The 288358-nt window shown below is 44.7% G+C and overlaps 1 protein-coding gene across 6 annotated transcripts; it reads left to right on the top strand.

Moving 5' to 3' along the window:
• The first annotated feature begins 51642 nt into the window (after positions 1 to 51642).
• Positions 51643 to 281550, top strand: PLEKHG1 (pleckstrin homology and RhoGEF domain containing G1). 6 transcript variants are annotated; one of them, XM_053904383.1, is made up of 17 exons: positions 51643 to 51871; positions 106926 to 106982; positions 183272 to 183780; positions 214763 to 214863; positions 232582 to 232651; positions 240784 to 240830; positions 245119 to 245269; positions 249047 to 249178; positions 251949 to 252131; positions 252225 to 252320; positions 252513 to 252599; positions 258445 to 258478; positions 261466 to 261561; positions 263630 to 263668; positions 265627 to 265649; positions 270353 to 271994; positions 278053 to 281550. In XM_053904383.1, exons 3-17 carry the CDS (start codon positions 183370 to 183372, stop codon positions 279114 to 279116), a joined length of 4176 nt encoding a protein of 1391 aa, XP_053760358.1. In that variant the 5' UTR covers positions 51643 to 51871; positions 106926 to 106982; positions 183272 to 183369; the 3' UTR covers positions 279117 to 281550. The 6 variants fall into 6 exon arrangements, with proteins under 6 accessions (XP_053760358.1, XP_053760359.1, XP_019287262.2 ...); XM_053904384.1 differs by lacking the exon at positions 106926 to 106982; XM_019431717.2 differs by lacking the exons at positions 51643 to 51871; positions 106926 to 106982 and adding an exon at positions 139548 to 140361.
• The last annotated feature ends 6808 nt before the right edge of the window (positions 281551 to 288358 follow it).

The raw sequence follows: 288358 nt of genomic DNA, 5'->3' as shown, positions 1-288358 counted from the left end.
CAGGTATTCTGTAGGCTGTCCTGCCTCTATGCCTTTTCTTATGTTGTTCACCCTGCTTGGTGCCCCCTTTCCAATTTCTGCCTGCAGAAGTTCTCCCAGAAATTCTCCCAGACACCCAGAAGGCTAGTCTTCTAGCCCAGGTCCTCTACGAAAACCTCCCACCTCTCTGGTGATAAGTGCTCTCTCCCTCCTTGAACTCTATGCATCTAATGTCCATGCAACACTAATCCATATCTCATCTCCCCTTCCAGAGTCTGAGTTTCATGACATCAGCATTCTGCTAAATAAATCACTAAAATGGAAAATATTATTTTGCACAAGGGGGTTAAAAGGACCATACCTTTTTTCATGAAAAGGAGTGAGTCCAGAACGAAAGGTCAAAGGTACAAAAAAGGAACACTTCATAGAATAGAAAAGGATTGAATCAAGGGAAAGCATTTGGTTAGTTTTAGACCAGAAGTGAAACACCCTCTTTTTTTCTGACCTCTCAGGGGAGGATGAACAGTGGGGGAAACATTCAGGTGGTGACGAGTGCCTGTCGAGGGAGCAGTGCTCCCACTATGACGAGGCGGGGGTATGGCTGAGTCAGGAGTGCACGTGCCTCACTCCGTGGTCTGGGCAAGTCACTATTTCCTCCCCTATGGGAAGGGAGAAGAGTCGTGTCTGTGCAGGCGCTGTGAGGAGTATATGAAATAAAGCCAGGGCTTATGTGAAAGTCGAGGAGAGGTATGATCACAGATGGGGGAAGGTGTGCTCAGGCAGAAAAGCGAGTGATTAAGAACCAGGAGAATCTCTGCCTTTGTCTAGGATGCTACAGACGGGGCTCACCTCGTCACTACCGCTCTCCTGGGACGATCGGGTAGTTGGGGTGGGCATTAGGTAGCAAACGGCTATCGTAAGAAACTGGTGTAGAGAACGACACCAAGAAAAGTGAAAAGGTACTTCCCTCCTGATTGCGGTTCCCTTGATTGCATCATCGGCAAACCTTCTCTCTTAGTTCTTTCCTTCCCAGGACTCATCTCGCTCCTTCTCTGTGGACTCTAGGACTGTTACAGGCACTTCACAGTGCCCGAGGGATACTTCAATGGCCAGAGGTCCCTGACCACCTTAGCTTCTCCATGAACTCACAAGGGAGTCACATTTCCCTGGAGTATGGTGATCTGGGGAGTGAACAGAGGAGTTAAAAGCAAATGCACACCCACGGGAGGACGTTCAACTAATCACGAGTCAGAAACAGGAATTCTAGGACGTCTATATAAGGGGTTATTAGCCCCGAAAAGAGGTTCCTGTCAGTTTGTCCCAACGTGGTCTCCTTGTTAGAACATTTTTCAGTGTTTTTGGAGTATCAGGGAGCGATCAGGCGGTTTTCCAACCTGTTTGGTGCAACTTGATTGCAAATCAAAGCTCTAAGCCTAATTGGTGGCTCCAGCTGGCCTGATCGGTTGGCAGTGATTTGAGAAGCCAGCAGTCCCAGGATGGCCTTCTTTGCCTTGGGAAGTGATTCAGTACAGGACCCACTCTCTAGTTTGGGCTCCCTTGTCAAAATCAAAGGTAGGAAATAACTCTGGGGTGTCTGGGTGGCTCAGTCAGTTAAGTGTCCAACTTCGGCTCAGGTCATGATCTCGCGGTTTGTGAGTTCGAGCCCCGCGTCGGGGTCCATGCTGACAGCTTGGAGCCCAGAGCCTGCTTGGGATTCTGTGTCTCCCTCTCTCTCTGCCCCACCCCTGCTCACCTCTCTCTCTCTCTCTCTCAAAAACAAACATTTGTAAAAAATTTAAAAACATTCTTTTTAACATTTATTCATTTTTGAGATACAGAGCATGAGGTGCCCCTATAAAAATTGTTTTAAAAAAGAAAATAATTCTAGGCAATCACCTGTTTATATGTAGTTTGATTAATGGGCATCTAAGGGTAGACAGATGCCAGATTCAACTCTAGAAGACCAAAGGAAGCACCTGTTCCACTAAAACAGGTGGCTGAATGAGGACTGCAGGTTGCTAAAGAAAAGGCATAGGCTCATTATTTTGGTTTTTATTTTGTGGATACAAGAGGAAGAGTAAATTCCCATAAACTTCAACCCAGAACTCCTGAGAGTTGTTACAAGTAGCATATTCTTCCTCTTAGTTTCATTTTCTTTCAATATGTGCCTAATTCTTTGGTTAGACATTCAGTAATAAGAAACTAATATTATTTTCCTTTCATATTCTCTTGTCCACTTTCAAAAAAAATGTGGATTCATTTTATTTTTTGAGAGGGAGAGAGAGAGAGAGAAAGAGGGAGAGGATGAGCAAGGGAGGTACAGAGAGAGAGGGGGACAGAGGATCCAAAGCAGGCTCTTGTGCTGACAGTAGAGAGCCAGATGCCAGACTCGAACTAAGGAATCGTGAGATCATGACCTGAACCGAAATCAAGAGTCAGGCTCTTAACCAACTGAGCCACCCAGATGCCCCTACTCTTTGGTCCATTTAAACGCACACACACACACACACACACACACACACCGGTCTGCTTGGGCTGCCATAACAAAACCCCATAGACTGTGTAACTCCAACAACAGAAATTTCTTTCTCGCAGTTCTGGAGACTAGAAAGTCCAAGGTCAGGTCCAGGATGGTGGGTTGCTGATGACAGCTGTCTTCCTGGCTTCAGATATATGCTTCTCGTGGGTTTTCATAGATGGGTCTCTGGTGTCTCCTCTTATAAGGACACTAATCCTATTGGATCAGAACCGCACCCTTAGGACTTCATTTAACCTTAATTTCTTTCATTAAGGTCTCCTCTCCAAATAGAGTTACCTTGGGGGGGATAGGGCTTCACCATAGGAACGGATGATGCATCTAACAAGCATCAAGCTTGCTAAGAGTAAGCTCGTTACTCGGACTCTTCGTACAATTTCCCTTTCAGCTCCAGTTCCCAGAAGAAGATAAAAATGAATAAGTCATTTGATGGGTGCAAATCACAGTCTCACGCAGTTTTTCTTCCTTGATCTTAATGTGATTCTTTGTTCATTTGACGAGTCGCAGACCTTGTTTTATTCAATACATAACTGCCTAACAACATATAAATACTAATTTGTGGGGTTCTGTATTGTTCCTTTCTACCTTATCCTGTGCCAAAGAGAAGTGTGTGAGGAGGTTTACAGAAATGCAGACAGGACAGAATTTTTCAGTGAAAGGATGGAAAGGGAAACCAGCGTGGGAAAAGAGAATGGGACCAAGAATAATGCTGTAATACAAAATGTTCGCCATAAACTCGGGGACGGTGCCCTTGAAAGGCTCCAATTTTGTGACTGAGCTCCCCAGTAACTAAAGCAAAAAGAAAATCAGGAAGACAGGTTTTCTCTGTTGATGGTTAACAGTGAGTGGGAGGGAAAAGGAAAGAATGGAGTTGACATGGAAATTAAGAAACCCAGATGACAGACTAGCCACAGGTGTGCTGACACCATACCTGTGGGTAAACCCAAGATTTTCCTAAGAAGACTGCCTTTCGGACCTAGAGCGGGGTTCTCAAGCTTCAGCGTGCAAAGGAATCACCTGGGATTGTTAAAGTGAGGCAGAGTGTGGAATCCATCCCCGGGGATCTTGGTTTAGGAAGGCAAGGGCAGGACCTAGGAATCTGTACACTTTGCAAGTTCTCAGGCGATGCTAACTCTGGTGGTCCACAGACCACACTTTGAGAAGCACTACCAGAGAGCACTTGTGTGTGCTAACTTCGCCAAGAAACTTCGTCAAAGCAAAATGTACAAATTGCTCGCTGTGCATAGAAGTGTACGTGCGTGTGTACACAAAGAGTCCATAGAAGTCTAATCTTAGGCAATGCTCCTCCCTCCCTGTTAACCTTCCAACATAAACTAGTTGTAAAATAAATCCCTAGGAAGTTAAATAAGTTGATTTGCTATACATGAATTTTGGATAGAAGCCAGTGAAAACTCCCAGGTCTTTTCACATCAGCTGCCCTTGAGTTCTGGGGTGTGTGTGTGTGTGTGTGTGTGTGTGTTTTAAAGCTCAAACACAGGACTTTACATTTATTCTGGTTATTTTCCACCTGTGATTCCATGTGATTGGCCTGAGTCCATGGAGTTGGCCCCATTTGCCCTATACTCTAAACAGCTAATTTCATAAAGGGCACCCCCCCCCCACCCCGCCACACACGCACACACACACGTACACTTAAGCCTATGGAACATTTATCAAAGCCAGTCAATTTTCATGAATTGACAAGAAACAACATATTCTATTTAAAGTTTGTTTTTTAATTTTCTTCCTTAATTTAATTCCTTACTAGGGCAGATATGAACCAAACAATATAACTTAACGCGTCTTGAAGTCTCTCAGCACCTAAAGGGCAATACGTGTGTTTCCTACACCTCTGGATGTCTCCTGTCAGAGAGAGGGAAAGAGATGATTCCTCACTGGAAGAATGAAGAAGGAATGAATTCTTGTATGAATGAATCAGTGGAGACCTTTCAACAAGGTTATACTCGATGGTTCATTGACCACACTAGCACCGAAAAACAATTAGCCAGTATTTAGTTAACCGATTAATTAATATAGATGGAACGTTCTCAACTGTGGTTTTCTCCCTCCCACCCCATCAGCATGGGCAGCAGCAACAGCCTCGACTGGAAACGCATTAGAAATGCAGATTGTGGAGCCCTGCCCCAGACAACTGAGTCAGAAACTCTGGGGGTGGGTCCAACAATTCAAGTTTTAACATGCCCCCCAGGTAATTCTGGTGCAACAACATTTGAGAACCATGAATAGCATTAGTCCTTCAGAGGCTGCATGCATAACTGGTGTTTCACGAAGCGTCTTCTTCTATACAGCTATATTTGCTATTCAGAAAAATTTTATTGAGCACTTACTATGTGCTGGGAAGTGTGCATTCAGGATAACAAGAATAAAGATGGGAGCACCAGAGTGGCTCAGTTGGTTAAGTGACCGACTCCTGATCTCAGCTCAGGTCATTATCTCATGGGTTCATGAGACTGAACCCCACATCGGGCTCTGCGCTGACAGCTCGGAGCCTGCTTGGGGTTCTCTCTCTCTCCCTCTCTCTGCCCCTCCCCCCCCCCCCGCTCATGCATTGTCTCTCTCTCTCAAAATAAATAAACTTTAAAAGAAAAAAAAAGATAGCCTGCCAAAAAAAATCTTTTAAAATATAATAAAGATGAACTAATACTTTACCGCATTACATTTTTCCTGGTCAACAATGTAATATATATTCATGGTGCAAATTTTAAAGTATAAAACAACTTTGTGTAATCCCACCACCTTCAGGTAACCCCTGTGTATCCAATGACATTTAAGTGAGAGTTCCAGCAGCGACCCTGAGTTCTTGACCTGAGGTTGGCTTGGGAAGGTTCCAGATCTTGGGCATTCTCTACAAGCGGTGGCAGAGCACTCTGGAGAGTCCAAGGCTTAAAGCAACAAACTGGTACATGCTCCCCACTTTTCAGTCAACTTGTTGGGTGACCACCTACCCCCCCACCCCACTTTGGCCAGGACTGTCCCAGTTTTAGCACTGAAAGGCATCCCCAGGAAACCCTTGGTACCCAGCAAATCAAGGCAGGTGGTGACCCAGCAGAATTTGGGTTTTTTTGCATTTACGTAGGCATTCTCCTCCTAGTTTCTTTCTGTAACAAAGAAAGAAGGTAGGACTTCAGGCAGCTGTCACGTGATATAAGAACACTGGAATCAGAAGGGACTTCACACTGGGCTCTGCCACTATGTGATCCTGGCAATTTACAGAACTTCCCAGAGCCTGAGAAGGTTTACATGAGCTCACTTGGAGTAAGTACAGTGGCCTCCAGGGCCCTACGCACCTGCTTCCTCTACTCTGGGACCTCATCTCCCACTGCTTTTCCCCTTGCACCCCCCTTTCCAGCCACACTAGCCTTGTTGCTGTTTCGCAGACACACTGGCCGCTTTCCACCTCAGGGCCTTGGCACTGGCTCCTCTCTCTGCCGGAAGCACTCACCACCAAGAAATCGCTAGATTCGCTCCCGTGCTTCCTCGGGTCACCCAGTGCCACTCCACTGGTGAGGCTTTCCCCAAACACCTGATATACAAGAGCAATGACTTCCCCCTTCCTTCCCCCCCAGCCCCAGCCCACTCACGTTCAGTAGCCTCTCTCCCCTTCTCCTATTTTCTTTTCTGCCATAGAACTTATCACCAGCAGACCCACATTTCCTTGGTTGCCGGCGTACTTCCTGTTATCTCCCACTGGAACGAATCAGACTTCCCCATGGCACCTTCATTGGTGCCAAGCACTGTGAGCAATAAATAATGAATGAATGAATGAATGAATGAATGAAAGGTTGACATAGCACAAGTGAAAAATGGAAAATGTGACGACACCACTATAAACAAGCTCCACGAGTAAGTGGCAGACCGGGAGAAGTTATTTGCAACATGTATAGTAGACCAAAACAAAAAAAGGCATCTGGACTACATTTTTATTATTATTTACTTTTATTTTTTAATTTAGATCCAAGTTAGTTAGCCAGTGATTCATCCCCTACATAGAACACCCAGTGCTCATCCCAATAAGTGTCTCTCTCAGTGCCCCTTGCCCGTTTAGCCCACCCCCCACCCACAACCCCTTCAGCAACCCTCAGTTTGTTCTCTGTATTTAAGAGTCTCTTCTGTTTGGTCCCCCTCCCTCTTTTTCTATGATTTTTGCTTCCCTTCCCTTATGTTCATCTGTTTTGTATCATAAAGTCCTCCTATGAGTGAAGTCATATGATATTTGTCTTTCTCTGACTGACTTACTTCGCTTAGCATAATACCCCCCAGTTCCATCCACATAGTTGCAAATGGCAAGATTTCATTGTTTTTAATTGGCGAGTAATACTCCATTGTATATATATACCACATCCTCTTTATCCATTCATCCATCGATGGACATTTGGGCTCTTTCCATACTTTGGCTCTTGTCGATAGCGCTGCTATAAACGTGGGGGTGCATGTGTCCCTTCGAAACAGCACACCTGTATCCCATGGATAAATACCTAGTAGTGCCATTGCTGGGTCATAGGGTAGTTCTATTTTTAATTTTTTGGGGAACCGCCATACTGTTTTCCACAGTGGCTGCACCAGTCTGCATTCCCACCAGCAGCGCAGAAGAGATCCCCTTTCTCCGCATCCTCGCCAACATCTGTTGTTTCCCGCGTTGTTCATTTTAGCCATTCTGACTGGTGTGAGGTGGTGTCTCATTGTGGCTTTGATTTGTATTTCCCTGATGATGAGTGATGTGGAGCGTTTCTTCATGTGTCTGTTAGCCATCTGGACACCTTCTTTTGAAAAGTGTCTATTCATGTCTTTTGCCCATTTCTTCACTGGATTATTTGTTTTTTGGACGTTGAGTTTGAGAAGTTCTTTACAGATTTCAGATACTAACCCTTTATCTGATTGGACTCCATTTTTCAAAAATCCTACATACCAGTAAGAAAAAATATCAGCAACACAATAGAAAAAAATTTGGGTAAAGGTTATTAACGGGAAATGTATAGTAGAGGAAATGTGGTAGTCAGTGACCTTGGCAGGTAACTTGACCTCTGTGTCCAGTTTTCCTAAACTAGCAAAAGAGCTCCCTGCCTCCTAGGATTGGAAGAATAAAATGAGTTAATACAAATGAACTGCTTGAAAGGTGGCTGGCACAAACTGCTATACACGTGCTAGCAAACATCATTTCCAGTAGTAATCAGAGAAGTATAACCAAGAACAATATACCATTTTCCCCCATCAGATTGGTAAAAAAAATTTAAGCAGGTGATAGGGATTAAGGAGTGCACTTGTCATGCTGAGAACTGGGTGGTGTATGAAATTGTTGAATCACTACATTGCACCCTTGAAGCTAATATAACACCATGTTTAACTCACTAGACTTAAAATTAAAACTTTTTAAAAATTTGCTAAGAGGAGAGATCTCATGTGAAGTGTTCTTAGTATAATAAAACATTTTTTTTAAGAAAAAAAGCAAAATGCACATAAAAGTGTATCCTGTATCTTCTGGGGATATATTTTATGTCAGATATGAAAATGGTCTTGGATCCCACACACCAAACTTATGGTATCATTGCATAGTTGTGTGGTGAGACCAAAACGGTGGTTAAAGCAAACTTTCACCGCCTCGGTGATGCTTCAGTTATTTAAAAAAAAAAATGAAAAACAAGGAGGAGGGGGGAAAAAAATCCAGAAGCAAACCCAGTAAATATTAAGTTGATGACTCTGGGTGATGGAAATATGTGTGTGGTATGATATTATTCTTTGTTTTATATGTCTAGAACTCAATTTTTTTTTAATATAAGAAAAAGAACATTCTAAAGAGCAAAAATTTTTTTTAATTTTTTAATGTTTTATTTATTTTTGAGAGTCAGAGAAAGACAGAACATGAACGAGGGAGGGGCGAGAGAAAGGGAGACACAGGATTCCAAGCGGGCTCCAGGCTCTGAGCTGTCAGCACAGAGCCCGACTCAGGGCTCGAACTCACAAACAATGAGATCATGACCTGAGCAGAAGTCGGACACCTAACCGACTGAGTACCCCCTAAAGAGCAAAATTGTTAAGTCACTGGTAGGGGTGCCTGGGTGGCTCAGTCAGTTGAACATCTGACTTTAGCTCAGGTCATGATCTCATGGTTCGTGAGTTCGAGCCCCACATCGGGCTCGCTGCTGTCAGCACAGAGCCTGCTTTGGATTCTCTGTCCCGCTCTTTCTGCCCTTCCCCCACTTGCCCTCTCTTTCTCTCGAAAATAAAAACATAAAAAACCATTTAAATCAGGCAGTGCTAAATCTGAGGGTAAATACCCATTTTTTACAGAGCAACCACAAATCGATGAAGTCATTTTTCTAAATCATTTTGATAAGAGCGGCATTTCTTTAAGATCTTCGTTAACAACTGAATTTGGAGAATAAAATGAAACAGTAATGTTCGTTATAGCCATCAGACCATCCACCCCCTGCCACAACAACTCCCTGGACATTGACAATGTCGTTTGCTCTATTGTTAGTAACAGCACTGAAAAAATCTCCTTTGCTCCCAGCGACACAAAGAGTGGAGCTTGCCCATGCTGACAGAGTTGCAGGAATTCAGGTGGACCGTCTGCAGCCCAAGACATGGCTTGGCCCAGAGGATGCTCTGGCCAACACAATTGACTTCCTGGTCTCTGCACTGAGATAAAGCCATTCTCAAGGAAGGATGCCAAAAATAGGAAGTCTTAAAATACAAAGGAAACAAACATTGTTTTTTCCTGACATTGATCCTCTTGACATGGGCCACCAGAAGATAAGTTATCCCCCTTAAGAGAACATCTCCCGAAAAAGAGAGGGGAAAAAAAAATGCCACTACACCTGAGAGCCATCTGATTTCGTGCTGATGTTTCTGAGGCTCGGGGACAGCTTTGTGACCATGGTCAAGAGCTACCAAACAGCTGGATTTTAGGTATCAGCCCTTTCTCCTGTGTCTCCAAACACCTCCACGACAGCTTTTAATGTCTGTAATTTACAGCCAATAATTAAGCTTTCAATGGTCATTCTTTTCCTGTGTATTTGCTTAGCAGTAAAAACTCTGCTGCTTCTTGTTTACTTAGTTCACTCAGCCTGGATGGAGGCCCAGCCAAAAATGAACAGACCGCTCATCCAGAAGAGGGGCAAATTTGTGATCAGGCCTCTTGGATGTTTGTTCAAAGTCCCCTGCACAAGGATGAACCCCCCCTTATGTTGGCTTGATGGCTTGTGTTTTGTCCAGGATTCTCTCCTTTCCTTTTGGCCGGAAGTTGCTGTTTGCACGTAGTCTTAACAGAGAGGAAGCCCGTCGTCCAGCATCTCCCTCCTAATTCTCTACGGATTTGGGTTCTTGGTCTCAGACAGCCAGTCTCATGCTCCTTTGGGAAGATGTGAAAATAGATGTAACCATCGGCTTTCAGAAGGGCTGCTCTTTGTCAAGTGATCCCTACGTTTCCAAGACCAGGCTGACCCCGCCGTCCAGTCCTCCACATGGACCCCGTTTCCACACCAACAACTGCACAACTCATTTCTCCATGCCCTCTGGCCTGTGTCCAAGGAGAAAGAGAGAAAGGGAAGGGGGGAAAACGGGGAAGGAGAGAAGGACGGAGGGAGGGAGGGAGAGAGTCATCACAGGGCATGGAATCCCTGAAGGTGGAGGGAAAGATAAAGGGAGGGTATGTTTGACTGTAAAACAAGAAACTAATTTCTAATGCGCCTAGAAACTAGCTCTGAAGGAAATCCCTGTGGACAAGTTTGAAGTCCTAAACTTTGGGTGGATTTTGAGGTAGTATTTTAGAAGGGTGAGACGTCTCATGACCAGAGAGGGATGCCTCATAGTCAATCCTTACATATATTTTCCAGGCAGAAAATGCAGGTGCCTGGTAAGTGTGGCCAGTGGGAGGTCCAGTACAGGAATGGTAGCATGAATGAAGAGACTCTTAATTGTACGGCCTCAAGCTCAAACTCTGCATGCATGCCTTTGACTTTACCTTCAATATAAACCAAAACTTGAAGCCCCCTTGACCATGGGAAGTCACCCATTGTGGTGGTGCATCGAAAGTTGGGCTAACTGGTATTCAATGAGGGAATAAACTAAAATGGCCAGGAACAGTGAGAGGGAGGCCCTCAGAACAACCCAAGGGGTATTTATGATGAGAACACGGGGTGGGCAGCAAATCATAGATTTGACAGAATTCTTCAAACCTGCCTGTCAATGTCAATGCTAATAAGCCTTCCCGAATTCCATGAGTTGATTGTTGTACACATATTATGTCATTTACAATATGCATGACTGGTCTCTATGTAGTATTTTAAAGTAATGTTCTCTTTAGAAATCTCCTTAGAGATGGGGGAAATGGATCTGGAGGGGCAAATGGAAAGTATGGAGGCTGGACCCTGGTCTCACTCTCTTCCCGTTCTTGCCAACGTCTCCCTTTAACCATGCCCAGCAGGTGCCTATGAACAAGAGGGCTCATTGGTGAGTCCATAAGGGGCAGCTCCTGAGACCCAGAATGTGGTGATTCATAGTAGAAAATGCATCTAGAAGAGCGAAGAGAGATGATCCAATATACTGCCTAGCTCTTCGTTCTGTGGCCCTGGGGGCTGAAGGGATTGCCAACTCTATCCCACAGATGGAGCTGGCATCTCATGCCCTGAACAGTCAGCAGGACGAGCCCATTTTATCTCATGGCACCACCTCCAGCCTGCACCGGTGTCTGCAGCTGTCATCAGAAGAGGGTGAAGGGGCTCTTCTTCAGTGTCTGAGGGGGCCACAGCTCTGTTGGGCCCATCCCACCTTGCAGCAGCCCAAGGCCTGGAGCCCTGGGGGAGGGGAGGTTGGGGGTGGAGAACTGGGTCAACCACGGACTGAGAAACATCCATGCATCTTGCCTCTGAAACTCCTGGCTCAAAAACCCCACCAAAGAGTCTACCAGAAGCTTATGAAAGTCTTGGCAGGGGATCTAAAACCACCCAGACCAGTCCCATCCTCACATCTCAATCCAACAATCCTCTTAAACCTTTGGCCTCACAGGGTTTTCTTGCTCTGGTGAGTTGGTGACACATGAGGATGTGCTTTTTAGTCACTTTCAAGTCTTGGCCAGACAAGAGTTTTTGGCTCTGGCTTCCTGGACTGCTTCACAGCACAAGGGTTACTACAGTATAAAAGCCTGGGTCCTAAGGACGATGCTTGTTGGGGCCTTCCCTCCCAGCCGGCTTCTCCTCCATCTCGTACTATGAAGTGTCAGATATCAGAGCTGAGAGGACCACGCAAGCTCTCCCATCCAACCTTCTCCATTTCTACAAGGATTGGAGGCTACAGATTTGCACAGGGTCACGTGGCCAATCGTGCCGGACCAGCATCACCATGGTGGACTCCCACGCCTAGCCAGAGAGCTTTCTTCTAGGTGGCATTCTCTGTAGTTTTTCAGAGGAAAATGTCCCTTGAGAAGAGTGGTGGCTACAGCCTTGTTTTGATACTTTGCTGCTTAGGAGGACATCGTAGGCCTAACCTTACTGGAATACCTGTCATGCTTCTTCCCTCCCCCCTACATCTCTCGGCCCTCTTCCTCTTGCTGGCCCCCGCATAACCCCCCTTCTCCCATCTTGGGTCCTCACCACCTCTCCTTCTATCCCAGCATCTCCCCTTCCAGTTGCTTGCACAAGAGATTTTGAAAGGGTGAGGGGTGAGGACAAAGCAAAGAACAGGCATGACAGGGGAGTGGGGAGAGGGAGGAAGTACCTGGAGCTCCCACCAAGCCGTCTTTGTATTATTGCACTCTGAAAAAATGACCTCATTTCCCAGGGAGTCTGTTTATGTGAATTTTTTGTCACACTCTCTAACAAAGTTCTTCACATTCCAGTGACTAGAAAGCCCATCTGGGTGCTCTCTCTTTAATTAAGTGCACTACTCTCGATCCACTCTCAGCCTTGGAAAATTCTTTCAGGGTGACTCTATCCCTTCTTCGTTGAACCTGTCTGGAAGAGTGGGTGGGAGGGAGGATTGCCAGGGAAAGGAAAGGCTAAGATGCTAGTTTGCGCCCTGCCTTGCCCTGCTCGGGTTCTGATCAGGTCTTCCAGTGATGCCACGCACCGCTGGGCTCAACTGTCCTAACGTGGCCGCTGCCCTGCCCTGGTGTTCCCCGTTGCTCATTTCCCCAGGTCCTTGCTTTCACCGAATATGGCCGGCTCCCTAAAAGACTGGCCTTTGACTTCTACTCTGCCCACAGATTTCGTCGGTTTTGTCACTCCCTGAATTCCTTTAAGCTCTAACATTCTCTGAACCAAAGTAAATTTCTCAATGGCACGCATGCAAGCGCACACACACACACACACACTAGCACCAGCACCTTCTTCATCCAACGTGTACCTACCATTGCATTTTTCATATACACATTTTTTGGGGTCACATACAACAGCACTTCTGATCGTGCTCACCTCCAGCCAGTTGGGTAGAATCTCCAGTGCTGATGAGTCACAAGTGTCTTTGGGCAGGTGAAACCTTGCAGTGGGAATGTCCCCACACCCCACCACGGGCGGGTCAAGGTGGGCACAGTACTTCCTTCTGGACACTAACTGATATTGACGATTGCTTCTGATCAGGACGAATGTGCAATTCAGCCAAAGGGCCATTCATACCCACAAGACAAGAAATTTATCTGTCTTCTTTTCCCTAGTGTAGCAGCAATGTGTCTTGCGGAGAATAGTCCTTAACATTTTTTTTAAGCTAAAACAAAAATTCTACCTGAGGAATTGCAAGCAGGTTCTGCTTTGAGTGTAAGGGCTTGACTTTACATCAGGGCCAAGCATTCTTTTTAGGGGAAAAGCTGTTTTATTGGGCCACTAATAGTTCACGAATTCAACCGTCCAATATTGACTAAGTGCCAAACCTATAGTCTCCAGGCTTATGATGGTGAACAAAACAGCAGTTTCTGCCATCTAGAAGCTTGCAGGTGCACTGAAGTATAAATATGAGCAAGTAATCAAACACATATTTAATTGCTCTGAAGGAAACAAGCAGGATCCATGATGGTTAATAATCTAAGAAGTTCAATTTGGACAGAGTGTTCATTATTCAGGGAAAGGAAGACCTGAAGAGTGAAAACATGCCCGTGAAACATGGCGGGGGGGGGGGGGGGATGTTCTGAGCAAAGGAGACAACACGTGTAAGGGGGCGAGGGACGTTACCGGGAAGGTTTTGCTGGTTCGAAGAAATGAAGGTGTGGCTGAAGTGTAGTGTTTGAGGTGGAAGGTGAGGTAGAAGGACATGACATTGGAGAGGTAGACAGAGATCGGGTCATGTAGGACTGTGTAAGCCATGGGAATGGATTTACATTCCATTCAGAACATACAGGAAGCCTCAGCACCTGGGTGGCTCAGTCAGTTAAGTGTCCGACTTCGGCTCAGGTCGCGATCTCACCACTCATGGGTTTGAGCCCCGCGTGGGGCTCTGTGCTGACAGCTCGGAGCCTGGAGCCTGCTTCAGATTCTGTGTCTCCCTGTCTCTCTGTCCCTCCCCCGCTCACACTCTGTCTCTCTCCCTCAAAAATAAATAAACATTAAAACAAGTTTTAAAATATATGGGAAACCATTGTACAATTAAAAAATTTTTTTTATGTTTTTATTTTATTTTTTGAGAAGGGCGGGGAGGGAAGGGCAGAGAGAGAATCCCAAACAGGTTCAATGCTGTCAGCGCAGAGGCTGAGGCAGGGCTGATCCCGTGAACCATGAGATCGTGACCTGAGCCAAAACCAAGAGTTGGATGCTTAACCGACTGAGCCCCCCAGGCACCACCCTCACTCTCCCCTCCCGCATTGTACAATTTTAAACAGAAGGGCAACAGTGTTCAGTTTATATCTAGGAAGGACAACTGACTGCTGGGAAGAAGAAGTCAGAGGGAGGCCAGGGTATATGATGGAGACCATTGGGGCAGCAATTGCTGGGTCTGGGCAGGAGACGGTCGCTTGACCAGTGGGATGACCAATAAACTGATACGAGGTGCTTTGGCTCCTGAAGGAAAACATACAGTAGGAGTCACTGAGGTGTTAGATGGGCAGAGGTCGGGGGAGGTGAGGGAAAGAAGGAATTAAGAATGAGCTGCAGGTTTCACGCATCACAGCGTTTGTGGAGTGTCATTCATGAAATGGGAAGCCTAAAGAATAGCAGTTTGAAGAGAGTGTAGGGGTCAATCAGGATTTCCATTTTGAGGTGTGTATGAGCCATTCGACGTCTGGACTTCACGTATGCCTGTTACCTGATGCTTGTTTCTGTGAACACGCATGATGTATGAACACTCTTCAGGAGAGGGGGGGTTGGGGCAAGAAGGAATGCAGGAGAGGCAGCTCTTCACCTCAGTAGACTTGCTGTTGAGATGCCCCAGTGTGATTTGGTGCTGTACACAAGATGTGAAACCTGATATTTGTGAAGTATACTCTAGGCCCTGACTATACCCTGTGGATGAGTCACGGGGAGAAGAAGGGTCGCTAAAGGGAATGGGTGTCTGCACTTCCAATCATTCTCAGAAGGCAGTGTGAAGGCAGAACATGAGGACTTGGTGATGCCTCTCTCAAGTAATAGTGTCTTGTCCATCTAAATGTTCCATCTGCCACGAAGACCAGAGAATAGTTCTCAGCTCCGTTCTTGAAATGCTACCAGACAACAGAGCTCTACAAATAATTCTGGAGTAGGTATTGTTCTTATGCCGGGGACATATGCATATGAATACCTACCTATAGATATATGGTTCATTGGAAATCAACTAGGGTATTTCAGTGTATTTTAAAAACAGGATCTATCCTAAGTGGCTACTTAATATACACTCAGTAAACTTTCACCACATCCGCCAAATTGGGGAAAGTAATTTTTCTTGAATTAGTAAAAAGCTAAAAATACAGAGACTTTAATCAATTTTGCAATCTACAACGCCAAGCAAATATTTCACTGCTGGCTACATATCTCAGCAAACCTGTCAACATCCTTTACTGAACAAATAAACATTATATAAAAGAAAACAGCAACAAAAATGGTAGCTAACTTCTCACAAGTAACAACTTCTCACCAGAAAACGATAATACATTTTTACAGTGCCAAAAAAAGAAGGCAAGCAAACAGACAAACAAAAACCCATGTTGGTTTAAAATGATATAGCCAAAGAAAATATCTATCAAAAATAAGCAATAGAGCCACCACTATCTAAATTGTGTGATACTGGTATAAAGACATACAAACGAATAGAATAAAAGAGCCCAGAAATAAACATTCACATACAGGTCAAATGGTTTTCAACAAGGGTGCCAAGACCATTCAGTGTGGAAAGGGCAGTCTTTTCAACAAATGATGCTAGGAAAACTAGATAGCCACATGATGAGGTTGGATCCTTACCTCACACCATATACAAAAACTAACTCATAATGGATCAAAGACCTAAATGTAAGAACTAAGAGCTATGAACTCTTACAAGAAAATAGGAGAAAGCTTCATGACATTGGATTAGCAATAATTTCTGGGATATGATGCCAAAGTACAAGCAGCAAAAATGAAAATACGTAAATTGAACTACATCAAAATTTAAAACTTCTGTGCATCAAAGGACATAAGCAACAGAGTTAAAAAAACAGCTTACCAAATGAGATAAAATATTTGCAAAGCATATATCTGATAAGGGCTTAATATCCAGAATATATAAAGAACTTCTACAACTTACCAACAACAAAAAGCAACCCAAATTAAAAATGAGCAAGAAATTGAATAGACATGTTTCCAAAGAAGATATACATGTGGCAAACAAACCCGTGAAAAGATGTTCAACATCGCTCATCATTGGGGAAATACTTGGCATATAAATTTAACAAAAATATGAGCAAGACCTGAACACGGTGAACCACAGCACATTACAGAGAGAAATTTTTTCAAGAACTAGTAAGCGGAGACATATATTCATGGCTTGAAAGTCTCAATATTGTTAAGAGATATCTATTCTTCCCAAATTGATTGACACATTTAATATTACTCCTATCAAAATCCTAGTAGAGTTTTTGTAGAACTTGACAAGCCTAATCTAAAATTTATACAAAAATGCTAAGGACCTAGAATTGGTCCTTGAATATTGGCCTATTGAATATTGTTTCAAAAAGCAATTTTGAAAAATCAGAGCAAAGGTAGAGAATTTACAATGGATTTTCAAGACTTATAATCAAAACCATACACCAACTCTGGTCTAAGGAGAGACAAATAGGTCAATGGCATACAAGAGAGTCTCAAAATATTATACACATATATATATTGTCAGTTGGCTTTGACAATGGTACTGGAGGAATTCTATAAGTAAAGGTTAGTCTTTTAATTTTTTTTAATGTTTATTTATTTTTTGAGAGAGAGAGAGAGAGACAGAGTGAGTAGGGGAGGGGCAAAGAGAGAGGGAGACACAGAATCTGAAGCAGGCTCCAGGCTCTGAGCTGTCTGCACAGAGCCCGACGTGGGGCTCGAACTCACTAACCATGAGATCATGACCTGAGCCAAAGTCAGATGCTTAACCAACTGAGCCACCCAGGTGCCCCAGGTAAGGCTAGTCTTTTTAACAAAATGTACTGAAAAACCTTGCTAGTCATACAGGGAGAAAAAATAAATCCTGACTTCTATTTCACATCATGCATAAAAACTAATTTGCAATGGATTATAGACCAAAATGTAAGAGCTGAAACTTTTTTTTTTTAATTCTAGGAGAAAGCAGGAAAACATAATGTTAAGCAAAGATTTCTCAGATAGGACACAAATATATAAACCATAGAAGAAACAAGAGTGATAGGTTAGACAGAAACTAGAATTTAAAACTTTTGCCCTTCTAAATGCATGATTAAGAAGAAAAAATCCAAGGGATGCCTGGGTGGCTTAGTTGGTTAAGCATCTCTTTTTGTGTTGTTTTTTTAAAAATATAATTTATTGTCAAATTGACTTACATACCACACCCAGTGCTCATCCCAACAAGGGCCCTCCTCAATGCCCATCACCCATTTTCCCACTCCCCCAACCCCTGTCCCGTAACTATTTTTTCCCCTTCCCTTCCCCCACGGTCTTCTGTTAAGTTTCTCAATATCCACATATGAGGGAAAACATATGACATTTGTCCTTCTCTGACTGACTTATTTCACTCAGCCTAATACCTTCCAGTTCCATCCATGCTGCTGCCAATGGCATGATTTCATTCTTTCTCATAAGCATCTGACTCTTGATCTCAGCTCAGGTCTTGATGTCAGGGCTGTGAGTTCAAGTCCCACATTGGGCTCCACATTGGGCAGTCCCACATTGGGCATGGAGCCTACTTAAAAATTATATAAATAAATAAAAATCCAAGCCATAGGCTGGGGAGAACGTATTGCAAAACGTGTATCTGACGAAGGGCTTGTATTCAGAACATGTAAACAACCCTTACAACTCAACAATAGGAAGATAACCTACTTTTTTATTAAGGGAAAGAAGATTTGATGAACACTCCACCAAAGAAGATGGACAAATAGAAAATAAGCAAATGAAAAGATAAATATCACTGGAGGAAATACAAATCAAAACCAGAATGAGATACTAGTGAATATCTGCTGGAATGGCTAACATTAAAACGACTGGCCATACAAGTGTTGACAAGTGTGGGGAGGAACTTGAACCTGCATACATCGCTACAGGGAATGCCAATGACACAATCACTTTTGAAAACAGTTCGGGGGTTTCTTACAAAGTTAAATATGCACTTAACATTGTTCTCTAAATTCTACAATTGGGCAGTTACCCGAGAAAAATGAACACATGTCTACAACACGTGGAATGAATATTGATAGAAGCCTTACTCGTAATTGCCAAAAAGTAGGAGCAACTCCAATGTCTGGCAACAAGGAATAAGTAGGGGCACCTGGGTGGCTCAGTGGGTTAAGCCACCGACTTCAGCTCAGGTCGTGATCTCACGGTTCACGGGTTCGGGCCCCGCATCGGGCTCTGTGCTGACAGCTCGGAGCCTGGAGCCTGCTCTGGATTCTGCATCTCCCTCTCTCTCTCTGCCCCTCTCTGCCTCATGCTCTGTGTGTCTCTCTCAAAAATAAATATTTTTAAAAATTTTTTAAAGCTCAAGTGCATTATAGAGAACAAAAGAAGTGAGCCACAGACTTAAAATATACCATCTGGTCTTATTTTATGAAATCCTTGGACAGGCGAAATTAAGGTAGCGACAAGAAGCTGATCAGTGGTTGCCTCGTACCAAAAATGGGGAGCATTCACTGCAAGGGAAACAGCAGAACTTTGGGATGATGGAAATATTCTGCACGTTGATTGGCTACACAGATGTATACATCTGAAACATATGGAACTAAAATAGGTGCATTTTATTAAAGGTAAATTGTACCTCGATAAGGTGGCATTAAAAAGAGGAAAAAAATACACATTGAGATATCGCTGCACACGTACCCGAATGGCTAAAATTAAAAACACTGACAATACCAAGCGTTACCAAGTATGGAAGCAACTGAACTCTCATCCACTGCCGATGAGTGTGTAAACTGATAAAATCGTTCTGGGAAACTCTTTGGCACTCATCATATGTGTAACCTTTGACGCACAGAAATTCCTTTTCTAAATAAATACCTAACAGAAACGTGTACGTGCATGCACCAAAAGAACGCTCATAGCAGCAATAGCTAAACACTGGAAACAACCTGTTTTACCTTAACTAGCAGAATGATTAGTGCTATATTCATATGATGGACTACTATATAGCAGTGAAAAGGAATGAACTGCTCTGATAAGCAGGAAACATGAGCGAGTCTCCCAAACTTTATGTGAAGGGAGATAAGGCAGATACAAAGGTCTGCATGTTGTATGATGCCATTTATATAAAATACTAAATGTGTAAGATTCACCCAGGACATTGGAAATCAGAATAGCCGTTCTCTTTGGGAAAAAAAAGAAAGGGACAACAGCCAGAATGGGGCATGAAAGGAGCTTCTAGGAAGCCGACAACTTCTATTTCATGACCCAGGTTGTTACTGGAGCGTGTTCACTTCACGACGACTCATCGCTTATGTCTTTTTCTGCGTGTATTCTATATTACTTATACGAAAAGATATTTTAGAAGGATTTATGAATAAATGGAAGCCAAGGAAGTCGAAGGAGTATAGACTTCTTTGTCAACAAGTTCACTGCTAAAAGGAAGAATGCAAAGAATGAAGAAGCTTGGGGTGTAGTTAAGATTGCCGAGAGATATTTTTGGATTAAAGGGATTTGAGTGTGCCCTTATTTTGATTGTTTTAAAGCCAGTGAAGGGAAAACATGAATGCTACAGGAAATAAATAGTTACACTGAGGAAGCACTGCTTTAAAAAGTTCCTGACGGAGGGACTTCTGAGAGAGCAAAGGGGGTATATATGTGGACGCGTTCATCTTTTACAAGAATGACTTTTCCCCCTCGGAGTCTCAAAAAAAGTTAAAGATGGGGACCTACAAAAGGATAGAGGAAGCGTGGGAAGTTCAGGGAATGAAGCAGAGGGGGGTTGCATCTGATAACAGCAAAATCTTATGCTGAGAAGTTGTGAATCAGGCTTAGGGTCTTAAGAAAAAAGCAATCAAAGTTGACACATTCACCACCGGAAACGCGAAGAGATAAATGAAAGGAAAACTGAGCCATATTGGGGGTTCAGCTAAATTTAGAAACAACACACTTCTGGTTGTGCTAATTGGCACACTCCCAGGAGAGCTCGACGTTACTGGTTTAGGAAACGTGTTATTCCTCCTTCCGATGATGTTCTCCCATCTCACGGTCCATCCCAGTCAGCCTCCTGTGGGGTAGGCCCTACCAGAGACAACCCGCACCACCAGCTTCCTGGCGGGGTCTCTGTCTCCCGTCTCTCCCTTCCATACTTGTCTTCTTAGTATGAACGCTTAGACCTCTGCAGGCCCATTTTCAAAACCCTTCGATGCCTCTGAGTGTTGGATGCCAGTTAAACCAGACGGCCTTGTTAGCTAAACCCACCTTACTTTTCAGACCATGATGGAATCCAGACACATGTCACCTTCATGGACCAGACACTCGCCCGGCACCTTTCTCGTGACCCCACCAAGCCTGGACCCAGCCATGTCTAAACTCAAAATAGCTGACACTGATGACCCATGATGTGTGACACATTGTTCTAAGCACCTGGCGTATGTTGGCCTATTCAATTCTCATAACAGCTTCTGGGGAGGCTCTACTTTATTCGTTTGATAGCAGGGAAAATGAGATCCAGAGAAGCCAAGAAAATTGCCCCACTCAGCGTTAATGAGTGAGGGCACAAGGATTTAAAACCCAGGCAAGTGGGCACCAAAACCATGCACGTAACCCCTACACCAGGAACAGGCACTTGCGTGGCTTGTCAACCCCCGTGTCTGGGTCTGCCTTTCCAAGTCAAAATCTTGGCTCTGCAACCCACCTTCATTCAGCATGGCCCAAGAGTATGTTGGGGTTTTTTTCTGGCTCTGGAAGCTACCTGTCATCTTTGTTGGGGTTCAACCCCCAGCCGCATCCCTTTTCTGTGATGTCTCTCAATTATGTGCCCACATTTCTGTTCTCCATACTCAACGGTGAGAAATGAGGGGTACTTTTTAAATGCTGATGTAAGTATTAGGAAAGAAAGAGGATTGTAGGGGGAAAGCCCATCTTCGTAACAAGTAAGTGTTTCCCTAAAAGATTATTTTCATCTTTCCCTATACTTTATAGTTCCAGTTCCAACACAAAACTATTTTTTTTTAATTTTTTTAACATTTATTTATTTTTGAGAGAGTGAGACAGAGCACAAGCAGGGGAGGGGCAGAGAGAGAGGGAGACACAGAATCCGAAGCGGGCTCCAGGCTCTGAGCTGTCAGCCCAGAGCCTGAAGCAGGGCTCCAGCTCATGAACCATGAGATCATGACCTGAGCCGAAGTCAGCCACTTAACCCACTGAGCCACCCAGGCACCCCCAAACTATCTTTCTTTTATTAATATCTTATCTTACCAACCTGTTCTGTTGGGTTGATTCTCATTTGCAAAAAGACTCGTTCTTTTATTCCTTAACTTTTCTTAAGAAAATCATGGTTGGAAAAAAGAAACGTTCAAAGAATTGGTTTACCTTCCTCAGGAAGTTTGTTTCCCCTTTCCAAACTAAACTGTAACCTCATCTCCCCTGCCCCCACCATAAGATTTTATCCAGAATCTTTTTTTTTTTTTTTTTTAGCAAGCTAGAGGTTCCAACAACCTTTGCTATCTGAGACACTCTTAAGATTCCATCGTAGATATAAATCCTCATCAGTTTGAATGTGTTTATCACGTCACATAGTCAAAGATAAATGCTAGTATTCTACAGACTAAAATCCTGCAGCCTTCGAAAGTTTTTCAGGCACAGCTCTGCCCCTCAAGACAGAGCGAAAGGGCTTGTCCTGAGCAGCACGAAACCTCCACCTTCCCACGCTTCGCTGTGAAAGCCCTGTGGTAGAAACATGGTACATTATCCTTAAAACAAATTTCTCTCTGACTGCAGTGACACTAAAAGGCAGTGCGAACAATGGCGTTGGCCTAGCTCCAGTGTTTCTGGACACTGCTTCTTAACATAAAGTGAGTTCACAAAGGCTGGGGTTTCATTTCTGAGGATAGCAGATACTTTAAACACTGTATAGTTTTGTGTCCACACACGCAAAGTAAAGCAGAGAATTGGGGCAATTATCCTTGTAATTCAAGTGTACCCTTTCCTCCCCACATACATATTTCGGCTTCAATTATCTGAATGTTTCAGACAAAAAATGTCTCCCCCCCCCCCTTGGATAATTGTTTCCTTTCTCTGTTTTGTGTCTATAAATTCAAAGTATTCCCTAGTCTGTATCTAGAGATGAGACAAACTTGTCCAAATAAATTATCTCAGAATCGACGCTTCTCTTTTTTTCTAACGGAGAGCCATGTGGCACCTCAAATATGGTTCAGCCGGCAAAAAAAGAGTTTGCCCGTGAGGTTGGAGTCCCACTCAGGCGGGGACATCCTGTGCCTCACCCTCTAGCCCCAAGGAGCAGGGAGGGTGGTAGAGACCCCGCCACCCGGGATCTGACAGAAGCTGTCATCCAGTAGACAGGAACGCAATTCACCTGCGGCCTGCGTGTTATCATCAGACGTATTGACAGGCACGGGGGCTGGGGAGGGAGGCAAAGTCTTATATGCCAGCAGGTGAAAGGCTGGAAGGTTCCTTCTCCTCGCATCCAGCTGGGGTGGAGACAGCTGCAGCCCTGTTGATGGGCATGATTCTTTTTCAGGCGTGGACAGGAAGTTCCTAGACACCTCGTGGAGTCCTTCTGGGGGCTTCAGGATGCTGGGGGTGGGGGGGGAGGGAGAAGGAAGGGAACGGGGGGGGGGTGGGTGGGGGGGAGGGGTGATCGCTCACAGGATGGGACTCAAAATCATGGTCTGACTCGGTATGTTGGAGCACCCGTACCGTGGGGCTAACTGGCGACCCCAGGACCTGGATGAATCACCCGTCCTAACGCGTTCACGGTAGTTTCAGGGAAAAAGTCGCTGTGCTTTGGTAGGTGAGCCAAGCAATCCTGTCTTGTTGCGGCCCGTCCTTTCCGCAGGGCTCATGAAAGGGATGTGCCGCTTTCTTTCAAACCTGTAGACGGGGACGACGACTTTGTTTCGGGAACCCTTAACGGACTATAACTGACTATAACTATAAACAACAACGACACGTGTTTAAACTTCCTAGCACGTTCGTCCTCAGATTACGCACCAGAATCTCCGACAATGACTGATTTTGAGGGTCACCGCACAGAGAAGCGCAACTCCAGACGACCTCACGTAACTGAAGGAGGAAACTGTATGGTTTTTATTGTATCGTGGCCACCACTCCAAGGTTGCAGACTACGGGAGCCTCTAAAATGTTCTTGTGTCCCTTGGTGTGGAGCAGCAGACAAGGGGTTGATCCCAAATAACTGTAGAGTGAGCGAGTGTGGGTGTATTCTGCTCGGAAGTCAGTTCCTTTGTAAGCCAGCCCGTAATGAGAACAAGATGCCCCGTTTCTGGAAAGGGGGAATCTACGGGGCCATAGAACCAGGAGATGTCAAGAGGCAGGATTCACGAAAGCTGTGAAGAATGAGGTGGCTGGTGGGAGCCGTTTGAGACGAACGGCCCAGATAAGAAGCCCGTTACCGAGTTCGGGGAATTGTCAGTAACCCATGTGGCCACAAGGATGAAAGAAAAATTGTTTCGTGAGGCTAAGGTTTTTGTTTTCTGGTCAGAAATCAGTATTTCTTTATGTCCGTTTACCTTAAAAGGAACACTTAGTTACCTGGGATATTTTAGCATAATTTATTATTAAACATCAGGAGGAGGCCAGAAACACAAGGACTGTAGGGAATGAGCCTCGCTTAGAGCCTGAATGGTTCAGGTGGGTGGTCAACAGCATTAGCCACTTGCTGGAGGCCTGTAGTCGTTCTTTCCTTCCTCTGTGGACGTCTTTAGGGATCCCAAAACCTCTCCCTTGCTGAAACTTAACCCCTGTCTACCTACCTACTACCCAGCCACTGTCATTTTCCCACCAAAATCTTCAAGCCTATATCCGAACCCTCGGTCCTCTCTTCAACACCTGAAATTTCCACCTCCACCTCCAGATGAGATCATGCCTTTCAAAGTCCGCCATGACCCCCTCTCTCTCATGTTCCTCCTCCACTTGTCCTTCCTCCTCCTTTCTCTCTATCTCTCCCCACCTGCCCTCCACCCCCACCCCCCGCTCTCTCCCCTACCCTCTCTGCCAAATTCAAATGCCGGGCACCAGTCAATGTCTCCTTCTTGTCAGCCCTTTGAGCTTGCACACTTTCGACCACGAGATCCTTTTAAAAATAGTTCCTTTGGGGCGACTGGGTGGCTCATTCGGTTGAGCATCCAACTCTTGATATCAGCTCAGATCGTGATCTCAAGGTTCGTGGGATTGAGACCCACATTGGGCCCTGCACTGAGCGTGGAGCCTGCTTGGGATTCTCTCTCTCCCTCTCTCTCTGCCTCTTTTCTCTTTCTATCTCTCCACCTCAAAAATAAACATTAAAAAAAATAATTCCTTTGACTTCTAAGTTCTTAGATGTCACTTTTGCATTTCCCTTCTTCCTCCCACCCTTTACCTGCAAGTACTTTGCACTCTACCGTGTAGACCCTAATTCCCCTCGCCAGCTTCTTCCCAAGACTTTTCATTCAACTCTCTAGCTCCACCAAATCCTCACCTTCAATATTGAGCCCTTATGTGCCTACGACAGTCCGTCCAACCCACTCAGCCGCTGTTGGGTACCTGTCTCATGGGTCCTACTGCCTACAAGATAGCTCTCACTATTTTTCCTGATGACCTGGGAAGCCAAAAATGCCCAAACTTGCTATCTCCCCTCCTAAAACTACCTGCTCTTCTCGGTGGCTCCATTTCCGGTACCCAATCATCCTGCCTCCTGTCTTTGAAGCTAAAAGCCCTGACGTGTGACTCTTTCCTATTCCCCAGTCTGCATACCCAAGCTTTCATGTTTCCCACTTCAACTGGGCTCTTCATACAGTCTTTCCTCACTCCCGCTCCCCAGCTGCCATTTGCTTTTGGTTGCTTTCCTCTTTGACAATTATTTCTATGTCTGCTCCTTCTACCTGACCCTACGGCCCTTGATCTTCATCCCTCTGGCATCAATGCAGTAAGTTCGAGTGCCTACTGCAAGCTGTAACCTCTGCATGGGGACTCGCAAGTCTCCCTGCAGGATGCCGCCACAGTAGCCTGTGTTTGAACCCCAACTGTAACCCTCACAGATCCTTTGCTGCCCATCCGTAAGAGCTGTAGATCCTTCTTTGGCCATGTCCCTGATATTTGTCTCTTCCTTCGCTTCCCTGCTGCTACCACCTGAGTTCAGGCCCACTCTATGCTCACCCAGACAGCGGCAAAACTCCCCAACCAGTCTTCGTCCCAGCTGCCCTTTTCTATCCACCGTCCTCCCCTTCCTCCTCCTCCTCCTTGCTATGGTGCTCTGTGTCCCTGTTTACTGAAGGCTTTCGTATATATTCCTGTCATGTCAGCCTCATAATAACCTTTCGCAGTACAGAGAGAAGAGTTGCAGATAAAGAAACTGAAGTTTCGGACAGTTCAGTGGCGGTCCAAGATTTCAGGGCTAGTAGCTGGTGGGGCAGGACCCGTGTCCCTCAAGTCCCAGGATCTGAGCCCCGCGTTCGCTTATAACAATCGTAAGCTAAACAACAATCACGTCACTTATCCACTTAACCCTTCCAATGGACCCACTTAGATCTTCCAATCTCCTCACTGTCTACAAAATAGAGTCTAAGGTCATTAGCCTGGCTCTCGAGGTGGAACCACCATGGCCTGGTTCCAGATTACTTTTCCAGCTTTATTTCCTGAAGAAATTAATTCCTTACGCAATTCCTTATCTGGACACCAGACTCCAGGAAAAGAGACCCCATGCAACTCTTAGCTCATCTCCTAGCTTCAGCCCATTTTATGTTTTTACCCCCTCTCAGTAGCTAGGGTCATCTTTTAGAAACGTGAGATGTCACTGCACTCAGAATAAAATACTGAAGTACGTGGTGTGCAAGCATCACGTGATCTGGTCCCAAGACTCTCTCTTGCCTCACATCCTGTAATTCACCTCCTCCAGCGCTTGCCCCATTGGGTCACCTGTGCTCTTCCGACGTGCCCGGTATGTTTCATCTGCAGGCCCTTGGTACCTGCTGCTTCCTGGATGGGGTGCTTCGGCCACTGAAATCTGCACGGCGCCTCTCTCACTTCCGTTGGGTTTTCGCTTCTCAGAGGGATTCCGCGCCCGCACCTTCTTTAAAAGAACACTTCCCTTGTCACTCCCCACCCGTTACCCGGCCATAGTTTCCTTTTCGGTGCCTAACACCACCTGGTGTTACGGTCGCATTTGCTGAGTGTCTTTCTCCTGCCACTGAAGGGGAGCTCAGTGAGAGTGGGGACTTAGTATGCTTAGTTTACTCTCTCATCCCCAACACCTCAAACCGTGCCTGGTACGGAGTAAATGGTCAGTAAGCATTTGTCAGATCAACCAACAAATGAGAGTGAGGCTGCTCATCACTTATTGTCTCTGCATTCTCACTCATGCTGCTCTTTCTGCCTAGAATTTGTGGAGCATCGACTTTGCGCTGGGGGCTGCACAGGAATCAATGCCATGTCTCAGTCCATGGACCCGACGTCACACTTCCCGAGCGTCCTTGGTCACTTGCCTGCAGGTGGGCTCACTGTCCTCTATGCTGCAATAGCAGTGTCTTTGTGTCACTTTTATGACCTTCATCGTGTCCTAGCTGTGCTGTGGTTACTTATGCATGTATCCCAGGGGCCGATCAGACTGCACTCTCCCGGGGGGCAGAGACCTCCTTGTATCTGTAACAGCACCTGGCACCCGTCTAAACACATCATAATTGTATAAGTAGAGTAGTCTTTATAAATATAAGAGCATGATTGCACATGCGGTTAAATACATGCATAGGAAAGTAAATACAGAGGAAGAATAGGACAGGTAGGGTAGGTATCAGACCATAAATAACAGAGGGAAGAGAGACATGTGGAGGGAAAAACCAAGAGAAGCAAAGAGTACACCCCTTTCTTTGGGTTAAACCCTCTCCTTGAGAAAATGCCCTGGGGAGTGTGATCGGTTAATTTCAGATGACGTCACCCGCAGTCTGTTCATTCCAGGGCCCCGGTGGCAGGAGGAAGGTGGGGAAGCTCAGGTAAGGGCTGATAGCTATCGGTCTCTCGTGGGAGGAGCCCACTGGGCAAATGTCCACGACTGTCAGCACTTTTCCCCACTGGCCGGCCAACATTGTTCTGACTGACCTGTGCGCCGCCAGAAAGTTCAGCGACCCTCTGCAGGCAGGGGTCACAGGTCCGCTTCCCGGCGTCACGGGACGGGGGTGGGGTGGGGGCCTCTCCGGCCGGGTGCAGTCAGCAGCGTCAGCCAGCGGGAGCAGGGCAGGGGAGCAGCGGCCACAGAGCAGTCCAGACCCTCTGCGGCAGCCCTGCGTGGTGGCCTCTGAGCTGAAAACCTCAGAGGAGGAGGCAGGAGCAGAGGCAGAGGCCTCTCCTGGGGGCAGCGGCAGCAGCAGCGTGGGGTCCTGCTTCCCCCTCGAGGGGGCTGATCCGGGGCAGCTGTGCTGTAGGTCAAGTCCTCGGAGAGCCGGCTGCAGCCTGGGTCTGAAGGCAGATCAGCCCAGGAGAGCCCAGCGGGGCCCGCCCTGCTCAGCCTGTCGGGGAGGGGTGCGTCATCGCCACAGCTGTGCTGGCCTTGTCCCCTGCGGGCCAATGCCAGTGCCCCTCTGTAGTCACCTCAGGCTCACGTGCACCCCTCTCCCGTCCACCTTTATCCCAGCACCTCCCACGGCCAATAGGCACTACATGCAGCATCTCCAAAACTTCAAGGCTCCCACGAGAGCCCCGTACCCCAGTTTTCCCATCTGCAAAATGGGTAAGATGATGTATCCCCGACCCATGCCTCGAACGAAATACTTACAAAACATTTCCCGGTAAACTGCCATTCTTGGGATGCTGATGTTAGCCGCCTTCAGCCTCCCCTTAGGATATAAAAACAGGAGTTACTTAAAACTGAAATGTGGTCACACTCGTTTTATTTCAAATCACCTTCGGTGGGTGTGGGAACTGGGGCTTGCCAAGCAGACCTGAGACCAAGGGTGACTTTTACGACAGCAGAGTCGCAGGCCGCCTCTGTGGGGTGACTCAGTGCTAGCAGGAATCATTCCAGCCCAGCTCTATACCTCCCACCCCGAAACCTGGCATGCGTGCCCTCTCTCTAGCCAGCACCTGATTCCTAAAACGCCACCTTCACTTCATATAAGGCAAAAGTTCCAGGCTAAAGTGAGAAACTTCGTTATATCATTAGCATGACTGAACCCTAGCTCTTTACTAAGAATAGCTTCCTAGAGAGTGACACAAATGAAAAACAACTGTTTGTGCCTTTGACATAGAAGAGGGAGCTGTTTAAAAATGGTTGTGAGGGGCGCCTGGGTGGCTCGTCGGTTAAGCGTCCGACTTCGGCTCAGGTCATGATCTCGCAGTCTGTGGGTTCGTGCCCCACATCGGGCTCTGTGCTGACAGCTCAGAGCCTGGAGCCTGCTTCCGATTCTGTGTCTCCCTCTCTCTCTGGCCCTCCCCTGCTCATGTTCTGTCTCTGTCACAAAAATAAATAAAAACATTAAAAAAAAAAATTAAAAAAAAAAATGGTTGTGAAAACAACAACAAAGAAAAGAGATTTATTAGGCACTGCTTTTGTCCTCAAAGAGTTTCTAAAATTCTGAGAGGGCAGATAGATGCCGATACACTGACTCCAGAATCAGGGCTCTGCCCTGTGAGGGCATCCCTGGCTGGACGCCCAGGGGGAGCACTTTACCTGGCCGGCCAAGTAGACAGCAGAGGTCCTGGGCAGCTCAGGGGGCAGGGGGATGAGATTTGGAGTCAGCCCAAAGACAGGCAAAGCAGATTGTCGGGCAGAATGACAGGGGCTGAATTTGGCCTGGTCATACTACATCGGAAAGAAGTAGGAGATACGATCTCATATTTATTGTGTCCTAGTCCAATAAAACAGCTACCGTTTATTGAATACTTACTCTATGCCAAGTGCCATTCTAAGCACTTCACCCTTAAGCCTTTGCAGCAACTCAGTGAGGAAGGTCTATTAGTGTCCCCATTTCACAATAAGGAAATCGAGGCCCAGAGTTGTTAAACTAGCTGCCGCAGAGCCCCCAGCCATTAGGAGACAGAACCGGGATTTGAACCCAGGCACTGGGACTTCAGGGTGCACTCTCTCAGCCAGATGCCTGCCTACCTCGGGCAAGGGAATTGACACAAGGCCAGCGGACCGTTTTCCTCCTCTTACGACACTGACACAGCCAGAATTTCATCTTTCCCAACTCTGCCCTCACCTGCCACGTTCCTGGGGCACAGCCTAGCTCCAACTCGTTTCTTGTTGATTCTTATAAAGGCTAAATATGTTTGCAAGAGTGCCCACCGCAAGTGGGCTGGATGCTCTATCAGAGGGGGCTGGATGCTCCATCAGAGGGGGCTGGATGCTCTATCTTCCCTGTGCCTCCCCTGGGTAGGGACCAGGCCTTTGAAGCCACTAGTGGGGAAGGGCCCACAAGCAGTCCTGTGACCAGAGCTGGGCCCCCAGGGCCCTTCCAGACAGGAAGGCAGAGTGAGGACTGAGAGCACCCTGGGTGACAACAGCTGTTTCTCTTTAGGCACATGCACACGTGCACACACACACACAGGCACATGCACACACAGGTACGTGCACACACATACAGAAACACGTGCACCAACACAAACAACAGGGAGCGGAGAACTTGCTGTGTTTCATCCCCCCCCCCCCAACCCCAGTGATCACACAGGTAAGTTACTGATGGGCGCTCGTGTGACTGACTTGCTCCCCTCTGTTTTTTTTACCCTGCCCTCTTCCCTCCTCCGCTGGAAAGGTGGGCTCCCCTCCAGCGTCTTGTCCAGGCCCCTTGTGTCCGTGCAGAATGAGTCTTCCTCTCAGCGTGGGGACGTGGAATTTGCAAAGCGGTCAGGCTCACGTGTCCCAAGAATGGCTCAAGAGGCAGAACCGTGAGTTTGGGAGCGTGGGGTTTGCTGTCCTCACCCGTCCATGTTGCTAATGATCTGAATGTCTAAACCACGAGCTCCAAGAGAATGGAGACAATTCCTCGAGCATGTTTATTTCTCTAACTCCTAGAATGAGCACTGGTGTATGGGAAGGAAGGAGACGTGGAACGTGTAACTCAAACACCGCCCTGCCTTCGTGGGGCACAGAGTCTCTCTGCGTTTCTTTCATTTTTATTTTTATTATTTTTAGGGAGAGAAAGCACGCAAGAGCAGGGGAGAGGGGCAGAGAGAGAGAGAGAGAGAGAGAGGGAGAGAGAATCTCAAGCAGACTCCATGCTCAGCACAAAGCCTGATCCCGACACCCTGGGCTCATGACATGAGCCGAAACCAAGAGTCGACGTGCAGCTGAGCCACCCAGACGCCCCTTCTCTCCGCATTTCTAAGCATATATAGGGAAGCTTCAAACGATGACATGGGTAGGAAGAGAAAGAAACGCCACCCGGATGGGCAGATTCAGAAACACTGGATGAAAACTCTGGTATTGGAGATGGGTCTTGAAGGACAGGTAGGACTTCAGCAGGAAGAAGAGGCGTGAACAAGACATGCTCCAGGAAAGCGTGGGAATATTCAGGAAACAGGAGGTGGTTTCCTTTGGCCGGAGCACAGGGGACATATAATAGAGCAGTGGAAGCCAGAGTGAGGGCGGCGCCCGGACCCGGCTGACGAGGACGTGAGCACCCCCAGCAGCGCCGGGCTGGACGGCGCAGCAGGAAGGCCAAGGTGAAAGGGACTGGCTGCCTTCCACACGGTCCCGCTTCCATTTCTCCACCGGGTTCCGAGAATCGGTTCCTCTGCACTAAGTGGATGGAGGGACTTTCCTGGCCTCCTATCTGTGCTGGCAACCAGACTTCATGGAGCCTGCGACAATGCCTTTCCATTTAGAACCAGAAATCAGGCTTGGGGACGTCATTCCCCGTAGGTGGGGAAGGGAACGGATTGTTACTTGTGGAGAGACTCTGTGGGGGATGTAACGATTCTATCAAACTCCAATAGTCTGCTTTCTTTTATTAGTAACAATTAATGACACAAACCTTTGGGCAAAAAGCATATCTTCCACTCCCCAAATTTGAATTATTCAATGGACTCGCAAGTGGAGAAAGCTGAAGTTTAAGAACAGTCGGCAAGCCTACGGAAGTGTCTATGAATAAGGCACATGAGTGAAACATATTCTCCAAGTAAAATGTTACGAGGCTGACAAGGCTAAAGTCCCCTTTGATCAGCCTCTGCCCCAACCTCGTTCCTCCAACCATCCTCCCCCATTCTGCTGCTGAGTCGACCATTACCTGCTGCCATATATATATTGATAGATAGATAGATCTCCAGAAATTTTTCCTGTGTATTTGCATATTTAGAAAACTTATACTCATGTTTAGTGTTCATATACCTCAATGTATTGCTTGCGTAGTTTCAAAATTAACTTGAAAAGGGTTGAAGGCAGAAAGTCAACAGAACACAGCACACGCCCGCAGTGGAAACTTATATTCTATGAATAAAGCATTTGTCCACTTGATACTTGGATTTTCCTTTCATGCTCGGGAAGATGTGGAAAACTAAAGTTGATCTGGCGTTTTCCTGCTTGGATTTCTTACCCGCTTTGGGAAATCTCTGCCGTGTGCCCCGCCCCACGCGACCATTAGCGCACCTAACAAGCATTAGCAGAGGAAGAAACTCGCATGGGACCGTCACTCATTCTGCTCACAGGGAGGTGGAGGAACCCCCACCTGCTGCAGGGACACTGGCAGCTGCGGGCCCCCCGACACTTGCACCCCCCACTTCGATAATGAAAACCTATCTCAGCCCAGGGGTACAGGAGTTCATCTCCACGGCTCGCTTAGATCTCTGGTTCGATAGTGATATGGTGTAAGTTCTCTTGCTTTCTTTTAATTCAAAGTCTATTTTTTTATTTTGATTTTTTAAATTTCTTTATTTAGAGAGAGAGAGAGAGAGCATGAGCAGGGGAGAGGGACAGAGAGACAGACAGACAGAGAGAGAGAGAGAGAGAGAGAATCCCTGATAGGCTCCACACTCAGTTTGGAGCCAAGAGTGGGGCTCAACCCCACAACCCTGGGATCATGACCTGAGCAGAAATCAAGAGTTGGCCGCTCGACTGACTATGCCACCCAGGTGCCCCCAAATCTCTTCCTATACTGGGAGACACAGGGTTCAAATCCTTGCAGATAGAGGCCTTCCGTCCAGAAAAATAAACAGGAAAAGTCAGATAACTCATAGATTGGATACAGTTAGCTGAATGACTAATAAATTTAACAGTGAAGATTTCTTCACTTGGATGATGAAGCACAGCATTTTGACACTTTTGCGTTCTTGTGCACTTCCTGTCACTACCAAAAGTGTTAACTCACACAGCACAAAACTAGGAAAGTTAGAACGAATTTTCACACCACCCGTTGTCAACGATCAGCTCTCACTCTGGAAGAATTAACTACGGATCCTTGGTTGGCTCTCCGGAAGTGACATGGCTCATTTCACCTGTGATGATTTCCTTACAGGTCAAGCTGAGGGTACCACATCCTCCCCTGACGCTATCTGTCTTCCTCCTTATCTCCCTGTGGCACTCAGGGTCCACACTGGGTATTATCAAAGAATTACAAAGACTTCTTCTCCTTTCACTGTAAAGGCAGTTGATAAATTGCTTTGGGGTCAGGTTTTATGAAGAGGGTAAAATCCTCTGATGGATTTCAGGCGCGTCTTTACCACCACATGAGGCCACTCACTTGAGGTCACTAAATGGATATTCTCATAGCTCAGGGATATGGACAGGACAGGTGCACCCGATGTTTTTCTTCCACCATCTCTTTTAAAGGATTTCCACCGAAATCTGGAAGTCTTAGCTGCTGAGATTTGCTATATGAAGGGAAAGCGCTGTTGAGTTTCAAACTTCCTCAAAAATTCTATTTCCGATGTGACCTTATTTCTTTTTCATGTTTATTTATTTTTGAGAGCGAGAGAGAGAGGGAGAGACAGCGCGAACAAAGGAGGGGCAGAGAGAGAGGGAGACACAGAATCCGAAGCCGGCTCCAGGCTCTGAGCTGTCAGCGCAGAGCCCGAGGCGGGGCTCGAACTCACAAACTGTGAGATCGTGACCTGAGCCGAAGTCGGATGCTTAACCGACTGAGCCACCCAGGCGCCCCTCTGACATGACCTTATAATCCTTGAAAGCGATCTTCCCTCTCGCCTCTCTTGTGCTATGGAGCAATGCGTCTCTGCTAATCCCCAAACATGGTTCCCCATCAGTATATAAACCGTGCCTGATGATAGTGTCCCAACGGCAGCACCCGCTTTTGATGTCAGGCGGCCCTTTGCCTCCTCCAGCTGCCCTCTTGCACGTGAGTGGTGACACAGAGATGCAGATTTTGGAATCTGAGGTCCCATCTGATACGGCAGCATTAGGAAAACATATGTTAAAAGAGGGAGCATTGTGCTGTTCTGAAATAACATTTCCTGTTACGCCAGCCTCGTACATTACCGCGTGTTGATTACACTCAACTGTCTAAGTTGTGCCAGATTTTTAAATCTTCATGTTAAAATGTTCAGGATTTATATTAAACTAGTTCTTTCCAGGGGACCGTAAGCCTGATGAGTAAAAGGAAGGGGTTTGTGGTCCCCTTCGTCGTGCCTCAGAATGGCAAGCACATTCAACGTGTGCCTCGGGAGCATCTTAGAAGGCGCGGTGACGCAGTGCCTCGTGAACACTGCCCTTGCCCGGGGCTTCTCCAGCTCCTTCCTGGGCAGAACACCGCTCTCGCCCTCCACCCTAGCCTCCTGCCCACCTTGCCTCCGGCCTGGCTGAGGGGACGAAAGGGCACCCTGTTCCCAGCAGCTTACCCTAAGTGCCGCCTCACGGCCCCTCCTTGGCGTCTACCGCCGGGGGCGACGGGGATCGTGGTGTCTCTACTCCCCAAAGGCTGGCAGGGCCACATCCCGTCAGGAGCTGGCTCTCAACCAAGCCCAACCCAAGAGTCACTGGGATTACGTCCCTCGTTCGGCTGGTGTGGTTTCCTCTTCTGAAGAAAAGCCCTTTCAGTCAGGCCAGTCTGCCTGCGGAGCACATCTTCCCTTCTACCAGGAGGCTACGGCGTATGACATCAGAGTGCGTACGAGCGCAGAGCACATAAGTCACAGGCATCAGAGCACATCGGTGTCAGACAGAACTGTACTCAAATCTGAGCCCAGCGCCTTCCAGCTGGGGGGCCCTGGGAAAACTCCCCACCCCTCTAGGGCTCCATTTCTTTATCAGAGAAGTGAAAGTGATGACGACGTGTTACCTTTTTCATGGGCTGCTTTGTTATTCTAATGAAATAATACAAGCAACGTGCTTAGCAGTGATGCCCGGCACCATACAGATCTCGCAGTAAACACCAGCCATTGTTAAATGTCTTTTCCACCTCCCACATTCTTTTATATATTCTGTAGCACAGAGAATGTATTTTTGTCCTTTTTAAATTTTTTTTAATGTTCGTTTGTTTTGAAAGAGAGAGAGAGAGAGAAAATCTAGAGAGAGAATGAGTGGGGGAGGGGCAGAGAGAGGGAGAGGGAGAATCCCAAGCAGGCTCCCGGCTCTCAGCACAGAGCCCGATGCGGGGTTCGATCTCACAAACCGTAAGGCCATGACCTGAGCTGAAATCAGGAGTCGGACGCTTGAGCCACCCAGGCGCCCCGGTCCTTTTTTAATTATTAAAAAATACAAAACAACAGGATGTTAGAACTCATGTTAGCCATCCAGACACCAAATGGACCTCAGTTGAATCAATCAATTGCGTGCATCCCATTGATGCAGAAAGCAGTAAACTAAGGAAAATAAGCTATCAGAGATGTGGAGATATTTTAAAGCGACTTCTGTGATGAGGCCTGAGTGTCAGTTCAGTCACCCCTCGGCACGGTCATTCCTGGCGTTACACAGTTCAGAATAAATATTCAGAAAGGCAACTCTGAGCTCACACAATATCTGTATCAGTGAGCAAAAGCAATTATTTTAAGGTAACCATTTTAGGCTTCAACATGTCTGACAGTTTTCTACATAACATATTACAGAGGAAAGGGAGTCCTGGTGACCCGAAAATTCAGTGCGTCCTGTCTCCTGAGGTTGCATTTTATCCAGACTTGACGGCATTGAGCAAAGAACATGTGTGCACCAGAAGGTCTCTGGCTGCATGTGGCTGAACTAGCATACATCGTCTTTCTTTCCTCCGTCCTCCGAGACTGTGTCACTAGTCATTATGGCTTAAGTCTTGGAGTAGGGCACGGAAAATGCATAATCACCAGATAATATGCTCCACTCAAAGCATTTTTGCTCACGCTATACCGCTAACCCTGAAGCTACTCCTAGGAGGCAAATATTAATATGCAGAGATAACTAATTCCTTCTCGCTGCTGGCGAAATGAGGGAGAGCAAGCAGTTGAAAGGCCACTTGAAATTACAACAGGAGCCAGTCTTCTCCAGGACTTAGGTCTGTGGATCCCCTATCACCTTCCATATTGTCTTTGAAGACTTGTGAAAAGCTGCTCTCTGACTTCCCCCAACCCGCATATTACTGATTTGGGGAAGAATGACTATTTCAGGGAGGGTGTGCTCCGTCTCCTGGATGCAAACACAGTAGCCCATTCACTCATAATACAGCTGCTTGGATTTATGGCCAGTTGACGGATTTAAGGGCCCTTGGTCTTTTGTTGAAATTCATATTAATAAAGAAGGGGGCTTTATAAAAACGTGCTGTTGCATGGACTGAATGCACGAGGCATTGCAGTGCACGGATTACGATGTCTCCACAACTGAAACAGTAGGGTAGAACCGTGCTTTCTTTCATCAGCTTCTGCAGCCTTGAAAGCAAATGGGCTTTGAGGGAATTTACCCATAAAATTTGCAGGATAAAGTAAACTCTGGCAATTATATATGCAGTCCTGCTTTCCTCTTAACTGCCACCACCACCAAGAAGTTACTTTCATTGCCAAGACATAATTTTTTTTTCTGAGATCAGACATAAACACCCCAAGGTTGAATTCTGGCAAGTTCTTCTCTTGTCCAAGTTCTTAATTTATGCCTATATGCAGCAGACATCAGTTTTCAGCTACTTAAGAGAAACCAAATCCTGGTTATGTAATTCAGTAGCATACAACTCTGAAAGAACATTCCAAAGTTGTAAGGGAGAGGATCCTTTCCTCTTTCTTATAGAAACTCTCATCTGGCATTAGGAGTTAGCCAGGCTTTTAATGTAAAAACTGAATGTGAAATACCAGGAAAAACGTATTCACATTCGTTACATATCTGCTATGTTTCAGGCACAACATCTGTCTTATTTCACTTACCAACATAATAATGCTTCAACGTGGATTCCACTCCATGGTCCAGATGAGGAAACGAAGAGCAACATAGGTTAAGTAACAATCTCCTCAGGGTCATCTTGAGAAATTGCAGTGGACAGAATTCTGAGAATGGCTCCTAAGATCCCATACCCTAATCCCTGAAACGTGTAAGTATATTGACATATCACTCCCATGGTTATATCCTAGGGCTCAGCTGACCTTAAAATAAGGAGATTATCCATGGACTTGATTGAATCACATAAAACCTTAAGAGCAGAGAGCTTTCTCTGCCTCCACTGAAAAGAGAAATCAGAGAGATTCAAAGCATGAGACCAGAGGAACATCTGCTGGCTTAAAGATGGGGGATGGGGAAGGGCCACGTGAGCATCTAGAGAGATGCCTCTAGATGATGACAATGCCCCTTGGCTGATGGCCAGCAAGGAAACCAGGACCTCAGCCCTACAACCACAAGAAACTGACTTCTGCCAACAACCTAGTCGAGCTTAGAAGCAGGTCCTTCCGCAGAACCTCAAATGAGAACACTTTCCATGTGAGGTCTTCAGCAGAAGATGCAGGGGAGCCATGTTGGATATCTGACCTAGGGAAATTATGGGACAATAAATGGGTGTCGTTTTAATGTGCTAATTTTGTGAAAACCTGTTATGCAGCAATAGAAAACTAATACACACAACAGGGCTCCTGGGTGGCTCAGGTGGTTGAACATCCGACTTCGACTCAGGTCATGATCTCACAGTTCATGAGTTCGAGCCCCATATAGGGCTGGCTGCTGTCAGCTCAGGGCCCACTTCGGATCCTCTGTCCCCCTCTCTCTGCTTCTCCCTGGCTTGTGCTCTTTCTCTCTCAAAAATAAATAAACATTAAAAAATAAAATGACATGAAAAAAAAAAAAAGCAGGGGTGCCTGGGTGGCTCAGTCGTTAGAGCATCTGACTCTTAATTTTGGCTCAGGTCACGGTCTCGTGACTCGTGAGTTTGAGCCCAGCACCGGGCTCTGTGGTGACAGCTCAGAGCCTGGAGCCTGCTTCAGATTCTGTGTCTCCCTTTCTCTGTCCCTCCCCTGCTCATGCTCTGTCTCTCTCTCTCTCTCTCAAAAATAAATAAACATTTTTTAAAAAATTAAAGAAAAAGCAAAAGAAAACTAATACAGCACTGAATTAAATGAGCTGAGATTCAAATTCGGCTGCATTTGGCTCCAACCAAGTAGATAAGACAACTTCTAACCTTCTAACAAAACTGGCTTTAAGATTAACATGAAATAAAGAACTACCTCATTTCCACAACGGATTAGAACAATTAGCTCTCAGTTTAGTATTTGTGTCCACCCCATCCCTGCCTTCATCTTCAGGGACATCCGCATTTTCTGGATGAACAAACTGAAGGCACGGTAGGTAATGAATTTTTGTAATAGTCACCTGATTAGTAAGTAAGAGGAAAACCAGTCTTTCCTCCAAATGCAATCTTTTTGTAGAGGTTAAGAAACCAGAACGCAGGGGCTCCTGGGTGGCTCAGTCGGTTAGGAGTCCGACTTTAGCTCGGGTCATGATCTCATAGTTCATGGGTTCGAACCCCGCATCGGACTCTGCTGACAGCTCAGAGTCTGGAACCTGTTTCAGATTCTGTGTCTCCCTCTCTCTCTGCCCCTCCCCCACTCGCGCTTTGTCTCCCTCTCTCTCTTTCTCTCTATCTCAAAAATAAATAAACATGAAGGAAGGAAGGAAGGAAGGAAGGAAGGAAGGAAGGAAGGAACCAAAACTCAGGAAAATGGAGTTACATGCTCTGGGTTGCAAATCTCCTGGCCTCATAATTCCTGGTCTCAGAGCCCACTGACCCAGAATTCCTTGTCCCTCAGCCATCTGACCCCAGTTTCTCTGCCTCCTGCAACCAATAACTCAGATCCGGCACCCACAGCCTCTGTCCAAGCTACAGCCTCTGACTCGGGTCCCCTCCTCACTCTAGGCCTTCGAGCCTTTCCCTAGTGGTTAACCATCCTGCCCCAGGCCCTTTGAATTGGCTGCCAATGCTCTCCCTGCATGGAACACTCTCTCTGTCTTCATCTCTTTCCCTTAACCATGTTGACTCCAACTCATTGTTCTGATCCCAGTTCAAATGGCAGTTTTGGCGACAGCTCCCCTGACTTTCTAGGGCATGTTAATTTCTCTGCAGGCATTCTTTAGTTTCAAAGCTTGGCAATATATACTGGTTTGGGATTAGGTCATCGATGTCTTTCCTACCCATTATAAGGCAATTCCATGGGGACTAGAATAGCATCTCTTCTGCTCACCTGTGCCTAGCACGGTCCTGGCACAGACATGGGACTCAGAGAATATCGGATGAATTAGTGAGTGTGTTCATGCATTTATTCATGAATGAAATAATGTAGCCACTCTATGTAGACAGGCGATTACGTCAAAGACTGCCCCTCCAAGTTGTCAGATAGTGAGGGTACTTTGGCAATATGAGACGGCCTCTTTCTGCCTCCACCATTTCTCTGCCATGTACTGGGCCTTTCCAGTAAAAATTTTACATCCCCAGCGCCTACAACTAAACCAAACCAAAACTAAAAAACACTTTGCGATCCTGACAGGAAAGCACCCTGTACCTCCCAATTACTTCCTCCATTGCATGGGCTGGTGGGGACGGTCTTTCCCCACCTCCCTACATTTATAGCTCCGATTTTCTCTGCTGAGAAAGAGCCACCCCCCTTGCGACCAGGTGACTGGCTGCAACCCAGCCACACGCTGGAAGCCGCTGTGTAGACCATTAGTTCCGTGATTGGGTCTGTCCTTTCTCACAGCAGAATTGAGTTATAAAAAAACAGCTCCAGCGCACCGGGGTGGCTCCATTGTTAAGCATCTGACTTTGGCTCAGGTCGCAGTCTCATGGTTCGTGAGTTCGAGTTCCACGTCCAGTGAGCTGAGCCCTGCTTTGGGTGAGCCCCACTTCTCTCTCTCTGCCCCTCTGGGGATTCTATCTCTCTCTCTCTCTCTCTCTCTCTGCCCCTTGCTTACTTGTGCCCTCTCTGTCTCTCAAAAAAAATAATAAATAAATAATAAAATAAAAATAAAAATAAAAAAATGGCTCTCTGTATTAGTCATTCATGAATAAATTGGCATTTTTATCTTATTTTCTTGACAGGAGTTATTTGGAAAATTGTTTGAAAAGTCGACAGTCTCTAAGTTCTTTCCAGTTCTGAAAAACCGTGTGATTTTGCACGTCAGATGTAGCAGCTACAGATTTACAGCATTGTCTCACTCATTAAAATGAAAGCGAACAGCGTCAGATTCCAGAAAATTATACGGCAACATAGAGAATGCCTTCTTCTCGAAGAGGGACTCAAGTAAGGCACTAGTTACTTTTAATCCAATCCAAACTTATTTAATCCCCTATGCTTCTGCCAACTACTTAGTTGACTATTTTTTTTTTAATTTAACATTTATTTATTATCGAGAGAGAAAGACAGGGCATGAGCAAGGGAGGGACAGAGAGAGGGGGAGACAGATTCCAAAGCAGGCTCCAGGCTCCGAGCTGTCAGCACAGAGCCCGACATGGGGCTTGAACTCACAAACCACGAGATCATGACCTGAGCAGAAGTCAGATGCTTAACCGACTGAGCCACTCAAGTGCCCCGTTGGCTATTTTAACAAACTTGAGGAGAGAGACTCTGGCCCTAAAGAACCCATCAATGACTCAGTTTATTACATGACTAACTACCTTCAATTATATCAATTTAAAAACAAAAACTCATGTACATGCAAGCCGACCACGTTGACATTAAAGGCTCACCTGCCTTATTCTCTAAGTCAATAATTGCTCTTTGAGCGCACACCGCATAGGGGATTTGGGCCCTTGTTGCCATTCGCGGGGAAGACAAGATCCGCCAGGCGTGGTTTGGGCATTCTGAGTGGGGAACTTTTCCCTGAGATTTTAGGAAAACCTAACACCAGACGAGGAAATAGAACTGCTTTTTGAAGGAAGAGTACATCTCAAAGAACACACAGAAAAGCACATTCCAGCCGCAAACACAAAGTCACATGATAAGGAGATGCTCTGATAGGGGACTACAGAAACGGGTGGGTTTTGTGGACTGAAAACTTGCAGTAGAAGGAGAAGAAGAAAAGGCAAAATGGTCAGCTAGGAGCTAGATTAACAGGCCTTGAATATTGGGCTAAGAAATTTGAACTTGTTTCTAAAGTAGGGAGCCACTGAAGTTTGTTCAAGGGCTGGCTGATGTGCCTGTAACTGAGGTTTACCCCGCCCTCTCCGGCCTGAGGGCATTTGTCCCCTACTTGGCCTGTACACTCTGAGTATCAGACTGAGAGTGGGGTCCCCATGGTTTAAGCATCTTTCTTTAACAATCCTGAGGGATGCTTGGAATACGTCATATCGTGACGTCATCAAACAAGAAATTCGGCGGAAATTAACATCTCCACATTGTGGGATAACGCATATACAGTTTTAAAAAGCAATGACGTAAGCGAGTATGTAGACAACATACTACAAAGAGTATGTGGGAGTCCCAGTGTTTGAGCCTGCCTTACTAGGAAATTTGTGAAATGGGGCGCTCGGGTGGCTCAGTCGGTTGAGCGTTTCACTCTTGATTTCGGCTCAGGTCATGATTTGGCGTATCCTGAGTTCGAGCCCCGCATCGTGCTCTGCGCACTGACTTCATGCAGCCTGCTCGGGATTCTCCCTCTCTGTACCCCTCCCTCACTTGCTTTCTCTCTGTCTCTCTCACAATACATAAATAAATTTTTTAAAAAAGAAATCAACCAAAATAACTCGGAGATTAATTCCCAATCAAGTCTACCGTTACTCAAAGCTAAGGGTGCGAGTAGAACGACTTCTTCAACTATAATCCCAAATTCTAGCATCTTTTCCCACTTAACCCCTGTGCGGGTCTGACATTTAATTAGAGGTGTTCTCCTCCAATGGGAGCTCTGCAAAACCACTGTCCCAGCCCCAAGTCCCAGGGACCAGCTTCCCTACTGGACAGGAACGGCAGGAGTGGTGCAGGGGGGGAGGTGTGACGCGCCTTGGGAAGAATGGTGACCAGGAGTTAGGATGGACAGAGAAGAAAACGCACAGGCTGCGGACCACTGGGCAAGACTCCCCACTACTCAGAGGACTTTGAGTGTTTACTTAATCCCTGGGTCACACTCTCCAAGTCCTTCCTGAGCGCACAGCCTGATTCTGCTTTTAACCATTTGGGGGCCCTTTATGTGTTGTTCAGCTATGCAAACAGTATCCTATGGAGATCAGGATGGCAGCAGGTTATATAGAGCGTGTGGAGCCCGGAAGTGGACAAACCTCAGTTGGGGCATGATGAGGACTTGAACTAAATCCGGAGGACAAGGACCGAAAGAAGAAACAGATGTTGGCGCTCCTAGGAGGTATGCAGTGACTTCAACGTTATGTATAATGTTTGGAATGGTAAGATTACAGATGCTTGTTAATTAGCCCACAGCAAGGCTGTCTTCTTTTGACGGATAGGTTTTTTGTTTGGTTGGTTGGTTTTTACTTGCTGGATACTTTTAAAAGACCCCTTCAGTTCTTGAAAGGATACAGTTCCTAAGAGAAATAGGAGCTCAAACCATCTTGCTAGGAATGTGGGAATCAGCTCTCAGGAAAGTATTGGGTTGCTGGAAAGTGATCATGAAATTGGGTTCTTCATAAACAATGAAGTAACTTTTTTTTTCCAAAAAAAAAAAAAAGTGACTTTGAAACCGATATATGGAGAGTGCCTGAGGTTAATGGCTTTACAAAGGGCTGGAATCTACACAGGCAGCTGAGTCCATGTAACTCATGGGTTCTCCACCTGCTATCAGATCTTGTCTAGGTAATTGACAGGTGGTTTTCTCCCATTCCTATATGTCAGTTGTCCGGCCATGGTGAGTAAGTCGAAGGAAATTATAAAAATTGGGAAATCAATTTTTAAAAGAATGATTTTTTAAAGAAAAAGCATGATGTTTCTTTGGCTTCTGGTTTAATTTGTTCTGTCACAAAATTCCAACGAACGTGGATCATCTCAGAATTTATATGCAATATGTGAATATTATGTAATCAGGTTTTGCTGAATTCAGCTGGAAGAAAAATGCTAATGGGAGTAAGGATTTTCATAATGCGAATGAAGCGGAGCTTTTTGGCAGAAGTGGACTCAGAAAATAAGAGAAAAAAAGAAAGGAAGCCTGGAAGAACGGACCGTACAAAGAGGCACAAATACATATGCAAATGTGATCATGATGGGAGGTGGATTTTGTTTCCGTTCTGAGGAGGTTGATACACACAAGTGAAACAGCTAGATCGCACCAGTTTTTAATTGATGCAAATGTGATTCTCCATATTTGGGATGTGTTGTTCACCGAGCAAGCATGAAGAAACTAAGATATGGTAAGGATCTTTGATTTATTCTTAATAATTCTTAAGTTTATCCAGGATCATCTGTATTAACAGAGTCTGACTGCTAAAGGTGATGGATGAAATTGTTCCCAAGTTTCATAACAAAGAAATTAGGAGGGGGGAAACATGAGATTGAGATATTTTTATTATAAATTGTGTGTATGGCAAAAACTCAGTCCACCAAAATATCTTAGCAAATTACAAAGCTTGATCATGCTGACTTGAAGAAAACTATCTTGGGGTTAGAAGGATACTCTGTCCAATCCACCTCTTTCCAAGGAGCTCCCAGAGATGAAAGAGAAATCTCGTCTTCCTTCGTTGGCTGTTTGATTCCCTCTTGTTCCCCATATCGTCCTCCTGTTCTTCCAAAACAGCAGGCACACTATCAGCCTACTGATAACTTCCTTCATCGTTAAATTCTGTTTAAATTTCAGGTCTTCATATTTTCAAATATCAATGTTTCCCGATCAAAATAAATTCTTCCTTTTTTTTTTTTCTAGAATTTCACAGGACTTAATTTTTTTTTTTTTAATCTTGCATTTGTCTTACAGGATTGGGCTACGTTGAGCACTAGTTCGAAGTTCGTGGTTTAACTTATTATATATGTAATATGAAAACCCAGTCCTAGATCATTGTATCTCTGCTACCAGACATTTGAAACAACATTTTGCAGTTGACGTGAGAACAGCCTTGAAAGCCTGGTTTCATCGGAACCTTTCCTTCTAGAGTTTTTGCTTGCAATAAGGATGTTTTATTCTTCAGGAAACATTGCCTGCCACCATTTAAAATGGGAAGGAAAAAAAGCAATGACATTTTATCGACTGTCCCAAGTCTCTAAATTCGCCAACGGCTTCTGACGAGTTGTTATAGAGTCCTCAGTGATGGCCCTAGATCATTATTTCTAAGATGATAGTGCCTGAAAGAGCACTGCAAATTTACAGTCTCAAAGACCTTTCCCGGCGTAAAGGAGTAAGAATAATTATGGGGCTTTCCCCCTTTCTGCTGATCGCTTTGTTCTTCAGAATTATTCAGTTCCCCTTTTATTCTTTTCTACGGCGTGTGCATTCAGATCTTGAATGTAAGACTTCTTTCCTCGCAGGTAGTAGAGTTAGCCTAAAGATGTAAACAAAGGAGAACTGGATAATCACGAAACTCCATGTGAACGTAGCAGCGTAGAAAGTCTTCTTTGGGCTAAAAATCCTTTCCCCCCCAAATTTGTGTTGGTTCATGTACGGAGTCTCCCACGTGCTCTTCCTTCAATCCATATACGCTGCGTGGCACATAAGATCGAAACATCTTGCCTGGTTGACTGTAGAAGGGAGGGGACCCAGGGATCCTTGTGACTGGCAACATCGTGAAGTCTTTGCTCCTCTTGGGCACAACACTGCAGAGCCCCTGTATTTCAAGTGGTCTTTGGAGAACCATCTTTGCGCGGTCAAATCTTAATCTTACCATTTTTCATGTCTTCCTTTACAAGGGAGAGGTAGAGGAGGGGGAGAAAATTCACATCTTAGTCTTTATCAAAAAACTTGTAAAACTGAGATTGCCCCATCATGGCGGCAATAAGTTTTCACAATCCTGAATTCCCTGGGAAGAACTCAGATGGACATTCTAAGGCAATTCCGCAGGATCTATACTTTTATTGACACACCAATAAAATATACCTCAAATACGTAACTCCTTACTCCCTTGCATCTCCAAATTCCTGCTCTGTTTCTTACTTGTTATAAAACCTTGGCCGTGTTACCGAAGTCTCCAAGCCCTTATTTCCTGATAAGCTTCAATCAGGGCGCTAACAGTCTTGTTCCAGCGCCATCAAAATTATCCTCAAGACAAAAGGGTTAAGATGGTCCAGGGAAAGTGTTTTGCTCCAGTGGAGCCAATAATTTTCTCTTCATCCTAGACCCTCCCTTGTCACCTTCTGACTTGCAGGGAGGGCAGACTGGGAAGAGCTCAGGGTGGCATTTTCCCCCTTTCTTATCTCACCCCTACTTCAACAGTGTGCTGGTAAATGTTTAACAATGAGCTTCAGGGCAAGACAGGAGCTTTGGGGCAAGGCGGAGGAGGGAGGTCTGATTTGCAGCATTTTCCAGTTTCCGTGATATAAATATTCCTACCTTGGCTGATTTCAGGCTACCGACTTGACATCCACTGGCTTACCAAATTCTGGAAATTGTGACAACCAGCTCTTGCAAACTAATAACAAGCCAAGGCCAACACGCCTGCTTCTTCCCGTTCAGAAAATATAGTTTTAATAGTACCCATTCAATATCATGTGGGCTTTTTGAAGCTTCAGATCCATAATCTCTAATTCAAGATTTTAGGGGTTTTTTGGTGGGGAATTTTAGAAAGGCAACACAGTGCATATATCACATATTATGTAGTAGCCTTGGAGGCGTCTGGGACGGCACCCCAAAATCAAGCACCCTAATATTTCTGCAGTTAACTGAAAAATTCACACTCAATGGAATTAAAAGCAAAAACTACCCAAAGTCTCCAGCCGCTGAAGGTGAGTTTTTTCTTACAAAATGAGCTCAGGTCAGGACAGATGTCGGTACAAATGGTTTAGGAAAAGCTTCCCATTTGCAGAGCTGTTGGATTTCAGAACTGAGGGGAAAAGACTTGGGGCTGTAGATGTTGACAGTATCTAATTGGGGCCCGTGTGTGCATTAGTCCATGAACTACTGTCTAGAAGTCATAGAAGTCATGACTCCTGGTCGCAAACACATAGAAGGTGACCAGAATGATAATGGCTGATGTATGTAGAATCTCATCGTGTACCGACAAACCTCAGTGTCACGTGGCACTTAGGACAGGTTTGGGATCACAGACCTGGTTCCAAATTCTGGTGCTGCTTCTTACTGTTGTTGAACCGTCGGCCACATCACCTGAGCTCTCTCTCAGCCCTGGTGTCCTCACTTATAAAATGAAGACAATACACTTAGCTGTGACGATTAAATAAGTCATGCAGAACACCTGATGTAGAGTTAGGACACGGTAGATATTCAGAATCCAGTAGAACTCACTGTTCTGTGTACTAACTTGTAAGGATTTGCTGTGTGTTATCAACATCAGGAAAGAGGAGACACAGAAGGAAGATGAACCAACATGCTTACAAGCCTCTGCCATCAGTTTATTGTTCAAACGTTTCATTAACTCAATTTTTCATGCTTAAAAATAGTCTCACTCCCCTCCCCTCCCCCACACACACATACTCATTTTGTCATTTCAGTTAGAGCATCCACGGCATTGAATTCTTAGAGGAGAAAAGCATTTTCTCTCCATCCTTCCCCATGCAGTTGATTTCGTGTCTTTACGAAAGACGGAGGAGGAGACGGAGGAGGGAGGAAGGATCCTTCCTTTGATTCTTACCTGAAAGGTTATCCAAAGCAATGGACGTGAAAGGGAAGGTCCACAAGAAGATCCTGGCTTTAGGGAAGGTCTGTTTGGTGCAAAGGAGTGTTTAAGAAAAGTTGAATTTAGACGCCTTAAGCGTGCACCACACCCTCACAGCTCTGAGCTGCTGAACCAATTTTTTTACTGGCCTGGCCCCAGAAGGTATTTCAATTTGTGATGCCCATTCTAAATTTATTTAAGTTTATGTATTTATTTTTGAGGGAGAGAGAGAGAGAGAGAGAGATCACACAAGCAGGCAGAGAGAGGAAGAGAGAGAATCCCAAGCAGGCTCCACACTGTCAGTGCACAATCCGATGTAGGGCTCAAACTCACAAACCGTGAGATCGTGAACTGAGCCGAAGTCAAGAGTGGGATGGCTTAACCGACTGTGCCCCCCAGGCGCCCCTGGTGCCCAGTCTAAAGGCACTCCCCCCCACCAGCGGGCACTTAAGGAGCTGCTCTTGGTATTTATGATGGGAAACCTCTCGTGGTGCAGGACTGTCCTATCGTTGCAGGAAGTTTACCAACCCTGGCACCCTACCGCGGGTAGACCGCACCTCCCACGATAACCAAAAACACCCACCCCCCAACACACACATTTCTAAATGACTCTGAGGGGTGTGGTACTACTCTTGCGGAGAACTTCTAAATATAATATTTTTGAGAGATACAGCTGTAAGCAGCTCCTCCCTCTACCACATCCGACCTAGAGAAAACAACTCAAAAAATACCTTAAAGTTTACAAGCTTCCACTCATGTACTGTTATAGACTTGAAAATAAGGCTAATTTTAAAGCAGAAGCATGAACTGTTCAGTATTGCTTCATTTCGTATAATACAATTAAGAGTGGTTTCTATCACAAAGATGTTCAGGCCATCTGCATGAAATAATATGGGATTAAGTGTAACCAAGATGATCAATATCAGTATTTATAAAGCATGTACATATACACTTTACTTTGCTGTATCAGTCAAAATTGAGGAGACGAAGGCAATTAGAGGAATAGATAAAATTATGATGCTGACTATGAGCTATTTATGGTTATTTTCACAGGTTTCTGTCATCCAGGCACATTTCTGTCGTCCTTGTTGCATTCGTTGGTGTCCCTTTACTCTCTCCCCACCCTGGCTGATATCTGGGGCCCAGCTCTTCTCCCGGGAACTTCTTTCCCAGCAGGAAGTTACACTTTTTAAGAAGATGTGTTCTTGTTCAATAATTGGCAGGATAATCCTTCACTATATCATCCTTCGATAGGTAATGAATACACACTCGCACCACCTATGTTGATTACGCGTCTTTACGAAAGATGTAGGAGGACCCAGCTCAGCAAGGACATTTCTCATTTGTATCTTTCACTCTTTGAGGCTAGCACAGTTTCTTAATTTTTAAATCTCCCGGCTAATGTGAGACTTGAGAGAAAGGATCACCGGTAGCAACCAACGCAGACTCTAATTTCCACTCCTGGCTGGAGAGAATTTGAAGGCACACATCACCCTACCATGCACCTACCTCCACTCTTGGTTTTCTGTCTTCCCAACATGAGACCATCCCCTAAGTCCCTTCTCTGACTCTCATCTCTCTAAAATGGCCTGAATATTCTAGATCATTTTCTGAAAGCCTCCCAAAATCCAATTGGAAACTGAAATAGCTTTCATCAATCAATCAATCAATCAATGATACCTATGTCTTTTCCTGAGGTGCTCCTATGATCCAATAGCCATGATGTTTCTGATCATGTGTGATCATAAATTCAGTATAGCCATCATCGGCATCATAAAAGTTATCACCATACGTCATAAAATGAAAGCAAGGCGTGATCCAGCCTTTTAACTCTGTAAGCCTTGCAAACATTCACTCCCACATGGGGATGGACTGGGTGACCCTGAAATGCGATCCTATTCAAGACCGTGTACGGATTGCACAGCTTTTCAGTAGAAACAGCTGAGTTAGTGGGACACACAGGAGAGCTGAAACTTGGTCCGTCACATATGGCTGTGTGGCCTTGACCGAATCACTGAAACTTCATGAATCTCTGTGACCTTGTGTGTAATTTAGCGATTATAGGATCTATCTTAGCAGGTCTGTATGAAGAATGTATGAGATGCTGTGGGAGACGATCAATGATCTCAAAAAGCAAAAACATTTCTTCGGCAGAAGTATATTTGGTAAACCCAATCTTATTTGAGAAGGGAAAGGTATGCTTTGAGGGATATGCCAGGCCGATGCTGGCTGTCCTTGGATCCTTCTGGCCCTTTTCCTGCCCGCTATCACAGGACTGGCCATGGGGCACCCTATAGGAGGAGCGTTCCAGGTTCCCTGTCAGCTGGGTTCAACCCACGTTGGATTGTGGGGTGAAGGAAGGGGGAAACCAGGGTCTCTGCCCCTCCCCACCTCCACAAGTATCTAAGGCAATGGCTATTTCTCTGGCTCTCAAAGACAGGTTCCATCTGTAACACCCCCTCTTCCTGCCCCTCCAGCCTGATGGCTTTCTGCTGTTGATAGTTTCTGGACTGTCTCATCATCTCTCCTTTTGGATTCTTGGTTCCTTCCATCACTGCAGAGTCAAGTCCTAGCATAAAATCTCTCTTTCATAAATACTTTAAGTGGTTTCTGTTTCCCTTTTTTGACCTTGACTTATATTGGAATTAGTACTAAGAAGACCTCACCCAAAGAATTTTCCAGATACAAGAGATGCCTTTAGAAAGTCATTCGAGGGGCACCTGGGTGGCTCAGTTGGTTGAGCGTCGGACTCTTGGTTTCAGCTGAGGTCATGACCTCCTGGTGTGTGGGATCGAGCCCCATGTCTGGCTCTGTGCTGACAGTGTGGAGCCTGCTTGGGATCCTCTCTCTCCCTCTCTCTCTGCCCTTTCTCTGCTCAGGCTTACTCTCTGTCTCTCAAAATACATAAGTAGACATTTAAAAAAAGAGGGGGGGGGCACCTGGGTGGCTCAGTCGACTAGGCATCTGACTTTGGCCCAGGTCATGATCTCACCATTTTTAGGTTGGAGCCCCGCATGGGGCTCTGTGCTGACAGCTCAGAGCCTGGAACTTGCTTCGGATGCTGTGTCTCCCTCTCTGTCCCTCCCCTCCTCGCATGCTGTGTCTATCTCAAAAATAAATAAACATTAAAAAAAAAAAAAAGTCATTCCATTGGATTCTTTTCCTTGAAGGGGATTGTAGCGTATGACTAACACGGACTGCTACATAATAACATGTTCACCACTGTGGCTGTCGCTCTTTCTTTCATCCAGCGGGCCATCTGCTCACCCACGGAACTTTTTACATCTGTTGTGTCGGGAGCTGAGCAAAGCGCTGGGCACACACAGATAAACTAGATACACAGGGTCACAGCCCAGGTAATTTGGAGATCACTCTCCAATGATCTGAAGGGCGGAGTGCCTTTATTTGGGACTCGGGAATAACAGTGCAGATCAGGTGCCCAGTGCTGTACTTGGCACTCAGTATCAACGAAAGGGATTTCATGTTCCTGTTTCTACTTCCTACCTCCCACCTCTTACCTCATTAATGAGCCGAGGTGAAGCGAACAGTAACCATTCCACAGATAAAGAACCAAAGTTCAGAACTGTTATCTGCTTAAGGGTGAGCAGCTCGTAAGTGACAAGGGTCTGCAGCTGGCGATCAGATCACACTCCTTCTCTAAGTCACCTGTGCTAAGAAATGTGTGACTATGTGGCATCAGGGACTCGAGTAGCAGAGAGAGCATTTAGCTAGGAATCAGGAAACGCTAGTTCTCCTCTCTTCTTCTCCAAGTTGTCCCCAACACCGCATCTGGTGCGCGCGTGCGCGCACACACACACACACACACACACACACACACACACACACACACACACCAGTTAGCTTCTTTGAGCCTGAGGCCCCGAGTGTCAGGTGACACCAGCACCTACTTTACAGGAATGATAAAGACCATGGATGTGATGCTAGTTCACAAATGTGCTGCACACGTGTGATGTGTTCCTCCTCACTCCCACCCTAACGACATAGAGCCATGGGGTGATACACGTGGTTTTGTGTGACCTCCACCTACCGGAAAGGGTCCTGACGAAGCCGGGCCTCCATTTCCCGTCTGTGAACAGGACCTAGCACCTGTCCTGCCCACCCCGCGAGGTTATGTCGAGACCAACGCAAACAATGCGTTGAAGACGACAGACATCTTGCAGTTTTAGTCCCGCTGCAAATCGTCCACGGTAATGTAGTCCAAGCATAAAACAGTCTCAGAGCTTTAGGTAACAGAAGTCAGTCGTGGAGACAAAATAAACTGCAAAACTGAACACAAACTGCACGTTGCAGGGAGAGAACTGTGACACCGTAGCCTTCCTTTCAAATCTTTACTGCGATCTCCGTAATCATGTACATGCATAAAAGTAGACAAAAGGGGGAAAGTCAACAACAATAACAGCTAACACTTATCCAGGCTTTACTACCCGGGCTTAGACTCCAAGCCTGTCTGGTGCATATCTTATTTAAATCACACACAGCAGCTCTTTGAGGTAAACACTACCGCTATGATCCCCATTTGACAGGTGAGCGAACTGAGGCACGGAGAGGTTAGCTAATTTGCTCAAGGCCACACAGCTAGTCACTGGTAAAGCTGAAGGTCTGTAAACAAGTAATGTAAGAACGTATTCCTATAAATCAAGTAACCTAATAGAGTCAACAGGCAAACCATAGGTCTGCCTGTGCCAGGATGGGTAAGTGTGAAGAAATCACTCGGGATGCCTTTAAGGGTCACCGTAGGCACCTTTGGCTGAAGTCAGAATTTTACTACACAGCCGGTGCCTTTAAACATTTATCTGGCTATTACAAAGGTTAGTCTTCTTTGCCTTTTTCACTTTTACTTTCTCTAAGCAAAGGTTATTTGGTACATTAACTTAGGTGATTAGGGTAATGATGCCTGAAACTCTGAGATCCCCTCTCTTGTTACATGCTAGTACCCCAAAGCTTCTGTGTAATAGTAGGATGTTGACTTAAAGAAAATTATTTCGGGTGTTCTCTTAAAGAAATCGTGTGGGAAATTATCATGTCCAGGAGAAAGCTGGACCCAAGGATCCCGGAAAATGAAGAAAAATGATGCGTCTGCGAAAACGGTAGCTGGGATTTAAAAAAAAAAAAAAAAAAAAAAAAATCCCCCCCCCCCGGGGGGTTTGTAATTTGACTGCGCTCTCTGGCAAGGCTCCAGTGACAAGTCCAAGGGCTTCGTCGCGCTCGTTGGCTCTCCGCCCCCCCCCCCCGCCCCCCACCCCGCCTCCCCACCTTGCTCGCCCCAGGCCGCGGGGAGGAGGGACGGAAGGTCCGCGGCGGGCGGCGGAGCCCGCATCCCGGCACTGGGAGGGGCGGGCCCGGGCGCGGCCGAGCCGGGGAGCGCGGCCGAGCGGCGGGGCCGAGCCGAGGAAGAGGAAGTGCGAGCCCGAGCGGCGGCGCAGGGAGCTCGGCCGGAGCCGGAGCCGCAGCCGCGCAGCCGCGCCGTCCCCGCCGACCTGCGAGCGCGGCTCCCCGGCGCGGGAGCCGCCCCCCGCCCGGTAAGCGCCGGCCTCGCCCCGCCACCCGGGGTCCCCTTGCAGGGATGGGGCGGCTCGTGGGGAGCCCCCGGGGGGGGGCGGGAAGGGGACGCGGGGACCCTCGGCCCGCGGGCACCCCAAGCCGCAGGTGGAGGCGGCCGGAGCGCGGCGCCCGGGGCCCCTCTGCCCCGGCGCGCTCCCTCCGGGGTAGGGGGGCGGACGGTGTCCCGGCGCGCGCCCCCGCCGCCGGGGACCCGGGACCCGCCGCTGCCCGCCGCCGCCTGGAGGGGGCGACCCGCCGCCGCCGCCGCCCGGTCTCTGGGCTCCCGGTCCCCGAGTCTCGACCGCCGGCCCCGCGCTCGCACCCTTCCGCCCGCTCCGAGAACGGGTTTCTGCGTGCACCCGGGCGTGTGACCAAACCCAGCCCCACAGCTCAAACGGGACCGTCCGAAAACGGGACACGACGGCCAGACGGCCGAAGCCGACTCCCCAACAGCCATCCCGGCGCCCCCCCCCCGCGCCCCCCCCCCCCCCGCGCCCCCAGGACCCGCGAACCGCGGTGGGAGTCGGAGGCCAGGGTGCTGAGTTTGGCTTAGGGGATCCCTGCCTTGGTAGGAACTAGGCTTGGTGTCCCGGCGCCCAAATATGCTCCCTTGGGGCGGCGGGGGGTGGGGGGGGGGGGAAGTTGAGGCGCCTCCTCCGTCACGGGGGTAAATGGTAACACCTGGTCCGCTGGGACTCCGCCGGCGTTCCTGGCCTCGCGGGGGCTGCGGGTGATGCCCGAAGCCCAGCCCCTCTTTGTGTCCTCTGTTGAGAATCTGGTTCCCAAACCAGAAGCCGAAGGAGGTTCTAAGGGGGAGAAGTTCAGCTGTTAAAAGTTTCTTTCCGTTCATCGGAAACAGTGCGGTGGGTGACTTTTTTAAGGGCGCCGGCGGAGCCCTGTTGCGTTAAGTGCTGGTCCTTAACGCTCCCTTTGTAGCACCCTCGGGGGGCCATGGCTAGTGCACATGTTTTTGAAATCGCTGAGTGGGAGTCCCGTGGAAGGCTGTTTCCAGCCTGCATCGCGGAAGACAATGTCGATCTGAGAGGGAGAGTTGGTGCGGGGGGCGGTGGGGGTGGGTGGGGGGGGGGGTCCAACGGATCGGATACAGAACCACCTTGTGTTTCGGATTTAAACCGGGAGGAGTCCAGCACGTTGACCCGAGGTCAAATTGGTCGTCTCACAGAATTCCAGGCCTAGATAGGTCGTGCAGTGCTATGAAAATAGTTATCAAGCGTTAAAGTCGCCTTCTTCTGGCTTGTCAGTTTCTGTAGTTGGCTTACTTTTATTAAAGAATTTATAGGCTTCGGACTCTAATTAGACGCTGTTAAGACATTTCCGAGCCCATCGCGTGGGGAATAAGAAAACTCTGTTCTGACTTGAGATCTGAGCACCGCCGTGTGCCCTTAGCTTCCCTCATTATAAAGTGATGTACATGAACCAGATCGTTCCTAAAGCTTCACATTCATCGCGCACCCAGTGATATTTATTTGCGTTACAATATTCAAGACTTAGACACAAAAGTGACAGCTTGACATCTGATCCTTTACCGTCTGGATTCCTAATTCTTCACTTTGCTTTCTATCCGATCTGAGGCCCCTGTCTAAGCCACCAAACCACCTGAAGAAATGTTGTGCCCAGAGTTTGTCCCGTCTTGCTGACCTCATCGTTAGTGGGTCGTCCACAGCCATCACTGCTTGACCTTGCCTTTCTCTCCCGCATCCGTTCTCCGAAGCTCCCCGTGGAGGCACAAAGTGAGAAACCGTTATCTAGCAGCCCCGTGCATGCCCTACACATGCTTGCCTTGATCAGTTTTCCCTGCTCATCTCCAGCTTCCCCTTGGGCACCAATTCCTTCGGTGACTTTGCTAGGGATGAAGCCACCAAGTACAAGCTTAACTATTTCCATGGGAGACCCGATCTGTACCTCGGAGAAGTTAAACAGACACTTTGCAAGAAACAATAGAAAGCAGCAACATAGTCTTTCAAAACCAAGAATAAACCAGCACTCTTTTGTTCTCCTGTGAGGATATGATTTTCAAGGGATTTCATTAAGATGTAATGGTTCGTAGTCGGACACGTACATGTGGGGAATGCTTGAGGACGACTGTGTCTTTTGAGCTCTTAGTAAACAAAAAGCAATTCCTGGGTCTATGCTCGGATGCTTCATGGCCGCAATCTGCTTCTTGTGGGCTGCTCCCCCCTCCCGCTTTCATGGCGGGTGGTTGGTCTTTCAAATAATTGTCATCTTTTAATCCTTCTGCAGGGATGGTTAGACGCCTGGAATATTAAAGCTAGGATGGATCCTGGACGATCTAGTTCAGACCCTACATCTTAAGGGTTTGGGAAGGTGCCAGTGGTGAAGAACAAGTTCTCTGGAATTAACTGACCTGTGAATGAAGTTCGCCTCTCTGCAGCTCATTAGCACTGAGACCTTGACCCCTCTAAGGAAATTGTTTAGACCTAGATTATTTTGGAATCAGGAGAACGTAACAATTATGGTTGGTCACTCTCTCTGGATTATCTCACCTTTGCTCATTTCTTCCTGCGTAAATTTAGGAAATAATGGCCCTTTCCTGTGGAGTCATACTGAGCATTGATGATTATTAATGAGATAATTCATTGTGAGTGCTTGGCACATTGTGTGCTTTAAAGATGATTATTTAGGGGGCGTCTGGGTGGCATGGTTGGCTGGCCGACTTCGGCTCAGGTCATGATCTCACAGTTTGTGGGTTGAGACCCGTGTCCAGCTCTGTGCTGACAGCTCGGGACTTAGAGCCTCCTTCAGATTCTGTGTCTCCCTCTCTCTCACGCTCTATCTCTCAAAAATAAAATAAACATTAAAAAAACTAAAGATGATTGTTGTTGATAAACCAAGTCCCAGGAGTGAGTGATTTTGCTGGAGGTTACATAGCTCTGGACTGGCACAAGTGTCATTTAGCCCAGGTTCACGTGTCTTTCTCCCAAATTTCACTACCTAGAAGTGATGGTGGTATAGGGACATATTTTTTCTTAATTTTTTTAATGTTTTTATTTATTTTTGAGACAGAGAGAGAGAGACAGAGCATGAGCAGGGGAGGGGCAGAGAGAGAGGGAGACACAGAATCCGAAGCAGGCTCCAGGCTCTGAGCTGTCAGCACAGAGCCCGACGCGGGGCTCGAACTCACGGAGTGTGAGATCAATACCCGAGCTCAAGTCAGACGCTCAGCCACCCAGGCGCCCCAAGGCATATTTTTTTTTTTTTTTTATCAAGTGTAATGGTTCATTCTTTCAGAAAAAAAAAAAATCACGTCTCTTTTGTCTTAGGAAAAACATGATGTCTAAAGCAAAATGGTCATGTAGTTAGCAGGGATGGAAATGGAAACATTTTCTAGACAAAGACTGTAAGCAACTTAGTACTTGTATGTGTTAGGCATCACTAATGCTTCGTCACAGCCTACATCAGTCTTGCTTAATAAAATGAAAAGTTGACCCCAGACCATTTGGGCAGCCAGAGCCGTGGGCTCTGTGCCCAGTAGAACTTGCCTGTAGAACCAGCTTTCAAGTAATTAAGAGATAACTACACGTCCAGCTTTTTATTGCTCATGCCGGTGAAAAAGCGACAGATGTTTTAGCAAAGATAATAGAAACATAGGCTAATCCTCCTGGTAAGGGAGCCCAGGTTTGTTATAGGCTAACTGAGCCACAGGTTATCCAGACGCTACAGAACAGCTTCAGATAACGCCTGGGTGATTCCCATCCCAGTGATCAGGAGTTGACTGTGTATCTAGAATAGTCTTCGTGTTTGAGTCATGCTTTGCTATCTTTTCAATCTGTATACACAAGGTTACTAACAAAAACATGTTTTTCTGAGGAGATATAAGCCAAGTAAAAATTTCCAAACCTAAACATCTTTTGGTAAATATTGAATTCCTCGGTGATGGAAGCTAAAGTATGAGGTAATCATGGATCCCCAAATCCAGAACCTTCTTCTTCCTTCCCCCCGCCGTCCCATACGATCCTGGAGAAAAAAAGGAACGTGAAGGATGCCAGGCTAAATTTTGAAAAAAGATTCCAGCTACACTGGCTTGATGTACTAACCCGATGGGAGGGGAGTCGGGGTTTTCACAGGTCTTCAATTAAGAAAGTTGTTTTCGTAAGCTTTAATAACCAGGATGCTATCAAGCCCACAGAAGCTCCTTACCACCAGTATTAGGAAGGTAAAACCATTAACAGCAGTTGGCCAAAAGCTACGAGGCACGAAAGTGTAAGGAGGACATCTTTTTAACGTATCACAGTTGAAATTGGTGTGAATCCAGTAATCGCTAAAAATTTAGAATTCGCATAAGAGGAATGACTACCTCAATAAATTATCGTCCCGTTAAATTGGCTTTAAGTCTTGAGGTGGTAAATAGATCTAGCTGTCTACGTGGGTAGTCACATTAGGCACTAACTAACGTGACTTGTGTCGGAATACAGATGGAGGCGAGTGATAAGAAGTTGTTCCAGGGGCGCCCGAGTGGCTCAGTCGGTTAAGCGTCCGACTTCAGCTCAGGTCACGATCTCACGGTTCGTGGGTTCGAGCCCCACATCTGGCTCTGTGCTGACGGCTCAGAGCCTGGAGCCTGCTTCCGATTTCTGCGTCTCTCTCTCTCTCTTTCTGCCCCTCCCCTGCTTGCACTCTGTCTCTTTCTCTCTCTCTCAAAAATAAACATTAAAAAAAAATTTTTTTATAAAGAAGTTGTTCTAGATCGGGAGGTGGTACACATTTTCCTGTAAAGAGCCAGGTGGAAAGTATTTTCTGGTCCCTGTATGCCTATGCCATATATTTTTTGATGGAGAGGGTTGGGGGATGTTGTTTGGTTACCGTCCTTTGAAAATGTAAAAGCCAGTCTTTCCTTTTGTGGCATGTGGGTGGGACAGGCTGCGTGCTGGCTTTGACCTGTCCCAGTAGTTGGCCACCTCGGTCCCAAATGAAATAGGCTGTGTTTGTGCTGTCCTTCAGTGTTGTTGCAGAGACCCAGAATAAAGAATTTAATAGGCTCTATCAAAGCTGACTCAATATAAACGGACTTATAATCAAGTCTGCTTTGTTGTGCCTTTTTCTAATTGTGCTCTATTTTCTTTTTACACTAGCCTTACAAGTCTCTGACGTAGCCTTCAGTTCCCGTAGGAATGACAGTATCAAAGTCCAGTATTCTTCCTTGAGTTAGATGCTGAATGGGAAAGATGCTTGGCTGGGATGGAATAAAGCCCACGCTGAAATGGGTTATTGATGAAGATGATTAATGACATGAAAGGAAGTCCAGACCCCCGAGCATGGCACCCAAGGCCCTCGTACCTACTTTTCTTGTAGCCCCTCCCACGTGTACTCGACGTCCCTGTCAGTCACCTCGCAGAGCCCTGAGCGGGCTGTGCTGTCTCTCATTGATGGTGGAATCCTTCCATGCAAAGCTTAAATATCCATTACTTCCACAGGGCCTCTCCTCACCTTACCAGGCAGAGACTTGGACACCTGCGCTTATTGCCATGTTAACACAGGACCTTAACACGAAGCACTTGGAAGGATGGAGGAATGTGGTGATCCCGAGTAGACAAACAGTACTTTTCAAGGCTGAGGGGGAGTTTTATTTTTCTCTGTAGCTTCAGGGATCTTCCCACAGATCTTTGGACAGATCACAGAATCGGGTACAGAACTGTCTCCAGGCTTTGTATGTGATGCACGGAACAGCCTAGGGTCTGTGGGTCTGGTTTTTGAAGTCAGGATGCGCCGAGGACTAGTCCTGGCTTCTGCACTTAAGCTGCTCTCTGCCGTCCCATCTTTAAAGTACATGAGAAGAACGACTTCGTAAATGCTAGGAATAAATGAGATTTGCCTCTGTAAAGCATTCCGTTCAGAGTCTGATGTGTTAGGAATAGATCAATAAGCGGTAACTTTCCTCCATTCCAGAGCTGTTTATTGAGAGGCTACCCTGTCTAGAATGATACCTGCTGCTTTTCTAGGCATAGGGGTGAACACAGAGATGTGGTCTCTGTAGAGACGTGATGACTGAGGGAGAAGACTCAGGGTGAAGGGTGGGCCACCTTAGATGGGCACTCCAGGAAACCTCTCAGAGAAGGCAACGTTTGAACTGTGACTTTAATGATATTGACGAGTTCCTGTCTCATCAAATCCGAGATACTTATGAAATACGCCATTTTTTAATGTTCCACTAAGAAAGGAGAAATTCTGTCAACGAAATTGACACCATCCCCTGTAATATACATCCGTAAGTTATGAAAAATGTACGTCGTAACATCAAATGAAATTTATTGATATTTGTTGCTATATAAATGTGCATCGAATACACTCGTGCTCCTCTGTGGTTGCATACAAGATTGGGCGCCAATGGTTTACATTCTAACTGAGTTTCTCTCTTCTGTTTCCTAGCTCTGAAAGACTGACTCAGATCTGCCAAAGATAAATTAAGAATACAGGAAATTAAAATATTATGAGACAGTGTAGGACATTTGTGATCTAATGTGTTTTTTAAATAGTTTAAAACATCCACTTTGGTCATTTAAATGAACAAAGCATATCAGAGAATCCTGTCTGAGTGGAATTGACCTACACGTACCTTGGGTAGGAGTGAAGTCGAGCAGTTTCTGCATCTGGATAATTCCTTTTGGCAGCTGTCTGCAGGGATGTGTGAAACTTTAATGCACATAAATGCCTTTCTAGGGGGTAATGAAGGCATTAGCTGGAGTTTACGTTCTTCTGTTTTCTAGAGTTAATTTAACATAACTGCTCCTCTCCTCTGTCTCCCAAGGGGCCGATCATTGTTCTGACTGTGTACGTCCTTAATAATGAAGTGGAAGGGGCTCCATATAGAGTCAACCCCTTTCCTCCTCTGGAAAACCTCCGGCTTTTCACACTCCAAGGAATGTTCTCTTCCCACAGTTCCCCACCCTCCTCCCTGTTCAGAGGGTAACATACTGCTTAAGTCTTTGCTTTCTGACCACCCTCTAAATTCTGAACCTTCATCAAGTTTTTTTTTCTGTACCCAGTTTGGAGCCTCATTGTCTCTCCTTCTCCAGCTCTCCCCACCTGCCCAAGGTTCCTTTAACTCCTCAGTTTCTGGATGGATGACTCCATGAGAGTTTTGACAATACTCGGCTATTTCTAGCGGTCGTAAAGTGTCCTCTGTGAGGCTCGGGTTTTAATTTCAACATGGCGTGCAAATCCTTAGTGCACGCGGTGAGCACACCTTTCCTTAGACCTTCCTGGGGTCTGTTCCTTTGGGCCCCGCCCTCTCCCAGTGGTCGACTGAAGGCCCAGCAAAGTCCCCTTCCACACCGTGCCTGATAAGGGGGGAGGGGGGGTCCTCAGTGCTTGGCCAAGGAGGAGGTTTGTGCAGGAAGCCAAGTGCAGACCTGTTTCCCTTCCGGGGCCCCCTTCTTCCTCCCTCCACCTTCTCCTGTGACTGAAGCCCTCATGTTTTGGGAGGTCTTCAGAATCAATACCAACTCTAGCTGAAATACGAGTCTTTGCAAACAAGTAGATGCAAAGGGAAGGTCATTTGTAGGCATTCCAGGGATGCACCTTAACCACAGTCCAGCCTGAGGATGATTTAAGGCTGTTCCAACCTGGGACTAGAAGCTGGTGGGGGGCGGGGGGGAGGGGGACATGAGGCCACGAGGAAGGGGTGGGGGCACTGAACCAAGGCCATCAGAGTTCAGCTTCCCGGGGCTGTGTGATGACACATGGTCCTCAAAGACTAGCATCTGTGCTTCTCTGATGTGCTGGGAGAGAGGGAAGACTAATCTGGAGCATAAATATACGATCCTGTGTTTGTTCCCTTTAAACTGTGTAAACCTGTTATTAGTTTAAGCATCTGTGTTGAGCTGAAACATTATCGCTGCCTCCAAGGAGGAGCTGGGAGCTGGTCTGAAACAGCTTACAGTTTAAATATTCAGGTGTCTCACACTTCTTACAATGTGACTCACCTGAACACCTGAATTATGAACCCCAAGAGTCAGACTCGGGAAGATAGGATTACCTAGTGGGGGACAGCAGAGCATACCGGAGGAGATGTAGCCTCTAAAAGTTGATGTTTTAAAAGAAAAACCTTCCCCGGGGACACCTGGCTGGCTTAGTCGGTCGAGCGTCTGACGCTTGATTTCGGCACAGGTCACCGTCTCGTGGGTCGTGAGTTCGAGCCCCGTAACGGGCTCTGCCCTGACAGCGCAGAGCCTGCTTGGGAATCTCTCTCTTCCCCTCTCTCTCTGCCCCTCTCCCCGCTTGCGCTCTCCCTCTCTCAAAATAAATGTTTAAAAAATGAAGGAAAAGCTTCCCTTACCTCATGCCTTTCCCATCATAGATCAGAACTTGTGGGGAGTTGCTGAGGAACGATGAGGGTGAGGCTGTAAGGGTGATGAAGTGATGGGAACTGGGCGCGTCGATGGGCTGCCTGGGATTGGCTCTATCCAGAAAAGTGCTTGGGGAACTATTTGGAGGCTTTTAGAATATAGCTATGGAGCAAAATCTTGGTGGTCTTGGCTTTTTTCCACCACTCTTCACTGTGTATACCAGATAAATGCTTGTTTTCCCCTTCTCGCCTTGAACAGTCGTTTGGGTTAAGCTCTAAGGAATGCCATTTAATCACAATATTTAACGATATCTGATCTTGAAGCTAACATGCTAAGGGGAGTAATGTGAAAATAATGTGTCTGTGGCACATGGAACCCCGTACCCTGTCACCACAAGACGTTACCGCTAGCAACTTAGCATCCAGATGACTTCCAGAAAGTGTCCTTATTCGAAAGCACTCTTATCTTTCTTGTTCTGCCTTTCTCTTTAGAAGCAACCCCGCTAGGAAAGCAAACACTAGGAAGTTCTAAGAATTAAGTTGTCATGAGCCCCGCAATAGCAACACGCTTCAAAATCCAGAAGAGCCCTGAGGAACGAAAAGCGATTTGTTTCGCTCTATGCTCTGCCGTATCAAGCTGCGATAGCATCTACTCTAATACTATAGTTCAAGAAATTTCCAAATAGGGAGTTAAGCGGCGTTTGCTTTAACCTTCTTATATAAGGGACGGAGAGAGCACACGTCTGTGCCAGCAAAGACATAATAGCTAGCAACGGCTATCCTAATTGGGGTCACTAATAGGTACAATAAACACGCTTTGCAAATGTTCGGACGCTATCTACCCTACCCTTGAAAGAGAAGGTTCTTATTGGGCACTCCAGTATGCATAACAGATATGGCAAGCAAATGTCATACTTCCTTGCTCTCTTTGCTTACTTGTGCTCCTAGTTCCAGCACTGTTTCTGTGGCATTAATTGGGGCGGGGGGGGGGGGGGGGAATCGTATGCATGGCGAAGAGAAACTTGTTTTTCTAAGGTCTGAATCCTCAGACTTGAGATGTGGGAATAGCCTGGAATTGGGCAGTCTCTGTGTGTCATTTGGAAGTTATCTGAAAATGTCTTCTGTGATGGGGCTAAAACCAGATAACGAAGATGTCATGAGATTTCCATGTACCATGCGTGGATAGTGCCTAGTAAATAAGTCCTTGCTAAATAGTGGCTCTCTTGGTACGTTCACTGGGTGTCACGCTTCAGTTTTATTCCTTGCTGCTAGACACAGGAACGACGAGCCCCCACGAAAACAACTCAAACAAAAGCCCATGGTAAAGAGAGAGGGAAGAAGAACACATTTTTCTGGGTCTGTGTTACCGTAGTGGAGACACGATATTCATTATACTTGAGCATCCCGATTAGAATTAGTGTATTCAACAAACATAATTTCCTGAATTCTGGGGATACGTGGAACAAAGCAGACCAAATCTGGAGTGAAGGGGAAACTCCCTGTAGTGAGTTCCCTAAAGAAAAGAAAATAGGGAAATGGGGTGGGGGTGGGGCTGGTTACATGGGGCCAAGGTTTAAATAATAAGTGACCCTGAAAAGGTCTGAGGGGAGAACATTCTATTCTAGGCAGAGGGGGAAAAAAAAAAAAAAAATAAGGGAGGAGGACCTGAGAGAGAAATAAGCTTGGTGAGTTCTAGGAAAAGAAAGGCAGGCTGTGTGTGTTAAATAGGGGAGCCACAGTGGGTGGGAGATGAGGCCGGAGAGGTAGGCAGGACCTGGATTGTGTAGACCTTTATAATATCAAAGGCCTTTCCCATGACTTAAAAGGGCAACGCAAAGCCACCGGAGGGTTCCAAGCAAGGGAGTGACATAATCTGATCGATGCCCTGTCATCACTCTGGCTGCTGTGCAGAGAAAGCACTTCGGTGGAAAGTTCTGGAAACAGGTACAACAGTTGGGACGCTATTGCAGTGGTACAGAGGATGCTAGCCGAGGAGGTGGCAGCAAGTGGGTTGATTCAGAACTGGAACTCTTCAGATGGTACAGCTCAAGGCGAGGGAATGTATGCGGATCGGGAAGGAGCGTGGCTACTGTTACTGTGTCGACCTACGTGCTTCCCAGTCTCCATCTTTCAGTTCCATCGCCCTTTCTTTTCTGGCTCCCCTAGGAGTGGCTGCTGCTCCCTGTGAAGCCACGACGGCTCAGCTCCCCTCCCCCTAAACTCCTTCGTAGCCAAATACCCCATCCTTCCAGCTGCTCAGCGTCCCGTTGGACCTCACTTGTAGTACGTACAGTGGGGTATTTTTGAAAACCATCTCGTTGGTCTGCCTTCCCTCGCACCACGGTGAGCTCCCTGAGAGCAAATATTTGAACAAAATAATCTGTCTTCTGCTGGTTGAAGTGAGCGTTAAGAAATCTGGGCAAAAATCTTAGTTTTCACAAATTCGTTTAAAAAAAGGAGGCTTCGAGTAGGTAGCTAAATACTTGAAGAAGAAGGCGGAGAAAGAAGGAGAGGGGGAGAAGGATGGAAAGGAGAAAAACTGAGAAGGAAGTGAAAGACGTGGAAAAGGAAGGGGAGGGAGACCCGCCGGAGAAACCCGGAGGGGGTCTGACTGAACACTTCACGAAGTCTTCTTTGGAAAGGCATTTGTGTTCTACTGATTTTCTGCAAGAGGCGTCCAGGAGCTGTTGGTTTGAAAGTTGCATGGGTCTGTAGAAAGCGTGGTGCTCTATGAATATGTATGTTCCTTGCCTGCCTTTCACTGGCTTATAGAACACTTGGAAGCTCACCCGTGCTTATTCTGGAATAGAAACAACTCTCCGCGAAACTGGAGTGGCAAGAAGTCTCTCTCATGTTCCAGCAGTTGAGTGACCGCTGTGCATTTCCAGACAGGAGATGAGCCCTATGCCAACTCTATAAACACACTTTCTAATGCATGGGGAGGGCACCTCAGGCCTGTTGCTAGGTCGTGAATCTCCTGGGGCATGGCGACTGTGTCCTCTTCATCCTCGAATTCCCAGCAGAGATCATAGTCGCTAGGTGCCATTGACCTTTAATTAACGATTGGAGTTTGGTCCAGTTCTCGATTTCCACTGTAAAGTGGAAATCGAGAAGTCTGACGTTCAGCGCTGATGTGTGGGTTTTGGACGAAAACCTTAATTTCAGTTTACCGACGTCGAGCTTAGGCACGTAAAAACAAGTTTCAGAAGCCTGGATGTGTTACTCTCATATTCAGAATTGAGCACTCTCCTTGGGAAAAAAAAATGACTATGGCTAAGCCACATTGTTTAGTGTTGTTTTCAGTGGTGCAATGATTGTCCTCTTATTTGGAAGTTGAACTTATTAAGACAGGTCTTCGAAGGCTCCCTTTGTGTTAAAAGGGAATGGATTCCGGTAGCCTAGTTTTAGTTACTAGGCCTATTAGGAAATAACCAAATGAAATTTCTTTCAGAATAGTCTGATTTAAATTTTCTGGCTCAAGTAGTGAGGCCCTATTGTGTTTTAAAATAAATCAAGAGAAAGACTGTGCAGTCCGCCTGTCTGAGCCTCTCACTTATTCACATGCCTTCTGGGATTTATCTGTTGGCCTTTGCACAATTGATTCAAAGTCACCCACCCAGAATTGGGTTCCTAATCTCTCTTTCCAGACCCACCTCTAACTTCCTGGGATTGTTTTTTTCCCTCCTTTTCCAATTCTCAGTTAATAGCACCATAACCCACTGGTCCCAGCAAGCCATTTGCCTTCTCTCTCCTGCCTTGTCCAGTCAGTTCGCGATAACTTCCTAAATAGTTCTCAGCCCATATGCACTTATCCTTGCCCCTTTCTCATCCTTTTAGACACTTAGCTCTTGCCTAGACCATTAGAATTGTTGAGCCAGCACTGATATCTCTAGAACACAAATCTGACCGGTGAATACATTGTCAATGGGGCCTCTTCCAATGGCTTAACCCAAAGGAAGGATGGATGGTAGAACTTAAGGCACAGATAAAAGTCCTAGGTAGAGGGCCTTTAGTATTTCTCTGGTCACATTCCCCTGCTTCTATCTCAGCTTCAAGAGACGTACTGCGTGGGCTCCACCTTCCAAACATCCAGAATCCTGCTGCTCTCACTGGGTCCAATTCATTTGCCCTCTCTCGCTGGATTAGCGCCAATAAGTTTGGAACTCGTCTCCTTGCTTAGATGCACGCTGTCTAGTATGTCTTTTCTACACAACAGCCAGAGTGATCCTGGCCATAGGCTGGGGCGGGCTAATTCAGACTCCCTCAGTGTTTCCCCGTCTCACTTGGAGTCGAAAGCGAATCTGTGGAACAGCCTCCAAGAACCTCCCCAGTTGGCACCCGCCCCACTCTTTCTCTCTGACCCCATCGCCTGCTCTTCCCCACATGCTCACTCTGTCTCAGTTCACTGGCCTCTTTGCAGTTCCCAGATAGACCAAACAAGCTCCAGCCTCGGAGTGTTTTCATGACCTCTGCCTGGAAAATTCTCCCCTGGGTATCAAAGCCTTACTGTCTCCCTTCTTGCAATTCCCTGCTCAGGTGTCTCCTTATCAAAGAATTCTTCCTCATCATGCTTTATAAAATAGGAACCCCCCCTCACCTTGCAAGCCATATCCTTCTTACCCTACTTCATTTTTATTCATAGCATTTATCAACACATAACAAAGGAGATGTTTGTTTCTTGTCTGTTCTTCATGAGAAGAGAGTCTTTGTGTTGCTCTCACCGTATTTCCAATGTTTAAAAACAGTGCCCAGCACAGAGAGAAGCTGACACGTTTTTTTGAACAAATCAATTTCACCATTGCTATCTCTTGCCTCTAGTAAGGTAAGTTCTGGGCTGTCTGTTACTGTTAGACCACATTCTAGAGTGAGATCAGCCGCCTAAGGTGCTGTGGGGGGATGTGGGTGAGTGGATGGGTGAGTATTTAGGAAAAGACGGGGTGGAGAACCTGTTCTGTGATTCCACCCTCTTCCGTTCCTGTGCTCATCGGGCTTCTGAAGACATTTGCTCAGGAGGTCCCCCTGGGCCGCTTGCCTGCCAGGTCTGCCCTCTAGCCCCATCTTACCCAGAAAACCTTACTCTTGACGGCTCTCCCGTATCTGCCCTCCACTCCACTCAGGTTGCTTCTCCACACCCTGCCTCCCTCCTCCACGGTGCGCCCGGCCCCAAACAACCTCTCGCAGGTAGCAGACGCTCAGAACATCATCAAGTCACTGCTTGATATGTAGGTCTCCTCGTTTATCCTTCGTTATCCAAATGCTACCTACCCATCAAAATAGGCGGTGTGGTATGACCGTTACATGCTTAGGCTCTGGAACTAGGCTACCTGATTCCACTCCGGATTCCCCCACGTAAAGCTGGCATGACTTTGGACAAGCTGTCTGGCCTCCCTAGCCTAGGAGGCACCTTCTTCTCGGCGTCTCCCTCCTCCCTTTGTGGCTTCATTTTTCTGCATAGCACGTACATCTGTCTGACTGACGGCGCTGTAAATTACTATGTATCCTTTTAAGCTCCTCAGGGAGGAGTCCCTCTTCTAATTAAAGAAATCTCCAAATAAACGCGACTAGAGAAAATAGCATAATGCACCCCCATGTATTCATCTGCCAGATTGAACAACTGTAAACATTTTCACCAGTCGTGTTTCCCCTTGAACCTCCCTCCTCTGCTTTGGAGTAGTAAAAGCAAATCTCAGCTCTCATGTTAATTTCACTCATAAATATTTCAATCTGTATTTCCAGCTGATAAGCACACTCTTCCATCCTAAACGCCAATTCATTAATATGCCTACCTTAATTAATATCTGTTCTTATTCCGTCTAAATTTCCCTGTTGGAGCAGAGCTTTTTTTTTTTTTTTTTTTGCCTGATTTGTTGACTGTCACATCCCAAGTACATCATAGGCCCTGCAACATGTAACTGAATGAGTAGAGAAATTCTATCCTAAAATTTTATTTTTGAAAGACAACTCCATAAAAATGTTAGAAATGGTGATTGCGATCTTGGGCTAATGGCAGAAAGCCCCCCCCCCCCCCGACTCATCGTGTAGTTGAGGCATAATTCTGTCTTATGTTTACATGTACCGGAGAACTGAGACTGGTGTCTTCGATGAGTTCTAACTTGGAAGAGGCCATTTTTGAACCTGCTGCACTTGCCTCAGAGGATGTGAAATTCCATTTCTCGTCGCCTTGAGCAGGGAATAAAGATAGCCTGGTCCATACTTTCAGAGTTGAACGGACTGCCCTTGAATGTGAGCTGTGCTACCTCCTAGCTACTTCTTCTTCCAGAAAATGGGGAGGACAGTTGTAACTACGGCATCGGATTGTCATGAGCACATAATAATAGCAGATAAATTGTTGACACAGTGCTTGGCCTTTAGCAGCCGCTTAATGGACAGTTGAGATCTCCCCCTTGTCACCAAGCCACTGTTGTTGGAACAGTCTCCAAGGCAGGAGCTCCCAGGAGAGAGAGAAAGGCCAGCAAGGGTTGATCGGGGGCAGGGGACCACCGAAGGGAAGCTGGCCCTCGCCAGTGCTGCTTCCCCAGGACTTCCTCCCCTCCGCCCAGACTCTCTTTCGCCTTCTGTGGAGGTCAGCCCTTCAGGGTTTCTTACTCGTACTGTGATTTACTAGGGAATGGGAAAACAGTGTTGTCGTTTTACTTCCGGGCAGTATACCGCCCCTTTGAGGTTACTTCGAAGAGCTTTTACTACGAATAGTGAGATTTAAAGAAATCCTTTAAAGAAATCCACTGAGGGAACACTAGGGGAAAATAGTTGCATGAAAATCAGAGTTTGTGCTCTCTTGAATGAATGACCGACCAGGTTACACTCTAGATTCCTATCTAAGTAAGAATATTTTCAAGCACACTGGGCTCCCAAATGAATCTGGGGACATACTGGTCTTGTCAATAACATGTTGGCAAATCGGTTCTCAATGAGTTTAGATACAAAACGAGTTTCCTCTCCATCATTCATCTAATACATGCACATGCCTTCTCGATTTCATGATTTGAAGAAGTTGCCCTCTGTTTCCAAGTCTGCACCTTGCTCTGAGGTGGGTTAACTTGGTATCTGAGGTGAATCAGGCTTTGTATAAGCTACAACCCCCAAGCTCAATCTCTCTCTACGGCACATAGAGGTTCAAAAGCGTTAGATCCAACTCCGATCACTTTACCAGAACACACACCGGTGCGCCCTCTCCTGCATTCCATATCTATGCCCCCGCCCCTCACACCAACCCCGAAGTACAATCCAGAATTCTCTGTTTGCTCTTGCTTGGCCAATTTGACCCTCTGAGAGCTGGCATCAGCTTGATTTCCTTCCTCCTCCGTTGCAATGCTCCCCCTTTCCAAATCTTGAAATTTTGTAATACTCCTGCATGTACTTAAATTCTCACAATGGGAAAAATATACAGATGTAAAGCCACATAGGCTAGAATTTTTTGTGAGAACAGTCAGAATGAAGAAGGATGACAGTGGGCAGAGTCTGCTGTGAGGAATACAGTGGAAATTCTAAATAAGCCGTATGGAGCCTGGAAGGGGCAGGGCATCTGGGGAGCGGGCATGGGAGAAGGGTGAGGCAGTCCAAGAACCAAGGTAATGGGTATGAAGCTTTGCCTTCTGGTTATACCGAGAAATGGCAGACTCAAGACAGATAGATATGGTGGTGGAGGTGGCAATGGCAATGACACTGACGTTGACTGAGCACTTCCCAGCCCAGGCAGTGTTCTAGAGGCTTTGCGTACACTTACTAATTTCATGCCCGCAAGCACTTTGTGCACAACCATCCCCATTTTGCAGGTGAGGAAACTGAAGTTTAATACCGGTTAGATAGATCTCTTGTCCAAAGACACCCATTTAATCGATGGCAGCGCTGGGATCAGTGCCCAACGGACCAACTCCAGATCTCATGCACATAGTATGCTTGGTATATGGGTTGGGGTTGGATTCAACTGCCAGTTGGATTCAACTGCCAGTGGTATATGGGTTGGGGTTGGATTCAACTGCCAGAACTCACAGGTCGGAGTAGGTCCAAGGCCAATAGGTAGCTCTCTGCTCATAGGGACCCAAGCTCCTTCTCTCTTATTGCACTGAAAGATATCATCTTAAGTATGGGCAGCCATTTGTCTGGTTACAAGTGAGGATTGCTTTATTATAGAAGAGAAGAGTGGCTAGTTGGGGGACGACTCACATGCTAAGAGAAAAGGAAGGTGACATTGCAAGGTGTGGCATTCCAGAAGGAAGGAGCACGTATAGTCAGAGTCACTGAACTGTCCTGCTCGAGTGCCTTGCCAAACTGTGGCTTATGGTAGCTTCCAAACCACTTGATTGACAACTGAGGCGTCTTCTCTGAAAGCAAAAACCGTACCTAAAATATTTAAGATCTGGCGGGATGCCCCACTTAAGTACAAATAAACATTAGATGCTAGTGTTTGATTAACAACTGGGCATTTCCAACTAACGCTTCATTTTGGCAAGAGCTGTTTACTAAGAGTCAGAAGCAGTTTCTTCTGGAGAGGAAGCTTCTCAAGATGCTAGTCACCATAGGATGTCAGTCATTCATGGTGACATCAGGAAACACCTGAAAACCGATATGATCTGCTTGCTTCCATCGGTTTAATGTCTTGTGCAGACTTGCTTTTCTCTGAAAGAGGTGTGCTGATCAGACACTTGCTTGAAGGACTCCACGTGTGGAGTGACCTGATTAATCAAAGAAATGATTGCGGTTTCAATATCCTCATTCCACTGTGATAGGAAAAAAAGCCATTGGGAAATGCGGAAGCTGTAGAATTAAGACCTCCGTTGAGTGTGGGATGATTTCAACACGATTGAGAGGATTAGAAAGAACATCGAGAACTAGAATAGCAAAGATGTTTTTTGCCAAAATGAGGAATTTGAAGAAGGGCAGTTAAGTTGTGCATTTTCAGAAATGTAGATTCTGTGACTTTTCTTCTATTGCATATTCCCAGAGAATTACAGGAAATCCTCTGTAACAGGGTATCCTGAGTTGGAGGTTTGTTAAGTTAAAAAAAAAAAAAAAAAGCACCACTCATTTGGTGGCAGGCTTCTGGTGAAGATTATAGAATCCATTTATGCTTCACTGAGTTTGAGGAACAACAATCGCTTTAATCACACTTGTTTTCACGGTGGCCCAGGGAAGAATTAAGAGACTTCCTTTCTAAAAAGTTTTTGCTAAGACAGCACTTTTCTTTTCCAGTTGAGTCAATGGGATTGTCTTCTATTGGCATTCCAAAATCAAACTTGATGCCCTAGTGAAATGTACAAGTAAATTGATGAGAAGGAATTAACCAGTTCATTACCAGTGTGGCAAAATAAACTTGGGCTTTAAAAGTTTTTAAACTACGCAAAGCTCTGGGACTTTTAAAAAAGGCTATTTGTTAATGTCATGAAGCCTTCTGCAGTGCAAAACTCTAAATCTGCTTGCCAAAGTTTCCTGTAGGACTCAATAAGGTTTTGGTCTAATAGAAGTGTTTATCTCTTTCCAAGCTGCCCAGGAGAGTTCAGAACGGTGATACTGATGGTAAGTGGGGAAGAAAGCCGCCTACTGGTGTGAGCGGGCTTATGAGGCGGAGTGCAGAGAGCTCACCAGGGTTTATAAATGCAAAGGATTTCCTTCCATTCTCTGAGGCCATTTGACAGACAAACGATTCCAGCTTATTGATGGGCATATCAGCAAGCATTGTTTTGTGGGCGGCCTGGGGTGTGGGAACAGGTCTTAAGGGGGCGAGGGAATAGATCCAAGCACAGGAGGATGGAAAGTGAATATGGTGCACGTGCTGGTGAATGTCTAACAGCCTACTGGGGTGGGGGTAGGGAGGCGTGTGTGTGTGTGTGTGTGTGTGTGTGTGTGTGTGTGTATACACAACACACAAAGCACACAATTTGCAAATAGTGATAAAAATACAAAATGATTTGCACAGAATGCTTTTTTAATGTTTGCCAAACTTCTTGTATTCGTAATCAACCCGTTATTGAGTGAATATAGTTTCGATGTGAGTACTGTTATTTTCTTTCACATTCATAAGAGGAAAGTGAAACAATGAAGATGTATGTCAGAGTTTCACTCACTCATCAATGACATGACTTCTGTACTGAATTGAGAGCTGGATGAATATTTCCTCATTTTTTTTGTGCTATTGATACAATGTTACAGCTATAAACATAACACCCTTTTATGTTTTAATCTGCATTATTAACTTTTTCATCACTTTCTTAGACATAAACAGAACAAATCACGCCCAGACTTGTAGTGTTTGCCAACTTCCAGGGTGTAAATGTCCCCACTGTGGCTACTTTTGGTACCAATATGACATTAATTGAATGCAGACTTGGGAAGAAATATACACTAGTCCACCATTAAAATAGTATTTCTACCATACAGATAAAGTAGATATCAATGACCTCAAAAGCATTGGTACTGGCAAAATAATTAAGAGTGATGAGTTTGGGGCATTTATATCTTTGTGTTTAATATAATTTAATTTAAAGTTCATATTGTTTATGTTTTAATGAGGACTTTAACCTCCGGCTCGCAACATTCCTGAAATTTAATACCTGGCTCTTGTGAGTTGCTAAGGAAGAGTCTTCAGGAGGAGGGTACCCCCTTTCAGTCCAGGGAAGCAGAGAGGAAGCATAGCAGACAGCAGTCATCTGGGTAGTTTCTGACCCGACAAAACATTTTGAAAAGCAGCAGTGATCTCCCTCCAAGTGTGGGGCAAACTAAATAAAGGCAGTCTCTAAATTACTGAGGACAATTAAAAGCCAAAGGGTGGTGTGGCCCCTGCCTGGCTACTGCTAGGGACGTCCCCAGTGGAAACGCCAGGCTTCCGACTTGGGGGGAGAGGCAGTAGCCACAGAGCAAGAGGAGGGTGTGTTAACTTTGTGAAAGATCTGCCTGTTCAGAAACCAAAGGGAAGAAACCAGGAAAAGCAAAAACCAGTTTAGACATGCTTTGGGGACAGATTCTAGACAATTCGACTCCAATGGTGACTTTCCTCAAACTGCTACCTACCGGGAGATCCATGTGATTAAAGCCTGGGGGTGGGGGTTCAAAGGTCACCTCTGCCCTGTGCTTGAGGTTCCTTCACACTCCTGCTTGCTTTAGCTGGTCCCACCTCCACATGCCTCTGTCCCCCCAAAACACTCTCACATTCTTGCACATGCTCCCCTCTCCCGCCCTTGTAGACGGGTCTTTCGCTTTTTCCAAACTTGCATTAGCTCATACCATCACCCAGCTCAGAGGAGACTCAGGATTCACACTTCCTTGAAAGGCAATAGAAGATTGTAAACATAGGCACATTTCTGACACGTTTGCAATGAAATTAATCCAGTATTAGCTGCTTTATTCCTAATGCCACTGAGACCCTCCGTACTAAGGAAGCAGGTGGTTAAGTGGGAAGGTAGGCAGTTGGAGAGCAGGGAACCTTTGAGGACCCAAGGGAGGCTTTAATGGAATGGAGGGAGGGGTAAGGAAAATAAAATGTATCTTCTAGATGCTTTCTTTCCTCAGACTTGAAAGAAGAAATGTCTTTTTTTCTTCTCCCTCCCCCTTTTTGCTCCCCACGGCTTTTCCAGAGACTCGGGGCTCAGCATAGCCCCAACTCTGTTCCTCGCAGGAGCCAAGAGTGAAAACCAAGTCTGAGTTCTCGCTGGGGTGACAGAACTTGTAGAGGACAACCCGTTCGCTGCCCGGACTGCTTACGGTTTTGGGCGTGAAATTGATTTCTTTTTCCCAAAAGATGTGTTTTGAGTCAAGGTGGGTGTTTTGGAGCATTAACGCTGACATTTATGATGCCACATCTTATAAATAAATGCCATGTTTTATTTGGTCACAAGCACACGATCGTTACCGTCTTTATATTTTCATGGTGTTTGTTTATTCTTATCTTTTGTCCTTGTGTTTACCTTCATCGTATGTTTCTTGGGCCTCTGTGTATAACGTTTATTGAATTTAAAAAAATTTTTTTGATGTTTATTTATTTTTGAGAGAGAGACAGACAGACAGACTGTGAGTGGGGCAGGTACAGAGAGAGGGAGACCCAGAATCCGAAGCAGGCTCCAGGCTCTGAGCTGCCAGCACAGAGCCCGATGCGGGGCTCAGACTCATGAACTGCGAGATCATAACCTGAGCCCAGGTCAGACGCTCAACTGACTGAGCCACCCAGGCGCCCCGACGTTTCTTGAATTTTTAATCTGAAAGGAGATGTTGGTGGATGTGAAGGGAAAGAAAAACACTGGTTCAGGTTTGGTCATTAGCAGTAACTCCAAACCTGTGCCCCCCAAATCCTTGTCTGGCCATCGGCAGGAAGTCCCAGGTGCTGGGCAGCCTTGACTGTGTCCTCGTGGCAGGAAGGCACCTGGACTCAGTTTCCCCTCAGCTCTGTCCATTCCCAGCCACCCTCGGGCCAGACCTGGCAGGTCCTCATCCCACAGGAGTTTGCTACAGCCGCCTGGCCTGTCCTTTGTCCCTCCAGACCCCTTCAGTATTTGTGCAAGTGGGGAAGGGCTCTATGCAAACACTGTCACTCCCTCTGTGACAGTGGGCACTCCACACCCGTTTTGTTTTTTTTTTTTTAATTTTTTTTTAGCGTTTATTCATTTTTGAGAGACAGAGAGAGACAGAGCATGAACGGGGGAGGAGCAGAGAGAGAGGGAGACACAGAATCGGAAGCAGGCTCCAGGCTCTGAGCCATCAGCCCAGAGCCCGACACGGGGCTCAAACTCACGGACCGCGAGATCGTGACCCGAGCCGAAGTCGGCTGCTCAACCGACTGAGCCACCCAGGCGCCCCTCCACACCCGCTTAATCCAAGTGAGGGTGAACAGAGCCAATTGTGTGTTCTATTCTGCTTGTCTTGTAAATTGCCAGATCTTTCTGACTGACGTGGCTGTCTTTTGTGAGGTCGTCTAGACTTCTGCCGTAATGATGAGTATGTGCGTGTGTGTTCGTTCAGGAAATATCTGTGCGCCAGTTCTGTGCCAGGCGCCATTCGTTGGTTGTGTGGGTGCAGGGGTGAGCCACACTGGGGGTCTGCCCTCTCGGAGTTTGCATTCTCTGCAGAAGACGGACACAAACAAGTCAACGTCGAACGTTTTCAGGAATAACCAGCGCAGTGAAGAAAAGTAAGGCAGCGTGATGGGATAGAGAAGGGATATGGATTCGGAAGGGTGGGCTCTGTTTCTTAGGGTTACCCAAACACATCTCATTGGTTGATGTTACAAGTGGTAGGCAGAGGAAGTAAATAAATCTGTACAATTCATCCTGCCTCCCAGATGCCTAAAAGCGTGTAAGTCTCTTTTAGGGGAAAGAGAAACAAACGGGGCGGGGGGGGGGCGGGGGTTTAGAGTAGCCCCCTCCCTTTTCTAAGGAGAAGACCCAGTCGATGGCATTGTTTCAGCGCATCTGTCACAGAGGAGGTAGCACTTCCTTTTGTGTCCAGTAGATACGGAGGCTTAACTAAAATCTTTTGTTGTTGTTGTTCTGTAGGAAATGACTGAACAGAGGCCGCTTCTGTCATTTGTTAAGGGTCCTGCATGTCAGGGACACATTCTTAAAGTTTCACTTCTCTTTACACCGCAACTCACTCTAGTATAATTCACCAGGGGACGCTGAAGTCACCTTGGACATGATCGTGCCTTAAACCACACAGGTGTAGCCAGAAAGAGGAAGACAGATGGGGAATCCCTGCCCCCCCCCCCCCCACTATTTTGCAAGTTAAATGACCTTGATGGTGGCGGGGAGTGTTGGGGGGGGCATTATATATTTTTCTGAGAGTTTGTGCTGTTTGGGGTCAATGACGGTGCTGTCTTTTAGTCGAACTGTGTGAGGTCGTAGGCACCGTTTTAAATATTGCTTAGTAAAAAGCGTTAGCAGGGCATTTCAGTATTTGTTGTTACAAAGTTTCTCAACTCCACATCCCTTGGAATCATCAGTATCAGAGATCAGCAGTCTTCAGAGTTCGGTCTGTGGTTCACATGTGGGTCCCTAAGACCCTTTCAGAGGGCCCACAAGGCCAACCTATTTTTATAATAATACTAAAACATTATTTGCCTTTTTTACTCTCTTCTCTCACAAGGGTGCTATGAAGCTCGCCAGGGACTATATGCCATATGATATCACAATATTTCGAATGCTAAGGTAGATAGGAGAAGCCAGCTGTCTTTTTTCCATAAAGTCAGATAATCAAGAAATGTAGAAAACTGTAAAACAATGCCAGCCTTCTCACTAAGTGTTTTTGGTTTAAGAATTTTTATGTTCCAGGAGCACCCGGGTGGCTCAGTCAGTTAAGCGTCCAACTTCAGCTCAGGTCTCGATCTCACAGTTCGTGAGTTCAAGCCCCATGTCGGGCTCTGTGAGGACAGCTCAGGGCCTGGAGCCTGTTTCAGATTCTGTGTCTCCCTCTCTCTGCTCCTCCCCCACTCACGCTCTGTCTCTCTGTCTCAAAAATAAATAAACATTTTAAAAAAAATTTTATAAAGAATTTTTATGTTTCATTAAAGTGTTATTTATATTAACATGTAATGGGTTTTGTGAATGTTATTTTAAAATAAATTAATACAGGGCCGCCTGGGTGGATCAGTTGGTTAAGCGTCCGACTTCGGCTCAGGTCATGATCTTGTGGTCTGTGGGTTTGACCCCCGTGTTGGGCTTTGTGCTGACAGTTCAGAGCCTGGAATCTGCTTCAGATTCTGTGTCTCCCTCCCTCTCTCTGCCCCTTCCTCTGCTCGTGCTGTCTGTCTGTCTGTCTCTTGCTCTCAAAAATAAATAAAAATATTTTAAAAAGTAAATAAAATAAAATAAAATAAATTAGTACATATTTTGAAAATCTTCAGTTTGTTCGGTTTTAGCTTCTCATATGATAAATGTTAGAATTCATAAACCACATGGTCAATAGCTCTTTGGGGTCCTCGGTAGTTTCTGAGGATGTAAAAGGGATCCTGAGAAAAGTTTGAGAACCACTGACCTCATACAAGATTTTTTTAAAAAAAATTTTAACGTTTATTTTTGAGACAGGGAGAGACAGAGCATGAACAGGGGAGGGTGAGAGAGAGGGAGACACAGAATCGGAAACAGGCCCCGGGCTCCGAGCTGTCAGCACAGAGCCCGACACGGGGCTCGAACTCACGGAGTGTGAGATCATGACCTGAGCCGAAGTCAGATGCTTAACCCACTGAGCCACCCAGGCGCCCTGAAGAACTGATGTAATACAAAATTTCTTAACAGAAGAATAGGCAAGATCTATTTTCGTCCACCAGCAGCACCTAAGAGAGTATGATACCCGTGTGAAATCCCGCAGGGATTGTCTGTGTCTGCAGATGCATTATATATTTTTCACTCCATCTCTCAGCCTGTGGGACCTTTGCCTCTTCTGCCAGCCCTTCCAGCCCTTTCTGCCATGACTGGCCTGTGCTCCAGGTGGGCTGGAAATGCCTGGGCCTTGGGTGTGCTGATGCCTTCCTGCTTTACTCATGCCTGCTCCTTGTTCTTGGGTCTTGTGCCCCAGCCACACCCCAAGGGACCCCACCGCAGGAGAACCTTCCTTTCCTTCCCTGTACCCTCCATACCCGAACCTCAGTTTGCCCCCTCCCTATGGTGTCTATAAGGAGCAAACAGTGTGTATCTCACTGAATTATCGTGGAGAACAAGTGGGCTCATTTCCAATGTGTTGGGCACAGGACCCACCCACAAAGTGAGTACTCAAGCGTTGCCTGCTGTGATGAATAAAAACGCCTTCATCATGTACATTTCATCCCTATTCAGATTGTAACCTCTCGTGGGCAAAGGGGGCCATCCTGTCTATGTGGCACCTCACCCTGCGACTGCTGTAGGGGAGTCTCTTTTAAGAAATTCAGCCAGAAAGGCTGTAGTTGGCTTGCACAAGGAAACTGAGGAGACTCTAACATCATCATGATGATTCTTGCCTATACAGTGATCAATTCTTCATCCTTCCTTCAAACAGAAATGTTGGAATTTCTGTTCGGATTAAAGAATGAGAAGAATATGTACTGAAAGCTTTCCATGCACCAGACACTCTCTACAGTTTCGGGTTTGTTTGTTTGTTTGTTTTTTCCAGCTGTCCCCACAATCAGCCTAACTTCAACAGCGGCAGGCAGTGTTCGAACCCCACTCTAATGATGAAAGTAAAGCTCAGAAATAGGGACCTTGCTTCCAAGTGCCTTGCACCAACAAACAACTCTTGAAATCCAGATTTTCTGAAATAAAAGTCCAGGGGCGCCTGGGTGTTCAGTCTGTTAAGCATCCGATTTCAGCTCAGGTCATGATCTCACAGTTCGTGAGTTCGAGCCCCGCGCCGGGCTCTGTGCTGACAGCTCAGAGCCTGGAGCCTGCTTCGGATTCTGTGGTTCCTTCTCTCTCTGCTCCTCCCTTGCCCATGCTCTTTCTCTCTCTGTGTCTCAAAAATAAATAAACGTTAAATTTTTTTTTAAAAAAAGAAAGATCCGTCCAGTGCCTTGTGATCAGGAGTCAGTCTTGCTTTCCTGTGTGCTTCTAGGTATGAAGGGAGGTGATGGGGACCTGGGAAGTCAGTGCTATTCACTCCTGGACTTTTGAGTGAAGAGAAAAGCTTCTACAATCACTGTACCCATGTTGGCAAACTCAGGTTTTTCTGGCCTTGCAAGACTCAGATGTACTCTGTTGGCAAGTGTTCTTTATGTTTTCAGGGTTCGGCTATGGCACGAGCCAAGTATTATGGGACGTGACTAAGATAAGTAAATCTCTTTATATAGGTGCTTATCCATTCTATTTCAAAAGGCTCAGGCCCAGTATCAAAGAATTCAAGCCCATCATTTGGGCTAGAATGCTAGAGGGATAATATTGTACCAAGTGTTAGGAGTAGTTCCATTTTCATCCTGAAACTCTGTGTGTGTGTGTGTGTGTGTGTGTGTGTGTGTGTGTGTGTGTGTGTTATTTTTACCCTCAATTTAGGTCAAGGCTATAGAAAACTATTTAAAGTTAAATATCTTTGTGCTCAACTGTTAGCAAACTCAGAAAAATCTTATGAAAGAAAAGTAGCAAATAAACCGTGTTTTATGGTGAATGGGACACTTTGAGAGGAAGGGAAGACAGAAAAACCACTGTTTAGGCCCTGTGGTGGGGCAAGTCCCCTTGTAATGAATCAAGGGAAGGGTATGCTCAGAGCCTGGTTCTAGAGATGATATACAAGTCCAATCAGCAAGTTCATAAGCAGACTTGTTTGTTTATACCATGCCAAATTCTGGACCAAATGTTTATTTGAAAAATGAAAAATATTTATGTCTTCGAAGGTGTTTTTGTGGCAGACAGAGATGGAGAGAAACTTTTTCATCCTTTTGCTTCCCAAGCTCTGTTCTAAGCTACAAAATCTGCTCTTAAATTACTTGCACTTACAAGAGAATCCAAGGCATTATTATCTCTACTCCTGAATTTTGCTTTTGCTAACGTGGCAACAGCCCCTGTTCTGCATTGAAATGTTTCCTTTGTTCGAAAATGAGGTTATCGTGGTTTCTTCCATCAGGACAAGTGAACGTTTCCACAGATTCTTGTCGTGCAAATCTCAGAGTGAAGAGAAACGAAAAAGTAACCTTACAAATGGTAGTGGTCTTCCCCCCACTCCTCCCCGCCCCCCCCCCCCCCCAAATCAACACTAACATCATTTTTGAGAAGGAAACTTAAACATCTGGTTTCCTTCTGGGAAACTGCACCGTTTTTTTTGACCTTCATCTTAAAAAAAAGTCTTTACTAGTCTAGTCTCAAATATGAAGTTAAAATAATTACTACATACCTGAGAAATCTAATGTTGACACATAGATCTTGTTTATTGAGATTACAGGGTTAACAAAATTGGATATACATGTGTCCTGCCTGGCAAAATTGACTATAAATATTTGTGTCAACATATGCTTGCTACAATTAGAAAAGATTTCCATCACACTCTTGCCTTGAGCACTTTTGGAGGAGTTTCTTGCCATCTGCCATCATTAGAAACTTAAATCCCAGATTAAAGAGATAATAATGAACAATTGCTACTTTGTTGCCTTCCAAACATGTTGCTGTGTAATATGCAAGGAGTTTTATGGCACGCAGGCTTTATTCTGTTCTAAGAACAGACATAAGCCTCCATTAGTATTGATTTTTAATGATATCCTTGTAACCACATGATAATGGGATTTTTAAAAAGAACCCGTCCTTGTACAGCATCAGGGTTGCAAATGTTAACTATTCTTACGTCTGACATGTGGGCAACAGATTGAACCCAAAGTAAATGTTTGAAAGGTTTGGTAATATTGGAATGATTGAGGAAATGCTGTTTCTGCAGTGAAACTGAACAGTGAAGCAATGATGTAGGCATTTGAACTCCCACTTTGAGAGGCTTGAAATGTAATATGTTTCTGGTTGTTTTCTTCTCGGAGTGGGATTTTCTGTTTTACTGTAAATTGCCACTGCTGTTTAATATGTGTATGTTTTTCTTGGTAGAAGCTTCAAACAGGATGTTGACCTCGTAGAAAACCCTTCGCCTGAAAGAATAGCACGAAATAGCAACTTTCCACACGTAACTCTTTAATCCTGGTTTCTCTTTAGATTCCTTTGAGATCAATTTTCAAAGAGCCCTCAGCAAACGGACATTTGTTTGGGGATGGTACGTAGGTAGGAAAATACACATTTGCGTGCACGCACACACGCATCCACACTTGTCCTTGCCCTGCTGTGTTACGCACTCTATCTAGATTATGTATTAACTTGACTCAACTGGCGGGCCTTGGGGTTGAATTCATTTAGTGTGATAGGGCTGGTTAATATTCTGCCTCTACTATTAACGGCCTTATAATCCAGCAGAGAGGGTAAGATGACTGCACAGTCGTTGTATTATCCTATAGAATATGGATCTGGGTTGTCGCGATATCTCCAGGCAGTTGTCAGGCACGTAACGTCAGAGAAGTTCTTCCAGTGACGAGTGGGCATGCAGTGCTGTCAGCCACGTGCAGACAAGGAGGTCTCGGAGTAGACGGGGAAGGAGTGGAAATGGAGAAGTTGATCCAAGAGAAAGCATGTGTGGGTGCATGTGTGTGTGTGCATATGCACGTGTGAGACCATTCTTTGTACTTGAGCAAGACTGTCCACAATGCCCTCTTTGAGCAGCCTCTACCTCGGTCAGCTGGGAGACCACGGGAAGAATGGTACCCAGGGAGCAGGTCCCGGGTAGGACCACGACTTCTCTCTGGGTGTGATAGGAAGCCACGGGAGGGGTTAGAACCCACGAGCATAATGATCTTGAATATGAGTGGATTTGCTCTGGCTTCTCTACATAGAATCAGCACCGGGGAGGCATGAGTATAGCAAGGAGACTAGTTAAAGAGGCTCATAGCAGTCCAGATGAGAGAAGATGGGTGCTGGGGACAGAACAGGAGCCGTAGAACTGGTGAGCCATGGTTGAATACCTACTGAGAGCGGACCCAATGGGATTTGAGGACAGCTTGGTTGTGGGGCATTGGAAGAAGAGAGTAAAGGATAAAGCCAAGGATCAAGGATCAAGCCTGGACATTTGAATGCGTCTGGCATCATTGGCTGAGGTGGGAAACACAAAGGCAGGTTGGCAAGGGTGAGAAGTTAGGAGTCTGTGGCCACGTTGGACCTCGAACAGGCATTTCAGCTCTAGGCAGGGACGCCGAGAAAGCACTTGGAAGTGTGAATCTTGTGTTCCAGAGAGAGGTCCAGAGAGGAGACCTCGCCTGGAAACTACCAGCCAACGTACAGTATTTATAACCACGGAGCTAGATACGGTCTCGTAGAGAGAGTAGATGGGGAAGAGGAGGCCAGAAGGCTCATTGTGGGGCATCTCAGCACTAAGGATGGATAAGGAGGAAGACCCAGCCCAGGAGACGGGGAAGAAGCAGCCAGCAGGGGAGGAAAGCCAGGAGCCTGTGGTCTCCCGGAAGCCAAGTGGAGAACGTAGATCATAACGGCTGCGAAGTAAAGCAAGATTCTGAGAGCTGATCGCTGCGTTTTGTGGCGAGGCGCTCACACAGTTGAACAGTTTCAAGTTGATGACCACTTCCAGTGGAGGGGAAGGGATGAAAGCCCGATGATTCGTACTTGGAAGAGAAAGCTGAAACTCTCAAAGATTTTACTAACTGTTACTGAAGAGTAGGAAAAACAAAATCTCCTAAGCCCGGGGAATTCAGCAGCTCATGGAGTACGGGTTTCTGGATCTTCTGCGGCCGTGGCTTCCCAAGGCTGTGTCACCCTCCGGCCTGTTATCACACCGCAGCTGATCACCCCAATTTCTCTCTCTCTTTCCCAGTTAAAACCAAGAAGCCAGTTCCACCTGCCGTCCAGCCAGCAGCCTTCTTGCCAGGTCTGCTTTCAGGTGACAGACAGATGGGACGACGGGGAGTGATGGCAATGGATGATGTTGCCCTTTTGGGGATACCCCACCCCCTATCACAGGGAGTAAGGGGCCCAGCATGAGCCACATTGTACACCTGGTCTCGTCTGACAGGGGCCTCTTGGCTACTCCCACCAGAATGACAGCCTCTTTAGGTCACTTAGCAAGATGCCCAAGGTAAGGGAACTGCCGTGTGCTGTTAAGAGCCCTAGGAAAACAATAAGGTCTGAGTTTGCATTTCGCGACACTTCTCCCCCCCCTCCCCCACCCGCCACAACGGGTTTGGGGCTTCCCTTCCCTCTACCAGCAACTGCTCCCCACTTGGCTGGCAGGAGGATCACGGATGCTTCCGAGCACCGGTGGAGGCTTCTGAAGACGGGGATGAAAGGTTGAACGGGCTGGTGAAAAGAGGATTTAGGCTTGTGGAGGGGGCTGCTATCAGGCCCCAGGAAGCAGGGAGCAGGGCGTCTCAGCCCCAGGTGCCCCCAGGGGCAGGCTGCCAGCCTCCTCTGCCACTGCCTCCAGGCTGTACACCGGTCCCCGTGCTCCCGGGCCCACTGAGAATGGCAACAGCCTGTCCACTTTTCCTAAAACAGGCGAGGGGGCATTTCTGATATTTTTCAGAGGAGTTTCTGCGGCAAGTAGCAACAGGTCAACAGTTTCAACTCCTCTCCTAAAAAATGCCTGTGTTATAATACTCAGTGGGGGGGGGGGGGACGGGGGAGGGAAAAGGTCAGAGTTCACTAAATTATTTAATTCCCCCTTCTCCTTATAAACAAGCAAACAGGCCAGACTGGAAGGAAAGCACCACAATATTAGCCGTGATTGTCTCTGAGTTCTAAGTGATGCCGTGTCCTCGTCTTTCTTCACTCCCTCGACTTCTTACAGTGTGTGCCTATCATTTGCATAACTAGCCAAATGCACATGTAAAGGCGTCTTCCGAGATGGAATTCTCTGTAAACTTTTACAATCTGCTTTGGCCCCTTGGATGCCAGCAGGCCCCTGTCAGAGTCTCGGGTGCTGTGGTGGACGGTCAGACGGTCAGTGGACGGACAGACCAGAGGCGGCTGCCCAGGGCCCCCCGCGGCCCAGGATGTGCTGTCCAGGATGGCTTCGTCTCACCTCCTGGATTCTCCTCCCTCTTCCTCCGTTCCTTGTTCCCGACAGGGTGGCTGGGGCACACACCGCTTGCAGAGAAGATAGTCCAGTGGCCGTCGTCCATTAGAGACATGAGTGTCAGGACTAATGCCTGTTTACTTTTATGATCTCCAGGTGAGGGAGACAAGCAGGGTGCTCTTGCTTCTTGGCTACTGAGGAGGAGAACTGATGTCAGAGGAGTTACAGCGCTGATAGATTCCAAAGTTGGGACAAGAGACTCTGAACCCTTGTTTCCTTACACCCGTCAATGGTGGCTTTCAAGTCTCTTAAAACCATAAACAAAATTTTGCATGGAAAAGTTTATATGCATGTAAAAAACATAAAAGTGACCTGTTTGGAGCAGGAGTGAGAAGTAAGGATTCCCTTCCCTCAAGGGGAAGAGCTTTATGATTTGCCTGGGAGCAAAGATGGAAACCCACTGGCTCAACCCATTCTGAGCTCTGAGGATGGAAAGAAGAAACCAAAGCCAGCAAAGGGCATGCAGGTGATAGCAGAGCCCTGGGAGTGCTTTGGGCAAGTGCAGTGTTACACAACTTTAGAGGAAACTTTCGTGGGGTTTAGTGTTGTTGAAAGTGACTGAGGGGTAGAATATGATTGGCACTAAGTAAGAACCGAAACCGTAGTGAGAGGAGGCTGGCCTCGGTTCCAGAAGCGTCTCTGCAGTGGGAGGCAACTGAATCTGCATGAGGGAGCTGATGTCTCAGAAGTGTGTAGACTGAAAGTTCACGTGGCTCAGTCCGTCGAGTGTCCAACTCTTGATTTCAGCTCAGGTCATGATCTCGTGGTTCGTGAGTTCGAGCCCCATGTCGGCCTCTGCACTGACAGTGTGGGGCCTGCTTGGGATTCTCTCTCTCCTTCTCTCTCTGCCCCTCCCCTGCTCGTGAGTGCGTGAAATCAATCAATCAATCAGTCAATCAGTCAGTCAGTCTGTATCTATCTCTGCTGGTTCACTGTTGTCAGTCCCAGAAATGGAACGAGCAGGCATTAAAAGAGAGTGGCCCTGAGCCCGATTTGCGAATTGAAGAGAAAGAGACTCGTGAGGGGGGCTAGATGAAGGACTGGGGGAGTCAAAGTGGAGACGGGAAGCAGTGTGTGTTTCTGTGGCAGAGCGTGCTTCCTGACTCACTGTGTTGAAGAGAGAAAGCCCTTCCTCCGAGAACACCTGTAACGATACATAAAACTGGAGGGTCTGTTTGTTGAGGCAAAGTCCAGCTGATCTTGTCTGAAGCAGGAGGCGAGCTCACTCACGGAAGACGGAAGACGGGTGTGGAAGGGGAGACATAGCAGGGTTGTGGCCTGACGTCCTACAACAGCGTGTTAGGACCCCCCACACGGCTTGCTTCTGCCAGCTCAGCAAGCCAGACTCTGTCTGCAGCTCCCCCGGATTGTCGCTGGTCACGGCTATCCTTCCCGGGCTCCCGTTATCCCGTGTCTAGCATCTCAGGGTGGGTGCTGTGCGTGTGTGTGTGTGTGTGTGTGCATACGCGCTCATGCATACGCCTGTGCACCTAACTCAGAAGCTGCTTCCAAAGCTTTGACTATGACTGCGGGTCTCCTTGGCTCATTTCGTTCCGTCCATTTTTATTGAGTTCCAGATGTGTGCCGAGCTGGTTGCCTGTTCCAACTTCCAAAAGCTGTCAGTCTTTAAACTCTCAACAAACTTTGTGACTCCCCAACCTGTTTTTTTTTTTTTTTCCTAGCTCTAAGTTCCTTCTGATACCTGTCTTAGCAGTGCCTGGCTTATTAATCATCACCAGTCCTTTGGCCTCAGCCCATGTCGGACGCCATAATCCCTGGTCTTGACTGTGGCTTGCAGAGCTCGCTGTGGCTGCCAGGGTTCCAGCAGGGGACAGAGAAACCAACAGGCCATCTTCTCGGGGATCAGCACTGCCTGGGAGCACAAGGGAGGTGGCCCCGGGTTGCGGGTTGGCACCACACGTTCGGCACTTGCTGGGGAGGAGAGAAAGCGTTGAGTGCTGCCTAAGCAGCATCATAAAAAGTGGAAGGGAGGAGGGGTCTGTCACGGGCAGTGTACAGGGAGGCTAGTCTTGCTTGAGTCCTAAAAACTAGAGCAGGTAGATGTCTGGATGCATATGTGGTGGAGGGTGGGGGCGGGGTGGGGCGGTCTGTGAAGAAGTTGTAGTTCGAGAACCTACCTTGGATCCAGAGGCCACAAATGATGCCCCATCTTGTGGGGTAAAGTCTAGAGCAGCACTTCTCCACGTTTGCTCCCGGTCAGAGTCACCTGGAGGGGGGCCAGTAGAAACGCAGGTTCCGATTCCGAGGGTCTGGGGCAGAGCTGAGAGCTGCCTCGGTCACGGTGCGGCTGACGATGCTTGTGTCCGGGTGACGCTTGCAGTGGCAGGGCTCTGAGGGCCACTCCGAGGTGTGGCTGGCGGTGCTCTGTGCTGAGGGGTAAGGGGTTCCTCGCTGGGGGTGCATCTTCAGCGCGGGGGCTGACGCTGAGAGCACTGGCTGGGACCAGAGCAGAGAAACACGGAAACCCAGGCAAGGAATGGAGGGGATTTGAGCAGAAGCCCTTCTGTGGAGACCCGGACGGGAAACATGTGTTTTCTCTGACTGGAGAGCCGTGGGGACTTTTTTTGTTGTTGTTTATTTATTTATTTTAAGAGAGAGAGAGAGAGAGAGAGAGAGAAAGTGAGTGGGGGAGGGACAGAGAGAGAAGGAGGGAGATGAATCCCAAGCAAGCTTCATGCTGTCAGCACAGAGCCCGACTTGGGGCTCGAACTCACAAACTGTGAGATCGTGACTTGAGCCGAAATCAAGAGTCGGACACTCAACCCACTGAGCCACCCAGGTGCCCCAGAACTTTTTTAACACTCGTGTTCTTCGTTGCGGGACTGATTCCTTCTTGACCATAAGTCACGCAGTGAAGCTAGTGGGCTTGTGTCAGACTCTCCATTATTTTGGTGACTAGTAATACTCTTGTCACGGGAGAGTCCATTGATGAGTATGAGGAGCTTGTAATTTACTAGGGACCAACTTGAACACAGGGACTGTCAACTGTCCTGAAGTTTAGACCTCTTGGCTGTTTGCGTCTACACCATAGGCTTTGACTTTCAGAGAAGTGATCAATTTGTATGTGCGTGTGTGATAGTAATGTTTATATATGTAAATATATATACTTATATAAATATTAATATGCATAGAAGCACCACAGTATATAAACCCCAGATCTTGGGACTACATGGTAATTTAGGGATTAGTCCAACCCTCTTATTTTTATATGAATATTAAGATACAGAGAAGAACAATAAATAGTGTGGGCACACTCATGTTTAGGAGCCTTATTGGTTCTTTTAAGATCTAAAGTCCCGGGGCACCTGGGTGACTCAGTTGGTTGGGCGTCTGACTTCAGCTCAGGTCATGATCTCCTGGTCTGTGAGTTCGAGCCCCGCATCGGGCTCTGTGCTGACAGCTCGGAGCCTGGAGCCTGTTTCGGATTCTGTGCCTCCCTCTCTCTGCTCCTCCCCTGCTTGTATTCTTTCTTGCTCTCAAAAATAAATAAAAGATAAAAAAAAAAACAAAAAACTTTTTAACTGTAAAGTACTAATCTCAGCCACGTTATCATATTCTCTTATGAAGAAGGTGAGGAAGGTTCACTTTCCCTTTGAGAAAAGAAAAAGGGGCTTAATATTAAGCTGAGTTTTACATTTCCATGGTCACCATCTGCGGGGAGTACTAAGCCTCCAACCCCTGTGAAGGGTCATCCTCTGCACAAATAGTTTAACAGGCTGTGATATTGTAATTGTTAGTATTTTTTAAAACTCTTACCATTCATCCTTGTAATTACTTTTTCACAAAAACTCCCTTAATGATCACAAAACAAAACAGTCCTCTATGTGTGGGTAGAATGGACATTTGAAAGCGACGAGGGCTCTTCGGGCCCTGATTTGCCCAGAGCTTCGTGTCCGCTCGTGAGTGTCAGCTGCCTGGGGTGACATGGCTCAGAGAACAAGGTCTGTCTTTTGACTACGTTCCCTCTATTTCCTTGCTTTTCGTTGATGGCAATAAAGCTTTTCAGGGTTACGAGCACAGTGTGAGTAAAGTTGTTCCAATAAATAAATGCAGTTCATATAAATAAAGTTGTTCCAATAAATAAATGCAGTTCCAATAAATAAACGCAGTTCAACTAAACGGGTAAGTGAGAGCTCCTGACTGTTGAGCTGGCGGAGATTAGGGGGAAGGTAAGGAAGGCAGCTCCCCTCTGACAATAGTTTTGCGAACACCCCGATGTGAAATGCCCGCCAAACAGGCCCAGAGACCGTGTGGGTAAATTCACTAAGGCCTCTAACAGGCATCGCAGGGCTTATCATAGGAAAGCAGGAATGGCGGCTGGCAGAGGCAGCCTGCTCGAGTACCAAGCACCCCTTGATCCAGCAGAACCTGAAGATGCATCCCTGACTGTGAAAATGCCCTGACCAGGGTTCTGAGCCCCAGCCGCGGCACAGTTCTGCAATCAGCTTTTGGCTCTTGCAGGTTAGGTGAGATTCCTGTTTAGATGTGAATCAGTCCCACATGTTTAAATACCACCGTGTGAATGGCACTTTGACAACACCCCAGATTAAAGCTAGAGCACTGTTTCCTAGCATAGATAGGAGGACAAGGACGTACCACCAGTAATGGACGTCCCCACCTCGTAAATAACGCAAGAGTATGGAGGGGGGCATACATGGTTTATTGTTGGCAAGGAAAGTGAACACTGAGTTAAATGGGAGAGGAAATCATTGTTGATCTGAAGAGGAATGCCATATTCCCTGCTCCGCAGAGTGTCCCCGCGAGGGAGGGAAAGACAGAGAGAATGACAGTCAAGGCAGTGGAGGCATTGAGCCAAGCGGGGAGCGTGAGTTCGTCTGGAGGGATGTGTAACGCGCTTACTTGTGATGTGTCTTCCCCTCAAACACGCTGTGCTTTTTCCTGCCTCTGACCCTTGCTCTCAACATTCTCCTTCTGGAAGTTCTCCTTTCTGTCTTGAGGATCTGCATGAGCATTTATGACATACCCCTTTCGCTGCCTTGCCATGAGCATTGCTGGGCTATCTCAATCCAACTAAAAGGCCACCCGATCATTTGTCAGGACGAGTTTGTTGGGTATTCTGTCCCCTTCCCTTCTTGGAAAACGGAGTATCCCATTCCCATTGTGGAAGGGTAGCCACCCACCGTACCTGGGGTTGAGCAGGGTACTCTATACGGGTGGAGTCACTCATTCAGTTGATGCTTATGGAACATCTATGACCACTGCTCTTGTCGGGTGTCTGCTTTTGTCTGCTCATCTAGGACCACTGCTCAGGCACTGCTCTCGTCGGATGATGAGCAAAAGAGGAAAACTGCCACCCCAGTGTCACTCCGAGTCTAGTTGGGAACACAGGCAAGAGTAAGGTGTTGCAGCACCGGGGAGGGAATCCTGGGCTGGTAGAACTGTGCAGAATTCGAGAGCACAGAGGAGGGGCACAGCCCAACCCAGACGGAGGGAAAAGATTCCCAGAAGACGTTCTACGTAGACTGACTCTCGATGAATTGGGCATTAAGTATAGATGAAGGAATATTCATCGAACATGTAAAATGCATTTGGAAAATTTGATCAGGCACAGATACGCAAATACCTGAGTTTCAATCCCTTTCCTACATTATCATATTAAGCCTTCTCAGCCCTCAGAAACCTTGTCACCATTTTCTTATGGATCTGACACCGGTCTCGGGCTCATCTTAAGGCTCAGGATGACGCCCTCCAGTGAATGGTCTGATACCTGTCAGAAGGTATCCGAGCTTCTGAAGTCTGTGAGATGAGCCTCAGTTTACTTACTATTTAAAAGACTTTAGGGACACCTGGGTGGTTCAGTCGGTTAAGCATCCAACTTCACCTCAGGTGAACCACCTTTAGTGGTTCATGGGTTCGAGCCCCATGTCAGGCTCTGCGCTGACAGGTTAGAGCCTGAAACCTGCTTCAGACGCTGTGTCCCTCGCTCTCTGCCCCTCCCCCACTCATGCTCTTTCTCTCTCTCTCAAAAATAAAATAAACATTTAAAAAATTTAAATACTTAAATAAAAAAGAGTATGTAAGTGACACGTGATGCCTGGGGATAGGGAGGGGAAAAGACCTCATACATGTAAATGCCACTAGACAGAGGCAACCATGTGTAACATTTTTGTTTTGCATCCTTCTAGATGTTTTCCTGCAAACATGTCTTTGTTTCAAAAATGGGATCCTACTATCCTATCCATCCCAGTCTGCAGTGTGCCCTTTCCGGCCACTGTCTTGTGACCATGTTGAGCATTTCTTAGAAAATAAGCTTTGTAGTAAAGTATTCTTTTTAAAAAAAATTTTTTAATGTTTATTTTTGAGAGAGAGAGACAGAGACAGAGCTTGAGCGGGGAAGGGGCAGAGAGAGAGGGAACACAGAATCCGAAGCAGGCTCCAGGCTCCAAGCTGTCAGCACAGAGCCCCACGCAGGGCTTGAACCCACGAACTGTGAGATCATGACCTGAGCTGAAGTCGGATGCTTAACTGACTGAACCACCCAGGCACTGCCTATGGTAAGGTATTAAGTGCCTCATCAGTCATAATGCCTTCGGTTTGCTTTGTGAGTCCAAATTCAGGAAGCAATAAGTAAAGATACAGAGAATCATTTTTCAAGCTTCTTATTCTGACATAGGCAATGTTGGTGGTAGGGACATTGGTAGTTAAAAGACAAGGCAGAGGAGAGAATAAAGAAGAACCTCGCCTCAAAGTGATGTTTGCAAGAATACCTTCAAAAACACTCTGTAATGAAATGATACGTATCCTAGTCACTGGTTCTATGTACCAAAGAGTTTCTGGGGGAACTAGCTGGCTTTGACTTTGAGGTTATCAAAGACTAAGGTTAGTAGGCACTTCTCGTATGATTTTGAGTTTCCCCTTCCCAGCTTTGTTGATACTTTCGCTAATGACTTAATTATTTATTTAGGCTTTTAAACCATTCTGTGCAAATACCTTATGCAATGCTTTTTTTTTTCTCCCCTCCCCCCAAAGTTTATTTGTTTTTTACTAAAGCCAAACAACACACTTCACATCTGGGAGCAGCCAACGAATGGATTTGCTCTCCTTTGAAGACTCCTAATTCAGCTTCCCATGTTTGAATCGTGATTCTGGGCCCAGGGTCCCACAGATGAGACGATCAATGTTTCTGTCCCTGAGGTCAAAGGCACTGTTTGGGGGGAGGGGCGAAGGAGGTCATCAGTGCTAGAGCTGAGTCTGGAGGGGCACAAGAGAGTAGCCAGGTGAAGAAGAGGGAGGGTGACGTCCCGGGCACAGGCGTCCAGAGAGGCAGGTAAAGGGGCATCTGGGGCGATGGCAGGGGCAGGGGGTGGGGGGGCGGTGTGTGGCTACAGACAGCACAGTCCTGCCAGTGTGTGCGGGGCACTGTGAGGTTGGCAGGGGTCTGGGTAGTGCAGCCCGTGCCCAGCTAGGGCGAGGGGCTTTGCCCTGCTGAGTAATCAGCCCAGACAGTCACAGAGCTGTTTCGCGGGCAGCTGGAGACACAAGTCTGAAGGCTTTGCTTAAAGCTGGAGGTAAAGATTCAGGAGCCTCTGAAGACCCGTGCCTCCATCATCTCCGTGGCAGCACGAGAGCACAGAAGCAAGAAAGGAGCCAGCGGGAGAAGAGGAAGCAGAGGGTCGTAAACAGTGATCCCCAAAAAGTGTGGTCAAGTAAGGAAGATGAGGGTAGGCAAGGGAGGTACAGGGTCCCAAGGGGATCCTTCTTTTTTTTTTTAATTTTAATTTTTTTTAATGTTTATTTTTGAGAGAGAGAGAGCATGAATGGGGGAAGGGCAGAGAGAGAAGGCAGAGACACAGAATCCAAAGCAGGCTCCAGGCTCTGAGCTGTCAGCACAGAGCCTGATGTGGGGCTCAGACTCATAGACCGCGAGATTATGACTTGAGCTGAAGTCGGGTGCTTAACCGACTGAGCCACCCAGGCACCCCGGGGGATGCTTTTTATTTTAAGCAGGGTTGAGATGCCATGTACGCATCGGCTGAGAGAAAACAGCCAACGGAGAGAGAAAGTTGGACATATGGGAGGGAATGACATATGGACAAGATGGACAGTGCTAATGATGAGGGGTCCCTGCTCCCTTCTGACCACCCTCCCCTCTGAGCCTGTAGGAAGACAGCAGAGAAGAGTGAAGGCAGAGGTGGGTTGTGAGTGCAAAGCTCCGAAAGCTGAGATTCCTGCTGGCCTCGTCTTCCTCAACGTAGGAGAGTGAGGGATATCCAATGTCGTCTGACAGCCGGGGATGGTATGAGCTAGAAGGTCTGAAGGGCTGCAGACAGGAGCCGTAGAAGGAACTGACCAAGGATAAAGGCAGGAACAGCTTATCCCAGCACACAGTCTGGCACACAGTAAGTGTTCAATTAACACTCAAGTTAAAAACAAGGTCAAAAGATGGTTGAAGAACATCAAGAGTTTGCCCAGGTGGGGTTGGCGACCATGGATTGATCACAGTATCGGAGATATAGTACTTACACTAGGGAGACGAAAACTACCCCAGTGTGTGTCTTTTCCTGGGCGGTTGCAAAAGTAAAGAATGGGAGGACGTGAAGGATGTCTGTCGGAGAGTAGTTGGGGGTGAACCCGGGCAGGATCTGACCCGCTAGGAGAACAAGGCGGTGTTCAGGGCTTTAGGGGATGGAGGCAATAAGGGTTGGGAAAGCAGGACTGTCGCTTTTTCTTACGTGCCCATAATAAATACCATAAATACAAGTGTCCTCATTTTTTAAAGGGTGGTATTGCTATGTTGTTAGTTTTAGGCTCTGTAAGATACAATGAGGGGTAGTCTAAACTTCCAACAAAACAAAATAGAAGTTCAGCATGGTAGTGAGAGAAAACCATACCATGATGTCCCTGGGAATCGGTTACGGTGTCACATTTGACTCGGGTAAATAAATGTAGCCGGGAGAAATCTCAGTGTCCGGCACAATATGAAAAATCAGATCAGGTTGTCTCTCCCTCTGAGAATCAAGGAGCGTGCCAAATGCAGACTGATTGATGGCTAAGACGCGCACTCACCCGTTCAAAAACATGATGACCTACTACGTGCTGGTCAGTGTGGGGGGTGCCGCTTCTGTGCAAAGTGCCATGAGTCGACAGAAAGCACGGGAGAGACTGCCTGACCGTCAGACTGGTTCTTCACGTGATTAAGGAGAATGGGTCGAGTAACCTGTATGCCTTTTAAAAGAAAGCGTGCAATCAAGCGGCCACATGAGTGTTGGAGCATAATAAGTATGAAAATGTTTCGTACTGTAGGGAAAATGTGTAGCCCAGGGAAGTCTAGGAAAGCTTGACGGCTTTGGAGACATTTTAAACAGTAGTTGGAGACAAAAAGTATTGGCAGCTCAAAAGGCACATAGTATGCCCTCAGTACGTTATCCGTTGCCACATTCACTTCTATAATTGGACCATGTTCAAGGCTAATTTGAGAACTGAGTCCTGAAACTTAGCTTTGGGAGAAAGCATTTAAAAAATAATAATAAAGTGAATAGAAATAAACATTTAAAATATTTTAACTGAAAGAGTAAATCAGTTTTTCCATTACTAGATCGAATGATTTAAATTCAGACATATGGAAAAATTTAACTTTCATCTCCAGATTCTAAGCCTAATTCAGGGAGAAAACCCACGAAAGTGATAAAACAATTGAACAATAAATCTTTATGTTGTGAAGAATGCAGTGAATGCTTGGAGGTACATCATCATTTCCGTGCTTTTGGATTATTACAAACACCAACATCTTTTCCAGAGAGTTACAAGGCTGTGATTTGTCACTGACTTCGGGGCAAGGGTGCGTAGGAATTTGTGGGATGTTATCCTTCCAAGAAGAATTAGGGGAATTTTTTTTTTCACTTGAAGATACTTTAAACAACCCAGGTTTTAAAGTAGTCGAGTGACTCTTCTCCTGGAAAAACAATTAATTCTCAATCCTGTTTAACTTGAATATTCAATCGAACTGTCGCTGGAAATGGAAAGAAATGAAAATGCGGACAGATACGGTCCTTACCCAGGAAGGGCTTATGACAGAATACTTTGAATTTCACGCAAATGTTTTCCATTATTTCATTAAGTTGACTCCAGTACATTTCAATTTGTTTCCTGGAGTGTGAGTAAATTGCGCTCTTACTACTTAAAAAAAATTTTTTGTTGTTGTTTGGGGAGTCATGGAAACTTAATGACGCTGCAAACTTCACTTTCAATACATGACATTGAAATGTTTGGAATGCCCTGAAATAATTGAATGAGCATTTTAGGAGTCTTGTAATTAAAATAAGAAATATGAAAGTCATTGGTGGGTATCGTACAGGAATCATGATTCTGTTGTTTTTTTCTTTTGGAACTTGTGGATTAACTATACACAATTTGTAGTTCACAAGAATTGGGAAGAGTGTCCGTTTAGGTCTGATTACGTCCTTTTGAATGTTTCTAATATCAGTTGTCTTCACTTACGACCACCATCTCAACTTATCTGGAGCTCTATACTTTTTATGTTCTTTTCGTGGGTTCAAACATGTTACCGACGAGTTATGGATGTGGTATTTCTGGATTTTCTCAGTTTCTGCACTCTGGATTCTTAAGATATGGAATTGATTTAACAGCCTCAAGGAGCCTACATAAACCTGGCCATATTAAGTATTCATGTCGATAGTAAGCTCTATCCTGATATCACGTATGTTTTTCTTTTTCTTTTTTTTTTTTAATGTTAAGTGAATCTTAAAACCAGGAAACTTGCTAGGTGTCCACTGATTTGGCACTAAGTTGTGACATACAGTTCCATGCACGGACACATAATGGATTTTGATTATTGCTTGGTAGTTAGTGACTTACAGAAGGCAGGATGATGGGCTTTTTCCATTTTAAGTTTAAAATATTATATCTTTTAGGTGTTAACAGAGGACATTCTTAAGTTGAAGGGACTGAAACAATCACTATCTTTCGGGGTTGTGTTATCCTTTGTAGATAAGTTAATAGCTTCCTGTGCAAATAATTGCTTCAACCTACCTAGGATTTAGGTTCTCTTTAAAGACAAAAAAAAAAAAAAATCTATACATATGAATCCCTCTTCAGAGTCATTAGACAAACTTCAAAGTGTTAATGCTCATGAAAAGATGTCTTATTTTGAATTTTTTATATGAGTAACAATTTTGGCATAAAACGGATCGTGGTGTATCATTCAGGCTTTTTGTTTTTTTTTTAAGTCGTATAATGTATGACATCCATAAATAGTCACACTTAGAGAGAGAGCAGTGTGTCTTTTGAGCAGCTCTTAGGTGGAGGGACCCGGCCACTCGGGCCACCCCGCAGCAGCTGCAATGGCAGGGTGGCTTCTGGTGGCTTGTCGCATGATTAAACTCAGCTCCCTCGGTCCCTTTTTCTGGCTCACTGAGGACTTCTTCCTCCTGTCCTTTCCTGTGACCATCCATTCTTTACGAGACCGCAGACACTGCTTCTGAACAAGGGGACAAATCTTCCCATCGTCAGTTTTGTTGATACTGTTGCTTTCAAGTCAGAGTTTGGATAAAAATCCCTCGTCTCCTCATTTTTACGTGGCTCCCCATGTTTGGAGCCTTAGACTTTGCTCATTTTGAAACATTCTCTTTGTTAGAAGTGAGATGCCTCATGAATAAAACTCGACTTGTTCTACTCTAAGTGGATGTATTGTTTTAAAAACCTACATCGGGGGCGCCTGGGTGGCTCAGTCGGTTGAGCGTCCGACTTCAGCTCAGGTCACGATCTCACGGTCCGTGAGTTCGAGCCCCGCATCCGGGCTCTGTGCTGACGGCTCAGAGCCTGGAGCCTGCTTCAGATTCTGTGTCTCCCTCTCTCTCTGACCCTCCCCCATTCATGCTCTGTCTCTCTCTGTCTCAAAAATAAACATTAAAATTTTTTTTTAAAAAACCTTTAAAAAAATTTAAAAAAATAAAAACCTACATCATTCGGAAGGGGTCAAAATCAAACATAAAAACCTCATTTTCGAGTACAGTTGTTCTTTTCTAAAGCCTCTGTTGGCCCTTTGCTCTGCAGAATGGGGATATTAGCATCTTTCACTCACCTCTCCACCGTGACTATGGTGACAGACTAGTCCTGGCTTATCCAGGGTTTTGCCATCGTTAGCACTGAAAGTCCCATGCCCGGATCCCCTCAGACTTAGGAGGGTCGGCCCTTACCTATAACCTCCCGGTGCGTTAGACTCTAATTTTTACAGCATCACAGTTTAATACTCTTGCTCTGCTCGCTGTTATAGCATAACTATGAATGTGTCTTTTGTCTATGGTTTGTTCCTAGCAATTGAAAGCCAATATGCAAATATTATTCACCGTGGAGCCAAGTAATATACTCAGATCTGCAGCGAATGCAATTCCATTCTGGATCACTGAATGCTGCTGCTCGAAGGAGATTTTTCCAACAGCTTCGTTTATAGACACTCCTCTACTTTGGGGTCATGTTCAGCTCCTATTTTTTTCAAGCCATGTCATTCTCTTCCTCAGATTTCCATTTTCATTTGGTAGACTGTTCCCTTGGGATAGCTTTTTATATGTAGTGCGCGTGGATGGTCAGCTCTGTTACTGCATGTTCGAAAATGTCTGATTTCGCCCTCACATTTGATTGATAATTTCAGTCTAGATTCAAAATGATAGTTCTTCCGCTTCGAGGGCATTGCCGCTTTGATACTTACAATCTAGTGTAGCCAATAAGTCTGGTGCTGGGCTGTTTTTATAACTTAGTTGATTGTGTATGCGTCTGTTTATTTACCTCTTCGAAGCTTTGGGGAATCTTTATCCGTAGTTCTGATGCTTCGCCAACGATCTTTCTATCATGCATCTTTTTTTTTTTTTTTTTTTTTTTTTTTTACCTTTATGATTTGACGTCTGCTCAGGCTCAGGATATTTTCTCCCCACTGATACTTAGGCAGTCTTCACAGAGAACTCCAATACATGGATTTTTGGACTTCTTGGAATCGATTCTCCATGTCTCTCCTATTTTCCTTCTCTTTGTTTTTGCTACATGTTCTGGAGATTCAAATTTTGCAGGCTACTGAATGAGTCTTTAGCCATGTAAGTTCTGTTATTTAGTCCATTGAGTTTTCTGTTTTGACACTTACTTATTTAATAATCTGAGAACTTTCCCATTATTGTTCTTTTTTCCATGAAAGGAATGTGAATAACGATGAGTATTATTCCAGCCCTGAAGAAAGTTTTGTTCTTGACAGTGATAAACTTGACAGGTGATCTTCTGGGATTGCTTAGAATTTTTCTTTTCCAGGGTTAAACACTTCCTTAATTTGTTAATTTTTAGATGGAATGTATTACTGTTTTCGACGCAAACCCTAGCTTCAGCTGAGTTACCTATTTTGGTTTTTTGGAACAATTTAGGCTTTCCTACCCTCCAGTGCTCTCCCATTGCTTCTGAATGTCTTTCCTTCCATTTCCCATCTCTTTCCTAGAACTCATTGTGATTGCCCCGTCCTCCATTCCATTTACGTAAAAGGTTCTGGGGCCCCATCAGCCACAAGCAGTCCCCCCTTTCTCTTGACCCTTGCTTGAACCTTTCTTATTATTGCCCCTCCCTCACTCTTGCTGAGGGTCACCCCTGCTACAGTAGCATTCCTGAAATGAAGGCAAATAAAGGTGTCAGGAGGACAAGAAAATTCCCAGGCACGGGGCGGGGGGAGGCTGAGGAGTCCGAGTGACTGTGACCGGGTACCTCTTGGGTAAAAATAGCGACTCAGTGGTTAGGGGCTTACATTTCTACCTCTTACCTAGACACTTAATTGAGTTGAAACAATTTTTCAAATTATTTTATGTTGCAAAATTCTTCTAAGTGACAATTAGTCAATAGATGACCAAAACAGAAACTATTAACTATTCTCTTTATATAGCTGAGAGTAGAATAATATAATCTGGATGCATTCCTGAAATTTCTCTGTGGTTTGGCTTCAGTAAATTACTACTTTACATCCAGCTTTTAAAATATATTTAGATTGAAGTTTAAAGAGTGAGAACCACTTGTGTAAACATCATTGAATACCATTCTTTTAATGAATCGGGTAATGCTATTTATATACTTTCTTCACTTCCTCTGGAAAGCCCATTTCTTGTAGGGAGGCTTTAACTTACATTGTACTCACCTTGAAAAGTGAAAGGAATTCACTTTAGTATATTTTAACTAAGCCACAAATTCTCGCTGTTGCTACTGAGAAGTGCTTGGCCCAAATCTGTGAGTAAGATGTTTTTAGATGTTTTTAAATGGGACTATGTATCTTAAAAGAGCAAATGACAATGCATATATCCCTAAAGTAGTGAATAGGTATGTTTAGGGGATGAAGAACCCTTATTTTTGCTTGAATAGAGAAAATCCTCTCTCTCTCTCTCTCTCTCTCTCTCTCTCTCTCTCTCTCGGAAAACTGTTTTGCAATTCGTGTTTCAGGGAAGCGATGAGTGAGGCAGAACTGATGACAAAGCACTTCCTGGGCTGGACTGAGGAGTCTGGATTCACCCAGATAGCAATGGGGGGACCTTTGGAAGGACTGAAGCCAAGAAGTCACAAGATCGTGTTGGTTGTATAGATGACAGGATGGAAGTAGGATTAGAGGCAGACCAGAGGGGAGGTTGTGGTGTAATCCACATCAGAAAGTAATGAAGCCATGCGCCAGGACCGTAAAAATGGTTTCTATACAATTCTAACATGTTATCATGTTAATTGTGCAGCCATCAGACCATTTGCTGGTTATTCTATAAAGAGCCCTTTTGGAGCTAGAAGGTGCCTTGGAGATCTTTAGGCAACCCTGTCGTTTTACAAATGGCAGAAACCAAAGAGCTAAAGAAATGGGTGATTCCTCCAAGCCCAGCAGGTCGTTGGGCACAGCAGAGCTTGGGCACAGAGGCAGGTCTCCTGATGCCAAAGTCAAGGCTTTTTCTGTGATGCTACCTACCCTTCCTACCTGCTCTCTGCTGTGCGCATGCCCGGGCCAGTGCCCCACCTAAGGTTCCATCACCTGGTGGTTGATGACACGGTTTGATCCTGACAGGCTTCATCAGCTCATGCCCGACTCTTCCAAATGACTTATCCAGTGTTCCCCGCTCTTCCCAAATAGACATTCTCGCTCACCACATCCAGAAGATGATCTCATCGTTGAGTTCCAAGAAAAAAATAGAAATCACCTAAGAATATGCTGGCCACTGCCTGCCCTCAAACCTAATAACTGTCACATGCCTGCCCTTTGTGATAACGGCCAAAGTATCCCAACCTTATTTAACACTGGCTTCTGAGCCCTAGGCCAGTTCCTCCTGTCTTTTCAGGGAACTTTTGATGATTTCCCCATTCCTGTATTTTCAACCCCTTCTCCTCTAAAAGATCTGTCCTGTCAACATCTATAGATCATCTGCACTCTCCCACTTAAAACTCTGCTTATAATACCTACTCAGTGAGCATATTTGATTCAGTTACTCAGTTAATAAGTACTTGCAGGCCAGTACCACGTGGTAGGCGTTGGGCATGCTGTTGTGCTCAAAGGAAACGGGGTCTTATGTGGTCTACTGGGGGAAGTAGATGCTGCACAAATATCTGTAGTTGCTGAACATTCAGATGGGTAAGTGCAATTCTAACTAACCTATGGCAGTAGATACTATGTTTCAGTTTCTTCGTTGGCACCAGTATTTCAGCTTCATAGTGAGAATTGTGGCCATGTGTTCTCTCTAGCGTATCTGTTAGAGCCCTGCCCTTTGTTATGGGTTTAATAGCACATGGCCCAATGCCCATGCTATCATAGGCTCTTGTAACTTTTATATACCCAAGTAGCTGTGCTAAAAATGCATATAAGCAGAATCTGAAGAAATGTTTATCTGCTCATGCTGTGAAGTTCAGACTCTCTGAAATATTTTTGAGATGGCACTCACTTTAAGTTTGAATCTTTTTTTAAATCGTAAAAATAACTGTGTAAGCACACGCTGCGTATGCTAATGGCATAATCAATACAAAGAAAAGTAGTTTTCTCAAGTACAGGTTTAAAATGACAAGGTTTCTATGCATATGTCAATTATCACCCTTCTGTTTTCCTCATGGGCTACTAATTCAGTTTTAGCATTTCCCCTCTTTTTAGAAGTAAAAACAGACCGCATTTGCAAAACCAAAGATTTCCAGGAAGTCCTAGCTGCTGTAATGGCAAGGAACATACAGATGAATAAATCACTGTTTGGTAGGGACTGTAAAATGTTTTATTGGAAGCCTGCCCTCCATATTCATGTTTCCTTTTCTTTTTAACCCCCAAACCTGAAAGCTCATCGAAATATCCTCAAGATGGATGTTAAATAAAAACTCTGTGATATATTTGGTAGTTCATTTTTTAAAAACTGAAGTCAAAGCCTGTTTTTCTTGACTGATGTGGAAAGGTTAAAAAAAAGGGGGGGGGCCTTCAGTGAAAGGAAATTACCTTTCTAAATATAACGTTCGAAAATGATGTAACAGTTTTTTCCATATATTGCCTGAATAAAAGTAGTGTTTTTACAGAAGCCTGGTTTAAAAAAAAAAGAAATCAGTATTCCACCATTAAGTAGACAGGCAGCCACCAATTTGGATTTCTAAAGCTATCTCCCCAAATATTAAGTAACTAGCATAGGAAACATGATGTCTTCTGTTTCCTTACACTAAAATTGATTTTACTTCTAAACCATTCCAACTTTAAAAACCACAGCCGTCTGAATTCTGTTCATTTTAGGGAATGTCCCTATGTTCATTACCATTGCTCATTTTCACTGCTTGCTGACACATCTGAATCGCTCTGTACAGTTATTGATCTAGGTTGGTAGAACCTCTAGGAGGCATTGCTCATAAAATTCTTCTGCTTCGAAATGTTCGTCCATTTCTGTGACTTCCTCCATTTTATTAAGTACAGGGTCTGCCGCCAAATCTTACTTTCATAGTCACCTTCCTGCTTCTCACTTGTGTCTGTACTTGAAGATCTTTGGAAAGTTCTGCCTCACCTATAATATTCCTCCACTGATATGTTACCAAGCCCCACGTTTGAGTATTAAAATTGTGTTCTTTTTATGTTTAGGAGCACGCTGTGTAACCACAGGTGCCTCTGGGCTTTGCTGTTCACTAAATCTGTGACACCCCCCCCCGCCCCATCCCACTAGCTGGAAGGTCTGTGAGCAATAAGGACTATATCTGTCCTACTTAAGAGTGGATCGTCAGCACCTGTGCAGGGTGCATGGTTGATGCTTTGCTATTGGATGCCTTCTAGGCATTTTACGAGTAGCGTGGGTTGCTTGGGTGATAAGAAAGGGAGTTAGGAATGTGGCTTTAGCTGCACTCTGGCACTTGTAACATAGGTACCATCCCATCTGTTCACTAGTATTTACCCCTTCGATGCCTGCTGTCTTCGGCAAAGCCTCAGTCTTTTTCTTTGTAATCCCAGTGCCTCTAACAGCACTTGAATGAAGGTCACTCACTCAAGAATCATTCGCTACTTCACATTTTTGCCCAGGGCCACCTCCAGCCTTGAAAAATGAAAGAAGGTGATGTTGAAATCCCCAGTGCTATTTGGCCAGCTTCCCTTATTAAGAAGCCCACTTTGCCGTAAGAATGAAAGAAAGAGAGAGACATGGAGGACAATACAAGGAAGGGGACACCTGCTAGAACCCCTGATTTCTGACGATTAGAACTAACAATCCTTTGTCAAGTAATTATGCCAGCTGTTAGTCTCTTAAAAAAACAAAACAAAACAAAAAACAGGAAATGGCAAAATCTAAGATCTGGGCCGTCCAGATGTGGTACGCAGTTTTTGTTGTCTGCCTGCTTCTGGTTGCTTTTTTAAAAAATTCACAGCCAACTGACCATGAAATACAGCTCAGATTTGACAAGTTTCCAGTATTGTGCTAACATGTCTCAATAATGTATAAGAACTTGAATCATTTCGATCTAGTGTTTGTGTGTGATCCTGGGAACCCCAGGAATTAATACAGACCGAAAACTGAACTTGTCTTTTAAAAGCTCAACTCACTTCTGCATTTTATTTATATGCAGCCTGCAGTGCCTGATAAGATATGCAAAGCTGATGCATAACATCAGGGGTGAGTGAGTAGAGCCTTCGTTTTGACAAATTTTCCCTTATATCTGTTGAAATGCCACTGAAAGCCATTCAACTTATTCCAATCGCTTGACGTGTGTAGTTTTTCCAAGAATACATCCATTCTGTAAAAAAGAGAAAATTCTCCTGGACACCCCGTCCTTCACCCACTTCATAACCCCGCTCCTGGCGCAGATCAGGTGTTGATTACACACTTTCATCCAGTTGTAGGTAAGAGTAGTATGTTGACTGGTTAATAAACAATGAATGTTAGCTATTGAAAGATTTGTACCCCTGTCTGTAGTGTCCACTTCCAAAATTCTAGGGTTTGGGTTTTTTTAAAGCGGCTGAGACCCACTGGATTTCTTTTGAAAAAAAGAAACGACCAAGTAGAGATATCGAATTAGAAATAAAAATGGACTTGAGTTTGCAAGGAAAGCTGTACGGTATCTGTCTTTGGACGTCTCTTTGAGAATAAAAATGTGTTATCTGTACATAATAGAGCCTAAATACTTGTTGAATGAATAAATAAAAGTTGGAGGTATTTAAACAATTAATTGCATGAATGAAAAATGCACGTAAATGTTTAACATTCTTATTCTGAACTGTTTGATTATTTTAACTCGCCCCACTCCCTTCCCACCTTGGTCAACCAGTTTCTGTTGTGAATTCCATTAGTGGGTTTTCTTATGTCGGAGCAATTATGTGTGCGTATAGCTTCTCAGAACCAAAGCTTGGCTCCATGAAAGAACAAATACAATAAATATATATTTTTCTGTATATTTTCAAATATAATTTTTAAAAGTATAGTAAGAAAAATAAGTTCCTAGAAATGTATCTAACGAGAGATCTGTGAGACCTTTATGTAAAAAATGGAAGAACTTTATAACTTTATCGAAAGATACATCTAAACGATCTAGACAAATAGGGGTGGGTAAAAGATGTCAATTCTTCCAAATACAGGTCCAGTACAGTCCCAATCAAAATCCAGCATGTTTTTGTGGAACTTGGGTTGATTCTAAAATTTATATAGAAGAAAGATCCAGAAGTAGCCAAAAGAATGCTGAAGAAAAAAACAGGTAGAAGGATTTAGAGATGTTATTTATATTGTTATAAAGCCACAGTATTTTAGGCATTATGATTTTGGCAATACAAGTAAGCAACTAGGCCAGCAAAGCAGTAGTTCTGAAATAAGCCCTTGTTTATATAGAAACCTGATATGTGACAGAGCCGAACTTCAAATTAGTGGAAAGAATAAATTAATAAATGATACTGGCATAATAGGTTTTCCTTATGGGAAAAAAATGAACAATAGATCCCTGCCTTACAGCGTGCATAGTCATTTCCAATGGATCAAGGGCTTAAATGTGAAATCCAAATTTTAAGTTTTTTTAAACATAATATAGAATATCTTCATGCCCTTGGGGTAGGGAAACAAGACACAAAAATCATTACACCATAATGAGATCTATATTAGAGCATCATATTTAAGAACTTCTGCCTGTCAAGAGAGAGACTGAAAATAAATCATAATACAAAATAGACATAAGGATTATATATGGGGAATATATGAAAAGCTCCAACAAATTCGTAAGAATATAATTCTATGCATAATTCTATAATTCTATAGTAAAATGGGCAAAATGCATGAATAAGTTTTTCATAGGGAAGGGAACGAGAATGGCCAACATACATATGAAAATATGCTTAGCCTCATTAGTAATTAGGAAAATACAAATTTAAACCACAAAAAGCACCATTTCCTACCCAGAATAGCTATAATTAAAATACAGTATCCGGTGTCGGCCATAATATGGAGCAAAGTGAATTCTCACATACTGTGGGTAGAGTGCAAATTGGTACAGTTACTCCGGAAAAAAAAAAAAATGTTCATGTGCATGATGAAATCCCAGCAGTTCCAATTCAGCTGAATCCAAGGCGAAACACGACATAAGGACCACGGTACAACATTGCTTGTAATAGAGGGGAAGTGGAAACAGTCTAAAACTCCAACAGGAAAGCATATGAATATACCGCAAAGTATCCAATGAAACACTGTCCCTCCGCGCAAACAATTACACTGCATAGTTAGCAAAAGAACGTAGAGGAATCTCACAAACATAACATTGAATGGGAAAAGGCACAGATGGCTGTGCCCCTAAACCCTCTCTCACCTGTGGCTGGTAGGAACAGTAAAGAGTCTGTTTTGCTAGTAAGTTTAATAAAATATGCCAGATGAGGTTTCATTGGCCCTAGGGGTTCTGCTTGGGCCATGTGCCTGTTCGTGAACCAACCACAGTCATCGGGGCTGAAACACGAGGAACAGCTTAGCCTAGTTAATGTCGTTCAGGGCACAGGAGCTGGGAGGAGGGCAAAGGAGATGAAAATGCCCATGTGGTTGCTACAAGGAGGGTAGATAGGTGTTGGGCTTCTAAAAACAGCAGCTGCTATTACTCCTCCCACTTTGAGCAACCAGTTGAAGAAGGTTGGACTACCCTAGCTGTTGTTACTTGCTCATGGTCTGTGAACTCAAAAAAGAGCAGGTAGAAAGGGGTTTTTATGTTGCACGGACCTCGAGTCACAAGTCGCCTCCCGTTCTCAAATCAGACTGGACAGGTGTGGAGTGGCACTCCAGGGTGGAGGGTCTCGGGCAGAAGCAGAACTACTCCAGATACAGGGATCTCCTTTGGATTTACATGCTCTAAGAGTGCATCCCTCAAAAATACTTTGTTTTTGTCCATTTGACCGTCTGTGTTACTGATCTAAATCCTCTCTAGGGAGAGGGAGTGCTGGGGGGAAAAAGGGAAGACTTTCTCGATACCAATGGGAGGAACTTTGGAAGATTTGCCCTTTGTTGGCGTTATTACTATGAACTACATTATGGTCTACACGGGTCTGCAGCCCTGTGGTTTCTGGTAGCCCCTTATGTGTATTTTCACCCTTGGTTTCTTCTGTGAAGTTCATGTGTTGCACCCAAGAAATAAAGATAAGAAATTTTGTGCTTGTGATCAGATCTCAGGGGCTCCTGTATTTCAAATAGTTGACATTGTAGGGAAAATGTTTATGCTTTGGGTCTTTGTAGAGTCGTCATCATAAGTACAAGTGTTTTATCAGACAGGACTTTAAATTGTTCCTTGTTGAAGCCACGCTTACTCAGACCATTAAAAGCCACTTTTGCTAGTCACTGGGTATTACGGTTCTGCAAAGCTAACAGGCGTTTTATTGTGTCCCACATATAAAGAGCAATTTTTGTTAATGTTCATTCTGTCTAACTAGAATTGATTATGTTGTTATCAGGGCATTTAGCGTTTAGTCTGCACACTGTGTTTAAAATTAAAGGTAAACTTACTTTAGACACTGTAGTCAAAAGGACATGGTGACATATTTTGGACTTCTGTCTCCTTTTTATAAGACCAATCGTGACATCTTATTTATTTTTATTCTCAAACTCACATCACTTGTATTTTGCTTTATTTTAAACATGAACTTGAACGTATTCCAGCCTATAAGTTTAGCATTGTTCTTTGACCAAAAGCAATAAAACGTGACCGGTTTCAGCATGATTCAGTGAAGTGCAGTCAGCATTTTCTTTTCACAAATCCAACATCAATGGCTATTTATATACATTTCCCCAACATTTAAAAGTGTAATGATGTGTTTCAGGGTTTTTTTTAAATATCAAATTCTATTTGTTTCTAATGCCCTGAGTGGATTTTGCACTTATGGCCGGATAATCAAATATTCTTAATGGTTTTTTTTTTCTAAAAATATTATCTTGAATTTATACTCTGAGGTCCTCAAGTATTCACCTATAAATAAGCATCTCTGATTGTAAGAGTCTCTTGCTGTTCTCATATTCCTTTAATGGTAGTTCGCCATCCATAGACTAAAAACTAAAAATACATTGGTTTACCTCATGTTGAATTTCCTGGCTAAGTAATGCTTTTTTTCCTTTTCTAAAAAAAGTACATTTGTACTTTTCATCATTTCTCATGAGGAAACCATTGTCCTAAATATTTCCTTAAGTGTGTTCTATGTACATTCTTTGCTATAAGCATCATTTTTCTAAATATGATCTATCTTCAGATCTATCTGTTTTCATTTGTGACTGGTCATTGCTGCAAATGGACAACAAACATTGCTTTTTATGTGTTGTGCTTCAAATAATCCTGTGGCACCTTTACTGTTTCCGATAGATGTTTTTTTAGAAATTTCTCTTGAGTTTTCTGGGCATTCGACCTTGTCCCCCGGTGATGGTGGTCATTTGGCCTGTTCAATTCCTTTCATTTTGCACTGTGAGCATATTTTGTTATTGACTTTTTAACAAAAATGTTGTCTGTTGTTTTCAGATCTTTTTAAAAACTGTGGTCTGTGATCTTTCTATTTCTAGATTACTGGCAGAGATAGGTGCTGAGTTTGACCCTGCTCTCTGAGCATCTTTGAACGTATGAATATGCACTGATCTCTTATGACCTATTGATAGAGCACAAGAAATCTATTTCAATAACATTTCTAAAATAAGCCCAATTTCTATTATTGTGTCGCTATCTTCATATACTAGAAATTGAGTTTTCTGAGCCCTTGATGTAGTACTCCTCTGTGTTATTTTTCTAAGTTAAACAAGCTTCTTCTCTCTTTGTGTCTTCTCAAGTTTGGTCATCAGGCTTGTACTAGCTTCACCCAAAAAACTAGGGATCCTCATCTCTTCTGTATCCTCAAAGCTTTCTATGTAGTTTGGAAATTATTTACTCCTTGCAGTAAACCCTTATCAGTTTTGTAGCTTTTATATTTCTGGTTCAGTTTTAATAATTAAGTGCCATCTTGGGGCGCCTGGGTGGCTCAGTCGGTTGAGCGTCCGACTTCGGCTCGGGTCACGATCTCGCGGTCCGTGAGTTCGAGCCCCGCGTCGGGCTCTGGGCTGACGGCTCAGAGCCTGGAGCCTGCTTCCGATTCTGTGTCTCCTTCTCTCTCTGCCCCTCCCCCGTTCATGCTCTGTCTCTCTCTGTCTCAAAAATAAATAAACGTTAAAAAAAATTTTTTTTAAAAATCATTAAGTGCCATCTGAGAAAACTGTTTGTATTGAGATGTTAAATTATCCACAATGATATTTTTATGTAACACTCAGTTCTTAATCTCTTCCATGTCAGTGATATATTCCTTTAATAATTCTAATTTCATGTTGGATTTTAGGATGAGATTATTGCCTGAAATCTGTCTGTGAGTTATTTCATTCTGTAATGAACCAGTGACTGCTTTTGAAATATCTAAATCACGAATTCCTGCTTTATGTTTATTTCTGCCTTTTTCATTGTCTATTTACTTATTACTATTTTCAAACTTAACTAAGTTTAAGCACATATATCCTTTCTTTGTTCTGTCCAATTTAAAAACAAAAACAAACAAACAATAAAACCCCACAACCAGTCACTGGTGCCATAAGGAAAACCACATTTTTTATGCCTCATAGACAAAGTAAAATTGGCTCACTTTCACTATCTATCCTATTCACTTCCCAGTTGTTTTTGTGTTTTGTTTTGGTTTGGTTTTTTTATAACAGGATCGAGGACTTCTGACTTAGATGGAGCTAATCATTAAAGTTTTTGTAGATGCCTTTTCAAAAACGTTTACAGTTTTCACTCTATGTGGACTGTTTTTAGGATAATTAGCATACTTCAGTCCCTGTTTGCCTGCTCGTAACACTTTCCACCAGTGCTACTGTGACTACTTTTTCGCTCTTAGCTTTTTATTTTGATGCGTCCCTCTCAGTCAACTGGAATATTTTGAAGTTTTTATCATGAAGATATCCAGCTGATAAATTCCTAAGCACATTTGGTTTGTTCTTTAAAACTCTATAGACATGGGGGCGCCTGGGTGGCTCAGTCGGTTGGGCGTCCGACTTCAGCTCAGGTCACGATCTCGCGGTTCGCAAGTTCGAGCCCCGCATCAGGCTCTGGGCTGATGGCTCAGAGCCTGGAGCCTGCTTCCGATTCTGTGTCTCCCTCTCTCTCTGCCCCTCCCCTGTTCATGCTGTGTTTCTCTCTGTCTCAAGAATAAATAAACGTTAAAAAAAATTAAAAAAAAAAAAAAGATAAAACTCTATAGACATGGGGGTGCCTGGGTGGTTCAGTCAGTTGGGCGTCTGACTTTGGCTCAGGTCAGGATCTTGCAGTTTGTGAGTTCGAGCCCCGCCTCGGGCCCTGTGCTGACATCTCAGGGCCTGGAGCCTGCTTCGGATTCTGTGTCTCCCTCTCTCTCTGCCCCTAACCCACTCGCATTCTGTCTCTGACTCTCTCACTCTCAAAAATAACTAGATTTAAAACACACACACACACACACACACACACACACACACACACACAACTCTACAGACACAGAAATGTCTGTGGTTCCTTCTTTTCAAAAATAGTGACCAGAAAAAAAGCCACCCCCAATTTCACCAGATGTAAATATCACCTCTGTGAATTTCCACCCCCATCCCAACTACTTTGCAGAGATGGAAAGTGAGAGGAATTATGGGATATAGCCATGGAGAGGAACTCAGGGATAGAGTGGCCACAGCCTTCGAAAGTTGTTCGTCCTGTGGATGACTTGTACTTCAGAGATAGGGACACTGTGGCCGAGACTGAGGAGAACCATCCATTCTCCTCCTGCTCCTCAGGGTTTCATCTCTCCTCCAGGAAGGGGACATTCTTCCCGGCTTCTGGCAGGTCATTGAACTTAGTTTCTAGTGCTAGTTAAAGTTCACATCTTTAATTTTATGAGTACTTTAAGGGAAAGGGAAAATCAAGGATGGAACATCAGTAACTTTCCTAATACCACATCTTGTAAGTTTTTGTTTTTTAATTAAATCGTTATGCTTATTGGGGTAGGTCTAGCACAGACCAGTAGCATAGATGTGGCATTTTCCTCAGAAAATGCTGGCTTTTTGCCACCAGTGTTCCTTCTGCCACTTAGAATTAGCCCTGCTGTTTCATCCATGTTCTGCCAAGATAATTCTGGAAAAACAATAAGAAAGAAGTTCATTTTTGTGTCTCCTCTACAGGTGACGACGGTTATTGGGAGTCTGAGTGCAGACACTGGGAAAGCTTCAACTGTACAAGTGAGCTATCTTCTTTTTTTTGCTACTCGAGTATGAAACAGGCTACAAAATTAATATATTCATAATTTAGGTTTCTTAGGTACTTTTGTATAAGTACACTGTAGGCAAAATTGTTCTTGCTTTTAACTATTTTGTAAGCCAGAATAACAAGTATGGTCACCACAGGATAAAATATGAAAGGAAACGCATACTTTACATACACACACACACACACACACACACGTACATACGTATGTACATACATACATACATACATGAAGAATAAGAATGGAGTCCGGGAGAGTAACTATTGTGTGACTTAGTTTGAAGTCACTTCTTCCCATTGGCCTTCAGCTGTTAATGAGTTGGCCTTTTAGGTTATTTTAAATGCCTTTTATGGGCTAGAAAAGTTCTCTTTGTCCTTTTGACTTTGAGTTTTTCTGGAAGATTTTAAATCTCAATCTACCTTTGTGGTGGTAGTATTTGAAAAACCACAAAGAATGCTAAAAGGGAAGGAAGGAAGGAGTACGCCTTTTTTTTTTTTTTTTCTTTTTTCAGTTCTAGGCAGTTATTTTACCCTGCTTCTTTCCTAAGTACTTGATCATTCTCTACCCACATGATAAGCTATATGTCAGGACCCGGAACGCTGATGTAGCTCAATGACATATCAAGTGCTTACCAGAACGCTAGAAATAGGTGAAGAAACTCAGTCCGCTAAGCATTGCATTATCATTTTTAACTCGTCAGTTTAGACTTTCAGTGTTACATCAGGCCTCTTTCTTTTTTTTTTTTTAACCAAACAGTAAAATAAAAGACAAAATTAAAAGCGTAAATGCAGCCCTGGGTTAGAGTTTTGTTGCCTTTAACTAGCAAAATAAGAATGCTTTATTGGAATCATAAATATTTGATACACTGCATTATTCTTCTTGAAGTACTCAAAGTGATTACAAAGACAAATGGTATTTTAATGGAGTCAAGATGACTTTGCTGTGTCAGAGTTCAGAATTCATCAATGTTTTGTTAACTGGTAAAAACAATGGTTTTCTTGCCGCCGATCTTCATTGCTGGCCACAAAGTCCCAGAAGTTCCTTGGCCTAACTTACGGTAGGACGCTGAAGAGTTTAAAAATCAAGAGTCGGTAGTCCAGAGCTGACTTATTTCTTAGGCACGGTGCCCGGATCCCTGATACTTTTAAAGGCTCGTGAAAATGTTTTCATTTTAATTTCTTTTTCAAAGCAGGAGATGAGTGAATGCAATGGTGAATATAGGATAATGAAGCTTGGGCTGGATGACGTTTTTCTTTGTAACAACGCAGTTGTAAAGTGTAACTTTTGGCATTTCTTATGGAGGAAGGGGCCAGAGCGCCCACAAAAGTCTGAGTCACCGTCAGGCGCCCTCTGCATATGTGAGACCCCGTCACTCGCATGCATTTTTCTTTCTTTTTTGGGAGAGAAGTGATTATTTCTGTTTTAGAAATGATCGTCTTCTCTGTGAATGAGTCCGCGGACTCGTCTGCTCATCAACGAGAGACACGGTTCTCGCTGCAGAGAAAAGTAACATGTTGTTAGGCGTAGGAGCTGTGACTATCGGTGCTGTTTCTCTGGAATAAAATCCATATTTTTCCCTCGAGAGACCCACCGATACTCTGTTAGCTTTATAATATGATACAGAAAAATAAGGAAAGGGAAAGCAAGACTTGACTCCGGAAGCTGTGGTCTGTGTCGACAAGCGTTTTGCCCAAGGGGTGTGTGTGCCCGAGCCCGGTGGCTCAGCCGGCCTCCTTGCTGCCACGGGAGTCTAGAATTTTCCTCCTTCCATAGCCGCTCATCTCTGTTACCAGGTGCACACCATTTTCAATGGCCGTGACGGATCTGGTTTCGTTTGTGTCTGAAGCCCGGATCTGGTTTTAGAGAAAATAATTCTGTTAGTCTTCAACGGTACTGACTATATAAATTGTGTCTAGAATACCTCCTGAAAGTCACTTGTTGATTTTAAAGCAAGCGCGTTGCATGTCTGGAGAACTTTTTTTTTTTTCAAAATAGGCAACTCGCTCAAAGATAAACTACCTGAGAGCTAGGCTCTTTGTCTCTTTTGTTCGTTGCTATTTTGTTCGAGAAAAAGCCAGACGTCAAAAAGAAGCGCAAATATTTGCCCAAAGAACGAATGGGCTAACGTCCTCCTTTAGAAAAACCGTATTCTGAAATTGCTTTGGGCGTGTAAGCGGACTGCTAGCCCTCTCCTCCTTAGACGGGCAAGCATCCGGGCATGCACACACAAAAATGGACATTGCACGTTAATACAAAATTGTCATCTACCAGACTGTTACCCGCCAACTACGTAAGAGCTGTCCTCTCTACATGAGCAAGCCAGTGGGGGGGGGGGGGGGTACCACTCAATCAGATGAAGTCAGGAAAGCAAGAGAATTCTAGAGAAAGGTGCCCCTCGCCCCAGCTATTGGAAACGTAAATCTAGAGGTGTAAACAGAATCACCTGACTTTAATTAATGGCACTTGGTGAGGTGGTCCTGGTTTACTGAAAAGTCAGAGGAGCGTGGCCCTATTTCGCATGGTTTGTTGACTCGAGGAGAACTGGAATGCGTTATTTTTCTGTCCGCGTGCCATGAGTGTGCGCGTGTGTGTAAGAGAGAGAGAGAGATTCAGCTTCAAGACTGCATTTTAAAGCAGCCCCCCCAAATATATGCGTTACACACACCCACGTGTACATTTTCTTTCTTTTTTTTAAAAAAGATTTGAATGTTTATTTATTTATTTTGAGAGAGAGAGAGAGAACAAGCAGGGGAGGTGCAGAGAGAGAGAATCGCAAGCAGTTTCCACGCCGTCAGCACAGAGCTTGATGTGGGGCCTGAACCCGTGCACTGCAAGATCACGATCTGAATCGAAATCAAGAGTCGGATGCTTAACCGATTGAGCCTTCCAGGCGCCCCCGGGATTTTTTTTTTTCCTGAACAAACTTGCCCCTGCATTTGATTCTCATTGTGTCCTTGTCCAGGGTTCCACCCGCCCTCTGATGAAGGTACGTTGGGACAGAGCTGCCGTTAGGAGTGCACAGTATGAGCTGCCCAAAGAGCAGAAAGATGCCAACTAAATATTCCAACGCCTGCACCAGGCGCCGGGGCGCTTGAGTGCCCTGACCTTTACTGCCCGTGCTAGCAGTTTCCGAGCCCCTTCCGAGGTCAAGTGGGGGTGCAGGCTAGTGGGGCGGTTTCTAGCGAAGATCCTGAAGACGAGACGTGGTATGTCTCCTGTGCCAGATTTGCCGTCACTAAGCGCTGCCGTGATGGCTCCTGAGGGGCCTGCAGGGGGGTCGCGCTCTTCTCTGGAGGGTAGACATCCCTCGTGTCTCCCGTCCCCACACGATGACTCTTACTGCCCTTACGAGAGCAGGTGCATGATGCACACGCATTGAACCCAGGTCACCAGCTGCTTCTGTGGTACCTCCAGAGGGTACAGTCCTGGAGCTGAGGGCTTTGTGGGATTGAATATTGAGGCTTATTACCCCTAGGACTTACAAACAATACAATGCAGGCATGCTCGGGGAGGGATCAGCTGTTTAGTCCTTCCGTGTCCTGCGGGTGTCCTCGCCACTGTGTTCCCAAGGCCCTGTAAGAGTGTTACTCAGGCTGATAGATTTGTTGGATGGCAGCTAATGGAAGGCTCACCAGTGGCTGCAGCGTAAATGATTCGCACTGCGAATAAATAACTTGTTGTATTGAACTACACACTGCTAATCATATAACCATCCAGCGGAACTCTTGGCCCAGTGCTGGAGGACAGGGCTTCACGCAGGATGGGATCTTTAAAAAGTCATCGAGGTGCTTTCCTTCTGCTTCGTCCACTGCAAAATCCCCTGGGTATCTCTTGACGTGCGGTGTCATAAAAGTGATTTTTTTAGTGTGTCATCAAAGATAAAAGATGTTATAGCTAAATATAGTGGTTACAAAAACATAGCACAAAATTACAGCACTCAGAAAGATGTACAGATTTGACTCTGCCCAAGCATTGGGCATCTCTCCTCCATTAAAAAGTATCTCCTGGGGCGCCTGGGTGGCCCAGTCAGTTAAGCATCTGACTTCAGCTCGGGTCACGATCTCACGGTCCATGAGTTCGAGCCCCACGTTGGGCTCTGGGCTGATGGCTCAGAGCCTGGAGCCTGCTTCCGATTCTGTGTCTCCTTCTCTCTCTACCCCTCCCCCATTCATGCTCTGTCTCTCTCTGTCTCAAAAAAAAAAAAAAAAAAAAAAAAAAAACGTTAAAAAAAAAAAGTATCTCCTATTGGGGCGCCTGGGTGACTCAGTCTGTTGAGTGTCTGACTTTGGCTCAGGTCACGATCTCGCAGTTCATGGGTTCGAGCCCTGCGTCGGGCTCTGTGCTGACAGCTCGGAGCCTGGAGCCTGCTTCAGACTCTGTGTCTCCCTCTCTCTCTGCCCTTCCCCTGCTCACACTCTGTCTCTCTCAAAAATAAAATAAACATTAAAAAAAAAAAGTATCTCCTATTAAGGAGTTGTTGAGATCGGCTGCACCAACAATGTGAAATGTGCCCCACACGATGGGACTATACACTTAAAAATGGCTAAGGTGGCAAATTTTATGTTATGTGTATTTTACCACGATCAAAAATTTCAAAATATTTTTTGAAAGTATCGCCGGAAGTTTGCATAGCTTAAGCTGGGGTAGAGATTAAGGGGTGAGGAGAGAGTGGAGGGGGAAGACTTTCTCGCTGCAGATCTGTGTCATTAGGGAAAGGTATGACAGGGTCCCCAGCTATTCTCGAGAAAAAAAAAACAAAACAGTATTAGTTTAAAAAAAAAAAAGTCCTTGTTTTCTCATGAAAGGATGACCTTTGGAATGAGGAACTAGTTGCTGTTCCTGGCATGGAGCATTAGGGGATTCTCAGGACAGTATGACCTCAATTTTGTGGAATTATGGCAGTAAGTTTCTGTCAAAAACAAGGAGGGGGTGGGGGTGGGGGGCTTCATGGTGAAATAGCTGGGGTTTGAGCAAGGTTGATGAGTTCCTCTTTCTACAGAGCCTTTACCACGCTGCTCTAAGTTCCATGTCTTCAAGGAGGTTCTATGGGCAGGCTTTCTCAAACTTGAGCATGGACCGTCTCCCCACAGTCTCCACCTGGCCCGGCCTTATAGGGTTTTTTTTTTTTTAACCTGTTAACCGTGTCGTTCTGTGGAAGGTAGTTTGGTGAATACAGACGCAAGGCCAAGTGTGGGAACACAAACATAGAAATTGCTTGTAGAAAGAAATAGAGAAACAACCGAAGCCAGAATTGTGACCCGTCCCCGTAGGAGGAGCTTGGAGAGCGGACACTTCTGGACCACAAAGCCCTGCACGCCAGCTCGGGGCGCCCCATCTCCATACCCAGTTAACGGGGCCAGGCCTCGCGTCTGCTCATTAGAGATCCCTCACCTTCGGCGCTCCCCTCAGAGCGACCCTAAGGTTCCGTGTCTGAAATTTGTGGAGCACCTTGAAAGCGTTTAGCTAAGCCACTGGCTCAAGGATCGGCAAAGATGATGTTCGGTCATCTGAAATTCTAATGTGGAAGAAGGTTGCCTTAGATCTTTCACTATTAACCTACGTCCGGTCTAATAACATGTGATAGATTCCGATGGGCTCCTTATGTGAACACATTTCCTGGAAGTGGCGTAAAATTCCTTAGCCCGGGTCGTAATTGATACATTGCTAAAGGTGATGTTTCAGGATCGTTTCATAAGTGAGGGCGTACTTTGAAATATGAAGTACAAAGCACCCCGCATTGTGAAGGGTACCAAGGCGAGAAGAAAAGGCTTCTGCCCTTGGAGAAGTTCTAAGACACAACTAACAAATAACCTTTCTGTGAAGCAGTATGTGATAAAGAGCGGCATCAGAAATGTATTTTACCGAAGAGCTTAGAAATGTGATCCGAAGAGATGTACTTCCCGTATCAATTGTTCACTTCTGGGGCCGCCTGGGTGGCTCAGTCAGTTGAGCGTCCGACTTCGGCTCAGGTCGTGATCGCACGGCTCATGAGTTCAAGCCCCGCGTTGGGCCCTGTGCTGACAGCTCAGAGCCTGGAGCCTGCTTCAGATTCTGTGTCTCCCTCTCTCTCTGCCCCTAACCCACTCGCATTCCGTCTCTGTCTCTCTCAAAAATAAATAAACAATAAATTTTTTTTTTTTAAGTTGTTCACTTTGGTATGTTCTCTGTCTTTGAAAATGATGCTTCTTTTTTGTTGGTTGAGTATGAAGTTATCGGTTAAGTCAAAACTGTTTAATTGTTATTCACATCATCAGTATCCTTACTTTTTTCCCACTTTTTTCCGTGTCATGTTCTGAGAGGGCTGTTTTAGAGCTCTCACTGCATTAGTGAATTGTCGGTGTTTCCTTTTAATTCTGTCAGCTCTTCCTTTATGTGTTTCAAAGCTATGCTTTAGATACGTTAAGGCTCACAAGTTGTTCACTTATCATACAGCGAGGTGCAGGTAATTGTTGTATTTTAGAAACCAGATGGCGTATCATATCCCCATGAAGGATGGGGTCACGCAGGATTATTGGAGGTTTCGTGCTCTTAACATCTGCAGCTGAAAATCTACCTGGGATAGGCCCACCAGGGGCTTACCCGGGGAACATCGAATGGGCACGGAAAGGCTGTCACCTAAAATGTCAGAAGAACCAGATGCGCTCAGTGGTGCCAGATCTGCTTTCAACAGCTGTAGATAATGAATCCAGTGTCTGGAACAGACAGCAAGTTTTAATATTTGAGACACTTGTGGAAGCCCTGGACCAGACTCACCAGGCTTAAGAAGTCAGAATTATCCACCGTGGCCGGCAGTCATCAAGGCCTGCGTTCATGTGGCCTGCGTAATGCTGCTCTCACCATCACCTCTGCCTCGGCCCCTTTCTTCCCGTTCCAGACCCCAGGCATCTCGATTTCAATTGCATTTTCCGAGGTCCGCATGCTGTTAGAAGTGTGTGTTTTATTGCCCAACACCGTCATGGCTGTTCTGGGCCATAAGGGAAGCCTGTTCTGGAGGAAGATTACATTCGTGATAAAGACTTTTTAAAGTTCAGTTGGGCATTAAAGCAATCATTGTGTTTTAAAATTGAAAGACACAGAGTTGCAATTGATCTTAAGTCCTGCATTAAGTAGAGTATTTTCTTTTAATATTCTTTGTCTTAAAAAAAAAGAAAAAAAGTGGAGTCTGCTTTCTTAAAATGTTGTAACTTCATATATATTCCTTTGATTTCTAAAGCGTGGTCATTCAGAGGAAAACAGAGTGGACCAATTTCACAGGTCCTCGTGGATGGAATATTGGAGCCACCAGGCTCTTAGCCAGATGACCAACAAATCATGTTTCTCTGCTTCCCCTTTTATTTCTAAGCCCTCTGCCTCAGCACTGACTCTCTTTCCTGGGTGTTTCCAGTTGGGGAGCTCCCAGTCACCTCCAAGGTCACTTATTCCTCAAACTAACTTCTAAATCCTATTTGAGGAGATGAAGATATTTTTGTGCGTGCTTCTCATTGTAAATGCATGTTTGACATTTCTTTCCCTCCTCCCCGCCCCCTCCCCGTCCCCCAATACCTAATTTGTCACCAGATCTCACTAAATTTTCCTCACCATCTGTTTGATCCTTCTTTTCCATTTCCACGGCCCTTCATAAAGGGAAGCGCTGATCACTTGAGTATTTACCACACACTGTGCACTACATTTAGCCCTTGAACCACACAGGTTTGAACTGCACGGGCCCACGTCCACATGGATTTTTTTCACTAAATACAGTAACGCCCTGTAAATGTATTTGCCTTATGATTTCCTTAATAAGATTTTCTTTCCTCTAGCTTACTTTATTGTAAGAAGAGGGTGCGCTTTTTTGGGGGGGGGGGCTTTTTTGGCAACTCATGTACCCTGGAACCCATGCCCCCACGATTCGACCGCATTAAAGAGCCTGAAGAAGATTTTATTGTAAGACTACAGTATATAATACACATATACAATATATGTTAATCGACTGCTTATGTTATCAGTAAGTCTTCTGGTCAACAGTAGGCTATCGGTAGCTAAGTTTTGAGGGGAATCAAAAGTTACATACCAATTTTCAGCTGCATCAGGGGCGGGTTAAGGGCACTGACCCTCACGTTGTTCAAGGGTCAGCTGTCTATACTTTTTCTTACTTAATTCTTTTAGCTTTGTGCAGTTATTATCATGAATTGAACTTCCCATGTTAGGACACTGAAACTCTCAGAAATTTAAGTCATTGCCCAAAGTCACAAAATTAATTAGAAATTAAAAAAAAATTTTTTTAACGTTTATTTATTATGGACAGACAGAGACAGAGCATGAGCAGGGGAGGGGCAGAGAGAGAAGGAGACACAGAATCCGAAGCAGGCTCCAGGCTCTGAGCTGTCAGCACAGAGTCCGACGCGGGGCTTGAACTCACGGACCGTGAGATCATGACCTGAGCCAAAGTCGGACGCTTAACCGACTGAGCCACCAACGCACCCCCAAATTAGCAATTTTTGAAATAGGACAAGTATAAACACCTGGGTACAACCCCAAGTCTAATATCTTCTTTGCTTCTGTGACATGTGAAATGCCACCCACAGCCTGGCTATACTGCGAGCCTGTGTTGCCACCTTGGGGCGGAAGGACCAGATTCTCTTTCTCTCGTTTTTCTGAACTTGCAAACCTCCTGCTGCTTCTGCCCACCAGCCTGGTCTGCCCAACGTCTTGGGTTAATTATGTCGGGTGTCTGGTCTGAAATTCACAATGACGTGTTGCTTGCTCTGTAAAATCTGACCTTTCTAAACATGTCATCTTTAAGTCAACTCTTCCAGAAAATTGTGTTTTGTACCACTCAGAACCCTCTCCATTCCTTGGAGTTGGTCTGCAAGAAACACAGGGGGCTCTGAGGTCAGCGGGACCTGGGTGCGTATCTCTCCTTCTCTCTTCCCTGGGACCTCGGGCAAGGGTTTTGCCAATTTCATCTGTGAAATCACGGCCGTAAACTCACTTCAGTTTAACTGTGAGTCTAGAGAGTGCGTGTTCAGTGCCAACTGTAGTGAGAGCCTGGCCCCTGGCAGGCTCTCAAACGGAGCTGGAGGGTAGTAGCAGTAACACTATTATCTGGACCTTATCTCTCCTTTTAAACTCAGTTCAAATTCCTCCTCCTGTTTAAATTACTCTGAACTGATTTTATCTGCCTGCTCCTCAAAGCTGCGGTATCAGTTAGACTGCGAACAATGCATTTAGCAATTTTAATTATGTGACGCTGCCTTGCGATCTTAAAAATGCGTCTTGAGATGCCTTCTCGAGAGCTGTTCATTCCTGCTCTAATGGACTGAGGTAATTCAAAGGCTGAACTAGGTCTTACGCATCGTATCTAGGCTGGTGCCTGATACATAACTATTCACAAACTTTTTTGATACGTGATTAAGAAATTTCACATTCATTCATAAGAAATCAATACGCTGAATTGGTTTGAAATATAGAGATATTTACACCCAGGTAGGTGCCTCTGTCGTACATGATTAGCCCAAATTTCTTTGTCCCTAGTTCTGAATGTGAAGACTATTGCAGAGTAAATTTTAAAACTGCAAGACATTTCATTATCCAATATTTCTTTTTAAAAATTTTTTTAATGTTTGTTTTTGAGAGACAGAGAGAGACAGAGAACGAGCAAGGGAGGGGCAGAAAGAGACACACACACAGAATCTGCAGCAGGTTTCAGGCTCCGAGCTGTCAGCACAGAGCCCGATGCGGGGCTCGAACCCACAAATGGTGAGAGCAGACCTGAGCCGAAGTCGGACACCCGACAGACTGAGCCACCCAGGTGCCCCTAAAACTGTCTATCACACCCTTAAAACATGGATGTGTATGTTCTTCTTGGGATAACTCCAGATTAGGAAGTATTCTGATTTTCCTCGTAACTGTTATTTTCCAGGCTTAATTTTTTTTTTTTTTTCTCGTGCAGCCCTCCACTTTTCTTCTTTGCCTCTTCAGTCCAATCACTTTTTCTCCCCTCCCCCAACCAGGTTTTCCCTCAGGAGAGTCTGCTGGAGAGGACAACACTGTTCTTTATGCCTGAGGAAAAGTCTTAGAGATGAAAATGTAGCGTCACTTTTAAGCTGAAGGCAGGGCTTGGTTCCTTACGGGCCTTTTAGCTTTACTTAACCACTCTTTATTTACAGCAGAGTCTTAAAACTCCACACTTTCACTTTCTCTCATTTTAACTGGAGGATCGGGGCCCCTCTCTAGACAATGTAAGGATTGTTGAAAGAAACATCATTTGAAGCAACTTGCAGGCAAGGTGTGTGTTTCATCCTGAAGTCTTGCACAAAGACTGTTTCTAAGCAAAAAAAACATATATGACCAATCTGAGCAATCTGTGGCCTACGTAGAAGAAGTGATTTGTGGAAATATTTACTTGGGGCAAAGGAAGTCTCCTTGGTCCGCTGGATCTAAAAAGTTGTAAAATTGAACTGCGTGAGATCCTTTGAAGAAGGAATCCCTGTTCCGGGATGATGGCCTTGTGCTGTCTTGGGGCTGAGGAAGGGGGTGAGGGGTTAAGCCACTTCCCCCAGCTGTCGAGACGTGTCATCCCATCACATGCCCGGCTTGGTGAGCGGATCTCCTTCTCTGTGCCCTCGGCCTCGACGTCTGCCTGTGAGGCGATGCTAGCTGGAAAAAGCCTCAGAGGATGTACAGGCCAAGGCCGGCTTGCCCACACCACCACTGGGATCTAGCAAGATCTCTCTCTTCGCAAAATGCCCTCTCGAAAAACCCCTCCAAAATTTCTCGAGAGCACTTGAACATTCGTGACTGGCGGTCTGTTGGGAAGGACTGGGAACTGATAAGGGTTCGGGCAGTAAAATTAGGTATATACACAGCATAGGTCATATGCAAGCCATCTTCGATTCAAGCCAGGGTGATTTTCCAACAGTTCATTTGAAAAATACTTTGGGGTGTATTTTTTCCTCATTAGACATAAAACCATGCATGAGGAGTCCTCAAGCAGACAGAGCCTACTGAACCCATACTGGTCCCGAAATGCAATCTTGTGCCTACATTAGGGCCATTTGGAGGGTGGGGTCCTGTTACCTACATTCTTTCCCCACTGTTCCCACAAACAATTGAAAGTCTGGTATTTGTAGGCGAACCTCACCTCCTGGAGAACTTCTCACAACTAGAGAATGTGGCACCCACGTCTTGTATTGGGCCATGTATCTTGATATCAGACTTTAGAGATTCGCACATGAGCTATTAAACTATAGTCATAAAGACATAAGTAATCGTGTGTAAGAATGAAACCGTGGAGCTTCAGGGACACATCAGGGCGATAATAGGAACACAGTGTATCACACTTTAAAGTTTTATGCTTTGACATCTTATCCCAGTTAAAATTTGGAAACTCTAAGACCTAGGCGTTCTCATTTATTTTGTAGCAAGGGCTTAGGTGGAATGCGTTGGGATAAGCAATAAAATAGCACCTCGTATGCCGAGGGGGGGAATGAAGACATGGTGGGGATGGCGACCGAGCCTCATGGGGGCTCAAACAACATGTGCACGATACGTACATATCGCGAAAGGAGAAATGAGAAATATACCCATTGTGACCGCGTGTCCCACAGTGAGCGTTTGCTAGTCGTGGGTAATGCGAGGTTGAAGGAGAAAAGGAGAGGATAAGGACGTCTTTGCCTTTCCCTCCCTTCAACCCCTCATCTTCCCAGTTACGGCTACCCACCCCCCTGGCATCTGAGACATGTTGTTCCAGAAAGACACTGATAACCTACAGCTGGAGCCCACCTTGAGGATCACTGGGTGTGAAAAAGCTTTTACGTGGCTTTTTATATGTCTGGGAACCATATATACCATTAGGACCTGGAACACATTTTCCTGTAGAAATAAACAACCATGTACCGGGACTCTTTTGGAACATGCTCCATTTTTAAATTGGTTCTGCCTGTACGTGTACAGTTGAGTGAGCCTGGGAACAGAATAGGAAAACCCTGGATTCTCTTGGGGGATGTAAGGCTTCTTTCCTTTGGAACTCAGTGAACTGTCCTACCACCTTGTGCACCCAGAGACCAGTCCCAGCTATGTATTTCTTAGACACAAAATAAAATTTCAAAGTTTTCCATGTGCTTTTTTAACGAACCTGAGCTTTCCTATCTGAGAAACTTTAAACACTTATGAAATGATTATGATGCTCATGGGGTCACTTAAGAGTACAGAGAACAGATGGTGAGAAGGTTCGTTGACATGACCAGCTGACCTCCTGTGAGATATTGAACACTGTAATTTATTTTTCTTCCTCCATGATCGTTCTTCTGACCGTCTTGAAAGACAGCCAAGAAAACTTTCTCTTCTAATTATTTCCAACTACTTCTCGGCAGTTCATTCAGACTTACGATTAAACAAATCATCTGGGCTTTGGGAGTACCAATTTAAACATCAAATGTTTGCATTTATATTGCAGAGAGAGGATTAATTCTCTCTCCCGCCACCAGGTTTAGCCTGAAAGGCCAATTATTTGCTTTTGCTCACTCTTGTATACTGAGCAGTTGTTGAGTAAATGGATTAAATAATATGGTATCTTGAGTCAGGAAAATGTGTTTCCCAAGTGAACCATTTAGAGAAAAGGGCAAGCATTTTGTATTTTAGATTTATAGCAAATTGAAGACTTATATTCTAAGGAATTTTTATTTTAGCAGATCAGTGTATGTTCAGGAAGAAAATGCTAGAGATACGTAAGGCACTTTCTTTCCTAACATTCAAAGCACATGCACAGTTATTACATTTTTTTATCTCCCACAACCCCATCCCCAAGGCTTCTGCTTTCCCTGCTTTACGAGTTTCATTGGGTTTTTCCCTGCCCTGGGTTTTTACTTTATCAGATAGAATGTTTTCAACTATAAGAAAGACTCTAGTTCAAATTTGTTGAAACAAAAGGAAATTAATTACTAATCTATGGAAGGAATATGTCCTTTAGGGTTCATTGACTCTTAGGAACATCACTGATAATTCAGTTTGCCCCCATCTTTCTTGGCTTCTTTCTCTGGCAGATTCTCCTAAATGATCGCAAAATGGCTGCCAGACACAAATGGTTTAACAGATTCCTTTGTCCATCTGCACCAGGAGAAAGAGAGGGATCTCTCCCTAGCCATGGAATACAAGTCCCTTCTTCCAATCCAATGGTCTCTTACATCACAGAGAGGAATAACCGCACCAAGAATGCCATGAACTGATTGGCTTAGATTAACCAGGATCCACCAATACAGTTGGGGATGGGATCAGCTGCACCCTTACCACATGACTGTGAGTAGAAGAGATGAAGAGGTAGACACCTCAACAAAACAAGGGCTTGTTGGGAAGGGAGAGGTAGAGAATAGGTGTTGCGTGAACAATCTACAGTGCCCACGGAAGTGAGGTTGTTGTACTTGTCGCATTTTTATTTTCTAAATGAAACTTAGTTCTGAATATAATCTGTCAACTCCTGGCTCTTATCCCTTTGCAGACCGTCCATTGTTCTAGAAAGTTCCTCAAGTTATTTCTTGGCACCTTGGAGAAAGGGGACCACGTCTCGGATTATGAATGACTGGGGCGTTGTCTTCATCTTGTGGTCTTAAGTTGCTGAGTCTCCATGACCGGAAGGTGGCAGCCATCCAGCCTACCATGCTGTCCAGAATCACCCATACGCAGAACCCACCCTGGACCAATTGGTGCTTGGTTTTTGGAGCATGTGCCAGAGTCAGACTATACTCTCTGCAGAGCTGGAGATGTCGCTAATGCCTCATGGAATTTTAAGTGAAAATTATTCTGTTAGAAAATACCGTCTGCTCTGCGTTCCTCTATCTTTAGGACTCGGACGTAGACCTTAGGGCCCATGGCGCCTGAGGACAGTAGACCAATAACTGAGCTGCTGGGAGAGGCTTCTAGGCTTGTGGCTTGGACAGCTGGGTAGAAGTAGGTTGTAATCAGACAGGCAGGTTCCATGTGCTACTTAGGGCCCCTCTCTTTCTCCTGGGTTAAATAAACCAATGTAGTCAATTTCATTACCTCCTCATCCCTTATCCCAATGCCATGTCTGTAGGAAGATGTGTTCCAGTCCCCAGACGTTAAGTCTGGGCTCAGAGTGCTTTAGAACTCAATCTGTTTGTAGGTTGCAAGTTACTTAAAGTGCAGTCGTTGGTGTCACTATCTTGTGTTGTCCTCCTTCTCCAACAACGTTACGTCATCGGAAAAGAAAGTTTTGGTGGGGAAAATGGAACTTTTTATCCTGCTCGTGTCAAGGCTTTAATGATTTAATTTAATAATTAATGTCAAGGCTCGGCACAGGGCTTTCTTCCTGCTGGATCGTGTTACTAAATTCCTTATGGGTACCAGCACAGACCGCTAGGGAAAGGCCTCTGTTTCTCTCAGCTATAAAACAGATGGTAAACGCCTCCCCCCCCCCCCCCAGATGCTTCTGGCATTTGTTTCTTCATTCCTTAAGGTTTGTCAATCTAGGAACGTTGGTGAAGGTAGCATGGGGGGGGCCCCCACTCTGGAGCTCAGGTAATAGTCCAGTTAAGACCAAAGAAATGTGTAATCTATAAACTCAGCCTCAGGATGCCTGGGTGGCTCAGTCAGTTAGGGGTCCAACTCTTGACTTCAGCTCCGGTCACGATCTCATAGTTTCGTGAGTTCGAGCCCCTCATGGGGCTCTGCGCTGTCCGTGTGGAGCCTGCTTGGCATTCTCTATCTCCCTCTGCCCCTCCCCAGCTGGCTCGCTCTCTCTCAAAAATAAATAAATGAGCTTTAATTTTAAAACATTACACAAACAAGCAAACAAACTCGGCCTCAGTGCACCTGTCTGCTCTAATGGGGCCTTGCTTCCACCTCTTAAGTGGAAATGGTGTCCTGACAGATGATCTGGTGTTGCCTTCCCTTCTTTCCACATTGGAAATGCCCCTTGTTTGAGCAAAAACTCCTTGTGGAAAGCAACGGCAACAGCAACAACAAAACACTGAACAGAGATGTATGATCTCTTCTGTGTCTTCCTTCACCCTGGCAGTTCTCTGGGTAAAAGAGGCAAGCTATACAAATACAATGTGGACAAAAGGTGTTACAAGGGTCAGATGTTCCCCTCTCAGCAGCTGGATGGAGTTGTGGCTGTCTGAAGTCAGCCCATATATTCAGATTGGAATGTTGCCCAGAGAAGGGGGTTGAGGAACAGTGTAGACTTGGCCTTCCTCTCAACAAGCGGGGTCCCCACAATACACTACCGGCTCCCCCTTCAAGGGCATCTGTGGTCTGATTCTGTCCAGCTGTATCTCTGGTTTCTTTCCCAGCCCGTACCCCTCTGCTAACCTGAGTCTGTCTGTCATCTTGCCCCATTCATGAAACATCTTTCTTCTCTGCGTGGAGCAGAATTGTACTTTCCAGATAACCAGTGAGCCTTGTGTGTCTCTGCCCATCTCTGTGCTCGCGTCAGCCACACGGGGTATTAATTTTAGTTGTAAATACGCCCTGTTACTTATGAGAAAATCGGGGCCCAGAGAGACGTGGTGATGCCCCCAAATGTGCCCAGAACGCTTGCGCCAGAGACGGAACTGGAATCAAGATATCCTGTCTTCCAGCTCGGCATGGTTGCCATCAGACCAAATGCATTTATAAGATTCTTTATTTTCTTCGCAATGGGTCTGTGCGTGTCGTGTATATATTTATACGTATACGCACATGGACATATATACACACATATTTTACACTAATGAACAGTAAGAAAGGTGGATTTTTAAAAACTGATTTGCTAAATTGGTCTGCAGCTGGGGATGCAAGCCATTCAAATCTTCCAATGTGAAAATTGGGGCTATTTAAACGTATATTAAGGCTGGGCTTATATTACCTTCGGTTACCTAATTATTAAGATTTCAAGTTTCTCAGATCCCTAAATACTTGATCACTAGCCTTTTAAAATACTGTATTGCTGTAGACATGACTTCTTTATTTGTTAATGTTCATTTATTTATTTTTGAGAGAGAGAGTGTGTGAGTGCAAGTGGGGGAGAGGCAGAGAGAGAGGGGAGAGAGAGAATCCCAAGCAGGCTCCACACCGTCAGCACAGAGCCTGACACGGGGCTCGATCTCATGAACTGTGAGATCATGATCTGTGCCCAGATCAAGAGTCAGATGCTTAACTGACTGAGCCACCAGACTCCCCTAGACTTCTTTTAAAAAAAAAAAAAATTTTTTTTTAATATTTATTTTTGAAGGAGAGAGAGACAGAGTATGAGTGGGGGAGGGGCAGAGAGAGGGGGAGACACAGAACCCAAAGCAGGCTCCAGGCCCTGAACTGTCAGAACAGAGTCTGACTCAGGGCTTGAACTCACAAACCGCAAGATCATGACCTGAGCCGAAGTCGGACGACTGAGCCACCCAGGCGCCCCTCCCCTAGACTTCTTTAAAAGAATTTCCACACATGACCTTATGGGTACTTAGTCTCTGGCTGTGGATCAACTCTAAGAAGGCTGCTTGCTTATAGTATCTGTTCAGTTCAGTCTGTGTTTTCAGCAAACTTGTAAGAGACAGCATTATGAGGTTTGCGTAGAATGGGCTTCTGTTTGTTACACGTAATCTAACATCATGAAGTATCTGGGAAGAGAGTAGTTTGAAGCACAGAATCCAGTAATTCTGTCGAGTTATTGGACAACCTCTAATTATATAATTAATTTTCCTTGTTCATGGCAATCTAGTTTTTCCTATTTGCAGCAGATGTGTCTAAACAATATGCTTCAATAAATCAAGCAGAAGTATTTTCCTGCATTATAATTATCAACTACAACATTTTTTTGTCCAGCCTCGCTTCTGCTTAGCAACTTTTAGAGAAACTGAACTCAGAAGTCCAAAAATCAGTGAAGCACAGTGAAAAGCAGAATTGGCCCTCCCTTAGAACTAACGGTGATACTAAATCCAACAATAACAAGGAAAAATATTATCTTGTTGTTGTTGTGTGCTACTTGGCCCTTGAAAAGATTTCTCGGTCAATCAGTGGGTATAAAAGGTTTCAAGACCTCTTGCCTACTTGTGAGATGTGTGTCTAAAGAGACATAAAGAGCAGAGGTATTTGAAAATTGACTTATATACGAAAGTGGCTGAAATGCCTGTAGGCAAATAGGCCTTTCTAGGAATATGACAGTGAAGAGTGAGTCTAAAAGTCCACTTGCCTGGTTTCTGAAAGCTGGTTTCTGTTGGGTGTGAGAGCTTGTCTGTGAACTAGAAGGCTTCTTGCGCCCATGGATTGCTGTGTCCTTGTGCCAAACGCATAGATTGCCATCTGTACCTGCCGAGAAACGACAGAAAGCCCTAGCTGCCCTACCATAACTTTCCTAAAAACATAACAAAAAAATTACCACGGAAGCATGAAACAATCAAAATACCTTCTAAACAAAGTGCAAGATGATTGGGTTCTGTATGGTTCCCTCAAATATGTTTCACCCTCTCTGTGGTTTAGTACCAAAGAAAGAAATATGGTTTTTCTTTGGGAGCCAACATTTCCCTTTGTAAATTTCTGGATTTGGGGTGATATTTTGAGTTCTGTAATAAAATTTCATGGTCCATTTGAGAAATTGTACCCTTTTTGAGCATTGTTTCTCTCACTGGGTTGTTGGAGGCAATTCTTAAGTGTTAGATTCTTCTTTGATCTATCAGGACTCGGTGGTTTCCATGGAGTGTTGCTGGCTCATGACCAAGGGAGAGCTCAGTGTTCTAGTCAGCTGGGGTTCAGTGTTCCTAATCAGCCCTGCCCTGAAATATTCACATGAAAGACTTTAAAATCAGAATGCTTTATGTGGACCCATGAAAATAAGTTGATTGTTTGGCAGGGGAAGAGTACAGTAAAGGCTTAAAAACTTTTGTTTCTTTCATTTAGTTACATTTTGATATGTTTCTGGAAATACAGTCTTCGGATGGTACAAAACACATGGTTTTTCCAGTCCTTCTGCTTTGTACACAGTAATACAAAACGGAATGTCTTATTTGACCTTACATGTAAATAAAACGAGAGCTAAATTATTGTGACCAATATATTGCATACATCTGGCAGTAATCTTTTTATTTTATGGCAGTGACGACTCAAAGCAATTGCTAATCCTAATTTATTTTTCAACATTTTAACTTAAGCTTTCTTCTCAAGGCTGGTTTCTCCCCCACCTAGTTCTGTAAGACAGCTAAAATAAGATCACTGTAAATACCCACATTCATTTTTTTAACTCAGACATTTGCACGGCTACTCTGCGGATTCAGGGGAGACAAAAGGAGACCCGTGGCTTAGATCTAGCCCTCAAAAGGAGGGAGCAAAAGCCTTCAAGGCTCATGACTGTAGCAAGCTGGGATGTGTCTTTATTGCACAGAAGGAGTAGGAGCAAAGAGAAAGAAAAGGTGACTTTTCTCTGAGTGGACGGAGATTGAAGAGGCTTCTGAGATGGCATTTGAACTTTTACAGAGGACATTCTCTGACCTAGTTTGATGCCTGACTCCCTTGCAGTTACTTCTGTTTGCACCCATAAGGCTTCTGGGTAAGAGGAGAATTAACTCCTTAGCCAACAGGTAAGCTGGTGAGATGCTCTTTGGGGTCAATTTTTACTAAATTACTTTCAATGCCTTACTTGCTGTCAAAGTTGCTTGAACTATTTATTTAGGTCCTTTTGGCAGAATCCTGTGAAACAATTGATCCCATAGAGAACAATCCTGTACAGAATCTTGTAAAGAATGATTCTTAAGCTCAATCAAGTTCTTACCAAAGGTGTTCTTCATGTTGACATTGTACTTACCCAGATTTTGACCTTAAAATGTATTTCTGATTTCCTTTTGAGACCATTCCTGGGATTACTAAGGGATTTTTGTATTTAAGGAAAGCAGTGGCTTTATTAATTTTTATCCCCGCTCCCTCAATGAAACCGATGTTTATTTTTCTTCATAAACCCCATGGATTTTGATGGAAATTTCAAGAAAAATACTTAAGGAAAACATTTTATACAATATTTTCATATGTGCTTCTGTTTTCAAAGTAACTAAACAATGAGGGATCAGTTTTCAAACGTCAGTAATGTTGGGGGTGTTTTTCTAATAAAAAATTGACTTAAGCAGATTCTCTTTTCATAGCCTCTCACTGACTTTAATTTCATTGACTTTATAAGGAATATGATCCATTTAATTGTAGTTTTAAAGACACGTAGAAGTTAAATGTTGGGTTCATAACAAAGAATAAACCTAGGAGCAAAGCATAGGGCTGGAAGAATAATCCAAAATGAAAACACTGAGGAACTGAGCACAGCCACCACCTATGGCCACGTGGACCTGCTCTACACAGTCCACCAGGGGTTGACCGCAAACCCCTCTGGGAACGGAGGCCCCTGGAGTTGTGCCTACACGTCAGCCCTAGAGCTAACTAAGGGTTATTTTTAAATGTTTTTGCATCCTTGGGTTCACTCGGCAAACTTTGGGGCCCCTTGGTTATCCCAGGAATAATGGGGACACCCTGGATCACATATGTACTCGTGGCTAAAAGACCTATCAGTAGTTGACTCCACGTGGTCTGTTTCGTTGAGGGAAATGACGTAATGTTAGAACTCTTGTGTTGCTCCCTTTTTGTCCGTCCTAAGGAGTGCTCCTTTAAAGAGCCGTTGTGGGTAAGGGAGAGCCATTACAGGTAAGAAGTCACCAAAGCCCAACACTTTGAGGAGGGAGAGCAAAAGAATGCATGGGGGAGAGGGGCAGAAGGAGAGAGAGAGAATCTTAAGCAGACACCACGCTCAGCATCGAGCCCAACGTGGGGCTCGATCCCATGACCCTGGGATCATGCCCTGAGCTGAAACCGAGAGTCAGATGCTCAACCAACTGAGCCACCCAGGCGCCCCTGAAAAATGATCTTAAAGACCATTACAGCGTATGATTACAAATCGTGGTGAGTGCTACGAATGGAGAAAACAGGGTACTCCTACGTGTACAGACTTTGTTGGCCGAGGGAACTGGGGAAGGCCCGTCTGAAGTTGGGCTGTGAATGAAAGAATGAAAAATGAAAGCCAGAGAGGCTGGGGAGCAATAGACAGGGGACAATGAGGTGAGATGGGAGGGAGGGTGGGGGGCTTGCAGGCCACATTAAGGAGTTTGGCTTTTATTCTAAGTGCAAGGAGACTATATTGACAGGTTTTAAGCAGGGGAGTGATGCAATCCAGTCTAAGTTTTTGAAGACTGATTTTATTTAGCTCTTGGGTAAGAGTGGAAAAAAATGGTAAGCAGTTAGGAACCTTTTGCACTAGGCTGGAGTCAAGAGCTAATGATCCCTCAGACCAGGGGGCCCCTGATGCTAAAGAAGTTATGCTCTAAGTCACACAAAAGATGTGTAGATGTGACCGAGGAACCACTTTTCAGGTCACAGAAAGGGAGAGTAATACCAGAAGTCTTCACACTGGTATTTCCCTTACCCAACTCACCATATGAGTGTTGCAAAGGGCTCCCTCAGCCTGGGTTCTCTCTATACCATGGAGGAAATGAGAGCCTCGTGCCATGGATGTCCCCATGAATAAATTGTTACTCGGCGCGTTGCGGTACTATGCAAATTGTAGAAATTGCCTCTGCCTCCTCTCCTTTCCCTGCTGTTCCTTTAAGTTCTCGCGGGAAGCCAGAGGGCATTTATACTGTTTGATCTTAGAGATGTGAACATCAAAATTAAGGATGTTCGGTTGTCTTAGAAGTCGAACCCTTTTAAAAGATCTAATTAGCTGTTCATTTTAACTATAAGCCTATATTAAACCGATGCTGTATTTCACTAGTGGTAGCATTTAGGTGAAGTAAGAGAAGACAAAAAATTTTAAGTCATCATTCCCTTGACCCGTGTAATATAATTAATGGAAACTAATATATAAATATACATATTAAATTATCATCTTACACATAATATATAATCATTAATACATTTATTATATATTTATATTTATTATAATATCTTTACATATGAAAGGCATACGTTAAATTGTTTATAAGCCACAAGACATGATTGGGGAATGTTTTTCATTATTATTTTAAGTAATATTATTTTAAGCATTGATGCTTAATGCCTTCGGCTATTTGTTCACGTGCTACGACTTTTCCTCTGAATGTCATAAGAGAAAATCATACCAAAGGCTGTAGATTTAGAAGGAATTTTTTAAATGAGTAGGTATAACATCCCAGTTTTATTTTGTTTTGTTTCGTTTTACACAGTGACATAAAAGCACTCCCTTATCGGGCGTCATCCCTGCCCAGAAGAGAGATACAGGCACAGTCCAAACTGAATAAAACTTTAGCTGATAATTCAACTAACAAAAAGAGAAAGATACGATTATTTGGGTTTTTCTTCATAGCTGTTAATTTCATTTCCACACGGGTGATTTTACAAGGAAAGGAAGGTGAGAAGTCCTCATTTTTCAAGCTGGGGTGGGAAGATAAAAAGTAAGATGAGATTTAAATAAAGTAACTGGCCCTCTGACGCTCTCCTTTCTCTTTGACTATCTCTGCACGTAGTCGGAGTGTCTGCTTCTGAGTAGCAGGAAATAAATAATTCAGCATTTTCTGCTACATATCAACCCTCTGCTTATTTTCCCCCTCAAATTACATATTCTGGCAAGATTTCCCCCTTGTTAAAGCATTTAATTATTGTGTTTGGCAGTCATGGTTGATTGCATTATATAAACAAATGCCTACTTCAAACACTGAAACTGATTTTTTTCATAGTCTGCCAGAAAGCGAGACTATTTGATGTGCAGTTCGAATGCTCTATTTCTGATTATATAATTTAGGTCTGGGAATAGAATTCTGGCATTTGCCTGCAGTGCTTAATGCCACAGAAAATTAACCTTTAGCCTCCTCTGTAAGAGGGCAGATCATCGTGGATACAAGTTCCAAAAACACGTTTAAGGTGAGCTCCGTTCTAGGAAGCGACCCTTTTATCTGGAAGCATACGCACATCTGCGTAGTGCCGTGTTGTTTTTCCACATTCTGTGTAGTCCGTGACCTCTGCGGAGCTGTCGGAACTCAGACCCTTCATGGTAGTCAGCGTTTAGACGAAGAGTCTGGTAGACAAAGGCTGATAACTTTTCCACCTCTCTGCAGCCAATGCTCGCTATTTGGTGCTTAAATGTATTGCAGAACACTTCTTGGGGCTATCAACTCCCAGTTGGGGCATGACGTACGCCTGTAGTCCAGTAACGTGTAGGGAAGCCAAAGCCCCTAATGGACTGTTCTTTCTAAGCTCAGTTTCGAGAAGAAAATCTAACCCTCCCTCTCCACTGCACACGCAGAGGTCTCGGACATGAGGGGTTATTTCCGGAACTAAGATAGACCTCCTGAAGTGCGGTATCCTAGGTCTTCATTCAACCCATTTCACCCATCTTCTCTTCTCGGAGTCTGTGGTGAGGCTCTTTCTTCAGAGCCGACCCCGAGGCAGAGCAAGAGACTGAATCATCAGAGGAAGGCTAAATTATAGCTTGGCCACCATACTTACTTCTAGAGGCAGAAACTTGTATGACCCAGTTGAGAGACAAAGAAATTGAACAGGGGTTGAAAGAGGGTTTCATTGTTAACCCCAAAGCGGCCAGAGAGTTCAGTTAGGCAGAACTTCTCATCTCTTGAGGAATTTGGATAATTGCTATTTTACCCTAACAATCGCAACAGAACAAGTGACCTCAGAGGTCAAGCTGTCTTCCCCCTGCCTTGCCCAGAGTGAATTTGCCACCAGGGAGTTTTAGAAGCCCCTCTGAGAAATGATATCCAGAGGGGGAGCCGAGAGCCAGCCAAGGTCAAGCTAGGGTTATAAATTTTTTTAAAAAAAATTTTTTTTTTTTCAACGTTTTTTTATTTATTTTTGGGACAGAGAGAGACAGAGCATGAACGGGGGAGGGGCAGAGAGAGAGGGAGACACAGAATCGGAAACAGGCTCCAGGCTCCGAGCCATCAGCCCAGAGCCTGACGCGGGGCTCGAACTCACGGACTGCGAGATCGTGACCTGGCTGAAGTCGGACGCTTAACCGACTGCGCCACCCAGGCATCCCTAGGGTTATAAATTTTTGTAGACCTCCATTTCTGACACCCGCGTTTCACTTTTCTTTCAAATCACATAAATGCCAGGTTATATACCTCGCACATTTCCTAGAACGGGTGCCCACCCGTTGGAACCGTTTCCTATTTGAAAATGGAGCGGTAAACGCAAAACCTTCGTTAACAATCGACGAAGTGGCCTCGCTGAGCAACGTGTAGCAGTCACGAGTGACATTTTGGGTGCTTACCGTGTGCCAGCAGGCAGAGTAGGACAAGTGCTTTGCGCTTTGTCATTTCCCCTCTACTATCCTGTGAGAGCTGCTCCTGACTGGTCCTCCTGCGCCCATTCCTGTCCCCTTCAATGCGCTCTCCCATTACATGGTGTGGGAACTTGCCTAAGGTCACGCTGCTGCTAAATGGCAGAAACAGGACTCAAACCCAGATCTGCTGGAGACCAAGGTGCGTGCCTTTGACCACTTGAGCTGTCTCAGGAGCATTTTCTCACACGGGCTCATACCCTCTTGCTGTCTTTCTTCTTTCTCCTCTCTTGCTTTCCACGTCGGGGTTGGGGTTTGGGAGAAGAAGGGAGGTCCTACTCCTATAACCTTGTCTTAGAGTTTTATTTTCAGATTTCAAATATCTATATATATATATATATATATATATATATATATATATATATATATTCATATATAACACGAGTACAATATCAGATTCTCACTGGGTAAGTGGTCCAAGGATAGAAACAGACTTTTCACCTAACAAGAAGCCAAATAGGAAACCAAATCTGAAGATACGTCCAACTTTAGTCAATTTTTTTTTTTTTTAATGAAAACATCTCACACCAACCAAGTGAACAAATGTCAAAGGCCAATGCTGGAAGGGCTCTAGGGAAAACGGAGATCCTCGTGCACTATTGTTGACAATGTAAATCGATTCAGTCTTTTTGGAGAAAACGTGGCAGTGAGTAGCAAGAATTATTAAAGCCTTAACTCTTTAAGCCCACAGCGCTCTTTCTGGGAATGTATCGTAAGGGTGTCAGGAGGCAAGCATTTCTTGAACAGCTGTAGCGTTAGAAGGCGTGAGAGATGGGATGAGGGAGAGTGAAATGGGGATGAGGGAGATTCTGATCTGGAGGAGGAACTCCTGCAACTCAAAGACTCTAAAAAAGCCCAGGTTCAAAAATGCTTTCAAAGGATTGGTGACCATGGAGAAGAAAATACAAGCAGTAGCCTAAATGTCTAAAAATGGAGGTCACTGTGTACCTGACCCGGCACCCCCGCCACCCAGACTCTCCTCCGCTCTTGTTTACGCATACCCCTGTGAAGAATGGCGGTGCCAGCCCCAAAGTGTCTACACCATAGGCCTTGGCCCTCTCCCAGACTCCTCCCCCTCCTTCACACACACCCCAATCTAACCAGCCCCAAACCATATGCTTCCCCACTCCGGCTGTCTCGATACAGGCCACCATCACCTCTTTCCCAGCTGGTCTCTGCCCCCTTACATGCATTCTTACTTCCTCATCTGTTCTCCCACGTCATTGAGAGTCTTTTTTCCAACATACAGATCCGATCATGGTATTCCTCAATTTAAAACCTTTCAAACCCTTCCCATTGCTGTAGGATAAAGTCAGACCCTCGGTTTAGATGCGTGAGGCCCTCCGTGGCCTCGTTCCTGCTTGTGTCTATTGTCCTTCTCTTGTTGCTCACTCTTCCTCCTTACCACTCCTTACACAACACACACACGCACGCACCCCACACTTTCTACCTTACTGCATTGCTTGCTGTTTCCCCCAAATAGGCACCATGGGTCTTTGCACGTGGCATTCTGCGTACCTGCCCCCTGACCGCATCCTGCAGATCCAGGCCGGCTGACCTCTAATTATTCCTGTTTGTTCTTCCGGGCCCAACCGCTATATCATCCCGTCCGAGGACAATTTCATGACACACACAGAGACTCAAGACCAGGTTGGGGGTGGGGGTGGGCGGGGCCCCACCTGTGTTCACCACAACGCCTGACATATGCCCGTCATGTTAAATATTCTTAATTTGGAAAGAAATTCTAAATTCTGATGTCTGAATCATCTGTTTTTCATTTTAACTTGGGGAAAAATATATTAGCCTGCTTCATCCCTAATATGGTGTAATGCTCTCTTTTACTATTTGTTGATAGTACTCGCTCCAGCCATTTGAAATTGTGCCCCAGGACTGTATTCCTAGGCTCACTGCCTTGCTGTCTGCAGAGGCAAGAACAGGTTTCTGGGACTGTAGGCTTGGGGAGCCCTCAGTGACCACGGTGGAAGAGGAAGGAGAGGAGGGGTATGCTTCCAGTGGCATCGAGGGGGAGGGTTAGACCGTTGAGAAGCCAAAGAGCTTACTTACTACCAGGAGTCGACCAGGGTAAAGGTACTCTGATCCAGAATTGCTCAGGTTCTGTTAGCTAAAACTCCAGTTAGCCGACTGTGTGTTAATTAAAATGTCTGATATCAAATGTTTTCAGCAAAAGAGGGGAGCCTTACAAGGTCTCTTCAATGTGTTCCCTTGTCTTTGATGTAAATGGTATTTATGACCCCTTAAATGTTGGCATGAGTAATATCTGATACTTCAAGACAAAACATGCGGCCATTAAGGTTAATGTTTCCTCACTTTTTCTAGTCAAGTGTCTTAAAATTGTTCCAAATGAACATGTAAATTCAACAGTGTCCATATAAGCTTTAATAACTCTACAAAGTGAACATAGAGAAATTTAATCCCTAGTGCCATTAATAACTCCCCATATATAAAAAAGAATTATTTCTTTTTTTTTAATATTTATTTTTATTTTTGAGAGAGAGAGACAGAACATGAGTGGGCGAAGGGCAGAGAGAGAGAGGGAGACACAGAATCCAAAGCAGGCTCCAGGCTCTGAGCTGTCAGCACAGAGCCCGACGTGGGTCTCGTGGGTCTTGTGGGTCTCGTGGGTCTTGAACTCAGGATCGTGGAGATCATGACCTGAGCCGAAGTCGGAAACTTAACTGATTGAGCCACCCAGGCACCCCCAAAAAGAACTATTTCTTAACGGAAATAAAACACGTTAACTTCAGATGCCTTAGTAAACAGAAATTTTTCTATTAGGTTCAGCCCAAGTTACCCATCTTGACCCAATCTAATTGATGTAAGTGGTAGGAATTAATTTTGTGCAGGCAGGGATAAAGACTAATCCAGGTCAGTCAGCACCTTATAATTAATCCACATGCTGTTTTTAAAAGACAGAGAAATGTCGGCATGGTCTCCAGTTTAAGGTTTGCACCAATCTAATACAAAGGTCTAAAATTTTATGGGGTTCAGATTTCAGGGTGGAATCACAAATAACAAAGGTTTTGCTGGAGCAGATGGTTATTCTCAACTGCCAAATGCTGAAGTTTTCCTGGGACTCTGTCCTAACCATCAGGAGTGAATGAATGAGGATGTGAATTAGCGGCAAAACATTTCTAGGTACCTTTTAAACAGGGTTGGAAAGCCTGGGTTTTATCAATGGGGCTAAGTTGATATTGCAGTTTTTAAAGCCTGACATCTTTGGACCCCAATTGTCAACTGGAGTTCAGTCTAAACCTGTCACTTTTTATTGCTGAGAACATAGATAAATCTCTGAAAAAAGAAAAGGGGAAAAAATATTTATGAGTGATTTTTCTACAAAATCAACATGTTAAGCAAATTCTTAGTCAATTGCAGTTGTCAGTAAAGGTGCCACACTTAATGCAGGGTGACCTTTCTTACTTTGATGCAGAGGAAAGAGTAGAGTTGACCCCAGAAGAGCCCAGGAGCCCGAAATTCACGGGTGCACTTACACTGATTATTTCTGATACATACAGCACAGTCCTGTAAGTGTATTTTCTCTTCCGTGTGCCTTTCTTCATGCATTTTTTTCTCTAGCTGTATTCTAAGAACACAGTAGAGAATGCATATGATATATAACATACGTGTGGGGTGCCTGGGTGGTTCAGTCGGTTAAGCGTCCGACTTCAGCTCAGGTCACCATCTGGTGGTTTGTGAGTTCAAGCCCCACGTTGGGCTCTGTGCTAACAGCTCAGAGGCTGGAGCCTGCTTCAGATTCTGTGTCTCCCTCTCCTCCCCTGCTCATGCTGTGTCTTTCTCTGTCTCTCAATAACAGATAAACGTTAAAATACACACACACACACACACACACACACACACACACATATAAAACATATGTGTTAATTGTCTATTTATGTGATCAGTAACACTTCCCATCAACAGTAAGCTATTATAGAAGTTTTGGGGAGTTGAAAGTTACATGTGGATTTTCTAGTGTGGGAGGGTGGGGTGCCCCAAACCCCCCACGCTGTTCAAGGGTCAACTGTAAATGTGAAAATCGTTTTTGCAATATATCAAGAGTCAGCCACAGAAAGGCTCTGCTGCCTTAATGTTATTTCTTAGTTGCGATGTTTTTAATAGAATGCAAGTTTCATAGGTTTTTTGAAATGTATTTTAACCTAGGTTTTAATCTTATAATGAATACTCAGCTGCCAAGAGATGTTTAGTCATGTGTTAAATTTCTTGAGCTTTATGGCTGTGGATAGCAATGCAGATAGGGTTTCTAGGAGCACAGAAGATGCGAATCTTAAATCTAAAGAGGAGACAAATATAGGTAGCCCACTTTGCACCACAGTGCTCTTTGGAGAATTCATAAAATAAAGTAGGTATCATAAAGTAGATCATGTTTTCCCACGGGAATGATTTTATAATTATGGGCTGCTTTCTTTAACAGAACTTGGTTTCTCATTATAACAATAGCATTTTTTTTTAATTACAGTGGCTGTGATAGAAATATCATGCACACTAATTATACCAACGCCCCAGTGCATGATGGCTATTCATTCATTCATTCATTCATTCACTAAGTGCTCATTGAGTAGGTACCATGTATCAGGCACTATTCTGGGGTTTTGATGTGAGCAAAACACACATGACACCCCACCCCACCCCCACACACACACACAACCACATCAATATTACAGAGTGGACTAGTAGGGGAGATGACTATGAACCAAGAGTTCATTGCAAATTATCAATGCTAGAAAGGACAAACATACAGGCACTGCCTGGAAGAGGTGGTAGCTGAACTGAGGGCAGTCGCAGCTGTGGCAGGAGGTTGTTCGTAGCTGGAAAGCAATGGGTAGGGACCCAGATCTCCTAGAGGAGCTCAGAGAAGAGTGACGAGTTTGGAGCCATCCAGGAGAGACTCCCGTATAAGTTAGCAAGGAGGCAGGGACTAGGAGGTACAGGTTTCGGGATCATGTGAAATTTTTGATCATGGTCCTCGATGAAATGAAAGGCATAGGGGAGTTTTCGGTGGATGAGGGAAGGGTGGGGTGACATCCCATTTGCAGTGTGAAAGGCTTGTAGCGTGATGGTCCTGTGCTCTCAGGAGAAGGTGTAAGAGAATATTATGCTAGTACAATTGAAAGATGTCCAGGGCAGAGATGGAGAGAAGTCAGTGACACTTGAGAGTGAGCTAAAAAGTAAAGAACAAACAAAACAAACAACAACACCAAAGAAGCTAGCAGTGGTCATGATTTGAATCTCTGGAGTGAAAAGGTGGAAAGGACGGCTCAAATTTCTGGCTGGTGTGTCCACACAAATCGGGTGGCAGTCACTGGAAGGCGACCAGACTGGGGAGGAAGATTGCATTTCGTTTTGGGTAATTTATTACATTTCAGTTTCCTGTGTATTCTCAGATCTCAAATAGTCACTTGGATATACTGGTCTGGTGCTCAGAAGTTTGGGCCAAAGATAAAGATGAGTCATGGGGTAATCCTGCACAGGAGACTGAAAAGGAATGTCAATATAGGCAGGAGGAAAACCAGGAGAATAAGAGACCGTGGTCCCCCAAGGGACAAAAGTGCTTCAAGAGGAGCCCGAAAGCATCGTGCACTGCCGGAAGTTACATGAGAAAGAAACTGATAAATACCAGCTTGGATGAAGAAACTGAGCCGTTCTGATGGTTGGAAAAGACGAGGGGAAACTAGATTCGAGTGGGTTGGGGAAGAGCTGAAGAGGTGAGGGCAGATAACCCCATGTGACTTTTACCCTTGAAGAGAAGAGAGCTGCTCCTGGAGAGTCCAGGAAAGTCATCTGAGATGGGCAAGTGCGACCACATTTTCCTACCGCTAGGGCGGAGAGAAAACAGATGCCTTGGCAGCTAATCAATGTCTCTAGACTACAAGACCTGCTTGTGTGTGTGTGAGAATTCAAATTCTGTATGATTTTCAGGCAGGTTTCTCAGGGATTGATTTATATCCGCAGACGCGACACACGTTGATATTTTGCCCGTATGCGATCACGGCAACACTGAGGACCATAAACGCGGCATCTGGGAGTTAAGGGAACGTTAGCTGGATTTTGTAGCGCGTCCAGGTCAGAACAGTTCAGCCCAGGTTGTGGTTATTACTCAGAGAAAAGAACCAACAGTAGAGCATCGTCTTGTTCTTCTCGTTTTCATTTTTTTTTTTTTCGCTTTAGAATTTCCACCATGTTCCTCGTGTTGCGAACTAAGCCAACACAGATGCCTGCAGGCCCTCCGAATTTAGAAAACAGGTTTTTATTTCTCATCCCCCAGAGCAGCTAGTTAGTTCCCAACGTGCAGCACTTTGATCCAAAGGCCGTTGCCAGCTCCAGAGTCTCAGTGGTATCTGAGTGAGAGAACCAATTGATCTAGAACCATCTTAAGGCCCCGCAGTGTGGGGAGACTCACAAAGAGCCACCTCAATCCAAATTTTGCCCCTCCTGGATTTCCTCTTGGCCTTGGATGCAGAGGGGGATTTGGAGCAGTTAATCTGGTGCTGCCTGGACGGGCCTGGCGAGAAGCACTCGAAGCTGTGCCCCCCTCTGCAAGACATACGGCACTCGTTGCCTTGCAGCATTGTTCACCCTTGGTGTCTCAGTCGCCTGTAAACGCAAGGACTCTCCTTATCCGATGGTTGATTCTTTGCCTCCGTACACCTGCTTCAGAGACCCCGCACCTGTGTAGGTCAAGGGCAAGCAGTGGTAGCCTCCTTCCTAACGCCCCCCCCCATTAGACTCAGCTTGCACTTGCTGGGGCCACCCAGTCATTTGCTTCGGGGAGTGAGGCCTGAACCCTGCTTGGGAGGGCCTGGTGCCTGCAGTCTGACTGTCTGTCTGTCTTTTTATTTCATCAAAGTATGGTTGGCCATCACCTTACGTGAGATCCAGGCCTCCAGCAGAGCGATTCCAGAAGGCTGCACGTTATGCTGTGCTCATCGCAAGCATAGCTACCATCTGCCAGCATACAAAACTGTGACAGTACCGTTGACCGTAGTCCCCGTGCTGTACCTTTCGCATCCTCATGACTCATTCTGTAACTGGAAGCCCGTGTCTCCCACTCCCCTCCACCCATTTTGCCCATCCCCTCACTCTCCTCCCCTCTAGCAACCGCCAGCTTGTTCTCTGTATTTGTGGGCCTGTTTCTGCTTCTTTTGTCTATTCCTTTGGTTTGTTTTTTTTTTTTTTTTTTTTTAGATTTCACGTATACGTGAAATCTTACAGCATTTGTGTTTCTCTGTCTGATGTATTTCATTTAGCCTAACAAGTCCCTCCCTGTTGGCACGAATGGCAAGAGGTCATTCTTTTTTGTGGCCGAGTAATATTCCATCGTAAAAATTGGCCACATCTTCTTTATCCATTCATGTGTCGATGAACAGCCCCGATACTCTAGAAAGAGCCGCTCCCCTGTGGGCAAAGTCATCTTAAGCTGAATCAGCTGTCAGAGTAAAAGCTGCATGTGGTATAAGGCTTAAAGCTGCTCTCCAAAGCCACAGAAGAAGCCAGCTGCAGGACCCATAAAACAACTTGCTATAAATCGCCAAATAAACACCAGTGTCCCACACTTAGGACATCGGGGGACAGGGCAATAAAGACGCTCTCCTCCCACCCAGGTTCTGAAGCAATCTGAAAATTTAGAACAAAGGAATAAGGCAGAGAAACCAATCTCTCACCTTTATTATCGATAAAACTGACACGAGATTGTGCCTTGTGTCCGTGGGGTGGGTATCCAATACTAAACTCACAAGCAGAAGCTCTCCCACGCGGCAGAACGAATAGGACAGCCTCCCCCCCTACAAGAGTGGATTGTGCACATGGCGCCCTTGTGGCGACAAGAAATAAAGCAAGACGTGGGCTACCTGTGGGCAATTCTCTGCCGAAAAGAACCAGAGCGGGGCTAGATGACGCCCGCCCAGTTTTCCTTCTACACTTGCTGACCAAATTCCCGATTTCTGCCCCAAAGAGAAGTCTGTGTGCGAGGTCAAAGAGAGACCAGAAGCTCCTGGAACCCCACCCAGATGGCAGAAAACAATCAGGACCTATGAAGAAACTCCCCCCACGCAGCCCCGCCCTGTGCCCCAACATCTCCTTCCTGACACAATAACGGGAGATCAGATATTTGCTACAGAGATGGGAGTCCTAGTTAATTCTGATGGCTTAACGCACGTTTCAGCAGTGGACAGCCATATCACAGCCTGACACGGATTTATAGACAGACTCCGTATTTGCTAAGTGCCCTTTGTGTGCCCTGAACTATCATAGGCCCTAAGAGCTTACAGAGAAGCAGATGGCCCAGTTCAGCCCTCCTCCTCCATAGGAGGTGTGTGGGCACAGTATTTATGTTAATGGGATTTAGAGAATAGTTGGTAACTGACTGTCACCATAGGAAATCAGAAGCAAACGTCTATGCAGTAAAGTCTGTCACGAGCCGTATTGGCCTTTAAGGATCCTTCGGTGTGATTCTGATTTTCTAGATCTCCTAGCTGAAGACAAAGTGTGCTTCCTTCCTCGACGCGTCCTTTTTCATGAAGAGGGGGAGGGTATGTCATCAGAAGGCTGATTGGGAGGAAAATGACCTCATGTGCTCGCAATTAAAGCTGTTTCCCTTTGCATCTTGGTGGAAGAACACCCTGGGCGTGTGGCAGGTCTGTTTAAGGAAGTATATGTGTATGAATTAGGAAGGGTGGGGCTGACCTACACAGGCAGGACATTACTCTTCTTCCTCTTCCTGCCCACGTTTCCCACAGCAGTCACGGTCATTACTCAGCTTCCTGTTGGGGAAAACCTTGGACACTGAGCGCCCACCTGCTTCGACGGGCAGACTAAGGACAGCAGAGTGTTCGACGCTGCCGTGAAGCCTGAGCCTTGAACTTGCACGCAGACCCCTTTCCGGGAGTATCCGAAGCAGAGGTGGAGCCGTCCTGCGTGGGGTGGGGGTGGGGGGCCCGGAAAACGGCAGCCTTGCCAGACCGTCACTGCCTGGAGTAAAACACCACAGGCGAGTGACACGTGGGGATTCCCAGGGGCCTGTGGTGCAGAAAAGAGCAGGCGAGGTCCCCGGATGGCACCCGCAGCCAGGCAGTGTGGGCGACTGCGGCAAGCGAGAGGCGGCTGGGAGAATCAGGGCGGCGGACAGCCGGGCGGCCACAGTGCTGATTCTCTTCGTCCAACTGCGTGTTGGCTACAACACGGCGCTGGGCGCGAAGATGATGAAGGTCGTGGCCTCCGGCTTCAAGAAGGCCACAGTCCGGTCAGGGGGGGTTGTTCGTACCGCCCTCAGCTGGATTCCGGGTTGTAACGTAAGACAGTGTGAGGAGCTCGAAGACACCCAGCCCCCTGGCACCGTCCCAGACCTAGTGGGGCCGGCCCCGGGCATCTGCATTTTATCCAGAGCTCCCGACGCGCCCTGCGGTGTGGGGATCGTCGGCAGAATAAGCCCAGTGTGCCGAGTGCCGGGCGCGTGAGCCTTGGGAACCGTGAGGACACGAAGGAGGCAGACCTCTGGGGGGCACTCAGGCATGGGGTTCAGGGAGTTTTACGGCAACTAGCAGGTGGCTCCCTTCACCTACTTTTCCACATTGATGTCGCTTCTGGTGGCTGGTAACAGCAGCTGCACAGGGCTCTCAGGGTCTGAATCTGGGCATATTGCTGGGCGTCAGGCTCTGGCCGCGTGTCCTGTGGCTGTCACCTTGGACTTCTGATTCGCCCCCCGAGGAGCGATGTCTGTGGTTTGCGGGGATCTCAGATCCGTGGCAGCGGTGACGATGGGAGACCTTGAACAAGAGCCCCACTTGAAGAATGCTAGTTCTCTATCGTCTGCACGGCACATCCTTGGCTTTTGCAGCACCGCTGTGTTATCTCCGCCACCCCACCCCGAGGATGGGGCGAAGGTGGCTTCAGCTTGTCTTGATAGAGCCTTTCCTGGAATCCCTCAGGGGCCTCACCCCCAGCCCACCCAGTCTCCCGCAGCTGGACACGGAGCTCCTAAACAAAATGACTCAAGGTAAACACGCTTACTGTGTTCCCGCCTCCTGGTCCTGTCCCCTAACGAGTGACCCTGGACCATCCCAAAGAGTCCTGCTTCATCCCCCACCTCCAGGCCACAACCAGGCCCCAGGCTTAAGCACCTGGATCCCCTGCTGTCCTTTCCTGGATGCCACTCCCTGCCCACAGGGAGGGGGCCCAGCAAGGGCATTTTCAGCCTGTCCTTGTGACTCTGGCAGTCATGGGAACTAAGAGACTGTTGAAGGCCCCTTCGGCCCTTTCCCTAAAGGACAGGTACATGGCTCACCGGGCAGCAATCTGCTGACCCCCGTCAGAGCCCAGCACAGCAGAAAGGCATGCTACGTGGCAGAGGGCGGTCCCCACTGTGGGGTGCACCACAGGAAGAGACAGGACCCGTACCTCTCGTCAAACGCTGCCCCCCATGACCACATCCACTGTGCCCCAGCTTCACGGCTGACCCCCACCCTGAGGTTGGGACGAGGAGAGACTAGAGCCCACAGCTTCCCAGTCTTGTACCCCTTCAAGTCCCTATCCTCCATTTCTACCTTCCCTCCCTCTGCAGTGATACTAAAGTTTTTCTAAATTTTGGAAGTGTTCCCAATAATGAGCAAATGAGGGAAACTTCAGCAAAGTGAATGTGCAAAGTGTGAACCCTCAAAACCCCGCTGCTTTGTAATACACTGTAGACATTTGTGTGTGCGAGAAGAATAGGGAGGGATCTGAGGAGTTTGCCTCCTGAAGAAACAGTCTCAATCTCGTTAAATAAGATGTTACTGGGAAGGGAGAGGAGTGTGTGGACGTAGATCCTTTCATTGGCACAGTCCATAGACGTCATTAAGAACAGTAAATTATATCAAAACCTCTCAGGCTAATACAATTAATTCAATCTTAATACCACCCAGGGTGAATGAATACAGCAGCTAGAGATCCTCAAGGGATTCTCCAACTTTCTACTACTTGCCCCTCCCACAGCCCTAATGCAGTCGGTGGTCTCCAACCAATGTGCACCGGGCATCTTGACCAGTAGGGGGCATAAGTGAGCAGTGTACTAAATGAGTGGCGCTCAGGTCCCACCTTCTGGGTATGAGGCAACTCCAGCCAGCTCACCAGGAGAGAGAAAAGAACTAGGCTATTGGAATCAATTCATTTAAAAACATTTTTTTAAATTTTTTTTTAACATTTATTTATTTTTGAGACAGAGAGAGACAGAGTATGAACGGAGGAGGGGCAGAGAGAGAGAGGGAGACACAGAATCCACAGCAGGCTCCAGGCTCTGAGCCATCAGCCCAGAGCCTGACGTGGGGCTCGAAGTCACGGACCGCGAGATCGTGACCTGAGCTGAAGTCGGACGCTCAACCGACTGAGCCACCCAGGCGCCCCTGAAAACATTTTTTTTTTAATGTTTATTTCTGAGAGCGAGAGCACCAGCCAGGGAGGGACAGAGAGAGGGAGACACAGAATCTGAAGCGGGCTCCAGGCTCTGGGCTGTCAGCACAGAGCCCAACATGGGGCTCGAACCCACGAACCGTGAGCTCATGACCTGAGCCAAAGTCAAGACACTTAACCGACTGAGCCACCCAGGCACCCCTGGAATCAGTTCATTTTTAAAGAGCCTTTGAGGGGCACCTGGCTGTCTCAGTCCGCTAACAGGTGCAGCTCCTGATCTCAGGGTCATGAGTCCAAACCCCACATTAGGTATGGAGCCTACTTAAAAAAATAAATAAATAAAACAGAACAAAATGAAATGAAAAGCCTTTGAGAGTTTACATGATTGGGAATTTTTATTAAATTCCCTTAACCAACTTCCCTCAGCCACAAAAGCTGACATAATTCTGCGAAGTGAACATTCAGAACAGTAGAAATGTTCCTCATATATTGTGAAGGAATTCCGTTTGTCTAGGAGAATGGTTCTCTCTGGAAGAGTAATTGTCCCAAAGCTGCAGTTCAGGAGAGAAATGGGATGGGAAGAGAGAAAGAGACTGGAAAGGTACATGCCTCCCCCAAGTCCCCCCCCCCCTCTCCACAGCCACTTTTAAATATTAAAAAACGAGACTTCTTTAAGGGAAAAGGGAAGAATAAAAAGAAAGTTCCCTCGTGTGGAGGAGCTTGGCCCTTGTGTCGTCCCGACGGGCCCCTCCCGTTGCTTGGCTCTGTTCGTATCCCTCCTTTTTATTTCTGCATTGTCTGCTTTTCTCGTCCCATCTCCCAGACTTTCCCTGGGCCTCCCGAGGGAGGGCTAAGAACACCAGCTGAGGAGAATGTGGGTGCAGGACGAAGGCAGTGGAGCTGCCCAGACCTGTCCGCCTTGGGTGTAGTTACCTGGTCCTGCCCCAGCCTGACGGGGCTGTCCACCCCTCCCCGTCTCGCAGCGGGGCCGCGGCTGCCTGGGGAGCATGCTGTCCGCGACCATGGTGGGGACTCTCATCCGGGGGTGGAGGAGTCGAAGCTCCCCTCGAAGGGCTGAATCCAAACCCCTTCTTCCACGGAGCCGAGATGGAACTCTGACTCAGGGTACGTTCGTGACAACTCGGCCGTGACCGTGTGATCTTTTTTTTTTTTTTTTTTTTTAAGGGTTCGGGAAGGTGATGAGGGTCTTACGAGCTTCCCCCACCTCCAAATAGCACTGACAAACCTAACGTCTGTTTTTCTTCTCCGGTTACTGTAAATTATGGCCAGCTCACCTGTGGAAGTTTTGTTTTTCTATTTTCCTATCAAAGACGCAGGTGCCTTCAGTAGGCACCCAGGAAAAGGGCATTATTTCTACCGTACTCTCCTGCCAGAGCTTTCATGTTGAGATATAATCCGTGTTCTGTGATATTTGTATTCGACCCGTAAGACGTGTACGGGCTCTTGGCAAATTCTAGTCTAAATCATGCCACTGTGTTGCCTCTGCTGTGGGAAGTGGTAAAACAAGGTTAGCTTCTGGGTTTCCTTATTAACTGTTTTTGTTTTCTGTTACTCTTGTTTGGAGGCCACGATGGAACAAGTGACCGAAACGTAGTTCTCCTGTTCACTGAGTTCAAAGGGTTATTGTGGCCTCTTCTGAAACAAATTTTCATTAGAACGCAATACTCCTGAAATACCTGACCTCATTCGGTTCTGTCTGGACCTTGAACTTTTTAATGAAACTTATTGAGAAAGGAGCTCTTGGGCCTTTGCTGATGATTGACCTGTGAGAGCACAGAGCCAACACACAAAGCAAGTATGAGCCCAGCGGTAATAAACTCCCAGGGGCTTTCTGAGCTGGCCTGCAGCCCCTCAAAACGCTTTTATCTGACCCACAGCCCTGGGAGCTTTCTAAGCAGTCGATGCAACTGTTCTTTCGTTTCAACGAATACGTGTCAAAAGTCGATATGTGCCGGGCGCTTCTCTAGATAACTGGCATGCTCTGATCTGTAGCTGGCCTACGACTGAGAGGTACAAAAACTAAATGCTGTCGTTTGTTTTGTTCTGACGGTGGTTTCCAGCTGGACGTTTCAGGCTGATCGCGCTCAAGAATCAAGCCAAGAGGTGGTTTTGAAAACAGTCTGATAAGTATCCATTGCAAGATAGTAAATGAGTTATTTTATCAGGCCTGCAAAAGATAGAAGGCTCCTCTGTGTTCTAAACTTCCAGTAGGATTAGTGATCTTTTGTGAAACCTAGGTATGTAGTAAGAAGTGTGAGTCATAGTATTGCAAACATTGATCAGCTGTTTCTGCTCCTGGTAAGTTTATTTAACAATACTCAGAGCTTTACAAGATGACAGAGTCATATGCAGCCTGTGAGGGACGGTGGGGTTTTTTTTACAGGTTTCTTGAGATACAATTTACATGCCGTACAATCCACTCATTTAAAGGGTACGATTCAGGGGTGCCTGGGTGGCTCAGTCAGTTAACCGTCTGACTTAGGCTCAGGTCATGATCTCGCAGTTTGTGGGTTCAAGCCCCACATCAGGCTGTGTGCTGACAGCTCAGAGCCTGGAGCCTGCTTTGGATTCTGTGTCCCTCCCTCTCTCTGCCCCCGCCCCCACTTGTGCTCTGTCTCGCTCAAAATAAATAAATGTTAAAAATATTTTTTTTTTAAGTTAAAGGGGACAATTCAGTTGTTTCTGGTATATTACATTGTTCATGTTTTTAAATTATAGTAAAATTATAGTAAAATACATATGACATAAAATTTGCCACTTTAACTGTTTTTAAGGATACAATTAAGTAGCATGAATTACTTTCACAATTTTATGCCACTCCACTGTCTACCACTCAAATATTTTCATCACCCCAAACAAAATTTCTACAACCATTAAACAAGAACGATTTCTCCCTTGCCTCCACGCTTAGTAACCTCTCATCTACTTTCTGTATATAAATTTACCTCCTTATTTCATATAAGTAGAATCATGTAATATTAGTCCTTTCACGTCTGGCTTATTTCACTTAGAATAACGTTTTCAAAATTCATCCATAGCATGTATCAGAACCCTTTTATGGCTGATGCAATAGTATGTTTTAAATCCCTCCTGTTTTATTCTCTATCCCTTAAATATACTTGAACTTTAAAAAAAATTTTTTTTAACATTTATTTATTTTTGAGAGACAGAGCATGAGCAGGGGAGGGGCAGAGAGAGGAGACACAGAATCCGAAGCAGGCTCCAGGCTCTGAGATGTCAGCACAGAGCCCGATGCGGGGCTCGAACCCACGAACTGTGAGATCATGACCTGAGCTGAAGTTGGATGCCCAACCGACTGAACCACCCAGGCGCCCCAGTATACCTGAACTTCTAACCTAGTCATGAAGGAATCTTCCAGTATTCTCAGTCTGATGATATTTTTACATTTAAGTTATTTAAAGCATGAAGAGACTCAGGAGCTTACTTATTTTCAGTTCTTTAAAGGTAGGGCCATAAATTGATCTTTTCAAAAATCTTTTTATTCTAATGTTCAGTCCAGGTCCTGACACAGAGTAATCAGTCAATAAATTTCTCTTCAGATGGACTGATGAATGGTTTTTAAGGTTTTGCTTTTGGGTACCAGGAAAAAGATTTTAAATAAAAAAGAATCTGGTTTAAAAATTTTTTTAAAGAATATGGTTTTTATGCTTTATTTCTTTATCCTCTGGAGCAATGATTTTTCTTTTGACATAAAAACTGATAGTTATAATCAGGGCACCGGGGTGGCTCAGTCAGTTAAGCCCCCTGACTCTTGGTTTCGGCTCAGGTAATGATCTACCAGTTCGTGAATTCGAGCCCCGCGTGTGGCCCTGCACTGACAGTGTGGAGCCTGCTTGGGATCTTTTCTTCCCCACTTTCTCCCTCTCCCTCTCCCTCTCCCTCTCCCTCTCCCTCTCCCTCTCCCTCTCCCTCTCCCTCTCCCTCTCCCTCTCCCTCTGCCACTTCTCTGGTCACACACTCTCTCTCTATCAAAATAAATACATAAGCTAGGGCACCTGGGTGACTCAGTTGAGCGCTTGGTTGAGCGGCCGACTTTGGCTCAGATCGTGATCTCGCAGTTCATGAGTTTGAGCCCCACATCAGGCTCTGTGCTGACAGCCCGGAAGCCTGGAGCCTGCTTCAGATTCTGTGTGTGTCTCTCTCTCCTCTCCTCCCCTACTTGCTCTCTGTCTCTCTCTCTCTCTGTCTCTGTCTCTCTCTCAAAATAAATAAACATTAAAAAAATAAATAAACTTTAAAAAAAGTAATAGTTGTAATTATTTCACACTCCATAGAACCCCAAAGTATGGAGCGTGGATCTGTTATATAATGTAAATATTTCACTGTGAAATGGTAAAAGTTGACTCAAGAAATCTGGCAACACCTAGTTCGCGTCTTTCGTGAATGTTTAGTGATGTCTTTTAATGGGAGTGATCGGAGTGTCCCAACGCTGAGCGGTGTGACCTGAGACGAGCCTTTTCAACCCACAACTGCCCTCGGCCTTGCCTACCTGGTTGTTCTTTCTCAGCGCTGAGCTCAGGAACTGAGAGCAGACTGAGGCGGAAGCCACTACGCCTCGAGAAACCCTTTTACACCTCCCGGGGGTAAGGAAACTGAAGGCCGAGGCAGATTTGGGTGATTTCACGGTTTTGATCTTTAAATACAGACATAACTATACTGGTGCCAGCTCTGTCCCAATGAAGTCAGGATGCGTACCTTTATCTGGGGGCAGCCCCCCACTCGGCACGCCAAAACCAGCTGTGATTGTGCTTGGACTGTTGCAGACGTCGTACAGGACAGGGGAGGAAGGTTGAGGACAGCTGTCACAGGCTACCTTTGCTGTAGGTGATTTCCCCACCCCCTTTCTCAAAATCTAATCAGGGATGAACAGTTGCAAATTGCAGATTGCAACTAAGTTGTGTGCTTTGTTGAGAGAGATCGTGTTCGTTTTAGTTCATGCCGTCATTTCGGAAATGTTGCCCTTTGTGGAAGCCCCTTGACCACCTGAAGGACTTGACTGTGATGCAGCAGGAGCATTTATTCCCTTTCCCTGTGGTCCTCCCTCCTCACCTAGACGATGAGCCCGGGGAGGGCTCCACGGCTTGATGCTCTCTGAATCCACCATGCCCAGTGTCCTACGTAGCGTAGGCACTCGATGACTGATAACCGGTGACTTCAGAACCGTGAAATGCAAGGTGTTATAAAGCAGGGAGCCTGGTTTTCATCTATGGCCTGTGTAATCTGTCTTGATGCTTTGTAAGGCATACCAGGTACTTAAGTTATTACTGCTTTTTACATTTCAAAGGCAGACAGGGCTGCCATTGGCCTAAATATAAAATAATAATTTCTGACTGTGGAGCTATACACCCTGTAGTCGAAAAGAAAGCCCTTCCTTCCTCATTTCTCAGTGACAGCCTGTAATCATCTCTGAGTAATTTTTAAGATTCTTTCTAAATCACCATTCCCTTCGTTATGTCGGCTGGAACAGCTTCTCCTTGCATCAGTTGGAGTGATTCTCATTCCTTCCCAAGCCCAGCCACCCACCCGGTAAGAAGAGGTCGCTGTAAATCTCAGCCAACGTTCTTTTTCCACAATTATGCTGGGTAGAAAGTCAGACAATAAAGTCAGATAACCCACCAAATACTTATTGAGGACCTCGGAGAAGTTTCAGGTGGCTGTTGAAGAGGTTGTACCTGAGTTCTACCCAAACCTGATTTCCTCATTCAGCTCTAGCATAGACTTGAAGGAAGAGAGACTGCGTGGGTGCCTCTGGGTTCCTGTCCAGCCAGGACGTGGCCCATTTCTTTCTTTAGGACTGGGTAGAGTTTGAAGACGCCTGGTCAGGCTTCTATAAATTCCAACTGGAATGTTCAACCTTACCCCGTATTTGGCCTAGCGACTGTGGGCATGGATAAAATGAAAACTGAGAAATTGCGCATCGCTCTAAACAAGTCAGTCAGAGAAAGACAAATACCGTACGATTTCACTCCTATATGGAATTTAAGAAACAAACCAGATGAACATAGGGCAAGGGCGGGGGAAGAGAGGGAGGCAAACCATAAGAGACTCTTAACTACAGAGAATCAATCAACTGAGGGTTGATGGAGGGAGTTGATGAATTGACGGAGGGTGGGGAATGGGCTAAATGGGTGACGGGCACTAAGGAGGACATTTGTTGTGTTGAGCACTGGGCGTTGTATGTAAGGGAGAAATCACTAATGTTTACTCCTGAAACCAATATTACACTACTTGTTAACTAACTAGAATTTAAATAAAAACTTCAAACAAACAAACAAAAAAAAAAGAAAAAAAAAACGGCACATCACAGCTTGGCGTATGGTTTGCGTATAACTAAAAAGTATTTTATCTTTGTAAGCCAAAATTCGTGTTAACCCCCTGTGTAATTAATAGTAATGACTAAATATGACAGTAACACTTTAGAATGATGCTTACATCCGTCATTGTTTCCTGATAGAATGTAACAGGCTCTTATACTCTGACCTATACTAATTTTTCTTAGTTTAAACGAGCCATGTAAACCTTTTCCCATATTTGCCCATAATTAACTGTGCAATTACCACTTGATAAGAGCCTTTTATTTTAACTAGAATAATCATAGGGCTTATAATTCAGTAACTATTCCCTGAGCAACCACTATGTGTAAGACTAACGGGCATGCTAGAAAGATAAAAGAATTACTAAGGCTTGTCCTTTCTTTATTGAGGCATAATTGACCTGTAACATTATATCAGTTTCAAGTGTACTGAAACTGTATTCAATATTTGTATATATTGCAAAATGATCACTCTAAGTTTAGTTGACATCCATCACCATATACAGTTACAGAATTTTTTTCCCTTGTGGTGACAACTTTTAAGATCTATCTAAAGCTTACCCTCAACTTCAAAAGAGCGTTTATGATCTAGGGAAAACAAATGTAAAGAAATGCAACAAATGTAATATGAATCGGCAGAATTAAGTATAATATGAATAGACAGAATTAAGTGCTAATGGTTATCCGAGAAACAAATGATTAATTTTTTTTTTAATTTTTTTTTTTAACGTTTATTTATTTTTGAGACAGAGAGAGACAGAGCGTGAACAGGGGAGGGGCAGAGAGAGAGGGAGACACAGAATCTGAAACAGGCTCCAGGCTCTGAGCTGTCAGCACAGAGCCCGACGCGGGGCTTGAACTCACAGACCGTGAGATCATGACCTGAGCCGAAGTCAGACGCTTAACCGACTGCGCCACCCAGGCGCCCCTCAAATGATTAATTTTAAGAGACAGAGTTTCCCAAGTAAGAAGAACTTAAATTGGGCCTTCCAAACCATTGAGGATACTTTCAAGTCTGAGATTGAAGGCTTAAGAAAGGAAATATTTGCTCTTGTTACGCTTCCAGTCTCTTTGATCTCATGAAGGTTCTGCGAGGTCAAAGTGAAGATTTGAAATCAGTTATATACTCTGAGGAACAATTATATTATATAAGCAGATTCAAAGGCCCCAAGTACCCTGTGATCTCCATATTCACAGAAAGTGGGAAGCATCCCAAGGGCAGGCACTAGACTGAGCAAAAAGACACAGATGTGTGAAAAGCTGTGGCCTTAGTGAGCAACATTGAGTTGCCCAGTATGGCTGCAGTTCTGGACCAGACCCTGGAAGGCCTGACTGCCCAGATAAGGAGTTGGGCTGAATTTTCAGACCAGAGGAAACTACATCAAGCTTTCCTGGCAGAGGGTAACCTACATCCTGAGTTTTAGAGGAGAGCCATGAGGAGAGATGGTTTGAGGGAGCAAGAGATTGGATTTAGCAAGAGTCCTCAGGAGGTTATTGGAATGAGTCAGGTCAAAATCACGAAAGTAACGGGAGAGATGGGATGGAGAGAAGGGATATAAACTTAACTGATTCTATGTTATGGCCTGTGGAAAAGTTATCATGGCTGTTCTTGATGGGGCTCTGTTGTCTCAACGATTGTACCTGTGGGATTTTAATTACAGAAGTGACCCAGTAACAACACAGACAGACTAATGCCACTCAAAGGAGATGTTTTATTACTTAGATTTCCCGAAAGTAGGGCCACCTGGGAAGCACCAATGTCAGGCGGGAGGCAGAAAGGAACCAGAGGAAAGCCTAGGCCCAGCCTTTATTGGGGTTGCCCATGCAAGGCAGGGCAGGCTAAACAGCCTAGGATTGGCTAGTTCGAATAATCCCAGCAGGCCTTGGGACATGGGGATTGTCCCTCGCTGTCTGGCCCCTGACCCTGGGATGAGTGTAGAGCAGGAAAGTATTGCTTTGGTACCTAAGAGTTAGATAAAGAGGTGCTTCCGAGTACGGGCTCTGGATCGCAGGGGAGACGTAAACCACTTTGGCTGTTAGTTTGGCCCTGTAATTAACGGATGCCAAGTAGGCGAATACAGAAGCTGAGAACACACAAGTTAGAAAATTTATGTACCAGGACGCTTGGCTAAATTCTTTTCGCGCTTGGTCTCACTTAATCCTCTCAGCAACCCGCAGCAAGTGCTCAGTTGTCCCCATTTTACGCATGAAGCGACTGAGACCCAAAGCAGGGTCGTCAGTTCAACAACTTACCCAAGTTCACGCAGGTAAGAACGATTCTTCAAGCTGGATTCCTTCCTCGGCATTATCAGCTCCAACCCCCTGCTACTGATCTCTAGGCTCCGTGGCATGTGACCAGCTCTGCTTGATTATTCCTCCTCACTCCAGCCTCAGGACATGAGACTACCCCTGCTGAAAATGAAGCGGTGGAAACCTGTGGAAGCTTCCCCAGAACTCACCGGGCCAAGGAGCAGGGGTGAAGTCATGTGGCCACTGTCCCTCCACAAGTCTGTTTCTCCCTGCTTTGTCAGAATAGTGTAAAGATGCCTGTATTGTGTACTGGCGGCCTGCCTTTCAGCATGTTAAAATTAAATAAGTACATTGTGTGACTTAATCACTGTCTTCTCCCTTCCTGGAAATTGCTTCTTGACTTTTGGCTTCTCTCTCCCTCCCTCCCTCTCTCTCTCTCTCTCTCTCATCGTTCTAACTCTGGGACTTGGAAGCTCTCATGTCAGCAAACAAAGCCCTTGGCACGTTGCTCTCTCCCCAGCATCATCAGTCGATGATCCTAATTGCCTATGGAATAATCTCTGAATTCCCTGGGATAGACCGTGAGGTCCTGCATCAGTAACCGCCCTGTTTGGTCACAGTCCAACGCACGTCCTTGGTTCATGCCAGCTACTCCCCGTGAGTTCTCTCTCTTCACAGCCGCCATGGCTTTGTCCTCTTAGACTCAGCTGCCTTCTCACCCCCTCTTTCCGTGACTCTTCACACGTCACTTGCCTGAGGAGTCAGCTCAGGGCTCAGCCTCTGTGGGAAGACGTCCACGCGTAAATCATGCATCTCCGAAGCCTATACTTTGCGCCAGCTGTGAGGGGGATGTGGAGCATGAGAGGCCCGGGTCAGGAGTTCAGGGAGGTCGTGACTCGTTTGACAGGCAGGGTAAAGTGGAAAAAGATGCAAAGAACACGTCAAGAAAATGGGGACTTAGACGCTGTTCCCCACCAAACCGGCACCTCTTTGTACGTAGTTATTACTTTGCTTGTCTTCATCTTTCTACCGGCTTCTGACTGTTTGCCGGGGAGCTTTGACTCTCCAACAGGACGGTGGGCCCTCAGAGAGAGGCACCTCAAGTCCAGTCTTAAGAGACTTTGCCGAAGGAACATGGCGGAAACTGTTTTCTCTCCCCCGTGAGTTTGGTTCCGCGTGGACAGTCTCCGTCCTCTTGCGCAGAGCTTTGCACAGGGAGTTATCAGAGACGTGGGAGATGTCTCCGTCCCGGCATCAGACCGGCTGGTTCTGAGGCCACTTTTGCCGCTTCCCAGGTGTATGACTTTGGACATTACGGGATCTCTCAGTGCTTCCCTTTTCTCAAGTGCAAAATAGGGGTGCTAGCAACGCTTACCTCTTAGACGTGTGAGAATGACGTGCGTTTTAACAAACCTGCAGAATGGCCCCTGGCACATGGTGAGAAATCGGGAAGTGTCAGCTCTCATTATTAGCTGGTACCGTGCGGTCCTCGTGACTGAATCCTGTCTTTTAGATGCTTTCTGGTCAATTCCTAGTAACCGCAGCTGCCTAAACTTCCACGTTCTCGCTTCCATCTATCTTCCGTGCTAGGAAGTCTTTATAAAACCAAAGTTTAAAAACTTCGGCATAAACATTTCCTCTGGAATACTAGAGTTATTGGTATTTCATGATTCCTACATTGACATTTTAATGGCCAACAATGGCTTTAAAAGAATTGGGAGGACACACAGCATCTGGTAGGCTCCATATTGGAGTTCCTGTTGTGTTTTTGTTTCCATGTGAACCTTATTTTTTCAAAAGTTTATAAGCCTTTTGCTCCATGGTGAGATTCAGCAACAAGTTTCCGTTCCAAAGAACAATATTTGTTCTACTTGAGAATTGACCCCGGTTTCCATTCTGGTTACAGAGAAGTTGCTCAATGCGTTATGCTTCTCGACCTTGAATTGAGCTTGACGTTTTTGCATATGTACTTTTTCATATTTGGCCGTTTTGAGAAACTCCTCAAAGACTGTAAATACAGCACATTGTCCTTTGTCTTTTTGTTTGTTTGTTTGTCTTTGTCCTTTGGTTTTTAGCTGCTGAGTCGTCGCCTTTAGTTGGCCTTTATTTGCGCTAAGGATGTAGAAAATGTGAGGCATTTACTAGAAATATTCAATCACTCTGTAGTTTCTGTTCTACAGGCTAGGATCCTTGACTGCAGAAAGCATTTCTTCCTCACAAAGAAAACTTCTGATTCCCCTTCCTGGAAACTTTAAAGTACAGGGCAATGGTTGAGAATACTGACACTGGACTAAGCAGATCTGATGGAACCCTGGCTTTGTGCTCAGCAGCAGTAGCACCTGGGATGCGTTACATAGCTCGCATGAACCTCAACCTGCCCATCTTTGAAATGGGGAGAATCAAGTTCTTACAAGGACTGAAAGAAACAGTGCCTTTCCAGTGCTCACAACAGTGCCTGACAAACGCAAGCGCTCAAATGTTCACCGCTGTTGTTTTGCAAAGATCTGACCGTCCGGTTTCTCTGATGAATTCTATCCGGTTGCTGAAGATTTCTGGAAACGAAGTGTGCCCTTCTTGAATGGAGGGGGGTTTTGTGAGGAAATGTCTGTACAGTAACCAAGTGTAGTCACAGTACTTGGGAAGAAAGAAGGGAGAAGACCCATCAAAATAATAATTCAGATTTAGAGTTTTCACCTTAACGGTGCGAATGGATGGTTTTCTTGGCGACTTTCACAACCAATTGGGTGAACTTGGGGCACCTATATAAGTTACGCAGGGAGTCCGGAAAACTGGTTATCAACCTAAAATGGTGTCAAAAGCCCTGGCTGTGTATCGAGGCTGTGATGAGGACGAATTGAGTTTACAGAAAATGTTTTAGAACCACTTCCCTTTGTAACTATTTTTAAAAGGCCACATGTCCTTTAAATTATTTCTTTGATGATTTCAGTTGAAAGTCGAGGAAGCGTGGCAGTGAAATTCACCCTAAAACCAAGAGACCCTCGGTAGCGCCGTGGGCGGGAGCAGCAGAGGGCTTTGTGAGCGAGGTCTCTCCTCCTCTCCCTGAAGCCGCGAGCCACTTCAGGCCTGCAGGGCTACTGGGCCGGCAGCTCTGGAATAATCTGCAGATTCCAGTTTGAAGTCAGAGGATGACATTTAGACGCGTTAATCTTGCGCGGAAGCGCTTTGAATAACTAGTTACCCGCATACACCGATGCACATACACTTCTCCCGTCTTTGGGGACACATCAGTGCGTGTTCCCCGTGGTCTGTTTTTCTTCAGCCCCGTGGAGCTCACTTTGTGGCTGCGTCCCTGAACAACATCTCTATGCAAAATGCACGGAAGGAGTCTTAAGCCGACCAGAGTTTGAATTATGAATCCCTGATTCATGAGCATATTTTTGCCAGCGCTTTTTTAAGTCCAGAGATACAAAACTCTGTGCAGGAGAGAGAGGTCTCAAGGGAACTATTTTAAAAGTATTCTTAGTGTGCGTGACACGGAGTCCGCTGACGGTACGTGATGAAGGTTTTCGAAATCCACTTGAAAGCTTTTACAGAGATGGCTTTCTCTTTACGTGTTATTAAAGAGGAGACTTTGTTGTATTTCAAAGGATAAAATTACAAGCTGAAATAGAATGTAGTTGATGGTTTGATTCTGAAAAAGTAAGGACCATCACAATTTGTAAATTCTTGAACTTAAGAAAAATGCATCAAACGGTACATTTCCAACCACTTGGACCTACAGAGCAATTCAACACACTGTAGGCAATGGAGAGAGCACTGAACTTGGAGTCAGGCCTGCAGTTCTCAAGCTCTGTGCCTTGGGCAGTTCATTTGAACGCTGTTCCCAGTGTCCTCAGAATCTTTGTGAGGTGGCCAAGCTTAGGGCACCAGCCCTTGAAGGAGAGAGTCCCAGGTGGGCAGGGGTGTTTGGGGGGAGGAGGTGGGGTTTTCAGGACACTCCACTGGGATGAGTAGGGATGCCCGGGGGACTGGGGGGGCTGCACCAGTGTGGTCCAGGGCAAGCTTCTCCTATTTCAGAGCCCTGCCTAGGGCTGGCCCTGGAAGGGGGGCGGGGGGAGCTCTCCGCAAAAGTTCTGCTTGGTCATTTGGAATTCAGATGACCCCAGCGGGGGTTGTACAGTGGAGGGGAGTTTGGGTCCTCTGCCTAGTGAAACATCTGTTTACTCTGGCTGGCCTTGCTGCTGGGAGATCCACGCCAACGGATCCCCACCATGCAAAAGGAAAGTGCTGCTTTTGGTTTCTAATACCAGAGCGGCGTTCTTAGGGCGAATAATCAAATATGTCACCCCATCATTACCTGCTTAGGAAAGTACTTCTGGGATGGACTCAGAGAATCTGCTTCTTAGGAGCTTCTGAAGACATTTTGTTCTTCTTGTGGGCTGCTGCTGCTGCTTTTTAAAAAAAATATTGCAGCTAAAGACCAAATATTGGCAGACGCATCAAACGGGGAGGTCAGTTGTGAACTACCTTGTGTTATGTCAATTTTGAAAGATAGTTGTTAATGAAGGAAGTTGTTGGCCTATCCGTGGTTTGACTTCTTTTTTTTTTTTTTTAATTTTTTTCTAATGCTTCTTTATTTTTGAGAGAGATAGAGCACAAGCAGGGGAGGGGCAGAGAGAGAGAGAGGGAGACCCAGAATCCAAAGCAGGCTCCAGGCTCTGAGCTGTCAGCACAGAGCCCGATGCGGGGCTCGAACTCACAAACCGCGAGAGCGTGACCTGAGCCAAAGTCAGATGCTTAACCAATTGAGCCCCTCGGGCGCCCTAGTTTGACTTCCTTACCTGACTGTATATGATGAAAATAAGATACACAATAAAACCTTACCTATTCCAGCTAATTAAAATATTCAGTTTTAATATTTTCAAATATATATGTATATGTGTGTGTGTGTGTGTGTGTGTGTGTGTGTGTGTGTGTGTGTGTGTATACACATACATACAAGAATGGTCAAGGAAGAATACTTGGGGAACCTTTAATGACTTTAATGACTTGGTATAAGACTAACTTATAATGAATACAATAATGGGGGCTTCTAAAGATTACTTTTAATTTGATTATAATTTTTAAGCATAGTCTCTGGAAAAAAAAAATCTTTTAAAGGTCTTTTTTTCAAGGAGAGTCTTATTTAAGTACCACCAGATGGTTCGACACTGGCAGTCGTGTTCATTGTCTTTACATCTCCCTTTTGTTTCTTCCCTTTGTTCTTATGTCCTTTACAACCAAAGTGCACCTTAAAACTAATGAAGTTCGAATGACCTTCATGATCTGGACTGATGTCAGCATCCTGGTTTTGTTTCTGTCCTATCGTCACGCAAAACGTTACCATTGGGGGAAACTGGGTGAGGGCTACAGGAGACCTCCTTGTATAGTTTTTTGTTTTCTTGCTGCTTCTTATGGACTTATGCTTATTTCAGAAAATAATTTTTTCCAGGTAATGTTCTTTAGAACCCTTACCTGAAAGTCTAGTGCCTAGCAGGTATTCTGAAAAGGTGCTTTGGTTCAGTAAGTGACTACCGAGTATTAAGTCCTGGGAGGTTTTGTGGGTGGCCTTATAATTACCTCATAGATGTTGATGCTCCCTAAATGCCTCTTGAATGTCATGCTCTTTAAATCCCCTTGCTAACGGGGAAGAGAGAGTTCTGGTTTTGAGATCTGTCTACTCACTCGGGTCATGCCATTTCACCCTACCTACCTGCCTGAGCAAATGGGCTAGTAAATAACCCTTGGGCTCTGTTAAATAATAGGAGCAATGATGTTTAAAGCTGGCTGGCACTCTGGGCACACTCCATGTGTGCCAGGCTCGGTCAACCTTACACTCATTAAATTGCATAAGCCTCTGAACGCCCTGTGACAACACAAAACACTAAGCAACTTTAAACGTGGCAAGTTTAAACAATAATTAAACAATGTCCCTACTTTCAAAATAGTTCACTCTACCGGGGATCGTAATGAAAGATCCTCTTTGGAGCAAATAAACAAAAAAGATCCTTTTGAATTATAATGCAAACAAAAGAAAACTTTGAAATGGTCCCATCGTCCTTTTCTTCCGAGAATAAATACTGGCAATTATTCATGACCCCTGCTTCTTTTGCTAAAACTCCCGCTAGGGTTAGCATTGAAAGAGCCAAGCGTTAGATTATAAGTTTTTGGTAAATAGCTCAGAGTGAGAATAATGCTCACTATTGGCAATAAGCAGGATCGCATCGTTTCAGGTCGGTTGGATACAGAGGTAGGTAGGGTCATAGTGAAGTACCAGCATTATAGTGAATCGTGATGCAGTGTGCCTGCTGGCCAGAAAGAAGCTTCCAGATGTCTCAGCTAAACTAGAAGGAGGAGGGCATCCCATGACTGTATCCAGGACTGCCCTAGCAGGCCTCCCAGTCTCCCTCAGGCTCTCGCTGTTCTGGAGCAGCTGGTAGCCACCATTTACTGGGAAGATACAAAGTGAGAAGAGCCAAAACCTCATTCTGGCTCAGAGAGTGACTGACGAGGTCATTGGTTCGTAAAATGTATTCCCAGGACCAGAAGCATCAACACCATCTGGGAACTTGTGAGAGATTCTCAGGCCCCACCCCAGACCCACAGAATCACACTCTGAGGGCGGGTCCGAGCAGTCCGTGGTGAGCAAGCCTCCTGGGTGATTCTGATGGTGAGAGCCACCGGCCTACCTTACCTTGGGTGATCTTCTTCCCAGGCTTTAGTTTCTTCCTCTACAAAACGAGAGATTTATAGTAACTGTTTTCCGAGGCCCCTCTCTAAACTTCCAAGGCCCACGTCCCAAGCTCTCTAATTCTATAAATCTGTGGTGTGAATGGACACATCCCGCGGAATTGCATAGTGAGGCAGAGGGCAGGCTCTGAAATCTGACTGCCTGGGTTCAAGTTCTGGTGCCACCACTTGGTAGCACGGTACACGCAAGCAGCCTACTGAAGGTTCCCGTTCGTGAAGCTTTCTTTAGGAAGGCGTCGGTTGTGGTTACGGATGCATGTAACACCGTGTTATAACTAGAAGAAAATGAATATAATGTGTTTAGGCTTATTTGCGTCTGGGGTTCTTTTTAATCATTTGACGGTAGTCTATCCATGAGGGGAAGAAAACTAACGTGATTGGATGCCTCCTGGTGCCATGCCCCGTGGTGGATTTAAGTCCCCTATCACTTAAATCAAATGGGAACCCTGTGAAGTAAGATGGTCCCTGATTTTAAAGGGACCGAGTTTCATTGAAATTCAAGTCCATGATTGTACGGTAAGTTATAGATCCGAGATCTGAAATTAGGTATATTTCACTCCATAATTCACCCTTCAACTTGTGACCATCGACAACACTTCTCTCCTTTGTGCCTGCAAAAACCAAAGGACTTCACCTAGATGGGTGTTTTAAATTTTTTTTTTCAACGTTTTTTATTTATTTTTGGGACAGAGAGAGACAGAGCATGAACGGGGGAGGGGCAGAGAGAGAGGGAGACACAGAATCGGAAACAGGCTCCAGGCTCCGAGCCATCAGCCCAGAGCCCAACGCGGGGCTCGAACTCACGGACCGCGAGATCGTCACCTGAGCTGAAGTCGGACGCTTAACCGACTGCGCCACCCAGGCGCCCCTAGATGGGTGTTTTGACCTTCAGCGTTCCCCCTGTCTGTGTGGCCTTCCTATGAGAAAATGACTGGTGTACTTGGAAAGGTCCCAGCTGCCAGGGAGGGACAGCCACGCCCAGGCTTTCAGACTCACGACGAAGAAAATCATACTGCCTCTCTCCTTACAGACCTCCTTCCCAGAATTTAAAGATCAAAGCAAGTTAGGAGACACAGAATTATCTATAAGGGCTTTTAGATTTTGACTCAATACCTGAAATATTTTATTCTGTCCATTAGAAAAGCCCTATTCCACTTGAAGGGTACTTCTTGTAGTATTTTTTTTTTAATCTAGAAAATAGGGGCAGCCGGGTGGCTCAGTCGGTTGAGCGTCATCCAGCTCAGGTCATGAGCTCACGCTTCATGAGTTCGAGCCCCTCATTTGGCTCTGTGCTGACCGTGTGGAGCTTGCTTGGGATTCTCTGCCTCCCTCTCTCTCTGCCCCTTCCCTACTTACACGGATGCTCTCTCCTTCTCTCTATCCAAACAAATAAACTTAAAAAAAAAAAAAAAAAGAATCACTTTAAGAAAAAAAATATCCTAGTGTTTGGGGCCCACCTTCCAGACAATATGCCGTTTTTAAAATCGTGTCTGATGGTTGTTTAATATCATGATTTTAGGAGACTTGCAGAGTTTTGTGTGGCATTTTTGCATAGTTGAATGTATTTGGTGCCGTTCAGTTTGCTTATTTATATATTATTATTTCTGACAACGTAACTCAATTAATTTCAAGTGTTATTAGTTTGACTGACTTAGTAGAATCTTCACTTTGGCGATTTTCATGAGTGATTTTAAAAAGATTTTAACAGTAGCCAATATTTATTTTCTATAGGCCCTTGAATTTCAGGGTTGAAAGTATCCTCAATGGTTGGTAATCCAACTCCATTTTTTAGCTCTTAGGATGCTAAAACCCCATCTTAGTTGGTTCTTGGAGGAGAGGGAGGAGACAGCAGGTTCCCAAGCATGAACCCCTAGTGTCCAACCAACCTCTCTGGCCCCTGCGGGCGGATGTGTCCACAGCACAAAGGTTCTCTTAACTTTACCTTTGCTTCACACAAAATCTTTGTGTAGTTTCCTTGCAGTGGAATTGGACTGATCTCATGTGGGTCTAAAGGGCCCCTCACGTCCTTCTAGAACCAGCCCAAGTATGAAACTGAAGCGAATTTTCCTACAAAGTCCTTTGCCTCTGACTCCAACCTTTCTGACTAGTTCTATTTATAAGCTTCTGTCCCCCTTTTGGGGAGCCTAATTTTAAGCGTTTGAGGTCTCTAGTTTTTCACTGACCCCATAAGCTTTTCCTCTTTGGGGTGGTGGAAGAGGGGAGGTTGAGGGAGAGGTTTGGGAGCTGGTAACAGACTTGAGCCCCTCCCCCCCCCCCCCCGAAATAATGACCCTCAACCTTTACAATGACAAAAATCACCGGGGAGTTAGTGACCAATGCCCATTCCAGGCTCTGTCCCTAAAGATTCCCATTTAGTGTCAGGGCCCAGCAATCGGGTTGCTTATTGAAAACACAAGCTGATGGTGATTGTATTCATCTACTCAGGCTCACGTACAGGATACCCCAGACTGGGTGCCTTAAATGACAGACATTTCTTTTCTCCCATTCCTGGTGGCTGGAAGTCCAAGGTCAGGGTGTCAGCAAGGTGGTCTCTGGTGAGGCCTCTCTTCTCCACTTGTGGACAGCAGCCTTCTCTCTCTGTCCTCACACGGCCTTCGTTTTGTGTGGGAGCAGAGAGAGAAAAAGACCTCTGTTGTCTTTTCTTCTTCTTAAAAAGACTCCAGTTCTATCAGATTAGGGCCCCACCTTATGACCTCATTTAACCTTAATTAACTCCTTAAGCCCTGTCTCCCAGGGCACTTTGGCCTTCACCGTGAATTTGGGGGCAGGGAGGACACATTTCAGTCTATAACCTTACGAGGTGCTGTGCCCTGAAAAAAATGCTGGTTTAGAGTGTGGACTAACAATCACAGAATTCATTTGTCAAGTATTTGGTTGACAAGACCATATGGTAACTGGTGTATTAAAATATCTAAATACATTAAAATCCCTGAATTTCTACAAAAGAATGAAATGCAAAGTATATCTGGAAGGTGTGCTGTTAAAACACTCAGTTTCATGAATTATACACGGTTTAGCTCATCTTCAAGAGGAACTTTTTAAAAATTTTTTAATGTTTATTTTTGAGAGAGAGAGAGCACAAGTAGGGAAGAGGCAGAGAGAGAGGGAGACACACACTCCAAAGCAGGCTCCAGGCTCCGAGCTGTCAGCACAGAGCCCAAGCCTGGGCTCGAACACGCGAGCCAGGAGATCGTGACCTGGGTCAAAGGACGCTTAACCGACTGAGCCACTCAGGCACCCCTAGAGGAACTTTTTTAAAAAATAAAACTATGGAATGGGATTTATTGACACAGAAGAGAGAAAGAATCCTCAGCTCTCTAACCCTTTCTTCTCTCAGGCTTTCCAGAGAAGCATCCCAGAAAAAAGACAAGGGTGCCAACCTGTCCTCACTTGGCCTGGAGTGGGGTTTCCCCAGACTTGCTGTGGCCCTCACCGTCAATGTCTAGGCCCACCTGAGCCTGAACCCCCCGGGGCTGCGGGGGGGTGGGGGGGCAGCTAGGAGGTGTGCTGAAAACGCGTGGCCTCGTAAACACGTTTCACAATTGTGCCATGTAAGCGAGTTAAGTAGTCTGAAGTTTGTTAGACTTTCTTGATCCACTTCAGTCTAGAATCTTTTTCCCTCAGGGAAGCTTTTAGCTTTCGGCTTTTCTGCCACATCAGGATTAGGGGAAAGTAGCTGGTTTTGTTTTCCTATCCCCTCACCCATTCCCTCCTCCTGGTACTCCTGAGGGAAGATATCACATATCAGAGACATTTCTTCTTCAGAAAGACTTGGGTATGCCCGCAAATCCTCACTGAGGCCTCTGTGTGTTAAAATTTTTATCTCCAGCGTTCAGAAAGAAAGAAACACTGGTAAAGGGTGCAGGATGGGGTTTTTTTTTCCCCCTTTTCTAGGAAAAATGCAGATGATTAACTCATGCCTCTGGGTGTCTCCTTAAATGCTCAATATCAAAATGCACAAATGCCCTTCCAAGTTAGGGGAACTGTTTATTCCTCCCATTTTCTTGCCCAATCTTACAGCCTTTGTTTATTTTGATGGTACTGGGATCTCCACTTTTTTTTTTTTTTTTTTTGGTGTTAAACCTTATTTATTTTGAGCGAGAGAGAGAGCAGAGGAGGAGCAGAGAGAAAGGAAGAGAGAGAGAATCTCAAGCAGGCTCCGCGCTGTCGGTACGGAGCCTGACGCAGGGCTCAAACCCACGACCCGTGAGATCATGACCTGAGCCGCCATCAGGAGTCAGAAGATCAACCAACTGAGCCACCCACGCGCCCCTGGGATCTCCACTTCTAAGTCTTAACTTCTGCCCTATTATTTTTATTCTGAGTTACAACAGAAGTAATGTTTTATGAAGCGAGGATATGATATGTTAATGTTGACATTTAGAGCCGACCTTGGCTTGTTCAGAAGAGTATCACCAACAGATTCCCCGCTTCCATAGCTGTACAAGGGTCTGTAGATGGCAGGGACCCCCACGTGTTGCCAGAGCACGGAGTGTGGCATCCTTCTGGGGCCACGGTTTTTGTCTTCCCGTCCCAGGGCTTTTAAATGTCAAAAACTTACGATACCAGTTATTCGCGCGTTTGGTTTGGCAGAATTACCGATTAAATTGTTTCTCCTGTCGCAGTTCCTTCACAGAGGACCCTGCACAAAGTCTAAACTTTACGGCTTGGTTTGCGGAGACCTGGAAGGGGAAAGGTTTTGATTAATAAGAGGGGTGGAAAAACAAAAATGAGAGCTGATGAGGTTAAGTGGTAAAGACAATTCCAATTTCCTGACCTACGAGGGACATGTTCCTCGCCCTCCACTGTAAACCTTTGCCCACACTCCCCTTACTAAATCTTTCCGCGGTGGTTTCTCGTCTTATGGCACCTCTTCCCCCTCAAGCTTTTAGAGAGAAATGACAAGTGATATTTTAAATTCTTTATGTTTCATATTTTAATGTTTATTTTTGAGAGAGAGAGAGAGAGAGAGCGAGCAGGGGAGGGGCAGAGAGACAGGGAGGCACAGAATCTACAGCAGGCTCCAGGCTCCGGGCTGTCAGCACAGAGCCCGACATGGGGCTCGAACTCACGAACTGTGAGATCACGACCTGAGCCAAAGTCGGACGCTCAACCGGCTGAGCCTCCCAGGCGCCCCACTTTACGTTTCATTTTTATATGACTTACAAACCGTCGAGAAGTAAAGTGTCCTTGCCAGATTATTTCCGGTAATCTGGTCATTCTAGGACTACTAACCTAGTATGCAGTGTAGTCTTCAAATGGGGTCGTGTATGTGACTCAGAGTCAAGTGCTCCCAGGCTCCGGGGCCAGGCAGGTCATGGAAAGAGGTGAGGGGACGTGCGCAGTACTGAAAAGGGTGCTGGGGACCGGGACAGACTGGGAAAGCGCACAGCCAGCGTAAAGGGAGCAAGCTCAACACCCCCATCGCTGCTAAGCAGGAAGGAACCACCAGTGGTAACTGGCGTTAGTTAATTGTTCCTTTATTTGCTACTCTCCTTTCCCAAGTTAAAAAAAAAAAAAACAATCTGGATTTTTATGGGAAATATCCTGATGTTAAAAATGTTGTTCATCGGGGCATCTGGGTGGCTCAGTTGGTTGAGCATCAGACTTCAGCTCAGGTCATGATCTCACGGTCTGTGAGTTCGAGCCCCATGTCGGGCTCTGTGCTCAGCTCAGAGCCTGGAGCCTGCTTCGGATTCTGTGTTTCTCCCTCTCTCTGCCCCTCCCCCACTCGTGCTCTGTCTCTCTTGCTCTCAAAAATAAACATTAAAAAAAATTTAAAAAAAAAAAAAAATGTTGTTCATCAATTGAAAGAAAGTCTTCACCTCACACTCTACCTGCTCAGCCTCAGATCATAGCTTCCAGGGGAGACTCACGCCAGGCCGCACCAGCCCTGGGGGTGTGGGTCAAGTCACGTTAATTAAAAGATTAAACCTTGCCGGTTCAGTGTCCCTTCCCACCAGGACAGGAAGAAGACCTCATCTCCTTTCCGTCGACTCCTTTCCCTCTATTTCCCTCCCTGGCTCCCTGTTCCCCCTGACTGCACTGTCACTGCCCTTTGTCCAGAATGCCTCCCTTCCCAGGAGCCCCTGCCCTGAGACATCTAGAGTCTGCGGTTGGCCATCCACCCCCCCCCCCCCCCCCCCCCCCCCGTCCCAAGCTGCTGGTGCTCACCTCTCTCTCTCTACGGGGAAAGGGTTCCCTTCCTCTTATGTTTTCTTCCCTTCCATAGAAGAGCCCCACAGCTAAATTGCTTGACATGTTACAGCTGCCCTCTCCCTCCCTTCCACTCTCTCTTTCTCTCTCCTCCTCTGTCCCCCTCTCTCCACCCAATTTCCACGGAGTCTTGACCAGGACACTCATTACAGTGAATTTGTCCTAATCACCATGATTGCATGTGTGGAAAGTATACGAGCTCCTAGGATAATTTAGAACTAGCCATGCTTGTCATTATCTGTGTGTTATAAGAGCATAATTTTTGCAGTCGTATGGTTACATTGACTTTTACGTTACCACTATTCCACTATTCCAGGAGTGTCTTTGGGCAGGTACTCAGTAGGGATGCAACCCCAAATTATATACTTCTGTGGTAAAATGTGCTATTTCATAATCTATGTTCTAACCCGGTCTCCAGAATTGCAGTTTTGCAGAAAGTAGAGATGATGTCGGTGAGTAAGTAGAAAGCATGGTCTACTGTCAGATGATGTTGTTAAATATTCTTGTGGGGAATCTTTCTGTTGCTCTGTTGAGTGAAGGGACCCGCACAAATTCTGTCACATAAGGGATCGTAGGTAATTTTAAGCGATTTCCCTATACAAATGCCACATGCTCCATGGTTATCTGACCATAATAGTGGGGCCACATTTAAGATCCTCAAATTCTATGGGAGCCTCAAGAGACACCGTGTGTGGCGTTAAGAAGTGGGTCATCGTGTCAACATACCACCCAAAGCCATGGACTCTTAGGCTATAGATTTTAGAAGCGTTCTTAAATCTCATAGACTCCTGCGTTTTCACTGGGGACCTAGAGAGAGGTTGGTCACTTGCCCAAGAGGACACAATTGTCAGTGGAGCTGAGATTCCACACATCTCAACTCAGGGCCTTGTGTCCTTTCCACCCATCATTTCAGGAGGAGTAAATGATGGTTTGGATTGCACAGAATAAGTTCCGTTTGGGGAGTGACTTTTATTCTCACACCGCTAGGGTGGTAACCGACGATCCTTGTGAAATTAGCTCCCCGGTACTCTCGGGGCAGCTTAGTTCATTGGCGTCTGCCATCTTGTTATGTCCTAATTGTCACAGACTCCCCAGCAGATGTCATGTTTGGAGGCACACCGGCACTAGGAAGTTGTCCCTCACTTTGTATCTCCTAGGAAAGGTGACCCGCTGGTCCTGGGAAGTGCTCAAGGGTCAAATGCACACAGTCAATCCCTAAGCCCCCTGGAAGTAGTAAAGACAAACAGAGTGGGGGGACCCCCTCCCCCATTCTGTCCTCCACCCAAGAAGGGGTGACCCTTCTTGTTTTAGGGCTCCTCTGATGTTCATTTTAACCTGATTATACTTGGATAAAAATGCTGGGCAGGGACATTTACAGCGTGATACGCCGTAACCATACCTTACAAGGGGCCCTGTCCAAGTGGTCGGGCAAGGACAGAGTCACGGACACTGCCCTGGCAGCTCCGCCCAGTGTCCGGAAGGGGCGGAAGAAGAGTCGAGAAGAGAGGGGCTGGTACATTCAGATGGGAGGATGGGATCACCCCAGAGTAGGGAAAGAAACTAGAACATACTTTAATAAGAAGTATGCAACCCTAGTTACTTAATGCAACAGTATATTTGTAAACGAGGTTGTCCGGGGGCAAAAATGTCCGCTCCAGTGGCCACGGTGGGTGAAATGGAAAGTATACCAGCAATTTGCACTTACGGGACGTGCAACCACCTGGATGGTCTCTCTCTTCCCTCTGCCTGGCTTCCCCAAGTTAGCTTCTTCTCAGCCTTCAGACGTTAGTTGACACATCCCTCCCACAGGGCCGCTTTCCCTGACCGCCCCAAACCAGGTATGGTCCCCCTTGATGTGTTTCCATTGCACCCTGTGCTTTCCTTGCATAGCACACATCTCATATAGAATTCATCACTCCTTCATGTGATTGTCCGGGGTCTGTCTCCCGGGGCCACGTTCTGTGTCTTTTGGAGACGGGGTGTTGTTGCTGCCTCTAAAACTATGGCCTAGGAGGAGCAGGGAGAACATTTACTCCCCAGAGGGATGGTGTCTTTCTCAACACTTTTTACAGTAGTAAGTTGGCATAAAGATTAAAATTCTGAAAATACTTTGGTGGAAGCCATAGGAAGGCAAGATCTCGAGACTCGTGGAGAAGGTGGTCACAGGGTGGCGCCATTTTTAAGCACACTCTCCGCAGCGCAAGGGGCAACAAGCCATTCCCACCCCACTGAACCCTGCCTCCGGGAGTCACTTAGGGTACTTACTCAATAAACATCTGAATGAAGAGGCAAATACGAGTGGGAGACCTGATAGCATCTCAAATAATCAAGGAACTTCAAAATGGGGGGTGAGGTGTGATCTGTCTTAGGTTTCCTGAAGTGGTCCTTGCAGAAGTTCAAGAACTTCAGCTAAAGGTGAGAAAATACTCTAAAGATTAGGACCGCCCAAAGTGTAATGGACTCTTTGAGCAGGGATCAAATCGCCAGTAACTAACAGGACCCAAGCAGAGACCGGGCCTCTCTGGGGAGCTACTCTTAAGTGATTGTTTAAACGCCAGATAAGGGATTCGATTAGAAAAACTCAAAGTATCTTTCCAATATTGATGTACTGTTCTCCGAGGATTAAAATCCATATATCCCCTACTCAAAAATAAACTCCATAAAGGCAGGAATTGTTAAGTGTTCATTGGTGTATCTTTTTGTGCTTAAGACAGTGCCTGGCACATAGTAGCTCCTTAATAAATATGGCTGAGGCAATGAATTATATCAGTAGACAGCAAACTCAAAAATATATTTCTGGCATAGAGTAGGTTCTAAGCAAATGTGTATTTCATTGAGATGAATCAAGCAGGCCATAAATCAAAAAAGGGCTTAGATTTGACAGTATTCCACCCAGTAAAAACCTGATGGTCAGCATTCTGACTAAGCATGGGAAGTCCAACTGCTATCAGCTTTTCAGACCAGAGTTTCTGGAGTTAAGTATGAAATTGTAGGGGCGTCTGGGTGGCTCAGTTGGTTGGCCTTCCGGCTTCGGCTCAGGTCATCATCAAACAGTTTGTGGGTTCGAGCCCCATGTTGAGCTCTGTGCTGACAGTGCAGAGCCTGCTTAGGATTCTCTCTCTCTCTCTCTCTCTCTCTCTCTGCCCCTCCGCTACTCACGCTTTCTCTCTCCAAATAAATAAATTTTAAAAATAATTAAAAATAAAATTGTACCAGCCAGGGACCTGGCAAGAAACTGAAGTAGCTCAGCTGGTTCAAATGGATGTTGTTTTTTTTTAACGTTTATTTTTGAGAGACAGAGAGAGAGCAGGAGTGAGGGAGGAAGAGAGAGAGAGGGAGACCCAGGAATCCAAAGCAGGCTCCAGGCTCCGAGCTGTCAGCACAGAGCCCGACGCGGGGCCCGAACCCACTGACCGTGAGATTATGACCTGAGCCGGAGTCGGATACTGAATCAACTGAGCCACCCAGGCGCCCCTCAAGTGGAGATTCTAATGAAGGGGTTACTTTATTAACGGTGGTGTGACCAAAGGAGGCAGCAAGGGTGTAAAGGACCCAGAGACTGAAGCAACAGCAGGCAGCCCGACACCGTTCTTGGAGACACCCCACAGGGACCCCCAAGGGACACAGGAGCCCAGTGAGAGCCAGAACCATGGAGGCTGGCTGCCACCAGACCCCTCATCAGCCAGGGCGTGGGAAGAAATGCCCCCCTTTCCCTCTCCTCCTACCTCATGATATTGGGGCTTCCGGTGAGCCAAACCCAGCTTAAAGCCAGCTGGCAGGGGGCAGAGGGCACAGACCTGGGCAGAGCAGGGCAGAAAAAGATCGGGGGGAGGGGGTGTGGAGGCGTCAGCACATGGGAAATAACTAGCACATAAATTAACTTTGTTCTTCTGCTTTGATTCCACAAGCAATACATATTCATTAAAGAAAATTGTAGAGACTAAATCAGTGGGTTAATGAGGGGTCTCCCCACAATCCCACCTCTCAACCGCCAGTATGAATATTCTGGCTTTTTCTCCTTTTTTTTTTTTTTTTTTTTTCTGTTTTTCTTCCTCTGCTTGTATAGGATTCAAAGATTTCTATTCAGAATAAACCAAAGTGAATTGGGTTACACTTGTTTCTTGGCCTAATTAGGATTAAACCTGTAGCCGAACAGAGAGCTCTGTTTCCCTTCCTTTGTTCTCTCAACATAAACAAGTTACTTCATGTATCTCTGTGGGAACTAGGAAGCAGGGCAAGCGCCTAGACTCACAAAAACTTCCAGCAAATTTGGCTCTCCGCCTGGTACCAAGTAATTAAATGTAAGACGAAGGATGAGTCCAACGGAGCTCACTCTCCAAGACTGAAAGGAGAACCTAAGTGAAGGCCGCCTCACGGAGCTCGATTTTACCGTCAACATGAAGGTACCATCCGATGTTAATATCGCTTGAAGGGCAGCCTGAAAATAGGAGCAGAGGCAGGTTAGGAAAACGAAGCAGGTACTTATGTATAGTTTCTAGTGACAGCTGATGCCTAACACTCCTCCCACCTGTCATTAACTATCTAATGCCCGTCCAGTCCCGCTAGGCAGGAACGTCCAGAAGGCAGAGCCAGCGTCCCTTCCCCGAGCCAGCACAGAACCTGGTGTCGGCTAGGTCCCCAGCCCAGCGAAGGGGGGTGGTTGTTGCTGTTGAAGTCGAGAAAAGGTGTGAAGGGAAAAGAAAGGTCAGCAGGTGGTTGCTGTGTGTGTGCCGAAGCTCTAACAGGCAAAGATCAGTACCCACAGTAACAGGTGGGTGTTTAAGATCCTTGTAATAATATCATCTCACTCAGCAGCCCTCATTGCCTTCTTTAGTTAAACAAAAAAAAAAAAAAGAAAAAAATCCTGGAAAGGAATAAATCGTCGCAACTCCTTGAGAGAAGACTAAGTTCTGCTTTTCTGGAATGGGATCTATCCTTGGCCTTTTATAAAGTTCTGCCTGGATGGATTGGGCCGGTGACTCGGTGCCGGAGGCCAAACGAATAGCTCATCCCACCCCACTTCAGTTCTAGACATTAGATCGCCTCCCCGGTAATGAATCCATTTGCTCTGACAGGGTAAGCCCTCGGCCCCTGTGACATTGAAGGTGGCCTTGGGATTGGGGGAGGAGATGGATGGCGGCCACCCTAAAGGATGGCACTTACCATGGGGAAGATTCAGAACCAGTTCAGGGGAGACTCATAGCTGCTTCGAGCAGCTTGTCTGTGTCTCCCTCGCAAGCCTCAGTCCTCACCTCTGCTGCTTTCAGTAATCGTCTCTCTGAACCCACCACTGCTTTACAGAGTCTGGAGGCTCAGGGTGCCGCTGGTGATGTCTACCTGGCTGTGTCCCTCCCTGTCACTCCATGGCCTTAACGGCCGTGGGGAGGAACGGCTGGCCAGGGGGTTTGTCTCTCTTCTCTGCCAGCATCTGAAATGGTTTTGCCAGTTCACATAAAGGTTATGAACCCCCCACGGTTGTTACTCTGAAACAATAATAGATTCTTTTTTAAATTATTATTTTGGAAAACAGCGCTGCAGGATATCAATAGAGTATCCAAGCCCTTCCTACAAGTTCAAGTACATTTTTTTTTTAAAAGAGTGTTTTCCAAAGTATAGAGTGTGTTGAATGCCTTTCGTTATGAATGGATTAGATGTGTGTTATCTCCTGGAGAAAAATGTGTCTGGAAACATACTGCATTCTTAGAGGGATAATTAGTTCATTGTGCTTAGCACAGAGAGTCCTCCCATGGTGTCCTCAAAGATGGGACTGATCTACTATTGAAAGCAAGAGACTATTTGTAACATATTGCTTGCTCAATATCTAAAAATTGTTCAGTTCAGAAATAACTAAGACTTGATTTCATCGTCTCTGGACAATAAAGACCCAAATAGCCTAATAAAAGAACAAAGTGAAAAACAGAGCTAATGATTGTCCTAGACTCAGAGAAATGAGCCGATGGAGGAACACTCCAGAAACAGCAGGATTTTAGGCAATCTCAGTTGGCTTTCATGGCAGACTGGACATATGACCGAGACCTGAAAATATGACTTGATTGCAAGGTAAGGGTGACTGTGAGAAAGTGTGAATAGTACGCGTTGTGTGTTTCTTTTCTAAAATTCGTATGACCGTGACTCGGTACTGACATTTGAGTGCAGTAGGGGGTGAAGAATTGTTTTCAGTTGGAAGATTTGAGTACTGGAAACCATTTATTATTTATACTTTGGTTTCTATTATTATGTTCAGTACTCCAGGACTAACAACCAAAAAAAGAATACCTGCATTTAATTTCCCCTATACGTAAGTGCTTTTGTCTGCCTTACATCTGTACCTTTTGTTAAGAGCAACCACTTTTTAAATTTGTGAGGATAAACTCACGATTAAAATTATTTCACTTTGAAAATCATCTTTGAGAAAGAAAAAAACCAGATTAGCTTTTTGTGTTTGTTTAACAAAGTATATACTTTGGTTTGTGTAACAATCGCAAGGCAGAATTTATGGCTAGTGACATTTTCTGGGTTTAGAGTAGACGGTCTGGAGGAGTGTATATAGATTTTTAATAAACACCTGCAATGCAGAAGGGTGTTAGTACATTACATCTCATTTTCAGGAGGAAGGTCAGTGTATCCTTCTAAGGGACATCAGTGGGGATGTGGCAGTTCTTGGCAGGCGACTGGCTCGAGTGTTTATCATATTTATTCTGTGGTGTGCACTCAGAAAAATGTAATCTGCCTTTTTCTATCAAAGAAAAAAGCTCTAACGGGCTAAAAAAAAAAAAAACAAACCCTTAAGAATTGTTTGTCCATGTCCTGTGCTTTTAGAAAATGGTTGGTTTCACCAGTTTGGGAAATGGCAAGATCTTAAATCACCAGATAAACAGCCCCCCCTCCCCACTCCCAGCAATTATATTGTTACATGCATGCTGTGTATAAAATATTAGTTGTGGTTTGAAGTACCCCCTTGTAACTCCTAACACCTCTGTATCTGAAAATGTAGGATTGTATTCTAAATCTGCTTTATCCGGTATTGGTTTTAGGAAGCAAAAATCTTCCCTTGCGTTCAAAAAACAGTGTGTGTGCCTTTGCACTGCTTCCTTTCTCCAGGACATTCCTTCACCCTTTGTTGCCCAGCTTCTTGGAGCTGTTGCCTGGCTGCAAAGTCAGCAGAGGATCGCAATTAGGTCAGACCCTGTTAAGTCCCTAGAAACCGCACGCTCTCTGAGCCTCCCCCTGTCAGCCTTCCGAGCCCTCCTGGACAGTCCCCTTGTGGCCTCCTCCTTCCTAAAGACCTGTACGGTTCCTGGGGAGGGCTGCGGACGTGCACAGGCTAATTCATACTAGGGTAGCAATGACTCCATAAACCCTCCCGGGATAGATTCGAGTGTTCACTGACAACTTTTAGCTTAAACCAAAAAGACCTGGTTTCTCATAGCGGAAGTGCACACCCTATGGCAGATGTCTGGGAAAGGACGTTTTTAAATAGTGGGGCTTTCTGGTCCTCCTCCAATGAGGCCACAAGGCTGGACTGCACTTGGCTTGCTGGCTGGTTAGTGCTGTAGACCTGTCCTGTGAGGGCTGTTCTTCCACCCCTGGGCCCCCAGCCCCGGTGGGGCTACTGTGAATAGCCCCTGTCCTTCCTAATTGCATAGCTAGTGCTGCAAGCGAATAACAAGAGCTGCTCTCCAGTAAGAGTGTATCTCTTTCACCTAACAAGGCTATGAATGTGCAATATATCTGCAACCCATCTCTCTGTCACTTACAAAGAGACTTTGCTGAGCAAAAACAGCCCTTTTCCCTGCTCTTGATATCGGCAAATAAACTCTACAGGAGGAAGCAGCAAGGGTGCCAGTGTTTGTGCCTTTTACGTGTCTTGGGATTTATTTTGCTCCGGTGCACAGAGGTCCAGCAGGGCACCTACAAGAGCGGGTGCCAGCCCGTGTACTCCACGTGTGGGGCATGAGATGAGAAGAACCGGGAAAGCAAAGCCATGGCAGAGTAAGGTGGGACACAGAGAGGCCTTGAGAAAACACCCAGGCACACCACACACGGAGGCTCCTCTGCCCTCAGCTGTGAAAGGGCCTTGAATGGTTCTCCAGGAATGTTCCTTTCCCTTCCCTTTTCCTCTCTGCTCTTAGGTCCCTGAGCCTTATGCTTTGTTCATTTGTTAATTCACTTAGCAAACACTTGGTACTGGGATAAATATAAAGGCAAAAAGTGTGTTGTGTTGTGTGTGTGTGTGTGTGTGTGTTCCCTGCCCTGAAAAAGCTAGATTTTTTTTTAAGTTAGATTTTCAAAGCTTAGGTTCAAAATCCTATGAACCAGCCATGTTTGCAGGTGTGATAGAGAATGGTTCCAGTTACTTGCAAGAATTAGGAAAGATCTTTACTTACTAAAACAGGAGTCACAGGGTGAACTAACAAATGACTAACCCATGGGACCAAATACGCCCTGTGCTGTCACTTCAAAGCTGCCCCTACAGGTTGGGTCACTTGGTTAATGCAGAAATTTACAGACTGCCCAGCATCCACACTGGACACAGTCTTGCTGTAATGTACACAGCATCTCTCAGAAATGGCTTTTAAAAAAATGTCTCTTGGCAAAAAAAAAAAAAAAAAAAAAAAAAAAAATCCAAGTACAATAATACTGTAGTAGAAAATAAAGACTTGTGATCTGAAGGTAAGGACCCAAAACACATGGGTCAGGAGAAAGCCAAGAGCCTCTGTATATGTACTACCCCCCATCTAAGAATTTAGATTTTTGCATCTTCCACATGAAGATCAAATCTACAGTATAGGAAGGTTCCCAGCTCTGCAAGCTGATAGTCCAGGGTAGAAACGAGACCATTAGAAAATAACGAACTATGAGACCACGTGATACTCTAAGTATAATAAAGAGCCATTTAACAACTGGAAGGTGCAGGGGGCCGGAGTTGCTATGGAAGATTTGGTGGAGCTTGTAAGATTTGAACTGACTCTTAGCTAAGCAGGAACGGAGGTTTTGGGCAAGGGTCTAGGGGACGTTATTTGGGGGGCAAGAGATATCACTGTGGAGCTCAGTATGGAGGATTAAGAGAGTCCCCACAGCCCCGGGGAGGACCCTTCCTCACAAACTGCCTTTTTAGCATCTGTGATTTAGTGATTTCCATCAAACTGGTGAATTTTGTGGAAGAGAAATCATTCTAAAAGTTGTCCTCTGAACTGACGGGTCAATTTCCATCAAAATGGCTTACTTAGGTGGCCTTACATAGGTCCTGCCTTATTTGAAAGGAAATCGCCATTAAAACAAATTATCCTATTATGTTGTTAGCTTAAAATCACGTAATAGGTCTGATAGAAATATCTGTATTAAAGATGCTCAGCTCATATTATTTTCCATGACCCCAAATGAATGCTTTAAATGGAACTTCTATTTAAAGGATTTGATCTTTTGAAATAGTGTAGATTTCCGTGTCTGTACGTAGACATAATCCATAATTTGAATTTTAGCTCTGTGGTGCAGTCATATCAGTTTTCAATAACTGTTTGTATTTCTGAAGACCCTTCATCTAAAGAACTCGATATCTTTTTCAAATATGAAACCTTTTGGGTCTTTCTGTAAAAATACACATAGCATTTTAAGAAGGACAGATGGCCTTATGGAAACTGAAATCCAGAATAATTTGAAATTCTCTTGTACTAAAGGGTTGGAGTCCGATCATCCTGCCTTTGCTACTTCATATTTATGAATTATAAGAATTATCTAAGAAATGCCTTTGAGTTTATATTTTCAGTGTTTTTCTTCAGATGGATTTTTAAGTGCTTTTTAATTTTTTTTAATGTTTATTTACTTTTTGAGAAAGAGAGACAGAGCACGAGTGGGGGGAGGGGCAGAGAGAGGGAGACACAGAATCCGAAACAGGCTCCAGGCTCTGAGCTGTCAGCACAGAGCCGACGAGGGGCTCGAACCCACAAACTGTGAGATCATGACCTGAGCCAAAGTTGGACGCTTAACCAGCTGAGCCACCCAGGCGCCCCAATGCTGTTTGTTTTTTTAAATGAAGCTTAAATAGATTCATGTTTAACTCTGCCTACTTAAAACTGTATTAAATATCTTGTTAAAGGAAACGAAACATCCAGACGTCTTCCAACTGGGTGATTCACTGCCACCTGCAAACTTCACTTGAAAACTTATGTTAAAGATGTGTCCATTTACTGTGAAACACACTTATAATTCAGGAAGTGAACTTGAAAATATCAGAGCTCCAAAGATCTTGATTCTTTTGTGGAATTTAATGAGAATGGTAGCCGGAGCCAGGAAGGTGAAGCCCAAGCAGCTTTAGGCGAGTGTGGGTTGTATTTGATGTTCACAAAAGAATGGCTGTCGCAGGGTGTTGCTCAGCGAAGTGTGCATTTTCAAGTTACCCACAGTGGTGTCTATTGTCCTGTTTCTCAATTGAATGATGTCATGTTTCATTTAAGGCTCTTAGTGATGCTGAAGTCTGTGGTCTGCACACTAGGGGGAAAAAGGCAGTGAGAAAGTTGCAAATCAGGTTTTTGTAAAGCCTTTGTGTGTTGGGTTTTGAGAGATAAAAGCTGACTCATGCAATATTTCTGCGGAAGGAGCTGCACGGACTAGTAAAGGCTTCTTGTTTTACCTGACTGAGCTCCCAGTGAGGTCACTGCATCAGCTGAAGGCAGACGATGCGGCTTAGCCTGGGTAAGAGCACAGGTAGGTGCTAACCGTGAGAGTGTCCAAAGAGCCGATGTCCTCTTGGAGCAGCCAGAGACCGGCCACTGCGGTGAGAAACTGTCGCGGGGAGTTGGGGGCGGGAGGGAGTCCTTCACAACGCTGTGCAGGGACAGCGGCTTGCTGGGATATATTACATCTGTTCTGTTATAAATGCGATGCATGGAAAAAAGTTATCCAACCATGGAATTAGTCTGGAAGGTGATTTGTTTTTTTTCCTTCTCCATCTGAACTGCAGTGTCTTAAATGGTTGTTGCCTTGTTTTGGTTTGGTGTGGATCTTTCCTTCAAGTTAGGTTGAAATGTCCAGAGAGCTGAAGTTTGTGATTCTGGGGAGAAAACTAGAATCCCAGGTCATTGTGTATTGAATGCCCAGTCTTTTAATGTGCTTTCTTTCTGAGGTTTATTGCAGGCTGAGCGGGGGTGGGGGGATAAAGGTTTGCAAATTTTACGCTTAGCAACTGTAATGGTGAAATTTAGTCTGAGTCTAGAGGGACCCAAAGTTGACTAAGTAAATGCAGTTTCCATTTGGAGTTTTTATTGGCAAGAAATACTTCTATTAGGAGGAATAATTGGGGAGAAGGAGGCATGCAGTGTGTTCAACACTGTTGCACATTGGATTCTGATCTTATTTTGTTTGATTTTGATTTTGATTTAGTGATAGTAATATATTTGCAAGAATATATTCAGCATCCTTTTTCATTAAGAAACACAAAAATCAATTACTTCGATATAAAATATTTAAATATTTCATACAAACTGAGGTTGTAGTTTTAATGTCCTCACATCACTTTTTTCAGATCGTAAAAGTAATACACATATGGAGGAAAGTGATATTTACAGATAAATATCAAAGGAAGAAATCCTCCATTTTCCTACTTGGTAAAACCAGTGTTAATATTTTATTATACACCACCTTAATCTTTTTCTAATGTGGATAATAAATAAGTGGCATTTTAAATTCAAAACTGGAATCATATGGTACACACGTCTTACAAGCCACACGTTGTACTAAACTGTATATTATGATGATTTTCTACGCCCATAAGGATTTGAAAGGACATGACATTTAATAGTTTTATATTGTACCTCCTAGATGGATATATTTACTCAGATCTCTGTTGTTGACACTTTGAATTCTCTTCCTCTTTTTCTCTAAGAAAATGTTTAGTGTACTTTGTGGAGGGATTTATTTACTCAGAGTGCTATTGTTAGTCCCTTGAATTTCCCCTCTTCTTCCTCCTCCTCCCCCCCCCCCCCCACCCCAGCAAATGTTATTTACCCTAATGCCTCCCTTTCAACTGTGCAGAGATGTTTTAGGAACTGAGTGTGTTCAATACCGACAGAGCCTTAATGTACAGCTATCATTGTTAGTTACTGCCCTGAAACTGATATTTCCATCCTAACAGGAAGGTGCTATTCAAAGTGAAGCTGAAGCATAGATTATTATTTAATCTAAATTAAAAGTAGAGACTTTTAGCCTTGGCAGAGTCGATGACATATATTTCATCAGCTAAGACCTGACATTGGTAGGATCTAGAAGAAAATTGCTACTTTGCAGTTACTGCTTATGCTGTGATTCCAGCTAGGAATGGACTTGCTGTTTATTTCAGGGTTGGACTCATATCCCAAAGGTTGGATGAGACCTGAGGAAATCATGCAGTCCAGCCACCTAACTGATACGTGAGGAAACCTGAAACCCAAAGATTATAATACCAACCTTGGTGGTACAGAGCCCGGGCAGAAATGCAAACCCTCCAGCCAAGAGAGGAAGTGTTATGTCATCACCTAATTTCTGGCTGGTCCTCTGAGTTCTTTCTATACACACAGTTGGGTATATAATCAGTCCTTCACACACACACACACACACACACACACACGCACGCACGCACACACGCACACTATGTCGGCCCTTTGGCACATTGGAACCATGTGCTTTATGTAGGGAGCTTATGTTTAAGTGCATTTCCTGATCTCTAAGGTCCTTTTCTGCCTTACTGTTTTATGAATCTATATCCAAGTACAAGGAATAAAGGACTAGAAATCAGAAACTGGAGTCTCTGATTCACAGTTCAGCTTTGAGCATTCTATTAATTTTTTTCACATATAAAATTTTAAGGAGTAATGACACATGTGAATGAATGTGGAGGCTTTAGTTTGATTTTTGCTTCTTAAGGGTAATTTTGATGCAGAGTTAGACCAGTGGCATATTATGGTAAAGCTAGTCTGTTATAATAGAGACTGTTCCGGTTATCTCTTGCTGCATAACAAATCATTCCAAAGCCTAGTGGTTTGGAACAACAGCAATCATTTGTAATCTCTCAAGGTTTTGTGAGTCAGGAATTCAGGAGAGGCTCTGCTCTGTGGTTCTCAATCAGGGACTTGTGAGGTTGCAGTCAGACATAACAGGGCTGGGGTCAACTCGAAGGCTTCTCACTCACGCAGCTGGTGCTGTGGCTGGAAACACGCAAACAGAAGGCACTGGAACAGCTAGGGTTCCATAAGCATCTCTCTGCATGCCAGTGTGGTCTTACCACGTGGTTTCTCCAGCATGGCAGCTTCAGGATAACCAGACTTTTCTGTATGGTAGCTCAGGGCATGTCCAGACCCAGTTTTAATGCAAAGCGCCTTCTGCCCTCATGTTCTACCATATTCTAGGGCCCCGGTGTCATGTTCGGGGTTCAGGCAAGGTCCCTGCCACATCTGGGTTCCAGGAGGAAGGGAAAGAATGTGGAGGAGGGGCACCTGGGTGGCTCAGTCGGTTGGCCGTCTGTCTTCAGCTCAGGTCATGATCTCACGGTCTGTGAGTTCGAGCCCCGCGTCGGACTCTGTGCTGACAGCTCTGAGCCTGGAGCCTGCTTCAGATTCTGTGTCTTCCTCTCTCTCTACCCCCTCCCCCCTCACACTCTGTCTCTCTCTCACTCTCAAAAATAAACATTAAAAACAAAATTTTTTTTGTTTTTTTTTTTAACGTTTATTTATTTTTGAGACAGAGAGAGAGAGAGAGCATGAACAGGGGAGGGGCAGAGAAAGAGGGAGACACAGAATCTGAAACAGGCTCCAGGCTCTGAGCTGTCAGCACAGAGCCTGACGCGGGGCTCGAACTCACGGACCGTGAGATCATGACCTGAGCCGAAGTCGGACACTTAACCCACCAAGCCACCCAGGCGCCCCCAAATTTTTTTTTAAAGAATGTGAAGGAATGATGGTAAATGTTTGAGAAATGGACCCCCAGACAGGCACTTCTCACTTCCACTGGTGAAGAGAACTTGACCTTCACGCTGTTATGTATGGTGGGAAGGTTGGGAAGTGTAGGCAACAGGAACTCTATTCACTAAAGAAGGGTGTGGACTTTGGTGGATAACTAACAGCCCCCTCTCCAACTGATGTAGCCCAACCCCGTAATCTCCTTCATCTTCCACACTAAATCACCAAAATAAAAGCAGACCTTAAAGGTAAAAACAGCTGCATTTGTATAAAAAGCACAACAAAAAACACCTCAAGCAAAACTGGCGAGCTCTTGCCCTCGAATGTAGAAATTTCTGGAGTCACCACTGAGCTGGGGTACTTTATCTATTAACTGCATTAACTGTCCTCTTAGTTTCCATTGCCTGGCATAGGAAACCCTTAGTAAATTACCTAAATATTTAGTATCAGACTTTACAGCTTGAAAGAATCTTTGTTTTTGTTTTCTCTTTCAACCCCTCGCCTCTTGTTGGAACAAGAGCATTTTTGCAAAACATCTTTTCCCACTCTTGATCTTCTTGTGCAGATACTTAACTGCCTCTTCAGTGGTAACACGATATTTTAAACTCTGTATTTTGGGGAATTTTTTTAATTTACAGAAGAGTTTCAAAGATCGTCCAGAGCTCTTTGACACCTTTCATCCAGCTTCCCCTCATGTTAGCTTCTTAAATAACCATAGTACATAGGTTAACACTAAGAAATTAACATGGTAGTATGATTTTTTTTTACTTCTTTATTACCAAAGAGCTGCAGATAATCATGACAATCAAGTTACCTGGAATGAATACTCTGAGCATTAAGGAACATGTGGGATTGCAGTTCTGCCCTTAATGCAAGAATCACACTGGTATTTTAGAAAAACCCAGAGGCGGAAATTCGTGTTGCTATCTGGTGGCTTTTATCCACTGAGCTATCCACTATCTCAGAGGTGTATAGGGGAGAACGATTCTCCTCAAATACCTCGTGTTGTCTTTGAGATACGTAAATGTGTATTTCTTATAACTTCGACTCTGAAAAGTTTTATTTCATTTGTTTATATACAACTTTGAGGCTTTACCTAAGACTGGCTCTGTATTAAATGACTTTGCTGGCTGGAAGAATAACTTCTTGCTTATACTTTAGTGTCTCTGTTGGTTTCCCCTTTTTGAGAAATTCACAGGCAGTATAATACGGAACCACGTCATTTTAGTTATTCATTGGTCTTGAGCGGAACACATTCTCTTGATTTCCATGACTGTCCTGCCAAGGAACTCAGCCTAGATGTTTGAAGTCTAGAATAGCAATGAGCAGAACTCGGAAATCCTGATCATGCTTCAGCCCCCATCGTGCGTAGGGCTCTATCTTGCCTTGTAAAGCTCCCCGTGGGGGCTTGTGACCGGGAGTGGTCCCCCGTGGACCCATCGGTCGCCCCTGCACCATGTAAACATGGTCACAGGAAGCCTGGGCTCTACTTGCCATGGAAAGTCCTGCCTCAACCCTAAATCAGCCTGAGCAAGTTAGAGCCAAGGAGTGCTGCTTTGGATTCTAGCAGTGACATTCCAAAGGAGAGCAATTAAAATAATGGAAGTTTGAAGAGCAAACAGAAGAGCCAAGGAATTAAAGCTCTTTCAGCTAGAAACAATTAGACAGAGACTTCTCACGATGTAAAGTGTGTGAGAGCATATCTACATGAGGCTGCGATAGCTTTTTTTTTTTTTTTTCTTGAGGATGGCACAAGAAGAAATATTTTATGTTGATGGTTTTGAGGCTGACAGTACTTGGGGCTAGAAACATCATTAGGACTCCGGGGTGCCTGGGGGGCTCAGCGAGTTAAGAGTCAGACCATTGATTTCAGCCCGGGTCATGGTCTCACAGGTCATGAGTTCGAGCCCCACGTCGGGCTCTGCACTGACAGCTCAGAGTCTGGAGCCTGCTTCTGATTCTGTGACTCCTCCTCTCTCTGCCCCTCTCCCACTCACGCTCTGTCTCTCAAAAATTAAAAAAAATTTTTTTTTAAATACTTGTTCTATATTTAAAACAAAAGAATCATTAGCACTCCAAGGCCCTCAACATGTGTGTCCACCAGCACTACCTCCGGGTGTATCAAGGGTCAGATGAACCAAGACCCTCCAGGCAGGTAGAACCGGCTTATTTTAGGATATTCATGGTCAAAAGACCCGCTGACACGGGCCATCAGCAATGTTGGGCAGGTTCTCAGCAGGTGCTATATAATAGCCCAGTGTTTGGGTTTTGGTAAGAAGGAAGAGAGGTTATGGGAAAGAAAACAAAGCAGCACGTTAGCCAAATGCTAAGACAACCTGTCAGCATCTCTCACTCAAGGCGGAGGAAGCAGCTTTCGTGCTTTACAGCTTTGTGCTTTACAGCTTTCGTGCTTTACAGCTTTGTGCAGTTTCTGTGTATATGGGACATCAGCTACCCCAATATCTAGTGCACAGCGACTGTCTTACGCCTGTTTTTCTTAACTCGTAACAATATGGTGTATTGATGAATGGAGGGGGAGAAAGACAACCTTGGAGTGTTATGCACCTCTCCCTTCACTATTATTGAATAAAGATTGATAAAGCGGTAAATTTAAATCTTCCAGAGGAATCTCATGATCTAGAAGACTTCCAGATCATCATCGTCCAACTAAACTATAATGCAAACCCCCTATGTAATTCGTAATTTTCTAGTAGCAAGGCTAAAAAAGGCAAAATGAGAACAGTGAGAATCATTTTAAAAAGGTATTTTAGCTAACCCATTTTCCCCAAATATTATCGCACCATGTAAGCCATGTAAAATTATTAATGCGGTATTTAGTCCTTTTTTGTTTCATACTAAATCTTCAACATCTGGTATATAATTTACACTTCCAACACATCTCCATTTGGAGCGGCTGCATTTCAAGCGGTCAATAGCCGCGTGCGGCTCCTGGCTATTGTGTTGAACAGTCAGCTCTGGAGATAAATATCAGTAGTCAGTTTGCTGTATCAGGGAGAATAGGCCAGACAGGGTGGAAATGTTAAATTATTTTGAGGGAGGTGAGAACAAGACGAGGCAGTTTTTATGAGGTCCATTTCCTTAGGTGTGAAAACTATAATTATCTTCTAAGCAGTGAATCAACATAAAAAATGTTATCCATTAGCAAATGTAGTCTCATATTTATACACCATTATATGACCTAGCATTAAGTGTTTCACTTCTGTCATTGGTAATTTTGGAAGGTGTTTAATTTGAGGTAGTAAACTTGGTTAAATACTACAGATACCGAATATCTCCAATATTCTCTTTGAAAAGAGCCTGGTCGGCAGTCTGAAGAATAGGCTGGCCCGGTGGCCTAGAACACATAGCCTGGTATTAGAATATAAGAAGCCTTAACTGGAACAGGACCAGTTCATGCTGCTATGTACCCATGGGGCACCTGGGTGGCTCAGTTGGTTAAGCGTCCGACTTTGGCTCAGGTCATGATCAAGCATCCAACTTCATCTCAGGTCATGATCTTGTGGTTCGTGGGTTCGAGCCCCACATCGGGCTCTGTGCTGACAGCTCAGAGCCTAGAGCCTGCTTCAGGTTCTGTGTCTCCCTGTCTCTATGCCCCTCCCCAACTCACGCTCTGTCCCTGTCTCTGTCTCTCTCAAAAATAAATAATAAACATTAAAAAAAAAGATGTATCCACGAAGGGACCTGTTGCCCCGAGTTTCCCTATCTTTGAAAGAGTAAAAGGCACTGTCATCCCTAGCAGCCCAGCATGGACTCCTCTGAAGCATCTGGCCACTTTTGTTCCCCTTTCATCCCTCAGTCCCGGTATTGGCGCATCAAAGTAAAGAAGTGAGTCTCTATTGTGTTCATTTTCACCAATACTGATCATGGATATTTGCCAAGAGTTCCAGAACTGTTAAATGTAGTTTTCTATACCGGAGGGAAGGTGTGTCCAGTTATGGAGACTAGGTTGATCTGGACTTTTCCAGATGCCCTGGCTTACATGTACAGTATATCCAGCTTATTTTTGGTACGAAATCATTGTTGCCTCATTGGACCCTTGGGACCTTAAAGAATAATCATATACGGTACTTCCCAAGTTAGTGCCCATTTTTAAAGTGAGATCAACCTCATGGTTATGATTATGGTTAATCATATGATTATGATGGCCGCCATCATAAGGGGAAGAAAACCTTGATGTGTCTGCTTCTACTTCCAACTGCCCAGGACGTTATTAACCCCAGTCCCAAATGTGGGCAAGTGCCCTTTGCTGTAAACACACCTAAATGCCTGGCTGATTCTTGGATTTTTGCCACACTCAAGTTGGATCAGGCTTTTTAGGGCAAGTGCATTTTAACTACCATAACCAATCCATGTTTTATAGGCCATAAAGTTGTCATAGAACAAGCAGAAAGAATATTGCAAAAGCTTTAAAAAGCTTATACCATGTGGTAGTGGTTATGCTGATAAATTACTCATTTCCTACACATTTCTTACCATTTCTTCTTGTTGACCCAATTTAGTTCTTTTATTTTATATTTATAATATTCGCATTACACGTTGGCACTGATATTTGCTGTAAATATAAACTATCTAGAAAACTCGGGATATTGAAGGATACAGAGTTGATGGGATTCTTTATATTCTAGAAATATTGCTACCAGCTGTCTGACAGTCTTTATTATAGAGTCAAACCAAATTCATGTTCCTTTTAAAAAATGATTATTAATCTAGATCCTTCTTATTAATGTATGTGTGTTTTGTTATAACCTTCTAAACAGAGGTTGCACTCATATGTTTTCTAACAAAACCCATACACATGGATCCTGCTGGTAAGGTCACCTGCCAAAATGAAGCAAATGTCTTCATTCAGCATGCTCTTTATTGCAAGGTATATTGTTCTGTAAACTTGGGATCTCATTAGGGGGAAACAGTGTTCGTCCTGCCTTCTTGCAAACAAAGAAGATTGGAACTTTGTGTGTTTCCCCACAATATCTTCTGTGAGTTTCAATTTTGTGCAGGGCCTCAAGATTTAAATGCTACATATATTAAATGACCTTTTGACTTTGCCATTAGATATTCTCTCTTAATGCCGTCTTCTAAACATTAACAGCCCCATTTCTTTAAAAATGCATAATTTTTCTCATAACCGAGTTTCTATATTACTTAATTGTATATTTACACTGCCGTGTTATCTAACTTGGGGGGGGGGGTGTTGTAGTTAATCAAATATACTCTGTCATAGCATAACTTCATATACACCCCAATTGCGATGTCAACTTTCAAGTAGAGATTGAGAGACATGTCGTGTTGAGAGAGGAAGTTTGAGAGAAAGTATGGGTCTTAATATTTTGGCTTTCCTTGCCCAGTATTATCCACACAACATTTTTTCTTTCATGCTGTCTCCAAGTAAAATGTAAAATGGTCAGCATCTGTTAAATAGTGATGACTGCAGGAAGGTGGCTTAAACTGTTGTGGAATTAGAGTGCAATACTGAAAACGTAGAACAGTGTTGCATAAAACTCCATAAGAATCATGGAGGGTGTGTTTGAAGTAAGAATCCCTTGTGATGCTTGTTAAAGCTATAGAGTCCTTATGCCCTGACCGCGGAGCCTTTAATTTAGTAAATCTGGGCGAATCCGCATGTACGAGTTGTTCCAGGTGATCCCACTTTGCCGCGGTGGATGCAGTGCTTCTCGAGCTTTCCAATTAAATTAAATCGCATTGGCATCTTGTTAAAATGCAGAGGTCGTGCCCCAGACTCTGCATTTCTCACCTGCTCCCAGCTGATGCTTTAGAAACTCAAACTTTGCAACTCGACCGCCCAAGGGCGCCTTTGCATTTCCTTCTATAACGAATTCACCACCTTTCTATTTCTGACCGTATATACATTTGGGCGAGGCTTTAACCTCCTTTAAACCTTGTTTGATACAATGTTAAAATACGTGCTCACCTTGTCCTTTTTCTTTCTTTTGTTCTTTCCTTCCCACCCCCAATGACTGTAGATGTGCACCAGTTAGGTCTTGAAGTGCCATCAGCTGTAGCAGAAATTCCAGATCCCAAGACCATAGCCAGGCATCCCCGCTCCCAGGAACTGAAGGCCATGGAGCTCTCTGACAGTGACCGCCCCGTCAGCTTCGGCTCCACGTCGTCCTCCGCCTCTTCCAGGGACAGCCATGGCTCCTTCGGCAGCAGAATGACCTTAGTTTCGAACAGCCACTTGGGCTTGTTTCACCAAGATAAGGAAGCCGGGGCCATAAAACTGGAGCTGATTCCGGCCAGGCCGTTTTCCAGCGGCGAGTTGCAGAGGGACAGCGCCGCCGGGCAACAACAGAACGCCGACGAGGGCGACGAAGGGCAGCCCCGGGCGCAGCGCAGAATGGAGGCCAACGGGGCGACCCAGCCGGGTGCGGAGTCGGCCACCAGCCCCAAGCTCCTCTATGTGGATAGGGTTGTCCAGGAAATTCTGGAGACCGAAAGGACTTACGTGCAAGACTTGAAAAGCATCGTGGAGGTAAGGCGCAGTTTTTCCTTCGGTTTTGGTCTTTCAAAGTTGGTCACGCAGGAGAAATATGCTTGCAAAATAAAGAGGTATCAGAGATGCGTTGTCTCCCAAGATGCAGAAGTAGGGTGAATGTTCCAACCGATCATAACTTAAGAGGAACCCTAAGGCCATACGCATTGTGTTAAAATCCTCTTGATAATTTGCATTAACGCGCTAATGATGTGTTAGAAGCAAGACTGCTGGGACCAGTGCACCCCCCCCTCCAATACATTATGGTAGTAACTCCTACACCAAAGAGCTCCAAGTGCTTGCAGGTGCCAGAGCACTTTAAGTGCCCAGACCTGCAGATGTCAGGGGTAGCCTGACTGAGTCCTTCAGGCTATCTGCACCTTAATCACAATTATCTACTGGTGTCTGGGAGCTTCCCAGACCGGGACTGATCCCTGTGTCCCGCCTCCAGAGACTGTGATTTCACAGGCCTGGGGTATGGCCCAGGCAGAGGGATTGTGGAAGATCCCCAAGAGATTCAGGCGAGCTTGGGAGCCTCTGTTCGATGCTATTCTCTATTGGCTGGTGTTGGGGGAAGGGGGTGGAGGGAAGGGAAAAACCGTGGGCTTTATCTTGTCTCAGGCATTTACTTTCTGGTCACTTTTATTACAAACAAGTTTGCTTAAATTCTTTGGCTCCATGTGAATTGAGCTCAGCTTTATGGGCCAAACCATGTACTCTGGAGATTGAGTTATTAATTGACTTTGACTTATGGATCGTTTTTTTTTTTTCTTTTCTTGTTAATTTTTTTAAATGTTTATTTTTGAGAGAGAGAGTGTGTGTGTGTGTGTGTGTGTGAGCAGAGGAGGGGCAAAGAGAAGGAGACAGAGAATCAGAAGCAGGCTCTGCACTGTCAGTGCAGAACCCAATGTGGGGCTCAAACTCATGAACTGTGAGATCATGACCTGAGCCGAAGTTAGACGCGTAGCCACCTGAGCCATCCAGGTGCCCCGATTTATAGACAGGTGTTTAAGGATAAAGTAAAAATTACTAGAGCAGCACAGATGTTAACTCACTGTCAATTGATGATTAAAAATATTAATATTTCAAAGGCAAATTTATGTCATAAAGCTATAGCCACTTTCCTTCCTGGTAATATACCAAGTTGTTTCCTTTGCTAATACCCACTTCCTGTTTTAGACTTTTTAATCTAAAATGTTTCGGAGTATAGGAGAATATTTGCTGAGGAGCACATTCTGCCCCAAATATATGCATTCTTTAGAGCTTTAGAAGAAAATTCTGAGGCATAATTGTGTGTTGAGTTCCATAAATGACAGAACCAGACCCTGTCTACTAAAAATAGTTATGACATAACTTCCCGGTAAAAATAGAAAAATCAATTGATGCTCAACCAAAACAATATGTGATACCAAATGTAGAATACACCAGGCCAATTTCCTTTTTAATTTCAGCAATGATGTCATTTGTACTTCAGAAGAAATACCTGTGAAATTGCCAAAAATTTTGCAACCTCTCGGGAAAGTCATGGCTGTTGAAGCTTTCTTTGGTCTGTCCTTTTTCTTTTCTTTCTTGGAAATCTTTTCACCTGATCAAAATTCACACACCAAGAAAGAAACCAGTAGTTACTGCACTGGTGTTCCAGGAACAGTTATTTTTTCTGAGACTGGATGATAAACTTTAGTGAGAGGAGATAGGTAAGATCTGAACACGAAAGGACCGATGAAGACAGAATATTTTTTTTAATTTTTAATATTTGTTTATTTTTGAGAGAGAGACAGACAGAACATGAGCAGGGGAGGGGCAGAGAGAGAGGGAGACACAGATCCAAAGCAGGCTCCAGGCTCTGACCTGTCAGCACAGAGCCCCACATGGGGCTCAAACTCATGAACCGTAAGATCATGACCTGAGCCGAAGTTGGATGCTTAACTGCCTGAGCCACCCGGGCGCCCCTAGAATGTTTTTTTCTAAGAAAGTTTCAGTAAAAGTTCTGTTCCAAGCTGCCCAGATGTTCTTGCCTTTTTTTTTTTTTTTTTTTTTTTTTTTTTTTTAAATCAGTGAATTAACCATGTTTTATACTGGGCTTTGGTGGAGGTTTTCTATAAAGATCCAGATAGTAAATATTAGGCTTTCTGGGCCCTAAGGTCTCACAACTGCTCAGCTCTGCCATTGTAGCTCGAAAGCTGCCACGGGCACTATGTCAACGAATGGGTTTGGATTTTCCAGAAAAACTTTAGGGTCAGGCTTGATCCAGGGGCCGTCGTTTGCCAGCCCCTGTTTGAGGCTCTGAGCTTGTGCCTGTGTTTCATTAACTCTAAAATAAGACTAATATCTACCCGCCACCCAGCATTAGTAGAAGAATGAGAAAATACATGAAGAGTTTGTACAACAGGATGTGGCACGTGGTAAGCAGTCAATAAAAAGGAGACTGTCATCCTCACCGGCCTCCTCCAAATTTGCTGGGCGAGAGGGGTCGTCATTTAACCATACTGTGTCTTACCTAAAGTCCGTTTGCTGCAGCAGAAATTTAATGAGGAAAAAAAAAAAAAACCTTTAAGCGGTGATTCCGGCATTATTGTTTTGAATGCAGTTGGATTCTTTCCAGTGAGTCCCCCTAAAATCTGAGGTAACACATAATTAGGGAAGGGGAAGGGTGAAGAAGGATGCTGGGAGGAAGGGCACTTGGGGAAGAAAAGTCCCGGACAAAGTGGGAGGCACCCAAACAGGAAGAAGTTAAGTGACGCTTTGTTCTGGAATTCACCAGAACGCTTTCACTTCTGTGCCCTTTCCACCTAGAGAAGGCCAGACCCCCTTTAGATGAGGGACTCCGTGTCACAGCCTGCTCTTCACATACTTTTGCTAGGTGACTCCCTCTGTTTCTCAAGATCACAATTTTCACAGGGCGGTTTAACTGAATGGTTAAACTCATTGTATCTAGTTCTTTCCTCAATGAAGAATAACCAATTTTTTTCCCCACGTACAGCACCTCTGCCCAACAAAGACTGTGAAAATCGGTATTCTTTTAAGATACAGAGTCCGTCTGTTTTCCTTGATCCATTTCTATCTTCTCGTTATAATTCTGTAGCCGGCTTCTCTAATAATCCTCAATTTTTCACGTGCAGAATTTTAAAATGGGAAAAGGGCCGCTCGTTAACCACCTGCCAATACAAGTTCTCACCACACCGAAGGGGCAGAGCTTGTGACTTGGCTCCTTCTAAGCAAGAATTCTTTCTGGGGGGAGGAAAAGTCCAAACGTTTAGAGAGATACAGGTCAGTCACTTTTCAACCAGGCAGAAGCACCTTTCTTAAAATTTTTTTTTTTTTAACATTTTATTTATTTTTGAGACAGGGAGAGACAGAGCATGAACAGGGGAGGGTCAGAGAGAGGGAGACACAGAATCCGAAACAGGCTCCAGGCTCTGAGCTGTCAGCACAGAGCCCGACGCGGGGCTCGAACTCACGGACCGTGAGATCGTGACCTGAGCCGAAGTCGGACGCTTAACCGACTGAGCCACCCAGGCGCCCCAGAAGCACCTTTCTGACTTTCTACACTCTGCGTTACTGATTCCCGTCTAACTAATGTGTTTCGACAGCCATCCTCAATGGCTTAATCATTTTTCCCTGTAAAATAGCACATTTTATCTGTATACCACATTCGTACATCATCCCCACAGCTCAGGTTTAGATTTGTTTTAGGATTTTTATAAATGGAAACATTTTTGTGAAAGATCACTGATATACACATAGATTTCAGAGACATTAACACAGGGATGCCTGGCTGGCTCAGTCAGTGGGGCATGTAACTCTTGATCTTGGGGTTGTGAGTTCGCGCCCCACGTTGGGTATAGAGGTTGCTTAAAAATATAATTTTGGGGCGCCTGGGTGCTTCAGTCAGTTAAGTGCCTGACCTCAGCCTAGGTCATGATCTCACGGTTTGTGAGTTCGAGCCCCACATCGGGCTCTGCTGACAGCTCAGAGCCTGGAGCCTGTTTCCGATTCTGTGTCTCCCTCTCTCTCTCTGCCCATCCCCCACTCACACTCTGTTTTTCTCTCTCTCTCAAGAATAAATATTTAAAATAAAATTAAAAAAAAAAATCTTAGAGACATTAACACAATGTACTTTGACCTGTTTAGCCTGGTCCCCAATATCCTCAGAGTGGCTTATTTCGGAGAAGATATCCTTCCAAACTTATTTAGGTAAAAGAATTCCCAGATGTTGGCTACACATTGCAAAGGTTATATGCCTTTCTTTCCCATATGTAGAGCGATTGTATTAATCCCAAATATATAGGTCTTTTTCCTTTCCCATGCCAGTTAGAAATCCATTTCTGAATCCCTAGTTGCTTCCTGAAATTTTTAAAAATGTTATTGTACTTACTCCTGTTGCCCTCTCTTTCTAGCATTCCTGCCCAGATCCTTCGTTCCAAGCCCCCTGCCCCTCCCTCCCCACCGCAGCTTCTTTGCCTGACATCCTAGTCATCTAAGTTTGTACACTTGACATTTGAGAGAGAAAAAGAGGGAAAGAAAGGGACATGAGATCCAGACTCAAAAGAACAATGGAGCTGTACTTTCCATTTCTATATATGGCTTCTAATAGCATTCACAGGTAAAATGAGGTAATAAGAAAGCAAGTTTTAAAAGTTAAAATAGCCACTGATACAATTTGTGGAGAGATAGAAATCTGTAGTTGGAAAGTAGACAGTAAGGGCCTCTTTTCATGTTTAATGGAGCCTTACAATGACTGAGAAGGAACTCTCATAGGTAGAGGGGGTTTCTTTAATCTTCCTAAATGATCTATAACAGAGCCTTTGAAAGCCTCATAAGATTTGTCCCCAGATACAGTTTACGGCCTGTTTTAACCTTTTGGGAAAGTTTTTAAATAGTTCATAATGCTGTCCAATTAGAAGTGAATTCCCTACTACAGAATGTCACCTTTGAACTATAAGAGATGCTACATCATATCATCTTTGGGGCCATTGAGGACATACGTATTTAGTGGAAAAAAATGAGTAAAATATTGAGTGTGACATCAGGTTATTTTTTTCTATCATATCCTAGAGAGCTACATTTTTTTTCAAGCACCTTTGTCCACTGTGTTAAAAAGCCAGTAAGTGAGTATCACACCCTTAATGTTTAAGACTTAAAGATCCGAAGCCTTAAGCATAGCTTTGTGGAGAGCATTCAGCATTGTTCAAAAGCTGTGGCTGAACAAGGATTAGAATGTTGATCCCCGACCTCCCGGCTCTTGTGTGTCTCAGTCTACAGAGACTCTTCCTTTAGTGCGTGATAGTGTAGACAGCGTCAGGGTAGGTGGAGGAGAGAAGGAGGTTTTCACATGCTTGGTGGTGTGAAACACACTGAAAGATGCTCTGCGCATTACCATAGCTTAGAAAAGAGGTTGCTCTCAGTAGTGGAGGCACCACTTTATTTGGAAGGGATAACCTTCTTGCACTTAGGAAGCAAGCCTTCTCTCAAATCTGTGCAGAGGGAGAGGGAGAGCGAGAGCGAGAAGGAAGCAAGAAAGGAAGGAAAGGAGGAAGGAAGGAAGGAAAGAAGGAAGGAAGGAAAGAAGGAAGAAAGGAAAGAAGGAAGGAAGGAAAGAAGGAAGGAAGGAAGGAAAGAAGGAAGGAAAGGAAGGAGGGAGGAAGGAAGGAAGGAAGGAAGGAAGGAAGGAGAGAGGAAGGAAGCCTGTTGACCAGGCCTGGGGAGTCTATAGTGCCTGTCCACCATTTACTCTGTCTAGAGACTTAGCTTAGAGACTTAGACTCAGGTAGAATGGAATCGGAGTTAGCTTTTGTCCAGGGCCACCCCGTCCTCCAGGACAACACTGTCAATTTAGCTGTGGTTTCTGATGAAGTCTGGCTTCCTATGGATCCTGTTGGAGAAACAAGACTGTTTGGTGTGGGAAGGGGCAGTTTGTGGCTCTTCCACTCTCTTCCCTTAGCCATGAGAACAGGATTCTGTGTAGACATGCCCTGGGCCAGCCGTAACTGCTTAGGACACTGGAGAAGACGAGAAAGGTTTCGAACCAAGGGAGAAGGCTATTGAGAAGAGGTGAATTGTCATGGCTTTTAGTACATTTTTATTTGCAGATGTCCTCACTGAATACTTTTCCTCCACCCTAAATAACATTTATTATGCCGACACTTTTTATGAGGTCATGTAAAGTTTTTTTCGATACTGGGGGAAATATGTGTTCAAGGCTGGGGTGTAGGACTTGGCTGGAATTGTTTTTAACGAAATCTTGTTATGTGGGTGGATTTCATAAAGAACTTACACTATGGGATTTGGCACAATTTAATGTACTTTTTCTTTTACGTGGCATTGGGTACTTTTATTTGAATGTCTCTATTTGTTTTCCCCTCCAAGAGCTTTTATCATAATGACTGAATGAGACCTTTCTTAAAACCATTTAAGATCTCTGATAATTTAGAAGCAACCCTGTTAAATAGTTTCCTGCTTGTGTAGAAGCTATTCCTCAAATAGCATATCTGATCACTGTACGTAATGAGCAGATCTCACTTAGACTACTCATTTCCATATCTCTTTATGATTGTCGTTGTGTTGCTCTCGTTGTTCTCATGCCCCTTCCCTCCCTGCCCTATCTCCTTCTCCTCTCTCGCCCCCTCGACAATGACAACAACTTAGAAGGTGGGCACACAGTGATTTTATTTCCACTTTTTGTTTGGTTGTCCTTTTGTCGAAGCATAATTGACCCACAGTATTCTGTTAGTTTCGTGTGGACAACATAGTGATTTGGCATTTGCGTGCATTGGGACCTGATCACCACGGTAAGGGCATTTACCTTCTGGCATCATGCAAAGTTAATACAATATTGTTGACTGGATTCCCTGTGGCGTCTATTACATCCTCATCACTCATTTCATAACTGGAAGTTTGTACCTCTTAATCGCCTTCACCCATTTCGCACCCCACCCCGAACCCCATCCCCTCTGGCAACCACCGCTCTGTTCTCCGTATCTGTGAGTCTTGGTCCGATTTGGTTTGGTTTTGTTTTGTTTTTTAGATTCCACTTGTAAAAGTGACATCATACGGTATTTGTCTTTCTCCGACCGACGTATTTCACGTAGTCTAATACCCTCAAGGTCCGCCAATGGCAAGACCTCACTCTTCTTTTGTGGCTGAGTAGTGTTTCATTGTGTATGGATACCACTTCTTCACCCATTCGTTTATCAGTGGTCGTTCAGTTGTTTCCATATCTTGGCTATTGTAAATAATGCTGCAATAAACGTGGTGCAGGTATCTTACCAAATTAGTGTCTTCATTTTCTTTGGATAGATACCTAGGAGCGGAATTGCTGGATCATATGGTAGTTCTATTTGTAATTGGGGGGGGAAACTCCGTACTGGTTTCCACAGTGGCTGCACCAATTTGCGTTCTCATTGTGTGTGAGAGTTCCCTTTTATCCACACCCTTGCCAACGCTTGTTATTTCTTGTCTTTTTGATAATAGCCATTCTGACAAGTATGGGGTGATACCTCATTGAGGTTTTGATCTGCATTTCCCTGATGATTAGTGACGTTGAGCATCTTTTCATGTGCCTGTTGGCCACCTGGATGTCTTCTTTGAAATGTGTCTGTTCAGATCCTCTGCCCATTTCTTTATCAGATTGTTTGGCTCTGTGTTATTGAGTTGTGTGAGTTCCTTATGTATTTTGATATTAACCCCTTATTAGATATATCATTTGCAAATATTTGTCCCACGCAGTACATTGCCTTTTCATTATGTTAATGGTTGCTTTTGCTTTCCAGAAGCTTTTTAGTCTGATGTGGTTCCATTTGGTTTTGGTTTTGTGTTTGTTTTTTGTTTTTATTTTACTGTATTTTTTTTGCTTTTGTTGCCCTTATCTCAAGGGACAGATTAAAAAAAAAAAAATTTACCAAGACTGATGTCAAGGAGCTTATCATTTGTTTTCTTCTAAGTCTTACATTCAGGTCTTTAATCCATTTCGAGCTAATTGTTGTATATGGTGTAAGAATGTGGTCTTGTTTCATTCTTTTGCATGTGGTTATCTATTCTTCCCCACAGTGTCTGTTGCAGAGATTGTCTTTTCCCCTATTATATATTCTTGCTTCCTTTTGTGTAAGTTAATTAACCATAGATACGCAGGTTTTATTTCTGGGCTCTGTATTCTGTTCCATGGGTCTACGTGACTGTTTTGATTACCATACTATACTGTTTTGATTACAGTCATTTTGTAGTATGGTTTGAAATCAGGCCTTGTGACACCTCTGGCTTTTTATTTTTCTTTCTCAAGATTGATTTGGCTATTTGGGCTCCTTTGTGGTCCCATACCCATTTTAGAATCATTTGTTCTCTGAAAAATGCCACTGACATTTGATAGGGATTGCCGCGAATCTCTAGATGGCTTTAGGTAATACGGACATTTTAGCAATACTAATTCTTCCAATCCATGGGCATGGAATCCCTTTCCATTTATTTGTGTCCTCCTCAATTTCAATATGGTGATTTTGAGCATTCATCTGTTCAACTCATTGTAATTTAATGTGGGAGGGAAGACCGAGACCTGGGTTGTCGCTTTTTCCGAGTCCTAATGAGTTTGCCCATTTTGAAGGTGCTGTTCATTAGTGATCGGTCAGAAGGTAGTAACAGTGAAACCATTCAAGGTGGACAGCATTTTGTAAAAGCAAAGTGAGTAAAAGTTTGCGGAGTTGCTATACAAAAGCAGCTGTTGGCCGTTCCCCAGAGCTCGTGTGTACTTCTGCTGCCAGTTCTCCTCTTTATGGTTAGATCTTGAGTCAAAACTTAGGAACGTTATTTAAAATATCTATATTGATCAGATTCACCTGGGAGCATGGTAGACCGTGACATCACCAACGTGACACCTTAAGCTTTGTGACCTCACTGGTTCCCAACAGCTGTAAACATACTATGTATCTAACACTTGTAAATTTTTTTTTTTTTTGAGAGAGAGAGAGAGAAAGAGAGAGAGGGCACAAGTGAGCAAGGGGCAGAGAGAGAGAGAGAGAGAGAGAGAGAGATGGGGCTCGTGTTTTACCCAAAGTAGGGCTCGTTCATGTTCACCCAATATGGGACTTGAACTCAAGGACCATGAGATCATGACCTGAGCCGAAGTCAGATACTCAATGACTGAGATACCCAGGCACCCTAACACTTGTAAATTTTCTAAATATGTGCCTGGATAACAACAACAAAAACGCTAAAAAATAAACACTAACAGCGAGTAATATTTGAGTACTTACCACGTATCAGGCACTGGCTTAAGCCCCATCCTTGCTCACAGCCCCATCACGTGGGTATTAGTATAATACCCCTGTTTTAGCGCAAGAATATTAAATGGACGAAGGGTAAAGTTCGTTATCCGAGGCCACATAGACAGATAGCGGTAGAGCTGAAACTGAAACCCAGTTTCACTCCAGAGTCCACTCCTTTTACTGCCATAACGTGACACATGACATGCGTATTCCTAAAAATCACTCACTGTGCAAAATCACAGGGGGGGAAATAGGACTTATAGGAAAAATGAGTTTTGAGCACAACACTCAAAAACGTCACCAGTGATACATTAAAAAAAAAATTGGAATCGAGAAAAATGAAGACACAGACTTAGACTTGTTAAATGGTTAAGAAATACATGCCTGCTTAGTAAACCTGACCTTGAAGTTACTCATGGATGCCCCCTGGTTGCTACACCTGCCACCCTCCTCTATACAAGAGGAAGAGAGAAAGGGAGCAGGAGAGAAAGAGTCAGAAAAAAGAACAATAAAAGAGGAAAAAGAACCAAGAACAGAGAGGGAAAATACAAGATAGGCTAAGAGGAAAGAGAAAAAATAGGAAACCATCTACAGGATTGCAGTTTAGGGGTTATTTTGAAAGATATTTTTAATATTTATTTATTATTATTATTATTTTTTACATTTATTTATTTTTGAGAGAGAGAGAAAGAGCACAAGTGGGGGAGATGGGTAGAGAGAGAAGGAGACACAGAATCTGAAACAGGCTCCAGGCTCTGAGCTGTCAGCCCAGAGCCCGACGCGGGGCTCGAACTCACAACCCTCGAGACCATGACCTGAGCCGAAGTCGGACGCTTAACCGACTGAGGCGCCCAGGTGCCCCAAGGGATTCTTTTGAAGTCACCTGACATGGATGCGTGTGGCACCTACTATGCGTGCAGGTGGACTGAGTTCTCTGGTAGGCATTCGAGGTGAGCGCACGTGTTTTTGTCTTCCTGTGCTGCTCTCTGGGACTGGGGACAATTTTCTGCATCCACCTAGTGTTTCTTACGGATGAAATCCTGCATAAGCCAAGGCAAAGTTAGGATATTTGAATTAAGTTCAAATTGTTCCCTAGTATATTAATCATGTGGGAACAAATTCATGTTTAAAATAAATGTTATAGCAGAACTGACTGTACTTATTCTTTGAATTATTACGACCTGTTACAAGTAAGCCTCCCCACCCCTTAGCTCAGAGCAAGAACAGTATTCCTGTTGTCAAAAAACACGGTCTTCCATTTATCTTAAATGAGACTAATAAAAACCAAGACAAATATCCTTAAGGCTCTTTTCGTTTCCACCTTTCAAGAAAAAATGGTTTGAAAGAATTTCGGTTTCTCTTAGCAGTTTGAGAGTTCATTCATGTTTCTGGAAACTAAAATAGATTTTTTTTTTTACCCTAATCTCAACCCAACAAACGTGATTACTTATAACCACAAATAGTGGGAGGAACTTTTTCTTTTACTGAAAGGATTTGCACAATTTGGTCAAATGTTCTTGCATAGACTATAGCAGTTGCTGTTGATGAAACTCTTAGTTCACCAAGGAGATTTGAGGGGTAAATATTAGTGTATTTCTGATGTTAACATTAGATGATTTTTCCACCTACACTTGCAGATACAGTTAGACAACATAATAAAGGAAAGTACAGCCTTACCATGTAATTGGCAGGGAGGGGAAGAAAATAGAAACTATCCTTTTCACAGACATAACCGAGTGCTTTCGTTTCTTCTGCATGACCAAGCACTTCCAGAAATACCTGCAACCGAAAAGTCCCTTCCCATCCTATTAGGCTTTTCATTTGAGGCAACATTTTGATTGTTAATGAAAAGGCATTTCAAAAACTTGAGTTAACTCCAGTGATTGAGTAGCTATTATTACTGGTCTGCTGAAGAAGTGCTCATATATTTCAAAGACCGCCTGTGGGCAAAATTCTATTGAAGATTTGCTAAAACAGTTCCTGTTCAGTTGGGCTGGAATCAGGCTGCCTTTTGGATGTGTGCCATCTTGAATATTCAGTTATAGTGAGTGGGTAGAAAATTATAGAATTCAGGAAATGATGTTCTCCACAAACCAAGCTTCACTTGAGAGAAGTTGACCACAGCCAGAAATGTCGTCCCAAGATGCTTGCACCTTGTGAAACTAATCACATAGAAGAATTTACCTGGATCATGAGATAAGCCTGAAGCCTAGTGCAGCCCTCTTTTAAATACCTAGAAAAGGAAGAGGTAGCTTGGGCCGATGCACAACTTGTCAGCCTGCATAACTTAGTTAACCGTTTTCCGGTCATTCATGTTTTGGCTTTCTCCTTTGTCCACCAAGACTACTGTGCCACTTATGGGGTATAAGCATTGTTCTGCACAGTAGCACTCATGGAATTTTTTTTAAGTTAATTTATTTATTCTGAGCAGGAGAAGGGCGGGGAGAGAGAGAGCGAGAGTGAACCCAAGCAGAGGAGGGGCAGAGGGAGAGGGAGAGAGAATCTCAAGCAGGCTCTGGACTGTCTGCACGTCAGAGCCTGATGTGGGGCTCGATCTCCCGAACCACAAGATCATGACCTGAGCTGAAATCAAGAGTCGGACGCTTACCCGACTCAGCCACTCAGGTGCCCCTCTCACAGAATTTTTTTAATCTCTTTTTTGAATTGTGGTAAAATACACCTAAAATGTATCATTTTCACCATTTTAAGTGTAGAGTTCAATGGCATTGAGCACATTTACATTGTTGTGCAACTATCACCACCATCCATCTCTAGAACTTTCCTGTCAACTGAAACTGTGTACCCCTTCAACAGTAACTCCCCATTCCCCCACCTCTCAGCCTCAGGCAACTGCCATTCTCTTTTCTGTCTCCATGAATTTGACACTCTAGGTACCCATATAAGTGGAACCATACAGTGTTGGTCCCTCTGTGACTGTTTATCTCATTTAGCATCGTATCTTCAAGGTTCATCTTTATTATATAGAGTATGTGCCGGAATTTTCTTCCGTTTTTGTTACATAATAGTCTATGTAGACATTTCATGTATCGCCCATCTGCTGATGACCCTTAGACTGTTTTCAAATGTGTGGGATTTTTGAGTAAGTAAAATCACACCCAATTCCAGAGAAAATTACAGAGAAAATAACTCTGTGAGGTCTGACTACAGATTCTGCAAGAGTTGAGGTGAGTTGGTAAGTTTTCTATTCCTAACCCTCCCCGTATCTGACACTTAATAGGCCATCTGTGAAAACCTGCTGAATGAATTATCTAGGTCTACCCCATCATTTTTATAGTTGAGGAAATGGAGAGTCAGAGAACCAAGTGATTTCTCCAGCTGGATGCAAATCCCTCGCTGTCACTACCTTTGATCTCAAGCACTTACTGAACTTCCGTAATCTGCGGTCTCTTCATGTTAAAATGAAAGCATATCGCGTACTTCCTGGGACATTGTGCAGATCACACGAGGGCATGCCTGTAAGACGCCCGGCGCAGTGCTGGGACCACGCAAACCCTCAACAGCTGATAGCTCTTCAAACCCAGGCCCTGATGCTAAGTTTTGGAAGAGCCAGGACTGCATCCGGGTCCTGTCTCCCAGCCATTCCATTTAGCAACAACTGGAAAAAAACCCAGATGTATTGGGTACCCCCTATATACCAATTAAGGAGAGTTCTCACATTCACACACGCTTGTCGATTCGTTTCTGGAAACCTCTCACTTTTATTGCCCAGTTTCCTCTATCTCGGCCACCGGCCGGGGCAAAATTGACCTGGACATGTGTGAGAAGTTTGCACTTCTGTGTCTAGCCACCACATAGTTTAGGCTTGACCAGAGGGGTGACACAGAGGGGACGTGGCAACAGTTAGAGTCACCTCCTTGGCAACTTCTTGGGACAAGCCTAAAGTAACCTGTGAAATTGCCCTCTTCCCCCAGCACAGATACAGGTAGGCTTTGGAGGGTCTCCTCCAAGACCAGAGTGTGTGTCTGGGCTAGTCCACATGTGATAATAGTCTGGTTGGTTCTCTGGAACGCTTTTTTCCCCCGACTCCCATTCTGAAGCAGGAGCACGCTTTGAAGTTTCTGTCCTAATTTGGAAAAAAACATAAAAAATAAAAAAATCAGGTAAAGAAGGTTACTGATTAAATGTGTAAATTTCCTTAATATTCCGACTTATCTAGAATGTTCAAAAACTACTTTTAGTAAGAAGATTCACCAGACGAAAACTCCTACTTTAAAAATAAGAAAAAGTAAAACATAATAAAGATACCTTATGAGGAACGCGCAATTAAGTGGTCATCACCTAGATTTAGACCAAGGATAGTCAGCCTCATAAACAGGTTCAAAGGGGCTATTATTTGAGCAATTAAAAGCTATCACGTAGGAAATCTAGTTAGGAGGAGCAGCTTAAAAATAGGGAATTTTCTAAAGTAGAGGTTGCACTTTGTATCACCTGCGGAGGGGTTACTTTTCTTGTCCCAAGCGACACCCTGGGCTATTGAAATCCATTTTCCTGGAGATGGCCTCAGTTTTCCTAAAGCTCTCCAGGTTCTAAACAGCAATGGATGTTGAGGTCCACAGTCCTAAAGGCATTTTTTTTCCATTGTTACGAAGGGAAAGCTCAACATTTAAAGACAGCACAAATTACCACTCCCCCCCACCCAATCCCCTGTGAAAGACAACACAATGATGAGAAGCTAAAATCTGAGAACTGAATCCAAATCCTGACTCTTCCACTTTCCTGTGTGATCTCGGACAAGTTACTGAACTTTTCTATGTCTGGTTTTTCACCTGTGAAATGGCAATAATAGGGTTGTTGTGAAAATAAGGCTTTCCGTGCAAAATGCTTAGCACAATGATAGACACATAGTAAGCATTCAAGTGAGAGTTATTATTATGTGATTACTAATATAATTGGTGTTATTTGGTAAAGCCAGTCATTTCGGGTAGGTTTTGAAGTGTCATCGATTGTTGTGTTTGGTAATCTATGTTAAGAGGTTATTTCCGAAAATCTAACTTTAGTGCAACCTAAAAAGGACAGGTCAAAAAAAAAAGGTTATATCTTGGTGCGATTTTTAGTTTACCTGACATACCTACAGGTAGCTGGGATTCATTCCCAATATAAAGGGCTGCAACGGTGGAAGGAAATTATTCTCAGAATCCTGGCTTGAGCTAGGTCAAACTGAGATCGATGTAACACGGCCAGAATGTCGGCCTGGGCCCTGGGTCTGTAGCTGTGCACCCATGGGTGACCCACCAGCCTGACCTCAGCTTCATCCTCTATAAATGAATCTAATTCAAAAAGCTGAAATCTAAAGATGACTGGAGATCTCATCTCTTCTAGCCTCAGCTCTCAAGAATGTAACCAGGAAATAAGTAAGTCCTTTGAGCAGCCAAAATAGATTATTTCAAACGCCAAACAGTAACTCCTGTGTCTTTACCCTAGGAGAGGCTCCAAACTCTCACTAAGAGCCTATTTACCCTACATGTTTAAAATAAGCTTAATTATTTGGTCTCCTCACCCACAGCAAAGGGAGGGGTGGGGTGGATGCGACAGCACTAAGGCGCCAGAGGAAAGAACTCCTTAGTAGACTGACTAATGTAAGGCCACCTAGAACTCACCTCCGTGACCCTGGTGAATTTCACTTGTGTGTCAGGGCATAACCAGGGTCTTTACTAATGTGCCTGAATAGCAAGAAAAAATTTTCCTTATGTTTGTTAGGGCATCTAAACTATATCATCTGATGCCTGGCCTTCATAAACAAAGTGATTTTCTGATTAATTGACTTTTTCAGTGTTTTCCGCTGCTGTAAAATATCCATAACATGAAATTTACCACGTGAGCCATTTTTAAGTGTGCAATTCAACGGCATTAAGCACATTCATAATGTGCCATCATTACCACTACTCATTTCTAGAACTTTCTGATCACTCCAGATAGAAATTCTGGATCCGTTCAGCAATAACTCCCCATTTTCCCCTGCCCCCAGCCCCTGGCGACCTCCAGTCTACTTTCTGGCTATGAATTTAAACCACGTCCGTCTTTCTGCGTCTGATTTGTTTCCCTTAGCATGTTTCCAGGTTTCATCCATGCTGGAGCACGTGTCAGAATTTCATTAATTGCCATTAACTTTTAATACTTAAGATTCTTGGACAACAACGGATCCATTCACAAAGGTGAGATAACACTTCGTGAAAAGTGCTGTCATCCTTACTCTGCGAGGGGACGCATTAAGCAAATAATAGACATGATGAGAAATTTCAAGCATCTGTGCAACCCAAAGCAAAATGGAATGCTTGTTCCAAATATTAAGAGTCTTGTTTTGTTAAAGGAATAGAAAGGAATCCATACTGATTCTTGTGCTCGATACCCTTCTTCCCTGAAGTAGGCCCCTGAAAGAAAGAGGCTGCAGCCTACATCTGTGGTTTCTCGAATGGCAAATAGCAAAATCAAAATCACATTGAGGCGAAATTACTCCTCAATTTTCTCTGCAAGCTGCCTAAAGGGCATTGTGCAGTGTGTGTGTGTGTGTGTGTGTGTGTGTGTGTGTGTGTGTGTAAGAGACAGAACAAGCCATTCCTTTAGACTGCACTTGAAAATATTTTCTCCTAACCTTTTCTTTTCCTCTTTGGATCCACAAGAAATGGTACAAGTGTTCCTTCACTTTTAGAATGGGGCTTCAAGTTATGCTGTTAACCTTTCAGAAGCTTTAAGTGGGAGATGAGTCGGGAGGGGCGCCCCAGCCCTGGCCCGGAGCGGCAGCCTGCAAATACAGAATTGCTGAAAAGACACGGCCTTTGTCTGGCTTTCCATAAAGCTGTGGATAAATCACGCAACCCAGGGGTCTGTTTGTAGCCTGGTAAAGGGTGTTCCCCATGCAAATGCAGATAGAGAAAGGGGTGTGAGTTAATCTACTTTTGATGAGGGGAGCGTTTCTTTTCTTGTGCTTAGCGGGGAGTTGGGTGGGTGGGGAGAGAGTTGAAAACGAATTGCCTCTTCAAGAGGTTGCGTGGTAAAAATCGCCGGCCCGGGACAAAGGGAGGGGAGGGGGCAGAAGAGGAATGCCGGGTTGGGTTACAATTCAATACAACTTCAGCCTTAGGGAGTTTGAGTGCAGCCTGGCTCCTTAACCCTTGCCTTCCCGGCTTGGCTTCGCCCGGTTAACAGAGAGACTTGGTCTAGAGAATTCACCGCCCTCATTCCGCAAACCTTCAGGGCTGGGAAAGCTAGGGGGTCACACCTGCGAATTGTTGACAGCAGTTTTGAGGGAAAGCAGGAACTACAAAGGCATTCTGACCGGACTGTCTGTTGAGGACTCACTCCTCTTTTATCCTGGAATTATAAATGCGGATGTTCAGGAGAACATCTGACCCCCAAGAGGTAGAAAGGACAGAACAGGATTCTTGGGAAGAATCTTAGCCTGGGTTTGACAGTAGGAGGGGCCATCTTGCTAGTGAAAATAGAGTGTGCAAAGACAGTGAAGCCAGCAGACAGAGGGCATTCCTGAAAGTACCGGGAGTGAATGCCTGTGCGTTGGGGGTAAGGGAAGGAGGGGAACACAGGAGAGTGGATAAAAGAGTCTAGAAAGGTAGGCGGGGGTGCAGGCCTTGAAGGACCTCCCTCTACGCTGAAGGCTACGGGAAGTCATTTTATGCAGGAGGCAGACATCAAATTTGAGTTCTAGAAAGACCGGGCACATCAAATTTGAGTTCTAGAAAGACCGGGCGTAGCAAGTGAGAGGGCCGGGGTCTTTGTATGCATACGTCTCCCCTAACAATCTTCAGACCCTGTCCCAAAAAGGATGGTTAATAGCAGGCTGCTCCAGGACGTCAGCCTTCCTGTGGCACTGTGAATACTTGTGGCAGAGAAAGACGGCGGCAGTTTTTATTATAATTTATCTGTGAAGGTAGTTCCTTGAGGAGGAAGCGGGCACACGGAAGGCTGGGCGCCCTGAATGGGCCTCATCGTTTAACCCCCAAGGCCTGCGTTGTCGCGTTACCCCTACTCAAAGCTGAGGCGGTGGGGTCTCAACAAGGCCAGTAACCATCCAAGGTACAGCTCCCAGCTCCAGGCTGCCTGTGCTTGTGGTTCCGGCACTTTCCACCACACTGCACCCAGAGGCAGCCCCGGAGCTGAGGCCTTCGAGGGAACTTCTGCCCGGTTCGCCCACGTCTTGCTCTGTCCTCCTATAAATCTGCTTCTTGGGAAGGCAGGTTTGCAGCGGATGGAAACGGCATCTGTTACAAGAAAAAACACGTAGCGTACCTCTGTTCAGACTGTGAAAGTGCTGCTGTAGAAATTCATTCCATACAATCTCTTGGAAGTTCACTTATGGAAATCTCATCCTACAAGATCTGTCTCCCTCCCTCCTTCTCAGTTCTAAGTAGCAAGATGGCCATGGCCATGGACAGTGTGCCTTAGATATAGGAGAGGAGAACAATCAGTTTTCCCTACATCACACATTTCACTCTGTGGGCACGAATTGAGACCAGGCCTCCAGTATGACAGAAGGAAATCTCCGGATGTACCCCATTCAGGAGGCCTGAGAAAGTCAGGTTTCTGAGGAATGTCCCGTCACGGTGGCCCACCTGCACCCCCTTTTTACCCTCTGCCCCCCTGCACATCTCCAAGCCCATAGCTGTTTCTGTGTCAATAAATAACTTCTGGTTCAGATTTTACCGTGATGAGGTCAACAACAGTATAGCCAGAGAAGCAGTAATATATGTCCTTAGGGCCACTCATTGTTTTGGGTACAATGGACGGAAGGGTTTAGCCTATAGGCATCTCCATATTTAGCAGCGGATTACCTAATGCCACCAAAGTATAATCACCTTCATCCGCGTTGAAAAAGTGCCCATACAGAGATCAGTCCATGTGTAGATTCTTTATTTTAACATACACAGCCTCACTGCACTGCGGTTTTCAAATAGAACAGCTTGACCTTGAGGTCATTATTAAACTGTGTGACTCAGTAGATGGGACATTGAGTTAATGTCTTCCAGCTTTTTCCTCTCACTTCTTGATATTGCCCAGGTCGCTCCAGCCTTGAGGCCTAGTGGAAACTGTTTCAGGGTTAGAGCTCCAAGCAAATTAGCACAAACAACGCTAGGTTTTTGTCTCCTAGGCCTTGTTTCTTCTCTCTCAAGTGAATGCTACTTGAGTACCTACTGTATACAGATCAGTTGCTATGAGAATCACCTCTAGTATAGTTCCTGTCTCAGTAAAAGAGACTAGAAAGTGTTCCAACTCATTAAATAAGTCATATAGTTAATTATTGTCTAACATATGATTAGGTTATGCATACAGTGACCTGTGCTGTTTATGTGGCAAAACTGTGTATCTGTTTTTTTTTTTTTTTTTAATGTTTATTTTTGAGAGAGAGAGGGAGGAGCAGGGAGGTGGGGAGACAGAGGATCCAAAGCAGGCTCTGTGCTGACAGCAGAGAGCCCGATGTGAGGCTCAAACCCGCGAGCTGTGAGACCACGACCTGAGCTGAAGTCAGATGCTTAACCGACAGAGCCACCCAGGCGCCCCAACCAGTCCTATAGTTTTCAGTGCTCTGTTTTCTAGGCTCCCCATCATGTAAAGTTTGTTTAATATACTGAAGAGTAGCATGGTACTGGGAGGCCTGAAAGAATTCATTTGTGAGGGTTCACATGACCGTTTTATAGGGGAGAGTGTTCCTGTCGGGGAGCTACGGAAGAGTCAGGGCACAAAGAGGAATGAAATGACCTGTGCCTGAAAAGGGAAGGGGGGGACGTTTTGCAGGAGTTAGAAAGCCAGGCGCAAGTTGAGAGGGAAGAAAGAGAACTTGTGAATCGAATGAGACAGGAAGGCGTGAGCCAGCGTTGGAAGTCAAATGCCAGACGGTTGAAAGCCAGCGCGCTCGGCTGCTGGAAAAGCATGTGCGGGATGTGTGTTGACGAGCACACGAAGGAGGTAGGCTTGACGTGTAAGTGGACTGATACTGATTCAGATACAGTGTGCTGACGATCCCGGAACGCGGTAGGCGCCAAGTCAATGAGAGTTGTTGTCTTTGGTAGGCTCCTGCCTCAAACCTAATCAAAACCACATTAAGTCCCCAGAAGAAGTCAACAGCAAACATCGCCTACTGTTTAAAGATACTGCATTAAGGACGAGAGCCTTGGAAACAGAAGTGCTGAGTTTCCAACTGCCCAGGCTGTAAGTCAGCTGATCCTAGTTTGAATGTGACCGAGTCGCTCACTGTCTGTGGGACCTTGGGAAACCATTGAAATTTTCTAAACTTCTAGTAAAATGGGACTAATAATCGGGCCCCCCTCCTGGGGTTGCCGTGAAGGTTAAATAAGACAATGCGTGTAAAGCAGTGAGCTCCGCGTGTAGCAATGAACATAAACGTAAGACTACTGATCGCAGTAAATAGCAGTGAGGAGGTGTTAAACTTCAGATGATCTAATAACGTACATTTATTTTACTGATCTTTTATTTTATGCCCTTGCCCATATACAAAATCCTTTGGGCTTTATTTAATTTTCCTTAATTACCGTGTTTCAAATTATACTAGCAGTACCGTGATTATAACTGAGATGAATCAGTTCTCATTTTCAGGTACTTAAAGCTCTGCCAGGACATCACATCCCTTTGCTGTTTTCCTCCTTAAGGATTATAGCCACATCTAATTGTATCTGTCTGCTTCCTTCCCTGGCTTGGACCCGGAGAACTATATTGCGTTTTCAGCATGGTTCTGCATGGTGTGGGGGTGACGTTATATAGACTCAGGGAAAACATCACTCCCCTTTTTCTTCCCTCTTCCCTTTTCCCCCTTTTGTCCCCCTCTCCTCATTATCCCCCTCTTTCACCCTGTCTCTGTTACCCCCTTCTCCCCCCAGCCTCAGCAAAGTTGGCAGAGTTTGTCTCGGTGATAAAAATAAAATGGCAAAAAAAAATAATAATAATGATGCTGTATAAAGTTAACCCAATGAGAAGGAAGACATAAAAAGAGAGTTGTAGAAAAGTAAGGTGACCCGGGGGGGGGGGGGGGGGCGCGGGGGGGGGACTCCTTCCGGAGGAAGTGTTTAATAAACCTGTCTTTCCTATCTCATCAGCACCCACTGGGATGCTGGTGCTGTGCTTTCCTCCAGATGGTTCTGGCAAATTCTCCGGTTGCCCATTGTGAAGATTTTAAACATACTTTACATTCATGCATATTCGGTGAGCACTTAGATTATCCCAGAAACGCTTTATTCTTTTTTGGTTGTTAGAAATGACGATGGGATTAAAGAGTACAGGAAAAAAAGCGATGGTGGGTTTCAAATAAGTATGGAAAGATATCTCAGTGCGAGCGGGACTTCGAAAGGAGCATGTGTCCCTGTCCCCTATTTTAAGAAGAGCTTTTACATATGGGAATGCTGTCAATGTAATTTGAAAACACTAAACACAGTTTTTAAAATAAATATTTAACAAAGCAATAGAAAATTAAGTTTCCTGCCATGTTTTTATTACAGAAGGGACTCTCGTAAGAACTTTTCCGTTCTAACTTGGTAAGCTAAGAGATTAATTGTAGTACTATATTTGCACCAAATTCTTTTTAATTATCATGAATTTTTAAAATTTATTTGCGTTTGTATACATCGCATCTTCCTCTGGATGTCAATATGAAGTAAAAAAAAGACAACTGATTTCCATAATGGTGTGCCAAAAGCATAGGAAAAGATGGGCAACCAGTTGCTTGAAGAACTTTAATATATTAATGCTAATCCCGTTTCTTCTGATTCAGTTACTATAGGCTGCCAGTTCATTTGTGTTTTCTGCTTAAAGCCTTTGGAGAAAACCAAATATACCCAGTTTTTGTTTGGAGAAAACCAAATATACCCAGTTGTCTTCAAGCAGAGATCTATTTCTCTTTCTACTCAGCATTTCTGTTTTTAATAGAATTCCTGTCTGCCCAGACCAAGTTTCTCTTTCTGGGAAGACCTGCCCAATCCTCCCCCTGTCTAGGGCTGGCTGTCCCACCTCCCTGCTCCCCTTCTCTTAGGAGGAAGAGGGGAAACACTGGAGGGGACTGAACAGACTGTATCATTTGTCACAGCTTAACAAGAAGGCCATTCCTGACATTTTTTACTGATGCTTTATGTATTGAAAGTATTATGCTAGGTATAATGAGGCTGAAAGCTCCCAGTTTTATTTATTTATTTGTTTGTTTGTTTATTTATTTATGATCCTTTTACTCAAATGTCTCAGAGCCATTAATTCTGACTTTTACATACCACCAGTTAAGATCAGCTTCTATACCATCAGTTAGGAAGACTGGATGAGAACTGATCTCCTACCAGCAACAGATGCTGCTTTTAACTCTTCCCCCTTTGCTCCCCACCCCCCCACCCAACCCCCTTGCGGTGCCTGCACACGGGGTGTACGTCTTCCTCTCTTATTCTTCCCTCTTTCTCTCCTCGTCTTCTTTTCCCTCTTGTGCTTTCTACTCCTCTTTTTCTTTCCTCTTCTCTTCTCCCCCTTCTGCTCCCCTCTATTCATTCTCCCTGTCTTCCCCCCTCTGCCCCCGCTCCTCCCCGACCCCCAACAAGGTTGGCAGAGTTTGTCGCCATGATGATATATGGCATTTTCTGCACACTTTTCTGCGGTGTGGAGGCAACGTTATACAGACTCAAGGAGAACACTGCTCCCACAATAAGAGCTTTGTTTCCAGCTTGATGAAGTGGCCAGAGACCCCCGGCTCCCGTTTCTTTAGCTGTACCCTCCTCCCCCCTTGCCCCCCATGGATGTGGGCAGAGAAATCAGAGAAAAGAGATTAACTGGAAGATTAACTCCTGATACTTTATCTGCAGGCTACAGAGGGAGGTTTTACTATAAACCCTGATTAGTGGCTTATTTGGAAGAAAGAGAAAGGGTGTCTTTTGTTTGAAAATGTGTTCTATCCTCCCACCGCATTTTGTAAATAATTTTTATAACACATTGTCATACTCTGACTTCTTTCTTTCACATGCCTTTCTCCTGTACTCTTCTTGGGAGCACCTAGAGTACAGGGTCACATCTTACTTGTTTCTTGATGTCCCCCCTTAATACAGAAACTCACACATAGGATGTGGCCCCAAAACTCTTAGTTGTGTACATTATAATGAAACTATTGAATGGAATACAACACAGTCACTATAAAGAATGACAAAGAACTATCCTGACATATAGGAAGCCTGTGTATTTATATACATTGAGTGGGGGGAGAAAAGTTGTGAACCGAGCATAGATCTCATTTTTGACAAATGTCACTGCCCTGGAACATAGCCCAGAAGCATGCATACCAGGTCACTAACCAGAGGCACCTCTGGAGAATGACATCTGGGGAGAGGGAGGGGCCCTGCGGAGGGAGAGGGAACTTTTTACTCTGTATTCTCTGGCTCACTGGAATTTTTTCTAGCCAAGAAATGAAGCTGACCCATGTGGCCACTCCCTGCTCTACTCAGAAAGACAGCGTTCCCAGCCCGGACCTCCCAGGCGAGGGGCTTATCTTCCCCCCGCCCACCGCTTATCTTGGCCCTTGACCTGGTTCTCATGCTCGGCTTCCCCTTCCCTACACCTACCACCAACCCGTTCACGGATGCATCTGCGATGAGTGCGGGCGTGGGGTGCGTGGGTGCGTGCGTGGGTGGGCGTGCAGGTGGGTGCACGGGTGGACGGATCAACCGGCCAATCCTCCCCGGTCCCACATCTCTTCCCGGGTCAAAATTCACAGTCCCGTTAGCCACTTCCAGAGCCGGCCGCAGCTCTCTCTAGTCACTGCACCCGGGAATCTGTCATCCTGTCTCGGTTTCCCCGAGACTGTCTGGAAGAGGAGGGCTTGCCAGGCTCTCTGCTCCAAGCGAGAGCCCTCCAAAGCGCCCCCCGCCGCTGCTCCCGCTCAGGGGTGCAGTCTCATGGGCGGGAGCCCCAGCGTCCTGTGCTGCCCGTGGCCTCGCAGCTCTTCGCTTACTGTTATCACTTCCTTTGCAAGGGCTCTTCGCTGTTGTCACTGCCACGGGAGACTTCTTGGAGGTGCCATGGCCTGCTCCCCCCTCACCGAGGCTGCAGGCCGCCAACACCGAGCTACTCGGAAGCTGCTTTTTTGTGGGTGGGCGCTGGCCGTGGCCGTGGCCGCTGGAGCATCGGAGACGACCTTGGCCTCTCTGTTCTGTCAGCGCTGCCTCAGCCCGAGCCCAAAGCTGCACAGCCTTTGCATGGCTTCTAGCTCCCCACGGAGCTTTCTGAGCCAACCGCTGTTTTTCTCCCCAGATCCTGAGCCTGCCAAACCCCTCCTTGGAGATCCTACAGCGACATGTGTCTTCACACATCCCAAACCGATTGACGCCCTGTCTTTGCCCCCAGCCCACCACCCTCTTCTCTCCAGGGCTCCCGGGAACGGGGAGAGAAAGTGCATCCGGGACTTGGGCCAGGCCGGTGATGCTGAACCGGTCATGACCACGGTGATGTTCCCTGGGGGCTCTATTTGTGCAGAGGACAATGGCTGGAAAGTAAAACCCCGTATGTCTCCTCAGAGCTTTGACCCTAAGAAGACAAGATGAGCAAGCCAGAGCCGCGCGGAGGTCTCCTGTCTAGAGGAGTGAGGCCAAAAGATTGGTCTCCTCTTCATCGCAGATCCCCAGAGGTGTTTGTCAGTGGTTTTTCTGGATGTGAGGCGGTCCAGTACCGCGGGTACCAGCCGGCCAACAAGGCCTAGAGCCAAGCCGAGGCTTCTGCAGGCTCGGCCAGCAGGAGCGGCCCCGGGTTACTTTTACCTCACCAGCTTCCAGGCCAAGAGAGGCAGAAGGAAGGGTGAGGGCCGGTGGGTGCTGTTCCCAGAGGGAGCATCCCAGCTCCGTCCATGCGGTGGACGAGGCGTTGGCCTTCCTGCCTTTGAATTCACTGCCCGCCACAGAGGATAAGAGAAATGTCTTGCTGCGGGGGAGGAGAACAGAGCTCCTTCTCTCCAGCGTGGAAAGTGAGCGGAGAGAGAAGCGCGGACTCCCTCCTCCTCGTTGGGGAGCAAGAAATCCCGGCCCCTTCGAGGTCCTTCCAGCCAGGCTAAGAATCAGGTTGACCTGAGACAGATTTGACAGGACAAAATCCGATTTAACAGCGTACGTATGGACAGACATGGGAATTCCAAAGACGGGCAACATGATATATATATACATATACATATGTGTGTGTGTGTATATATGTATATATACATATATATACATATATATATACATATATACACATATATACATATATGTGTATATATGTATATATACACACACATATGTATATGTATATACATATACATATACATATGTATATACATATACATATGTATATACATATACATATACATATGTGTGTGTATATATACATATATAGTCATCCGGAACTAAGGAGAAGGGGGCAAAGGTCGGGGCCTTCAGAGGAAGGAATGCAATTTACAGGAAGATGGAAAAAAAGTAAATGTTTGGTAAACAAATGTTTGCTGGGCCCCTCGGAAACAATAGGACGAGAGGACTTTGCTCGGAGTGGCTTTGCTTAGGTCCCTCCCTGTCTGCCTTACGTGGCTCATATCATAATGTGGTTATCTGCGGTGATAGCCCTCTTTCTGGAGCAGGTCCTCTCTCTCAATACTCTTTAGACATTTGGGGGGGGGGGGGAGGTTGAAGAGCTTTTCCTGAATTTGCTGGGTTTTGATTGCTTTTTAACTCAAAATAGACCTTCTGCCAAAGGGACTCATCTTGGGGGGACCTCCGTGGGCCCCCTACATCCTGAGAGCCAACAGTGTCCCTCACACACTGTGACTCTCACCCTTGACCGGCTCCTTTCTGTCCTTCACGCCGGTTAGATGGCGTTCCCCTCTGTAGACCCTGCGGCCGAGGGCCTGGTCTGGGTTCACCTGCGCTGCTCTGCTGGTCTAACTGGCCTCCCCGCCCCCGTTTCACACCTTCTGTTCTGTTTTCTTCACTGAGGCTGGGATGGTCTGCGGTGTCCCTACATCCTTCCGTGGTGGCCACCACCTACAGAGCACGGAAGATTCTCCAGGATCCGCCTGCCCTCACACCGCAGCTCACCCCCCGGGTCTGTGCGCCTGTGCACAGGCCCTGCCGTCTTGGCCCAGGTCAGCTCCTTTCAGTGGCCTGAGGCCTCTGTTTGCACTTTTCTACCTTCCTGGATGCTGTCTCCCTTTCTCTACATCCAGAACGCTGGTTCTCCTTAAAGATTCAGTTTCACGCACGCTTCCTCTGGTAGAGAGCCTCTCTCCACCCTGGAATTGAGCACTTTTTCTCTGCCCCCTCTGTCCACCATACTGAATATTTATCAGCCACACAGCCTCAACGCCGTATTGTACTTGTTTGTTTACACTGGTCTTTCAACCACACGGGGAACTCCTTGGGGGCAGAAGTCATGTTTTATTCATTTTTTTAATTCTTAGCTTGTAAAACAGAACTCGGCACACGGTCTTAGGCCCTCAATAAAAGCGGGGGGGGGGGGGAGGGGGGTTGTAGGAATGAATGTGAATGCTTTTAAACTGTAAATTGATACGCAAGTGTAAGTTTTTGTAACTTATTGTGGCGTCAGTGGCATCCCAATGTAATACATGGCATTTGGAGGGCAGGTTTGGGGATAAACAGATGACTACTTTCTAGAAAAGGTGGAGGGGTTGGAGAAAAGAAAAAAAAAAAAATGCTTCCTTCAAAATAAAGACCCAAAAGTCTCACATACGAGTGACATCAAAGGACTTGGAATTTGAAAGTTCTAAAAACAGAAAAACCAACCAAAAAGCCAACCATAAACCCACTAGGTCAAACTTTGAAATGTCAGCAAGAGGACTTCGGAATGGAACCTTTTTGTTGTGTTTCTACAATGGACTCTCCGCGAGAGAGGAGGCGGAAGGGAATAGAAAGGATGTAGAGTGTGGAGAGACTATAGTTCTAAGTCCGCGTCTCTTTCCCTCTTGTGGTTTATCTTTATTATGGTAAACAGGTTCTCATTTTAAAACATTTTTAAATGTTATTTTAGAGGAAGAAGGGAAGTGGGGCAGGGACATTAATTTAATTCTATAAGCGTCTTAGAGAAATAAGGCGAACTACCAAGGACGCTGCACTTGAGTTTAAATCGGAATTTGAACTCTGTCCATTTCTGCACCATCTCTGCTGGGGGACTGCCTAGACCAGGGCTCCTCTGCCTGTGCCGAGGGACAGGGATGTATATGTGTGTGCGTGCGTGCGTGTTTTCTTCCAGTCAGTCACACGCTGATTCTTTTGTAAAATACAGTAAGAAGTAAATCGCTAGAAAAACAAAACAGAAGAAATCAGACATGCAAAATATAAGCCCGAATTTATCGTTAGATTCAACAGATCTCGTTCTCTCAAAATGTTGGAAGTTTCCACCTGCTTACTCTCAACTTCTGCACCTATCTTGTAGTTCGGGCACCACTTTGCGAACGGTCTCCTTTGCCATTTATGGCACTGAAAATAGAGGGGCGCCTGGGTGGCTCAGTCGGTGAAGCGTCCGACTTCGGCTCCGGTCACGATCTCACGGTTTGTGGGTTCGAGCCCCGCGTCGGGCTGTGTGCTGACGGCTCAGAGCCTGGAGCCTGCTTCGGATTCTCCGTCTCCTTCTCTCTCTGCCCCTCCGCCAGTTGTGCTCTGTCTCTCTCTGTCTCACAAAAATAAATAAATGTAAAATAGCACCGAGTTAGTCTTTACTTGGGTGTTTTCAGTCCCGGACGTTACAGGGGATGAAAAAGTTACCGCAAGGAGGACACCTGTGTACAAATCTCAAGGAGATCCTGAGGCCATAAACTGATTAGAAAATAAATACCTGAGGCTAAATTTAAAATGGCTTAATAGAACATCTTTCCAACTAGTGGCAAGCCCTTTTTTTGTGTGTATCTCCCCACCTTGTCCCTCTCCCAAGTGGAGTGAATTCTTTGATCTTTTTGGAGAATAATTGTTTTCAATGCAAAAGTTTTAAATTGATCCTTCATTGTTAACTGTAGGGTAGCCGTAAGTGCTGACATCAAGCCAATAAAATTAATAAGCAGTGTGACAGGCTCTAATAAATTTCATTGGTGTCTTTGCTCTGTCATTTGAGCACTGAACCAACTGTTATTATCACCGAGCTTCGAACCTCTCATTTTGGCTTGAGATGATTACAGCTGCTAATGCAGTGCATGCTACGGTCGTTTCCAGTAACTGGTTTAGGGTTAAAGTATCATATTTAAAAGGCTTAATTATGATCAGTGGGGGGAACGAGCTGTGGCCCTATGACTTTGATCCGTTTTCTAGAGTGACCTACAAAAATTGGGACTCCTAACGATCTGTTTTCTCAACAATTTCAGAAAACGAGCAGCTTTGACATTCTAGTTTCCCTACCACGAACTGGGGGGTTTAGAAACTCTTTGATTTGGAGAGGGGCCATCCTCTGTTGGAAGCCAGCCATGCTTCTTTGTTTCTAACCCCCGCTGAAATTCTTCAAGCCCCTTAACTCCATCTCTCCCTCACGTGAAGAATTTAGTATCAGGTTTCTGCAAATGAGCAAGCTCTTCACCTGAAGTGAGAAAAAGGATTGTTTTCTCCTTTAAAGCCCATGGCAGCCAGCGAGGTGATTTTGGCACACACATATGTCACTTCTGCCCTAGCCTTTATCCTGCTATTTGTGTGGATCATGCCTATCCTTATCTTTCTGTTTAATTTCATGCCCATCTATAACCTTATGTTTTACCTTCTTAATTCCGCACATGATCTGTCCTTTTAAAATGATGGGGCACCTGGGTGGCTCTGTCGGTTGAGCGTCTGACTTTGGCTCAGGTCATGATCTCGCAGTCCGTGAGTTCAAGCCCCACATGGGGCTCTGTGCTGCCAGCTCAGAGCCTGGAGCCTGCTTTGGATTCTGTGTCTCCCTCTCTCTCTGCCCCTCCCCTGCTCATACTCTGTCTCTGTCTCTCTCAAAAATAAATAAAGGTGAATAGAATAGAATAGAATAGAATAGAACAGAACAGAACAGAATAGAATAGAATAGAATAGAATAGAATAGAATAGAATAGAACGGAATAGAATAGAATGTTATCAGGAGTGCCTGGGTGGCTCAGTTGGTTAAACCTCCAACTCTTGATCTCAGCTCAGGTCTTGATCTCAGGGTCATGAGTTCAAGCCCCACATTGGGCTCCACGCTGGGTGTGAAGCCTATTAGAAAAAAAAGATAAGTAAATAAAATGTTGATCAACGTTTTAAACAACTATCAAATATAAGCATTCAGTGCAAGTAAATATCAGCCCATCTTTTTGTACCATTTGTAATTTTATGTAAGCATCATTGAATACATTTAGTTTTTTGCACAAGTGTAGGTTAGGTTTACATGTTGTTCAAAAGGTACTTATCCAGCTATCTTTAGCATTTCTTATTTGGGCATTAACTCTATATCCTATGCAGATACTTAAGCTCCTTATAATTGTTCCATTCATGAAAGGAAGGAGGCTATGTCTTGCTGTTGTGGGTTTTGGGTGCCAGAGACACTTAAACCCTGTGAATTTAAATTTCTTCTTGAGGTGGCCACTGTCTTCAGAAGAAAAGATGTTACCACAAAGCTTAAAAGAGAAAAAATGTTTAGAAACATTGGTTCAGCCCTTTGCACTACTGGTGGGAATGCAAACTGGTGTAGCCACTCTGGAGAACAGTGTGGAGATTCCTCAAAAAATTAAAAATAGAATCACCCTCCGACCCCGCAATTGCATTGCTAAATATTTATTCAAAGGACACAGGAGTGCTGTTTCGAGGGGGCACATGCACCCCGATGTTTATAACAGCACTATTGACAATAGCCAAAGTATGGAAAAGAGCCCAAATGTTCATTAACTAACGAATGGATAAAGAGGATGTGGGGTGTGTGTGTGTGTGTGTGTGTGTGTGTGTGTGTGTGTACGCACACATAGATATAGATATAATGGAATATCTCTTGGCGATCAAAAAGAATGAAATCTTGCCATTTGCAACAATGGAGATGGAACTAGAGTATATCATGCTAAGCGAAGTAAGTCAATCAGAGAAAGACAGATGTCATGTGATTTCACTTACATGTGGAATTTAAGATACAGAACAGATGAACATAGGGGAAGGGAAGCAAAAATAATATAAGAACAGAGGGAGACAAACCATAAGAGACTTTTAAATACAGAGAGCAAACAGGGTTGCCGGAGGGGTGTCGGTGGGGGATGGGCTAAATGGGCGATGGGCATTAAAGAGGACACTTATTGGGATCAGCACTGGGTGTTGTGTGTAAGTGATGGGACACTAGGGACACTAAAGTCTATCCCTGTAATCATTATTACACTAGATGTTGGCTAACTTGGATTCAAGTTAAAAAAATAAATGAGTAAACAATGGTTCACGCATGCCAGCGATTTTGAAGAACCAGAATGGTAAGTTAGGATGCATTCTGGGAAATGGGCTCCTGAGAAAGTTTATGGCGAGGCCCTGCCTGGTTTTCCTTTGAGGAACGTGAAGAGCATGAGAGAATGAATGGGCCTGATGAAAAGGGAGAAGGAAGAATTATCTGATGGTTCTTAAATTTCATTTCTCCTTTGGCTGGTCGCACCTAAATGCTATTGTGTTTGCAATTGGACGTTGGAATGTGGCCGTGGCCTGGGATTCTCGCAGGGTCCCTTTCTCCACATGCTGCATAACACCGTGTGACGTTTGGTCGAGGGCCACGGTACATCGTGCAGCCCAGGGCAGGGGATTGTATTTATTTTCTATTTTACATTATTTCAGCTGTTTTCACTTTTTTCTTTATTGTTTTCTGGCCTCCTACAGAGTCCTTTTTTTCAAGCATTGCTGGGGAAGGGGGAACACTCAGTTATGAACTCTCACACCCAGGGCAGAAAACAGCTTTCTCTCAGCAGCTCCAAGCTTCTAAGCCACACACACTTAACCCACTGTGGATCTGAACCCACATTAGCTCTGCTTGGGAGCTGGTACTGTGTCAAAAGATGTAAAATCATTTCAAAGCTTTCCATGGCTCATTAACATAGCCTACTAGATAGCATAAGTGAGTTATGTGCTTATTAAAATAAAAAGAGAGTTTTGGGTTTTTTGGAAATTGGTATTTGAGGAAGGATTTGGTTCTGCACTTTAACAACCGATAGCTTCCCGATTTAAAGGTTATGTTTAAACAACTCTTTTCCCCCCAGTTTATGGAGATATAATTCACACAGAACACTGCATTAGTTTAAGGTGTAAAACATAATGATTTGATACACATATATTCTGTGAAATGATCACCGCACTGAGTTCAGTTAACAGCCATCACCACACAGAGTTACAAATTTTTTATCTTGTGATGAGAAATGTTAAGATCTGCATTTCTGGCTTTCTACTATATGAATTTGAGTATCTTTTTATCATATAAATCAGTCAAGGAAACAGAAGACGGTGTTGTTATGCCAAAACTCTGACATTCTGAGAAACGAAGATCATTATATTATCCGTCTAGGGAGGCTCTAATACGTTTGGGGGGTATATAGACTAATGTGTGGCATACTCCTTCTTCTTGTCCAAACTCCCTGTTCTATAAATAGGTAAGTACTGTCATCATTAATAAACGAGACACAGTACAATTAATGAGCACATTAGCATAATAATTACTTGAAACTGATATGAAAGATTTGTCCTGCATGACTAAAGATGGCTTGGAGAAGGACAGGAATGTTTAAGACATCCTTGTCATTGATTTCCCAGGATTACCTTGACTGCATCAGGGACCAAACAAAACTTCCGCTGGGGACAGAAGAAAGATCAGCCCTCTTTGGAAACATACAGGATATCTACCACTTCAATAGGTAAGTTCATACTCAAATGATTGTTCTCACACGAGAATGTGATGACTTTCTCTCACGTGAATGCAGTCTAAGAAAACTTTACCTGTAATCCTTGATTCGACGTCATACGGTTTTGTGTGCCATCATATGATGAAGCCTTCTAGCTAGAAGCATCCTTGTTCTAGATGAGTCTCCCATTTATTTAATATTCCATCCCACTCCACCCTCCTGACTCGGAGAAGAGACCTGTTTGCCCTGACGGAGGAGTGACATCTTTCTTCTACAACACAACAGAAACGGGGCATCCAGAAGCGTGCGCATGCTTAGTCTGCAGCACCCCACCTCCCCTGGATTTTCTAGAAGTTGTCTTCTGCCTAGGGCGTGGGGAGGACACCGTAAACACACAACTACTTTAGGTCACAACATATGCGAATGCAAATTACTTAATAATTTACACTTAAATGATTAGTTCAAACACGTATTGAGGACCAACTACATAAAAGACACTGGGCTTAGAAAATTTGCTGAAGGGGCTGGGACAGGCAAATTGGTTAGTGTTGTATGTTGTGAAACTTCTGCCAGGAAGTAGGCAGGTTAAGAGCACAGACTCTGGTTTCCAACATGTCTGGGTTTGCATCCCAGCTGAGCCATGTAGGTATCTTTGCGTGAGTCTTTCGATGGAGTAGAATAACTAACTCCCTCCCTCCAAGGCTGTACCCGTGTCTTCCTTTCTCCATGAAGCTTGCCGGACACACACACACACACACACACACACACACACACACCCCTCAACTGCTCTTTTTCTCCTGGCCTGTATCGAATTCCGACATACCCTGTAACTGACTTTGGGTTGACATCTGTTGTTTCTTTCCTCGCCACGCCCACTCCCCCAAGGACAGGGATCTGTTTCCTTACTGCCCTTGTACCTCAACAGTGCCTGGTGTACAGGCGCCATGCAAACGTTTGTGGAACGAATGAATGGAAACAGTAAGTATAGGTGTCCCGTAAGGTTGTGGTGAAGCTTCAGTGCATTCATATACCAAAAGTGCCCAGCTCAATGCCAGCACGGAGGAAGCACCAAAAACATCAACCGGGGATGATGTCGAATTTGTTAAAATCCCATTACGAAATTCGACAGCTCCCTGCCATCGTGTGACTCCACCATAACGCAAACTATGAATCTTACCCCACTTTGCTTAATGAAATTGGTATATGTGACACCTTGGAGGCGGGACCCACATCTCCTTTGCTCCCTCCGAATCCCTAACACCCAGCCCGAGCACGGCCTCTCTGGGAGACATGCGTCTTGAATTGCATCAACAGCTCCTTTAATTTTGAAAGCCCAGGATGTAAAAACTGCAGGTGTTGAAGCCTCTTCCTAATTGGACCCAGGAGACTTTGAAAACCAGCCTGCGTGTTCCAAGATAGGGGTTCTCAACTTGAACTACACACTGGAATCAACTGGGAAGGTTTAAAAAAAAAAAATATGACGGATCCCACCCCAGAAATTCTAATGAATTAGTTTGGGGTGGGGCCAGGGCATCAGAAATTTTGGAAAGATTCTCCGATGTTTGAAGCGTGCAGCCGTGGCTGGGGAAAACCTTCGACATAAAATAAATAACGATAATAAGAAAATAGAGAGGGACGCCTGGGTGGTTCAGTCAGTTAAGCGTCGGACTTAAAGCCCCACGTCGGGCTCTGTGCTGACAGCTCAGAGCCTGGAGCCAGCTTTGGATTCTGTGTGTTTCTGTCACTCTCTGTGTCTCTCTCTCTGCCTCTCTCTCTCAGAAATAAACAAGCATTAAAAAAATATTTAAGAAAAGAGAGAAAGGTCATCAGAAACTTGAATTAGGGAATTTAGAGTGTGCGTGTTCATTAGCAATGCATCGGTGTTCAGGCAGGCTCCCATTTAACCGTCATTTGCCACAATGGTAAATTTTAGCTGGTAAATGGTAAATGATGGTAAAGTGATGGTCAATCCTGTGAGCCCCTGACTGGCCTCTCCTTCCAGAACCTAGCAGTAGCTCCGTAACCTGGGGCGAGGGTGGAAGCATATATGCTGGGAGGCGCCTGGCCTGCGCCTTCTGGTGGTTTGGCTGTGAGCTGATGGTAATGACTGTTTTTCTAGTGCCTACTTCATGCCAGAGGCCATAGAGTTTTATGAGCACTATCACTTTCTAGGCCTCATCTGGGCTCCTCTGACCCCAAACCCCAGGCATTTAGCCATATTCCCTCTTGCCAGAACGGAGCCCTGCGTTTCCAGCCATGGTCCGGGACATTGCAGCGTAGTCCAGAAAGGGTTTTTACTCCCCAGAGTTTAAAGCTTCCAACGTCCCCTAATTTAAAGAAAGGTAAGAAAGAAGCGTAGCCCCTCCCCCCCACCCCACACCCAGGCAACAAGAACGGCCCTTGACAGTGGAGCCTATTCTGCACGAGTTGGAAGACTGAGAAGGCCTTTTTATATTCCCGAATCAGTTGTCTGTTCTTTTCTCTTTGGTGTTTTCTGAGCAAGGAAGCCAGACATGTCTAAAATAAACTTGAGGCAGAGTGAATGAGTAGCCCGATGATGATGATACGTGACGCGTCAGTGTAGGGACGCAGCGTGCACACAACGAGCACAACGTATTCATGCCTCTCCCTTTCGTAGGTCACACTTAGACATCCCCTGCACATGCCTTATCTCATTTAATCCTTGTAACAGCTCTCCGGAGTTAGGATGCATATTGTACGCACATCTTACAGACGAATCAGTCATGCAGTGTAGAAAAAGTCCTTTGCTCAACGACATGGAACTAGGCATCCAGTTTAGCCTATTTGCCAAATTTCTGGTTTTGTCAAATTTCTGTTGGCTTTCCTATTATTTTATTTCACTATTATTTTCAAGAGTATCTTCTTGTTTAACTTTTTCAGGTGCGTTGTCTATACTGTTGGGTCCCTATTCATTTTTATTTCCTTCCCCTTAAATCTGAAGTCTACATTTAGAGCTCAAACGTCTTTCCTGTTATATTTGGCTAAATAAATAGTATTGATGTGACTTTTTATATTAATGCCTCTTATGACTCCTTTATTAGATATCCTACATCAGTTGATTTCAAAGCTACGACTATCTGGCAAATCTATGGTTGGGGCTTAAAATAATTTTGAAGGTTCTATTATTAGTTCAGGTCCAGATTTTTCAACATAATATAATATTATTGTGACCAACTAAGCAAGATTTAAACCTCTAAAATTAAAGAGGGGAAAAAGAAAATGGTGTTATGCTGGCCTGAAAAACTCTGCTGACTAGATATTGTCTTCAATATATATTTCCAAAAGACAGAAAAGCATAGAGTAGCATGATAAGCACCCATGAATCCCACCCTCACTCTATCAAAGTTTTGTAAATTTTATTTGTTTATTTTTTTAAAGAGAGAGAGATCATGCTAGTGGGGGAGACAAATAGAGAGAGAAAATCTTAAGCCATCTCCGTGCTCAGCACAGAACCTGATGCAGGATTTGATTCCACAACCATGGGATCATGACCTGACCCAAATCAAGAGTTAGATGTTTGGGGTACCCGGGTGGCTCAGTAGGTTAAGTGTCCCACTCTTGGTTTGGCTCAGGTCATGATCTCACGGTTCATGAGCTTGAGCACCACATCAGGCTCTGTGCTGACCGCAAGGAGCCTGTTGGGACTCTCTCTCTCTCTCTCTCTCTCTCTCTCTCTCTCTCTCTCTCTCTGTCTCTCTCTTGCTCACTCTGCTTCTCCCTCTCTGCCCCTCCCCTGCTCTCTCTCTCTTTTGCAAAATAAATAAATAAATAAACTTAAAACAATTAAAAAAAAAAAAAAAAGAGTTGGACGCTCAACCGACTGAGCCACCCGGGTGGCCTAAAGCTTTTTCTTGTGTCATATTTGCTTTAGAAATTTTTTAAAACAGCAAGACATTGTAAATAATGTTCAAGTCCCTTATATACCCTTCCCAACTGCATTTCACTCTGTAGAGAATGACACAGAGATGTTGCTCGTAAGCGAGTTCTCCGGCAACAGGAGAAGAGAGGGGGAATCTGGGATTTACACTGTTTGCCAATTTCTGTGGTGTAAACGTCCCCTCACCGCAGATTTTAAGGCGCTAACGTGACATCACTGAACACGGAAGTAGGGAGAGGCGTGCAGAATTGGCTCAGGCAAGCCAGCGTAATCTGGCTCAGTATAACACCAGCACTGTCACTATCCAAGACTTGGTGTTTCATTCCCAAGTAGGATTTTGTGGCCATGACTATATACGTAAGTATTTAATTTAAAGTATGTAACATGCGGGGCACCCGGGTGGCTCAGTCGGTTAAGCGTCCGACTTTGACTCAGGTCGTGATCTCATGGTCTGTGAGTTCAAGCCCCGCGTCGGGGTCTGCGCTGACAGCTCAGAGCCTAGAGCCTGCTTCAGATTTTGTGCCTCCGCTGTCTCTCCCCCTTCCCTATTCACACCCTGTCTGTCTCTCTCTCTTTCAAAAAAAATAAACATTAAAAAAAAATTTTTTTTTAATATGTAACATGCTTTCGCTTATTTCAAACATGGCATAAACTGCGTCAACCTTTCACAAAATTTTTTTCACTCAACGTTGTTTTTGAGCTTTCTACCTCTACTTTATTTTAACTGTGATGTACTATCCCATTGGGGGATACATTACTTTGCATTTTGTCCATTATAAATAAGACTGAGCATCTTTTGGAGCACCTGGGTGGCTCCGTTGGTTAAGCGTCCAACTCCTGGTTTCGGCTCAGGTCATGATCTCACGACTCGTGACATAGAGCCCCGCTGACGGCACAGAGCCTGCTTGGGATTCTCTCTCTTCCTCTCTCTCTGCCCCTCCCCCACTTATGCACACACACACACACACACACACACACGCACACACACACACACACACACACTCTCTCTCTCTCTCTCCCTCCCTCCCTCCCTCAAAATAAATAAACATAAAAAAAAAAGATCGAGCATCTTTTCTTGTTTGTTGGCCACTTCTATTTTTCGTGTGTGAATTTCTGCCTCCTATCCACTGCCCACTTTTCTGTCAGGATGTTTCCTTTTCTTCTTGTCGTGTAGGAGTGCTTGATGAATTTTGCCTGGTGATCTTTGTGGGTTATGTGAGCTGCACACCACCTCCTACTATAAGACTTGTCTTTTAGCTTTAATTACAGTTTGTTTGAAAAGAGGTCATAAGTTTGACCATTTTAAATAAATGTACATGTTATAATACGTGGATTTCGTGTTGTGTTTAAAAAAGTATTTTGTACCCTCAGTTCATAACTATGCACTATTATTTTCTAAAAGTCTTACATTTTTGCTTTGTCTTTAATCTTACTACAGTTGTTGGAGATATGGTATATGGTAGGAAGAACAAATTCTTATTTTCCTCTGTGTAGCCAATGGCCCAATCACCACTGATTGAAAAGTACGTCCTTTCTCTGCTTATTTCTACCTCCATGTTCCTCCCATGTGACTTTTACATGTGTGTGTGGGTCTGTTTCTGAGCTGTGTATTCTGTTTCATTACTCTATTTGTCCGTCTCTCCCCCATGCCACACTGTCTTCATTATTAAGCCCACGTTACCCTTCAACAATGGCTTAGCTTTTCTTGACTCTGCATTGTCAAGTGATTTTTTTTTTTATTATTTTGTCAAGTTCCATGACGAACTCTGTTGGGATTTTTATTGAAACCACATTTAATGTAGATCAATTTTGGCAGATTGATATCTTTACAGTATTGGGTCATCCCATCCATAAACCTATTTCTCTTCAATCAAGCCTTTGTTTAAATGTTTTATAATTTCTCCATCACCTTCACGCACACAACTTTTAAAAGCCTAATGCCTTTCAATGTTGTTTTGACTAGAAAATGTTTTCTATTTTTAAATTGACTCATTGTCGTCTGGGAATGTTATTGATTGTTATGTTGTGATAGTATCCAACTAACTTTCTAAGCTTTTCTGTAGCTCTAATAGTGGTTTATAAATCCTTTTGGATTTTCTGTACAGACACTAGCTGACAATGAGGAAATCTTTTTGTCTTCCTGTATTCTTCTACCCATTATGTTTTTTCTTGTGTATTGTTTGGGATAGGTCCTCTCAGCAATGTTGATATGATGTTGGCATCCTTATCGTCTTTCTGACATTAGCAGGGATGCTTTAACTCTCTTTGTTCTGGGATTTAGATAAACACTTTTTCCTATATTGCTAGGATATTGTGAGTGCATACTAAATTTCATTGAATACTTAATCTGCCTTTAAGAAAATTAGGATATGATTTTCTCCCTCTGTTCATAATGTGGTAAATTGTATTAATACACATTCTATTTGAATCATACACTTATTACTGGAATAAACCCTACCTGGTCATGATGTTTTATATATTTATGCACTGATACGTTTGATTTGTTTGTATGTTTTTAAGAAATTTTTTATACGTGTTTATAAATGACCAATATCTATAACTTCTTTCTCATACTATCTTTTTTTAAATGTTTATTTCTTTATTTTGAGAGAGAGAGAGAGCACACACAGGACAGTTGGGGGGGGGGGGCGGGATGCAGAGAGAGAGAGAGAGAGAGAGAGAATCCCAAGCAGGCTCCATGACCAGCGTAGAGTGTAACATGGGCTCAATCTCACAACCATGAGAAAATGACATGAGCCAAAATCAAGAGTCAGACACTCAACAGACTGAGCCACCCAGGCGTCCCCCTCATACTGTCTTTGTTCAATTTTGGTATATGAATAGATTTAAATTGTTATTTCACAAAATCTGCCAACATAAAACATTTGGGGATGAAGTTGATACTTCATTTTTGTTTTCCTTTTTACAGCGAAATCTCTCTTTCCTCTCGTAATCCCTGTGGTAGCCTAGAAATGTAAGTCTCTAGTTTGGTGTCTGGAAGAAATCCCCGAATGGTCAGGAAACTAGGTCAGTGAGAAGAAACTTCTTTCACCCTCTTAACATGCCCCTAAAATCCCAAAACTTTTTTTTTTTACTTCCTATTAAAGAAGAACATATCGACTGTTTTATACACTCATCCTTCTCTTGGAATAGGGAAGAGTTCCCTAAACTATAATTTGAATCTTTGAGGAAAGACAGATCATTCTTTTCTATTGAATTTCTATTTCAAACTTATTAGCAAGTTAAAATCATCTAAGCTCCGTTCCTTCCTCAGAAGATGAGAGTCAAATCTTGCTTTTCCCTTAAACTCTTTCTCTTTATTCTGTATACAAGTCACTGCTTGTAAAATACTCAGCTAAGTCTAGTCTTAAGTCTAAAAAAAAAATGATCTGAGCCATCCTTTTTTTCGCCCTTGAAATGTAATTTAGAAAGTGAGCCAGGGGATACAGAGAACAGTAAGGCAGCAAAAGTTGGGAGAAGTTTTCTTTTAGTCCATTTTTTCACCACCAGAATCTCTTTAACTTCTGCACAGTGGTAGAAATATTTTTACCTGCAGGCTTTTTTTCAAGTGGACTTTCCAAGGCCAGTGCTGAGTGAAATTAATGGAACATTTGGTGCCGTTAACCTCGTTCCATTTTCTGTTCCCATGTGTACATGTGCCTGGATGCTTGCAACAAGTTAAAATGCCAGCTGACTTAGGTGGGTGGGAAAAGGAAGTGGTGCTAAGAGTCCTCTGCAGACCAGAAGGGGAGAGGCCTCATTCCTGAATCTCATTTGGTGTAAGGCAGTAGAATCTTCAAGGTCAAAATACAGTTCCTGCCTTCACGTTCACATCACTGGTCAGAGCAAATTTTACATGTAATGTGTTCTGTGAAAGTGAACAGTGTTTCCTCTAATTGTACCCCCCAAAAAAGGGACTTGAGCTCAAGTGAGAAATGTGAATCTTCTTTTTCCGAGCCCTACTCAAAAAAGAAAAAATATCTGAAACAGTTACTCAGGGAAAATGGGAAATACCCAAAACCTGAAGGTGGGATGACTCTAATTTTAGCTGTGAGCCTAAAACACAATCTATGAGTCACTCCTTCCTGTCAATGGGTATGTGGGGCTGTTCATTAGATTCACAGATGCAATGAGAAACCCGGTCCCCGCCCTTAGGCCGTAACTCTAGAAGGACAGGCCTGGTCCTGGTCTTTATGGAGTATCTTCAGTGGCTGATACACCACATTCCATGGCACGTCTGTGCTCCCGTAGTACAGGGCGTATTGTTTTATAGTTAGTCTACTTCCTGTATCTCCCGCACTCCTGTTGTTCACCAAAGTCCAGCCACAGTGGCTTCCTTTCTGTAACCTCACACAAGAGCACATCAAGCTCATTCTGGACTCACAGTTGATTTCTTAAGTGGCTTTCTCTTCCAGCCTTCCCCCCACTCAAATATCACCTCCAACAAGAGTTTTCCATGACTGCTCCAACGCTCTTCCCCCACCACCCAGCCTCAGTTGCTCTCCCCACATTGCCCTTTCTGCTTCGTATCACATAGTATAATGTCATATTATGTTGTTTTGTTTTCAGTAAAACCAATACTGTACTATTTTTCACATAAACGTTTCTTATTAAGTGATAATACATTATGATATGTGAGTTTCTACTGTAATTTCGTTTAGATTTTTCTGGTTTTTGTTTTGTGTGTGTGTGTGGTTTTTTTTTTTTTTTTTTTTGAGAGGGAGAGAGAGAGAGAGCAAGGCAGGGGCAGAGAGAGAGGGGGAAAGAGAGAATCCCAAGCAGGCTCCACACTGTCAGCACAGAGCCCAACACAGGGCTCTATCTGACAAACCATAAGATCATGACCTGAATTGAAATCACGAGTTGGACACTTACCTAACTGAGCCACCCAGATACCCCCAAGTTTTTCTGTTTTTAGAAAAATGGTGTTTTCAAATTTTATTTTTTATTACATAAGAATGCTTAACGTGTTATCTTCTTGACCGAATTTTAAAGTGTGCAATACGTTATTGTTAACTTAGGCACTATGTTGCACAGCAGATGTCTAGAATTCATTCATCTTGTTTAACTGGGACTTTTTGCCCATTGATTAGCAACGCCTCCATTTGCTCCCCCTTCCCCCTGCAAACCCCTGGGATCTATCATTCTACTATTCGAGTCTCTGAAGTTGACTACTTTAGATTCCTCAAGTAAGTGGAGTCATACTGTCTGTGTCCTTTGTGACTGGCTTGTCTCACTTAGCATGTCTTCAAGGCTTATCCATGTTATCACATATTACAGAATTTCCTCCCTTTGTAAAGGATAAATAATATTTCATTGTATGTACATACCATGTTTTCTTTATCCACTGATGGATTAAGTTGTTTCCACATCTTGGCCATTGTGAATCGTACTGCAATGACCATGGGCGTGTTAATATCTCTTCATGTTCCTGATTTCGTTTCTTTTGGATAAATACCCAGAAATCCAATAGCTGGCTCACATGTCAGTTCCACGTTTAATTTTTTGAAGAACTGCTTTCCATGGGGGCTGCACCGTTTTCTGTTCCCACCAACAGTGTACAAGGTTTGCGTTCTTCACATCCTTGCCCACATTTGTCTTTCGTTTGCTATCGCGCTCTTTATTTATTCAGTTATTAACATTTAGCACCTCTGGTCAGGGCATAAGCACCATAGGACGGGACTTTTGCCCACGTTCTTTGTCCCGTACCTCCATACCTGTAACAATGCCTGCCGTGGAGGCTTTCAATAATTATTGTCGAATGGAGAACAAACCAGATGGTGGGCCACATACATTAGGATGATGGCCTTATGACAAGAGCACGAAAACAATCCCGTTACTTTTTCCTCACTGTTCCCATTTTTTGTGTTTGTCCTATTATAGAAAATGATTGCAAAGGAAAGCTAGCCTGGTGACTCCAGCTAGGGCTCCCAGGTAGACAAGGTCTCCCATTGAAGAAACCTCAGCTTTCTAGAGTTGGTCAGGAAATAAATCATTCAATACATGTGTTTAAAATTGAGTGCAGGCCTGGGATTCAACAGCCCTGTTACTCACCCCAGTTGTGGCCATTAATTATTAGCTGTGTGAACTAAGGTAAGCTACTTCCCTTGCATGAGCCATGATTTCCTAACCTTAAAATTAGGGGTTGGGACTGGAAGGCGTCTCAGCTCCATCCCAGCTCCCTCCCACCCTGTGGTTTGAGCAACAAATGCCAGCCACTCATTTACAGGTGAGTTGTACCTGGAGCTTGGGTGGGTCCCCTGAGACACTCCCTCCAGCCAGTCCACTACGAGATGAAGTTAAACCTCAGAGGAGCTTGATTAGCATAACATTTAGAACACAGGGAGTTAAGCAATCCCTATCAAAATCACACCAGCATTCTTCACAGAGCTAGAACAAACAATCCTAAAATTTGTATGGAACCAGAAAAGACCCCGAACAGCCAAGGCAATCTCGAAAAAAGAAAACCGAAGCTGGAGGCATCACAATCCCAGACTTCAAGACCGTATTACAGTCATCGAGACAGTATTGTCCTGGCACGAAAACAGATACATAGACCAGTGGAGTAGGCAAGAGAACCCAGAATTGGACCCACAAATGTAGACCAATTAATATTTGACAAAGTAGGAAAGAATATCCAATGGATTAAAGACAGTCTCTTCAGCAAGTGGTGCTGGGAAAACTGGACAGCGACATGCAGAAAAATGGACCTGGACCACTTTCTTACACCAGACACAAAAAGAAACTCAAAATGGATGAAAGACCTCAATGTAGGACAGGAAGCCATCAAAATCCTCTAGGAGAAGGTGGGCAAAAACCTCTTTGATCTTGCCCGCAGCAACTTCTTACTCAACACGTCTCCGGAGGCACGGTGAAAAAGTAAAACAAACGTGAAAACAAAAGTGGTTTCTAACTTGCCAATGGTGGCATAAAGCTGCTGGCCGGGCCCCACTGGGCCTGGGGTGGTGGGGGAGTCTGCGCTGGGTCCACACAGTTCTCAGCTGAGGCTCCGTCCTGCCCTTAGGGCTTGGTGCTGCTCGCCCCGGCTGCCAGGAGCCTCTTGGAATGCCCTTGACACCTGACTCGTGGGGGTTTTTACTATTGGGACCTCATCGAAATAAAAAACTTCTACACAACGAAGGAAACAATCAGCAAAACTAAAAGGCAACCAACGGAATGCAAATGGCCTATCAGATAAATGGTTAGTATCCAAAATCTATAAAGAACATATCAAACACGACACCCCAAAAATGAATAATCCAGTAAAGAAATGGGCAAAAGACATGAATAGACACTTCTCCAAAGAGGACATCTAGATGGCTAACAGACGCATGAAAAAAATGCTCCACATCACTCATCATCAGGGAAATACAAATCCAAACCACAATGAGATACCACCTCACACCTGTCAGAATGGCAGACATTAACAACTCAGGCAACAACAGATGTTGGCAAGGATGCGGAGAAAGGGGATCTCTTTCGCACTGCTGGTGGGAATGCAAAGTGGTGCAGCCACTCTGGAAAACAGGATGGAGGTTCCTCCAAAAAATTAAAAATAGAACCACCCTCTGACCCAGCAATTGCACTACTAGGTATTTACCTAAGGGATACAGGTGTGCTGTTTCAAAGGGGCATATGCACCTTGGTGTTTATGGCAGCGCTATCAACAAGAGCCAAAGTATGGAATGTCCATCAATGGATGAATGGATAAAGAAGATGTGGTATATATATCTACAATGGAGTATTACTCGGCAATCAAAAAGAATGAAATCTTGCCATCTGCAACTACGTGGATGGAATCTAGAGGGTATTATGCTAAGCGAAATTAGTCAGAGAAAGACAAATATCGTATGACTTCACTCCTATGAGGAATTTAAGGTACAAAACAGATGAGCATAAGGGAAGGGAAGCAACAATAATATAAAAACAGGGAGGGGGACAAAACAGAAGAGACTCTTAAATATAGAGAACAAACGGGGCTGCTGGAGGGGGTGTGGGGGGGGGATGGGCTAAATGAGTAAAGGGCATTAAGGAATCTACTCCTGAGATTGTTGCACTATATGCTAACGAACTTGGATATAAGCTAAACAATAAAGAAATTAATGAATTTTTAAAAAATTCCTTACTTCCCAATATACAGATTCACTGCAATCCTTATTTTTTTCCTCTTTTTAAATTATTTTTTTAATTTAAATGCAAGTTCATTAACCTACAGCATAGCCTTGGCTTCAGGAGTAGAACCACGTGATTCATCTCTCGCATATGACCCCCAGTGCTTCACTGCAATCCTTATTAAAATCCCAATTGCAGTTTTATAGAAAAAAAAATCCTAAAATTATTATGGAACTGTATCAGACTCTGCAAAACCAAAGAAATCTTGAGCAAAAAGAACAAAACTAGAGGCATCCTACTTCCTGATTTCAAAATGTATTACAAAGCCACAGAAATTAAAACAGTACGGTAGTGGTATAAAGATAGATACATCGTCCAATGGAACAGAAGAGACAACCCGGAAATAAATTCATGTAATATACAATCAGCTGATCTTCAAATAGGGTGCCATCAACATGCAATGGGGCAGTGAGAGACTCTTCAACAAGTGGTGTTGAAAAAACTGGATGTCCACATGAAAAAGAATTAAGTTGGACCCCTGTCTTGCACTACACACCAAAATCAACTCAAAAGAGACTGAGGAGTAAAATAAAATACCTAGAACTGTAAAAACTTTTTGAAGAAAATGTACGGGGAAAACTTCTTGACATTGGTCTTGGCAGTGACTTCTTGGATGTGACACCAAAAGCACGCGTAGCAAAACTGAACATAGATGAGTAGGACTACATCAAATGATATTTCATGTCTTGATTCATACTATCTTTCATCTAGTTTCCCAGAGAGCTATTTGTGTGTGTGTATATTTATGAAAATGGATTATTATTCGGTTTTTCTATTTCCTTTTAATATTATGCTTGCTGCTTTATTTTAATATTCTCCATGTGTTACTTAAGGTACGGTAGTTGCTATAACAAATAAACCCTGAAACTTCAAAAAAAATTTTAAAAAGAACATAGGGAGTTAAATATTGTCAAGGAGTATTTCTATTAAGCCACGATGGATTCTGCTCAAAATTATTCTCTGAGCAGACAGAGGATTTATAATGAAATCCCTGGACACAAAACCTATGTCCTGAGCAAGCCATCCTCCGGTAATGGAAATCACTGGCCCAGAAATGTTGCTTCTTTGGCTATTATTTTTCTTCAACCTATTCTCTTCATCCAGTGTTTAGGTCCCAATGATTAGATGTCAACTATCTTTAATTCATACCCATCTACCTGTAAGAGCTATTGATACAAATGTCGGAACTGTATTTTCCAAAGTACTAATAATCTTACAAAGGGGATGTTTTTATGGGAATATTAGGAATGGATGTTTGATATTGGGACCATCATGAAATCTTGCATTGGTAAAAGGTCCTTTCAATGTGCAAGATACACCAATGGATTTTATTTTATTTTTTAACGTTTTTATTTATTTTTGAGACAGAGAGATACAGAACATGAGCAGGGGAGGGGCAGAGAGAAAGAGAGACACACAGAATCCGAAGTGAGCTCCAGGCTCTGAGATGTCAGCACAGAGCCCGACACGGGGCTCAAACTCACGAACCGCGAGATCATGACCTGAGCCGAAGTCAGACGCTCAACCGACTGAGCCACCCAGGCGCCCAAAATAGACCAATGGATTTTAAAGTAACAGGGTATAGTGCCTTGGTATGGTTTCAGACTCCAACAGATACCTAAGAAACTGCCATGTGTTTTCAGTGTAATATCAAAGAAGCATAACCACACTTCTCTTAATAGGCTATTCAAAGTCTCCTCTGTTTTCTAGTGACGTATCTGGGTGAGGCTAGATTGTTTTCTGCGTACTTCAATCAAAATAACAGATTGTAGCAGATTGAATGCAGAAGTAATCCATCCGTGTTCCGTTGGGGTCGACATTGGAGATTTACAAAAATGTGAAACAACACTAGTCTTCTCACCAAACTTTGTTTTATAAAATCTGTTTTTCACAGAACGTGATCATATTAACATGTATGGGGTTTGTTATATGAATTGATCAGTTTTCTAAAATACTTAGTTTTAATTTCTAATAAATATCCAGGGATATGATCCACATAAAGAATTTTTTAGACTCTGTACATGGGTCTGGATACCACAAAGTTTGAGGACAGCTGCCTTGAGGGACTAGGATCCCATGGAAAGCTCCACTTACATAGTTTATAGTTGCCATTGCCATGTCTCATTTTCAACCATAAAAGGACAATTTAATATCCCCAGATATTTGGGAAGAGCCTCTAACATGAATGACAGAAGCCAAAATGATCAAACGGTGTAAAGAGAGCTCAGCAGAAAGCAAAGAGCAGGAAAGAAAGGCCCAAAATAGTTAATAATAATAATAGTAATATCATCATCCTTGGAGAGGAGAAATTTTGCACTCACAAGAACAGAAACATAAGAACCACCTAAATAGCCTATTTAAAAAAATACCTTGAAATTAAGAATCAAATAGAAGAAATGAAAACGTTCAATAGAGGGGACAGAAAATGAAATTGAAGTCTCCCAGAAAATGAACAATAAACAGGATGATGGAAGATAGAGGAAGAATAAGAAAGATTAGAGTATCACACCAAGAGATCTAAAATGTGAATAATAGGGGCGCCTGGGTGGCGCAGTCGGTTAAGCGTCCGACTTCAGCCAGGTCACGATCTCGCGGTCCGTGAGTTCGAGCCCCGCGTCAGGCTCTGGGCTGATGGCTCGGAGCCTGGAGCCTGTTTCCGATTCTGTGTCTCCCTCTCTCTCTGCCCCTCCCCCCGTTCATGCTCTGTCTCTCTCTGTCCCAAAAATAAATAAAAAACGTTGAAAAAAAAATTTTTTTAATGTGAATAATAGGAGGCACCTGGGTGGCTCAGTCGGTTAAGCGTCCGACTTCTGCTCAGGTCATGATCTCGTGGTTCGTGAGTTCAAGCCCCACATGGGGCTCTGTGCTGACAGCTCAGAGCCTGGAGCTGCTTCGGATTCTTTGTCTCCCTCTCTCTCTACCCTTCTGCCGTTTGAGCATGCAGGCTCGCTCTCTCTCTCTCTCTCTCTCTCTCTCCCCAAAATAAATAAACATAAAAAAAATTTAATGTGAATAGTAGGAGCTTCAAAGAGAGAAGTGAAAATGGAGGAGAGGAAATATCAAAGACCTAATTTAGGAACAAAAGTTCCTTAGCTTTTTGGTCCCAGGATCTGTACATGCTTCACAATTACTAAGGACCCAAAAAGCTTTTTTTGTTTATGGCTTATGATGTTTTCTTTACCATGATAGAAATTAAAACTGAAAAATTGTTAAAATTTCAATGTATTCAATAATAACCACCCATTTTTAGAAAAATAATTTTACTGTTCTTTTTCACTAACATTTGTGTGTGTGTTGGAATTGTTTTCCATTTTCACAAGTTTATTGTCTGACTTACTAGAAAACAGCTGCATTCTTAGTCTGCTTCTAATTTCCATCTGAAAAAGTCCACTGTAGCCTCATGAAAGAATGAATGTAAAAAAAAATCCAAAATTGTCCAAGAATTGTTATAGAAATAGTGACCTTATCGACCCCCTGAAGAGGTCTCAGGATCTCAGGACCTGGGGGTCACTTTGAGAAGCAATTGCTCAAGAACATTTCCCCAATAGTCAAGCTGGCTTCGTGCATGAAAAGACTCACCCCAAAGTGGGCCATCACCGAATTTCAGAAGTATGTTAACAAGGCGAAAACTCTTAAGAGCTTCCAGAATAGAAAATCAGGTCACATGAAACCTGGATCATGGATCAGAATGTTATTGGACTTCTCAGCAGCATTGGAATTCAGAGAGCAACAGATAGTTTCCCAAATACTCAGAGAAGATCATTTCCAACCAAGAATTCTGTATCCACTGACATGATCAGCAAAGTGTGAAAGGAGAACATTCTAAAACAGGAAGAGTTTCAGAAAATTTACTGCCTACTGCCCTTACTCACTCAGCTACTGGATGTCGTAATCTCAAAAAGAAGGATACATCTGAAATGGTATCTAAGAAGCGGGGCACGTAACACAGGAACCAGGTGATCTGCATCATCAGGACGGGGTTGAAGAGACAACCCCGCAGGCCTGGGAGAGCAGCCCGTCTAGGTGAGAGCAGAGTGGAAGGACCAAGGGCTCCAGCAGGGAGGCCACGAAGAAAGAAGACGACCGACCAGTAGATGATCTGATGTTTGAACGCAGCGAGGCAAAGAATTATGCTTCCGGCAAAGTTTGAGGACAACTGGTGTATATTTGAAAACTAAGGGGGGAAAAAAAAGGACGACTTTAACTCCAGGGGAAACCTGGTGTTACACGAAAGGAAATATAATTATGGTATACTCCAGGGCTCAGCTAAGAATAATATTGACACGGTCATCAAAATGTAAGCTCTGACTTGAATCAAATTTCATGAGAGAGATTGTTGGCAAGATGAAGGGATGAAGGGAAGTTTGGGCAAATTAAGAAGGAAATAATATCTCAAAAAATACTGAAAACACATTACCGGCATGTTTAGAGCCGTGGATACATACAGCAGAAACAGAAGAAGTGGAGAATGCTTCTGGAGGATGGCGGTCCAGCATGGGAAATGGAAAACAAGAAACTGCTTGTTTTTATTGTAATTCCTGTAGAACTATTTACATTTTTATTAAATATATATCTCTAATTAAAATATGTAAAATATATTAATACAACTTATACAACGTGTAATTTGGAAATGTGTTAACATATAACCCCGTGATAGCCTTTGACCCAGGAATTCCATTTATATATAGACTTTTATCCAACAGTAGGAGATTAGTTCCATTACTTATGGTATAGCCACACAATGAAATATTATGCAGTTACTTAAAATAATTATATTCCCATTAAAAAATAAGATTTTTCATCTGAGGAAAAATATTTCCTCCCAGTGTAGCTTTCTTTTAGAGCGCTATCTCCATTTATTATTTTATTTTATTTTATTTTATTTTATTTTATTTTATTTTATCTTATTTATCTTATTTTATTTTATCTTATCTTAATTTATTTTGTCATATCTTATCTTATCTTATCTTATTTTATTTTAAATTAGTTCGACTCCCAATGTGGGGTTTGAATTCATGACCCCGAGATCGAGAGTCACATGCTCTACCAACTGAGCCAGCCAGGTGCCCCTCTCTGTTTATAATTTTAAATTTGTTAGTGTGTGTGACCTTTCATAGAATGTCTGACTCTCCCAATAGATTCCAAGCTCCAAGCACTTACAGACCATATGTCATGTGGCTCACTGACGTGTTTGTTCTTAGTGCCTTGCCTAGCATTCGGCACCTAGACAGCTATGTGATGAATGAGTAAGTGTGTGTAAACATGTGTACAGACAATGCCAACCGTGTAGAAGACTTCAGTGTCAGGCTGGGCTTATCTCTAGGTGGGAGAGTTATGGGTTGGACCTGTGTTTAAATCCCTGCTGCACCATGACCTTGGGCAAGTCCCTAATGGAAGCTTTGGATAAAATGACAATGGATCATCAGTTATCCAGTTAAATGTGATTCCTCATAGCAGTTGCCAGCTCTGGGCTGCCCGCTCTCCCACCTTGAGAGTGCACTTTGGCTTTGACCACTAGTAAAAGCTTTCTTAAAAAAAAAAAAAAAAAAAAAAGATTCCTTGTAAATGCCCTATAAATGTACAGACTTCTAAGTTATATAAAATGTCCTTGATAGTCAAACTATAATACTTTCTGGCTTTTTTTTTTTTTTTTTTTTTAGTGAACTTCTACAAGATTTGGAAAACTGTGAAAACGATCCTGTGGCCATAGCAGAATGTTTTGTGTCCAAGGTAAGCAAGGTTCATTTCTCTTGGCCAACCAAGACAGACACAGATTGCAAATTGTTTTCATTTTAAAGTTAAAATGACTGGTTTGTTCCATACTGGATGAAGTTAGCCACTAATCTCTCTTCACTCTGTTTTTTGTTGTTTTTTTTCCACTAGCAAGGAAAAAAAAAAATACTGTTACTGTCCCTAGTAAGTTAGGAAGTACTAACTTAGTAGTTGTCCTTGAACTTACATAGTAACTGAATGATGTTTACTCATCTTTCCTAGGGAAAAAAAAAATTAATCTTGGTGGGGAGGAAAAATGCAGAATAGGGTAACATTTGAAAAATAATACATATGAAATACCACAAGACCAGTTCCAAAAATCTGTTGGAATCTAGGTATTCTATATATAATATACGTGGTGCTAGCCGAGGCTATATAATTATCACTGGGGAATAAAGAGATGGCAGAATTAATCTCTTCTATCTTAAATATGCGCTCTCATTTTCCGACATTTTTCTTAAGCTGCATTGATGGCTGAGAAAAATATAAGAAAAGGCTCTGACCGTTAAAGCTTAAATGGTCAGCTCTGTACCAGGATTCTGAAACATACAAGACAATCCTTTACACTCTTTTCTCACTTGCTACCTTCCTACTATATATAGAATCCTATCTTAAGTTTGTCTTAAACATTCAACAGCTTTCATTTGGAAAAGGTCTAGTGGAAATGATTTTCAGCAAACCTTCATGTGATTTCTGCAGTTGTGGTTTCAAATGTGCAAAGGTTTAGGCAAGGTTCATGATGGTACTTTGGGATCAACCAAGAATTAGCACCTCATTTAACACTCCAGAGAGCACTGTGAACTTTGAGATGTCTGACCCTGGCTCAGGACGTGTTTCACAGGGTCATTTCTTACGGCCACAGATCCATCCAGTGGTACTGAATCCAATCACAACACCCTGGGTGTCCTTGAAGCATGATGCCTTAAAGGCAGTTGATGGGCTTGCGTATAAAATACTCCCGATGGTGGGCGGCTGCGTGGATGTCAGCGTGTTAACATGTACGATGTGCACGCATGCTTACACAATTCTTCTCACACGTTGCCTGTGTCATAATTGATTCTCCAGAAGGGTAGGAATTTAAAAAAGAGCAGGCAAGTGGAAGAGGGAGAAAGGGGGTAAAAAGACGTGCTGAGTATATATCAGAGTAGATATGTGAGAATAGCCACAGCGCATAAACAACATGGAAACCATCGGAAACGCTGGGGCTTTTACCGGTAACTGTAATCACAAGCTGATTAAAGACGGTCCAGCATACGCTTAGCTCCGGCTTAATTATTCACATAAAAGTTTGTTTATGCGCCACGTTGCCAACTCCCAGATCTTATTTTTCATTGTAATGTTGCCAAGTTTAATTAGAAGACTAACTTGGGCATTCCGCACTTTCACATATAAGCAGTGAGCATTCGGTTCTGGCACAGCCTGCCTTTCACTCAGCACCCTGAAATTTAGAAGATGTTACGATTTCTGAAACACAACCAGCTGCTCCACTCTGGGGAGGAATGGAAAATTGCTTTAATTGAGAGGCCATTAATGAAAGAGGTAAAGCTGGCAATTGACTTCTGCTTTTATCTGAATCACTGGGGCTTACACGAGACTCATCTTTGACCTTGCTTTTGTGGTATGTGGAGATTACAGAAATCCTTCCTGACAAAAGGGGAATACGGTACTTCTTACCTGCTGCTTAGAAAAGAAGGACAAGGGACTGCAGGGGCCATTCCTTGGGGGGACAAGAGTAAAAGCTCCCCGGTGGGCAGGCCAAGCGGTCTCCCAGCTGAGCATCTGTCTGTTGTTAGGACTCCGGAAACACCTGGAGCAGTTTTCCTTGGTTTCCTGCCTTCACCTCACCTTCATTTCTGTCCCTTATCTCGACTGTCAGCGGGGCTGACCCCAGACAGCAGTTAAGAGGGAGACAAAGTTTATCTTCAGAGACCCCGCGTCCCCTGAGCCCCTCCTCCCGCCTCCCTTGGTGCCCTTCTCCCTTCAGTGCCCAGGCACGCACACCCACGTGCACACACACCCCCTATCCGCTTACTGAAATTATCCTCAGGAAAGTACTGACATTGGATATTCCTACCATTGGAATGAATTCAAGTTCATGTTACCTCACCCATATGCTACTTACATATTAAGCCTTTCTCATAGTGTCCAGTGAAAACTCCTCAGGAATCAAAGTCTGTGTGTGTGTGTGTGTGTGTGTGTGTGCGCGCATGTGTGTGTGAGAGAGAGACAGAGCGCGCTCACACATGAAAGCGATGGACCCCATGACCAAAGAAACCCTAAAATCGTACAGATTTCTTTAATCTGGTTATTCATTCAGTAAACAGTTGAGTACCCCATATGCTCAATTGGCCATCCCTGACTGTCTCTTTTATTTTGGTTCTTTCATAATTAAATGTCCCATTTTTACATCTCTAATTACAGTTTGACAGAGTTTAATCAGAAGGAAATACCTATTTTTGTATGCTTTCTTTATCATTGTCTTTTCCCCTAAATAGTTCTAAAAAGGAATTGGGGTAGCATATATTGAGTAAAAGGCATTTAAGGATTAACTAACTCAGGGCTATTGATTTTTGTAAAAAACCATTGCTGGAATTGTCCACAGAGCTCATAAATCGAAGGTCAAATATACATTTGATTCTATGTTAAGACCATGTAGTTGCTTTAAATCAAAACTGCCTAATTTAAGATTGGAATAGAGCCATGATGTCACAAAAGGCACAGCGATTCAGTCGTGCAACAGTCCTGAGGCTTTATTAGGGGGAAGGGGTATGCAGGGCCAGTATATGATGTCATTCAGATATATTTTCCTTGCAGCCGTTGTTTTTAAGTTTGTCATTGCAAATGAGCCTAAAGGTTCCTAAATTTAGGAGAGTCGACCTGATAATTGTTCGATCCCAGGTTGACTACAGCAGCAGGCAGGCAGAAAAGAAGCAAGAAACTGAGAGCGTGTGAGCGCGCCCAGAGAAAGGCTCTATCTGCCATTAATTTCCTGGGTGGCCTCAGGCAGATCACTTTGCTCATCTCGTCTGTGGAGGCTGGACGCTCCAGTGCCTTCGGGGGCTTAACCAGGTGAATGTAGCGCATGCGTGGGCCCAGGTGGGGGCTAGAGCAGCCTCGGTACCTGTGTTGTGAGGGCGTGAGTGCCCTATGAAACTGGGCGCCAGGGCCCGTGCATCCAACACTGTTTCAGGAGAAGCCAGAACTCAAGACATTTTTCTCTTCCAACTTTTGGAAGCTGGCAACTAATTTAGGTGTTTAAAAAAGTAGTATGTTTGAAAATGTGGCAGCATACGAAGTTAGTGAGGCTAACTATGATCGTGGCGGAACCGAGTAGCACAGGCCCCGTGGAGGAGAATTGGGGTATATCTAGCAAAATTACATTTGAAGGCATCCTGTAATCCAGCAGTCCTCCTTCCAGAAATCTATTCCCAAGATACAGCAACAAAAATGCAGTAAGTGTGGTGCTAGTCTTATAGTAATAATCGTCACAATGTATAGATATATATCGTATATAGAAATATTTTATTAATATATATTATATATAAATTCTATAAATAATATATAGAAATACATAGAAATATACAATATAGAGAAACAGCCGAAATGTCAATAAACAGGAAGCTCTTTGAATGAACCGTGGCATATCCACATAATGCAATACTATGAAGCAGTAGAAACAACTCAAGAGTATCTCTGTGTACTACTGGGACGGGTGGGGAGAGAAGTAGATAAAAGTGTGCAACACTGTGGTTCTCAAAGTGTGCTCCCTAGACCAGCAGCACCAGCATCACCTGGGAACTTGTTAGGATGCAGATCCTCAGACCCACAGCCAACTTACGGAATCAGAAACTCTGGGAATGCAACCCAGTAATCTCTGTTTAACAAGCTCTCCACGTAGTTGTGACATATACTCAGGTTTGAGAATCACTGACAAATAATTTGCTTTTATTTATCTAGAAATGTGGAAGGACATGCCTATATTTAAATGTAAATCTTAAAAAAAAAAAAAGGATAAACTAAATATAACACCGTATGTTAACTACACTGGTATTAACTTTTTTTTTTAAAAAAAGAATCAACTGTGAAATTAAAAATTGGTCGCCGATAGGGATGGAGAGAGAGACTAGTGTGGAAAGGAACCGAAGCTAGACTTCTTTGAATACGCGTTTTCTTACAGAGTTGACCTTGAACCCATGTAAATATTTTACATAGTTATAAGACAAAATGAAAGTTAAAAAAGCAGTCTCCAAAAATGAAAACAAAATGAAATGATGAGCCTCTGGATAGAGCCAATCTGTGGCATGATCACACGAAGGAAATTCCAGTTGCTTTTAAAATCGACTGTGGAGAACATGCAGCAAATACATTTTTAACTGTTTTCGATAATGATATCAAATGTGCTGGTGTTGGTATTGTTCTGTTGAAATTGAGTGTATTGTGGGATACAACAAGGTGTTTATGTCAGTATCATTGACCTAGAATTGGTAAAAGGCAGAAAATACGAAGAATGATGCTAATTAAAAATGCTCCAATCCTGAATCCGAATTGCCAGGTTGAACCAAGGATGTATTTTATCTGTAAAAAACACCATATTCCTAGCTCTAGTCCACCATATTCCTAGTCCACCAAAAAGGCCTGGAAATAACGATGAATACAGTAGCAAGACCATTTCTGATGCCCAGACTATGGTCTCCAAATACTAATTCCTACCAAAAGGAATCCGGGCTCCATGAAGGATGAGTCTGGGGCAGGAAAGGTACAGGATGATCCGGAACGTCTTATCATTCCAGAAAACAAGGTAGCTGTTGGAGGCTGTAGGTCAGGTCACGAATGCTAAAGGAGAGGCTCCTGCTGGCCAAAGATGGGACATTTCAGCATCAGTGAGGATAATTAATTAAAAACAGCTGAAACTCATTAGATATGTTTCTGTTCATGAATTCACAGTGATCGAAAAGCTCAAAGTGGTGGCCTTTGCAGGATGCTAGAGAGCCAACGCCTCATCCTGAAAAATAGGGAAAATTATCAAGCATCCATCCTGCCTTTTCCATACAAACTACAAACTGCGGGGTAACCGTTAACATAAGGAAGTTCCTTTTTTGGAAGGACTCTGGCTAACAAATGAAGGAATCATAGAACCAGAAATACCACCATTTGGCAGCTCCTAATGAATTAATAAATCAGACAATAATCACCATTGGTGGTTAACATCACAAAGAGAAAGACAGCCGGACACCCTGTGCCTCCTGATGGAAGTAAAATACAATTAGGACGTATTCATGCCAAACCATGGAACATAAGCCTGTTCAGGCTTCCCCTAAACCACATGAGCGCAGGGGGCAGGGAGACACATGAAAGAAAACCGTAGGGACATAACCAGCAAGACAGGCCATGAGAAACTCTCTAGGACACACAGTCTGGTTTCTTCAACTAAATTGCAAGGGCGGGGGCGGGGGGGGGGGAGATAAAAGGGGAGCTTATAGATTAAAAGATCTTAAGAGGTATCAACCAGTTGCCTTGTGTAGTTACTTGGGTTCCAAATCAGATAGGCCAACTATTTTTAAAAAGAAAATTAAGAAGATGGGAGATTTGAAGAGTGACGGCTGAACATTCATGATAGTTTGGGATTACTTACATGTGATGATGGCACTGTGGGATGCTTCTTTTTAAAAGTCTTTACATTAGAGATGTATACTGAAATATTTACAAGTGGAATGATCCTATGTCTAGAATTTGCTTCAGAGTGGTAGGGAAGTAGGTGGCTATAAACCATGAGTTAATATCCAGGTCAGGTGATGGATGCTTGGAGATTCCTTACACTGTCCTCTCCACTTATTTATAAATATGTTTGAGACTTTCTATAATAAAAAATTTACATCTAATCCTCATCAAGCGAGCAGAAAGGATTCTAAGTAGACATTTCTTTTAAATAGGAAAAACAATTAATTAATGTATTAAAATGACCCCCCCAAAACAAAGAAAAGAAAAAGTCACTGTCTTCCAGTCACATATAAATCCAGCCTTGGGGCGCCTGGGTGGCTCAGTCGGTTGAGCGTCCGACTTCGGCTCAGGTCATGATCTCACGGTTCATGGGTTTGAGCCCCGCGTTGGGCTCTGTGCTGATGGCTCAGAGCCTGGAGCCTGCTTTGGATTCTGGGTCTCCCTCTCCCTCTGCCCCTCCCCCGCTCATGCTCTGTCTCTCTCTCAAAAATAAATAATAAACGTTAAAAAAAAATCTCAAATTGGGGCGCCTGGGTGGCTCAGTCGGTTAAGCGTCCGGCTTCAGCTCAGGTCATGATCTCACGGTCTGTGAGTTCGAGCCCCGTGTTGGTCTCTGTGCTGATGGCTCGGAGCCTGGAGCCTGCTTCGGATTCTGTGTCTCCCTCTCTCTCTGCCCCTCCCCTGCTCATGCTCTGTCTCTCTGTGTCTCAAAAATGAATACATTAAAAAAATTTTCTTAATCCACCCTAAAGTAGTTTCAAAGTAAAAAGGGCAGAATATGAAATACCACCCAAATAATGCAATGTCTCTTTTAAATAATATAATTCCATTTTAGAGTTTACAAGAACTGATAATTCATTGGCCTTGAATTACTCAGACTGAAAGTTTTACAGTCAAAAGTTTAAAAACCCAGGTTTTTGCTCTCTCACCTGCCCATCTGCATCCCTCTTTCCCTTGGCAACGTAGGGGAAAATTGTGAAAGACTTTGAAACCGACCACAAAGATTGCTGGGTGCCTCCACTAGGAAAGAATTTTCCAATTCACCCTTCTAATTTTTACGACTCAGTAGACTCTTGCATCTCTCATTGTCTTCGAACTATCTTCTAACTCTAAATTTTTGATAACTGATAACAACATCAGTGATTGTTGACCACAGACATGCAAATGAAAACTGTCCCATAGAGGGACATTGGATTTCTTTACCCTATAGAAGAAAGCAGTTTGGTATCTGTTTGTAAATTCCTATCCGCATTCCCCGTTGACCTACGCGCGCAAAGCTTGTGTTTATCCTTAAATCCAGTTACGATAGCTTACTGCTTTCCTCACCGAGCAGTAGGTTAAATAAAATCTTTGACACTGTTCATTCTATATTTGCATGGAAGTCATGGTTTTACCTTTTAAACAAAATACTGTACGAGCGAGAAGGATTGACTTAATATTTCTCAATGTTTGGTAATATGACTAGACATTTGAAAGCCCAAGAAAGAAACTAGGGCACCGGGAATGTGGTGTCGGGAAAAGGCAAGGACCCCACATTGGTGAGTCAGACACTTGATGCATTTGAGGCATTGCTACCATGCTGGTGCGAACAGAAAAGTCGGCTTGAACCCTGCTCTCAGATAATTTCCGGTTTAGTAGAAAAGAGGGGGGATCTGGTAGCTCCACAGGCGTGACGTGAATACAACATGGCCCCTACTTTGTAGGAACTCACAGTCTGGAGTGGGAGACACAGATTCCGAGGAAATGACACTACCACTTGGTGAATGCTACGAGAGATTTGGGTGTCACAGAACCCCAGCATAGGAGCAGTTAGCTTGGCTAGCGCTCTGGAAAGGCTCCTTGGAGGAAATAAAGCCTAAGTTCAGTGTCAAAGGATGCGTGGTGGCTGCGAGGTGGGACAGTGGGCGGGGACAACTGTATACACAAGGGCTTGAGAACACAGTTTTCTTGTGCCCTGCACGTACTTCCCCGTGTTCTTACCACCATAATTAGATGATATTCTGTTTCTCTTTCACATTGCACATCTACTGGGAGGACTAGGAGTGCCTGAGGCAGAAACCTCATTTTCCTCCTCTTCCTTTTTGCCTTCAGAGTCACCTAACACAGCAGGTGCTCAGTAAGTGTCTCTTGAACCCAGATGAGTTCGAGTTGATTCTAGGTATGAAACAAGGTAGATAAAAAAGACATAGATGATTGCCACAGGGGCTCAGACAGGCCCGCGTGACGACAGAGCCAGATTTACAAGTATGAATGATGTTTCTTTTTATCGTTTTTAAATGAATGGTGATGCCTGTGCTTTTCTTTCTTTCTTTTTTTTTTTTTTTTTTTTTTTTTTTTTTTTGCCTATAAAAGTCTCTTTTGTTTCCTTGCAGAGTGAAGAGTTCCACATTTACACGCAGTACTGCACTAACTATCCAAGGTACACGCTGGGAATATACCACAGGACATTCCTGCACTTGCATACTGTTTCAGGTCGAGGGGTCCGGCGTATGCTGGTGTTAGGCGTCCTGAACCTGGCCGTGCACCGGGTGCCCTGGGGAGTCTCCACAGCGTGCTGACAATGGATTACGGGCTACCCGGATATCCATCCATTCGGCTCTGGGACTCCCAGCAGAGCCAGTGGGAGGGAAAGTGTGAAAGACCGTGAAGGAGACCAAAAAGGTTGCGAGGTGTCCTTCCGTGGAAACCTAAGCAAACCTGTTGTGTTTGGCTATGATTCTTGTCCGTTGACCCTCCTGTACGTGTGCCGTGTTTTGAAAAATTTGGGATGTGCTGAGAATGAGTTTATATAATCTAGCTGGGGATAGAATATGTTATATCTTTGCCATATAATTTCTAAGAACTATGTAAAAAGGCCCCCTCATCTCACTGGATCTTGGCTTTCGTTTCGTTTACCCTGGAAGCCACACAGGAGGGTAGTGCAGGGAGCGCCACAAGGACACTAGAGTGACCATTTCAGTGAGGGAGGCCGACCGAAGACCCTGGGTCACGCTGTTGGCATTTCTTTTTTCAGCAAAAGACTTGTACTGAGCATTTATTGAGTCCTAATCATTGTGTGAAGTGCTATAAATGCCCAACGTGTCGTTGGATTTAACCTTCATGATAATCCAGAGATGCCAAGGGATTCAAGAAAAGCAAAGCATCCATCACAGCGCCAGGCGCATAACAGGTTCTCAACAATTGCTAGCGCATAATCACCCCTGCCCCGACCCAACGTAAGGATGGAGAAACTGAGGCTCCGATAGGTTTATTGCCTTCGCAGGGCCACGTAACTGACGGGCGGCCCAGCTAGAATCCGAATCGAGGTTTCCCCAACCTCAGACCCAAAGCTACTACATCCTTGTGAAGTTTCTGAAGGTTTGTGATTCTCCCCACCCCTGTGCCTTTTTGCCACTCCCCCACGTGATCAGCAGAACTTGATGGGCGTTATCGTGGGGGACGAGCCAGGAAGATAAGAGCTACGTGCCCTGTCGCCTCTCTTGGTGGAGACATGTCCCTAAGGATGACGTGGTTGGCCGGATCCACCTAGAAGAGAAGCCAGCAGGCTGAGCCCCTAGTACTGCTGCAGCAAGGAAGAACAAATGGAAACCCTGTTCAGACGTGGCCCCGGAAAGCCAGTCCGGACAGGGGCGCCTGGGTGGCTCAGTCGGTTAAGCGTCCGACTTTGGCTCAGGTCATGATCTCGCGGTTCGTGAGTTGGAGCCCCGCGTGGGGCTCTGTGCTGACAGTGTGGAGCCTGCTTAGGCTTCTCTCTGTCTCCCTCTCTCTCTGCCCCTCCACCACTCACACTCCGTCTCTCAAAAATAAATAAAAATTGAAAAATTTAAGGAAAAAAAAAAAAAAAAAAGAAAGCCAGCGTGGATTAAAAGGCATGAAGCCTGGGACTGCGATTTATGTACAAATACTTTCCATTGAAGGAGTTTAGTCTCCCTCTCTAGACATGGGTCAAGGTATTGTGCTGCAGTGGTTTATTTGGTTCGCGCCCAACTGTGCATTGGCCAGGTTTCCCTAAAAACCAAACAAAAACCACCAGAACCCACATGTCAGCTCGTACATTTGTCACCATATCCTTATGAGCAGACACACGCAGTTTACACAGTTTCACGTGAGCAAGCCTCTCTCCTATGGGATTTGTTTCCACCTCTGTGCTGAAGGTAGCAGAAAATTGTAGAATGCCCCAACTAAATCCCGAGGACCGCAAGCTAAAAACCGGCATGGTACCACACCCCAATCCAGAGAAATCACAGAATCGGCCCCCAACTTCTCCACTAAACTCCTAACCAAGGGAAGGGGGGTGAGGACAGCATTCGAACTCTGAAGCATCAGCACATTTCTGGACGCAATTATCAGGATGAGAGATACTAGAGGGGCTTGTTGGGGGGCAGGTGTGTAAATTTCATCATAAACATGTCATTCAAAGAAATAACGTCTGAATTTGTAGTTTGGGAAGTTTATATTAAGATTTTTCTGACTTAGCAGTAAGAAAGGAAAGTACAGAATAAAGGCCGCTTTTTCTATACGAGGCTGCTTCAGGGTCAAAGGACAGGCAAAATCATTTGAGCAAGGACACAGATTTTAAGAGCCTGTCATTCATGGAGCATGGTCCCAAGCTCCGTGTGTATTGGCTGGAGATAGGAGCTAATATCCCTTGCCTTCTAGCAAATGTTATGTTTTTTTCAGTGTCAAACTCCACTAAATGCAATCATGCAATAGCGTGTTAGAGAAGACCAAATGAGTGAATACAAATTAATGGAGTCCAGACTCGTGGTATGTACTAGAAGCTAAAGGTACAGGAAAAAGAGGAATAGGAAGTCCCCTTGAGGAGAGTTTAGAACGGTTTCCTGGAGGAAGTGTTTTTTTTTTCTTTTTGGGTTTTGTATATATCTTTTTTTCTTATTTTGTATCTTTGACTTTGACGAAGGAAAGAGACACGTTAGCAGAGAGATGCTCGACAGGCAGGCTCAGTGAGGCAGGCGCATCTGGCTCTTGCCCAATCGTGTGGTTTTCATATCCCTAGAAAAAGATTTCCTCTTGTCCCCTCGTCTCCAATCAGTTTGCTGTCTGAGGCCCCAGGTTTCCGTTCCCCTGTCTTAACAAGCGAAGAGTGCTGAGTGTTTCAGCCCATCTGACAACATTTCTTCTCCCTTCGGATCCAAGCTGGGGATATTAAATGTCGCCGGCACACCTTGACAGATGTCCACCTTCTTCATACCCGTCACGCCCCAATAGTTTCATCTTGAAGAGACACAAGCCCTCCCTCCTTTCCCCGGCAAGGGGTGCAGGCCCTGTCGGGTCATTGTCCTCAGATGTCTGCCTGTGCCCTGAATCTGGAGTTTGGTGCACTCAGAATTGGTTGCAGGTATCCTGTCTGTGGGTAAGAGCTCAAGCCTTCATATGGCCAAAGGGCAACTGGGCAACTGGTTCTGCCTCCGAAGAACCTTAGAAAAAACCCTTGGCTACATGATAAAGAATAGTTTTGAAATCTCCACTTATGTGGGAAATAAACCCGTTTGAACAGATACTTCTCAAAGCAGATGGGCACAAAAGTGATTCTAATAGGTTGATTCGGACCTCCATTTCACTTCCTTCCAAGGAGTCTTGTTTTGTTGTTTGGCTCTAATTTTCTAAATTAATCCTGAAAACATGACTGACTTGGGGAGAAAGGGGCTGAAATTACTTCCACCTGCTTTCTTCTCAGTTATGAGAACATAAGATTTTAATTTACTTGTGTGTGTGACTCCAGAAGCCCACTAGCTTTTATGTATAAGGTAGGAACACTGTTTCAACTAGTCCTTTGGGATGTTGGGGGGCGGGGTCTACTTAATTACCTTTTGGGGGGCTGGGACGCAGACGGAACCCTGACCTGCTTTCCTAGTACACTGAGGGAGGCACACTCCCTAAGAGAGGAGGTTCTCTAGCTGTTTCAGAAGCTGTCATTAGAGGGATCTGTTCAAAGGGAGGTTAACCCGTGGGCCACAGCCTCCAACGATCTGCAGGGAGTATCATACGGTTTGTACATGATACAAAGGCAACCAGCAAAAGGGGTGACAAATGTCCAGCTCAGGGCTGGATCTGCTGAAGAAAGAGCTCCTTTTTCTTGGTACATTTTCTTTAAAAAAACAAATTTTGTTTAATGTTTTTTATTTTTGAGAGAGAGAGAGTACGAGCAGGAGACGGGCAGAGAGAGATCGGGAGACACAGAATCCGAAGAAGGCTCCAGGCTCTGAGCTGTCAGAGCCCAACTCAGGGCTTGAGCTTATGAACTGTGAGATCATGACCTGAGCCAAAGTCGGACCCTTAACCAACTGAGCCAGGAGCCCCCCATAGTGCCTTTTTCTCATCCATCCACCCCAAGAGATACCTTTTTCTAATCCGTCCAGAGGCACTTTGGTCTAGCTATAGCTCTGTTGCTACCCTACCTGTTCTAGGGCATTTACACTTACGTTCGCCATTAAAACTTGAGTACCTGGGGCACCTGGGTAGTTCAGTCAGTGAAACGTCCGACTCTTGGTTTCTACTCAGGTCATGATCTCACAGTTCACGAGTTTGGGCCCCGCATCGGGCTCTGTGCTGACCGTGCAGAGCCTGCTTGGGATCCTCTCTCTCCCTGTCTCTCAAAATAAATAAATAATCTTACCAATACATTACAACTTGAAGAACTCGTCTTACCATTACAACTCGGGTGAAAATATATATTCTTGTTGCAGATCAGTGGCTGTGCTAACAGAGTGCCTGCGGAACAAGATGCTGGCCAAATTCTTCAGGGAACGTCAGGAAACTTTGAAACACTCACTGCCTCTGGGCTCCTATCTCTTGAAACCAGTTCAGCGGATTCTCAAGTATCATCTCCTTTTGCATGTAAGTTTCTGCCCACACTTGAATACCTTCCAAGGGATGGGGATTTGGCGTATATATATTAAGTCGAGGCGGGGGGGGAAATATCAGAAAAGGCTGTGGACATATGGAAACATTTTCCACATTCATACTTTACAACTGACTAATCTGCTTGGAGGAATTAGAGATATTTATATTCTGGGCCCGCAGCCCCATTGACACCAGCCAAGCAAAAAGATTCATCTTAGCTCTGATTCTGATAGGGCTTGGGAGTACCTCACTCCGGGCAGTGAACAGTTTCAGGCAGAGAGCTATCATCTTAACGAAAAACAGATTTTTTTGTGTGTTTTATTTGATTTCCACGAGCCTGGCTTCAGGAGGCAGTTGGGGAGGAGAGCTATCGTAGATTGGCTCTTGCCTGAGCAAAGAGAAGGGCTGAAAAAGAAGACAGATGAGGGGTGTGATGAGTGATCTTGAGCTGGGCTTAGCATCGCTTCAGGGTATTTATTTCATTTCCCATTACTTGTACACAATTCAAGGAGGCTTTAGAAACAAGGGTAGAGAGGTGCCTGGGTGGCTCAGTGGTTGAGCGTCCGACTTCGGCTCAGGTCACGATCTCACAGTCTGTGAGTTTGAGCCCCGCGTCAGGCTCTGGGCTGATAGCTCAGAGCCTGGAGCCTGCTTCCGATTCTGTGTCTCCTTCTCTCTCTGACCCTCCCCCGCTCATGCTCTGTCTCTCTCACTCTCAAAAATGAATAAATGTTAAACAAAAAATTTTTTAAAAAGAAGAAACAAGCGTAGATATAGCTCCCACTTGCTCATGTCTGACCCTCTAAGGAAGCTGATAAAATTGGGGGAAAGTTTTGTTGCAAATAATCTCCACTGAGTAAGTAGGATTCGATCGCCTTTATCATATGAGGAAGGCATGGCACGGTGGTTAGGAGTCAGCCACTGGGTCAGTCCTGCCTGGGTTCAAATCCTGTAAGTTGTCCATGTTCATTGTGCCTCACAGGCCGTCCATAAAAATGAGCTATTGTTTTTGTTTTATTATTTTTGTCCTCCATTAAAAACCTTTTCTTAAAAATATTTTAATCCAGAGCTCTTCTCTGTATCAACATGCCTGCAATTTATGTTTCTTGTTAAATGATTCCAGGTTTCCCACTTGGATAATCATTCCAGTTTTGCTCAGTTCACACACATCTACAATTTTAAGGAAGCTTATGGTCCAACTTCTCAAAGCTAGAAACTTCTCAGCTTTGTCTGTCTGCCTGGGTGGCTCACGTTTGGAGAATCTTGTGTCCTATGAAGCCACATCAGGGATATTGCTTTAATTGTCACACTAATACTAGTGACCTCTTAGATTAGGAGGATTAATTTGCTACATCAGTGTCCAAATAACTCTCAAATAAATAATACCTCTCCCAGGATAGATCTCCGGTGGATTGTGCTAATATAGCATTTAAGACTAGTGCATCTCAGTAATCTCTAAATACAGCCTCTAGCCAAGCAGCGTCTAAGATGGCAGTTACTTAAGCATGTCGGACGTAACAAGGTCCTTACAAAGAGGTAATTAATAGGAAAAATGGCCCTTACCCTCTAAATAAGGAGCTGGTATCTTAGTTCAGGCTGCTGTAACAAAGTACCATAGCCTGGGGGGGCTTAACAACTTATTTCTCATAGTTCTGGAAGCTAGAAGGCCAAGATCAAGGCGCCAGCATGGTCAGGTTCTGGGGATATCCCTGTCCTGGGTTCAGACTGCGAGCTCCTTGTTTCTTTACACGGTGGAGAGAGGCAAGAGACCTCCCTGGGATCCCTTTTATAAGAACAGTAATCCCATACTCTGGTTTCTCTTCAGATCGTATAAATCTTTCGCCTTTTACTATAAGAACACTAATCCCATCCATGAGGGCTCCACTCTCATAACCTAATCACCACCCAAAGGCCCCACTTCCTAATACGGGCACAATGGGGGTTAGGGCTTCAACATGTGGCTTTTGTGGGGACACAGGCATTCAGTCTGTAGCGGTTGGTACAGAAGAACAGTGGTTAGATTAATCGAAAACTAACTTCCGGTTGCCTCTGAAGTATTTTTGCTTTTATGGTTGATTTAGAGCATTCCTTCTGTGTCATTTACATCACTTCAAAGTTGGGTAGCCATCCATGAAGAACCGCACAAGAATACACTCTGTACTCCTGAGTCTGTTTGTCATTGAACAGGATTGCCTCTCAGGCCAGAAGAAGAAATTATCATTTTCAAGTTTATTTACTTATTTTGAGAGAGAGAGAGAGAGAGAGAGAGAGAGAGAGAGAGAGAGAGAGAGAGAATCCCAAGCAGGCTCTTCCCACAGAGCAGAACCAGACTTGGGGTTTGATCCCACGAACTGTGAGCTCATGACCTGAGCCAAAATCAAGAGTTGGACACTTAACCAACTGAGCCACCCAGGTGCCCCAGAAATTATTATTTTTTGTTAATTTGCTGTTGATCTGAAGCTTACCTGGGAGTTGTTACTTTAGTGGTATGGTTTCATAGGACCTTTCCAGCAGCTGAGTTTAAGTGTAGAAAGAAAATGTGAATTCCTTCCCAGTTTTTAGCTAGGTGGAAAACTTGAGTATTTAGTAAAAGTAAACAGAGATTTATGAGGTAGGACTATAAAATAATGGAACTAACTTTCATAAGTTATACCATAAGATTCAATCTCCAACCTTGGACTTAATGTTCATGCCTATCATAGACGCCCTAGAAATGATCTAATTAATTATAATATCTTCCTACTGTTTTATGTATGTATATAGGTTACTGTTGTCATTGTAAAAAGATAGAGCTTCAACTTAATAAGCATGTATTGACCACCCAGCTCTTCCATGGTTACTATTGAGTAGATAAAAGATTAAATAAATGATACAATAGTCCCTGTCCTCAGACTCTTGAGAAGGCTAGGGACATATGTCTTATGTGCTGGAAAGAATTGGAGCAGAGCTCATGGCCCTTTTGTGCCCCTGGGATTGCGAAACTCAGTGCTAAGTGCTTATGAACTTCATTTGGGCTTTAAAGCCTTGACTACATGAAAAGGCCCTTGCTGTAGAGGTACTTTTAAAGATAATGGCCGCTCTGTGTTTGACTCTGTTACATATGAAATCCTGCTTGAGACATTTTATTTCCCCTGGGAGAAAAAAAAAAAAAAAGTATGTTTTCTTTTTTTCTTTTTTAAATATTTTTTAATGTTTATTTATTTTGAGAGAGAGTGTGTGTGTGTGTGTGTGTGCTCACACACAAGCAGGGGAGGGGCAGAGAGAGAGAGGGAGAGAGAATCCCAAGCAGGCTCCTTACCGCCAGCACAGAGCCCGGCATGGGGCCAGACCTCATGAACCATGAGATCATGACCAGAGCAAAAATCAAGAGTTAGACGCTGAACGGACCGAGCTACCCAGGCACCCCTGTTTTCTTTTTTCTTATATTACATTGGCTACCAGGAAACTCGGCAGTCTCCAACTATAACATCAACTCTTGTATCTACTGTAACATCTCTAAGAGACTTAATGGACTCTATCATGTTTTGTTTTATCCTCCTCGTCATGAAATTCTACTCTATTGCTCGTTGTCCTAGGCCCATCTTCGTCCCTATCTTACCACTTTGTTGTAGGTATTTCTGGTAAGTTATCTCAAACTCTTAAGGCACGCTGCTCATGTGTAAATAAATAGGCAAAAATAATATATGAGGAACGCGTCACAGAGGTACTATGTTTCATTGGCGATAGGAGAAAAATAATGAAAATGACCGGCTCCTTTTTTTCCCCCCCAAGGAAATAGAAAATCACCTTGACAAGGACACAGAAGGCTATGATGTGGTGCTTGATGCTATTGACACGATGCAGCGAGTGGCCTGGCACATCAATGACATGAAGAGGAAACACGAACACGCGGTCCGGCTACAGGTAAACCCTCGAAACAGCAGCCCCGCTGGCACACTGACTTCTTTCCACATCAGGTATTAAGGCTGCTCAAGCGTTGGATGTCACCTGTGGCCTTCATCACATCTGAAGAAAGATCGGGACATGGCTAATACTGATCGCTGTTTAACGCGGTGTTTACGAGAAGTTACTTTATAACTTTTAAACTAATAGTTTGCTCGGAGCCCCTTCAGTAACCCAAGTTAAAAATTGGAGTCTCCCTTGGGGCGCCTGGGTGGCTCAGTCGGTTAAGCATCTGACTTCGGCTCAGGTCATGATCTCACGGTTTGTGAGTTCGAGCCCTGCGTCAGGCTCTGTGTTGACAGCTCAGAGCCTGGAGCCTGCTTCAGATTCTGTGTCTCCCTCTCTCTCTGCCCTTCCCCTGTTCATGCTCTGTCTCTCTCTGTCTCAAAAATAAATAAAAAAATTAAAAAATAAATAAAAAATTGGAGTCTCCCAAGCCCTTCCTTACCTTATGTTAATGACAAAGAAGTAATTCTTGCTGAAAGCAGCTTTCTTCCAAGCTGTTGAAAGGGTTTTTCAGCCTCTTTTCCGCTCTCACTAGTTAATGTAGAATTGTGAGGTGGTCCATGGGTGGTGATGGGGCCGGGACCCAGACGAAGGAGAGCTAAGTCTGGAAGCAGGTCCTTTGCAGTGTTCTACTCGGGAGGAGGCCGTCTACTGTGTGTTAGTTTCCTCCTTTCTAAAATAAGACAGACCAGGGGTTTGCGAAGACCCCTTCCAACACCAACATTTTGGACCCTAAACCTGTGGGAACTTTTGATAAATGCTAAGCCAGGGATCGTGTCCCAGGCACATAAAAAAATGCACTTTTTAAAAATAAAAGGTTGGGGTGCCTGGGTGGCTCAGTTGGTTAAGTGCCCAACTGTTGATTTCAGTTCAGGTCATGATCTCGCAGTTTGTGAGTTCGAGCTCTCATTGGGCTCTGCGCTGAGAGTGCAGAGCCTGCTTGGGATTCTTTCTCTCTGCCTCTCTCTGCCCCTCCCCCATTCGTTCTTTCTCTCTCTCTCTCTCTCTCTGTTTCTCTCTCTCCATCCCTCTTGCTCTCTCTCAAAATAAATAAACATGAAAGAAAAAAAAAAAGGTTAGGGGCACCTGGGTGGCTCAGTCAGTTAAGCATCCAACTCTTGATTTCAGCTCAGGTCATGATCTCACGGTTTGTGAGTTCAAGTTCCCATCGGGCTTTGCACTGAGAGTGTGGAGTCTGCTTGGGATTCTCTCTCTCTCCCTCTGTCTCTGCCTCTACCCTGTGCGCGCGCGCTCTCTCTCTCTCTCTCTCTCTCTCTCTCTCTCAAAAAAATAAATAAACTTAAAAAAAAATGTTTATGTTGGTCTAGAGGCTGGTGGCAGGCTCCTTCGTGTCCCTGGAGTGAGACATAAAAGCCCAAAGTGACGCCATGCTGTGTAGAGTATCTGTGGAAACTCAGGAAAAAAGATACATTATTCAGCCCATAAATTTAAGCAAAACCGTAAGATGCATCTATAGGCAGCCAGAGTATGATGTGATGCAATAGACTATCAAAAATCAAGGGAAGGCAACATTCTAATCTTTCAGGTCGTGTCTTTTTTTTTGTAACAGTAAGAAAAGGTTTAATAGTTCATCATCCAGATGTTTTGTGGACTTAATGTCTATTGCATATTCGGAAATGGCTAAATGACTGTTTTTTTAGACCTTGTAAATCTGTTTGGCATTCTGCAGACATTGCTAAATCAGGCTCAGGCTCAGACTTTTATCTCCATTACCGCCCATTTCCACTTTCAACCCATGGACATTTGGGGTGTCCTGTATGGGGACTGCTTAATTAAATGCTCTTTGTGAATATTTTCATTTTTCAAAACAATAAAAAATCAGCTTTCTTAAAGAACATTGATATGGGTGTACAATAAAATCCCAAAGATACCTCAGGATCATGGTCTCAATTTATATTTAGCGAGCACCATTAAAAACATAATGGTAATGAAATTAATTTCCTTTCCCCAAATAAATGGGATTGACATCAGGAAATTTCTAAGATGTCTCTTACGTGATTTGTCACAGGCTTTAGTTTTGAGTTACTTATATGTAGTATGGATTTCAGTTTCTGGAAAAAGGTTTCCACAGCAATAGCTCTGAAGGTTTTCTGCAGAGAATATGGGTGAGAAAGTCAAGGAAAGGATGGCTCTCTGAGAAGTCACATGCCAGTCGCCTCTTTACCTAGCTTTTGAGAGACATAACTGCTGCCATCAGCCACAGGAGAGGGATTATCAAGGAGCGGAAATAAGTAATTGGCAACTCATCAACTAACAACTCGATTCATTTCTGTTAGCCCTTATGTGACAACCCCCATAAATGTGGATATAGGTCAGGGCACCTGAGTGGCTCAGTCGGTTAAGCTTCCGACTTTCGCTCAGGTCACCATCTCCTGATTCGTGGGTTCAACCCCTACATCGGGCTCTGTGCTGACAGCTCGGAGCCTGGAGCCTGCTTCCGATTCTGTGTCTCCCTCTCTCTCTGCCCCTCCCTCACTCATGTTCTATTTCTGTCTCTCAAAAATAAACATTGAAAAAAAATCTTTTTTTAAATGTGGATTTGGGTCACGGATCATTAGACACCACTGGATACCAAATAGACCCATTAGGCCCTGTCATAGAATATTCAGACACCACTCTTGAGATTCAGCAAACGGGAGACCTTTCCCTCTCTTCCATGGCTTCCCATCTCTTGTTTAATCACACAGAATGGTCACTTTTTCAGGAGATACAGAGTCTGCTCACTAACTGGAAAGGGCCAGACCTGACCAGCTATGGGGAACTGGTGCTCGAAGGGACCTTTCGCATCCAGCGGGCCAAGAATGAGCGGACGCTCTTCCTCTTTGACAAGCTGCTTCTGATCACAAAGAAGAGAGACGACACGTTTACGTACAAAGCTCATATCCTGGTAGGTCTGAACGTTGGCCATGGGCAAGGGCTTCGGCCGCTCGTCCCTTTCTCCTCCAAGTGCACCTCACCCTCTCTCTGCTCTCCTGCTCAGTGTGGCAACCTCATGCTCGTGGAAGTGATACCAAAGGAGCCTCTCAGCTTCAGCGTCTTCCACTATAAGAACCCCAAGCTGCAGCACACGGTTCAGGTAACAGCAGAGGCCTCCCCTCCCTGCAGGGTTCGCTCTTGTAAACGATGGGCGCCGTGGGCCAGCCGGCCTTTCCAGAGCCTTCTGGCCACACGGTGTGTTTCCCGTCTCGTCAGAGGGTTATGGGAGTGTCTGAATCTCGCTCGTGGTAGAGACGTGAGTCGTCTGACCGTCCGCATTTCCTTCCGCTAGGCCAAATCCCAGCAAGACAAGCGCCTGTGGGTTCTGCACCTGAAGAGACTGATCCTGGAGAACCATGCGGCAAAAATTCCAGCTAAGGTAAGATGCCGAGGTCCACAAACAATAAAATGTGAGGTCATCCAAGTCCTAGAAGGCAGCCTGAGGGCAATAAATGTTCAACTCTGAAATAAAGAGAATTGGGAGATAGGATATTTATGGGATCAACTAAATTAGCCATGTATGTTAAAAAGATTCACAGGGCCACCGGGGTGGCTCAGTCGGTTAAGCATCTGACTTTGCCTGAGGTCACGATCTCATGGTTTGTGGGTTCAAGCCCCACGTTGGGCTCTGTGCTGGCAGCTCAGAGTCTGGAGCCTGGTTTGGATTCTGTATCTCCCTCTCTCACTGCCCCTCCCTCGCTCATGCTCTGACTCCCTCTGACTCTCTCTCTCTCTCTCTCTCTCTCTCTCTCTCTCTCTCTCAAAAATAAGGTAAATAAACATTTAAAAAAAAGATTCACATATAGGGAGATTGTGGAAGTTTTTTTTTTTTTTATTGTGGTTGTTTTGCTTTGGGGTTTGAGGAAGGAAAAGACTACAAGAAAATTTCTAGAGAAATAGTAGAGTACAGTTATGAGAAGTATTCGAAGCTATACTAAGCAGCTATTGTGAATAGAGCTAGCTGCGGTTCTGTGGGAATGCTAAGGGAAAGAAAATACAGACTCAGCTGTGAGGGAGTTTGTAGATGAGGGAGGTAGCCACACACACAACCAACTGTTCGCTAAACAGGAAGAATTAACAGAGGTATAAACCAAGTGTTGTGGAAGGATAATGTGTTCAATTACAGTTGAATAAGGAAATGAAGGAAATACCTTCCTTGTGAATGGGGGCATCATGTTCACAGCTCACAGACCGTGCCTTGGCGGAAGGGCTGAATCCTCAGGAGATGGAGTAGGGGGTGAGGCCGGGCAAGCGGAAGGCAGTCCGCTGGGCTCTGAAGGTCTCGAAGGCCTAAGAAGTCCGAGCGCATCGGCGGTGGGAAACCACCGGAGGCTTCGGAGGAAGGGCTGGCAGGGTGGCCCCTGTGTTCTGAAAGGGTGACTTTAGAGACCGTGTGACAGATGAGTTGACGAAGTGACACTGGAGGCGGAAGCAGAATGAGCAAGCCGCCACAGTCGTCTAGCAAAGAGACGAGGGGCCCTTCGGGGGAGCCACGGCAACGGGGGGCGGGGGGGGGGGGGGGGCAGGTGCAAAAGCTCTCAGAGAGGTTGAGCAATGGTCTGTCACCCACGAAGCGCATGAGGAAAGAGAGAGATGGGAGTCAAGCATGAGTCAGGGGTTGAGCCCAGAGGACGGTGTGGAGTTCTGAGATAAGGAGAGGAACCAGTTGGATGGGAGTGAAGAGAAGCTCTCACAAGTGCGTGCTGGGAGGCGGGTCGGCCCCAGGTGGAAATTCAGGTCTTGGAAGCTGCGGGCCTGGAGGCTCTCTTGACACAGACAGCGACTGAGGCCCCGAGCTTTGAGAGGATGGCCCATGAAAGCGCGTGAAGGAAAGAAGCCCTGGGAATCCCAACATCCGTGGGGACTTAGAGCACCACCAAAAGGGGTTAGGTGGGAGGCCCTAAGAAAACCCAAGGAGAAAGCTGTGCTGACAGAGGAAGAAAAGGATCTCAGAGAGCGTGAGGGGGCAACCGTCTGCAGGGCTGCAGGGGGCGAGGCAGACTCCAACAGAAGGGTGGATACACGGGTTGGCAACCGAGAGATAAAGGAGAGACTGCAGTGCGTGGTGGAAAAAAGCGGAAATGAGAAGAGGCAGGCTGGGTACAGACTTCTTGAACACAGTTCAGAACACTTACCAGGCGGTGGTTTGAGGAGTGAGACACCTGGTGCAGGTGAAGCACGCCGTGGACGTGACTGTCGGCGGAGGGAAGGAGAAAGGGAAGGAGAGCGGAAAGGTGAGCGGAGGAATGCTCTTTGGGAGCCATTTTGGGGGGCGGGGGGCCACCATGGATCAGTGCGGTGAGGTAATTTAAAAATCTGCTCAGCAACTTGGAAACAAGTGTTGAGGAACCATAGCGCAGGTGGGTTCCCCAAGGTGAAGGTCAGCAGAGCCAGTACAGGGGAAGGTTAACAGGACGGGGGAAGGTGGGTGCTAATCAGCACATGGGTGCGGTGACCGAGCGGGATTTCCGGGCTGAGCGGAGAGGGAAGGCACCCAGGAGACTGGGCATGGCTTGAAGGACTGCTGGCTGTAGAGTCCAGGAACCGGCGCAAGAGCAGCCAAAGGTGGGCAGGTGGAAATACGGAGGTCTGTAGCTGAAGTAGAGACTTGTAGAGCCCCTGCCTTAGAAGCAAAGCAGTTCTCAGTGCTGCTAAGGTCCTGGGGCCGCTTCTGATTGTGTGTCGCTGTTCTGGAGCGGAGGAAAAGGTTGTCAGAGAAAAAGTGGCGTGAGGTAAGGGTGGAGAATACATTGTCAGCGGTGACAACGGATGGTGACATGGTCCTTGCTGGGCGGGGCGGGAGTGACGTGGAACAGAAAGCGGGATGACGGCCATGGGGGTAGAACTAGGGGGAAATAAGAAACGTGAACATTGCGGAGAAAAGAGAGTCCATTTCACTCTGGGTATTTTGCAGAGCACTCGAAGCTCGTTCTCAGGGGCTGTCGGCAATGATCTTGTGCCCAGGAAGTGAGTGTGCAAAGGGGTGTGCTTTGAGTTAAGCATGAGTCTCATTTCATCCGAGTGTCGAGAGCTGGAAGGTGCAGCTCATGCAGAGAGGTGACGGCGTTTTCTTCGTGGTTGGTTAGTGGGTTGCTGGCCCTGTGCCTCGGAATGCCCTTCTGAGCAATGACCCAGTGTCTTGGACATGCCCCACCTCTGGTTCACCGGTGAACTGGGAAAATCAAAACTGCCAGAGGATTCTGCAAGGCCATTACAAAGCAAGGCTGGCTGACATACCTGTCCTCTTTCTCCTACACAAGATGTGTGGGTTCCACGGGGTTTCCCTTTGTGCGTTAAAATGATGAATACAGTCACAAGGCAGGTGTATCTCTGTACCCAAATTCCTGACCCTGACCCTGGCCCTTTTACAATCGAAGCGTTACTTGTTCCGCCACAACTTCTAGAACACACGTACAGTGTGCTAACTGCTTTGTGTCTTTAGTTCGGCCTCAGCAAACCACCTTACGAGAAAGATCTTACTCACCCCATTATGGAGAAATAAAAGCAGAAGGTCAGGGACGTTAAGTGAACTGCCCAAGTTTATGTGGCGAGTGCATGAGTGAGCCTGAGTCAGACACAGGTCTGGCTGGCTGCGGAGAGCAAGCCTTAACCATATTGCCCCCAATGGCAACGAAAATTCACTTATTTAATAGACTTCATCCCCTATAATGTGATGATAATTTTCTACTTTATTGAAGCAGGATTATTATTAAGCTAAACCCTCCACTTCTTTCTTCAAGGCTTTTTCTTATTATTTTTTTTTCTCTAAAGCTTTCAAAATCTGTGTATTCCTATTAGGTAAAAGAAATGCGTAATGAGGAATTTTTGTGAACATCAAAAAATGCATCACAGCCGTCTACCAGTGTTACCACAAGCTGATGGAAATTCCTGTTAGTGGCTCCTCCCAGCTTCCTTGAGTTCCTTTAATTCGGCGATGGTCCCTGGCTGACTCCTAGAGGAAGATGTGGGAACTGTACTTTCCTGAAATGAAATGTCAAGACAGGAAAAATAAATACCGAGTTCGTCAAGTCAAGTTTATAGATACCAGGAAGCTTCTTGGAAATAGCCGTCGTGTTTATTCATATACGTAGTGTATAAACTCACTCTCGTCCTGATTGAGAGTAAAGACAGAAAGGGAGAGGCTTTTGCAGTTTATATAATCACCTGGTCCTTTAAGGGCACTTCACAGAAACTGAGCTCACATTGGCGTTTGAAATTAATTCCAACTAGTCATTGCAAACTCCGAATATATGATAAAAATATCAGTGTTACAAAATGTATGCATTTGTTATCTCAGACTTAGGGTGGCTTCATCAAGCCTTTTTTTTTTTTAAACCTTCCTCCTCCTTTATTTATTTATTTTTTTTACTTTATTTTTGGGGGGGAGAGAGGGAGCATGAGCAGGGAGGGCCAGAGAGAGAGGGAGGGAGAGAATCTCAAGCAGGCTCCACACCATCAGCACAGAGCCTGATGTGGGGCTCGATCCCACGAACTGTAAGATCACGACCTGAACTGAAAAAAAGAGTCAGACGCTTAAACAACTGAGCCACTCGGGCACCCCTTCACCACCCTTTTTTTTTTTAACTAGATATTACCATTTATTTTTATTTTTTTAAGTTTGTTTTATTTATTTTGAGAGAGAGAGAGAACACATAAGTGTGAGCAGGGAAGGGGCAGAGAGAGACGGAATCCCAGGCAGGCCTCCGCACCGTCAGCACAGAGCCCAGTGTGGGGCTTGAACTCAGAAACCATGAGATCATGACCTGAGCCAAAATCAAGAGTCAGACGCTTAACCGACTGAGCCCCTAAACATTACCAGTTCGCCCAAATGTTTTCACTGTGCTATCACGGATTGTGGCAAAATACAAGAAAAATTATTTTTAAGGTGATTTTTAGTCTGATGTCCGTCAGTTACGTTACACGACCCCTGAAAAATGAAAATGACGTGAGAGGAGTTCTACCTGAACTAATTTTTTTTCCCTCTTTGAATCCTCAGGCAAAATGATTCATGTCAGGGTCATTAACCATCTCTTTTTTTTTTTTTTTTTTTTAACGTTTATTTATTTTTGAGACAGAGAGAGACAGAGCATGAACGGGGGAGGGGCAGAGAGAGAGGGAGACACAGAATCGGAAGCAGGCTCCACGCTCTGGGCCATCAGCCCAGAGCCCGACGCGGAGCTCGAACTCGTGGACCGCGAGATCGTGACCTGAGCTGAAGTCGGGCACTTAACCGACTGAACCACCCAGGCGCCCCATTAACCATCTCTTTATATCTCCCTAAACGTTAACTACATTGGCAACAGGGACAATAGCCAGAAGCCTCAAAGCAGTAAAGCTGTGAGCGTTGAGGTGGGGAGAAAGATGTGTGAAGGAAGCCCCGGTCAAGGTTTATCTGGCCCAATCCCTTGGCGGGTGGGTGGTGACTTCGCTGTGTTTAGTGCCTATCAGTTGAGCCTAGTAGCAACTCTGAAAGGTAGGTCCGGCCTTGCCATTTGTGGCTAAGGAAACACCTCCAGCTGGAAAGCACCAGAGCCTGTCACAAACCATGTCCTCAGGGCCCTTCCCCCTGCCTGGGAGACTCTAGGGCACGGGAGAGACTAGTTACAGGCGTGCCAGAGAGAGCCAAGAGAGTTAGCTAAGGATAATCTCAGAGCATTTGGACAGAGGAAACTCCCAGCAATCTTTTTTGCAACAATTCAGAACAGTTATAAGGCCCCAGTGATTTGGAGAAGGCGGATCCTAGACCCCTATCCCTTGAGCCTTTGGTTCAGTAGATCAGGGTTGAATAGCCGGGATCTACATTTTATAATGGGCTGACCGCCAGATGCCGGGTTTTAGAAACCTTAGTGAAAGGCTCCCCCCACTTCCTCCTTCCCACCTCTCCTTTTCTCTCTCTCCCCCCGCTTCTTCTCCCCCTCTTCTTCTCACCTTCCTTCCTTCCTTCCTTCCTTCCTTCCTTCCTTCCTTCCTTCCTTCCTTCCTTCCAGATGGAGGCTGTAAGCTTAGCTCTGCTGATCGTGTAGCACGTGCGATCCACAGGAGGCACTCCTCCGTTCGAAGCCCTTGAACTGTGTGTTAATGCCTAAAAGAAATAAGGAGTTTTTTAAAGCTTTTTCAAAAATCCCTTATTCTGGTGGGATAAGACCTGTCTCACGATAGCGATAGGGAGTTTGAAGAAAAAACAAAGAGTAATTGTAGTTATAGATGCACTTTCTTTCTTACAGGCCAAGCAAGCAATACTTGAAATGGATGCCATTCGTAAGTTTTGTTTTCTTAATACAATTTGAAACCTTCTTGTCTACTTGTATCTATCATCGTTTCTATCTCAAAGTGTATAAAAATGTCAATTGTAAGAAAAGCACAGTTCTTTCTTCACCGTTTTCACAAGTGGAGCTGGCAGAGGGTATCATCTTTTCCTTACGCGTTGACTCGTTTGTCTATTGATTTCGCTGCTTTATCTATGAGTCGCCTGTTGGCCAGCCACATGGCCAGATCTCTGTGTCAGCTGCAAATGTAAGATACGCTTCCAAGGTCAACTCTTACCCTCCCCTCCGCCTCCACCAAAACTCAAGGTTTTACACACATTTCTGGCCGCACCCCACTGAAGGATAACCTGTTGATTACCTGCAAGGATCATGCCAACGAGACAGTGAATGGTTTCCCCGATGCAGCTCGTATTTGAGAATTACCACTGCTCCACATATGGGATTGTATTTCCAGGCTTATAAAAACAGGCAGAAAATGAATACAAGTGAGGTCTTTCCTAGAACATAAAACCTGGCTCAACACCGTTTATCGATTCTTGTTCTCTCCCAGATTAAATAGACTAAGAGAATCAGTGGTTTCAGAGACTGACAACCATGTCAAACAAAAACTTGTACTTAACATATCTGAAATAACTTACTTTTGAGGCATCTTTCCCCAGGTACAAGTACTGATTCACGTCCCTTCCATGCTGCTGGCGGTTAACTCTGCTGAGGAAGCAAGAAGCGTTAGTGAGGGAAAAAGATAAGCTTCCTCCCCACATGGCTGAGGTCCCCCATTTCCTATCCGGCAGCTCCTGAGAGATGATGGGACGTGACCCCAACTAGAAGGCTAGGCTGGGGCCTGCTGCCCTGTCTTCTCTAACCCCCCCACCCCCATTTTATTCACTGGAAAGCTCTTGAAGATTTTTTGGTGGGGCGCCTGAGTGGCTCAGTCAGTTGAACGTGTGACTTCAGCTCAGGTCGTAAGTCTCACGGTTTGGGAGTTCGAGCCCCACGTCGGGCTCACTGCTATCACCACAGAGCCTGCTTGGGATTCTCTGCCCCCCCCCCTTCCCCCGCTTGCACTCTCTCTCAAATAAACATTGGGGGAAAAAAAAGGTTATTATTATTTTTAATAAAAACGCTCTAAAGAGAAGGCAGAGTCATGGAGGGGCATGTAAACGTTAGGACGAAAGGGGAGGTGCGTGGGTGGCTCAGTCGGTTAAGCATCTGACTCTTGATTTTGGCTCAGGTCATGATCTCATGGTTGGTGACTTCAAGCCCCACATCAGGCTCTACACTGTCCGTGAGGAACCTGCTTGAGATTCTGTCTCTCTGCCTCACTTTCTGCCCCTCCCCAGCTTGGGCTCTCTCTCTCCCTCTCAAAATAAATAAAAAACAAACAAAAAAATAAATTTATCGGTCTAAAACAGAAAGAATTAGGAGGAAAGGTGGAGAAAGAGGTCTGAAGAAGCCCCTATCTCTATGACAAACTTCATTCAATAGAACTATTTCCTCATTCTCAGCCTCTGGGTGCTGGTTCATGGACACCATTAAGATTCTGTGAGTGCACACACAGAATTATTTCAAGCCACTAATCGGTGCTACGTGGCTTTCTTCCAGGCCCAGGACTAGGCTAGAGCAGCCCAACCCAGGAAAATCACCTCATTTGCCCACCTTGACTTTGGACTTGTCTGGGTAGGAAGAGAGTAGGCCAGTCCGTTGGGCCAAGTGACCTCATTTATGTACCTTTGCTACTGACATTGGACAAATGTGTGTGGTCTTTACAATTCTTAGAACCCTTTCGAACTGTAGACACCCTCTGAAGAGCCTTAACTCTACTATAGCCGTGTCCTAAAATTGTTTACCCTTAGGCTTCAGGGTGTAGATAATCCCTGAATATGCTGGAGTGCTTTAGGATTAGACCCGATTTTACTTGTTTTTAATGCTGATTTATTTTTGAGAGAGAGAGTGTGTGGGAGGGAGAGAGGGGAAGGGAGAGAGAGAATCCCAAGCAGGTTCTACACGGTCAGTGCAGAGCCCAACCTGGGTCTCGATCTCACGAGCCACGAGATCGTGACCTGAGCCAAAATTCAGAGTGGGACGCTTAACCGACTGAACCACCCAGGCGCTCCTAGACCCCATATCTGTCACTTGATCTCGGCCAAAAGGCCGAGAAGCGATAGACCCCATATTCTTAATCTGAAGCCTGTGTGCTCCTTAGACGGGCAGAAAGACATAAACTCTGAAATTAAATGAATATCCCTTTTCTGGTAAGAGACCCCAAAGCATTCATCAAATGTTCGCAGTGTCTAGAAAGATGTTAAGAGTCACTGCAGCAGAGGCCAGCTTCCGGAGGGCAGGAATAGCTCGACATCCTCCACGCCAGGCACAGACACCTCGTGAAACTGTGCTTCAGTGGAATTCTCCAGATGGCTTTGCCTTGACAGAGTCTCTTCTGTGGCTCATCGCCACTGTCTGTCTGGGGCCTCGTGAGCAAGTTCGGCTGTGGTGATGTTTAACAGAACCGTCTGCCCTCTGTTGGGGCAGCGCGTTGCCCGGGACCCTGAGTGGCAGTAGGAGGTTAACCACACCTTGCACGTTTTAAGTAACTTTCTGCAAAGGGTATAGCCAATGGCTATGGCTCTCTCTGCTAATGAGCAAAAAAGGAGACTGCAGAGAGAGCATGTATGTGTGCACGTGCGTGTGTGTGTGTGTGCGTGTGTGTGTGTGTGTGTGTGTGTGTGTGTGTGTGTGTGTGTGAGAGAGGGGTGGGGGAGGGAGAGAGAGCGCACACGTGTGCCAGAAAGGCACACGTCCCTGTGGACAGACTCCTGGAAGTCCCCGTGATACGTAGTCAACACCAGTTAATGGAAGGAGAGACTATCCCATGTCTGATGAAAAAGAATAAACCCACAGATATCCAGAACGAGCCGTACCAATTTTCTGAGAAGTCGCTGAACACCTCATTCTTATTGGTGCATGTGGTTCTCTTTTCAGACTATCCCGGTTTCTGTTACAGTCCCGAGGGAGAGACTAAAGCATTTTGTGGTTCTCGAGACAGTTCTGCTCCATATCGGCCGAGAAGAAAATCTGGTAACTAGGATGTCGTGATCAAAAGCTAATAATCTGGGGGGACTAGTAATGAAAGATCCTTTCAGTCTGGCAAAAAACACATTTCCCTTCTAGTGTTGGAGCTCACGGCCAGTTTGAATACATTGGAAGCGGCCCTAAGATGGGACTGTTGGGCTTTCGTTCTAAAACTTTTCTGTGTATCTCTCTATTTTCCAGGGAATGTAAAACTATCAGTCCACTAATTCCTCTTTGCATAGCTTCTTACCACCAGCTTGTAGGTACTTAAAGCCTTATTGACTACACTGGGGAAAAATCGTACCCTATCAACGACACATACAAACGATCATGCAGACCTAACCCTTTAACACATGTTTGCTGAACCAGACTCCAGGTAGCATTCTCTTAGGCCTCAGATTTTTTTTTTTTTTCATTTGAGTCAGTGTTTATTGAGTACCCACCTAACCCCCCGTGCTGGGCTAAGGACTGGGAATGCAAGAATAAATAATACATGTGATTCCTGCTTGCGAGGAGGTCGTAGTCCAGTGGGAGTCAACAAGGGGGAAGAAATACCAGTCCGTATAATGGAGCTGTGCTGGAGGTTGAGTAGAGGGAGAGGCCAAGGAAAGAGAGAGATTAACTCTCTAGGAAGGCGAGAAAGCTTCCCAGAGCAGGGGACCTGGGATAGAGTCTGGGGGCTGAGGAGACAGATGAGGCGGGGAATAGCACGTGCAAAGGCCCTGGGACTGGAGCCAGCGTACCTTAGATCGGACCTCTATTGCCGGTTCTTCAGCCTGGCCGGATGGAGCCGTGGGTAGAGGTACAGGCATGCAAGGTAAACCAGAAGGAGAAGTGGCTAGAGCTGCAGAGGGGGCCGAATCACAGAAGGTGTGAACTTGATCCTGCAAGCTACGGAAGGATTTTAAACAATGGGATGTTTACCTTTTAAATACAGAATTCTGGGGGCGGCTGGGTGGTTCAGTCAGTTAAGCACTGACTCTTGATTCCGGCTCAGGTCAGGATCTCACAGTTCACAGGATCAAGCCCTGCGCTGGGCTCTGCACTAACAGCATGGAGCCTGCTTGGGATTCTCTCTCTTCGTCTCTCTCTGCACCTTCCTCGCTCGCACTTTCTCTCTCTCTCTCTCTCAAAATAAATAAACATTTAAAAAATGTTTTTAATTACTAAAAAAAAAGGAATTCTGGTTTGATGTAGAAACTGAAGTAGGCATTCTGTCTAGTCTGGAGGAGAGAGGACAAGAGCCTGGATTAAGACCCTGGGGGGTAGGGGGAGTGGGGGGAGTGGGGTGGCATTATTGGGATCCCACAGGACTGTGATGGATGAATACGGGAGAAATGTTGAATGATGTCCTGGCACCTAACTTGGGTGGGCAATGTCAGTGACAACCAAGATAAGAAATTGGATAAAAGAACAGTTATGGGGGAAGACAGGTGAGTTTGAGGCATGCTGGTTTTGCTTGGTCTATGGGCACATTGGGGAAATGTCAGATCAGCAGTTAGCATTTGAGGTCTGAGGCCTGGGACGAGGGTCTGCTTTAAGGATATAAAATTGAACACTGTCCGCTTATAGGTGGTAGTTAAAGCTAAAGAATTTGCTCTACTGGTTGTTGGGAGGGTGGTTTTCTGTTGTGCAACCCCTGATTGCACAGCTTAAATTAAAAAAAAACTTTTTTTTAATCTTTATTTTTTTGAGAGAGAATGAGACAGAGCGTGAGCAGGGGAGGGGCAGAGAGGGAGGGAGACGCAGAATCCAAAGCAGGCTCCGGGCTCTGAGCTGTCAGATCAGAGCCCCACGCAGGGTTTGAACTCAGGAGCCGTGAGATCATGACCAGGGCCGAAGTTGGATGCTTCACCAACTGAGCCACCCAGGGGCCCCTGCACAGCTTACATTTTATCCTCTGGTTTTGTCGGAGTGAATGTCTTGCTGTCGAGTGTCTCTAAGCAATGGGTTTCAGGTGTATCTGATTAAAAAAAAATAGAGCTCAGTTAATTTGCCTATAAACTAATAATTCACTTATAAAAAATCTTGATTTGGTTTTGCAAATGATGCTGATCTTATTTTTTTCTCCTAGAACCTTCCTCAAGATCACATAAAGTCTTGAAGACCAGTGGTAAGTCCTAAAATATCTTTCCTTTTTTCATCCTTGTTGATGTCCACTAAGTTAAACCATATTTAAAAAAATAAACACCAGATGCGTTATGAATTGATACATTTGATTGACTTCTATAAGTAATAGTGTCCTGTTTTTAAATATAAAACCAAATGACATAAAATGTTTGCAATATAGATAACCTGGCATAAAAAGATTAATATACCTATTATGTAAAGAAATCGCATATATCAAAATGAAGAGACAAAGGACTCTTTTAAAAGGTAGAGAGGGGCGCCTGGGGGGCTCAGTCAGTTAACCGTTTGACTTCAACTCACATCATGATCTCGTGGTTCGTGAGTTCAAGCTCCATATCGGTCGGGCTCTGTGCTGACAGCTCAGAGCCTGGAACCTGCTTTAGATTCTGTGTCTCCCTCTCTCTCTGCCCCTCCCCTGCTCACGCTCTGTCTCTCTCTCTCTCTCAAAATAAACAAACATTATAAAAAATTTAATAATAAAAATAAAAGGCAGAGACCATAATTGGGCATTTCACAGAAAAAGCACAAACCGCCAATAAAATATATAAATAGTCATCCATGCTAGTAATCAGAAAAATCGTACATTAAAAATTTTTTTTACATTTATTTATTTTTGAGAGACAGAGAGCACAAGTGGGGGAGGGGCAGGGAGAGAAGGGGACACAGAATCTGAAGCAGGCTCCAGGCTCTGAGCTGTCAGCACAGAGCCCGAACCCACAAACCGTGAGATCATGACCTGAGCTGAAGTCGGGCACCCAACCGACTGAGCCACCCAGGCGCCCCAGAAAAGTGATACATTTACAGGAGATAAATGGGGGTTGGGGGGAAATCGGTAAACTCCACCCAAAGATATAGAAAAACAGGCACTCTAAAATGAATAGTGTATCAATTTCTCTAACTTTTTTGGAGCAGAATTTGGCAAAAGCCATTTAAATTTAAAATGTGTGTTTGCCCTGGACTCAGCAATTCCGCTTTTTTTCACTTTTATAAATTTTATAAGGACACTTCCTGTATAGACGTACTCACACAAGTATGGCTAGATCAGTGTGTGTGTGTGTGTGTGTTCTTTGCAGCCTTTGTAATAGGACAGCACCTCGAATGCCCATCCAGTGGGAAGGAGTTAAGTAAATTGTATAATACTACGTGGAATATTCTGCAGTTGTCAATAGAGTACCTCCCTATCTACTGACCAGAGTGTCTACATAGATTCAGCAGGAAATGCAATGCTGGGTTTGCACCTTTCTTTTAAAAACAAAACCATGTATTGTGGTGGGCTAGTGTCAGTGGGTATGGGACCAGGAAAGAGGACCATCAATCAGTCTGCAAGTATGGTCATTTCCACAGGGTGGGATTTGTGGAGAGGGTTCGATCCCTGTTTACTGTATGTGCTTCCGTAATTAAACAGTTTTTGAAGATGATACACACGTCATCAGGTGATCTGAAAGGGCGTCTGTAAGGATGTGGCTGTACACGCCTCTCCCAGACACCCACCTGCACCACTCCTTAGCCCAGCGCCAAGGTGACCCCGGTGATAAATGCTGTCTGTTCCTTGCAGTCAAAACCAATAAATGTTTAAAAATTAGCAGCAGCATAGTCTTCTGTTTAAGTGATTTTCATGGCTTAGGGCAGGTATTTCAGGTAGTACGTATTTGGGAGGAAGGCTGTGGAACGTATTAACGTGAATCGGTCTGTTGCTCGTAGGGATTCAGAAAGATACTTCACACGCAGATGTATGGAAAGTTGTTTTACGTGTAATCCAGGATATATGACCAGGATAAACCGAGTGGCATTTTCTGAAAATTAGGTCTAAAGGGCCCAAAAGCCTCTCAGGGTTCCGTTATTAGCAAGTTTTAAAGTCCTGTGAAAGAGGAGTGTTTACATATGTATGAGTTACATTTTTAAACCTCAAAAAAAAATGTTTAAACCTTTTTTATTTTTCAGAAACAGCACAAGACATCCAAAAGGTAAGCATTATTACATTTCTTATTTTGAAATGTTTACTGAGGGACCCTTTAAAGTACCCTTATATATCTCATCCCCGGTCTATATTCCAAGTGTAAACAGTTATTTCACATCTTGAGGTAAGATTTAAGTAAGGACTCGTCCTTATAACCTCCTCCCTCCCCCTGCTTCATTTATCAGAACCAAGGCAATGATTTCTTCATCCCTCTGTCCCACCTCTCACCTCCAAAGCTGTAAGGTTACCTAGGGTGTAACACCTGCACCCTGAATGCTAGCGGGGTCCACCCCACATTGCCCTGCACGTCTGTGCACACAAGACCCAGGCTCCTGCATCCCAAACGTTGCCCCCTTTTTAAAGCATTAGCCTTCGGTCACAGGGATCTCCTAAGAATACGGTCCCGCTGTTGGTAGGAGACGTAGGGTCATATGTCGATATAATGAAGCTTCACTATGTGAAGTTTCATTTCTTCCGGTAAAAGGTTGGGAGAAGGGGAATAAAAAGTGTGCTCTTTTGAAAGATGTATATCTGAATTTATTACCTATGAAGCACAGATCTTGTATCCTGACCTGGATCGTGTCTAATATAGCGGCTACTGACCAATTGTCTAAGTTAGTAAGTCTTCGAAAACTGGTTGTGGTTTCTTGTGTAATGTCTTATATCTGTGAGGATGTGGTTCCAAAGAGCTCTTCCCACAGTTCCACTGCACCACTCCTTAGCACAGGGCCCAAGTAATTCTGTTAATAAGTGCTTATTATCCCTCCATTAAATACAGTAAAATGTCTAAAAATCAACAGTCTTCCCCCGAAGTAACTTTCTTAAAATTAGAGCATGCGGATTTTTTTCAGGAGGTACATATTTTTGTTTGGAAGCGTTTGAAACATATTAGTGGGTTATTGTCCTGAAATCCAGCACGAGCTTTTGATTTTTGTTTGTTTGTTTGTTTGTTTGTTTTCATAAACAGCACAGAGGGTACCCTCGTCTTTAAGGCAGCCAAACTCAGACCTCGGACCACTGAGCCCTGCTCAGTACCAGTCGGGGGGATCACTCTGTCGGTCCTAAAGATGGAATCTCAAGAGCTTATTGGAAATTTTCAACAATAGTGATCCAAGCCAGGTCTCTGTACGGGAGAAGTAAAGCAATGTACTTTTTTCTTAGTGGTAAAGTTCTGTCTCCTAACGCTAATGAACAATACCGAATGTAAGGAGGATACACTTACTGATGACAGAGGAGTTTATAACAGGAAATACTCTTGTTTGTTTGTTTTTTAATGTTTATTTTAGAGAGAGACAGTGACAGAGCACAAGCAGGGGAGGGGCAGAGAGAGAGGGAGCCACAGAATCCGAAGCAGGCTCCAGGCTCTGAGCTGTCAGCACAGCCCGGACGCGGGGCTCGAATTCACAGACTGCGAGATCACGACCTGAGCTGAAGTCAGGCACTTAACCGACTGAGCCACCCAGGCGCTCCAGAAACATTCTTCCTAATAGCTTAACATTTCTCCCGGAATACATATTCCAAGGCCTTTTGTATGTGTATATGTATGAACGTGTGTGGTGGGGGTGGGGGGAGAGAGAGAACGGGAAGGAGGGAGAGAGAGAGAGCAAGAGCAAAAAAGAGGGGGGGGCAGTTAAGATCATGTACATGCTATGGATTCAGACATGGATTCAAATCCATTTCTGTCACTCCTAAGCTGTATGGATACAGGCAAGTTGTTAACCTTACCAATACTTAGTTTTCTAATTTACAGAATTGTCATAAAGATTAAATGCAAAAATACGTGGTTTTTAAAAATTGTTTTTAACGTTTATTTATTTTTGAGACAGAGAGAGACAGCATGAACAGGGGGAAGGTCAGAGAGAGAGGGAGACACAGAATCCGAAACGGGCTCCAGGCTGGGAGCTGTCATCACAGAGCCCGACGCGGGGCTCAAACTCACGGACCACAAGATCGTGACCTGAGCTGAAGTCGATGCTTAACCGACTGAGCCACCCAGGTGCCCCACAAAAATATGTTTTTAAAAGTGCTTATTAATACAAGGGCACGTGGCTGGCTGAGTCAGTAGTGTGTGACTCTTGATCTTGGAGTTATGAGTTTGAGCCCCACATTGGGTGAATTATTTACTTAAAAATAAAATCTTTAAAAAAAAAAAAAAGTGCTTGGTACAGAATCTAGAACAAAACACATGCTCCACAAGTGGTAGCTATTCTCGTATCATTATAAATAGCCATAATGCTGAGAATGTAGAAAAACCATGGGGAAAAAATGTTCTTCACGGCTCTAGTGAAGATATATATGCCTCTAGTGAGATGTATAAACCATATGCTTGTATGTTGTGCTAAATCCTCATATTGATTATTTCTACATCTAAGAGTTTCTTCCGTTCTCCTGGTGATTTACTTGATATAAAATATCAGTTTCCAAAGTCCACAGTTTCAACTAATTAGTTTTATTAAAAGCATCTTTTGATATTAAAAACGCAGGTTTCTTCATTTTCTAAATGGTCTGGGAATCGTTCTGGAATGGAAGTTGTTTTTTTTTTTAATTTTTTTTTTTTAACGTTTATTTATTTTTGAGACAGAGAGAGACAGAGCATGAACGGGGGAGGGGCAGAGAGAGAGGGAGACACAGAATCGGAAGCAGGCTCCAGGCTCTGAGCCCTCAGCCCAGAGCCCAATGCGGGGCTCGAACTCACGGACCGCGAGATCGTGACCTGAGCCGAAGTCGGACGCTTAACCGACTGAGCCACCCAGGCACCCCTGGAATGGAAGATTTTAAGAAAGTATTACTTGGCTGTTCACAAAATGCTTTTGTTACACTTTCAAAGTGCTTTGTCATGACTTTACTAGTTAGTACCAACTTTTTTTATTTTGTAAAATGTAGCGACTGGCTGCCCATATTTTATAAACATGTTACCAGTACAGTCTGAGTAAGGTAAAAAGGGAGAGATATTAAAGGGTGAGGAAAGAAAATAGAGCCATAAATATAATCCTATATATATATATTTTATATATCCTATATATATATCCTACATAATCATATATATATTAATCATATATATTAATATATATTAATTAATTATTATATTATAATAATATAATTATATTGTATATAATATATTATATATACATAGTATATATTATATTATGTTATATATATTATATTAATATATAATATATAATATATATAATATGTATTATATATATAATTGTATAATATATATAATATATTATATATAATATATATATTATACAATTATATATTATTAAATATATAAATATATAAATTTTATATAATATAAAATAATATATATTATTAAATATAATATAATTATATATTATATATTATATATAATATAATTATATATTATATATATAATATATTAATCATATATATATTTATATATATATTATATATATATATATTTGTGTGTGTGTGTGTCCATACGTGTGCATATTCATTGGTTCCTAGTCCTCAAATGTTCCACGGTTTGATCACATGAAAAAAAGTGAGCACAAGATTAAATGACTAATGGGGTGGGGTTTTTTTAGCTTTTAATTTTTAACAGAAAAATAACATTCAGGATGAAATTTTTTTTCTTGCCTTCCCTACACTTCCCTTCCCTCCCTGATACACAGACAGGCAGGCAGGCAGACACATTGCTGAGAGGTTATTCCAAGAAAATATGTATCCCAGTTTCATGGACAAGTGATGAAAAATTCTTGCTCATTGGACCGTTCTCATTGGTTCTTATAGTGCTTCAATCAGAAAACACGTCCCTGGTACTAATCAGTTTGAACTGGTCTTAACCCTTGCAACTCTTTGAAGCTAGTCCTTCTACTACAGACGGCATCAGAGGCCCATCCACTCTCTGTCTGCACAATTGGGGTCCATCAAGAAAGGTTCCAAGTGATAAAAGACCCCATTGTGTTTTTTTATGAGACCTTGTTAACATCGCTCATATTTTACTTCCTAACAGGTATCTAAATATTACTTAATCAAATCTATTTTGAGAGAAAGTAAAAAGCTCACCAGCTCAAAAGTGGATTAAGTTACATTCCTGCAACAGAGTCTCTGCCTAGAATGTATAAATCAAGGCAATGCTGGTCAGGTGCAAGGCAGGTCTGCAGATTTCAGAGAAAGCCTCGAGCTGTGCCGTCAGGTTACTGACAGAGGCTTCTGGTACACCAGAAACCACAATAGGGTTCCTAGGAGTCAAGCCTCAAAGAGAAACCAGATACCATGGCCCTCGATACCCATGTACGTTCACACATATAATGTTATTTGCCAAGTGCGTGTCGGAATTATTCGAAGCATCTAAGAGTTTTCCGTATTTTGCCGATTCCCTGCATTGGGGTAAGGGATTTGGAGTCAGACCTAGGTTTGCATCCCAGCCTTTCTACCAACTAGAGAGAGCCTGGATTTCCTTAGTGTGCGATCGGTACAATCACATCTAACCCGCAGAGTATGAGCATTACCTGTGGAGAACGTCTGCAAATGGCCTGGCCTGTTTCTAAGTGAATATCAGTTCCTGTCCTTTCTGCCCCTTTTTGCAAAACTCTGAAGTGCTTTTCCCCTCAGTGCAAATCAACTTTTACCGATCATTTGCTTTAAGAACCTTATAGTCCGGTGGGAGAGGCAATGTGTAAAACCAGGGCACTCTGTGTCTATGGCACTCCGGTTCAGTCAATATGTCTCTATCTGCCCCAGGTCTCCAGAGAGGAAGGGTCTCCCCCGCGGACCTCAACGGGACCATCTCCCGCACAGAGGAACAGTCAGCCGAGCACTTCTGCCATTATCAGCGTGCTTCGTGGGGGAGGAGCCATCAGAAACATCTGGACGGACCACCAGATCAGACAAGCCTTGTTTCCTAGCCGTCGGTCCCCTCAGGAGAATGAGGATGGTGAAGATGACTATCAGATGTTCGTGCCCTCTTTCTCCTCCTCGGATCTGAACTCTGCCAGACTGTGTGAAGACGGCACTTCCAGTCGCCCTTGCAGTTGGCACATGGGACAGATTGAATCCACAGAAGCCACCGGCTCTGGCCACCGGGTTGTCAGGCGGGCCAGTAGCGCTGGCGAGAGCAACACGTGTCCCCCCGAAATAAGAATTCGGGACGGTGGTGGCTCTCAGTATAGCCCCCGAAGGGAACTGCAGAGTGGCCCTAAAACAGAAGGGCAGGAAGGAATGACTCCCTTTGGGTCATCCGTAGAGTTGACTATTGATGACGTAGACCATGTCTATGACAACATAAGTTACGAGGACTTGAAACTGATGGTTGCCAAACGGGAAGAAGCCGAACCCACGCCCCCCAAAACAGCCAGGGACTCTGTCCGCCCCAAGAGCACCCCGGAGCTGGCCTTCTCAAAGAGGCAGGCTGACCACGAGAAGACCTCTCTGCACACGATGAGGGACGGAGCGCCAACTGGTCGCCAGGCGTCGAACCAAAGCACACACGAACTCCAGATGGTTGAGGAGAACATCTATGACACCATAGGGCTCCCAGATCCCCCCTCACTGGACTTCAAATGCAGCAGCCTGAAGCGTCCCAAGAGGAGCACCTTCTTAGGTCTGGACGCCGACTTTGCATGCTGCGACAGTCTGAGGCCCTTCGTTTCCCAGGACAGCCTCCAGTTCAGTGAGGACGAAGCCCCTTACCACCAGGGCCCCTCTGATAATGATTATTTGAGTTTGCTCTATAACTCTTTCAGCTGTAACCTGTCCCTAGCCGATAAATCGATATCTGATAAACTGTCTGAAGAAGTGGATGAAATCTGGAATGACCTGGAAAATTACATCAAGAAAAATGAAGTCAAAGCTAGAGACCGGCTCCTGGCAGCATTTCCCGTCAGCACAGAGGACATGCCGGGCAGGCTGTACTCCGAGAGCACCCCCGAGCTGGGCAGAGAGGCGGCATGTTCCGTGTCCACGCTGTCCCTCCCGGAGGGCCACGCTTTCCTCACGCCGCTGAAAGACAGTGGCAGACCTAGCCAGGCCAACTGCCCGTTTGAGGAAGACCTGATTTCTAAAGAAGACTCCTTTATGAGTCTCAACCGGCTGTCTCTGGCCAGTGAAACACCTCCCATGGAAAATCCCTACGACTTGGCCAACAGCGGTCTGTCCCAAACAGACTTGGAAACCCCTGACCCTGGGATGGATGCCACAGATAAGACAAGAAGCAGGGTTTTTATGATGGCCAGGCAGTACAGTCAGAAGATCAAGAAGGCAAATCAACTCTTAAAAGTGAGAAGCCCAGAGTTGGAGCAGCCACTGGCCGGCCAGCAACAGAAGTCCACGCACAAAGACCTGGCGGCCATCTTAGAAGAGAAGAAGCAAGGGGGCCCTGCCATCGGTACGTTCCTTCACACTGCTTTCCTTCCTTCTTGAAAGTAGGATGTGAGGGCAGCTTCCAGGTTCCAAATGTCCTTAAACCTTGAGAACATTGCCACTCAGACGTTCATTCTCTCAAATCGAGACCGCTGACTTACTAACAAACAGTGGCGAGGCTGTTGCTCATCTTTTCCCACTTTTGGCTCAGAGTCTCTGGGAGTAAGATTTGGTCTCGGAGGCTTTTGTTGTAGGTTTAACACTGTCACTGCAGGCTTGATGTTTTAAGACCCGTTCTCCACTCTGAAGTGTAAAAAATAGCAGTCAGTTGAACTTGTGGCATCACGTAAAGCCTTTCCCTGTGAATCAGTGTGCTGGGAATGAGCAGTGGCTCAAGTACGCTTTGAAGATTTGGAAGCCTATGGAATAGGGTTGTTCCAGAATCCCAACAGAAAATGCCCACTCATCCTCACAGGGGAAAAGGAGTCCTCTCTGCTCTCTTTAAGAGCTATTCACATTTTATACCTTAGTTGTTTTCCACGTATTTCTGTTACCAGTTTGTGTGTGTGTGTGTGTGTGTGTGTGTGTGTGTGTGTGTGTGTGTGTGTGTGTGTGTGTTTTAAATAGCTGCCATCATGCATTTAATACTATCTTACTTGGTATTCTCACATAGCTTCCAAAAAGTTTAATAACTTCAGTCAAGCCTCCTTTCTGGGGCAGAAATCTGGGATCTCAGGTACAATATTGGCAGGACTGGGGCTAAAGGTTTGACTTCTCTCTGTGTTATAAAGAAGTACATACACAAAACTCGACACTGATCCTGGTGGAAGGACACGTGTGTGAATGAGACACATGACTGTCATAGGAGGAGAAACCTGAGGGCATGCTGCTTCTCACCTCAGGAGCTTTTCACCTCTAGACCCAGAGAGATTTCTGGGGTTAGGCCCAGGAGTCTGCAGTTTAAAACAGTGTGGTCTTTTGATCCTATTTTAAGAATCCCTGCCCTAGATTTTTCTGACAAAGGACCACCTCAGTATCAAATGAGAGGAGACCTTTCTCCAATTAAAAGTAAAACCCAGATGGCTCAGTATCGAGGCACATTCAGGTAGTTAGCAGGATAGTGACACGGCTCATCTGGCCAGATTGGTGCCACTCACCCCCTTTCTTGGAGGTTGATTTCCTTCTCTTCGTGGAAACCAGAGAATGAGAAGGGGATCTCCAAATCCAAAATAAAGCCACAAGCTACATGACAAGGACGTATAGGGATTTTTTTTCAAGTTTGGGAGTATTTAAGAATTGTCTACAGCTTGCCTCTTTTTCTAGAACTAATCACACAGTGAAGTTTCCTAACAAATAGGGCAGTTAAGCCCTGGAATTGCTACCTGAAGGACTTTGCAGACTCTCTTGAGTCCTTCTTCTTCTTTTTAAATAAAATGAAGGTGAAAAGTGAATTTTGTATGAGTGTGAGAGACCAGATGGGCATATGTTTTTCCTCCTTGCGAGAATATGCTTGAATTGATTTGGATCCCTTTTCCAACGCTAGCGTTGCTAAGCTGGTTTGTTGTTACACGTGGAAAAGAAGTGGGTTCCAGCCGCAGAAGGACTCTTTGGGGACAGAGATGGCATTGTAAACAGCAGTGCAATCACTGACCAAACCTGGGCTAAGAGAAATCCAGATCCAAGGTTTCTGATGATGGTAGATTATACCAGCAGACTGTCCTTTAAAAAGTGGTAATCGCCTGAGCCAGGTTGTTTTGAACACGGACCATCTATTAACATGCAAAACTCAAAAATTGATAGAAGCGTGTCCTTCAGTGCTGTTTCATTAGGGCTTACAACTACTTTAAATAATCTTCTTTTTTACCCACCTTTTAAGTATGGACAGATTTTCCTTTTGGGGTTTTCTTTTGCTTCTTTTTATTTTTGGTTTGTTCTCTTTTTGCTTTTACCTACTGATGTCTTCTTGGGATCCCATAGGATCTTTTCTCAGCTTTGCATCTGGGTCCTTTCTTGACATGGTGGGCTACTACCGACGTTCTCCCCAACCAAGAGGAGGAGATCGCTCCAAAGTCATCTTCTGAGAGCGGGGTCTCCCCTGCTGTCTGGCAGGAGCACGTCCCTAGGGCCTGCCATCTCTCAGACCTGAGGAATCTTCCATCCGGGTGGATCGAGACCACTTCCTGTGCCCACTAGGCTTTCAATCAGTTGACATGATGACTCCTTTTCTCTCTCTTGTTTATCTGGGCACAGGACGTCATAATCGAACGGACCGATTCTCCAGACTTCTTCGTATGGGCCTTGCCACTTTGCCAGGAGCTTGCTCTCGGTGTTGTACGGAAGGAGGAACGCCCTATTCACCTGCTGAAACTCTCGAGCACCTTTATTGAACTCTCTGGCGGGGGGTCTACAGGCCCCGGGTCAGATTTCTGCCTTTAAATCACCCAACCAGGTCTAGTTTACCCCGCTGTTTAGAGCCTATGATAGCATGCCGGCATTCTCGGTCAGTCAGACCTCCCTCCTGATAGTCTTTGAGGCCATGAAACCTTTGGGTTCCCTTTTTGTGTGATGTTTTACGTGGGAGAAGACTCCATATAGGTTTGAGGAATTTTCCTTTTTTTTGCATAAAGTAGAGAAGGCAAAATAACATTTTATGCTTTGGTCCACATCTCAAGCAGTATCAGAAACATTGACATTAATCGTCTGTCTTGAAAGCAGTATATTTCATACTTTTCTCAGTAAGGATCACTTCAAGCTTTTATCTGGAATCCTAAGAACACCACCATTGAAATGAACAAAAGAGAAGTAAACCAGGGACAGCCCTGGGTCATCACATAATGATAATAGACATGTTCTATAAAGTCTGTTAATGCCAGAACTAAGGATGATGGGGACCTCTGAACCAGCTGACCGATACTAAGGTTTTTAGACTAGAAGTGTCGTCTTGCACTGGCTATTTCCTATACATCTGGCTAAAGAAATCTATTTAATGACACCTGTTCCTTTGGAAGCAGTCTCTTATTCACATTGCCATCAAACAAGTTATAGACTCTCTTAGAATGCCAAGCTGAGACAAAACAGAACAAAAACTCCACAACTTAGATAGGCACAGTATATTGTCTACTTCTGAGATACTTTTTATTGCAAATCTATAAATGGTCGACTTTTTATTATCCAAAGGTAAACTGTGTGCATTATGAGTTGTCTATAGGAAGCATTTTAATCAAAGACTACTTTCCTGCTTCCTCTTTTTCTGCTATGCCCCTGATTTTCTAGGCTGCCTTTCTACTCTCTGGGGAATGGTCTTAGAAAAAACACATTCATTTTTTTAAAAAAAAATTTTAAGGTTTATTTTTGAGAGAGAGACAGAATGTGAGTGGAGGAGGGGCGGAGAGAGAGGGAGACACAGAACCAGAAGCAGGCTCCAGGCTCTGAGCTGTCAGCACAGAGCCCAACCCAGGGCTCAAACCCACAAACCACAAGATCATGACCTGAGCTGAAGTCGGACGTTTGACCAACTGAGCCAACCAGGCACCCTAAGCACCTCCATTTTTAACACAATGCTTGAAATAAAAGGTGGCAGTCCAAAAATTATCAGAATAATTAAGTAGTTTCCGAGACTGATTTCTATCCGAAATTATGCTTGGTGCTCTGTGAGGATTGTTCTCCAAGACTAAAAGCTCATAGACTAGCTGGAATGATAAACTAGACCACATAAAACAATTAGCAACACAAGATTGAGTGTATGCGTGTGTGCATGTCTATGCATGTGTGTGCAACCAATAGCTAAATATTATGGTCCACACTAATACAACACTTCAGTGAAAACAAATGGATCAGAAAATGATTCATGAAAGGGGTAGGGCTTATAGAGGGTCTTGAGAGGTAAATCGGATTTGATAAAGCAAAGGAAGAGGAAGAGCGTGTGATTAGGAAGAAAGAGGCATGAGAAATACTGTGGATATTTTGGGTAATACATGGTTTCAGATCATCTGGGCTACCATGTTCATACACAACTTTATGGTTAAACTTTGGTACTGAAATAGTTTAACCAAATGGTTTAATTAGCTCTCATTGCTTTCCCCGAAATTGTCACCTTATTGGAATCTTGTAAAAGTTCAGAGCCCTCCTGACTTAGCCGCGGGATCAGGTGCAGGGCCGTAATATAAATGGCAATGGTTTGGGCAGAACCATTTGACTTTCACTAACCAGTGACTTATGTCTAAAAGTTCAGTTGCCTTTGTTTGGGTTTCATAGTTAATGAAACATTATAGATTTCAGAATGGCTAATGTGAGCACCTTGGTTCATGTAGATTTTCTTAAAGTGCTTTTTTGTTTTAATGTTTATTTCTGAGAGACAGAGAGAGAGGGAGACCGAGCATGAGTTGGGGAGGGGCAGAGAGAGAGGGAGACACAGAATCTGAAGCAGGCTCCAGGCTCTGAGCTGTCAGCACAGAGCCCGACGCGGGGCTTGAACTCACAAACCATGAGATCGTGACCTGAGCTGACGTCAGACGCTCAACCAGCTGAGCCCCCTAGGCGCCCCAATCAATACTTACAATCTCTTAAGGGGTTGCCAAATTTAATTGGCATTGAGAATCGTCATTATTCCATTTAAGGAATAATAGCTCATGTTTTTGTTACTAGAAATTCTAAACTGATATTCTCTGTTCTTCCAAGGAATCTGGACTTGAAAACCTGAAGGATCTGAGTGTAGGGTCTGTACAAAGTTAAACAGACGATTTACCCTGATTTGGAGGACTAGGGAAGCAATTTGAGAAGCTCGCAATTAAAGGCACACAGACTAATTGCAACTTGTCTTCTGTTCTCATAGAAGATTGAGACAAAAGAAATGGCAGAAACTCAACTAAATATTTTATTTAAATTCAAGGGATAATTTGCTAACAATAGGCTACTAAAAATATCAAAAGCTTAAAGAAGAAGAAAATGTAATGTCACTTGCTGGCCATCTTATATGGGATAGATCCCTTTCATAAAGACTATGTAGATGTGTTCTGGGTAATTTATAGGATGCATGGAATTTTTTGATCCTAGGGTGGTCATGTGGATACCCGGATTGGGATGATGGAGGGGTGGGTAGCTCTTGAAATTGACATTCTCTTGGCTCAGTCTCTTAAAACATTCCTGGTCCAAGAGAATATTCTATCCGTATCTCGATTCTGTTAACATCTTTAGAAATATCTGTACTCAGAAGTGGAACAGAGAGGAGAATGGCCTCACAGCTTAATTTAACGTGGCAATAGCTTTTGTGGAAGTAACAGTCAAATCCTGTTCTGGCCAAATACTAGAGAATGTTACACTATCGATCCTATGCACAGATGGTTCATTCCCAATATCTCGGAAGCATAGACTTCAATGCCCAACTTCTTGGGGATGGGAAGGGAGATGTGGGTCAGTCAATACACATGGTTTTGAAATACTGGAAGGGAGGACCTCCTGAAGACACTGGTTTCCCAGACAGTGGCAGTGGACTGCCACCTGGAAACGGGAAGTAGAGGAACAGCCACCAGGAGCGGCCTCTTGAAGGAGTCGTTGTCTGGGACCAATCAAGACTAGGGAGAAGCCAGGGGTAGCCACTAGTGGATTGTGTCATATTCCTCTTAACGGCACTGGTGTTATTTTTCATTGACCAGGGTTTAAGTGCTGACCTTCTTGTTTTTATGATGCCCGTTTTTTAGCACTGACACCATTTCATGCTTGTAAAGAACACCAGAAATTTCCATCATAGATAGTGAACATGTGCAGACCTGAAGTAAACTCATCCAGAATGATATCAAATTAAATGAACCTTTAGGGGACATTTTTGGTGACATTTTTATTTTTTATGAAACTATGGATTATTAGCTCGCGTTGCTTAGTACTCAGTGATGACTCATCCTCACACTTAAAAGTCCTGTCTATTTAAAAGTTTTAAATGTTTGTTAGCAAGTTATGTGTATATATATATATATGTATATATATATATATATATATATATATATATATTTTTTTTTTTTTTTTTTTTTTTAATCTTTGCATGTGGACATAACCCTATGTATGTTTATTGTTTCACATTTGCCTTCCAGGTGCCAGGATTGCCGAGTATTCCCAATTGTACGACCAGATTGTATTCAGAGAGACCCCCTTTAAGACCCAGAAGGACGGCTGGGCCAGCCCTCGAGAACCCTCCAACCCCACGTCTGCATCAGCTCCCCGGTCCCAACATGGCAGCGAAGATTGGCTTTTGCATTCAACCTATAGTAATGGAGAGTTAGTGCACTTCTGTCCCCAGCCAGAGCAAGACTTGAAGTCGAAACATCCCACTTTAGAGATCAACACAAAAAACATTCCAAGACAGTTGTCCACAGCTTGCTCTGTGCCTTCTCTTCAAACCTCCGACCCTCTGCTGGGCTCCTTCCAGAGACACAGTGTGATAGTCAGTCAGCCCAACAAAGAGAACTCTTACCAGGGCCACCTTTACAACTCTTTGGGTCGGAAAGGAATCAGTGCTAAATCTCAGCCTTATAATAGGTCCCAGTCATCTTCCTCAATCTTGATAAACAAGTCCGTGGACTCCATCAACTACCCTGGAGAAGTGGGAAAGAAACAGCTGCTGTCTTTGCACAAAAGTTCAAGGTGTGAGAGCCACCAGGATCTGCTGCCAGGTATGGCTGACTCGTGTCAACAGGGCACTGAAAAACGCTCTGATCTCACACTCCAAGACTCACAGAAGGTTCTGGTCGTCAATAGAAATTTGCCCTTAAGTGCTCAACTAGCTACACAGAACTATTTTTCCAATTTCAAGGAGACTGAAGGAGACGAAGACGACTACGTGGAAATAAAGTCAGAAGAAGATGAGTCAGAGTTGGAGCTATCTCACGGTCGTAGGAAGAAAGCTGTCCCACAGATGACGGATGCTGACTTTACTGAGAAGACCCGTAGCAACAACACGTCTTACTCTGTGAACAGTCCGTGCTCTCCCAAAGAGCCAATGGGCGACCCACTTGGGATTTCACCATACCTGACGTCCTACGACGATTCGGACAAACTGAATGACTATCTTTGGAGGGGGCCGTCTCCCAATCAGCAAAACATCGTCCAGTCGCTGAGGGAAAAATTTCAATGTCTCAGTTCCAGCAGCTTTGCCTAAGTTTCTCAGTAGAAGCTGCGCAAACCAATGTCGTGTGAGGCTCACAGATTACAGATACTGAGAGGTGTTTTCTATGTACCAGATTAAAAACGATTTTGTAATAACCAGAAGTGTAAACCATACTTTCTTTTCCAGCACAACTTTTGGAAACGGCTGACAAGCCAGCCGGAATCGTACTGTATAGCCAGTGTCTTCTCTGATGCTGTGTCGTGTCTCCTGTAAGTCGATCTTACTTGAAAATTTTTAGGCTTTTTTTTTTTTTTAACCTGATGGCCGTGATACGTTCTCCCATATCCTGACAATAGTGTCCAGACTTTAACAAATGCCATAATCCTCTCCTATTATCCAGAACCCACAAATAGTTTTATTCTAGGACCCAAAGGCAGCAAGGAGGCTTTTCCGCATGTTTGCGAAAGAGGGGAAACGAAAGCTGTTTAAAGGATTACGTGAATCACATCAGGCATTTGGGTTTCATTTGCGACAAGACCCTAGCAAAACTTAAGCTGGAGATCTCTCATTGGAGGATGAATCTCCGGTGCCCGTTTCACTCTGTATCCGTGATTTCTCTATCAGGGTCACGCTAGTGTAGAAATTGGGTACCTATTGTGCACCAGAAGGTAGCAAGACCAATTTTGTATAAGCCAAAATCCTTACCTCTGTTCCTGGACGAGGTCTGGAGAATGTGCTCGCTCTTATGTTTATTTTTGATGGCTGGAGTAAAAGGAATGCTTTCCTCAAGTGCTTAAAGAAAACTCCAAGCAAGAAAATAGAAAAGATGGTTATCTCCTCATATTACAGTTAAAGAGGGGGCGGAAATAGAACCCTGCATGCTATTTCTTTGTGCGTATCTCTACTCAACACAAAGCAAGCCAGGAGCTAAAACACAACAACACACGTTAGCGTCACCCTTTGCACAGCAATGTTTCCTTTGTACTTTCCTGAGTTTCGTATTCAACCAAATGACCTCATCCTTGATGAGGATGAAGCCTTGAGGATTTCGTTGACCGCGATGAAATGTGTTTTTTAAACTAAGCATAACACGAGGGCCTCTTTTCGTTGTTTGAGAGCAAAGAATCTCTGGCTGCTAAGCTGTGACTAAAAAACCTCTTTTCATTGTCATTATGGTCTTCGAGTAGCCGCTCACTGTGATATCACGGACCAACATACCACTTCATGGAAGGAAACTGCAAAAACCAGACCTTGAGAGTAAAAAACAAAACCGAAGAAGCACAAGAGAGAAGCGAAGGCAGATCTGTGGGTCCTTTATAACAATGTTGTATTTTATTGAAGATTCCGGTCAATGCAAGAAGAGTGTGTTCTTAAACTGTGACCTTTTAAGGCTCCCTTTAAGCAGTTTTACGTTCTGTGATCCCTTCCCCACCTGCTCGGTTTTTTATTTTGAAAACTATATGTGTAGGAAAGGGGGTGTGGGCCTTTTATCCGAAGGTAAGCAACGATACTGATTTCCATCGGTGACATCTCACCATAATTCTTTTCCTCTTCTTGAGTCCTGTGCCTCGTTTTCTTAACCACGAAACATCAGACGTGACCATCCTTATTTTACAAGCAGGTACCGAAAGACCTTCGTTTTTCCTTTGAAATAACCGAAAAGAACCCAAGTTTCTTCCTTCTCTATATTCTTTCTTCTTAGAGCTTGTCAAACAAAGTCCCTGTTGGATAGCATGGTTCTCTAGAGACATTCCTTCTTTCACTGCCTTTCTTTATACTTGATAGGAGTTTTCAGGACTAAGTAGTGTCAGAAAAGACAAGCCCTGCAAGGAAGCATGTTCTCAGACTTGCCAGAAGGGCTTGTTAGTGTGCTTGCAAAACAAAGTTATCTGATTCTTCTTGTCCTAGAATGTAGTTTCCTATTTTTGCTGTTTAGTGTGTATGACCCCCAATTCTATATTGTCCATATTACCGCAGTGTCTTACTCTCAGAAATTATGAACCCTTCACACCAGTGTTCTCGTTGCATGGCTTCGATGTCACCTGGCTGCACCAAGGTGGATGTCGTGCTGTATAAAATGTCTGTGTCATTGTCTTTAGGTTCTAGGATAAACCTTTACCTTTTAGATGTCTTCTGTCAGCCAGGATGCAGATTTTGAGAGCTGTGTGTATATATAATCATGTTCATATTTTTCCTCAAAGTTACCAATTAAATGCTTCCGTTTAAGATAGTTTCTTTTGGACGTGGGGTAGGATTGTACATAACTGGGGGGAAAGTTATACGTACTTAAAATTATGTCAAGTTCTTACTGGGTCTCTGTACTGAACGTTCAGGTTTGTTTGTTTTTTTTTTAAGTTCACTTTTTACCTAGTCTTTGTGCAAAAAAAAAAAAAAATGCATCTAGGAAAACATAGTTTAAATATTGTATATAAGATAAAGTTAGTAATGCTCATTATTTAATAAAGTTTGTAAAGTACAAGGTAAATTATAGTGTGAAATAGTGTGTTTATTCGAGAAAGGTCAAGATTTTTCCAAACAACGTTTAGTTGTAATACTTTTTTTGTCTTGCCTTTATGAGCCATGCAGAAAATGGGTCACGGTGAATGACGATATGCCATGTTTCAGTGACAGGACATTTTCTGTATCTTTGGGTTACTTTTATTATTTTTTTCATGTTTATTTATTGTTGAGAGAGAAAGAGAGAGAGACAGAGTGCAAGAGGAGTAGGGACAGAGACTGCAAGGGAGACACAGAATCTGAAACAGGCTCCAGGCTCTGAGCTGTCAACACAGAGCCAACACAGGACTCGAACTCCGGAACAGCGAGATCATGACCTGAGCCGAAGTCGGACGCATAACCAACTGAGCCACCCAGGCGCCCCTGGATTACTTTTAAAATATTGAATTTAGTGTCTGGGATGGTATGTGTTTTCTTGACAGGTGGGTGAGTTAGATGAAATCAAAAGATTATCTTTTTTTTTTTTTTTTTTACTTTGTAGTAACAAGATATTTTTTTAACTATTTCATTATTGAATCAAAAATTAATGTAAAACTTTGGGGACACAAATTAAGGGTTTTGGAGGGGTATAACTTGCCTTTTTTTTTTTGATAGACAAAATTTTACAGAGAACAGAAGCATGTTAATATAAATTGGTAAACATAGACCATTTTGAAAGCAATTCTAGTTCCCAATATAACCATAAACCCTACTCTGGCATAATGAAAATATATGTTGCCTCAGTTTCTTTATACAGAGGAGAATAACTTGTGAAATTTTCTTTAGAGTGTTTTAAAGTGGGGAATTTCTAAACTTCACACTGAGGATTTATGAGGTTGTTTTTTTTTTTTTTTTTCCTCTTTTTAGAGGATTTATGAGGTTTATAGCTTATTCCTCTGCATCGAGTCTGGAAGTAGATGGGGTTTTCTTTTTTTTTTTTTTAATTTTTTTTTTTTTTTAATTTTTTTTTTCAACGTTTTTTATTTTATTTTTGGGACAGAGAGAGACAGAGCATGAATGGGGGAGGGGCAGAGAGAGAGGGAGACACAGAATCGGAAACAGGCTCCAGGCTCCGAGCCATCAGCCCAGAGCCTGACGCGGGGCTCGAACTCACGGACCGCGAGATCGTGACCTGGCTGAAGTCGGACGCTTAACCGACTGCGCCACCCAGGCGCCCCGATGGGGTTTTCTAACAGTCATGAAAGTTCAATTTCGAGAAGCAAATGATGGTAGAAAGACCATTCCCTGTGTAACTTACATACATAAATTAAATCCTTAGGGGAAAGGAAGAAAAATCTGAAATATCAGGCTTGCAATGAACTAGAAACACAGCTGTTAAACATGAATATTAACATTTATTTTCTTTTGTTCAAAAAAAAAATCCAAAAAACATTTTTTTAATCTCTGTTTTGAGGAGCAAATGTTAATACTTTAAGAACTCTCCCATCCTCTACATTATATAACTTCCTCTCTCTAGACAGTGCTAAGGGATTGGAATAAAAGAAACAGCTTCGACCCTTTTGCAAGTTTACATGTCTTTAACTTAAACCTTGTCCTATGGATAAGATATGGAGCTTTCTTAAGCATGCTTTTTCAATGTTTTTGTTTGTTTGTTTAAAAAAAAGTATGGAAACATAAGCATTCTCTCACATTTAGCTTCTCATATTTTTCTTTCCTTACAAGTGATTTAGAGCGTGTAATACCAAGACAATATGGAATTACGCTGCGTTGAAAAGGTTACTGAGTGCAAAATATGATTGCACAATCAATCCATATAATCGTAAATGAACATTCAGAATGTGTATAGCATATTTGAAAACAACTCTTTTATAGGAGATGTTTCTTCTTGGAAGTTTCTTCTTGAAAGAATATTCTTTTAAAAAAATGTTTATTTCCTTATTTTTAAGAGAGACGGTGCGCATGTGGGAGGAGTAGACAGCAAGGGAGAGAGAGGATCCCAGGCAGGCTCTACGTTGTCAGGGCAGAGCCCGACGAGGGACTCAAACTCACCATGACATGACCTGCATCAAAATCAAGAGTCAGATGCTTAACCGATGGCGCCACTGAGGCGCCCCTGGAAGAATATGCTAAAATTTAGCATGTGACTCATTGGACCCCTTGGGATGGATGTTTTCACCAGCTCTGTACAGTGCCTGACAATTCGCAGGTGTTCCATAAATATTTAATGATTGAATAGATGGGGTCATAAACTTGCGCGTCTGACTTCGACACAGGTCACGATCTCATGGTTCGTTAGGTCAAGTCCCGCGTCGGGCTCTGTGCTGCCAGCTCGGAGCCTGGAGCCTGCTTCAGATTCTGTGTCTCCCTCTCTCTCTGCCCCTCTCCTGCTCATGCTCTGTCTCTCTCTGTCTCTCAGAAATAAATAAATATTTTTTAAAAATTTTAAAAAACAAGGAATAAGTAAACAAAATATGGTACATTCATATACTGGAATAATATTAAACAATAAGAAGCAATTGGGTATTGATACAGGCAACAACTTGCATTAATCTCAAATGCATTATAGGGGCGTCTGGGTGGCTCAGGCGGTTGGGCGTCCGACTTCGGCTCAGGTCATGATCTCGCAGTTCGTGAGTTCGAGCCCCACGTCGGCTCTGTGCCGACAGCTCAGAGCCTAGAGCCTGCTTCGGATTCTGTGTCTCCCTCTCTCTCTGCCCCTCCCCTGTTCATGCTCTGTCTCTCTCTCTCTCTGTCTCTCAATAATAAATGTTAAAAAATTTAAAAAAAAAATTGAGCCCAAAACATGAGAAAAACATGCAAATCAGAGACACAAAGGAGGAAGAACAACAATGATTTCAGTTGCTTTTTAAAATTCACAGCAGGCACCCTCAGAAATCCAACATCTTGACTTGTAGTTTCTGTCGGGGGCGGGGAAGGTCAGAGAAAAGCCTCAAGGCCCTTTTTCCATCACTTGGCTGATAGAATTCCAAGGAAATTTACTCTCGAGTGAGACTGAGCTGAGAAGCTCCACGGCCATGTGAGAGTCAGATGATCAGACCCCTCTCCGAAATTCCATTTAGACAAAACGCCTTTCCCAGTAACTGGCTTCAGGTATGTTTGGAGAGCACAGAGCAACTTAGCGCGTAGTTGGGGGGTTGAAGTCAGGTGAGGACAAACCTGTCTGCTTCACAAAGGTGGTGAACGCCTGCGAGCCAAATCCACTTTATCTATGAAAAACAACAAAGCTTGATTTTCCTGACAATGGCTTAGCCGATGCCTCCTCACACCAGGGGGTGGGGGAAGCAAGCTGGTCTACTCCGTTAGTTCTAAAACCTCGTTTATTCAGCTGAACGTAAAAGAACAGAGCTTGGATAGTGAGCAGATCATCTGCTCTGTGGGGCAAATACAAGCTCCAAAGGCCCTATTGTCTGAAAGGCAACGTATGTGTGGCTCTCCGCGTGGTCCTCATGTTACCATCACAACAAGACCGTGGCCCAGATGCTGAACCGGGCTTGGACGTCTTCAAAAAGTTTCAACACATGGGGCGCCTGGGTGGCTCAGTCGGTTAAGCCTCCGACTTCAGCTCAGGTCACGATCTCACGGTCCGTGAGTTCGAGCCCCGCATCGGGCTCTGGGCTGACAGCTCAGAGCCTGGAGCCTGCTTCCGATTCTGTGTCTCCCTCTCTCTCTGCCCCTCCCCCGTTCATGCTCTGTCTCTCTCTGTCTCTCTCTGTCTCAAAAATAAATAAACGTTAAAAAAAAAATTTTTTTTTTTAAAGTTTCAACACAAAAATTCCACTTCCCAGCTTCTTAAAATCATCACCATCATCCCCGCCATCATCTGGCTTGTTTGGGCCCGGACTCTGGGCTCTGAGGGAACCTAAGGGCAAAAATCACCCTAAAAGGGGGTGACTGACTTTAACGTTCCTCTGTTCTCCATTGTAGACTTCCTCAGCACATTTCAAGTAACCATGGGGCGCTCGCACGCAGGTGTTTTCGATAGAATGTATAGGCTCTTACCGCAAAGCATGTCATAGAAAGTCTGCTCTACCTTTTGCCTCTTTGGGGGGGACTTTTGCACCTGGTCCACTTCACTAGCACGTGTCATCTGCCTGGCCTCGATAAGCCTCAGGTTTGTGAGAGCAAATGTTCTCCATCCCATTCTCGTCTAATTTTATTGGCTCTCTGAAGGCGACAACTACGGTTTATACTCTTTCCTAAAACACCATTTCTAGCTTAGACTTCCCTCCTGAGAGCAGATTCCACCCCTCCCCCAAGACATCCCCCCCCCCCCCCCCGCCCCCGAGTTGTCACTTCCAATCTGGTACCCTTTTTCCCTCTGAGACTCCTCGGGTACTTTTGTGCCCTTTGTTCTTGGCTTTCTACAACAGCTTCCCAGCTGGCTGTCTTGCCACTGTCTTCAGTCACTTCTTGCCACTGTCATCGTCACTTCCAGGCTTGTTCACCTCTGTCCTCCTGATCTTAGCCAGCCTTACATTTCTAAACACGAACAGAACCAAATAGTCTACCAAGCCCTCCAAAATCTGCCTCTGCCTTCATAGGAGCCGCTCCCTTTGCCTACATTGCCCTTCCCCTACCACCCAGGAGAAAGCCTGCATGGTCAACACTCAGCTCAAAAACTACTGTCAAAAAAAAAAAAAAAAAATTACTATCCAGAACTGTGCAGAAGCTGGAATATTACTCAGCTTGCCGGCTAAAAGTTAGCCTGCATCGGTTTCATGGATGCTGGCAGAAGCCATGAAACTCCTCTATCAGAGACAAATGGACATTATTACTCCTGGCACAGCAGGTATGAGCCTCCCGTTTGCATTGGCTCCCCTTCCCCCTCCAGATGCATGGGGGCGATGCAGAGTAGCTCAAGTGCATACTGCACATGCCGTGGGTTTATTTCAAGGCTGGGGAATCCTGAACTTAGGAACCTGCAGTCTTAAAGGGCTACCAGCAAACCTGCCCCATCTTTGCGCCTGGAGGGAGCTATTCTCCTTGCTCTCTGCACAACAAACATATCTGCTTTCTGCCCCAGAGGGAGATACGGTGTCTTCCCAAGGCTGTTTGCTATACAAATGTCCTTGCAGTGACAGCCTGGAATAAGGTTAACACAATGCAGGAAGAAATGCAGAATAAAATAGATACGTAGAAAGTTGCCTCAAAACGACGATACAATTCTGTGACATACAAAAAAAAAAAATTTTTTTTCAACGTTTTTTATTTATTTTTGGGACAGAGAGAGACAGAGCATGAACGGGGGAGGGGCAGTGAGAGAGGGAGACACAGAATCGGAAACAGGCTCCAGGCTCCGAGCCATCAGCCCAGAGCCCGACGCGGGGCTCGAACTCATGGACCGCGAGATCGTGACCTGGCTGAAGTCGGACGCCTAACCGACTGCGCTACCCAGGCGCCCCCCCAAAAAATTTTTTTTAATTATCCAATATTGTTAAAGATAGAGGAAAAGGGTTACTCCCAACTACATGAGAATGTAAGTTGGTATACATTTTTCAGAAATGAATTTGGTAATATGGAATAGGGATCAATAATATCAAAGGGTCATCTTTGACCCAGTAATTATACATCTAGGAACGTAGTCGAAGAAAAGCATCAGCTGCAGTAAAGACGTATGTATCAAGGATCCCCAAGCCTGGCCTCACGTGCAGAGCTCGTTGGTAATGATGTGGATTTTGCAGGTCGGTGTGGTTGTGCGCCCCTCCTCGCACCTCCAGAGCTTTGGATAAACTGCGTCCAATCCAGAGCTTCTCTCGAGGCCCAAGCAAATCATTCAAGATTCAGGTAGTCCCTCCTGAGAGACCAAAGTCTTCTCGTCCATCCAAAGTTAGAATTTCCATGGAAGTGCAATCCGTTGTGACCCTTGAAAAGTCCAAACGCCCTCCCTACACTGTTAACCTTTCTGGTATTTATGGGTCAGTGTCTTTGGCATCTGGACCGCTGTAACCACCGTGCTCCATTCCCCTAGTATCCGGGCCACGTCCCAGGACATGTGCCCCTCGCACCACCTTTCCTTGCCCACATCCCTGTCTTGCTCTTTCCCAAACCACCTCTTCCCATATCTTTTCTTTGTCTGCTTCCATTCCATGCTTAAGGTCCATCCTCTTTCAAATTAAGAAAGCTAATTCATTGCTTTTTTTTTAAACTGAACTTAGCTCTTCCTTGAGGACGCTGTTCCCTCCAAAGGCTCTCTTAAAGGCAGGATGGGGGGGGGGGGGCTGTTCATTCTCCCGCAGCCCCAACACCTCCTATTCCGGAGGTGAAGTCAGCACTCTCTCTCACTCTAGACTGTGGTTCACGCAGTTCCTTCGACTCAGAACGCTCATTGCCAGCACACCGTTCTTCTCTTAGCTTGACTCCTAAGCCATCTTTAAGTATTGCCTTCAAGTGCCATCTCCTGCAGGAAGCTTTCTGTGACTCTCCACGTCTAGGAAGGTGCCTCTCTGTGGTACTCATAGAAGACTCCGAACTATCATACGGCTTTCCTTTCCCGCATGCGTGTGTTCTAGCGTAGAGTCGTGCACAGTAATCTCAATGGGACCCGAGCTGTGTCTCTTTTGTTCACAGCTGACCCCTTAACTACCTGCCTAGCGTAGAGCCAGCTATAAAGCAAATGCTCTCTCACTGTACATACGTATAAATATCTAAAAATATTTTAATTTCAGAGACACATTTCCCACACTGAAAATGAACTGTCTTCGACTTACGTCCGAATGTTATCTCAGCGTGCACCGGAATGATCTCCATGCACTAGGGGAAAAACATCAGTGAGTGGATTTTTAAAGCCTTCAGCATAATGGAGCCCTTTCTTCTTA

Source organism: Panthera pardus, unplaced genomic scaffold (genome assembly GCF_024362965.1).
Source record: "Panthera pardus isolate Hobbes unplaced genomic scaffold, ASM2436296v1 HiC_scaffold_17, whole genome shotgun sequence".
In the NCBI taxonomy this organism is placed as follows: domain Eukaryota; kingdom Metazoa; phylum Chordata; class Mammalia; order Carnivora; family Felidae; genus Panthera; species Panthera pardus.
The sequence above is the reverse complement of the archived record's forward strand: the minus strand, read 5'-3'. Positions and strand labels throughout refer to the sequence as shown.

Excerpts from the sequence above, each read along its gene's own strand:
- PLEKHG1 (XM_019431717.2), top strand. The coding sequence starts at position 140,157 with ATGCTAGTTCTCTATCGTCTGCACGGCACATCCTTGGCTTTTGCAGCA. Across the intron at positions 252,600-258,444 it reads CGGCAAAAATTCCAGCTAAG|GCCAAGCAAGCAATACTTGA; the intron begins GTAAGATGCCGA and ends TCTTTCTTACAG. Across the intron at positions 258,479-261,465 it reads ACTTGAAATGGATGCCATTC|ACTATCCCGGTTTCTGTTAC; the intron begins GTAAGTTTTGTT and ends TTCTCTTTTCAG.